The sequence below is a fragment of the Equus przewalskii genome, chromosome 21 (genome assembly GCF_037783145.1).
Source record: "Equus przewalskii isolate Varuska chromosome 21, EquPr2, whole genome shotgun sequence".
Classification (NCBI taxonomy): domain Eukaryota; kingdom Metazoa; phylum Chordata; class Mammalia; order Perissodactyla; family Equidae; genus Equus; species Equus przewalskii.
Window position 1 is genome coordinate 48,822,984 of NC_091851.1, and position 243,793 is coordinate 49,066,776.

The 243,793-nt window shown below is 59.3% G+C and overlaps 6 protein-coding genes and 3 long non-coding RNA genes across 30 annotated transcripts; 5 read left to right on the top strand and 4 right to left on the bottom strand.

Moving 5' to 3' along the window:
- Window positions 1-53,122: 53,122 nt before the first annotated feature.
- On the bottom strand, window positions 53,123-59,911 carry LOC139078018 (uncharacterized). The gene is made up of 4 exons (XR_011530699.1): window positions 59,640-59,911; window positions 59,097-59,352; window positions 58,667-58,786; window positions 53,123-53,459 (listed from the first exon to the last, which is right to left on the bottom strand). It is a non-coding gene; the product is annotated as an uncharacterized lncRNA (long non-coding RNA).
- A 98-nt stretch (window positions 59,912-60,009) lies between these two features.
- LOC139078156 (uncharacterized) lies at window positions 60,010-62,208 on the top strand. Its single transcript, XR_011530965.1, has 3 exons — window positions 60,010-61,213; window positions 61,539-61,739; window positions 61,884-62,208. It is a non-coding gene; the product is annotated as an uncharacterized lncRNA (long non-coding RNA).
- A 25,300-nt stretch (window positions 62,209-87,508) lies between these two features.
- On the top strand, window positions 87,509-89,053 carry LOC139078019 (uncharacterized). Its single transcript, XR_011530700.1, has 2 exons — window positions 87,509-88,436; window positions 88,769-89,053. It is a non-coding gene; the product is annotated as an uncharacterized lncRNA (long non-coding RNA).
- Window positions 89,054-101,771: 12,718 nt separating this feature from the next.
- On the bottom strand, window positions 101,772-117,652 carry YTHDF1 (YTH N6-methyladenosine RNA binding protein F1). Of its 2 annotated transcripts, XM_070587776.1 has the most exons (6): window positions 117,393-117,652; window positions 117,154-117,178; window positions 116,110-116,189; window positions 106,712-108,232; window positions 106,227-106,378; window positions 101,772-103,130 (listed from the first exon to the last, which is right to left on the bottom strand). In XM_070587776.1, the coding sequence occupies exons 1-6, from the start codon at window positions 117,417-117,419 to the stop codon at window positions 103,076-103,078; spliced, it is 1,860 nt and encodes a 619-aa protein (XP_070443877.1). In that variant the 5' UTR covers window positions 117,420-117,652; the 3' UTR covers window positions 101,772-103,075. The 2 variants fall into 2 exon arrangements, with proteins under 2 accessions (XP_070443877.1, XP_070443878.1); XM_070587777.1 differs by lacking the exon at window positions 106,227-106,378.
- An 8,192-nt stretch (window positions 117,653-125,844) lies between these two features.
- Window positions 125,845-130,530, top strand: BIRC7 (baculoviral IAP repeat containing 7). The gene is made up of 6 exons (XM_070588549.1): window positions 125,845-126,211; window positions 127,127-127,226; window positions 127,572-127,653; window positions 127,770-127,806; window positions 129,329-129,641; window positions 130,389-130,530. The coding sequence occupies exons 1-5, from the start codon at window positions 125,845-125,847 to the stop codon at window positions 129,634-129,636; spliced, it is 894 nt and encodes a 297-aa protein (XP_070444650.1). The 3' UTR covers window positions 129,637-129,641; window positions 130,389-130,530.
- A 555-nt stretch (window positions 130,531-131,085) lies between these two features.
- Window positions 131,086-152,396, bottom strand: NKAIN4 (sodium/potassium transporting ATPase interacting 4). Its single transcript, XM_070588815.1, has 6 exons — window positions 152,246-152,396; window positions 144,633-144,770; window positions 143,535-143,615; window positions 142,237-142,431; window positions 135,185-135,245; window positions 131,086-131,525 (listed from the first exon to the last, which is right to left on the bottom strand). The coding sequence occupies exons 1-6, from the start codon at window positions 152,297-152,299 to the stop codon at window positions 131,512-131,514; spliced, it is 543 nt and encodes a 180-aa protein (XP_070444916.1). The 5' UTR covers window positions 152,300-152,396; the 3' UTR covers window positions 131,086-131,511.
- Window positions 152,397-168,548: 16,152 nt separating this feature from the next.
- ARFGAP1 (ARF GTPase activating protein 1) lies at window positions 168,549-183,860 on the top strand. 21 transcript variants are annotated; one of them, XM_070588614.1, is made up of 14 exons: window positions 168,639-169,154; window positions 172,327-172,366; window positions 172,597-172,706; window positions 172,963-173,134; window positions 173,673-173,773; window positions 174,615-174,701; window positions 175,314-175,410; window positions 177,295-177,351; window positions 178,943-178,975; window positions 179,899-179,928; window positions 180,807-180,863; window positions 181,416-181,475; window positions 182,107-182,183; window positions 183,183-183,860. In XM_070588614.1, the coding sequence occupies exons 2-14, from the start codon at window positions 172,331-172,333 to the stop codon at window positions 183,526-183,528; spliced, it is 1,263 nt and encodes a 420-aa protein (XP_070444715.1). In that variant the 5' UTR covers window positions 168,639-169,154; window positions 172,327-172,330; the 3' UTR covers window positions 183,529-183,860. The 21 variants fall into 21 exon arrangements, with proteins under 21 accessions (XP_070444722.1, XP_070444718.1, XP_070444732.1 ...); XM_070588612.1 differs by having other exon boundaries at window positions 168,665-169,154; window positions 172,327-172,390; XM_070588613.1 differs by having other exon boundaries at window positions 168,665-169,154; window positions 172,327-172,390; window positions 182,113-182,183.
- A 5,463-nt stretch (window positions 183,861-189,323) lies between these two features.
- On the top strand, window positions 189,324-221,371 carry COL20A1 (collagen type XX alpha 1 chain). Its single transcript, XM_070588550.1, has 35 exons — window positions 189,324-189,739; window positions 190,957-191,102; window positions 191,928-192,038; window positions 197,628-197,771; window positions 198,076-198,219; window positions 199,547-199,705; window positions 200,034-200,153; window positions 200,734-200,898; window positions 201,673-201,837; window positions 202,101-202,258; window positions 202,582-202,711; window positions 203,564-203,709; window positions 203,790-203,913; window positions 204,114-204,250; window positions 204,765-204,894; window positions 205,261-205,403; window positions 205,570-205,702; window positions 206,084-206,226; window positions 206,423-206,552; window positions 208,224-208,259; window positions 209,572-209,710; window positions 211,721-211,863; window positions 212,124-212,233; window positions 212,733-212,891; window positions 212,986-213,063; window positions 213,570-213,656; window positions 214,420-214,473; window positions 216,924-216,977; window positions 217,116-217,169; window positions 217,518-217,571; window positions 218,398-218,469; window positions 219,194-219,229; window positions 219,348-219,396; window positions 219,642-219,788; window positions 221,206-221,371. The coding sequence occupies exons 1-35, from the start codon at window positions 189,459-189,461 to the stop codon at window positions 221,229-221,231; spliced, it is 4,107 nt and encodes a 1,368-aa protein (XP_070444651.1). The 5' UTR covers window positions 189,324-189,458; the 3' UTR covers window positions 221,232-221,371.
- A 7,154-nt stretch (window positions 221,372-228,525) lies between these two features.
- CHRNA4 (cholinergic receptor nicotinic alpha 4 subunit) lies at window positions 228,526-242,452 on the bottom strand. The gene is made up of 6 exons (XM_008537052.2): window positions 242,190-242,452; window positions 240,790-240,941; window positions 237,624-237,668; window positions 236,285-236,394; window positions 232,290-233,670; window positions 228,526-228,953 (listed from the first exon to the last, which is right to left on the bottom strand). Exons 1-6 carry the CDS (start codon window positions 242,269-242,271, stop codon window positions 228,828-228,830), a joined length of 1,896 nt encoding a protein of 631 aa, XP_008535274.1. The 5' UTR covers window positions 242,272-242,452; the 3' UTR covers window positions 228,526-228,827.
- Between the last annotated feature and the right edge of the window lie 1,341 nt (window positions 242,453-243,793).

The window sequence follows — 243,793 nt, forward strand, 5'->3', positions numbered from 1 at the left end:
AGGTGAGCATGAGAACCCAGCTGGGGTAGCTCTGACACACGCGGGCTCCAGGTGAGGATGAGAACCCAGCTGGGGTAGCTCTGACACACGCAGGCTCCAGGTGAGCATGAGAACCCAGCTGGGGAAGCTCTGACACATGCAGGGTCCAGGGAGGGGTCACCACTGTTGCTGTTGCTGCCATAGCGAATGTTTCTAGAATCCTGGGCTCCATGGGTGAGTTTAACAGGTGAGAGAAATGAGTCCGGCGCAGGGCTCCCTGTGAATGGGAGGGTTTGAGGGAGGCCATCAGTGATGTGGACAGGGGGGCCAGATGCCGTCCAGGCTGGGGCAGGCGATCATCAGACAGCCACCCCAAGAGCAGAGCATCGGGGAAGGGACATGGGGATAAGCCAGTCTGCAAACGCCAGCAAACTGTTCAAGTAATTGATTAGTAACTATCATGTAATTGCCAGATAATCACATGGTTATTTTTGCTTGCAAATTGAAGTGTTACTATGAGATTGAACAATTACGCAGGGTAATTATACACCGATTCACACGCTAACTCAGGGCGAAATAGTCAGGTAATCCCTAGGATGTGTGGCTCCTGGAGGGCAGGGAGTCAGTGTCACCATGTAATAAACACTAACGGGAGGTAGTTGGCCTCGCACACAGGTGTGCACCCTGTCCTGTAACTTCCTTACCCTCCCTGGGCACAACCAGACCCTGTGAGCAACACCGTTTGCCCCGGGGAGGCGCCAGGAGAACTCGTGATGGTGGACCTGGCTGGACAGGGCCAATTTTCCAAGACAGGTGTGCTCCTATTGCCTTGGGATTATGGCAGAGCTGGCCGCCAGCTGGAGGAGATGACTCATAAAGGCAAGAGCCTGTCTCTGCCACGACCCAGACAAAAAGCCAGCCCCACCTGTGCTCACCTGCGTGCCCCAGGGCTGTTCCTCTCACTTGTGGCAGTGGCTTGACGATGACCCAGCAGGTAACCCCGTCTGAGTGTTCGTCACTCCACCTGGTGCCTGGAGAGGGACGGCTCACAGCAGGCAGGGGTTCCTGGGTCACCCTTCATTCATTCATTCACTTATGTTCCTCCTGCCTTTGGATCCCACACCCCTTTGGTAGGCAAAGCACATCCCTGTGTGCGTGGTGGTCAACTGGAGGCTTTGCATGACTGAATGTGCGTGTCCCCAAATTCCTACACTGAAGCCCTAATACAGTATTTGGAAGTGGGCCTTTAGGAGGTTAGGTCATGAGTTTGGGGCCCCCAGGATGGGATTAGCACCCTCATAAGGCTAGGAAGGGACCGGAGCCCTCTCTGTCTCTGCCGTATGAGGACACGGCGAGATAGACCATTTGTGAACCAGGAAGATCTCACCAGAACCCAACCGTGCTGTGCCCTGGCCGTGGAATCCAGCTTCAAGACCGTGAGACGTACGTATCCGTGTTGAAGCCCCCAGCTCGGTGTCTGTTATGGCAGCTGCAGAAGACTGAGATGAGCTTAGTAAGATCTGCCCAAAGCTGCAGTTATGACGTGACGCGATGCCCTCAGCTCCCCGGCTCTCACGTTTCCTCTCTAGACTCAGGAGTCCTGACTGCAGTTTCTCAGTCTTGGCACCATTGACATTTTGGGCACAGAACTCTCTGCTGTGGGGGCCATCCCGTGCATTGTAAGATGTGTAGGCATATCCCTGACCTCACCCACTAGTTCCCGGCAGCACCTTCTCTGTAATATGTTTAGTTTAAACAAATAAAAACACTCCAGACATTGCCAGGCGTCCCCTCGCAAGCATCGCCCAGGTGAGCCCCATCGGTCCAGAGCAGCCCGGTGGTGAACTTCATCCTCAAGCCACACCCGTCCCACCGCCTGCTTTTAGAAATAAAGTTTTATCGGCACACGGGCAGCCCGCCACTTACGTGTTGTCTACAGCGGCTTTCATCCCACAAGGGCAGGGCCGGCCGTGGCCATGGAGACCGTGTGAGATACTCACTCTCTGGCCCCTGGCAGGAAATGGTTGCAGGCTCTGCTGAGACTGGAGTATTGCTGGCTGAAACCAATAGCTTCAGGGAATTGAAAAGTGGATTGTGAGCCACCCAGGGGTTTGAAAAGCTAATTAAGCTATTTCCAATATACACTGGACATTTTAAATTCATTAAATGTATTAAGTTCCAAGAGGGACAGTACTCATCTAACCATCTGCGAGCTGACAGGGTGGCACAGGCCGCCCCGGGAGCCCAGAATGGTGTGTTCTGCTCAGAAAGTGGGAGCTGGGTTCTCCCGGACAAATGCACGAACCTCCTTGGTGTCCCCAGTCCCCTGACCCAACGCAGCAGGTGCCCCACAGCAGCTGAGCACGTTCCTCAGCCCGAAGTCCCCGGGTTCAGTGCGACCTGCCTTCCGTCCATCTGGGTTTCCACCAGGAGCTTGGATGGGGTCTTGCCTCTCAATCTCGACACAGATTAACGGCTCTCAATCCTCAGCACCCCAGCCCTTTGGCGTAATCTATTCTGTTCCCTCTGCCGAGAACGTCCTTCTCACGGCTGTCCAGCACCACCTGGGGAAATCCGTCCCTTGGTCAGGGAGTCTTGCCTCTGTCTGTCCCTAGAAAGTTCCAGGCCAGCCTCCGGGAATTGCTCCTCCCTCCAGCACGGGGCATCTCTGTTGCTGGGCCTGCAGGGGGCCTGTTCTCTTTGAACACACACCTGTCTCCCTACCAGCCTGGGGTCCACTGACAGGTGGGGACCTTCCGGCTGGCCTCGTGTCACCCCTTGGGGGACCCTTTGGCATGCCTGGAAACCTGGGCGCACTCAAGAATTTGATGAAGACAATGAAGCCATGGCCATGGGTTCACACATGGAGGTCTTCAGTGGGAGGGCTCAGTGGTCCTGCTGAAGGAACACTTGACTCCCCAACACGGGTGTCTGGACCTGGAGCAGGAGCCAGAGCACAGGGTCTGGGCAGGCCGACTCATGGGCTTACCCTGGAGGCCGGGCTCTGCTGCCCTGGGGGCCATGCAACCTCCTGCAGCCACCACCCGTCTGCAGGCCTCTGTTGAACAGAGGCAGACCTCCCCCAGGCCAGCCCCTCTCCCTCTGCAACCTGGAGTCCCCACAGAGACCCAGGCAGGCGCAGAGATGACCCCCAGTCAGGGCTCCCACAGTACTCTCTCCTGCATGCGGAGCAAGGACATCGCTGGCTAATGAAACTCAAGCAGGAGGGGTGGGAAGCCCACTCGGGGTCACCTGGCACCACAGCAGTGAAGGCACATTTGGGAGCCAAACTGCACCCTGTAATTAGTCACAATGAAAAGGGCAAGAAGAAAAGGTCAATATTGTTCTAAATTAGACTAACTGCTTCCTTTGTGTGTGGACAGCGAGCGGCTCCAGGGCGCTGATGGGGGCAGGGCAGGCTCACTGCTCTGGGCGGGTAGTAAAAGCCGGCCAAGCAGCCGAGGTTTGGAGCTCAGCTTGCAGGTTGCACCAGAGAGCTGATGCAAATTAGCCTGGTCAGAGTGGTCACAAACCTCACAGCAAGCCGGATGGGCTGGGACGCCACCCCGAGCCAGGGGCCGGGCAGGGAGTGGCCTCTGGGTTGGGAAGTTGAGGGGCTGGAGTGGAGTGGCCCTCTGTCCAGCTCCCCTTGGGGCTCCAGTTTTCCTGCAGACCCAATTTTGGATGGTGCCCTCTCCTCCCGATGCCCCGTCCAGTCTGGAACGGGGAGCCCGGCAGAGCTGGGCTGAGGAGTGCCAACTCCCTTGGAGCTGGGCCCCACGCATCCCCTTAAAGGCAGGTGTGCAAACCTGGCACCCGCCTGCTGCCCACACTCAGCCTCCTTTTCCACTGTGATTCTGCACATTTACCAGTTACTGTCGTATGGGTGCACCAGGCCCCCGCTCCCAGTCTGCGGACTTCCCCGAGAAGGGGACCTGCTCGCCTTTCACCCATAGGCCTACCACAAGGCAAGCCCTGTGACCCCCCAGCCCAGGGCCTCTGCTTCTCCCTAGGTTTGCAGGGGCCACGGCCGTGTTGGGGCTGTGGGGAGTCCTGTGGTGCCCAGGCTCCCTAGGCTGTTTGCACGGGGCACAGGGATACAGAAAAATGGGGGCACTGCAGGGCACCCACTTTTTGCCAAAGTGTGCGTGTGTGTGAGGGTGTGTGAGGTGGGGTGCACGAGGAAGACAGAGACCCCATACTCTCCTGACAGGCTAATGCACTTCCCACATGGGGGATCCAGCCCCTCAGGTGTCTCCCGGGCCTGCCTTTCCCACAATCCCACATTTCCTTCCGGCCTTTGGAAGGTGCCGACTGGGTCCAGGAGGCCATGAGCTGCGGTCACTGACACCCCACAACACGGTCTGTGCGGCCACCCTCTGTGGGACCTCAGGGCCGGGGCAGCAAAGCTAGCGAGGCGTCTTCCCAACGCCGGGCCAGCGGGCCTCAGAGGCCAGCCAGGGGCACGTGCCCGGCTGCTTCCCTCACCCACAAGGGATTGGAGCCACAGCAACTAGTGCCCTTGTTAACAGGAGAGGAGGAAGGTGAACTCGGCTGGGACAGTGGGGGGCTTAGGACTTCCTGGCGGACTTCAGAGCAGGTGAGCGGAGCTTCGAAGGAGAGTGGGAGCAGAAGCCGGGCAGGGAAGGGCGGGCAGAGCTTGAACATGGGGAGCTCGGGTGCTGGATGGTCTGGCCGGGTGCGGGTATGGGTGCCCGCTCTGGCTGATCCGTGAGTGAGGACAGCTCACACCTTGCTGGCAGAACCGACAGCTGAAGACATGCCCCCATGGGTTGGAGTAGGGTGGAATTTAGTCTCGTGCTTTCTGTTCCTATTTTAAACATCATTTTCCAATATGACGTTCCCGTCCCGGATGGTCCCACATCATCTCCAGGGGCCCTGGCCCTTCCGGGCAGCTCCCAGGTTGGGAGGAGGGAGCAGCAGCCTGGCTGGAGGGTCAACAATCGGCAGAGTCACTGTCCGGGGCTGTCCATCTCTCGTCAGGCTACACGGCCAGTGGGCTGAGCCGCCAAGGGAGGGTGTGGAGTTGGATTTACTGGGTTGTAAACCACACAGCTACGGCGGGAACAGTCTGGCAGGTCCTCAGCAGCCTGTAGAATTGCCATATGACCTACCATCCCACTCCTGGGTATGTACCCACAAGAATTCAAAGCAGGGTGTTATGGACTGAAATGTGCTCCTCCAAAATTCATACATTGAGGTCCTAACCTCAGTGCCTCAGAATGTGACTATGTTTGGAGATGGGGCCTTTCCTGAGGTGATTCAGTTAAATGAGGTCATTAGGACGGACCCTAAACAATATGACCCGTGTTCTCATAAGAGGGGATTAGGACACAGACGCGTGAAGAGGGACGACCATGTGAGGGCACGGGGAGAAGATGCTGTCTACAAGCCAGAGAGGCCTCAGCAGAAACCAGCCCTGACGACACCTTGCTCTTGGACTCACAGCCTCCAGGACTGGGAGATAATAAATCTCTGTTGTTTAAGCTGCCCGGTCTGTGCTATTCTGTTACTTCAGCCCGGGCAGCTATTTGCACACTCATGTTCACAGCAGCGTTATTCACAACAGCCAAAGATGGGAGCAACCCAAGGCCACTGATGGACAAACGGATAAACAAAATGCGGCCCATACACACACACAAAGCGATGTCACCCAGCTTTAGAAAGGAGGGAAATCCTGACACCGCCTACAGCACGGATGAACCCTGAGGACGTTATGCTCAGTGAAACAATCCAGGCACAAAAGGAGAAGCACTGTGTGAATGCACTCAGCTGAGGCACCTCGAGGAGTCAAATTCAGAGACGGAAAGTAGGATGGTGGAGCCAGGGCTGGGGGAGGGGAGGGAGTAAGTGCTAATGGGCATAGGGTTTTACGTGGGGATGTGGGAATGTTCTGGAACTAGATGGAGGTGGTGATGGTTGCGCAACATGTGCTAAATGCCACGGGACTGCACACTGAAAACGCTAATTTTACGTTACGTGAATTTTTTTAAATGACTGAGGTTTTAAAAGTCCGAGTTATCCCCTCAGGAGACACCGTGGCCACCTTGAACGCCCCGGTGGGTGGGAGGGGCGCATTCCCTTGTGCCCCCAGCAGTCAGGCTCTGGGTCATCAGCTCGCACAACCACCGGGCGTGGTTTCCATTGCTGGGGGTGGGGGGCCTCAGGACCGCCTGTCTCTCCAGACCTCCAACTCTCCCAACAGATTAAAGAAACAGACAGGAGCGTTTCCTCCCGGGCTCCCGGCCATCTTAGCCCCTCTTCAGTGCTCAGCTTCCCCACTTCCCTTTCTCTTTATTTTAGGTTGAGATATCTGCCTGAGAACAGGTTTCTTCCAGGGCAGGGAGCTGGCTGGCCGAGGGGTGGCCGGGAGCCCCCCAGTGGGGAGGCGCCTCCCAGCGGGTGAAGGTGGCTCCCTCGGGGCCCAGAGACCTTGCTCCAGTCCCCTTGGAGGCACACGCAGCTCCGCCCCGACACAGGCTGTGTCCTCTCATGCGGAGGCCTGACGGTTACTTCTTGTTCACGTCTCCACACTCTGGTGCTAGTTAGCCTCAGTTTTGGTCCACAGTGGGGTTTGTAAGACTCTCCAAACTCATACCTGTCGTGGGGTGCATGGTGGCCCCCAAAGGTGTGTCCCCTTGGGACCTGTGGCTGAGACCTTATTTGGTAAAAGGATCTTTGCAGATGTACTTAAGGATCTCAAGGTGAGACCCTCCTGGATTAGGGTGGGCCCTAAATCCGATGGCAAGTGTCTTGATGAGAGACAGGCGGAGACACCCGAGACAGAGGGAAGAGAAGGCCAAGTGAGGATGGAGACAGAGAGAGACAGAGACAGAGAGACAGAGAGAGAGATACAGACAGACAGAGAGGAAGACGCAGAGACAGAGAGAGAGAGGGAGGAACTGGCAGGCTCCCGGGCGGCGTACTTGCAGAGCAGTTGTGGACATACTGAACAGGCGACTTTCTGCTCTGGTCACTTCCTAAGCTCTTCTCCCCTGGACGTCATTGGTCACAGCTTCAACTGTGATCAGAGGACCAGACATGCCGGTCAATGTGCAGCGGGTGACCTGTGGTGGCAGAGGTGGTTTCCAGAACATACCAGCCGGGCCCTGGAGAGGCCAGTCTCGCTCCCGGGCGCCCACAGGGCACAGAGGCAAAGCACTGACTTGAAGTCAGAAGGTCCGAGCCACCCCTTAGCGCCCCTGATTCTTTCCTTCCCCACCTGCAGACAGAACCAGAACCGAGGTTCCCTCTTCCTCCTGCCCTCCTCGGCTCGCCTCACCCCTCCACTGTCCCAGAGGAGCAGCCGGCCCGCTGCCCACTACCCGCCACCACAGCGGGAAGATGAAGGTGTGGTCAAGAACAACACAGGGAAGAAAGGGGTGGGGTGCCGAGGAGATAATTATGGGAAGGCACACAGGATTTTCCCTTAAAAGGTATTGATGTGTAAACGGGAGAGCAAAGCTGACAGGCAGAGCTGGAGAAGGGCACAATGGCACCTTCAGTCACATTTAGCCGACACCTGCCTCGGCCAACGGCGCGGGCTCCGCACTCTCCAGCTGACAATTAGGACACGTGCAAAAAAGCAAAAATGAAACTCAGTGTGCGTTTTAAAGAACATGAGAAAATAAAAAGGAGGCCTGTTAATTGTCTAACATTTTGTTAATTCAATCAGGCATACAATTTAAAAATAGCTTTGCCTTTTACTGAAAAGGAAATTAATTATAATTTCTTACTGGATCCATCACAGGGGAGGAAATTTGGGATGACGTGCTTGCCTGAGAAAGGCTCCTTACACATCACCCTCCAAAGCTGCGTGGCCTAGCCGGACCCAAGAATGCTTTATAAAGGTCTGTGTCTGACGAGAGCCAGGGGAGAAGGCCAGAGACGAGTCATTAGGAAACTGTGAGCCGCTCGGAGGTGAGTCCAAAGGGCACTTCCTGGGAAAATCTGTGGGTTAGTAGGGATCCTGACACGTCCATTCAAGGTCATTGGGATGTCCTTCCAGCGTGGACGCGCAGGAGCTCTGTGGGAATTCAGCTCAGAATATTCTGGAGCCACTGTCTCCTTGCTGCCCAGGTGAGCCGGTGCTCTGGTGGAGGCGGCCGCTTTCTGCAGCCTCATCTGTTCTTGATGAATCCACGAGATGGAAGCCACGTCCCTGGTAATGGAGGCCAGTGGGGGAGCCGGGCCGGGCTGGGAAGGGCCCCGTCATTGCGGCAGCCTTGCCGCTCGCACGCTCTCCTCGCACTCAGCATAACCCACGCTCAGTGAAACAGCGGATCTGTTTTCTCAGTTTCTGCTTTACTCTGAAGAGAGCAAACCCTATCTGATCGTCTGGTTCCAACCAAATCGTCACCAGGACGGAGGCCAGCGGAGGGACTCACGCAAACATTAGAAGACACTATAACTCAGACCCTGTGGTGCAGGGGTGGGGGGGCCTGGTGGGGCGCAGAAAGCGCTCTCATGATGGAGGGCACTGTCTTGGTCCGAGCACGGTGGAGTCTAATCAGCCCAGATGCTGGGAGCCAGTGACCCAAAGAGAATGAGCGGGACCTGAGTTCAGAGCTGTTGCCCAGCTGCTGTGACTCAAGGTGCATCCCTGACCACCCTACGCTGACCGGCGTGTGTCTCCTCTTTCACTGTGTCCCAGGTCAGGGGTGAAGGAGAGATTCAGAGCCAGGTGCCTGGAGGGAAGCCGTCTCCCCAGCGCACACTGATTCTCTGAGCCGTTGGACAGCAGGACAGGCACGGCTGCTGTTTGGAATCTGTTGTCCACACTGTGCTCATCCTGAGGGGGGCTGGAGGATTAATCACATCCCATTTCTCCAACTGGGAAACTCATCTTTGCAGTTGCGACTCAACCATCTCTAAGAGTGGGGCTGAGGGTGCCAGCTACAGCGCAGGACGTCCTGCAGCGCTTGAATGGACTCTGCAATATTTGGGACAAACCTTCACTAAGACTATTCATTGCTTATCTGAAAGTCAAACAGTGATGTGGGCTCGGTGAGCCGAGGAGTCGACAGAAAGATTTCTTGGACTCTCAAGGTCCGGTGGTAGTCCTCCTTTATTCAGACAATAGCGTGGGGACAGGAGCCGTGGGCAGTGAAGAGCTGCAAACATGGGTTGAGGGTAGGGCTAAATTTATAAGGCATAGGTATGCGAGTTATCTCTTTACAAGACAAAGGAAAGATTATGTAAAAAAGTCGTTAAAACAGTATCAGTGTAGGTGGGGTCTTGTTATTGGACGGGCCTATAACTTTAGAAAAGAATCGGATTGGACCAGGTCAGGACGGCCTATGCTTCCCGGAGAATGTTCTAGGTCGGCGTGTAGGGCAGAACGCCTTGGGCTTCTCTCTCTGGGTCAGCCTGGATCCTCATCAACAGGACTGGGAGTCCTGTGTTTTTATTTGCTAAACCTGGCCACCCTAAGCATGATCTAGAATCACAAAACCAGATCCTGAGGACCTGAGGTGGGTAGAGTAGTGGCCCCCAAAGATGTCCTCGTCCCAATCACCAGGACCCGTGAATATGTGAAAGTACATGACAAAGGGGGATTAAGGGAGCAGATGGAATTCAAGCTGTTAATCAGCTGGCTTTAAAATAGGGAGAGGACCCTGGATTACCCAGGTGGGCCCAGAGTAATCACAGGGAACCTTAAAAGTGGGGAGGGAGGCAGGAGAGAAAGGGAGAGCGAGAGAGAGCACAGAAGCAGGTCAGAGGCAACGGTGGGTGTTGGCTTTGAAGAGGGAGGAGGGACCTCAAGCCAGGAATGTGGGGGCCTCTCGAAACTGGAAGAGACGAGGAAAGGCCTTCTGCCCTGGAGATGCTGGGCCTGGGGGTAGGTTAGGCAGCCTTGCACCGAGATGGGGGTGAGGACTCTCGAGAGGCCTGGGCTGAGACCCTGGGTTGCTGGAGACCCCTTAGCTCCACAGTCTTTCTCCAGGACGAAGCACCCTCAGCCCTTAGCCAACCCGCAGCTTCACGGCTGTGCCAATCTCCTGGGGCCGCTGTAACAAATGACCACAGCCTCAGCGGCTTTCGCAGCGCGCATCCTGTCTCTCAGTCTGGAGGTGGCAAGGCCTTCTGGTCAAGGTCATGGTGTGGGCAGGCTCCAGAAGAGAACCCTTTTGCAGCTTTGAGAGATGCCCACATTCTCGGCTCCGGCTCCTTCCTCCATCTTCAGAGCCAGCAGGGCAGCATCTTCCCGTCTCTCTCTAACTCTGACCCTCCTGCCTCCCTCTTATGAGGATCCTTGTGATGACACTGGGACCACCTGATAATCAGGACTGTCCCACATCTCAGGGTCCTTGATTCAGGCACATCCACAAAGTCCCTTTTCTATTTTGCAGATGGGACGTGGACGGTGCAGGTGCAGGGTAGGGAAGCAATCGAGTGTGAGCAGAACCAGAACACGTTTGTGCTGTTGCAGCAGAGACGGGGGATGGGTCCTTCAAGGCGCCGTGGCCAGGATGTGGAGAACCAGAAGCTCAGGAGGGCTGGTGGGGATGCGGATGGGCCAGCACAGGGGAAGGCACTCCCCCAACGATGAAACACAGTCACATCTGCCCTGGCAATCCCGGGCAATCCCGCCCCTAGTATCTTCCCAAGAGAAATGACAACACTTGTCCACACAAACCCATGTACATGCGTGTTCACAGCACATGTCCACACAAACCCGTGCACATGCGTGTTCACAGCACATGTCCACACAAACCCATGTATGTGCGTGTTCACAACACATGTCCACACAAACCCGTGCACATGTGTGTTCACAGCACATATACACACAAACCCATGTACGTGTGTGCTTACAACACATGTCCACACAAGCCCGTGTACATGTGTGTTCACAGCACATGTCCACACAAACCCATGCACATGCGTGTTCAAAGCACATGTCCACACAAACCCGTGTACATGCGTGTTCACAGCACATGTCCACACAAACCCGTGTACATGCATGTTCACAACACTTGTCCACACAAGCCCGTGTACATGCGTGTTCACAGCAGCATAATTCACAATAACCCAAAATAGAAACAACCCAAATGTCCATTAATGGATGAACGGATAAACAAGTGTGGTCCATCCACCCAGTGGAATATTGCTCAGCCTTAAAAGGAATGAAGCCCTGACACACTGCAGTGAGGATGGACCTTGAGGACATGACGTCAGTGAGAGCAGCCACGTGTTGTAGGATGCCATTGCTAGGAAATGTCCAGAACAGGCAAACTCGTGGGGACAGAAAGTAGACCAGTGGCTGCTTAGGGCTGGGGAGGGGAGTGACAACTGAAGAGTGTGGGGCTTCTTTTTTGGGGGATGAAAGTGTTCTAAAACCAACTGTGGTGATGCTTGCACAACTGTGTGAACAGACTAGAAACCACTGAATCATACGCTTTAAATGGACGATTTATGTAGCGTGCAAATTACACCTCAATAAAGCTGTTAGAGAAAATTCAACACTATTAAAAAAACAAAAACAAACCACAACCTTGCCAGTCGTGGGGCCACTGCAGGGCTGGGCTCCTCCTCACCAGACAGCCACGGGGCCACGTCCTGGACATGTGGAGGGCTCACCACGGCACCGTGGGCTTGGGGCCAGTCCGTCAGAGCAGAGCATTCCCCTCGCTGACCTGGAGGGGCTTTTGTTCCTGCTGCCTGCTGTGCTCCGACAGCATCCTTTCCCCTCCCCCTCCCTTCAAGGAGACACTGGCCCCTTACCGGGTGGACAGGGTCGGCACCTTCCTCCTCCTCCTCCCCTGAGCTGACCCTTTCAAGGCAGCTTCGTCAATATTTTGGGCTGACATTTGTTCCCTCCCATGAGACTGGTCTCACATCTCCTTCTTCTGTGTCTAGCCCAGATGGATGGAGGTGTTGCCAACGCTGGACGGACAAATGGACGCTGCCTCTGTGCACACACCTGGCTGTGCAATGGACGGAAGTGTCACCAAGGGGCCCACACACAGAGGGAATGGAACAGGATGGCTACCCAATGTGCCTTCCCAAGGCTACTGGACTCCAGCCCACCCCGGGCTGCAGTGTGTAGGAGTAGGGCCAAGGATCCCCACCAAGAGAAGAAGGCAGTTAGAGGGCAGAGGGCAGGGTCAGAGAGGGTCAGCAGTGGCACTGGGCTCTCCATGGTCGTCTCAGGCAGGGAGCGTCTTCCCTCCCCTCCTGATCCAGGGACCCCGCCCTCAGACGTCAGCACTTACTATGGAGATCAGCACACAACCACTGCCCAGAGCAAACTCTGAGGGTCACTGGACGCAGAGAGGGAGGAGGGGCCGGCCCGGCACCCCAGGGAGGAGAGAAGCCCCACGGCCACAGAGATTCTCCATCCATCGGCTGGGGGCACCTCCACCACCCACTGGCAGAGGGAGGCTTCCACTGGCCCCTCCCGCCTCCCCTGGGGGCCCGTGGCACTCAGACTCCGAAAGCATATTTGTTAAACGCAGCATATTGCACATGATTAGATTTTAATTTCAATACACTTTGTTAAAAATAGATTGGCTCTCACCAAGAGCAGGGCCGCAGGAAGGGGCTTTAAGCGGCTCGTCTTTGGAATATTAATAGCACGGAAAATGCTATTAGAATAATTTTTCATCATGAATAATAAATTAATAGAATAAGTTGGTAGTGCCATGCGATACCGGGTAAGAGTGGGCTTTGCTTTAGCAGAGCGGGAGGGGTTCGGGGTGTGGGCGGAAAGCAGAGCTGCCTGGCGCTGAGGATGCCACAAGCGTTAGGGGGTGAGGGGTCTGGCTCCCAGGTGCATCAGCTGCAGGACAGGGCTCAGGACCAAAGCCCAAGGAGATTTTGAGCTGAAGGAACGAGGCCTGGATGCCAGACCAGCCCTGGCCAGCTCCTTATTTCCTATGGAAAGGCTGAGAAGTTTAGAGTCTGAGAGCCCCAGTCCCACGGGCCCAGCGGATGGGGGCAGTGTTTTGTTATTCTCCACACTCCTTGCAAATTCTCTAATGCTTTTTTTCCCCTTGGCAAACATGAGGAATTTTTTGAGTCACCAAAAGGCTGGAGAAATTGTTTGACAGAGCACAGGGGCCTAATTAAAGATCAAGGGGATGTCTCTGGGGCCCCACGAGCCGGGCCCCAGGCGCCTCCTCAGCCCTCTCTGCTACTCAGGACACCTGCAGACCAGACCCCTGCTTCGCCTCCTGGGTAGAAACTGCCCACAGGAATCCCGTGATGACAGCCCACAGGTACCAGCATGCGGGGACGCCCTGCTGAGACCAGATCCCAGGACAGAGACTTCCACTGGCTCAGCTTGGGTGAGGTGTCCCCTCCCGGACCAGTCAGCCATGGCAAAGGCAGTTGCTGCCTTGAACATGGAGGTGTGATGTGGAGTAGGACTCTGAAGACGGAGGTGCAGATGTGGGGTTGACCTTGAAGGTGAAGGCGCAGACGTGGGATTGACCTTGAAGATGGAGGTGCAGATGTGGGGTTGACCTTAAAGGTGAAGATACAGACATGGGGCTGACCCTGAAGGTGGAGGGACCACTTGCTCATGGAGTGTCCAGACAGATTCTCATCTGCCTCTCAGCTGATGCTGAGGTGTGAGGCTAGTGGGACTCCTGGGGAGGTTTCAGGGGTATGTGCTGAGACAGGGGCTTGCCAGAAAGGCTGGCCTCAGGATGGGCCACTGGTTCCACCCTAGCGGAAGCTATGCCCTGAGCACCAGGCTGCAGCACCAGGCTATGGTGTCCCAGAGACTTACAGGGCGAGCTCAGGGCTGTGGATCTGGGAGGTGGGTCCAGGGTGAGCAGGGCAGCCTCAGGTCGTGGCCATTGTGGGGAGGGGCCAGGAGACCAGCCTCTAGTACCCACTGGATGAGCAGGAAGCAGGCGTGGCTCCCCCAGGGGTGTGGGTGGAAGGCAGGGTTGGATCACCTTGTCCACTGGGACATCCCCCCTCCTTGTCTCCAGATTGGGCCAACCAAGGCATCTCAGACTGGATGTTAGATAATTTCTTTTGCACATGCACATGTACACATACCCCAGTGTGAGTGTGTGAGTTAGAGTGTGTGTGTGAGTGTGTCAGTGTGCGTGTGCAAACACGTGTCGGAGTGACAGCTGCTATCCCTCAGCCCTCTCAGTTTAGGACTGTAGGCTGGGGAGCAGGGGTCCCGACAATGCCTCTCTGTGTGAGCCCAGAATCGCTCACACCGCCAGCCACACAATCGCCCGCAGACGTGCCCAGCCACTGTCATTCTCTCTTTTCTGTAGCGTCTCACCCTGCAACTGACAATTAATGTTCGCAAGAACATGAAATGGAGGAGAAATTACAGCAATTTATCAACAGAAATTATAGGTGTAGACACACGTCAGCAGTGGAAACAGTTTCTATCAAAGTTAAAGTATTTAGAGATTTTCCTCACATTTCAAATTATGCAAATCCCGTTTTCCGCGATGCTACGGTGCTGCGGCTTCAACTGCAGGATTCCCCAGAAGCGCCACGTGGCGCAGTTGTGGTGCAGGGTCTCTCCCTCCTGGCTGCTCCCTTGCTGCCCAGCTCACAAATGTCACAGGGACGGCTCTGCCCCCTCGGCGTGCCAACACCTGCGGAGCTGGTCTGCTGGCTGGACAGAGGCGGGCATCATCCAAGGCAACTGACCCCTGCCACGCCTTCACCACCGGCACAGCGGCTGTCAAGGGGAGGGAACTGCACCGTGGCTGAGGCGAGGGTGCAGGCCAAGGGTGCAGGTCAAGGTTGGCCGTGAGCAGAGATCAGATGGGCCCAGATTCTCCCTATGAGCCAGGGCTCCCTAGAACAGGGTTTTTCAACTCAATGTTCCCACAAGACCCTGGAGCCCGTGTTCAAGTGCAGATTCTGACGCAGACAGTCTGATTCTGCATTTCTAATAAGCTCCCAGGTGATGCAGCAGGAGCTCCGAGGGGTGGGCTGTGGCCTGGTGTCCCTCAGGGCCAGGGCGGTCCCTGTCAACCCACATGAACCAGATGCTGCTGTGTGCAGCACAGGCTGCCTGCCGCCAGGGACCTCAGCCAACGGCCGCCCTCGAGGGGGAGGCTGGGACTGACCTTGGCCCCATGTCCTGCTGTGAGGTCACACCTGCCTAGTAGCCAGGCCCTGTGGTTTGGCCTCTCGCTGTTAACTCTGGGAGGCAGACATGGTCCCAGAGCTCTGTCCCCACGCCATGGGCACGGCTACTCGACATCGTAATTGATGTTGAGTTGGGTATTCAGTCCCCCTGTGAAATGCCTAATGAATTCACCGTGATTAATGGTATTCCAAGCCCAGGATGGTGGCCAATCAGAGCCGCCGCTCCTGACGAATGTTAAGTGGGCCAGGGATGCGCGTAGAACAAGATGGAGGGAGGGGCGTCTTGGCGGGGCACCAGCTGCTGCCTCTCAGTGGCCCCCAAACCACAGACCATGTAATTAAGCTGTGTTTCCCGGCCACCAGGGCCAGGAGGTGGGAGAGCAGGTTTCTAGTAAGTAGGGGAAATAATGGGGGGATGAGGAGGGCGACGGAGAGGGAGCAACTGTCCGCAGGGGCCGTGTGGGCAGAGCTGGGGCCTGGCTGGGAGTGATGGCCCGCCCCGGCCTGCTTCTGAGTCCTGGGCTCTAAGTATCCTGCTGAGGCCCTGAAACCCTCTAAATAGAAGGTTCCTGGCCCTGGAGCGAGGGGAGAGGGGGTCCCGGGAGAGAGGAGCTCACCAGGGTCATGTGTTCCCGCTGGTTCCACCTGGTCAGAGACCCTGGACCTTGGAAGATGGTGGGGTGGCGGTTGGTGGACCCAGTGACCCAGGAGGTTCTGGTGCTCTCAGCTTCTCGGGTGCAACCTCCTTGCACAAGCCGGCTTCCAGGAAGACAGGACAGGCACCCTCAGAACAGGGCTGGGCTGGAAGCTGGTGTGCCCCGTTGTAGGAAACCCCATCCCACGAAAATCCAAATTTAACGTCTACTGACCTCTCCCATCGCCACCACTCCCACCGGGTGACATTCAGTTTAAAGTGTTCTCTTCCCCCAGCATTTCGGGAAGGCACGCTGCGCAAAGTGGGGACCCCCACGACATGGACACTGAGGGTCAGAGGCCCCAGAGCTCCCAGGTCGCCCTAGCCTTCCGCTTTTGCCATCTGCCTCCTGTCCACCCCGTGGAGGGACGGGGTTGCTTTCTGTCAGAAGGCTCTCTGGCAGCCGGGAGGGACGGGGCGGCTGGAGGGAGCAGAGGCCAACGTGAGTGTGGCCACCGAACCTCGTCCACACTTCCTGCTCTGGGCGGGGGGGGCTGCCTCCAGGAGATTTACCCCATTTCTCTCCAGCCAGCGGGGTCCTTCCAGGAGGAGGGTGGGGGCTGCATTTCCCTGGGGTCCCACCCTCCTGTCTGTCAGACCAGGCCCTTTCGTGGAGTCAGTCCTCACGGTCAAGGCCAATCCCCGAGAGAACAATGTCACTCGGGATGGGGCTGGAGGGCGGCTCCCAGTGAAAACCGCAGTCCCAAAGGCCATCCCGTGTTACCCTGAGAGGACATGGAGACAGCCGCCCACCAGGGGACCCCAATCTGCCCATGACACTCGGTGAATGGAGAGAGGCCAGGCCTCTTGCATGTGTCCTCCCGAGAGTGTCCTCCCAAGACTGTCGTCCCACATATTCCATCGTGTCCTGTTCCAGAAACCTCTTCCTTCCATCGTGTCCTGTTCCAGAAACCTCTTCCTTCCATCACGTCCTGTTCCAGAAACCTCTTCCTTCCATCACATCCTGTTCCAGAAACCTCTTCCTTCCCTCATGTCCTGTTCCAGGAACCTCTTCTTTCCATCATGTCCTGTTCCAGAAACCTGTTCCTTCCATCATGTCCTGTTCCAGAAACCCCTTCCTTCCCTCATGTCCTGTTCCAGAAACCTCTTCCTTCCATCACGTCCTGTTCCAGAAACCTCTTCCTTCCATCACATCCTGTTCCAGAAACCTCTTCCTTCCCTCATGTCCTGTTCCAGGAACCTCTTCTTTCCATCATGTCCTGTTCCAGAAACCTGTTCCTTCCATCACGTCCTGTTCCAGAAACCTCTTCCTTCCATCACGTCCTGTTCCAGAAACCTCTTCCTTCCATCACGTCCTGTTCCAGAAACCTCTTCCTTCCCTCATGTCCTGTTCCAGAAACCTCTTCCTTCCCTCACGTCCTGTTCCAGAAATCTCTTCCTTCCTTTCCTGTAGAATTTGCTGTCTCTCGAGTGTGTCTCTACTCATTAATGTTGCTCTTCTTTTCTTCCTTCCACTTCCTGTCGGTGTGTTCTCTGGGTCTCCTTTTGGCTTCTTCAGTTGAACACTCCATTTTTTTGTTTCCAGTCCTTTATGTCTGTTATCAAATTCACTTAAGGCTCGAAATTTTCCCCATGGTCGACTCGGCTGCACCTATGAACAGGAGTCATAGCAGCTGCGCTCTTTTAAAGCTCTAAATGTTTTAATTTGCCTCAGTGATTTCCTCCTAAATTTGTGGGATCTAGGAGCACAGGATCAAGTTTTCAGTGTCTTTACTGCTGATTTCTAGTTTAGTGACTGGGTTGAACTCCCTCTTGGCAGGATTTTGAAAGGCAAGCTGTCGCCCTGCCCTCCGGGCACAGGAATTCGTGACGTGAGCGTCTTCAGGATGGGCCTGAGGGGCTCATCACACAGCACAGAGGGGCGACCAGGATACGGTTTAGATTTTAAAGCATTGTCTGTTAGTTTCAAGTCTGTACAATACGCTCAACCAGGCTGACCAAACCCCGAGGGCCGTTAGCATGTTGAGTTTGGCCATCGGTTGCACGTAAGTGGGAGCTTCCAAAGTGCCTGGAAACAGCAGGCTCCCTCAGTGCGTTTCAGGGTCCCCTTCGCGTCTTGTTTGTCACACGACATGTGCTCAGCAGATGCTTCAGCTGAGAGAGGGCTCAGGGGGAACCTTCCCTTTGCTGCCAAAATACCACAAACTTCAGATTAGTGGGAACTAGATCAATGAGATTTCACTGTAAAAAGTGACCTCGGGGACTAAAGGGACCAGCGTCTGCTCTGTAAGAGTGTCCCCATGGCGGCTGCACTGACGCCGTCTCAGAGATGAGCTGTGCCTCGAAGCAGCTGCGGATCCAGCCCTTCTGAAGCTCGTCGCCTTGGGACTAGATGCAGACACCAGGTAGGGGAGGCAGGTCCAGACCTTTTTGTGCTAACGGCAGTTCAGGCCACCGTGGCAGGCCAGGCAGAGGTCCTCCAAAGGTGCCTCTGCAGCCCCCGGGCCCGGGGTAGGGGAGATGACGCTTCCTCCAGCGGGTGCATCCTGGACTCGTGTCTTTGCCTCACTCGGGGCCTGAGTGGAAGCTGCTCTCAGGTCAGTGCTTCTCAGCTTTGTGGGTCAGTTGCAGGCTACAGACCTGCTGCAGGACAGACCTGAGTCGTCCCTCTCACCTCTTGCCACATCTAACTCGGGACTCATAAATTCACCCCCAGCCCCACAGCTGAAGAAAAGACCACGGAGGCCTTGGATGTAACGGTGCTTTGAGAATTTCAGAGCGATGAGCTAAAGAGGAATGTTGTGGGCCAAGTTTTCCACCCCATGGAGGCTGAGATGCCCGAAGGGATCGTTTTGAGTTCAGACACCCCTGGGAGCAAGGTCTGAGCTCCCTAAGGCTTGGCCTCAGTCTCTTGATTTCACATCTTCCTCCTGGCCCTCTGCCGACATGCCATGGAGACTAGCCCTAATTCACCCTGACTGAGATCATTTGGAGCTGGGCCTGGACACAGCGGAAGTCGGGGACACGGCATGGGGGCCTCAACCTCCCCTTCAGTGGCTCTTCTCCCCGACCCATGGGTGCACCTGCTCCCTCCTCTCCTGTGGATCTCAGGTGATGCCCTGTTGCTGCAGCAGCAACAGCCTTGCTGGTGGGAGTCCAGGCCAGGTGGGAGTGGGGAGGTGCAGAGTAGGGAGAGGACCAGTGATGAGGGCGGCACAAGGGACATGGGGACACGCAGACCAGACCCAGGGCAGCCTAGAAGCCACCTGGAACTCAGCAAGGGAGAGGACAGACTGGCAAGGGGGTTCCCAATGCAAGGAATGTGCAAAGGGGCAAGACGGCAGGGGCGGAACCAATAAGAGGAAGCTGGAAGGGGTATGTTGGGGGCTGCAGGAGGGCCTGTGGGCTCTTGTGACCACAAGCAACCACTGTTCCACCCCTAGAACTTACTCCCACTCCCACGCATACTATACACTGGCTCTGCTGGTCCTCGGCTCCCAGGGAGGTTGCCTAATGACCCATTACTCAGATGGAGGGACTGAGGCTGGAGGTGGGTGAGGCATCTGGTGCCAGCCTGCTGCACGAGAATTCGAACCCCAGCCCTGACTCCAGTTCCTGTCCTGTCCTGCCCTCAGCTTGGGGCCACTGGTCAGGTGGAAGACTGGACTCTCTGAGGTGGGCCTTCCCCAGGGGAACCAGGCTTAAGATGGAGCTCAGAGCCCCCAGGCCAGGTGCCCCCGAGTCCAGATGAGTCCAGCATGGCCAGGATCTGGCAGAGCACTGGGAGCCTGAGACGCCCCTAAGAGCATCAATCTGCACAGACCTTAGACCAACTGGGAATTTACCAGAGTCTCCATGAGACTGGGGAATTTGTAGGGGTCTCGCACACTCTCAGAATGATTGCCCCAAATCTCTGCAGCCTCTGCCTGCACACGGGCTGAGCGTCGTGGCCCGGCAGCCCCCTCCCAACGCTTTCTTTGTCTTGTTTTTCCAACTCGGCTGCCCTTGACCTCAGCAAACCTGTCATTCATCTTTCAAAGGTCCTTTAACAAGTAATTACCTGTGAACCTAAAACTGCTCTAAAAAATAGTCTCTAAAAAAATTGAGAGAGATGTAGATTTAAGAGTTTTAATGTAATTAATGAGCTGGTAATTTCAAGGTGGATTTCCTCATCTCTTTCCAATGGGGTTTTTCTTTCTCTTTCTTTCTTTTTTAGCAGATAAAGCAAGAGGACACGATCACCTCTGAGATATATTTTTAGGGTGGCCGGGACTCTTAAACTGGAATAATGATACTTTGGAAAATAAAACTACTTCTGGATAAAAGTCTAACTAATGAGGCATCAGCACTAAAGAGGCATAAAGTACATCTCTAGAAATGAGAATTGGGACCAAAATTGGGCAAGCAGCACTAAACCCACAGCTCATGTGCCACCGGAAGCTCTGTCATCACAAGAGCATCAATGGGGGATGAAACGGCGTCTGCTTCTGGGCGCTTGCATTCCACTCCTGGCAGGAAGGCAGGCCTGTCACCACTTTCAGAAGTGACGCCTGAGACCCGCCTCTTGGTTTGGATCCCCTGGAGATGCATGCACACGTGCACACACACAGATACATGTGCACATAGACACTCGCAGATGCGTGTGCACAGACACGCAGGTGCACATGTTTATGTGGAGGGTGGTCCTAGAGAATCCAGTCATGGGGTGGGGAAGTGAAGGGGCTGGTCGACAAAGAGCGTAGTGTGAGCCAGCTGCGGCCATCAGGGCATGTGGGAGCCAGTGTGGAGAGGTGTCTCCCTGAGGTGGGGATGGTGGTGCTTATACCCCGACTCCTCCGGTCAGTCGCAGGTGAGGCTGCTCCCAGCCCTCGGCAGCTTTGGAGAGAGGCCTCGAGCAGAGAGACGCAGAGGAGCAGGTGGGCATCAGCTGGAGTGGGAGGTGGTGCCCGGGGAGCGGGGTGGAGCCAACAGCATCTGCTCGGCTTAGATTTAAACCAGCTGTGAAGTTTCCCAGCATTTACATCTTCAGAGCACCTTTATGTATGTCAGTGTAGCCAGAGTAAGCAGGGCCTCGTTTCTCCTTCAGTAAGTACGTTGAGGCATTGGGGGTTGGTGGCCACAGGCAGACCCAGGTCCCTGACCTTGTGGGGACTTTGGTCTCTTCTTTCTGGCACATTTGACCTTTGCCCTAGTGCATCAGGATCTCCACTGTGGGGCATCTGCGGAGGGGAGATGCCGGCTCTCACGTTCACATGAGTGCGACTGTTCTGAACGCAACCGACACAGCCCAGGGGAGAATCACATGAGCCACTTTGGTTTCATACGTTGTCGTGAGATGCCCAGATGTCAAGGGTTGAGGGTGAAGCTGTCAGCGATGATGCCAGGTCAGCATGTCCTACTCAGCATCTCAGCTGAGGCAGATAGAGCCCCTCCCCTCACACACACACATGCAGGCACACAAGCACACACATACACAGGCATATATACACAGACACACAGAGAAACACACCACATGCATGCACACAAGCACACATGTAAGTGCATCTGCACACACATATACATAGGAGCACAGTGCACAGACATATGTGCACACGGGCACGCATATGCACAGACACACACCACACATGTACATGCACACACACACAGACACACAGAGGAGGCAGCTGTGTGGTTAGTTGGCTTAGGGGTACAGGAACCTGGTCTGGTCCCAAGCCTGCTCAAAGGCACTGGGATCTCCCTGGGACTCAGTTTCCTCATCTGTAAAATTAGGGTGATGGTTCTTGCCTGGCCTAAATCTCAAGAAGATGATGAAAAATCCAAATGATATAACAGATGGACAAAGCAGCTTGAGGGTGAAAGCCCTTTCTAGGCGTAAGGAAATGTCATGAGTACAACCTGTGAGCTGAGGACAGTCGAGGGTGAAGAAGAATGCATTGTACTTTGGGCAGGTGCAGGAAGGGGCAGTTGATAGTGAGAGGACCCCCTGCTTGGGAACGTGCATGCACGAAAAGCAGGTGCCTTCCCCAGGACAAGGCAAGAGCCTTCCCTCCCCCAGGTCAACTCCTGTCTTCGTGGAGATGCCAGAGGCAATCGCTTAGACGCAGGGCCCAAACGAGCCACCTGGCGCCTGGACAGGCTGAAAATTACGGAGGAAGTGAGAGGACACAGGGGTCCCCTTCTCCTTCGGGGGGCACCTCCTCCACTCATTCCCTCCCTAATGACTTTAATCAGTGCTAGACAGAGGAACGTGCAAAAACCAAGTGTCATCTCAGAAGGCTCACCAACAACTCCAAAGCATCCGCCACCTTCAGCTCGGTGCCACCTGCTCAGGGAGGTCTTCCCCAATGTCCAGACCAGACCAGGTGCACCCGTTTATCCCACATCACACAGCACTTTTCCTCTTCACAGCCTTATAACAGGTGTAGTCTCATGTCCACTCATGTGCTAATAGGAGATCTCTCTGTCCCACTAGATTGTGAGCTCCATGAGGGTGGGGGCCAAGCCTGGGTTTTTTTCTATTCATATCCCCCATGTAGCCCAGAGCCAGGCATAGAGTACAACAGCACCCAAACTTTCAGCATTTCAGCCATTTACTTCTCATTTCATTAAGTGCAATGAAATGCCAGTGCACACACAATCCAATGGGAAAAAATAATTTGTGGATTTCCTTGGGGTTCACGGCTATGGAAACTACTGCCCACTTGAGCACACCTGTGAGGAGCCAGATGGCTGTGCAGGGATCAGCCAGAGGGCTGAACAACTGCAGGTTCAAGTCCCCGAGAGACCACTGTCAGGGACGGCGGGGGGCCGAGCGGGCAGACGCCAGGGACCGGCAGCAGCGCCGTTCAGCACCGTGGACAGCGCCCGCCGCGGTCCTGGTCCTCTCTCCTGGCGCGCAGTTTACTCTGTCTTCCTGGGCCTCCAGGATTGTGAAAGGGGCGGTTGCACAAAGCCATGATGGACGGAGCTTTTCTGGGGTCAAAGTGTTTGCTCTAGCCCCTCAATGCACCCCCTGACTCTGAACGGGAAACGGGTTCTGGCTCGGGCTCGCCACCAGCCACTCTGTTGTGTGATTGGGGCCACACTTCACAGCTCCTCTGGGTCGGTTTCCCCCAGGAGGAGGAGGTTTCTTCCAGCCTGGAAGGGGGGCATGACGTCCAAACGCAGGCCTCTTTGAGGGTCCTTGGGTGTTGCCTTCTCTGTGTTCTTGGCTCACTTTCTGGCATCTTCTCTAACTCTCTGGTCAGAAACCTCCATTTCTGCAGCCAAGAAGGTGTCTGTTGTATTCACTCCTGAGTCTCCACCATGGCATAGAGCTGGCCCATAGTAGGAACTAATAAGCAATTGTTGACTGAACGACAAGAATGTGACTTTCTGATTTCCTTCCTGTAGTCTAGCTTGTGTGGGTGCCAGTAGAATTCAATTTAAATGTGAAAAGAGAAAATAAACAAGCCTATAAATTGCTTGGCTCTCCACGGAGTCAGGCACTTTGCCAAATGCAGGTGTCATTGGTGGGAAACAGTGGCCTGTTTTCCACGTGCCCCTCGCACAGGCTGGGTAACAGGATTGCCTCTGGCTGATGGACGAATGATGTGTTTGCACATGGATCACAGATGGCGTCCACAGCATTTTATGAATGGCTCACGATGGCTGATAATTCCCAAGGGGAGATTGGCCTTCAGGCAGAGAAGTGACATCCCAGCCAAGGGGCCACCTGTGTTCTCACAGACGTATGATGTTCCCCAGCACCCGCCCTCCGCAAGTGGCCAGCCAGCGTACATGCAGACGGAGAGCAGCGTGGTGAAAGGGGTTTGGACGGGATCTACGCCTCTGAACCCCCAGCTCCTGGTTAGTTTCTCGGGGCCACTGTAACAAGTGGCACAGACCAAGGGGCTTAAAACAACAGAAATTTATTCCCTCAGCTCTGGAGGCCAGAGCTCCAAAATCAGAAGCCACAGGGTCGGTTTCTCCAGGGGGCTCAGAGGGAGGATCTGTCCCTGCCTCCCCCACCTTCTGGGGTTGCTGGCAGTCCTTGGCATTCCTTGGCATGTAGACACCTCACCCCGATCTCTGTCTCGTCTTCATACAGAGTTCTCCACATTTGAGTCTGTGTGTCTCAAATCTCCCTCTGCTTGTCTCTTCTAAGGACACCATCACTGAGTTTGGGGCCCACCCTAAATCCAGGATGATCTCATTTAGAAATCCTTACTTAATTACATCTGCAAAGACCCTTTTTCCAAATAAGGTCCCATCATCCTGGGGGTCCGGATGTGGACAAATTTTGGGGGCCACCACTCACCCACCCTCTGAGCTTACTGGTCCTCACCTGCCCTCCTGGCTAGGGCGTCCCTCCAGACACAGCGGATGGCTGTGTTGATGTGTCCCCTGGCCCAAAACAGCAGCGAGGTCCTGCTGTGCACCAGGCATCTCACACAGTGCTGCCCTACTGATGCGCCCAGGTGGGGACCCCACGGGGGGGTGTGCTTGAGGGGATGCGTTGGGTGGGGTACGTGGGGGTGGGGTGCGTCGGTGCCAGGCCCTCATCCCAGTGGCAGAGTCCCTCTGGGAGAAGGGCCTAGGGTGGGGTGAGGGGGATTTCTGAGTCCTGGTTCTGGGGCCATGTGATCTGGAGCTGTCCGCAAAAGAGGGGCTCCTGAGAGCCAGCCCCCGACCCTCCGAGAGCCTGCAGTAACCCCAGCCACGCTGTGGGGCTAGTGGGGCTGGGCCTGGAGCTGCTGCCTTTCACGGGCAAAGTGGAAGGTGGGACAGACTCTCCCTCTCTCTCTCTGTCACTGCCTCTGTCTCTCTCCCTCTGTCTCTGTCCCTCTCGGGCCCAGGACTGTGGCCCTGGTTCCCTCCCACCTGCCCAACAGCCTGATGGGCATGGTTTCTCCCTGGGCTGAGGACCTGGGTCTCTGCACAGTGGGCAACTCCATCTGCATTCAGCTGTCGCTGTCAGTCCTCAAACTCACACTCAAAACAAAAGAGAACAAAAGGACCAAGATTGCTATTCTTTTTTCCTTATTAACCTCTTTCCCTCTTCTCTTCCGCTGGGCAGAGGGAAGTCCAGCCTCCTGGTCTTCATGTGTGTGAGGCCTCAGAGGCTGTCGTCAGCTCGGTCAGTGCCAGATAAGCAGTGAAAGGAGCATGGGGCGGAGCCAGTGATCAGGGTAGAGACAGGGGCTGCAGGCTGCTGTCTGGACCCTGCACTCTTGGATGGAGGCTGACCACTGGCCCAAGTTAGAAGAGGAAGACAGAGAGATGGATGGAGAGTCAGACCCAGGAGGGGCTTTGGCAGGGCCAGCTGGAGGGGTTGCAGCCAGACATGGAGAGGCCGCCACTGCCCAAAGCATCAAGTGAGGCTGCCCCCACAGCCCGGGCTCTGTGGAGGGAACACCTGCCCCCGGAGGGAAGGGCTAAGAGGCCATGGTCCACATCATCCCTGGGTGTGGACACTCCCATGGCTGGTGCCAGCGGCAGAGCACAGCGTGGCTCACCCCAAGGGAGGGAGGGCTAGCAGGGGTGCCCACAGGAGCAACAGCTCTCTCCATGCTGGTCCAGGCAAGAAAGAAGGGCCCAGCTGCCTCCCCAGGAGTGCTGGGGAGCCCTGTACCTTCATTTCCATGGTGACACCAAGGGGGAGATGGGCGTCACCCTGGTTGGCTAAGATGAAGCAATCCCATTCAAATTCAGTTGGGAGTTTGTTGATAAGACCCTACTCCCAGGATAAGCTGCATGTGGATGGAGCCTGGAAGGGGCATCCTCTGAGGGACGTGCCTGCCCCTCCAGCCCCTAGCTCCCCCTCAGAACCCAGGCCTGGGTGCAGGGAAGTGAGGGACCCCCAGGCTGCTATTGGGTGTCAGCACTGAGGCACAGGAGACAGCCAGAGTGATGGCCTGAGCCCTCACTTCACAGAGCAGGAACTGGGGGTGTGGGGGGCTCCCTCGCTGCTGGAGGCGGGAAGGCTCAGGCTGGTCAGTCAGGAGCGTGGCATCAGGGAGCGCTGGGGGCTCATCTTTGGGGCATCGTCTTCTTCCCCCTCCCAGGTCCCCTCACAGACACAGGCCTCCAGCAGTGCCTCCTCATCTAGGCCAAGCCCTGCCATCTCTAGGGAACTTTTTAAAATCTCAAGTACCCCGCAGAGGGGGAAACTGGGAGCGGCAGGGAGATGCTGGAGTCAGGAAATCTGGATTCTCATCTTGGGGGCACCACGTGATGCCGTCGGACACTAGAGCTCAAAGAGGCAAAGTGGTCTGCGTGATTTCCCGTCTGCAAACCAGGCAAGTCACACGACATGCCCACCCCAGGGCCCTGGCACCCTGTGACCCCTTCTGTGGCCTCTGATGGGGAGTGACCCTGGCTGGGCCTGAGGAGCAGGGGTAGCATGAGGCGCCGTGTTCTCGATGAAGAGCGGCTGACATCTCTTTTTGTAAACGAGGCCAAAGAAGGTCACTTTGAGAGCCTCCCACTAGGCAGACAGCCCCTTGTCCTCTCCTCCCAGCTCTGGCCACTCTCCGGGACTGTCTCTGGCTGGATGCGGACAGGAGATGTCCCCTACAGCCCCCAGGCCCCAGGGGAGAGCAGCCAGGAGAAGCGGCGTCCAGGAGAGCAGACCCGGGGACCCCTGAGGCCCTGGGGTCTTGCCAGACACTCTCCTCTTTCCTAGGCCTCTGCCACTTTTCCGATGACCCAGTGGCAAGGAATCAACCAGAGTTGATCTGGGGAGCCCCGAAGCATCAAGCTAACTCAGTAGTGGGAACTTGCTCCTGGTGACAGCAGAATCAGGCGCTGGAGACGTGGGCAGACAAGGAGGGGCCTCCGCTGAGCTTTACGCTGTGGATTCCAGACCCCGCAGAAGGCACAACAGCTCTGCAGCATCATCTCGCTGAGTGCACGCTTCGAGCAGGTGCCCGGCCAGACTCACTCATGCCCGTGGAGCAGGCTCTCTGAGTGGACGGATGCTGCTCATCAGAAGCAATTTAATTAAATGCATGAATGGGGTGTGTCGAGTGTGAGATGAATGAGGTTTGCTGATGGAGGATGGAGCCCTCGCCCATTCTGAGGGGCTGCAGGTGGAATGTTTGAGCCTCAAGGAAATTCAGTGCTTTGGAGAAAGCACAGAGGGAGTTCTGGGGTGGATGAGTCTGCTCAGGGAGGTGGGACTGCTGAGCACTCTCCCGCTGGGACCCAGTCAGGGCTGCAGAATCAGAAGCCTCACGCTTGGCCAAGCTGCACTGGACACGGGAATTAAAGAGAATGAGGTCAGCCTGGCTCCTGCCTCAAGAAGCAGGGGTGAGAGAGGGTCGAGGGAGAAGAGTGGAGGAGCCACTTGCCTAGACAGGGGAGCTTGGATCCAACCCCCGTGAGGCTCCTCTGGGAAGGGCTGCAGGTTCCAGGCAGCAGGCGCCCGGCTGGGGCAGGTGCTGACCGCCTGTCCAGGGCTGAGCTCTGTGTCCGGGCAATCAGGGTTCCAGGCTAAAGAGGGGCCTGCGTTTCCATAGCCTGAGTTAGCCGGGTGACTAGACACCAAGAAAGCCCAGTCTGTGGCCACAGACGGGGGGTGTGGCGGGAATGAGGACGGCTGCCTGGAGGGATGGCCACCGTGAGGAACAGGCTTCTTGGGGTGGAGAAAGCGGCTTCTGATGGGAGGGGATGCTCCAGGTGTGTGGACCCATCCAGATGACATGTACGGGCCCTGTCCAGGGCTCCCGCACACAGCTCTCTTTCCAGATGACACAGCGATGTCCTCACCGCCTACCGGGGACACAGGAAGCGCGTTGAACAAACGCCTGGCTGTTTCGCCTCGGTGGGCCGTGGCCTCCTTATCTTGCGGCTTTAACAGATTCTCCATCACTTAATAGCTGAGCTGCGTGTCAGATCACCTCACTCACCAGATGCACTCAACGTCCGGAAGCGACTAGCGTGTCACCGCCCCGAAGGACGAGTTTCTTTGAGGAGCCCCCGTGGGAGGTTCCTGATGACACAGATTACGGACAAGGCCTTCACCAGTGCGAGCACAGGCACAGCGGGCCACCCGCCTCCAGGCCCAGGGCTCGGGGACTGCCGAAGTGGGTGCTGCCACTCACACCGGTTCCGGCGCTGCCAGGGAAAGCCGGCTCTGGGACCCTGTCACCCAGCCAGGCAGCCACAGCAATCTGCCTGAGGACCATGCCACCCGGCCGAGGCCCCCACAGTGCCAACCAGGCCCGTCCTGGCTGTGTTCTGTTTCTCCCCAACGCAGGGCTCGCAGAGGTCCTTCCGTGCATCCACTACTGTCCCCTTGAGGAAAGCTCAGTTCCCTGACCTGCGAACCGAGGAGGACATGGGGAGGAGGGTAGCAAGGAGAAACTTCCAGAAGGGGCTGCTCCTTCGAGTAAACCCCCAGCAGGTTCACACCTGACCATCTGCCATCCGGGCCTCAGCTGCGCTCCTGGTCAGAGTGGAATCCAAGGTCCTGCAAAACTAAACACCATGATTCCCGGGGAGAGGCCGACAGGGCCCTGGGGCAGACTCGGTGAGGCCGGCCGCTCATTCAGCTCAAAGTAGAACACATCAAGTCGAATCCTGACAGCGTCGCGAGCCTGGACCGGGAAGCAGTGGCCAGGGAACTCACGACGTCATGTGGCATCTCTCGCCAGGTGTTGCCGTCATGCATACATGCACACTCACTGTCCCTCATGAACACACACGTGCATGCACACCTACACTGACACGTGCACACACCTCCTCACATGCACAACCCCCCACACTTGCTTTTACACACGTACACACACACTAACACCTTCCCACATCCACACGTGCACGTGCTCTCGTGCACACACGGCCTCCGGCGCTCTGAGCCGACCTTGTGGTCTCCGCATCACGCCCCCCTCCCTGCTGTGAGTCCTTGGCCGGCCGGCAACTCAGCAGTTCTGTGTCCCAGGACCTGCACCTTTCCTGGAATAAAGGTTTACTGAACCATGAGAGGACGAGTGGACGGATTAATGACAACATCCTTCAGGTCGTTCTTCCCGCTACCTTGATGTGACGGTGAGGAACTGGGCTCAAGGGGCTGCGAGGGGCCGTGAGGTGCCGGTCACGAGGCCAGCCGCCTGAGACACGCTCCAGGAGCGGCCCTGGAGGAGGCCCTGGTGCTGGTGGGGGCAGGTTTTGCTGGCTGTTCCAGACACTCCGTAGGACGCTCCCACATGGCACTTACTCAGACGAAGGAAGGAAAACACTGCTGATGCCACTGCAGCCCGGTCACCATCTAAGACGGGACGCTGAGCCGAAGAACCCAGACGGGGAGGGTGAGTGCTGAACACGTCCTCTTACGTACAGTTCCAGAGAGCGAAAGCTGGTCCACAGGACGGAAAGAGCGGGCGTTGCTTCGGGTGGGGAGGGCCGGGGAGACGGTGACAGAGGCTGGTGGAGTGTTCACCACAGACCGTGGCGATGGTCTTACAGGGGTGCACACAGGTCAGACTCCCCAAAGTGAGCGCTTCAGACAGGTGACACTCGTGTGTCAGTTACATCTCGATAAAACCGTCTGAAATGAAAGAGAAACTGATGGGAATGGGTCCTCAAAGGTAACTGGAGCGTTTCCCAGCGTTGAGGGCATGGCTGCCCTGGGAGACCCAGGTCAGAGCAGGTGGACCTTATGGGCTGTGGGCAGGGACATACGAAGAAGACGCCCCTCTTTCTATGAACACAAAGGGGCAAGTGGCACCACGCCCACCATCAGCCCTTAACGCCCAGAGAAGAACGTGAGGAGAGGAGAAAGGACCAGGGGCCACATCCATGGTCTTTGTTGTTGAGTCAGTGGCGGGACCCAGGTTGCTGCATCATACTCATCTTTTCCTTTTAAATATTCAGTCATAAAAATATTTTGAAAAAATATTTATTAAGGGCCTAACCTATTTTGGCAAAACTTTTAAACTGTTTGAGGAATCAACATTTAAAAGGCCTCGGTGCCGCGGAGACGGGGAGCTGGCGGATGGGGCTCTTGGCCCCACTGAGGGCTTGGGGTTTTGTCCTGCAGAAAGTATGAAGAACTGATGGGATGGGTCTTGGTGTGCCCAAAAGCTGGTGCTGGCTGTCACGTGGAGAGAGTAAACCGACCAGGCAGCTTGGGGGCCAGAGACCACTGGGGACATCATTCTGGAGGTGAGGAGTATGTGCCAGGTCCCCACTATGGAGTGCAGGAATGGTGTGATCCAGGCATCACCCTGTCCTTGCGGGGGAGCACACGTGAAAGAAATCCAGCCTGGAGACGGCTGGGAAAGAGGCTGTGGGCAGAGCAGCAGGGGTGCTTGTCCCTCCTGAGGTTCCAGGCAGGTGTCTGGGAGGAAGGGACACTTGAGCTGCTGAGCCTTGGGAAAGCAGTGGTTTGCCGGTTAGCATGTGGGAGGGGCAGAGAAGAGCCCATTCTGGCGGAGTCTCCGGTCAGCTCAGAGGCAGCCTGAGGGCCAGGGGTGCCGGGCGTGTGGGCCACGTGCCTTCCCATGGCTTCCCCCATTTCTCACGTCTTGATCAAACCGGGGGATCGCTCCTAGAACCGTGGAGAGTCCTGCCCAGACCCGCAGCAGCCTCGGCGTCCACCCTCCACGGGGATGGCAAAGGCGGAGGAGAAGGCAACTGGCGCGGGTGGCGGGTCTCAGGGAGAGTCCACATTTGCGATGCCCACAGATCAGGGTGGACGCCAACTCACATGATCTGACCCTCCCAACGACCGGGGAGGCTGGGTTCTGGGGAGGGTGCCCTGTGACGTGAGGGGCCTCGGCCGGCCACCGCCACACAGACGCCTTCTAGGGCCTGGTGCAGCCTTGACGCCCCGCTGAGTCCTCACCGTCAGCTGGCTGCTCTGAGTGACAGCGTCTATCTGCTCTCGCCGGCAGCGTGCAGCCACCAGCAGGGGCCTCACAAATGCAGAAATTTGGGATTTTGAAAATGTTAATTTCCAAGTGGATTCTCAGTGTTTCCCCCAAAGTCTCCGGGGGCTGTCTCGGGAACGCGTCTCAGCTGGGCCCCTCTGGGGACACAGGAAGCCCTACCTGACCCCTCGCTCACCAGCGAAGCCCGTCCACGGCCCCTCTGGGGTCCAGGCCCCGCCCGTCACAGCGTTGGGGCAAGGAAGGCACCTCACAGTGTCCCCCCTCCTGGTCCCGGACAAAACCCGTCTGTTGAAGAGATGGGAAATGTGCCAATGTGGAGAATGAGAGCGACTGCTGCCACGGAGACCCCCAGACCTTCCGCTGCAGGGAGGGGAGGGGCAGGGCAGGACAGTCAGAGCAGCCGGCCTGCCCACCCCCGGCCCCCAGAGCTGCCACCCACGCGGCAGCCTGTCCCTGGGGCCACTGCTGGGTAATGGGTGACCCGCCAGGGGGCTCTGTGGGCTCTGGTGGGCGAGGGCGGGCCGTGGGGGACATCCAGGGGACATCCTCATGCAGTGGGGATGCTCGCGGTCCTGCCGTGCTGCTGGTCCCTCCGGCCAGCCCCTGGGTGCCGGGACAGGAGCAGCCCCTGCCCTCTGCTGGAGGGAGGTCTTGTTACAGCGGCAGCCAGTTCCCACCTGGGAGCTGGCAGAGGGAGCTGAACCCCGTGGTGGGGGCTGGGTTCCCTCTGGGACGGACACCAGTGGAACTCCTGGGCCGTGGGAGAAAGTCGGGGGCTGAGGGAATCCACACGTTTGCCCCTCTGCTTGGTGCTCAGCTATCCATCTGCACAGGACGGCCAGTGCCCACACGGGCCCGGGGCCCAGAGCAGACCACCAGGCTCTCAGGTGGGGGCAGGGTGCTCCTTGCTTTGGGAATGGGGGGAAATCCAGCTGGGATTGGGCTCCAGCCTCCCCACCTGGACAAGACCCTGCAAATGGAGAGCAGCCCCTGACCGACACCCCACCCCAGACATATGCAGGCCAGTGGAGGGTCCTCCCTGCCCTGTGAGACGACGGGACACACGCCTACTCAGCTTGGCAGGGAAACATAGTCAGGGAGGGCTTCCTGGAAGAGGGGGCACCTATGCTCAGACCTAAACAGCCCATGGATGACAGGGAGCCACGGAAGGATCTTGTTTGGGAGCTCAGGCTCGCTGCTGGGGGAAGAAGAGCTCAGAGGGAGCACAAGGGAAGCAGAGCATCGTGGGGGTTGGGCACGGCCATGTCTGGGGGAAGCGACGGGACTGGTAGACAAGGGGTGGGGAGGGGGTTCAGAGCAGTTGGAGGGGTCAGATGAACAGCAGGAGAGGGCTCCACTGACCAGTGGTGTGGCCTGGTCAGGTCACATCTTCTTGGGGTCTCCATCTCATGGTCGGGAGGCTGCAGGGTCGATTTGAGTCTGTGTCCACTGATCCCCAGGACTTGCTCCCCCTCCCCCAGCACGGTGATTTCTGCAGCGGGTGATACACCTTTGTCACCTCCACCCCGGGGACGGCTCACCTCACACTTGTTATACCAGGTGGATGGACACCCGGGCACTCAGAGTGCTGGGCCAGGAAGGGGCCTCTGGGGGCTACGCTGCGTCTGCCATGTGCACACACACGCACACTCAAACATGCACTCGCACTCAAAGTCATGCACACATGAACATACACACATGCACAGTGCACGTGCACAAGCACACACACCCTCCGTGCCAGGTGGCCACCCAGTCTGAGGGCCCAGTCTCATTGCCTTCGAGAGGAATCGTGTGTGGTGGCTGCCAGGAGAGCCAGGACCCCAGAGACCACCACGTCGAGGTGCCCCCGCCCCGAATCCACGTGCACACGCACAGGCCTTGCACCACAGGCCCAGCGCCAAGAGCTACGGAGCGTCCAGGGCTGGCGGGCGGGGCCAGCGCCTCCTCTCACCCCCACCTCGGGCCCGGGATTAGGAAACGTGGAGGAGGCCCCTCCTGGGGCCGAGGGGCGAGCCGAGGTGTCCCCCACAGGCTCCTCCACAGGCCGCTCCCCCTCTGCCAGCTCGAACGCCCCCTCCATAAGTCTCACTCAGAAAAACACAATCGATAAGCCTCGGAGCCCACATGCGACGGCAAAGCTCTGTTCTTAAGTCTGTAATTGCCAAGAATTAACGTGCTAATTGCATGCAACTAATCTGCATCCTTTATGTTTTATATCAATTAACAGAGTAATTAAAAAAAGCAATCTCCTTGATCGCTCCTCCCCGGCAGCCCCGGCCGCCGGAGCTAATGAGGCCAGGCTGCCCTTTCACCAGCCTCATTAGCGGCTCCGCTCTTTGGTGGCGCCTCCTGCGAACACAGTCACTTGTGCAGCGAGGAGTCCTGGATAGGACGTCGCGGCGCCCGGGGAGGCAGTGCGCTGGCGCAGGGCGGGCCTCGGGGTCCCATCAGAGCCTCCAGTGGGTGTGGCCCCACGACAGACTCGGCGCGGGATTCAGGGGGTTGGGAGTGTGCGAGGCCCTTGTCTGGGAGGTTTTGTAGACCAGGCAGGACTCTCCAGCCCACCGCCCGGCCGAGCCAAGTGGGCCTCGCTTTCCTGCCGCTCAGGCAGGGGAGGGACAGGTTCCGAGGCCGATGCAGAGCTCGCACCACCTGTGGAGTCCGCCTGCTGCCCGGAGGCCTGGCTGCCCACTGACCCCAATGACAGCGAGAAACAGACGCTCCCAGGACACCGAGCACGGCCCTGCATGCTGGCCCCTCCATGCCACCAGCCGGGGCTGTGGGTGCCGGGCAGCCGCTGGAGGACAGAGAGCCGTGCGGGGAAGGTGTCGGCACAGCTCCCTCGCCTCCGTGGCTGCCGTGATGGTTGGAGGCGGCTGCCAGGAGCAGAGGCCGGCACCTGGGCCAGCCTGGCTCTGGGGCTACCCGCCCAGCTCACATTGCTCCTCCCCCAGGTGAGTCCACTGCCAGCTCTGGCTCCCTCGACAGAATCAGAGCCAGACGTAGGCAAAACGCATTTTCATCCCAGTGGACACCTGGCCACTGGCTCGGTGCCCGTCCTTGAGCAGATGGTGGGCCGGCCAGGGAGACCGCCACGCAGGCCACCTTGTCTGGTGGCGGGTGAGGTGCTAATGCGAGATCCCGCCAACCAGGCGGGAGACCCCAGAGCAGAGCCACTGGGCAGCCGTGGCTACGTGCAGGAGGCCCCAGGTGACTCACCTGGTCCTCCACAGGTCTCCACCCTGCCCTTCCCTGTCCACCAGCTGCCAAGCAACGCCAAGCACGTGCGCTTCGCTGGGACTCTCCTTAGCGTTGACTTGCCCATCTTTACAAGGAGGTCAGAACGATGGCTGGCCTGGGTCCTGCCAAGAACCAACTCAGAGAGGTTGAGTGACTGTCCCAAGGCTGCACAGCAGCAGTGAGTAATGGAGTTGGATTTTGGACCCAGCCATCCTCTGGTCTGTGTTCCTGACCACTTGGCAACCTTGTCCGCTGCTCAGGCCCGCTGCACCATCCACACATTCCAGCCAACTCTGCACATAATGACTCTGCAGCCCCAAGTGGGTGTGGGCAGCCCCCTCCTCATATCAGGCCCGCAGTGCCCTCCCTGACCCTCACACCACTCCTGGGTCCTGCTTGACCCTGTCACCCTGCCTAGGTCAACCTCCAGCCTTGCCATCCCTCCGTCACCCCTCGTCCCAGTGCCTTCAGATTCTTGGATCTAAATATCCACCGAGACGACCTGCCCGCACTCTGACCCCATTGGCCACACGGGAGACCTGCCCTCACCCACCCCCAGCCCTCCCTTGTCCCAGTCCCCGCGCCCTCTTCCAGCCCCTCTCCCATCCCGCCGGAGCCGGGAGCCCTCCGCCGGGACCTCACTCCTGGTCACTGGCCCTCACCCGGCTCAGGGTCTGGGGTGCGTCTTCAGGTCGCCCCTTCTCATACACGGCCTCCTGTCTCTCTGACTTCACTGGTTCACCTGCAAAGCCCGACCCTGGAGAAATTACACTTTCTGCCTGCTCGGCGCCTGTGGCCGGGATGCGGCAGGGGTTCTGGAGGACCCCGGCCGCGTGGACACTGCAGTCTGTGCTGAGATCAGAGGCCAAGGTGGCCTGAGGACGCCTGGCACCGTGTCCACCCTGAGTCCTGCACTGTCCCAGAGACAGCCCGGCAGTCAGGGGGAACGTCCCCGGCCAACACGGGCCATCGTCCTACAGCCGAGGGCAAAGCACGACCTGAGCAGCCTCACTGCCCAGCACGATGGCTTCAGTGACGCCACCACCTTATGACTCCTCCCAGTAGGGGCTGTCTCGTGCTCAGTGGCGCATCCTCACCCCTCACACCTCAGCTCGGGGATCTGGATCTGTTGGGAGCAGTTCACGGCTATTTCCCACTAACGGCTTTTGCCTCGTGCCGTTCACGGCAAGCAGAGCTGCGGTCACGCTCAGCCTCAATGCCGGGTGTTAAAACAGGATGTTTGTTTGACTTTATTTTGACCACAACCCTCAATCAGATACTAATTATGCTTAAGGATGGGGCTGGCCGGCTTTGTTCACCTCTGGGGACCCCAAGGGCAGACACAGGGCACAGGGTGCGCACCTGTGCATGCGTGTATGTGCGCACACCCATGCAGGCATTGCTGTGTGTGCATCTCTGTTCACATGCACATGTATGTGCACGTGCTCTGTGTGAGGGCGTGTGCATGCATGTGCATCTGTGTCCACAGGTATGTATACACAGGCACACGTGTGTGTGTCCCCCTGTGCCATGGGTGTCCACAGGCATATTTAATGGCATATGGACAGGGAGGCCTCAGTTCAGCAACAGGGGAACCAGGGCTGTCTTGATGTTTATGTAACAGATGTGACATGAAGCTGGCTGGTTTGAAAGCAAATAAAAGTCTGCCCAGATTTACAGTCCAGCCATTTCCCTCCATAATCAGCTTGTGCTGTGGAGTTAAATGAACTGACAGAGACACGTGCAGGTGGACGCTGCTGTCAGCTGGAAACTTGTAAGTCATCCACCAGTCCAGACAGCCCTCCGAGTGCGCTCAGTGAGCGGGGCCCGGGGAGGTGGGGGCCCAGGGAGGCGGGGCCCAGGGAGGCGGGGGGGCCCAGGGAGGCGGGGCTTCCAAGCCTGTCTTGGTCTTCAAGAGGCAGGAGCGTCTGGCTGGGACGCAGCTCCCAGCCCGGCCACCAACCCTCCCTGCTGTGGGGCCCACACCAGGAGCAGCTGAGAGGACTCACCCTCTGCCAGGCCCCACGTGTCACCCGCAAATGCATAATGTCCACAGAGATGCCTCCTCCAGGCATCTGGGCAAGACACACGGACCTTCACCCTGGGGCAAGGAGGTGCAGCCACGGCCTCAGCAGGTGCAGGGAACACGGTCAGCCTGAAGGTGGCCTTCAAGTGGGGAGGCTGTGCCCACTGGGACCCTGCCCCAGGCCTTGGAGGAGAGCTGAAGGTCCCAGGGCCCAGGGCGTGGCTGGGCACAGGCAAGGAGGCCACACCTGGGCAGGCAAGTGCCTGACTCGGGTGCCCTCACCCAGGAGGATCAGGACAGGGAGGTCGTGCTGGCTGGGGCTAGGACAGACCTTTGGACGGGCCAGGTTCTGCTTTCACCTCCAACGTCCACCACCTCTCAAGTTGAACACACACTCATGTGCACTTGTGCACAAACCCACACACACGGCCTCTGCGCCTACGTGGGGGTGGGGACCCACTGACAGCAGGGGCCTTCCTCTGTGTCTCCTGAGCTCCATGGCTCTGGGCTGAGCTGAAAACCCTCCTTCAACATAAGGGTCCCCGACCACAGCCCTCCACCACCCTGGGGGCCTTTCTGGTGCTCCTGCAGCTGAAATGGTCGCTGTCTTTTCAAAAGTGATCAGGACACATCTTCTGCTTTTGGAATTGAAGTTTCTGAGTGTAAGATGAAGGCAGAAATGGAAGCCTTCTGGAGCCTTCTGGAGCCTTCCAGGGTCTTCCACAGTCCATGGGGACACGTCATCACTCAGCTCTGGGTGGCCCCTGGCATCTGTGCCAGGCATGACCACCCCACCAGAGAAGCCCTTCAAGCCTGACCTTGAACTCCATCCTTGCATCTGGCTTCTTGTTCTGGGGCCTCAGAAGAAGCTGATGATGGCGGAACCCCTCCTGGGCACTGATGACTCCAGCCTCAGTGAACCAAGGGGACACCAGGAACCACAGGAGGGGTAGGCGCGTGATGGTGGCCCCTTGGCCTCATCTCACTGTCCACAGGGCCACAGCTCCCAAGAGTGCTTCCGACATGAGGCAAACTGGCCACAGAGTGTGCACATCCTGGGTATCAATTTCCTGCGGCTGCTGTGATGAGTGACTACAAATTCCAGGGTTAAAACCACACAAGCACATCATCTTGCAGTCCTGGGGGTCAGAAGTCCAGCCCGGTCCCCCTGGGCCAATGTCCAGGTGTGGACAGGGCTGGTTCCCTCTGGCTCCCAGGGAGGATCCATGCCTGGCCTCTTCCAGCTCCTAGAGGCCGCATTCCTTGGCTGGCAGCCCCTCCCTCAGTTTACTCCGACCTCTGCTCTATCGTCTCATCTCCTCTGACCTCTGCCTCTCTCTTGTAAGGACCCTGTGATCACATTTGGCCACCGGATAATCCAGGATCATGTCCCCTCTCAAGGTCCCTAGTCGCACCTGGAGAGTCCCTTTGGCCACGTGAGTCATGGTCGCACAGTGACTACAAGTCACACAGTCATGGGTTGTGGGGGCTCGGATGAGGACAGCTTTGGGGGCCCTTTTTCAGCCTTCCATGTTGTATGACCTCAATTGTATGCAGACACATGCTCGTCAGGAGGAAGGTGACAAACTCTCCAGGACAGCGTTTCCATCTGTCACCAACACAGAAACAAAGGGTCTGGCTGCCCGGCCTGGAGGCGGTGACCCACATGCAGGTCCATGTGCATCCACCTCACAGGGGCCAGTGGGCAGCTGTCCCAGCCTGGCCCCGAGGTTCCAGGCCTCGTCTGATCGGCCCTCCTCCTCCACGTGGGCTCACTGGGCAGCACTGGAGCCAGGGGCTGTAGGAGCAGCCTCTCAGGGCCCTACCCTGGGGGAAACTGAGGCACAGGCTTAGCTGGCCTTTTGTAACATCACATCAGCCCCTTTGCTATTAGGGCAGCTAGACAATGCCCCGTTAAATTTAAATTTCAGAAAAACAACAAATACTTTTCAGTAGAGGTACCCAAATACTGCATGGAACTTCCTTACGCTACAAGCCTGCCTGCTGTTTCTCTGATATTCTGATTTAACCCGGCAACCCACATTTTGTCGGCTGCCCTGGACTTGCTGGTGTCCTTCACCAGCAGAAGCAGCAGCTTCGCCCTGAAACACGAAACACGGAGATGAAAACAGAATAATTTGTTCTGGTTGCGCCCGCTCCCCATCTCCTCCAGCATTTCTGGCTCCACACCAAGTAATGTCCAGCCCAAGGTCACATCAGGAACCCTGTGATTTGGCACGTGGAGACTGGCACCGGGCCCTGGAGGGGGATGAATCATGGACCCTCTTGTGTGGAATCAGGGTGGGCTGGCCAACCTCTCCCAAGAGATTTAAATCCCTTGAGGCCAAAAGAGGAAGGGGGAGACCCCACTGCCTCACTGACGCTCTCTGTGGGGCCTCCGGGCCACAACAGCGACAGCTCGTGTCCACACGCCAGCCATTAATGCCATCTCAGGGCAGGGCAGTGAGCACCCAGTCAGGCGGATGCAGACAGGACTTCCATGCTGTGGATGGACAGACAGGCAGATGGACAGACCTCAGCCGCTGCCGGTCCCCTGCCAGTCAAATGCCCCCCTTTCTGGGCAGGCTGGGGTCTCTCTCTGCAGCCCCAGTGGCCCCTGATCCAAGGGGAGCCCACCCCTAGCACAGGGGGTCCCCTCCAGCACCCACTCTGTCCTCTCTCCCCCGGTACTGTCCCCACCCACATGTGTCTCCTTGGATTTTGGGGGGCTCTCAGCAGGCTGAGGACGTGCCTATCCATCTTCCTCCTCTCCTGATACACGGTAGGAGCCCTGGGGGCAGGTGGCTTGCATTGGACAATCCCTGACTTCCACGTGCCCAGGCCCCCCAGATACCCCACAGCCAAGGCCACCATTCACTAAGTAAGGGAGTCGTGGGCCTCCACTTGGTCGGTCCTCAGTGTCTGCTCTGTCCAGCAAACCTCCCCTCCCTGAGCTCAGGACTCTGCCCGTGACTCCTGCTGCTGGCCGCAGAGCCTGCCCCACCTGTGCGCCGTGCACTCTTGGTAGGCGCCACCTGGCACTGGGGGCAGGCAGCAGCAGAGGGCAGGACAGAGGCCATCCACGTGGGGGAGCTGAGGGGCAGAGCCACACGTCCCCTCTGTGGCCCTGCCTTGAGGACTATCCTCAGCAGGACAGGATGAGACCAATTTGAGCTCCTAGGAGGAGGGGTGGCCATCAGGAGCTGACCCCACACTGCACAGTCCTTGGGGCCAGGAGCCCCCAGAAGGAAACCCCTTGCTCCTTAGAGGGGAGTGGTCAGGAAGCTGCCCCTTCTCGGGGGTCAATCTAGACCTGAAGCTACCAACAGTTTGTGCCAACTGTTCAGAGAAGAGGTGGACGTGTGGGGGACATTGCCTGGAAGGACAGTGGCTTGTAGGTGGCACTACCCCCACCTCCTCCACCCCCAGGCCCTGGGCAGGGCCAGTCCTCTCATTTCTAAGAGGCAGAAAATGGCATTTCCTCCTCAATGGAGGGGCTGAGAGTTGGATGATCCCATGCTCCAGTGACCTGGGGAGAGAGGGGGGTGCTTATTCACACGTCCTCATCTCCTTACTCACACACCCTAATCCTCATACTCATGTGTCCCCCTCTCCATATTCACAATCCTCATCTCCATGTCACACACCCTCATCTCCATATTCACAATCCTCATCTCCATATTCACAATCCTCATCTCCATATTCACAATCCTCATCTCCATATTCACAATCCTCATCTCCATATTCAACAGCCCCCACTCCATGTCACACACCCTCATCACCACACAGGCATCCTCATCTCCCTGCTCAGAGCCAGCCCCAGCCCACCTGCCTGCCTCCAGAGGATCTAGGGGTTTGGAAGCACAGCCCAGACCTACCCACCTCAGCTCCACCATTGGATCCCGACGGGACAAGCCTCCCCTGGGGTCTGGGTTGGGTCTGAGGGCTGGAGTGTCAGGGCTTCCCACAGCAAATCTACCAGCAGGATTGTGACAGAGCCATTTATGGCCATGAAACTCCCCCTCAATTTACTCAACACCTGGGGACCCACAGTACCCAGAGACCCCCCTCACCTGCACGAAAGCATCACAAATGTGACCACATCCCCAGACATCTCTCGAAGGCAAGACATGACCATGGTGACAGGGGACAGTGGTGGCATCTGGGCTTTCAGGCAGAACAGAGCCTTGACGTGGTGGTGGCCTGGGGTGGGGGGCAGCCTCAGAGTCCAGGCACCTTGTTCTTCTGTTCTTGTTTTTTCCAGGGCCTTTGCATGTCCTGCTCCCTCCAGCTAGGATGCTCTCTCTCGCCCTCTCCTGGGGGTGCCTCCTATCCACCATTAATCCCTCAGCTCACATTCCGCAGCCTCCGGAGAGCATTCCCCGAAAACTGTCCTGCTGCACCTTCCTCTATATCCACCTGAGTCAGGACCCCAAGATGGTGATGGAGGGGTGTTTAATCAAAGGCCATTCCCAAAGCAGCTCAGGGAAAACAATGAGGGATGAGCAGAACCCTGGGGCAACCGTGGGTGTCCTGACCACTCAGGGGAGGTGCAGGGCAGAGAGCAGAACTGGCGCCTGGACAGGGCAGGTGGGGAGGCCATGTGGAGGGAGGCCATGGGGAGGGAGGCCATGGGGAGGGAGGCCATGTGGAGGGAGGCCATGGGGAGGGAGGCCATGTGGAGGGAGGCCATGGGAGGGAGGCCATGGGGAAGGAGGCCATGTGGAGGGAGGCCATGGGGAGGGAGGCCATGTGGAGGGAGGCCGTGGGGAGGGAGGCCATGGAGAGGGAGGCCATGGGAGGGAGGCCATGTGGAGGGAGGCCATGGAGAGGGAGGCCATGGGGAGGGAGCCCTGCAGGACAGGGGCAGGGGCTGCCCAGATTCACTCCTCTTTGGCCCTTGGCCCTCCCACCAGAATTTCACACAACCAGAGGCAGAGGCAGAGCTGGCTGGGGAGGGAGAGAGTGTTGCTGGGATGGGGGGGGGCAGGCTCTGGGTGTTTCCTCACCACACGGCACTATCTGTGAAAAGCCCTGGGAGATCAGGGAGGCCATCCTGGAAGGGGAGGCCCACGGAGCACCATAGGGTGGGGTGCGAGCTCAGACAGGCCAGAGGGATGCCCAATGATGTCGCTCTTATTGCTATGGAAATTACACAACTCAGTAAACTAGGACCAAGGAGATGTGGAGCAGAAGGAGAGGTGCTGTCAGGGTGGGCTTCACATGGAACGCTGCAGAATTCTGGAAGAGAGGCGACGCGGAGCATGGCACCAACGGGCTCACCAAGTCTGAGTGAGATGCCTGACTCTAAACCTGTCCTGAGTTGCAGCCGTGCAGACGAGCTCACACTCACCTGCTTTGCCAGCCCTGGCTCCTGCACTTTCAACAAACGGGACCCAGAGACTCAGCTGACAGGTTCTGGGGTTCACGAGGGAGAAAGCAGCGCCAGGAGACTTGGGCTCGGCCGCCTTGCCCAGCTGAGTGTTAGGGCACCCGCTGCACGCGGCCCACAGGTCCCCACCTTACGCAGTGGCCAGGGCGCCTCACTGTCTGACGAGCGTGAACCTGGCCTTCCTGGTCAAAAGCTAAGCTGAGCTGGGAGAGGGAGGGGCCCCTGGGGCCACATGCTTAGTGGGGTTCCGGCCTGTTCCCACCAGTACCTCCCGCTGTCTCATTACCTGAGTCTGGTCTGGGTCCCACAGACAGGATGGCCCTGCACCCGGGTCGCTGTCCCCCAGCCTGGTCCTCTGACCTCCCCAGGCCTTGCCCCCGCCTGCCCCCAGAGGGTGCTCCCTCCACCTGATAAATGAGTCACGTAAATGGAGTCTTGAACTCCAGAGGTACTTCATCTGTGTTCACAGACGCGTTGCCCCAGGATAAGAGATACAATTCCTGGAAATGAAGAAAATTCAATCATTACCCTCTTTGCCAGGCCTCTTTGCTGGTGGAAAGTTAGTTTTGCATTTAATGAATATGGCTGTGTCTCTAATGAGAATAAGATGGGGTGCAATTGAAAACGTGATAGAGAACTCCCCACAAGTCTTGGGGGGAGGAATTAAGGGGTTTGCCTTTTTTAGTATATATTAACAAAGGAGGTAGGGGCAGGAAGACTACTAACTCTGCTGAGCACGGGACTGACTTCCCAGGGCCCCTGGAGCCCAGTTCCCCGCATCTGCCCATCTCATGGAAGAGGGACCTGTCTCTGGGCTTGAGGGCAGAAGATGGAAGAGATTAGTTGAGCATCCACAACAACACTTCAGAAAGGATCCTCAGTGCCTCCTCAGAGCCTGAGAGTCCCAAGACACTTCTCGACCCACCAGGTCCCTCCCCATCACAGACAGGCCAGGTGACCCCTCCCCCTCACACACAGGTCAGGTAGACCCCTCACTCACCCAAGGAGCCTCAGCCAGTGGCCGTGGGGCTGGAGGACCCTCACCAGCAGAGACACAGAGGCAAAACATTCCTGCCCAAACATCCCAGATGAAATGGGGGCTCACCAAGAGAGCCTCTGTTCGAGTTTCAAACCAAAGGAGCTGTGAGCCCTCAGGTGGCAAGCGCTGTGGGCATGGGGCGAGGCTGACCCTGGGCGTGGCAGGCCCGATTCGTGCTGACCAACTGGTTACTGAGCCTTGTTTTGCTGGGGAAAAGGTGCAGGAACGATGGAGTATTATTCAGCGCTAACAAGAAATGAGCTGTCAAGTCATGAAAAGACACAGAGGAAACTTAAACGCATAAAAGTTGAATACAGATTACTTTCACTAAGTGAAGGACCAGTCTGAAAGCCGATGTGCTGTCCGACATCAACTGTGCGACGAGCTGGAAAAGGGAAAACTGCGGAGACAGTAGAAGGAGCAGCGGTTGCCAGGGGTTGGTGGGGAGACAAACAGGGGGGGCACGGAGGATTTTTAGGGAAGTGAAACTATTCTGTGTGATTCTGTAATCGTAGATACATGACACTATACATTTGTCCAAACCCACAGAATGTGCAACGCTGGGGGAACCCTAAGGTAAACTGTAGACTTTAGTTAATAATAATGTATCAATATTGGCTTATTGTTACAATGGTAACAATTGTAACAATGAGCCAATTTAACAATTTAACATTACAATTGTAACAATTTCCCACACCATGGGGGATACTAATAACCAGGGGACTGCACAGCCGAGAGAGTGCTAGGTGGGAAATCCCTGTACTTTCTGCTCAATTCTTCTGTAAACCTAAAACTGCTCTCACAGGTAAAGTCTACTGATTAAAAAAATAAAAAATCCTAGCAGACCACACATAAGTGAAGGAGGGCTGGCGGGCAGAACTCCAAGTCAGACCAGCCGCCTCCAAGACAGAGCTGGTCGCCTGAGACAGAGCCCAAAGAACGGGAATGTTGACTGAACACTCTGCTCATCTGCCCCGAATTGCACTCATTTCTGAACAGAAGCCTAAAAGTTGTATTCCCAGCAAACAGTGAGGCTTGAGCCTCAGATGCTGCCCTTCCCTTGGAGAAATATTTTGTCAAGTGAAAAATTTGAGAAATCAGCGAATTTCCCACTTCTGAGGTTCTGAGCTGGAGCAAAGCGCTGAGGCCGCCATTCCCCACAAAGAGCTGTGAGATCTCTGCCTCCCGAGGACGCGCCTGCCCGGCCCCCCTGGGTCGCGAGGGCGGCTCCTCGTGCGGGCTGGGGCCGACAGGGAGGGGACACTGGGCGCCTCTCAAAGTTCACTAGTTCTCCCCAAAAAATTCGTGGCAAACTGACTTCGCAGAAGAACGGCAGGTGGAGGCCAGCGTCCTCGGCTCATGTCACATTTTCACTATTTGTCGTCTGAAACCACATCACAGAAGAGTGTGGAAAAGTATGTGCTTCTAAGTGATTATGAAGTGAACATCCAGGACTGGAAATAGAACGTTGCTGGCCCTTGAGAGGCCCCACATGCCCTCCCTCCAACAGAGCCTCCACCCGTCCCTTAATCATTGTTCCCTACTTTTTTTCCTCAATTTTTAAAATTGTGGTAAAATTCACGTAACATAAAATTTTCCATTTTAACCATTTTAAGTGCACATTTCAGTGCCATTAAGTGCATTCACGTTGTTGTGCACCATCCCCACCATCCGTCTCCAGAACTTTCTCATCTCCCCAAATGGAAACTCTGTCCCCAATAAACACCAACTCCCACCCCCTCCCCCAGCCCTGGCTCCACCATCCTACTTTGTGTCTCTGAATTTGACTCCTCAAGGTGCCTCACGTGAGTGCATTCACACAGTGCTTCTCCTTTTGTGCCTGGCTTGTTTCTCTGAGCATAACGTCCTCAGGGTTCGTCCGTGCTGTAGGCGGTGTCAGGATTTCCTTCCTTTCTAAAGCTGGGTGGCATCGCTTTGTGTGTGTGTATGGGCTGCATTTTGGTTATCTAGTCATCTCTTGATGGACATGGGTTGCTTCCCCGATTCAGCTGTAGTGAGAGACGCTGCTGTGAGCCCTGGCGTGCAAAAGGCTGTAGGAGTCTCTGCTTTCGGTTCTTTGGGGGATATACCCAAAAGTGGAACTGCTTGATGCTCACTTTCTCTTATAGTTTCACCACACTGACACGCCTCCTAAATAAAATATTTGAAAATTCTGCCTGTTTTTGAACTCACTATAAATGGAATCACTCTTGCTGTGTTACTCTGTGACTTGCTGCTTTCACTGAACCTTGTCATTCTGAAGTCCATCCTCGTGCGTGCGCACCCACTGGTCATCCGCCTTTCAGGGTGTGGCTGTGCTGCTGTCTGGGTGGCAGCGTCGGTGGGAGTCTGGATGGCTTCCATACTGAGGGCTGGAGCACGGCTGCTGCCTACACCCCCTGCTTCTCGACGTGGCTGTGCCGGGCTGCCTCCTGCACAAGCCACACTCGAGCTGAGGGTGTTGTCACCTGACGGGCGGTGACCGCACCCCCTGGCGGGTTCCGTCTACAGCACCCAGCGTGTGCAGAGCAACATCTTGTCTTGTCGGTCGGCTGTCTGGTTTTCCTCTAGGTGAGCAGTCTGTCCACAAGTTTTGCCCGTTTTTCTGTGGAGCTGTCTTTTCCTCACTGGCCTGCAGCTCTTCTTACTCTGGTTTTAGCTCTTTGTCTGTTTGATGAGGTTCAGTGTCTTTACTCTGTGATGTCTTCTAATGGACAAAGTTGTTCATTTTAACGTAGATGATTTTGTCAACCTTTCCACTAATGGTTAACACTTTGGGGATCTTGTTTAAGAACTCTTTTGCACCCTGAGGGCATTAAGATAGTTTTCCACATCGTCTCTAAAAGTTCTATAGTTTTATGCTTCATGCAGGTTTATCATGCACCTAGAATTGATTTGTGTGTAGGGTAGGGATTAATTTAACTTTTTTTCCCCAGGTAACACCAGTTTTGAAGAATCTGACCCTCCTGAACGACCTGCAAGGCCACCTCCCTGGTCACACTTGCAGTGTCAGGGCGTGTGCGTGGACCTGCCCCCACTCTGTGTTCCGTATCCTCTCCGCTGTCACATGCCCATCCCGCCACCAGCACCTCCCACACAGTCCCTGCGGCTTCGGAGCCAGTCTCATCCTCTGCAGGGCGAGACCCCGCCTGCCCCTCGGGAATGTCTGAGCTGTTCTCAGTGTTTTCGTACCTCTACACACGTTTTAGAATCAGCCTGTAAAATCCATCCCTCTCTCCTTACACACACACACACACACACACACACAAGGGCACACACATTCCTTCCCCATTGGGATCTTATGGCCATTGACTTGAATCTAGAGACAAATCCAGGGAAAACCGTCACCTCAGTGATCCTTCCTGTCCAGGTCTGTGCTTTCTCTGTGCACGTATGTAGGTCTCCCCGACCCCTTAGTTAAGGTGGTGCAGTGTTTTCCGTGGTGAATTTTGCTTGTTTGTTATATTTATTTTTGGGTAGTTCGCGTTTTGATGTTACTGTAAACTGTGTGTCTCACATTTATTTTCTTCCTTTTTGCTGTCACTGTATAAAAATATGGTCAGTTTTTGTATATTGTGTTGAATGCAGAAACCTTGTAAACTGTCTTGTTAGTGACAATGTCTGTAGTCCACGCTGGGTCTCCACACACACAGCCACCACCTGCCCAGGCGGTTTTCCTCCCTCCCCCGGCTAGCCCTCGCTCATTCGCCGGCGCAGGCGGTGGGGGCGAGCCCTCGCCGGGCTCCTGACAGCGCCGAGGAGCGTGTGGTGCATCTGCTGCTCCGGCACGTTGACAAGATTCTGTCTCCTCCAGGTTTGCTGTGAGGCTTTTAAGTGGAAGTTTAACTTCATCGGCAAGGCCTTCTCCTAACGCGGTGTTGTGTCAAGTCACTTGGATGGACTCTGTGCCGTTCAAAGTCTTCACCAATGATCTGATGCCCCTTGAGTTCCCGCTGCCGCTGTCTGGACCACGCTCTGGGCTCCGGGAGACGGATGTGGGCGCAGGAGCCTGGTCCCCAGTAGGGGATGCCGCACCAAGCCCCCGACTCGGGGTCTCGAACCCCAGGATGAGGTGCAGGGCGGCTCCTCTGCAGTCTCCTGGCTCATCTTTTAAGTCTGAGCCTCAGTCAAGCCCAGACTCTACCACCAGCCACTCAAGGTCACTCCCCACCCCCGTCTCATGTCACCTGCTGCAGTCAGCAAGGGCTGAGGACGCCATCCGTGGAGAATGGGTGTGCCCCCACCCCTGGCGCCCTGTCCAGAGGGAGACACACTCTCGCTCCTGGACACACACTCCCTGCCTGCCGTCGGCGCACTCCACGCGTGTCTTCCATTGTCTGGTGAAGACTTCCGGGTGGGGGGCGGTCATTACTGTCGCATTGCATGACATCATAATAGGCTGCTGTCCCAGAAGACAAAAGGCTTTCGGAGATGGTGAGGAGACACGTCCTATTTATGTCGTCACCGACTAGACAGTCGTGGAAATGGAGGAGGGGGCAGAGGAGAACAAACATCTGTATATCGAGAATAACAATAACGTTTATTCTCGCTTTTATTTCCGAAGCCGCTTAAATTACGCCCTGTGCAGCACAGAAAGGGATTTTTTTGTGTCTGTGCAGGTGGATTAATAAAAAACCCATTGAAATGCAAAATGAGGACTCCCCCCTCCCGCCCCAAGCCGGAGAGAGGGACCCTCATCCAGAATTCCGAGGCCCAGTCCTCGCTCTTCTTCTGGATCCTCTGAGGAGGATGCAGGTCGGGGGCCGAGGACCCAGGTGAGTTAGACTCAGGACCTGCAGGGAGAAGGCCTGAGCCCCAACCCCAAAGACCAAAGAGGGGGCACATCGCCAGTCCTAAGAGCTCAGACGTGCCAGCAGCACACAGGCCCAGTCAAGGGCTCTCTCAATGTCTTTGCCGTTTCCACCCCTATTGTGGAAAGAAGAAATCCCAACGCCGTGTTATTACATGCGTCAGCCGGACGTTCTGCTCCTCCCTGGGACTGCATTCTCCCTCAACATCGTGAGGCTGACGGTGGTAGAATAAACCAGGGCACTCACCCCCACACCCCTACACCCGGGACAGGCAGGGGTGTGCGGTGGGCCTCCCCAGCCTGCCTGGGCCATCCCGCCAACTCCGGGGTGTTCTGCCCACACGGCAAGGGGCTGGGGCCACGTATTTTTTCAGATGCACATAACATCATTCCGTGCATTCTTCAAGCCCCTGTCAGCTTTGACGTGGTCTTGTGGGAGCACAACACCCGGAGGAGAGGAGCACGGTCTTGAAACTCCTTCCCTTCCCGAGGGTTCGAGCATCGCATACAGGAGCGGTGACCTCACTGGAGCCTCTGTTTCCAGCCCCAGATGAAGCCGCCCCGGCAGGTGCGGTGCTGGGTGCTAGAGACACGGCCCAGCATCACGGGAGTTCACTGGCTAATTCATGCCATTCAGTGAGCGGCAATAAGCATTCGAAGATTCTCCTGGTAGTTAAGCCTAATTTATTCTCTTTATTAAAAATGATATCAGACAATATTTCATTCTGCCCTTTGGTGAAGATTAACTGTTTATAACCCCGCCGTACGACCGTGGGTGATAAATATTATTCACTCACAACTCAGGGCCAGGGCTCCACCAGGCCATATATTAAAGGCCTGTCTGTTCTCCCTTGGAGGGGCCTGGCATGCTCACTGGCATGTGAGCCTCACACACATCTGTCCGCCGGGAAGACAGCGGCCTCGCGTCAGCACCCACAGGGACTGCGATCCGTGAGCATCAGCCCACAGCCTAGACAGAGGCTATGTGAAAGCAGAGCACTCGCTGGATTGCGTGCACACACACATGTGCAATCACAAACACACATACACATATGCACACACATACATGCATGCTTTCAAACACCCACCCATACACACATGCACACACGCACACGTGTCTTCAAGCACATGCACACATACACGCATGTGCACTTATACACCATACGTGTGCACGCACATGCACATGTACATGCACACACGCACACAGCCTGGGCACGTGACCTGGAGCCATAAGTGCGAAATTATGCCACTCCCCAAGGCAGGACATCACCAAGTGTGTAGGCCACATGTGGTTTAGCACACAGCCTTCCTGGTTTCTTCTGGCCTCATGAGGATCCCAACCCCAGGACATAAGGCAGGAAGAGGGTCTTCACCCACCTTACAGATTTGGAGATCAAGGCTCAGAGAGGTCCCACAGCAAGCAAGGCACAGAAAAAGGATTGACCCCCTCATTTCCTCTGCTGAAGCACAGGCGTAGGGGTGCTGTCAGCAACAGTGCACCCCTCAAGGGCTCATCCCCGAGTGACACAACCCTGCCGTGCCCACCTCGCACCCTGGCTTGTCCTCATCCCCAAGGGGGAAGGGCATTCACTGTGACTTCCCACAAAGGAGGCCAGCCCCATCCTGGACTAGGCATCTGAGACAAGCCCAGCAACAAGGATAGGATGACCAAGGGCCCTGGAAATGCCCAGATCTGAGGTGAGGGCCAGTGCCAGCCCACAAGGCGCCGGCACTGACCACCCTGCTCTGTGGGACCAGACAGCTTTCCATAGAGCTTCAGGTAACAGTGCTCCAGCACATTCCTCCGGGGGCGGGGCCTGGGAGCCTGTCGGCACCAGCGTCTGTGACTGCGGAAGGGAGCCAGGGGCAGAGTGTGTACCTCATCTGGAGCCAGATGCTGGCAAAACAGATGAGACCCTCCCCACGAACAGGATGGTTGCCAGGTGGAACACGGTACACAGAAAAGTTTGGCACGTGGGGTCTGAGGCCAGCGCTCCATGGGCCTTGCCGCTCCATGGCAATGTCCCCAGGAAGGGCTGACCCCAGAGAGTGACTAGGGTCCACTCCATGATGCTGCAGCCACCCCGGGTGGCTCCCAGCCTTGATCCGATGAGAGGACTGTCTCTTGTCTGGGTTGGCGCCATAGACTAGCGGGCACCATTCCCACCAGAGCAGTCCCCTAAACACACGTCACCCACTCACCTTCCAGCCCCTCAAGCTCGGCTCCTGCCCACGCCCACACCTTGCACCCGGCTCTCCAGCCTCTCTGAGCTGCCTCTCCTTCTGAGGATGCACGCATCCCTGCTTCTTGCCCCGATCAGGGCGCTGCCCACCTATAGCAGAAGAGGCCAGAGGGTCACCAAGCTCCCAAACCCCTGGGCTTGACCACACGCTGAATCACTTACGATCGATCCAGAGCTAAGTGGAAGCACCCCGAGGACCTGGCGCCGCTTGTCTTCTGTGGCCCCCTCCCTGGGGACACAGTGATTCCAGAGCAGGAGCCCCCTCACCCCAGGGCCGTTGCCAAAGGCTGGCGAGGACCCGCCACAGAGGGCGCTGACACACAGGGACACGGTCAGGGTCTGAGACTCCGGCTCCAGCAAGGCAGTGGGCAAGGGGCCTTCTCCAGAACCATCCACACAGGTGGGCTCTGCCCTGGCGCCCTCGGCCGGGGCCTCTGCTGCCCGTCAGAACGCGGCACAGGCTGTGGCCTGTTTGTTTTGCTTTGCTGCCAAATGGGAGGCCCGTGGCAGCTGCTTGCCGCATTGTGGGTGCCTGTTGCGCCCCTGCCCTTTGTCTCTGGCACATGCCATCCATGCCACATGGCAACACTGCAGGGAGCCCCGCAGCCGGCCCTGCCTGCAGTCCCCGGTCCCAGGGCCAGGAGTAAGGGAGGTCGGAGGAGTCCGGGGACATGGCCCCATTCTCGGGGCTTTCAGAGGCCACGCCATCATCGCTGACCATGGTGTCACTGGCCCTCTCATGTCCCCCTGCAGGATATTCCACAGACACTGGACAGCACGGAGGCTGGAGTCTAAGCTTTGAAGTGGGGAGGCCTGGGTCAGGATCCTCGGTGTGGGCTTAGTAGCCAAGGGCCCCGACACCTGGTGAGCCCCTCTGAGCTTTGCTTCCCTCTCCCGCAGAGGGGCAGGCAACCCGGTCAGCTGAGGGGACATTAGACAGGGTCACATCCAGAAAGCTCACAGCCCTGGGAAAGGCCAGCATTCAGCCACCAGAGTCTGGCTCCGCAGCCAGGAGGACCGGGCCGAGGCAAGCAGCAGCACAGCTGCTTGTCCAGCAGGCAGGAGGGCAGCTTGGATTCAGAGCCCAGATGAGCAGCCCCCTGCACCGATCCCCTGGGCCGTCCAGCCCCAGGCTGTCCACAGTCCAGTGAGGTTGGGGCAATCGCACCATCTCCATCCTGGACACAAGGACGCCAGGCTGACAGCCAGAGTCCATGGGATTGACCTTAGACTCTTGGACCCTTCAGACTTATCAAAAGCAATAGATCTTCCCAGAAGGGCAGCCACGATTCTGCCTCTGGTTTTGAGGATTCATGGACCCCTGGCAGGCAAGCACAGACACCCGGGACCCTGTGCGTGGAGTAAATGCCCCTGGGCTAAGTGGGATGGGGGCTCCTGGGGCAGGAGCCAAGGCTGCTGGGGTCCCCAGAGAGACCCCCACCCTAAACACGAGCCTCACTGGGTTGTGGGTGGGCCGGGACTTACAGTGGGTGCTCTGGCCATCCAGCCACACGCTCCCTCTGCTGGACCAGGGAGAGGATGAGAACCAGGGCAGGGGGCTTTTTTGGTAAGAAACACATGAAAATGTAGCCCCTCAGATCACATCAGTCTTCTCCTTCGGGCAGGCAGGTGATGGACGAGCCACATGCAGGGTCTTGAGGAGGGCCCAGGGGGGTCCAGGAGCCCTGCCCTGCCTTCCTCCCCACCAGGCCTGAGGTCACCAGCACCACTATGGGCCAGACACTTGGCTGATGAAAAAGCCTCATAAAGACTTTCAAACATGAATCAAAAAGGCACACTTCAACTAGGTTAACAGACAGCAAACTAAAATGCTGCAGAATCAATCTTTTGGAAAAATCATTTTCTCAGATCAAAATAGGTGGCAATGGATCAGACTAACTGATCTTGAACTTGCTGATTGGGGATTTGAGGGGGGTGGGTAAGGGAGACCGGGTAGGCCAGGCTGGAGACGGCACGAGAAAGGAGGCCACAGAGGCTCAGTTGATGCCCACCTGACACCAGCTCCAGGGACACAAACACACATTCTCAGGTGCCCAGGGGGCAGGCAGATGTCCCCAAAATTGACCATCTTTGGGGCCATTAAAAAAAACTCAATAAGACTCAAAAGAGATAAACAGTAGGAGTATTACTCTGATCAAAATTAATAAAACTAGAAAATAAAAATAAAAATAAAAATTCCCCAATTTAATTAAATTTTTTTGAAGTCACGAAACTAAGACCAAGTTCACCTGCGAAGGAGAGTGGGTGGGTGTGGCCAGTCTGAGCTGGGGGCCACCCTACGGCCGGAACTTCACGCTCCCAGATGGATAATACAAGGGATGGACAGTTGCCTGCAGCCCACAGAGGTCAGAAAAAGAGCTAAAAAAAAAGGGGGCCAGGCGAACACTTGTCTGGCAGCCACCTGGGAAAGCACTCAACAAACATCCTCAGGGCCAGTGTGGATGGAGCACAGGAAGAGCCAGCCTGGGGCAGGGATGGACGGCGTGGAGGGCGGGCAGTGGGCGGCCTTGGAGCCACAGCTCCCAGAGGCCTCTCCCAGCATGGGGTCCATCCAGCCTCAGCACCTGACCCAGCAGTCAGGCTGTGTGCTTCGAGGGATTTGCGGGCAATTCTAACCACAGTCTAGAAACCCAACCAACAGCCGCAGGGAGGACCCCACACGTCCAACAATGACCAGACTCCTTTTCATCATGCACACGACCTGTGAGACAGGAGAGCGAGTCACAGCGCACCATACCCGACTCCTCGGCCCCCCAGAAGCAGCATCCGCCACCCGCGGTCAGAGGAAGGCCCTCACCCTGCGGCCGTGGAATCCCCAGGGGCTGCAAAACACAGGCACCAACTCTGCCGCTGAGGCCCCAGCAGCTGCCTCAAACCAATGTCGGCACACGGGTTACAGGTTAATGGAGGAACCCTGGAGGAAGGGCCACTGGCAGGAAGACACAGTATTTACAACCCAAAGAGTCCACAGCTTCTTCAGTTCCAGTGGAAATAAATAAAATCAAAGAAATTAGTCAAAATGAAAGAAAACTTAAGGGCATGAAAAGACAAGCTAGAGACTGGGATAAAATATTTGCAAATCACATAGGCAACGAAGGACTCGTATCTAGAATATATAAAGAATGCTCAAAATTCAACAGTAAAAAACAATCCAGTTAGAAAATGGACAAAAGGCACAAGTAGACTTCCCGCCAAAGAGGAGATGTGGATGAAAACAAACCCACGCAAAGAAGTCCACATCCCTCCCCATCGAGGAAATGCAAATTAACCCTGGGTGAAGTGTCACCATGCACTCACCAGAATGGCCGGAACAGAAAACAGCGACCTCACTGAATGCTGGCAAGGATGTGGAGAATTTGGATCCCTTGTCCATGGCTGGTGGGCTGGAAAGCAGGGCTGCCACTCTGGGAAATGGCCCGGCCTTCTTAGGAAGCTAAGCACGTGCTTCTCGCATGACCCAACAATGGCACTCCCGGGCGCTGACCCCAGAGAAAGGAAGAGGCATGTCCCCACGGAAACCTGCGCACCATTATTCCTAGCAGCCGTGCTTGTAATAGCCACACTGGAAACAGCCGCAGTGCCCTGCAATAGTGCCTGGCTAAGCAAACCGTGCTGCAGCCCCACGTGGAGCACACCCAGCCGCAGAAGGAAGTAACTACTGCTCCAGCGACACTCGGGTGGGTCTCTGGGGCACAACACTGAGTGAAAGAATCTGGTCTCGAAGAGTCACACACAGTACGTTTCCAGTTACACAACACTCTTGAAATGACAACACTACAGAGTCGGAGGACAGATTAGTGGTTGCAGGGGTGGGGCTGTCACAGGAGGAGGAGGGTGGGAAGGTATGACTGTAAAGGGCCAGCAGGAGGAAGGTCTCTGTGGCGACGCAGCAGATGTGCTCCAGATCGCGGTGGTGGTCGCGGGAACCTGCACGTGTGATAAACCGCGAGAACTAGGCACATGCTTTGCACAACGCAACGTCCTGGCCCTGGTGCTGGACTGTGCAAGATGTCATGCACGTTACAGATGAGGAATCTGCAGGGGACGTCTCTGTGCCATCTGTCCTGTGACTTCCTGTGAATCTATAGTTATTTCAAAATAAAAAGCATTTTTTAAATGACGGTAGGCGCTGCTTTGTTCCCGGGGAGTGAGACCTCCAGCCCGTTTAAGTGTGCCATGAAAGGGGCTTACGCTGCCCATGATCTGGGCACACTGTTGTTCTGGCAACTGCTACTCCAGTATCACTTCATCTCACATTCGAAGTTATGAAAAAGCCCCATTGTCATAACAGCAATTTTTAAATCTGTTTGCACAGCAAGACAGCAGCCAAGTGCAAAAGCCTCATGGAGAAAGGAGGCTGGGAGAAAACGTGGCCTCGGTGGCGAGGTTTCTAGAAGTCCTCCTCACAACACAACACAGTTAATCCAAAACAGATCCCAAACCGGGGTGGGACGCTCGGTCTGCAAGGACAGAGTCTGATGCGTGGAACTGCACACCCGTCGGAGGACGCGCTGGTGAGCGTTCCCACAGTCTTTGTTCGAGTGTGTTAAATGAACACGCAGACATGCTCCCGCTTTCATCTGTCGGGGAGCGTCCACTCCGTCAGGGCTTCACTGTGTGTGCGGAGGGCAAACGCTCTGGGAACTGTGTCGTTACTGATTTTTATCTATCTTCCCAGTATTTCGGCTGGAGCCATCGTTATCTTGCCGGAGCAGCTGCTGGAATATTAACGAGACGCAGTGGTAACAAGTGGAATATAATTAGCACTCCTTGTTCCAGTGAATTTGCAGTTTTAACTGGGAACAATTTGCAGTGCATCTCCGCGTGGCTGTAATTAACTTAGCTAGCGCACACACAGTGGGGGGCCAGCCGGGACCGCAGCCTTCATCTGGGCTGAAGGCGGGGTCCCTCTGAGGTCCCGCCAACTACTCCCCAGCCCAAGCATCCACCTCCTCTGGCAAAACTCCCTGAACGCCCCCTGTTCCCAGTCACTCTGACCCCTCCAGCAGCTCCTTCATTTGCTCCAACATTCCTTCCAATATTTTTTGAGTGCCCACAGTGTGCCAGGCTGGGACTCAGTGGGGAGCAATCGCCCTACCTTCCAGGCTCCTACAAAGCCCTGTGTCACCGAGCCCTGCGCCAGGAAGGCTGCACACAGCAGAGCAGGACGACACAGTCAGGCGCACCTGGGGAAAGGTGCTGAGCTGGGGGCAGGTGAGGCGTGCGCAGCAGCTCCCTGGAAGAGGAAGGCTGCCTTCAGGCACCAGGAAGCGTAGCTTTTGTCAGGGGCATCGTGAAAGGAGACACGAGCCTGCTCTGGGGCTCAGAGGAGGGGGCAGGCCCCTCACCCCCACTGTCCCGACAGTCCTGCAGCCTCCCCGGCAGGGCGGCCCAACTGTAGATGTCTCCTGGAGCACAGGCTGCGGTGCCTTCGCACCCACCCCAAGCCCCCAGCCTTCTCCTGCCCTGGAAGTTCTGGTGGTGCAAGAATGATATCAACGGTCAGCGCACAAGCTTTTCTATGAAAAGTCGTTCATAAGCATGAATCCTGGAGGCAGTCAGGGCCCTCACCATTCCTGTTTCACTGATGAGAAACTGAGGCACAAGTATATTCCATGACTTTGGGGAAAGTCACACAGTAAGTAGGTGACCACCCGCCATGGCCAGGGCATCAGCAGGACGTGATCCACTGGGAGGGCTGCATACCCAGTGGGGCTGGTTTCCAGTGGTGTCTGCATGCCGGCTCTCCTGAAACACTGACTGGGATCGACTTTATCTATCTATCTATCTATCTATCTATCTATCTATCTATCTATCTATCTACCTACCTATCTACTTAACTGTCTATCTATCTATCTACCTACCTACCTATCTATCTATCTATCTATCTATCTACCTAACTATCTATCTATCTATCTATCTACCTATCTATCTATCTATATACCTACCTATCTATCTATCTATCTATCTACCTATCATCTATCCATCTAGAGATTATGATGAATTGGCTCATCCGATTATGGAGTCTGAGAACCCCATGAATTTCTGTCTGAGAGCTGAGGCCCAGGAGAGCCAGTGGTGTAGTTCAGTCCGAGTCCAAAGGTCTGAGAACGAGGGGGGCCGACGGTGTGAGTCCCCGTCCCTGGGCAGGAGAGGACAGATGTCCCAGCTCCGCTGGGCAGAAGGCAGGAAGCAAAAGGGTGGATTCCACTTTTGTTCTGTTGCAGCCTCAGCAGATCAGATGAGGCGCCATCACACGGGGTAGCACCCACCCTACTGAGCCCCCTGACTCAGGTGCTACTCTCCTCCCAGCACAGTTGGGCTGGGCCCCAGAGGTGCATTCGGGCTGACACACAGAGGAGCTGTCACAGCCTCAGCTGTGGGTGGCTTCTCTCAGACTCCAGAAGCTCCCACCTATTCCTCGTTTGTGGAGACGTTCTGTCATGAGTGGGTGTTGACTTTTGTGAATTTTTTCTCTGCATCTATTTAGATGATCATATGGGTTTCTCCCCTGTTCTGTTAAGATGGTAAAATAAATCAACTGATTTTAGAATATTGAGCCAACCTTGCATTCCAGGGATAAACATTCCTTGGTCATAATGCATTGTCCTTTCATTATATCACTGGATTTAACTTACTAATATTTTCAGGAATTTTTTGCCTCTGTCCATAAGAAATATTTGGTCTGTAGTTTTCTTTACTTATAATATCTTTGTCCGGTTTTGGTTTCAGGGCTATGCTGGCCTCAGTGGTGTGCTGGGCCTGACTCACCTGTGCACCTCTCTTCCCAACTCTGCATACACCTGTCACATTGCTAACCAGAAATCAGCCAAAGTGCAAGGACGGACATCACAGAAACTGGCAAACATTGCAAACCAGATTTTTTCCCCTAGAAAGCTAGTTGTCAAACATTTACCAGCAAACCACTGGCTGGCCTCGGAAAGCAAGTTGTTTTTCCTCATCATCTATTTTCTGAAAGAGTTTATGTGAGATTTATAATATCTCTTCCTTAGGTTTTGGCAGAATTCACTAGTGAAACTGGCCAGGTCTGGAGTCTTCTCTGTGGTAAGGTGTTTTTGTTATTAATTCATTAACTTTCACAGATGTAGAACTATTCATATTTTTTGTTTCTTCATGTGTCAGTTTTGGGTTAGTTGTGTTTTTCAAGGGATTTTTCCATTTTGTCTACATTATCTAGTTTATTGGTATAAGTTGCTCCTAACAGCCTTTATCACCCTTTAATGCCCACAGTATTCTTCCCGGTGCTGGAACATGTGAGTGTTTCCTCGATCACTCCTGCTAGGGGCTGTCAGTTTTATTAATCTTTTCAAGAGCTAACTTCTGGCTGGTGATTCTGCTGTTTGCCTGTTTTCTGAGTCATTGATTCTATTCCTATCATTACTATTCTCTTCCTTTGACTTGTTTTGTGTTTAATTTATTCTTCTTTTCCTATAGTCTTAGGTGAAAACTTAAAATAATTTATTTTGGACATTTAGATCTCTCTGCTTTTCCACAACAACCATTTAAAGCTCCCCTCTGAACACGCCTTCAGCTGTATCCCACAAATTCCCATACGCTGCATTTTTATTTCATTTCACTAGAAATAGTTTCTGGTTTCCCTGATAGTTTCTCCTTGGTCCCAGGGGAGATTTAGAAATGTACTGCTTGATGTCCAGATACTGGGGTTTTATGTAGATCTCTAACTTAATCCCATCGCACCAACAGAACATGCCTTTGGAGACGTCCATCTTTTGAGACAACTGAGCCTCATTTTAAGGTCCAGCATATGGCTTATCTCAGGGGATGCTCCAAGCACTTGAAAAGATTGTGAATTTGGCACTCGTCTGGTGCAGGGGTCTGTAACTGCCCATTAGGTCGAGTTGGTTGGCAGCATTGTCCACCTCTTACAGACCACTACTGACTGTTGGCTCCTCGTCCCATTCAAGACTGCAAGAGGGACTGAAATCTCGGGCTCTGGTTGTGGATTTCTCTGCTTCTCACTTTGCTTCACAGAGTTGAAGCTCTGGCACAAGGTGCCCCATGTCTGTGACTTACGACTTCCTGATGCAATGAGCTTTTCATTATGAAATAGACCTCATCCTCTTGGGGAAGCCCCTCGCCTGATGCTCTGTGGCCACATCCATGCTTGCTGCTGCACCACACACCCTTCCCTCCTCTCATTTTCGACCTCTCTGGGGCTCTGTATTCAAAGTGCATCTCTCACAGACAGCACGTAGCTGGGTCTTGCTTTTTTGGTCCAGTTTTGACCATTTCTGCCTCTGAACTGGAGTGTTCAGTCCATTTCCACTGAACATGACTGTGACATGGTTGGGTTAAGTCTGCCATCTTGCTGGGTGTGTTCCTTTTGTTCTGCTTATTGTTGATGCTATGTTCTACTTTTCCTTTCTGCTTTTTGGCAAATCAAGTGTTTTTAGTATTTCATTTTATCTCCTCTATTGACTTATTATAAACAAAATAAAACTCTTTTTTCCCAGTGGTTGCTGTAGGAGTTACAATATGAATTCCTAACTTGTAACAGGCCATTTGCAGTTAATGTTGAGCGGCTCTACATAAAGCACAGACTGCTCATGATGGGGTCATCCTACTTGCCCACCTCGGACTCTTACAAGTTTCACAATATTTATGGACTCAGATATTTACTTTTCCAATGCCTTTCATTCTTTCCTAGGCATGCATTACATCTAGTTTCATTTCCCTGCAGCCTGGAGAACTTAAACATTTTTTGTAGTTCATGTCTCCTGGCAACAGATTTTCTCAGCTTAAAAAAAACCCTCAAATGTCTTTATTTCACCCTCATTTTTGAAGGATAATTTCCACTGGATATAGAAGTCTTGATTGACAGGCTTTTTTTCAATGGAGCGCTTTTAAGACATCATTCCATTGTCTTCAGGATCCATTGTTTAAAATGAGAAGCAGCTATTGTTGCCCTGTTTCTTGGGGTCCTTTTTCTCTGACTGCTTTTAAGATTTTCTCCTATTCTCCAGTTTGAGGCAGTTTAATTATGCTGTGTGTAAGTATGGTTTCCTCTGTATTTGTCTTATTTTTTGTATCAATGGGTTGATATTTGTCATCAAATTTGGGAAATATTTCGCTGGTTGTTCTCTAAATATTTTTATGCCTCATTTTGTCTCCTCTTTTTGGGATCACAATTACATATTTACTAGACCACTAGGTATATTCACCCCCACACACAACAGACATGAGTCCCACGGTCTCAATGTTCTTCCAACTGGATAATTTCCGTTGACCTGTCCTCAAGCTTACTGACCTTTTCCTCTGCAGTTTCCTGTGTGCTGTTCAGCCTGCCCAGTGACAATCTTATGGCTTCCATTTCTCTGATGAAATTCCCCATCAGTTCTCTCCTTTTGTCCATGTTGTCAGCTACATCCTTGAAAATATTTACAACAGCCGTTTGAAAGTCCTTATCGGCCATTCCAACATCTGGGTCATCTCAAGTTCTGTTTCTAGTGATTACATTTTTTTCCCTTTTTTTTTTGTACTTTTGAGATATGTCACATGCCATACAATTTGCTCACTTAAAGTGTATAACTAATGGTTTTTAGTATATTCATAGCATTGTGCAACCATCATAACAGTCGATTTAAGAATGTGTTTATCACCCAAAAAAGAAACCCCATGCCCTTTGGCAGTGCCCTGTGTCCTCTCTGCCACCCAGGCAACCATCTCTATAGACTCACCTCTTCTGGACACTTCACTTAGATGGAGTCACACAACATGTGCTCTTCTGTGTGTGGCTGTGCTCACTCAGCAGGACGTGTTCAAGGTTCATCCACATGCAGTGTGTCAGTGCTTCATCTGCTTTGTGGCTGACTCGCATCGCATTGTGCAGATGGAACACGTACGTGTGCCCATCATCGGGTGTGGGTTGGGGTTGTTGGGACTGCTGGTTTCACGCTTCATCAGGGCTGGTCCTCCTCAGTTTTGTCCTTCACCCTAGGGCAGTTTCCTTAGTGTGAGGTGTGGCCGTGAACCCTAAGGCAGGGCCTCTCTGGTCCGCAATGTCACTGCACTCAGACTGGCAGGAGCTCAGAGCATCCCCAGCCTCATGTGTACCTGGCACCTCCGTGCAGCAAGCAGCCCACAGTAGCCCCACTCTGCTGGGCCTTGCGGTCTCACCCTGAGCATGGGCAGCCCAGCCCTCACCAAGGACCACACGACCCCCACCCAGAGGCCCCTGCCCCCTCCCCTCCTGCACAGGCCCTTCCCCTCCAGCACCCGACCTGAGACGGTGAAATGCCTCAGCAGCTCCCAAACCCGGCTCTGCCTCCTCAGCTCCACGTGACCTCTGAACTCTGCCTGGGCTCCACATCTCAACACAGGCAGGACGCGGGGCAAACCCGGCACTCGCCTCCCGTGTCCCCTCTCCCATGGAGTCCATCCTGTGCTGTCACATCTGCGAATCCCGGCCTCCTGCACTTCGTGCGTTTTTTACTGCCAGTGGCAGGAGGCGAGCCCGGACCAGCGACTTCTTCACAGCTGGACATGCAAGGCCACCCCAGGGATTGTGATGCTTCATTTTTACCAAGACCCCGCCCACCATTGTGATTCTGTTGTGAGTGGTTTCGAGACCACTTTGAGAAATTCGGGTCTGTCTGGAAGAGCACACAACGTTAAGCACCTACTATGTGCCCAGCCCCGAACGAAATGCCACACGCACACGACCTCGTCCGACCCTCTCTCAGCTCACCCGAGTGGGGCTGGGCCACCACTGGCCCCACTTGTCAGAGGAGAAGACTGAGAGTGGCAAGACTGAATTATTGCTTCCAGGTCACGTAGCCAGCACAGTGAAAGAGGCAAGATGCCCCCGCAGCCAGGCCCAAGAGCCTCTCCTGAGCCACTTGAAAGCTACCGCATCCCTTAGCCTTCGGCCACATCTTTGATTTCTAGGCCCCGACCTGCCGCCACATCTCAGGACAGGATCGCTCGTCTCTGGGTGTTTCCAGGAACTCACCGCTCGGCACCGAGGCTCCCAGTTCCAGCCCCTCCCTTCCCGGAGTCCCTGTGCTGGCACCGGCGGTAATTGCACTAATATTCCGCTTGGCGCGTGAGAAACCAGGTCTGCGTGATCCCGGGCGGCCAACGAGAATATTTAATTTGTATGTTTTCCTGGCAGCTCTCCAGAGACTTGGAAATTGCCAGAATGACTCACTTTTTATCTCAGCACGTCAACGCCATGTAGAGCTAGCACAGAATTGATGCAGGGCACCGTAATGGAGAGCCCTCGGACCCCCGGCTCCACGGTCAGGCCCACGCTGGGTCAGGCACTGCTGTTACTCCTGCTTGTGTCTGATCTGTCTGTCTGTCCAGCCAGCTCAGCATTCACAACGAAGCGACTGAGCCCATGCATCGGCTGGGAAAGAAGCTGCCTCAAGTCCCTGCGGCCAGGACGGCCCCTCTAGACGGGCGTGGAGCAGACGAGGCCAAACTGGAAGTGGGGGGAAGCATGGAGACTCCGTGGCAACTGTTCTTGGTGTGCTGTCGTAACAGAGATGAACAGCAAGAGGCTTCCTCAAGGTTGGAAAGGGAGGGAGCAGGCGTGGGCCCCCTTTGTCGTGTGCTGAATCGCATCCCCCAAAAAGATAAGTTCAATTCCTCACCCTCATGCCTGTAGTGCGACTGTGTTTGGAAATAGGGACTGTGGAGATGTCATCAGTAAAGATGAGGTCACACTGGAGCAGGGGGACCCTAAATCCAGTGACTGGTGTCCTTACAAGGATGGGGAGATCTGGAGACACACACACAGGGAGAAGTCCACGTGATGACGGAGGCAGAGACGGGAGCGATGCGGCCACAGGCAAGGATACCTGGGGGCCCCAGACGCTGGGAGAGGCAGGATGGACCCTCCCCAGGAGGCTCTGCAGGGAGCACAGCCCCACCCACACCTGACCTCAGACTGCAGCCCCACTGAGGGAGGATGCACACCTGCTGTGTTCAGCCAGCCAGCTTGTGGAGCTTTATTACTGCAGCCCAGGGACACTCCCGCCAGCCATGCCTACAGCAGGCCTCTGTGCATCCCTCTGCCTGTCCCTCTGTCCCTCTGCCTGACTCTCTGTCTGTCCCTGTGCCTGTCCCTGTGTCTGTCCCTCTGTCTGTGCCTCTGCCTTCTTGCCCTCTCCCAGATCCTGGATGCTCGGGGTGGCGAGTCTTGGTTAGCATGGAGCATGGAGACTGTCCCAGCACTCCTTCAGCCCAGCACACAGGACTGGACACTGAGCATGTCCAAGAAGCCAGGTGCAGGCAGGTCCAGCTGGACGTCTGGACTGTGGAACTGAGGGGTGATGTGCTAGACACCTGGCCATCCTCTCTGTGCCCGCACTCAGGTCTGAATAAACTCCCATGCTGGGGGTGGGAAGGGCGGGCTGGGAGCCAAGGGTGTGCAGGAGGCAAAGCCGGGGCTGCGCCCAGAAGGTAGGGGGCTGCCAGGACCAGCCCCTCCCTCTACAGAGCCCTCACTGCTCCCCCAGGGGCCCAGCTATTTCTAGAGGCAGAAGGAGAATTCAAGATGGCTCAAGGCTGGTTATACATTCCACGAAGGACGGGAGATGGCAGCACGGAAGGACTGCAGGCCATCTCCAAGAGCCGGGGGTGGGTCAGCGTCTCCTCTGGGGGACTCTAGGCCCCTGGGCCCTGTCACAGAAGCAGCCCTGCCTGCTGCTCTGCGGGTCTGCCAGCGCCCAGCCTTCACATCGCCAGCGGCAGCGTCGTCCTCTTCTCTCACTGTGCAAAACTGCCCGGAAAACCTTGGGATGCAAAAAATAAAAAAATAAAGGATTCTACATTTGCTTTCTACTTTTGGCAAATGACCTGACACACGGCTCCGCAGAGCTGCGTCTGCAGCCTGAATTTCCCATCACAGTATCTTCCGGCGGACTGAATCCAGACGTCTGCACTAAGGAGGATCCGAACGTCTGGCGTTCCTGTCCCAGGCAGGGCGGCGAGGGGATCGGGCGCTTTCCCCGCGGGTGCGCAGCCGGCGTGACCGCCCGGGGACGCGGGCGCCGTGCCTCCGCGGGCCTCAGCAGCGCCATGGCGCCCGCGGCCGGTGTCTTCCCCGGTTAATCCGAGCTGAGTTCGTGTGCGGCGCCCACCTGCGCGCTGCCCGTCATCAGGGTGAGGGGCGCCGGCGCTCCCAGGAGGCTCAGCGTTCCTGCTCCCGACGCCTGAGAGGACCAGGTGCACAGTCACTCCAGCTCATGCTGAGGCGGATTTTGAACCAGAGACGCACTGGCAACGAGGCCAAAGGAGGGAGTGCAGTGCAGGGGAGGCTCAGCGGGGGCCATGGCCGACCCTGCGTCCAGCCTGCCTTGGGCAGCCACACCCCCACCTGATGGTGATCCCAGGGCCACAGGAGGGCGTTCCTCGGGGGTCCTGTGACATCCAGCTCTGGGCCAGTGTCAGGGTGGGTGGCCCCCTCCATCGCCCACTGGGCTCCCACAGTTCACTCCATTCTGCCACGTTTGCTGAGTGCCGGCTCTGGGCACCAGGGCAGAGGGAGGGTCAGGTCAGGCAGCCTGGCCAGCCTGCCTCTGGCCGCGAGGCTGCGTCTAGGCAGGCAGGGCCCCAAGCAGCAGCCGGCTGCCCCCTTCCTTCCCCACGTGGGGCTCCGCCCAAGACCAGGTGAGTGGCCTTTGCCCACCTCCAAGAAGGACAGGTGACAGGCCCCCCTGTGCCCCTCCGTGGACACTGAGTGGGCTGCTTGGGGTGGGGTGGGGGGTGGGGGTGCCCAGTGGGAGCAGTCCCTGGTGGGGCCAGCAGCCCACTCTCAGAAAGCAGGGTTTTCTCTTCTGAGCGTCAATGCACTGCTCCTTGTGCCTCTCCTAAGGCTGGGGAGGGAGGAGCCAGCCAAGACCTGGGGTGAGGTGGGAAGCAGCCTGCTCACCCCTCCCCCGGGACCACAGCCCAGGTCCCCTCCAGGATCCAGTGAACATGCTGGTGCAGGATGAGCTGGCCTGACAGTCAGAGGCCCAGAGGTTTCAAACACTGACATGCACACATGCACACACATCTCACACGTGCACACATAACTCACACATGTATGCTCACATGCACGCACATATGTGCACCATGTTTCTGACTTCATTTTGTGGCACCTCCCGGCCAATGATACACCCACACACCCCATCGTGTAGGCTCCGCCTCCCTCACAAGCTGATCCCACCAAGCCCCTGCCTGGTCAGCCTGGGCCAGTGCTGACTTCCACCTGCCTCACCCCCAGCAGCTGGCAGCAGGCCTGAGGGGTGGGGAGGGGACTCGTGTCTGAGACTGAGGCTGGGGGCAGCTCTCTGGGCCTGACCTTGCTGGCCTCGGGTCCACACAAGGCCATGTGCTCACGGAGCTGCGAGGAGCTGGGCTGCAGCACACCTGGGCAGGAGGGGGCCGGTGGCGACAGGGGAGGACTTCGTGGCCACACACCCAGAGCAGCGGCTGGAACCTTCCAGAGCTCTTTGTGCAGACACAGGCTGAGCCTTTGGATTTGCAAACCCTGAGACAGCTCAGTTGCACCCACGCAAAGGGAGAGGCAGCCCAGCACGTGGGCCCCCTGTGCCCTGCGACCAGGCCCATTGCTGCCACGGGGTCTGATTCTGCTCCAGCAGGAGACCCGCAGCTTAGAGGAATCCTGCCATGAACCTCCCACTGGGCTGCCTTCCAGAGAAGCTCTTGGCCCACCTGACATTTCCCCTGACGTGTCCCCATCATCCTCCCAGCCCAGCCCCCTCCCCAACCCACAGCCAGCCAGACGCCAGTCTCAGTGCACCTGCCGCCTCCTCAGACAGCCCCGGGCGTGGGTGAGGCACTCATGTAGTGTTTTGTCTTTGTTTGTGTCTTTGGCAACGGGGGGTTTACAGCCCGTCTACCCCCAACTCAGCTCCAGGAGGGAGCGTGCCAGCTCCCATGTGCCCACAGTGCCTAGGACGGTGCCAGCAGACGGGAGGCGCTCAGTAACGGAATGGCCAGACAAGGGTGCCAGCAACTGGGTCAGCCCCCAGCCTTTCTAAGCTCCCTTCCTGTCTGCACAACGGGTGTCATGGAAGAGGGGCGTTGTAGGGTGTCGTTGCCATTCTTGGAGACGGGGCATTATCTGATGAAGGCAGAGCCGCCCCCGTGGACGCTGAGGCCCTGCTCTCCGCGCTGCGTATGAGCTCCTGGGGCTCAGCACTTGATGCAGGGACACAGGTTTCCAAGTCTTTCTCCAGTTGCTGGGGTCTTCGGTGCCCACATCCTTGGGTTGGCGAGGACTCAGGCCCTCCAATTGGCCCAGGCCACAGATGAGCCCTAATTTGGCTGTGGTCCCAGCCAGCTCTGTTCCCCGAGGCCCGGGGTCTGAGCCACTGTGAGGCCAGACCTGCCTGGGGTGGGGGCACCTGGGGGCGTCCCAGAGATCCTTGCTGTGCAACCCTCTGTGGAGTGGGTGGAGCTCATGTGACATGAGTGGGTGCAGCACACCCTCCACTGAGCCGGCTGGGACGTGCCCGTGAAGGATGCACCTGTGCCTGCCCTGTGGTCTGGCTCTGTGAGCCATGGTTGCCAGGGTCCCTGCAAACCGCTCACCCTGGCTGCGGCCATGCCCCCAACTTTGCTCCCAGTGCCCCTCAGGCCTCAGGGCCCCCGGTGGCCAAGCTCCAGCAGGATGAAGAAGGGGCGAGGGTGTGTGGAGCACAGAGCCCTCGGGGGCATCTCGGGAGCCCCGCGGCACCTGGAAGGGCTTTCACATGCACTCCTGCTCTTCACGCAGGTCCTGAGGCATCCGACGTCTCCACCTGCTTCTGAGAGCCACGCGCCCAAAAGGAAAAATGGATGGAAAACCCGTGTGCTTCGCCGGCCCCCAGGAGAACACAACTCCAAGGAGGGTCTGGGGCGTGCCCTGTCCCTGCCAGAATGACCCACACAGCCACCTCGGGGTCGGGGCACTGGGTCCCTGATCACACCGCCCATCCCAAGCACAGCACCCGAGCGACTCAACCTGAGGCCAAGTTTTAAAGGGAGCATTTATTTTTAGAACATGCTTTTAACTGGAATCACGGCAAAGTCGGTAAATTGCAGTGAAAACCGTGCAATCCCGCTGGCAAGGAGCCTGCTCAGCAAAGTGTCCTTTGGTTCAAAATAAAGTGCAAAATGGTTTTTTGCAACAACACTTCGGGCAGACTTGAAAGGTCAGCTAGATGGGCTGAGGGGCACCCCATGGAAAACGACCAAGGAGCACCTCGCTCCTCAGACGGTGTGCGGCCGCCGGGGTTTCCCTCAGAACCTTCTCCAGGGCAGATGCTTGTTACTGCGGACGAGGACAGGGGCCTGCACACCTTCTGGACGGGAGAGCTGGAGACCAGAGCGTCTGTGCTCACTGGGCTTTGACTCTGCCGAGGCGCCGGTGGACTCCTCTCGGAAGGTCCAACCGGGGCTCGTCAAGAATCCTCGCGTCCTCTGGCCTGCACTGGGCTTGTAGTGTAGTCACAGGGAACAGGGGCCAACAAGCAAAGCATTCCACCTACCTGAATGTGTTTGCACTGTGGATTATGGGAAAACCAGAAAAACAACCTCAACCACAGAGAAAGCACACAGCTGAGAGGGGACTGAGGCACAGAGAGGCTAAGGGACTGGCCTGCAGTCACACAGCAAGTGTGGCTCCAGAGTGTGTGCTTTGCCTTTCACCACCATGCACAAGACCCCTAAAAGACCCCTAAAAGACAGCTACACAGGGAACGATGGGCCCCTCTCAGCCCACCTGAGCCACCTGGAGCTTCAGCAGCTCTCAAGGTAGACTGTCTGGGCCACCCTTTGTAGGTCTGAGAGGGAGCGGAGCCCGCCACACAGTGGACACCTCTGTGCCCCACTGTCTGCTCCACTACCTGGGAGAAGACGAGCTGTGGGCGGGGCCGGCACAGAGGGAGGTCGCCCATGGCCCTTTGCCCCCCAGAGAGTGCTGCTCATGCCTGGTGTGGCGGAAGTGACCCACGGCCTGGGACCTTGTCCTCACTGGCTCCGCCAGCCGCCTCCAGGGACAAGCCCCTGCTCAGAGGAGGCCTTTATCTCACAGTGTGTCCAGGGCTTCTCCAGGCTGCCACAGGAGCGGCCTCGGCCTGTGTCCCAGGAAAGTGGGTTTCCAAGCTCCAGGGGCTCAGGGGGCTCAGGTGGGCCCCTAGTTCCCTGAGCTGTCCCATCTGGGAGCTGAACTAGGGTCATCTTGGGGCAAAGATCCTCGTGTGTCCTCTTGTGGATGGTGGTGATGGACAAGGCACACTCCTGGAGCCACACTTGCTGTGTGACTGCGGGCAAGTCCCTCAGCCTCTCTGTGCCTCAGTCTCCTCTCGAGAGCCATCTGAAGATGAGCTCATGGACCAGCAGCATGAGGGCATGGGCGCCGCTGCTGGCTGGAGTCGAGTCTGCTCGCAGACGTCCCTGGCCCTGCCCTGCGCCCACGAGGCCACCCAAGGTGGTCCCAGGTGTAGGCACTGGTGTTCTCAGGCCTGAATCTAGTCAAGATAGTAACCCCATTCTTCTCATGGATGAAACTTTGCCTTGTTGTTATTAGTAATGATTAGAAATGTGTTTATCAGTCATGGTCTTCTGTTCCGCTGGCACTTGGGTCACAAAGTGGTTTTTGTGGACTAGGAGCCAAGATGCCACGTGTGCTGGGGTCGTCCACATTTCACCCCGCCAAGCAGAGACAAGGCCACCGCGAAGCCACCGCAACACAACCCACAGAGCCAGCAGTGATTTAACTCTGAATATTTTGCCTTTAATCACAATAAACTAATAAAGATTTCAGAGATGCTCTCATTTCAATAGAATGCAGAGTTATAATTGGTGACCTATTTTAAGCAATTTAATTTCCCATGACCTGTTTTCCAAATTAACATGGTAATAAAGGCCGTGTGCTGGGAGCGGCCAGACCCTCCCCAAGTGGCCCAGCCCAAGACTCTGTTTAAAGGGGTATCTCTCGCCAGTGTGTCATATGAAGAGGGGAGGTGCCCCAGCACGGCTGGGACAGAGGCCCCTGGGGTGGCTGGAATGTGTAGTGCTGGTCGGGGCGGGGGACTGTCAGCCTCAGCTTCCCCGTCTATAATGTGGGAGCCTGGAGGGCTTCTGGGGGCCGGGGAGCAGCAAGTTAAGTGACACTCCTGCCGAGACCACAGCCCTATGCCCTCTTTCCAGTCCCCACGTGGGGCTTCAGCCTCCAGGATGGGCTTCTCCTCAATCTGCTGGTCTCAGTTCAGCAACTCCCAGCTTCCCTCCTCTTCCTCCCCTCCCCCTCCTGTCTCTCCCCCTCTTCTCTCCTTCTGTTTGCTGGGTGCCCCACCCCAGCCACCATCCACGGGTCTGTTCTTTCCCACAAAAATCTGCCCTCTGCTTTTAAACGCGGATAGAAGGCAGTTTCCAAAACACACCTAGAACAAAAAAACACTTTTGAAAAAGGCACAAGAGCAAAACACAGCCCTCTTCCAAGCCCACCTGGGATACTAGAGGCAGCCCCAGTGTTCCCAGAAACAGGAAGCCGGCCTCTCTGCCCCGGGCTAAGCTCCCCTCAGATCCTTCCTTCTCTGGCCTCACTCCTGTCCCCACCCAGGTTGGCCAAGGCCCCAGGAAACACCCCATCTGATCCCAATGTCCTTGAGTTGGGCAGAAAGGGACCCAGACTTGGGGGCCTGGTCATGGAACAAAGGAGGGGTGGAGAGGGTACCAAGTCCCTTACAGGTGAGGACCTGGTGGGCTGGCCTCTGCTTCCCCAGGTCTCCCAGGGTCCCAGGTGCCTTTGCTAATGGGGGTAGCATCTGGGGCTCCTTGAGGGGCAGTTCCCTCCAGAGGCATCTGAGGCTTCTGAAGGGAGAGCGAGGGGTGAGGGTTTACCCCGTTAACCAGCCCACTGAGCACCCTGCCCAAGGGTCACTGCTCTGGGCAGGGACAAAGGTCAACCCCATGGCCAGTAAGGACAGGAGCAAGGCTGTGAACGCCTGGTCTGGAGGCCAGTGGATTTGAGGCCACAGGAGTTCTGCCCACCGGCTCCTGGGGGCCGAGACCCTCACCAGCCTCCCTCTGCAGCCCCCGACCTGCGGCCCCCCTATAGCACCCCGCCCGCCCAGGAGGAGGGGACTGGGAAAGACACTGGGGGACTCGCGGCTTCAGACAAGAATGATCTCCTCTGACGTCCCTGACCCGCTGCTGCCCCTGAGGCCTTTTCCAGGCCAAACTGCTCCCTCGTCAACAACATCTCCCTCCCCACGACAGCTCCCAGAGCCCCAGCCCCTGCCAGCGGCAGCTCCCGGGCCCTACTTACAGAGAAACCAGGGCTCTGTGGCCCAGCTGGCTGCTGCCCGGAACTCGTCTCCTCTGACCTTGGGATCGTTGTCTGGAGCGATGTGCTGGTTAATCTCGCTCTGAGCAGGATTAATTTCCCAAGATAAAGCCTCCGGTTTGCGTGCAGTGCTATTTGTGGTGGCGTCAGGCGAGTGCGGCCCCAGAGGAGCAGGAGGAATTAAGTGGGGACCAATTCCCTGAGGACACGGGGAGTATGACACACAGCCCCTCCACCCTGCGGGCTGCCAGCTGCTGGCAGAAGCAGTGCTACACCGGGCTGGCTGGCTGCCCCGGCTGCCAGGCCTCCTCGGAGCCCAAGCTGGAATGCGCTGCAGCCACCGGAGCTGGCCTTCCAGGCAGGACAGGCCTGGGGGCAGTGGCTACAGCTCTTTCCAGAGTCCTCCTCTGGGGGAGTCAGAGCTCTTGGTGGCTCACAGGACCACGCGTGACTCCCACGCTGGGAGTGGTCAAGGTCCTTCCCCAGCCCCCCACAGTTCCTCCCTCCAGACCTGTTAGCTGTGTTCACCACCATCCTGCAGGTGATTCCAGCACACATTTAAGATTGAGAAGCGCTGCTGCCCTAGACGACTTCTGGGGGAGGCAGGCATGGTTGAGGGGCCTGGAAGCATGGGTAGGGCCAGGTAGGAGGCAGCACATGGCCCTTGAACTAGAGTGTTATGCAGGGCCTGACATCCCATGCCTCGTGTCAGGGCCTTGGTGCAGCCATTGCCTCATCACACTCCTCTTTTAAAAGCAAGAAAACCCCCAGGAAGGCACCCACACCCCTGGATGTGGGTACATTGCCCACCACTGTGCTTCCTCAGTTTAAAGATCCTCATGCACTTGGAGGGCAAGGAGCTGTGTCCCCACCGAATCCTGCACCCAGGCTTGGGGTTTAGTTGGTGCTCGGAGAACTCATGGATGATGGATTGATGGATGGGTGGATGGAGGGATGGATTGATGGGTGGATGGATGGATGGGTGGATGGATGGATGGATGGGTGGATGGATGGATGGGTGGATGGATGGATGGGTGGATGGATGGATGGGTGGATGGGTGGATGGATGGGTGAGTGGATGGATGTGTGGGTGGGTGGATGGGTGGATGAGTGAATGGGTGGATGGATGGGTGGATGGACGGATGGATGGATGGACGGGTGGATGGATGGACGGATGGATGGATGGGTGGATGGATGGATGGGTGGTTGGAGGGATGGGTGTGTGGGTGGGTGGATGGGTGGATGAGTGAGTGGATGGATGGATGGGTGGATGCATGGATGGATGGATGGACGGGTGGATGGATGGACGGATGGATGGATGGGTGGATGGATGGATGGGTGGTTGGAGGGATGTGTGAATGGGTGGGTGGATGGGTGGATGGATGGATGGGTGGGTGGGTGGGTGGGTAGATGGGTGGATGGATGGACGGATGGTTGGATGGGTGGATGGATGGCTTTAGTCTCCAGAAAGGAAGAAAAAGACGATATTAAAAAGCAAGGTGAACCTTCCCACACTGCCAGTGTGAATACAAAATGGTAAAGCCACTTTGGAAAATGGCCTGGCACTTCCTCAAAAAACTTAGACTTATCCTATTATCCAGCAATTCCACTCAAAGGTATATACCCCAGAGAAATGAAAACATACATCCACGCAAAAACTTGTCCACAAATGTCCATAGCAGCTTTATTCATAATGGCCAAAAAGTGGAAACAACCCAAATGTCTATCACAAGATGAGTAGATAAATAAAATGTGGTCCATCCATACAAAGGAATATTATTCAGCCTTAAAAGGAACGAACCACTGACCCTGCTACAATAGGGATGAATCTGAAAAGCATCCTGCTAAGTGACAGAAGCCGGACACAAAGACTCCGTGCGTCACATTACTCTGTTTCTATGAAACATCCAGAACGTACACATCCTGAGAGGCAGAAAGTAGATTAGTGGTTGCCTCAGGCTGAGGGAATGGGGGCACGGAGAACGATAGCTGGGGTACAGGGTTTCTTCTGAGGTGACAAAAATGTTCCAAGATGGACTGCAGGTTACGGCTGCACGACTCTGACTACACTAAAATGGTTTAATTGTACACTTTGAGTGGAGGAATTCGGTGTGGAATTATATGTCAACAAAACTGTTATCAAAAAAAAGGGAGGTACAGTAGTCTCCCCTTATCCACGGTTTCAGTTACCAGCCGTCAACGGCAGTCTGAAAATATTACACGGAAAATTCCAGAAATAATTCGTAAGTCTTAAATTGCACCCTATTCTGAGTAGCATGATGAAGTCTCGCCCCAGCCCGCCGGGAACCATCCCTCTGTGCAGCGGATCCACCTGTACATGCCGCACGCCCGTTAGTCGCGGAGTAGCCGCCTCAGTTATCAGGTCGAGCGCTGTGGCATCGCAGGGCTTGTGTTCAAGTGACCCTTATTTTACGTCGTAATGCCTCCAAAGCGCAAGGGTGGTGATGCTGGCAACTGGGATATGCCAAAGAGAAGCCGTAAAGTGCTTCTTTTAAGTGAAAAGGTGAAAGTTCTCGACTTAATAAGGAAAGAAAAATTCGTATGCTGAGGTTGCTAAGATCTCAGTAACTTCTATGGCAGTATATCTTTATAATTGTTCTACTTATTATTAGTTATTGTTGTTAATCTGTTCCTGTGCCTAATTCATAAATTAAACCTTGTCATAGGTATGTATGTATTGAAAAAAACAGTATATATAGGGGTCAGTACTGTCCACGGTTTCAGGCATCCACTGGGGTCTTGGAACGTGTACCCCAAGGACGAGGGGGGACGACCATATTAAACCATAGAAAGTGAGGCAGTCAGGCCGCATCCCCCCTCCTCCCCAGGGTGTGGGGCTCGAATCAGGATGGGACAAGCAGGGACAAGCCTTGGATGGAGGCCATCATGTGTGGCCACCTCTGCGGTCACTGTGCTGCCAGTTGGGCCTGGTCTCTTGGCTGCTTTGCCTCCAGCCAGGTGCTGTGCATGGTTCCTCTTGTGTAGCAGAGGCCAGGCTGACGGGCACCCTGCACCCTCCTCCACCTCCAAGAGGCACCAGCTTGTAGGGCCCGTGTGCTCCAGGTGGGCTTGCTCAGCCCTGGGATGAGCCACCTGGTCTGTGACAGTGACATCAAGGCAATGTGCTTTAGAAATACTCACTGGGGGCTCCAGCCTCTGTTCAGAAGCTGGACAGCCGAGGCCACAGGGCTGGCCACTGGACAAATTTCCCCCAGGCCAAGCCCCAAGGTCCCCTTGGCTGTGGAGCAAGAAGGCTGGGAGTGGGCAGACATCCAGTCTGGTCCCTGCATCACCTCCAGGGGACGCCGTGCGGGCTTCCACCCTCCCCATGGATGTTCCCAGTGCCTGGGGAGTCCACCAAGGCTTCAGTCCCTGTGGGACGATGCCCCCTCCCTGAAGTGGGTGAGAACAGTGCTGGGCAGAGAGGCCGCTGGACCCATCCCTGGGGGCTGCTCTGCCCCTCGCCCTTCCAGGGGGTAGCCTTGCTGGAGGTAGGTGACTGCTGGGGCCGGCAGGGCCAGATGAGAGAGGCTGCAGGGTGGAGCTGTGGGGGCCACAGGGGCCCCTCCCGCTGCTGTCGGGTCCTGGGCTCTGCTACACATGTGGAACCCCACTCTGAGTGGGGCGGCCAGAGGGGCTGCCTCTCCCTGGAGGGCCGGGTAGGGGGGAGGAGACCAGGCATCAGGGGTCCCGCCCAGGTGCACTCAGGGCCACAGGCTCTCCCACCCTGCCACCCAGAGTGCTTTCCCCAGCACTCAGGACCGGGGCCCAAAAGCAGGCCCTGCTCAGTCGTGTGCACAGAGCACAGTGGCCATCATAGAGCCTGGAGAAGCCAGCATCCCCGCCCGCCCCCAGGACGCATCTGCTCCCACCAGTGCCATCAGGAAGCCACAGCCAGAGGAGGCTTGTCGGAGACTACTGCTGGGCGGCTGTTGGGTCCAAATCAGGACAGGGTCCTGCCTGCCAGGCCCCAGCACGTGGCGGGGACCCCACAGGCCCTTCTGGTGGTGGAGAGACGCGCCCACCATGTGGCCGTCCACAGTCTTGGCTCCCCCAGCCCAGAGCGCCTCCCTCAGTGCCCACACCTCCACCTGGCGGCCTGGCTGGGCCTCTGGGAGGACAGATGTGGCACCAGCCACGCACCCGCGGTCCAGGCGCCCTGCAGAGCCTTGCTGCGGCTTCTCTTCAGACACACCTCACCTCCACGGTGATGCGTCTGAGGCTGCGGGTCTCTTATACCCCATTCCCTCACTTTCCCCCCATCACACCAGTGCACCTGGCCAGGCACAGCCTGGAAGACCGTGTGAGGAGACTGATGGCTGGGCCTCCCTGAGACTAGACTGGGGTCCCTCCCAGGCACCACGACAAGCCCACCCTGGTCCTGGGGGCTGCCCCTCCCTCCCTTGAGGTCTTTGCTGAACAGGCCAGGTGTCCCAGCTGGCCCTGCATGGCCCGTCTGCCGCCCACTGAGGGGTCAGCCCACTGCTGGCCACCTCCGCACTCCAGAGGGGGCTTTGTGCCTCTGAACAAGGGAAGGGCCGGCCACTCTCCTCAACTTCCGAACACCACAGAGGGTCAGACGTGGCCACACGCCCAGCCCTGGAGGTGCATCTGACCCTGACCTGGGCCTCCGCGTGTCCTTGTGACCCCACCGCCAGGTGTCGAGACCACCCCCTCCACCTGCGAATGCCATGCTTCCCGGTGGCAGTGTCCTCCAACACACCCACATCACACACACATCTCTCTCTCACACACACACACACACACACACACACACACCAGTGAATCTTCAGCTCTGAGGACACAAAGGCCCTGAACTGCAAAACCAGAACTTGTGGCCGGGCAGGTGTGAGTGGGATGTCCCAGGCCTGGACCGATGCCTTGGGGCCTTGTCAGGAGTCCCACTGCGCCTCAGGTATGGCCCGCCCTGCCATGCCGTGCCGTCCCGTGCCGTCCCCTGCCCCAGCGGAGCCTCCCAGGCCTTCTCGAGGAGGAAAATCGGCAGCTGAAGTGCTCAGACCTCAGTCTCTTCCAGTGACACGTCCCACTCAGGACATCCACCTCCTCACTGGCCAGCCAGCAGGTGGGAGCTCCCACCTGTCCCAGCTCCACACACGCAGGGGAGCCCCCACACCATCGTCCACCTCAGCCTCAAGTGGAACTCTGCTCCCCCAAATCCCCGGACGCCAGGCTCAGCCCTGGAGCATCAGCCTGGGGCGCCTGCCCCCTGGGAGGGGGCTCGGGTGGGGGCTCCAGGCCACCTCTGGGGCCTGCCGACCTGTGGACAGCCCAGGGAGTGAACCGCATGGTACCGGAGGGCTCCAGGGCACACCTCTCTTCCTGACGGTTTGCTGGGGTGGGAGGCGGGGCTGCTGTGAGCAGCGGGGTGTCGCCATGACCTCCCCTACGGGCACACCAGTCCCCATCATGGACCCCACATGGCCCCTCCACCCTGGTGTCCCAGGGGTGGCCTTGGGCCAGGTCTTTGGCAGCTGGGGGCAGAATCCTGGGCTCCCCTGCCCTCCTGGACTCCAGGGAGATCTGCACTTCACATCAGCCCCCAGGGCCCCCCAGACACGTGAGGACCTCTCGGGGTCCTTCCACCTGCTCCAGACATCCAGGTCCTTTCTCCTCGCCTTCCCCTCTCTGGGACCCTTGCCTCTGGCCTCACCACATCTCTCAGGCTGTCAGGGCCCCCGCCCACCCTCAAGCCCACCACTGCTGCCGAAACTAGCTCCAGGCACGAGTGTGGGTCCCTGGGCAGGGCCCGGGCTGCTCCCACCACTCACCCAGCCCCTCCCAGGTCTGGGGTGGACACAAATCAAGAGCCACACTTGTGAACCCCAATCCTTGAGGTTCCGGAGAAGCCTCTGGGGGCTGCCATCCAGGGCTCCCCACCCTGAGCATCTCCATGGAGCCTGCCCCTCCTCCCGGGGCGGAGCACCTCAGCGATGTGAACTTGGCTGGCACCATGCCGGCCGGTTGGAAAACCCCCGCATCCCTCTCCTCCCAGGACCGGCTCAGATGCCCTCCCCCTGCCTGACCTCGGCCACCGCCTGGACAGAGTGTGAAGCCCCTGCCCAGCAGGGAGAGGGTCTCAGGGAGGCACAGGGAGGGGGCAGAAGGGCAGGATTCCCAGGGGCTGAGCGCCCGGCAGGAAGCGATGGGGGCCTCTCTCCTGCCCAAAAAGTCTCCATGTTAATCAAACCTCGACTGGTGTTCAGTCAGGGCAGACGAGGGGGCTCCGTCCTCCTCTGCAGCTCCGTCTGCATTTCCCGAGTCTATTGCCCATGCCACGCGTCCAGACAACTGCTCTCAGGCTGCCCAGGCCACGGAGTGGGGGGATGTCCTCCCCTCGTAATGGATGGGAGGTTAAGCCGCTGTGTAGCTCTGCACTGCACACGCTTGTCCGCGTGTTGAACATGGAAGCTGCAGGGCAGGGGGGCTCCATGTGGGGCACAAACAGTCGTGCTTCCATCGGTCAAAAACGAAGTACGTCTGTGTCAGCTGTTGTCACGTGCTCTGAGTGCACCCACACATGCACACCGTGTGCACACAGACACGCTACATGAGAGGAGACCGACGGTCCAGATGGTCCCCTTGGGGTGGGCGGGGAGCCGGCCTCTGCGCACAGCACACGTTGCTGATTACATGCTAGCAGTTGACTTTGGGCCCAATTCCCTTGATTTCTTGATCTTGATGTGCCACTGACATCAAAAAGTTAAGGTCTTTGTCATCCCGAAATAAAGGAAACAGCAAATCTCCAGGTGTTTGCTGTGATTTCTCTCCCCTCGTCCCACGGGGAAGACAGTGACCCTCCCACAGGCCTTTTTGGAAGTTGGAACTGGCCTCCCACCCAGCATCCCCGTGGCCAGTGGGCCCTTCCAGTTTCATGGGCTGCCCACTCTGGCCAAGCTCTCCCTGCCTGTTCACGGCAGGGCAAACAGGACCCCGCGTCCCTGATGACCCCTGCCCAGCCGCCACCTCCGTCCTCTCCCCAGACATTCCCATCCCCAGGGACATGCCAAGCAGGGGCAGGGAGACGGTGCTGTGGCCGGCACCACCATGGCCGGCTTCAGGAGACGCAGGACAGGCCTGGCTCCCTCCCCCACCTCAGGTCTGGGCCCCAAAACTTACCTGGGCGCACTGCCAACTTCTCTGGTTTGAAATTCTTAAATCTTTTCTAAGCAAAACACAAATGGCAACACAGGTCAGAGAGGCTCTCCCATCGCTTTCTTCCCAGGGGCTGGTCCTTCAGCATCGACTAGAAACCTCCCCCAGGAGGACTGGCCCAGGACAGAGCAGGGCGTGACCTCTGCTAAGGAAGGGACTGGCCGAGCCAAGCAGGGTGCTCCTGGCACGGCTCTCAGCTCCCCACAGCCTCCTGGTGCCACCCAGCAGTGGACACAGGGACCCCTCACACCACAGGTCAAATGCCATCCACCCCAGCACTGTGAGCCTGACACCCTGGTCCATGAAGTGGCAGAAGCCCAGCGTCACTGCTGGACACACCTGGGCATTCACCAACGAGCCACCTCATCTTCACTCTGCCTACGAGGAACTGAAGACAAGCCGTGTCCCGCAATGCCTGTGGCTCCCCGAGGACTTGGGTTTTGGGACCCCAGCTGGTGGGTGACGCAGCGGGCAACCAAGGACATCCCACCCAGGTGGGCATCCTGCGCCCCCCCCCATCACATTCCCTGGAGGAAGGGACGTGCCCAGACACTCAGACTGAGTGTGGGGCAGGTGAGAGGGGATGTTATGGGGCACGGGGCACCCAGAGTCTCTGGGGTCTGCTGGTGGAAGGGGCAGCTTCTTCCTTGCACACACACCCACAGATATATGTACACCTGTATGTGAACACACGTCCACACGCACACACACCACGCACAGACGTGTCCACTCTCGGCCTATGGATCACTGGCTGTGGCTTTAGGGAAAAAAGGGAGAAAGGGAAGAGTTGCTAGGCAACCAGCCAGGTTGCTATGGCATTTCTGTGGGAGCGGTTGGGCCAATCAGAACCAAGTGCGGGCTGGTGGCTGTCAGCGCAGACGGAAGGGGTGTGTGGCAGGCCCCGCGAGTGTGCGCACAGGGTGGCTGAATGCAGACCGTAGGCCTGAGCAGGACAGCGCATCTCATGAATATTCATCAGGCTGACTGAGGTGAAGCCAATTAACCACTTGGCAGCTCGATTTTTCCTGGGCCCATTCTTCTCTTTTAGCTGTTGGGTGGCCACGGGCTGGGCTCCACTGACTTCCCACCAGCCCTGGGAGTGGTCGACATGCTTCGACCCCTTTGATCTTGCAGTCCTGGCCCTGACCCAGGGATTCCAGCTGCCCTGCCCTCTGCCCCTTGGTGGTCCCCCCGCAGGATCCAAACTCCCATCCCAGAGCCAAACACAGCACAGAGGGTTCCCTCAGGACACATCCAATATCCCTCCCTCGCTCCCTGATTGGGGCAGTGACAGAGCAGTGACCGTGACCTTAGCCAGCCTCTCCAATGTCACCCCAGCCACTTCCTAGAGCCCCAGCTCTTGTCTTAGCCCAGGTCCCCAGCAAGCAGAGCCTGAGGCAAGAGTTACGTGACCCAAGGGCAGGGACCAGAAACTGCAAAGGAATTCTGTATGGGGGGAGAAGGGCCACTGCCTGGGGCCACACTGTTAGGAGTCCTAGCGGGATGCCCAGAGGGCAGGAAACCTCCAAAGTTTGGGAAGAGAAGCTGCCCACATTGCGGCCCATAGAGGAGGGCCAGTTTCTCTGCCTGGCCCCCTCCTGCCTCCGTTTTCCTCCAGTCCAGGGTCACTCCTCGGGAACCTCCCCCATACACATTGATGTTGATTTGTGCTTTCAGGGGCCACCCAGGAAGCCAGGTCCCTCCCTGTGCTGTAGCATTTCATCCAAGCCTGGAGGTGGCCAGGCAAGCTGCTGACCCAGAGAGGAAGGAGAGTCCAGGGCACCTGGCTGAGCCTGTCCCAGCAGCAGACGCACTGACCTCTCTTCCTCACAATCACGGTCTCCAGGGTCCTCCTTGGGGGCATCTGTACCCCACCCCCACCCCTCCAGGCCATGTGGAGCTCGCCCTGGACACCTCCTCAGAGAAGCCCTCGCCAACAGCCACGCCGCCACATCCATCCACCCAAACAGGAGTGGGCAGAGGTCAGGGAGAGCCACTCAGCCTGCAGGCCCCACAGCACATTCAATATCTCCTTGACTGATTATGCTGTGACACCTTCTGAAATGTGAATCCCACACGCTGGCTGCAGCCAACCTTTGTGATACTTTCTGCTGAAAACACAGCTGTCTAGCAGAGCAGTATGCCTGTCCACCCCGCAAAGCCTGCCCTGTCCCCACAGCACTGGGGAGTCAGTGACGGCCGCTCCTTCCTCAGACACTGGTTCAACTGTCCTCTGCCCAGGTATGGGTGAGCTGGCCCCAGAGCCCTACCTGTGCCCTACCTCAGCCCTATGTGAGTGTTACCTGGGCCCTACCTGAGTCCCCCTACCTGGGCCCCACCTCAGCCCTATGTGAGTGCTACCTGGGCCCTACCTGAGTCCCCCTACCTGGGCCCCGCCTCAGCCCTACATGAGTGCTACCTGGGCCCTACCTGAGTCCCCCTACCTGGGCCCTACCTCAGCCCTACATGAGTACTACCTGGGCCCTACCTGAGTCCCCCTACCTAGGCCCTACCTGAGCCCCCTTACCTAGGCCCTACCTGGGCCCTACCTGGGCCCTACCTCAGCCCTATGTGAGCGCTACCTCGGCCCTACCCGAGTCCCCCTACCTGGGCCCTACCTGAGCCCCCCTACCTAGGCCCTACCTGAGCCCCCTTACCTAGGCCCTACCTGGGCCCTACCTGGGCCCTACCTCAGCCCTATGTGAGCACTACCTCGGCCCTACCCGAGTCCCCCCACCTAGGCCCTACCTGAGCCCTAACTGGGCCCTACCTGAGCCCTACCTGAGTCCTATCTGAGTCCTACCTGGACCCTACCTGAGTCCCCCACCTGGGCCCTACCTGAGCCCTAACTGGGCCTTATCTGAGCCCTACCTGAGACCTACCTGTGTTCCCCTACCTGAACCCTACCTGAGACCTACCTGAGTTCTCCTACCTGAGTCCTACCAGAGTCCTACCTGGGCCCTACCTGAGTCCCCCTACATGGGCCCTACCTAAGTCCCCCTACCGAGGCCCTACCTGAGCCCTACCTGAGTTCCCCTGCCTGAGCCCTACCTGAGCCCTTCTGAGCTGGGTACACTGCTTGCCCCTCCCTGGCCTGCTGTCCTGCTCCAGCTGTAAGGCTGCCCCTGGAGACCACATCTCTTGCTCCCTCACCCTTGAGCTTCCAGCTGTGATGGCCCCATGCCCTCCCTGTCCACCTGCTTCCTCCACCTCAGCCCCTCCTTAGCCACACTCCCTCATGTGACGCCAACTCCCTGCCCTCCCTTGACCCTCAGATGAGGGGTGGTCACAGCCTGTGCAGCTCTGAGTGCCCTGGAAATCGACCCTTCACATCTGGGTCCACAGGGCCGGATGCCTAACAAGTGTCAGGCTCCAGAGAGATGAGGTCCACCCAGCCACCTTCAAGGAGTTCCAGCGCAGAGGGCGAGGAAGGCACTAAGAGGAAACAGTCCACAAATGACACCTTGCACTCTGGGGTGAAGATGGGGGCCTGAGGGAGACCAGGGGGTGGTACTCAGGGTGGGGGCCAGGCAGAGGGTCCAGACAGACGGTGGGGAGGGAGCAGACAGGGAGGCGGGGCTGGGATGCAGGTGTCTCCCCAGCGCAGCCAGAAGCTGTTGGAGGGAAGCATTGAGAGCGAGGTGTGTTTCTGTGTGCCACGTGGATTGTGGGCAGGTGGGGGGCTCCAGTGTTCAGGCGAGAGGAGGGTCCCAGCCCAGGGGTGGCAGGGGGGTGAGGCCACCTGGGGGACTGCACTGCAGAGGGGAGCAGACAGGCTCAGATGGTCTGGGGTTGGTGGAGGGAGTGGGAGACAGTGAGAGATGATGTCCATCCTGGCCAGTGTCGTGGAGACAGAAGTCCCAGGCCAGCGGGGAGGAAAGGGCAGGAGGCCTGGGGCCCAGCCAGGCCTTGGGGCAGAGGTGCCGGAAATCAGTGGAGAGAGCCTTGGAGAGCCCCATGCCCCCTCCTCATCAGGGCCTGGTGCCCAGAACAGAGTGGGAGCCTCTGAGGCTCAAAACCAAGAGCAGGGCAGCCACTGGCCCAGAATCATCTGGAAGCCTGTAACACAAACACTGCTGATGGAGGTGGGGGCGAGGCTTTATAGTCATGGGGGGCTTCCCAGGAGTTTAGACACCTGCCCCCTCACCAGGATCCCCTGAGTTCCCACCACCTAGACTATGGGGCCTGAGGCCAGCGTTTTGGACAAGCCAGAAAGGCACCTCGTGTGAGCTCGCGCTGGGGTCTGGAGACCCTGGTGGGTGTCCCCCACATCTGATAGCTAACTATGGGTGTGCTTCTGCCCCCATCAAATGACAGGTGGGCCAATGCCTGTGAGGGTCCCTTTCACAAGAGACTGGGCGTTGTCAGGCCGGTGAGTGAGCCCCAGACCTCTGCGCAGCACCTCGGACAGCTCCCTGCCGGCCGGCCGCCGCCAGCAGGACGCCCCGCCCACCACAGAGCAGGGCGCGGGGTGCGGGCTGCGCCGTCTGGGGTCCTGGCTCCCCCTCCCGCCCCTTGGGGTCCATCAGGTTCTCTCCCTGGGAGGAGTCAGGTTCAGCCAGCGTCCTCAGGAGTGGCTCGACCAGGAGGAAGAAAGCCACCAGCAGCCTTCACTACGGAGGCCCCACCCTAGTCCTCTCGAAATTCGAAATTCGAAGACCACCCTATTGGCCCATTTTGGGCATCTCCTTCCCCCTTGCCTTCCTCCAAGTTCTGGTGGAAACCAGGAGCTCATAGATGAGGTAGGGCCCTTCAAACTGGGAGAAAGTGGGGCTCTGAACAGAGCTTCACAGGACTGTCTTACTTCAAAAGTGTGCATTTTCATTAAAATGTTACTTTTACAAATGAAACAGCTGCTGTATTCTGTCCCTCCCTATATTCTCTCACAGGCTCCAGGAGGCATGGCTGCTAGTGTCCCCATTTCTCAGATGAGGATACTGAGGCCCAAGGGGCTCAGGAGCCCTTGGCAAGAAGGAGCAAAGCGGGACTCACCCAGGCCAGTCTCCTTCTGAAACCCACTCTCAGGCCATGAGGCAGGCCCTGGCTGTGTGTGGACCCCAGTAAAGAGGACCGAGGCCGTCCCAGGGAGAAACTCAGCCCAGCCCATACTGACCCACTTTTGGAGCCACGCCCCTCAGAGGCAGCCAAATTATGGGGGGGGCAGTGAAGAGCATCTGGGGGGACAGGGGGGCAAGGCCATCCCTGCAGAAAGGAGCCTGAAGGAGCAAAAGGTATCAGGAGGGTAAGAAGAGAGACAATGCAGGGGCAAAGGGTGGGGAGGGGCAGGGAGGAGGCAGGGAGGGGCAGGCAGGGGCGGGGAGGGGAAGGGACAGGGGAGGGGAGGGAGGAGGAAGGGTGGGGAGGGAAAGGATGGGGTGGGGCGCGGGGAGGGGCAGGGAGGAGCGAGGCCCTGCCACTCCTGTCAGAGGGGCTTAGGGAGGACCAGACAGTCCATGGCAGTGTCCTCACCTCAGCCCCCGGACTCCTGCCTAGCACTCCTTGCTCTGCCCTCAAGTCCCCCACTGGAAATACCCTCTCTCCCTGCCGCCCGGTCTGAGTCTCAGGCTCATATCTGCCTCCTTGGTCACTGAAGGGAGCCTGGGGGGCCTTTGGGGCCCCAGAGGCTCTTGCTCCTGTCTGGGGGACAGGAAAGCTTGCCATTTACTCAGTCCTTTTCGGCAAGGCCAACTCGCAAGCAAGGTGAATAACATCGGAGAGTTTCCTAAGGGGCACCTTCCAACAACACAGGTGGGAGCAGGACACCCAGGGACAGAACAGCATCCTGGAGCTCATGGAATTGAGGCTGTCACCCCACCAGGACAGAGGAATGTGTCTAAGAAGTGGCTGCCTGGAAGGAGCAGCAGCCATCAGTCAAGGACATGGCACCCTGCGAGGAGGGTGTGGGGTGAACACCACCTCACTCTCCCCTCCCCCCTCAGATCTGCTAGTGCCTCCCACAGCCAAGCCAGCTGGGAGCCAGAGGCATGGAGCCCACAGGTGCAGCACACGGCAGCCGCCCAGAGCCCAGAGCAGAGAGGGCGAGACAGCTGCACACTGGAGAAGAAATAGCAAGCCTTAGCAGTCATTCACACCTCAGTGAGAATTAGTGTCTAAGACACTTTCCAAAGGAAGATACAGGGAGAAAAGAAGGCTTGGAGAGACAATGAAAGACAGGGCTTGCACAGAGTGGTCCCAGTGATGGCCAAGGGTGACAGCGACCATCGCACATGCTCAAGTGGACATGCCCATTCTTTGCCTCTGCTCCTGCCCAGTGGGGACATTCAGCTCCATCTCCCTCCTTGCAGGCCCCAAGGTGGGCTCTTGAGCAGCACAGAATGACAGCATGCTCTCCTTTGTCCAGCCTGAGACGCCTCCAATAACAGAGACAAAGGCCCCGGGGAACCCCCGGGTCAGCCCACGCCACTCTACCTCTGGTCACCACCATGGCTGACTCCAGGCAGACCTTCCACCAAGCAAGCTCTTGGTGGGAAACAGCAGAAGTTCAGACGTCAGAAGTCAGGAGGTGAAAGCCAGTGCTTGATACAAGCCTTCTGTGCGGAAACCACAAGACCCCCGGGGCCTGGAGACCCTGCAGCCACCAGGTCCCTGAACCTCCATGTCCCCACACCACCGGGCCACAGAGACCTAGCTGCTGCTCTCCCTGACATCACACCTCTTTCAGTCCCTCTTATGGCAGCCGTCTGTCTTTTAAAGGTATCTTTATCTGGGACTTTAACCCCGCGAGGAACACAGCTAAAGCCAAGCAGCTGGACTCGACTCCCGCACGTCCGTGGCCGCTGAAGGTTTTGACGTGAAGACAAACTGGTGCTACCGAACCCGTTCTCCTTACCCCTCTGAGTGGACAGTCCCCACAGGACCCGGGGACACCCCTATCGAGTCAAGCCCGGGCCCACCAGCACCACGTTCCTGCCTGCAGCCTCCCGCTCTCCTCCCAGAGCCCCCAGGCACCCAGCACAGGCTCGCTGTCTGTCCTCCCCCCAGCAGCAACAGCAGATGCCGCCAGCACAGCCTGGCACCACACGCCGCACAAGTCCCAGGCTCTCGTGCCCCTCCCTGGGGTCCACACTGGTCAGACAGGAGGGGTTGATTTTCCTGGGGCCCACTGTCCTGCTCAGCTGCCAGGACACAGGGCTTGTCCCTGCCTGCACTCCCCAGGCCTGGGTCCCTGGAAGGCACAGAGGGGTGTCTCCTTGGGGCAACGGCCTGTGGTGGAGGTTCCAGATATTTGTCCCAGCATGGGACACCCCTATGACATTTGATTTACAGGGTGGGGGCACCCCTGAAGAGGAAGGCAGGAAAGTGCTCTTGTCTCTAAGAGCAGACAAGTCTGAGAAGCCCTGGGCCCTCCTGTGGACCCCCCAGGGACACCCCTTTCCTGCTGGAATCCTCTTGAGAAGCAAACGGCAGATGCCCTGGAGGAAGGTGTGGGCTGGGGAGGAAAAGGGAACCAGAGACTCTCAGAGGTGGAGGCAGGTCTAGGGAACAGAGACGGGGCAGAAGGAAGGAGATGTGGGTAGGGGGAGGGAGAGGAGGGGGAGGGAGAGGAGTGGGAGGGAGAGACGGTGGTGCAGAGACGAGCCAGAACCGAGAAGGGAAGTGTCAGCAACACACAGATCTGTGGGAGAGAGAGATTTGGAGACGGAGAAAAGGAAAGAACAGCCTAGAGGCAGAGGGACAGCTACACCAGGACAAGGGGCAGGGACCTGAACTCGAGGGGGAGAGCCGGGCCTGGCAGGAGGCCACTCTGGTTGCTCACCCTGGTCTTGGCCGCTATGACCAAGGCTGCCAAAGGCCAGGATCTGGCCCCATCAGCCCAGCCAAGGAGGGTCCTGCCCCTCCCTCCCCAAGCCAAGCCATTTCTCGGGACACCCCATCTTCCAGGATCTGCGTCTGGGTCGGCTCAGGCCCCATTGCCACTATGGTGGGACTCTCTCGCTGGGGGCCTGTGCACTGGAGCCTCTGAGAAGCAAGGGAGGAGGAGGCAGCCCTGGGGCCCTGGAGCAGCCACCCCCACCCCCACCTCTGGCTGCAGAGCCCGTCCTGCCTCTGTGATGGGGGGTACTGCTGAAAGGGCTGAGGAAGTGGGGGGCTGTCTGAGGGCCAGGGACCCTGTTCCCCCTGGAAGGGCAGGCTGGCCCCCAGAGGGAAGCCGCCCCTCCTCACCCGCCCTCCTGGGTGGGCAGCCAGAGGCCTGCTCCTCCACCAGGTTGTAAGCCGAGGAGGCAGGGACACCACAGAGCTCGCACCCCATGCAGACTTGGGGACAAAGCGCCTTGGACCTGGGGCCGGGCCAGCCTCACTCCACCTCCACCCTGCCTGGCTCAGGAGATCAATAGCTAGCTGGGGGCCAGGGTTCCATGGAGGGAGACCCCAGGGCCAAGGGGGTCCCTGCCCCCAGCTCTGCAAGGCACAGGATCCAGAAGGAAAGCTCCTCTAAATGGGGTGCTCACCCACAGGGTCCTGCACGCCTGGCTGGGCACACCACCCTGGGAGCTGGGCCTCCACCGCTGAGCAGGAGGGGCTTTCACTGCTCAGGGCTGGCAGGTAGGCTCTGCACCCTGGAGGAAGCCCAGGGCGACCAGCCCCCAGAGCCTGCTCCCACTCCTGCTCCTGCTCCGGCCTCCTCGGTGCTCTATGGAAGGAGTGGTGGGGGCAGGCTCTGGCCTCCACCTGCTCAGAGGTAATTTGCTGACACCAAGACTCCTAGGTGGGGCCAGCAGGGGTCAGCCTGGGTCCCCTCTCCACAACACACCCTCTGGGACCTCAACCGGGCCTGGAGGCAATGGGGGGCTGCTCCAAAGCCAGGACCTAGTCCTGTGGAGGGGGGAGGCTGGCCCTGGGGCAGGGGCTGGGAGGCTGGTGGGGGAGGGCAGCTGATCGTGGTTCTGCTTCCTGGCTGGGTGGTGAAGGAGCCGCCTGGAACCTCGGGAGGCCAGGCGCCTGGGAACAAAAGCTTGTTCCCGCCACTGGCCAGGCACGTGCAGGCGGCCCTTGCTCCAGCCCCGCCTGGGATGGTGCACCAGCCTCAGTGCTCCCTGCCCACCCTACCCAAAGTGTCACTCACCTGGCCTCCTGCAGCGACCCCCCAAGTGCCTGCAGCCCAGCAGCTCCGCTGCCCTCAGGTCCAATGACTAGGACGGGGAGGAGTTGCACCTCTGTGGCTGCTGGCCCTTGGTCCATCTGTCCCTCCTGTGAGGCTGGGCCAGGGCCAGGGAGGAGGGAGCAGGGGGCGGGGGGGGGGGGGGCGGCCGGAAAGGGGCTGCGGCCTCATTTGCATGCTGGGGCCCCTAGCCCCTGAGCAGCTCCCGCCCATTGTGCGCCACTCCAGCTCACAGTTGCTGCCTTTGTGCTGGCCGGCTCTGGCCCCCAGCACTCAGGCACTCAGGCGTGGTGGGGGTCCAGGCCCCCCACCTGCTTCAAAGGGCAAGAGAAGGGACTCCCTCTCAGCATTGGGCCCCATCCAGACCTGAGCCCAAGGGACAGGCAGGAAGGGCGTCTGAGCTTGGCGGAAGGTTTTCCGTGTACTCCCATCCCCCAGTCATGCAGGGGGAAGCACCAGGCAGAGCGTGCCCACGAGGAGGGGCCTGCAGCTGGGTTGGGCAGGCCCTCCCCTCTGGGCATCAGGCACCTGCTCTGCCTCTGCAGCATGGCCCTGCTGTGGGAGGAACAGGGAGGTCCACCCTGCTGGGAGGGGAAGGTTCTGGGTGCTCCCCTTAGGGGAGATGTTTGGAATCACTGGTCTCTGGTGGGAGGGGACCGAGGCCTTGTGAAGAGCAGGTCTGCAGGGGGTCCTCTGAGCTCCCTGGACCACCCAAGCCAGCCCTTGGAAGCTGTGGACCAGTTTGAGGCTACAGGGAACCCAGAGCAGGGGTTGGGCCCGGAGCCCCTGTGCCCAGGACAGCAAACTGTCCCCTCCTCCCTGAGGCTGGATGCCCTCAGCTTCCCGCTCCCCAGACAAACCTGTGTTGCAGGGCCCCTGCCCTGCCCTCCTGCCTCCCCACCTTCTGCGGGTCAAAAGACCCCATCCCCCATTCCTTCCCCACCTTGGAAGGAAGGCAGGGTCAAGGGTTGAGAGGGTGAGCCAGCTGTTCCCAGATGTGGCCACGGCCACGCCCCCTTCTGAAGGAATGACAGACCTCGTGCCCAGGAGCAGCTGCAGTGTGAGGAGGAGGCAGGAGCAGGAAGGGAGGAGATTCTTCACCGTTTCTGTGGGTTTGTTTAATCCCACGCTATTCGCAGGCTTTCACGGTGGCGGAGGGGAGGGAAAGGGGAGGGGGTCTCCTGCGTCCCTCCCTTCCTCCTCCCTCCCCCACCCCGCGAAGCCACCTGACCCGTCTCCAAGTTGTCGGGCCGTGGTGCGCGGGGCCTTTGTGCGCACGGAGGCAGCCGCCTGGAACCTGGAGCCCTGAGCGGCCTGGCTGCGCAGCCTCCCCACGCCCTTCACTCCGAGCGGGGAGTCCCCTGCCCCCATCTGCGGAGCTGGCAAATAAATAAACCCTCAAACAAATTCTCGTGTGCTGGGGAGGAGCGGCGGTGTGGGCAGCGCTGGAGAGAAGGCTCGGGTGCAGCGAGGCTGGGCCCGCGGTGCGGGGCGACTGGAGCACAACCTGAGCCGGGCCTGCCAGCAGTAAGTTGACTCTTATGAAACCTTCAGAGGCTCCCAGGCCACCAAGAAGGTCCCCAGTGGGCTGAGGCAGAAGGGCGGACGGGGCGGAGGCTGGAGGTAGGCTCTCTTTCCCACCGGGCACCCCGGTTGACTCCACCCCCACGCCCAGGGCAGCTCTTCCTCCCTCGGGCCAGGGTGGGGGCTGCCAGTCACTGGGAATGCAAGGGGTGAGCCTCGGACCCCATCGGTGCTCAGGACTCGGAGAGGTAAAAATGGCAAGAGGAAATGCCCTCAGGCTGCCCTGGGGATGGCAAAAAGCAAAGGGGCGCAACCAGGCTGCCTGCGATGCTTGTGCAGAGGCCTCCGTGGTGGAGCAAGTCAGAGGGGAGGGGGCGCAAGGGTTGGGACAGGTCTGAGGGGCAGCACCCTCCCCCAGCCCTGGGGGAGCCAGCCCTGGGGGAGGAAAGGGGACTCGGAAAAGGTTTAGCATCTGTAAACCTGAGGATCCGTGCCCCCTAGAATGCAAACAAGCTCTAGGGAGCTGGAGGCCGGAGCCGCCAAGAACCCATCCAGGAAGCCAAGGGTGGGGGCAGGCATCTACCCTCCCGGCCCCACCTGGGCCTCAACTCTTCCTGGGAGAGGACGGACGAAAAGTCTGGAGGCAAGGCCGGAGAAGTCGAGACGGGTTCAGGGTTCAGCTTTAACACCATGGACAGCGGATCCCACTGCTGTGGGGAGCAGCATCAGGCTGAGGGTGGGTGTCCAGCGCCACAGGGCCGGCAGAGGCAGAGGGAGACGCAGTCTCTGATGAAGCTGAAACTGCCAGCTGCCCAGCGTCCTTCACTGTCCACCCCGGCCAGTGAGAGCGCCCGTCGCGAGCTGTGAGCCCCAAAGGTCTGGGGAGGTTTCCTGAGCGTGATGCACTGGGGGTATGCGTGGGGGGGTGGGTGCGTGCCTGCCTTGGGAGAGAGAAGGGTCGGTAAAGGGTGAAGGAATGAGGGCCAGCCCAAACGGTCAGGCTGAAGCTGCACCGAGGGGGAGGGGCAACCTGGCTGGTGGAGGACAAGCAGGTTTGGGGCAGAGCCACCCTGAGTCCCAACACCCTTCCCAGTTGGCTCTCCTTGCCCCGCAGTGCTGGAGAGGCTGAGAGGGAAGGAAGCAGGATGGCGCACCCAGGGCAGTGGGGTCAGTAGGTTCTGCTCTAAGGCAGATGGCGCAGGGGCTGGGCTGGCCTGGAGGGAAGGAGAGGGGCAGAGGCCTGCGGCCCACCCTAGGCCTGCAGCTCCCGCACGCTCTGCACCGCAACAAAGACCCATGGGGGAGGCATGAGGCGGTGTGACTTAGGAAAGCCGCTGATCCTTGGCCCTAGAGAGACAGATCAGGGTCAGCCCTCCGAAGGACCCTAAGGGGAGGGCACTCGCCCCGCAGTCAGCCCATGAGGTGTCTGTCGCCTGCGCTTCCGTGGTCTCTGGGGGCAAGAACTCCCCCCGCCTCGCCCCAGTCAGGACACAGTGAGAAAAGGGAGCCGTCTTTGACGAGGGGTCGCTGTCTCTCTCCTCCGCATAACCACCCAGCAAGGCCTGTGCCCCGTGGGCGCTGTGCTCCCTCCGCAAGCCCCTTCCCTTCCTCCGGGGGCTGGAGGGGCTGCTGGGAAATGACGGCGGGAACCTGCGGTGAAAGTCTGAGTTCAGAGGAGCGTCTGCGGGCGCGGCTGGCTGTGTGCGGTCGAGGCGTGGCTGGTGGGTGTCAGTGTGTGCCCAGAGCGGCTGTGGCCGGCGGGCTGCAGGAGGAGCACCCGCGTGGGCGCGGGCGGGGTTGGAGCGTGTGAGAGAGAGAGGTGTTTCCTTGGTCATCCGTGTGGCCACAGGGCGCCGGGCACGGTCCAGGATGCTCGAGGGCGGCGTCCATGTAAGCAGAGGAGCGCGCGGGGCGGGACGCGGCGTGTGCGCGGCGCGCGTGCCCCGCAGTTCTCAAGGACACCTCGGGGAGGCGGCGGCGGAGCTGGGGCCGGTGACGTCACCGCGCGCCCCAGTGATAATCGCCGGGTGCCCGAGCCGAGCGCGGATACGCGCGGAGGCAGCTGCTGCAGGCGCGGGGACAGTCGTGCCCGTTTCGGTCCGGGGGAGCAGGAGCTGGGCGCCCCGCAGCTGACCCCGCGGACGCTCGGCTCCCAGCCGGCCCGCGGTGCTCCGGAACTTGCCCGGCACCTTTGGCGGCGTCCCCGCGCCCTCCTCCCCCAGGCAGCGGCGTGTGGGGCCCGCGGGCACCGAGGAGAAGGCGGGAACGGGCAACGCTGGGGAGCGGAGGCGGAGACGGCGGCGGCCGAGGAGCTGCAGGCGTCGGCGGCAGCTCCCGCCCGGGACGGGTAACTGCGCTCGGGGCCGGGCCGGGGCGAATCCAGTGAGCGGCCTCTCCGGGTCTCGCCGTCTTTCTCCCCGCCAACAGCTCGAACCTTCTCGCCGGGCCCCGGCGCGCGGGGTGGGCGAGCTCGCTGGGCTGTAAAAAGAGACTGGTTTCATCTCTGAGCATCGAGATTCTTTCTTTTAACCGCATCCGTAGCGCACTCGTGGGTCCGGCGGGGAGGGGAGCGCAGCGCGGGGAGGGCGGCGGCGGAGAAGCTCGCGCTGGCCTGTCGGAGCGGGCTCTGCACCTCTCGCGGCCCGCGGAAGGCAGCTAGGCGCGCACACGCTCGCTCGCCTCCTCGCCGCGATTCCGCGGGGCGCCAGTCACCCAGGACGCCCCGAGGGGCTTGCTTGGGGCCCCCTCCCTGCTGCGGAAGGGGGAGAAGAGTGGGCTCCTCAGAGTTGGGGGCGGATCCGGGCTGGAGTCCGAGGAAGCACCGTCGGCGTGGCGCAGCACCCCCGCCCGCCCGCCCCGCGGCGAAGACGCCGGAGCGTTCGCGCCCTTTGGGCGAGGACCCCACGCGAGCCGGAGCCGCGGCCCCGACCCCGGCCCGGCCGCTCGCCACCCGCCGCAGCCCTGAGGGCCCCTCTACGTGTTCACAGCGGACCTTGATTTAATGTCTATACAATTAAGGCACGCGGTGAATGCCAAGAGAGGCGCCTCCGCCGCTCCTTTCTCATGGAAATGGCCCACGAGCCCGGCCGGCGCGGCGCCCCTCCCGCGGGAGGAAGGCGAGCCCGGCCCCCGGCGGCCCCTCGCGCCGCGGACAAATCCGACGAACAATGAGCCCGCCCAGAGGGCGGCCCAGCTGCCGGGCCGGGGACCTGGCCGCGGGACACAAAGGGGCCCGCATGTCTCGGGAGTCGCGGGGCGGGTGGAGGCGACCGAGGGGGAAGCCTGCGGCCCGGACGAAGCTGCGGCCACCCGGCCATAGCCCTCGGCCACGTGCGCCCGCAGCACGGAGCGCCAAAGAGCCCAGAGGGTGGCGGGGACCGAGAGGGCATCCGAGGGAGCGCGGGGGCCGGGAGACAAAGGGAGGGTCCGCGGGGAGCGGCGGAGTTGGGGGTGGGAGCCGGCGGGGGGTGGGGGTGCGCCACGCGCCGGGGAATCGGCGGCCGCGGGGGCTCGGTTTGGGGAGGTCCGGCCACCCCGCGGGCGGGTCGGGGCGCTGTCCGCGGTGCTGGCGGCGGGGCGGCCCCTCGGGACAGGAGCCACGGGCGCGGGGCCACCTGCGTCCCGAGGGCCACTCGCCCCAACTGGCAGGCGCTCTGGGCAGTTGCCATGGCAACGAGGGAGGGGGTGGGGTAGGGTCTGAGGTCATTGCAAAGTCTCCCTGATCAGTCCCCGCGGCGGTGGGGTGGGGGGTGGCCCTTACTGAGCTCCTGGACCTGCCCCCGGGCCTCGAGGAGGAGGAGACTCGAAATGGGGGCGGGGGGAGGGGACACGTCTACACCTGCGTCCAGGGTCCAAACAAGGACAGGTGGATGCGCCGGACCGCAGCCCGCTCCAAACCTCACTCTAGACTGTGTGGGACCCAGGCACGTGAGGCTCTGCAGCCCAGGGGGAGGATGGCAGTCCCTCCCCCACCATCTGCAGCCGCAGTGACACCCACTCAGGTTTGCTGCAGGCATTTTTTTTCTGTCCTCAGGAGCCAGCGCCACCTGCTGGCACCCTGGCCCAAGCTGGGCCGCCACCTCCTCCTGCCTCCCTTCACCAGCCAGGCTCCCCTATCCCCGGGCTCCCCTACCAGCAACAGCGCCTTGGGTCACTCAGCTGCAGGGCTGTGCTGCTCAGGCCGATACAGTGACGGTCAGTGGGGGAGGTGACCACATGTGCCCCCTCCCCCCAGCAAGTCCCTGACCCGGGCTCTGCAGCTGCCAGTCTTTCTTCTTAACTGGGGTGAGGATGAGCCCCTCTGGCACCGGGCTCCAAGCCTGGGCAAGGGCCTTGGTCTCCCCCAGATTCTCCCAGCCCCGAGGGCCTAGGAGAGAGCAGCAAACAGGACAAAAGGAGCCACTAGGGTTTCAGGCCCTGGCCCCTGCACCCCACTCCCTCCTGCAGCTGCAGGGCAGGGAGCCTACCTCCCATCCTCTCCAGCTCGGGCCTGCAGTCCCTCCCTGTGACGCATGCTGCAGGCACACACAGAAGCCAGGGGCCTCCGTCTTCCCACCCCTACCCTGAACCGGGGTCACTGCAGAGCCCGAGGCCAGAGTCCTCCAAACCCCCTAGCCCCTGGAGGACAGGGAAGTGCCAGGTGGCTCCAGCGAGCCCCCGCCTGACCACGGCGCGGCAGAGCTGACCCCACAGCACTGACCTTGGGCTTCGCAGCCCCTTCTCCTTCCCTCCTCCATGAGGAATGCAGACGGCACGCTCCGGGACACCTCTGGTCCTGGGGGGAAGGGCCCCAGGGCCACTCCAGGACAGCACTCAAGGGACTGGGGAGTCAGCCTGGGTCCGGTGTCCCCGCTGGACATGGGCGGAGTGTGGCCCTGTCCAGCCTCAGCCTTCTCGGGGCTGCTCAGATCCTCCCTGACCTGGCAGTGCAGACCTTGCCCCAAGGGAGGTGCTCCCCTGGCTCTCTGGACGACGATGGGGCCGGGCGCTGTGCTTGCCCACCTCCCTTTCCTGGGGACCTTGTCCTGACCAGAATGCACCCTGAGTGGTCAGCCAGGCGGGGGCGGAGGGGTCACCTAGAGCTGAGGGCTGGCCCTCGGAACCTTCCCTGGGCTAGCTGGCATCTGGTAGGCTCACCCAGGAAGAAATTGGGGAGCTCCGTCCTCCTAAAACCTCCCCTAAGGAGGTCAGTGCACCTGCGCCTCAGGCCCCTGGGTGGTCTGCAGCTCTGAGAGTTCTCAGGGCCGCCACTGGGCAGCCTCAGACGCTGTCGCAGTGCAGGGAGGACCACGTGCCGCAGGACAGAGCCCAGACCTCGGCACTGAGCCCAGATCCTGCACTCTGCACCCAACACAGCCCTCAGTGTCCACGCTCAGCCTCCCCCTCCTCACATGCTGCCACACGTCCTCACACACAGTTACATGCTGTCACACGCTCCCACGCATACCCATGCTCACACAGCCCACTGAACCCACGCCAGCGGAAGAGCTGGGCCCCTGCCTAGTGCTAACGGCCCCAGCTCCTGGCCAGGCCCGACCCACAGGACACTCCCTGCAGAGGTGCTGGGGAGTCATCCTCAGCAAGCTTGGGCAAGTGCTCAGAACATCCTCCGAGGCAGGGTTGGCACCAGCCCCAGAGTGAGGCAAGTGAGGGGACAGGAGCAGAGGCGAGGGACCCCTGCTTGGCCTGCCCAAGGATCCGGCCCTGCGGAGAAGACTTCTCTGCTCTGAGTAAAATCTAAACCACCAAGGTTGGTGCTGCCTGCCCCCAGCCTCCTCCAAAACTCCTCCAGACCTGCCAGCACCGGCCCGCCCCCACGCAGCAGCAGAGAGGGAGGTGCTGCAGGGCCAGGCCGTGGTCAGCGGGGCTGGGGCAGCCACTCCCCTCACACTCCTGGTCCCCTCGGCCCTGCTCTGACCTCACCTCCTAGTCAGGGCCCCCTCAGTCCAGGCTGTGGCCAGGCCTCTGGCCAGTGTGGAGATTGGAGCTGGGCTCTCCAGGCTGCCTGCCCCCGGCTACCTCCAGCCTGGCCCATAAGCCTGGACACTAGTGGTGGGTGACCCCAGAGAGCACAGACCCTCAGCCCCAGGCACACACCCTGGAGCCTCCACAGGGGCCTCTTGGGCAGGCCAGGAAGAGCGCGCCACCCTCGGGAAAGCAGGAGCTCCCCTCGCACGCGGGCCCTGGCGCTGCATATCCGCACCTGCCTGGACTCTGGCCCACCATCCTTCTCAGCATCGTGTTCCCGGTGGACCTTGTCTTCTCCTCTGCACAAACAGAAGAACAAAATCCATGTGTCTCCTAGGGGTGGACGAGAGGCTGCTCCAGGGAGCCGAGCAGGGCATGTCTTAGGAGGAGAAAGGAAAGGACTCATTTGCATGGCCAGGCGTCACCCCTCCCACCTACGTTCCTACCACCATCCTCGCCATCCTCATCCCGGACAGGCACAGACCACCCCGGCTCCCTTGTGGGGAGTCAGCAGCAGCCAAGACAAGAATGGCCACAAAGATGGGCACACACCTGCCCTTGCCAGGTCTACACTCCACCCCAGCTGGCCAGGCTGATCCCCAAATCCTCCCCACCCAAGGAGCGCCCAGCAGGAAGGCAGGGGCTGGGGAACAGGAGCCGGAAGTGCTCAGAAGAGGCCCTCACAGGCCATTTCTGCAGATTCTCTGATAGGGTGGGCCACTAAAAGCCCAGGGTAGCTGAGCCCCCTCCCCTGGCCAGGGGCCAGAAATGGAGCTAGATGGAGACGCACAGCCCCTGGGTAGGTAGCAAGGCTCTGCTCACAGAGGCCAGGCCTCATCTCAGGTCCTCAGCTATGTGCAGCAGGCCGTTTCAGGCTGTGCCAGAGACCTGTGGGCCCCCCCTTGCCTAGCTCCTCACCTCAGGGGACACACTGCCTCCTGGCAGGGCTTGACCTCAAGGTCACCCCTCAGCAGGGGACACCACTCTGGCCCCAGAGTCCAGTGGACTCAGCATTTCAGCCTGGCCCCAGGGCAGCGCCTCCATACGAGTTTATGCCAGGAGCTCTAGAACTCGGGGGGCACCTGGATTGTCACTGGGTGTTGCTACAGACCCTCGTGCTGAGAGCCCCAAGCCAGGACAAGGACCCGTGACCAGCCCAGGGACGTCTAGCCCTGTGAGCAGAGTCTGCACCCCACAGGAATGGATGGCCAACAAGATGAGGCTTGGGACACTCTCAGCCCCAGGCTGTGCCCTGTTACAGCTCTAAAAGTACAGTCAACACTCGGCAGTGGGCATGGTGTCTGTAGGGTCAGGACAGGGCTGCTCCGTGAAGCACATGCACCAAGCTCAGGTAGAAGCTGCAAGTCCAGCCAGGCAGCACAGACCCCCATTCAGGTGCATGCAGGATGCTGCATGCCTCACCCCATGGAGACTTGGAACTGCAGGCCCACGCCCACCACATGAGGCTGTCTCGGAGCCGCTGCAGGATTCTGCACCTCGACAGGCCCGGGAGGGACCTCCAGCACTGCACGGGCAGCAGAGGCCAGCCCTGAAGGCCATCTGCATGCACGCGATGGCAGAGGCAGCCCCCTCCCCACTGGGAGAGAGCCCCCTGCCCCAGCACCTCAGACCAGGGGAGCAAGGACCCCCAGACCCACATGGGGTGAGGCCCCCGCACACCTGGATGCTCTCCATTCATTCCTTCAACACACATTTCCGAGCCCTTCGTAGGGGCTGGGCCACAAATCCTGCCAAAATCTGGGCAACCCTGCAGGGCATGGAACCCTGATGGGCAGGGAGAGTACAGGGTTCCTGCACTCCTCCCAGGAACCCTGCTGGACCTGAGTCTAGGACAGAGCAGGAGCATCTTCATGACAGCAGGCAGGAAGTCTCAGGCCTTACCCAATTCTTTCACCTCTCTGTACCTCTGTTTCTTCTTCTGTGGCTGGAGAGTAAGCTCAGACATGTTCACTCAGTAAACGTGAGCAGTTATCGTCACCATCAGCACCATCATCTCTACCATCATCACCATCATCGTCATCTCCACCATCCTCACCATCACCATCATCACCTCTATCATCTCCATTATCATCATCAACCTCAAGATGGGGCCACTCAAACTCCCTCTAGCTGGTCCTGTTTTCACTTCTTTGAAGCAATGAGGGTAGGCCAGCAGAATGAAGAGGATGCAGACCCCCTGGAACTATGGCCACCCAAAGGTCACTCAAAAGACCCATGTGTTCCTAGGAGGGTGACCGCATGCTAAGGACACAGGAGAGGTAGTGATGGGGTGGGACAAAGAGCTGAGAGTTGAGTGGTAAAGTGTGGGGCACTTAGTGACAGACACTGGGTGTGTGACGCTCAGGTCCCCAAGCCCCTGGGAAGACAGCTCTCCTCATGCTACGGAGGCCCCTAGCCATCACTGCCCAAGCAGCCTCAGCTGATCTTTAGGCAGTCTCCAATGTCCCTTACCCACAGTCCTCCAAAATGACAGGGGAAGAACTCTGTCTTGGCACACAGATCGCATCTCCCCAAGCACGTCACACTCAGAGGAGAGCAGGACCCCTAGGGCAAGCAGTCCTGCCTCCCGGCTTAGAAGGCATGGTGCCATCCCTCTCAGAGCCCACCTACCAAAGACTGGAGAGTGTCCCAAGAGCCCCTAGAAAGGCCTGTTTCCAGCCAAACCCCACTTCCCTCACTGGCAGAGCACTGAGGAGGTGCTCTTCCCCTGTACCCAGAAGGAGGAGAAGGCAGGATTGCCCCCAAGGGTCCTTGTTTCTCTTGGACCATTATTATCTTTACAACTGCCAGTGTTACCAGGGCCCGTGTGCGTGTGTGTGTGCGTGTGTTCATGTACGTTTGTGCATACATGTGTACATGGGTTGCATGTGTGCACACAATTGGGTGTTTCTGTATGCTCACGTGTGCATCTGTGCATTTATATGTATGTCAGTGTGCCTGTGCATGTGTGTGTGCATGCACAGAGCACAGAGGGCAGCTGGAGAGGAGAGAAGAACCAGCAACCCCTAGACCTCTGGACTCCCAGCCACTCCAAGCTCCAACTGGAAGGTTCTTCTCCACTCGCCCTGCCCCTCTCCAAACAGCCCTTCCGGCCTCAGCTTGATGTCCACCTTCTGGAGGCTTCCCTGACCACCCCAAGGGCAAGTGTTCCCAGGGCACAGCTCTCCTTGGGGTCATTTCCTTATACCACCTACTCCCTGAAGCTGCCCCAACCTGGAGTCCCTCACTAGCCACCAGGGCTGGTGACCGGCCAGGAGAGGCCGGACCAGAACACATCCCATCAGCTGGGGCTGCTCAAGATCTGCCTTCCTCTCCAGCCAGGTTCTGCCCGCCAGGCGGCGCCCCTCCACAGCCAGTGGGCAGAAAAACTGGACAGAGGCAAGAGCAGAGCTGGCTGCACAGCATGCCCCACCTGGGACCCCAGGCCACTGGGTGTGCACAGGAGCAGGGCCAGCCCCGAGCTTCACTGCCCCCACCCCCGAGCTGCCCTGGAGTCAAGGGATCTACAGGGGACCGTCCCAGTGAGGCTGGGTGGGCCATTTGTCTTCTGGCGGCACCCACATTTACTCCCACCCTCCAGCGCCCCTGGCCTCTGTGCAGCCAGGACCCTGAGCCCCAGGAAGTTCCCCAGAAGGCTGGGGCCCTGCCCCTGGCTCTCGAAGGCGGGCACAGATGCGGAGCCTGCTTGGGGTAGGGCCATGGCTGAAGGAAGGAGCAGCTCTCAGCGGGCAGCTCAGGCACAGCCCCCCAGCCTCTGGCCTCCTTGCCCACTGCCCTGACCATATCCCTCTCAGACCACGCTCCCGTGCCCTCACCCACTCCCAACCTCCAGATGCAGATGCCCGGCTGCCTACTGCTCTCCTGTTGCTTGCAGCCCAGTGCCCTGTCCCCCCGACCTTCCCTTCCCGCCCAGGTATGGGCTCACCCTCCCGGCCCACTGTCCCAGTGCCTAAGCTGCTCCCCCAACCCCCACTCCCGGCTGCCCCTGCCCCGACTCTGGCCCTGCCTCAGGCTCTCAGCAGCCCTGCAGCCTGGCTCCTCCCACATCCTCCCCTTCTCGGGGAGGCCTACCCCGAGCACTGTCCACACCAGCCTTGTCCTTCCTCTCCAGAGATCCTGCAGCAGCAGGCTGCTGTCTGCTCACCCTCAGAATGAGCCCTGTGACCCGTGGGGGTCCTCACCCCCCAGCTGGCCCTGTGGCCCTCAGTGGCAAGGACTGTGTCACCAAGCCCTGTGCCCTTGAAAGCAGACAGTGAGCCGAACCTCAGAGGCTGACTGATTTCCAGGTTCTGGTGACTTTAGGGCTTGGGGGGCTGTGAGAGGCCCTTTGGGTCCCGCTTGAAGGAACAAATCTGCACCGAGTGGTGACAGGACTCACACGGCTGCACCAGGAGCAAACCTGGGCAGGTAGGAACCCAGACATCAGTGCTGTGGAGGGGAGAAGGGCAAAAGATGACATCCAGCCAAGCAAGAAGAGGCAGGCCACAGGAACTGGCCACTCACTGGCCAGCCCGTGAGTTGTGGCTGGAAATCGGCCTCTGACGGGATCGTCCTACGGTGCAGGCATGAGGCACAGAGACCCCGTCCTACCAGGGCCACATCAGAACCTCCACCAGCAGCTGTTCTAACACCTGGGTGCAGTGGTGCTAGCCCCCATGGTGGGGCGCAGATGGCAGCTGGCACTCGGGACACCACTCAGAGGACCGGCCTCCCCAGAGCTGGCAGTCAGTCTCACAGCAAGCAAGGAGACCACCTTGGTTGACCCCCGCAGTGGGAGTGGCCTTGTGGTGCCCGGGCCGCCCAAAGAAGCAGTGACCTGCTGAGCGTCCAGGACGGACGAAAGGGGTGTGTTTCTGGTGTCACCACCTCTGCCTCCAGGCCCGGCCCCAGGACCCCTGACCCTCCTCTGCCGGTGGGCACACCCTCCCTCTTTGTATGGCCCAGGGATTAAACCCGCATCCATGGGCCACTGCCCAGGGTTTCTCCGGCCACAAAGACATGCTCATGGTGCACTGCCCTGGGACAGCAATCACCAGCTATCCTCGATATCCTCCACCTCCAGCAGAGGCCATCAAGAAGCCAGCCACCCAGTGGACCCCGCAGGAAGGGGCAGGAGGGGGTGGCATCAACCCTGGGGCCTCCCCACCAGGCCTGTGAGGAGGTGGGGGAGGGGAGGTCAGTGGAGCATGGACCTTGAGGTTTCCTCAAGACACAGGGTGAGCGGCTGGGCTGAGAAGCCTCCCTCTGCCCCTAAATGCATAAAGGACATTGTCATGTTAATGACCAAACTGGAATCAGATGGCTCGTTGGTAAGTGTCACCATCGTGTCACATTCACTGAAGAGCCTGATGCGCTGTGATCAAATACACGCCAGGGTGTCTGCGTGAGAGATCCACGGCAGACCTCAAATGGTGCAGAAAACACACACACACATGCACACACATATGTAACATGCACACACGCACATGCACACGTGCACACACAGTAAGCAAATGGGGCAAAATTTTAACAAAAGCAAATCTAGAAAAAGGTATTCTCCGTACTATTCTTATTCTTCCAGCTTTTCTGTAAATTTGACACTATTTCCAAATTAAAAGTTTGAGAACAAGGACTGTGCCCTCCTCACCAGCCCCCCTCCTAACCCCCCCCACAACGTGCCTCTGTAGAGCTTCTCCTGACCTCAGGCCAAGCACGCCTCTCCAGGGAACCCAGGACCTCTCCAGAGCGGGGATGTCCACACCGAGTGCAGAGGCTTTGGCTCCCCACCTCCCGGTGCCTCAGCCCCGTCCCCAGGGTGTGCCAGGGCGCCCAAGACAGTCAGGCGGGAGTGAGGCCTCCCCACCGTGGAGCAGCACCCCCCAGGGACCTGGATGTTCTTGGAGCTCATGAAGCCCACCCTCCTGACCTCTCTACCTAGACTGAGAAAAGGTGCCTGCTCCCTTCTCAGGCTCCCACCAAGACACAGTGCCAAGCTGGCCATGCCTGCCAACCCCTCCCGCCAGCCCCTACAGATGCCCATGCCCATCACTAACCCAATCCAAGCAGACTGACAGTTTGGACAGAAGAGACGGCGTCGGGTCTCCTCCTGCCCGACACCTGGGAGGTGGGAGGGCCACTGTCTGGGCTGGATGCCGGCCCCAGGACAGATCTCGCCCAGAAGCACTGCGCCCTGGACCTCCATTGTGGCTAAGTCAAGGCCTGGGGAGAGCAGCTCTCCCCTCAACCTACAGAAAGCCCCACATTTCCGAGGCAGTGAAGCAGGGCTGAGGTGACGTGGTGCCCCTGTCCTCATAACAGGGGCCACCCACTGTCCCCTCATCTCCCTCCCCCTCACAGACTTCCAGGGTGCAGAGGGCAGAAATCGCCTCCCAGGTCGTCAGGCGGCAACAGCCCAGAACTGTCCATGGTGAGTGGTTGTGCCATTCCCTACCTGGAGGAGGTTCTCCTGCAGCCTCCCGGCTCCTGCACCCACACCGAGCCAGCACGGCCCTCAGGGCTCCTGCGTTCTACGTCTGTCAGGACGGGTGGCCTGCACCTGGCAGGAATGTCCTCTACCCAGGAGCATGGCACTTGGGTGCTTGGGTCCACCCTTGCATAGGACAACAGCCTCTGGCACCTCTTCGGAGCCTTTCTGCTTACAGCTGCCATGCTGAGCTCCTGAGGCCTCAGAGCCGAGGAGCTGGGGTCAGTCTCACACTGGTAGCACTTGGCATCTGTGTCTGAGTGCCCCGGATGTTGCCCGTGTGCCTGGAGCTCTGGCTAGCTGTTGACAGAGGTTGGTCATCCTTTGATTCCGGGTTGACTGGACATTAGGGGGCGTGACCACAGACACCCCTGTAGGTGATCCAGAGTGCGGTCGTGGGAGGCCTCGTGACCCTGCCAGAGCCAGAGGACTTCAGATTTGTTCTGAGACCTGGACACCTGGTGCCACCACAGGTGCCAACAGGTTAGGGCACCTCTCTGGTCACTCCTGGAGCCGCCCTTCAGGAAGGCCACCTCTCAGAGGTGAAGCCTGGTCCAGCGCTGGCTCTCCCCACTTGAGCAGGAGGCCCTCTGTGCCTGCCGCAGGAAGGAGGCGTCTCAACAGTCACCTCCCAGCGTGCGGCCACTCTCCCTGTCGCGTCTGGACCTGGACCCTCTCCCCAGGGTCCTTTCCAATACAGATGAACTCTGAGAGAAGACACTCCACTGGGTGTTCCTTTAGCTCAAAAAATTTCACCACGTGACTCTCAGTAGAATTACTATAGAAAAATACGATGCAGGATGATTCAAATACCTTTTCTAACACACTGGTTTCAGGAAAAAAAACTGAACACGCAAATCTCAAAAGCAACTCCAGGCTGCAGAAGGAGCAGTTGCACGGGGCAGGTGCACGGAGAGCGGGAAGGGAAGCAGTGAGTTATCCACACACGGCTGGAAAGGCCCAGGCAGACTCCACTGGCAGCCCGCATAGCTCACCAGAACAGGCACGTGGAGCACGCCGCTCTCTGCTGAGGGCCAGGGAACCAGGCTAGTGGCCTGGTCACGGGCCCGGGTCACAGCTGCCCTCGTCCTATCAGAGGAAAGAGGAGTTCCTCAATCCTAGACAGTGGGGAGCCTGTGGGAGCAGATCCCAGCCGAGGGAGAAGCCCCAGGAGCCTCAGCCAGCATTCTCCACACGCTTCTCTCACCGGATAGCTCAACGCCTGGCGCAGAACAGCTGCCTGAAAACCCAGCCAGGGATGCAAGGGCAGCCCACAAGGAGGCTGTTTGCACAACTACAATCAGACCCTCCAAGGAAACTTCTAGAGCCAGAGGGACCTCAAAAAGCACGTCAGACTAACAGAACTCATTATGGAACTAAGAATCCTAACACGGCGTGCTTCGGGTGGGACAGAGGGAAGAGGGAAGAAGGTTGACGCTTTTGGATTTCTGGGGGAAATAATAACAAGCAGCCCTTTAGAAGCAAAGCCTGACACCTGTTAACATTCTGTGAAGTCCCTCTGGTTCTTCCACACCACAACCTAGTCCTCCCTTCCTCACATGCGCTTGGTTCCTTGAGACCAGGCTCAGGAGTGCCAGGATGCAAGTAAGGCAGCCCGACTCTGCTCTGAGTTGGCAGGACTGGGAGGACGCATTCAGAGTAGGTGACATTTAACGACTGGGTACAGAGGCCAGTCAGTAACTGATCCCATTGGACAAAATGAGCCGCTGTCCCAGCCTCTGCTCCTTGGTAACGGGCACATGGCCCTTCCCCTCCGCCCCCCATGAAAGCCCTCACCCTGTTGTTCTGACTCACTGAGAGGTGGGACATCCTCTGTATTGTGCACTGCCTCTCAGTGTATGGCTCAGCCGATCATTACAAGCCAGGAATCAATTAGCTCCCAAGGGAGCCCAGAGACCACACACGTGTCAGAAAACTGGCAAACAGGAGGGAATGAACACTCGGGGGCTAAAACGCACTTCCCAAAACAAAATCACAGCAGCCATTTTGAGTAAATGTGGAGCTACATTTTCACCAGCAGAATACCCACCAGAGGGAGGACAAACATCCCTTTGACCTGTTGGAGTATAGGGCATTTTCCTGTTTGTTTTGGCATTTCCTCATACCAAGGCCATGTTCTGGAAGGTGCCTGGGACAGTGCATGAGGGCATCTCCTGGGATGATGCTCATGTTCTATATCTTTATCTGCACCTCAGACTTGTCAAAACTCCGCAGGTGTACACTCAAGGTTTGTGCATGTTTGTAAATTCTACCTCCAAGGGAAAACAAGCCATGAACAAACATTAAACTCTTACTGAATGCACATGGAACTGCTTGGAGGGAGTGTACTGGTCTCTGCAGTGTGAGATAAAATGGACTGAAGAATGGATGGAGGAAGGAGACGGGGGAGAGAGCAAGTCAGGAGCCGGCAGTGCTGGAATCTGGGTGGTAGATGTAAGCCGCTCACAGAATTCTTGCAACTTCGCTGTCTGAAAAGGCCTAAAATGTTGGGGACTATAAATTCTGAGTTATCTAACAGGATTCCTCTAGATAAAAGTTCCTCTATCTTTTCCAGACTATAGCAAGGGGTGAGTGAAGTCACACTATAATATACAGTCTGAGGGCATTGTTGGCTCCCCTGCAGCAGAGACAAGAGGGAGAACCTCAGAGGCTAAGAAACACACTGGTGCTTTTGGACAGTGGCCCTTTAACTGGTTCTACAGTTAAAAACATTAACCTATAAGATAGGGCTAAAGAATGAAACGACACCAGACTTGCTAAATACGTCTTGTTTATTAAGGCTTGTATTCTCCTAGAGGAAAAGTTATCCCATGTCTTCCGTGACTCCACACAGGCAGTAACAGTTCAGAGGAAGAGACACGTTCTAAATACAAGTCTAAGTAATACAGCTTAAACTTTAACTCAGAGGGTCTTTTGGAGTAAATAGTTTTCAGAAGGTATCTGCTCTCTAAACAGTAAGATCCTCTACAATGGGCACGTGCAGATTTGGTGTGCGAGAGCGACAGGCATGAGCACCATTTTCATGCTTAAACTCAGACTCCAGGTGGTGGCGAGTTCTTCAACGGTCCCTCATTCCACAAAACATGACAGCAAATTCAGTTTCTAAAAGGTTTTTTGTTTGTTTTTTGCTTTTTTTTTACCCATTCAACAGGAAAAGGAAATTAGACACACACGGTGAAATTTACAATCGGTGGCATCATCCATCGCACTGTCTGTACTATCAGATCCTACATTAAAGCTCACATTATTGGTATAAAAACTTAAAACGGCATTAGGATTCTCAAGTGAAGGAAAAGGGGGAATTAAAATGATCTGCACACAACAAGGGACACCTGAACACTGACCCCACGCCCTGCGCAGGCTGGGTCCTGTCATCATCCCACCGGATCAAAGGGCAGAGCAGTGAGAGATGAAGCGGCCGCTCTGGATGCTGAGACTGCAGGAGACACGTTCCAAGGAAACAGCATGTTCACCAAATTTGAAACACTAAAATTCTTCTGTCTAGTAGAAAAATCAAACTGGTAGGGTAGCATTTTAGATAACAGATAATAAAAATGGCAAACCAGCCAAACAAGGTGATCCTCAACCTGTTGATTTCAGCATTTTGAAGAGAAGTATTTTAACAGATATGCTACATGACAAAACGACTCATGGTTTATGTTCACTGTAAAGCAAAAAAGGGTGAGAAATGAGAAGTCTCACATAAGGATGTTAAATGACAATATAAGAACATAATTTCTGCCAAAATAAAAACAAAAACTTTGGGATGATTTAGGTTTTTTGTTTTGCTTTTTTTTGTTTGTAAGGATACTATATTTCACATTAGGTCAGTCTGAGTGACAAGCTGACAAAACATACTCCTTTATTAGTGAGTTCTACAATACTATAATACACAGAAAAATACAATGAGTGCAGATCCGTCTGGGCAGAAATGAACTAGAGGTGAAGATGTGCTCGCCGAGCCTGCGCAGGAGGACAGTGCACAGGAGGACAGCTGGGGCCGACGCCAGGAGACAGCACCAAGCACACTGTTCTGAAACTGTTTCTCAGTCAAATGTTAGAACATATAAGAAACTGGTTTGTCCTTATTGTTTGTTTCGATTCTGTCGTTCCTGTAAAAACAAAGAGAAAAAAACTGTAACATGTTGAGTGAACGTGCCTCACAAACTCCCTCAAAGTGAGGTCCCAGGCCGCCCTGTGGGCTGTGGCCGTAGATTTGGACCCCTGCTCCCCAGAGACCGGCCACGCCAGCACGTAGTACTTCCCTCTACCACAGCAGCTCCCAGCTTCAGGATCTTGGCCACACAGGTCGGCCTCTGACAACCGCCTATTCGCAGCATCCACCTGTTTTTAGGCTGGGCTCCTCTGGCCAGGTTTGTTTCCGATCATAAAAAGAACCATCTTTCCCAGAGTATGTCTGACAAGCCTGTGACTCACAGCTGATAATCTCCCCCTGAGTCTGCCTACCTGGCCTCTCACTAGTCGAGTCAGAAGGCATTTCAGTCTTTCTTTACAATGCTGCAACTGAATTCAGCTCGAGACACGGAAACGTCAGTTGTAGAAGGAGCCACACACTGATGAGCATCTCCCTGCACATGCAGCCTCAGCCTACCTGTTTCTACCAAGACGTAGTAAAGGACACCGCCATGCAGGGCTGGTCGATGGCACAATTCCCAAACGGACCAGATTACTAGAGATTTAAAGCATAAGGTAACAAATTGAACCCCTCTCTTTTGCTAAAAATGGACTGAATGTGTCTTCTGGTTAATAAAACACACCAGCTCCCTCCCCCAGATCACCCAGGGCAAGGTGCTCCTCCGAAGCACCTATGGTGCTTTTTAAACGGGGCTCCCCATCCTGAAAAAGCTCCAGGGCATCTGGATCAACAAGCTGTGTAGACAGCCACTACTCTGAGCAACATCATCTCTTCCTTACCCCGAGTTCAAAAGCTGGAAAAATTAAGAACTCCGCATTTTGCATTCTCTTAAAAAAAATCACAGGTCCTACTCCTCCCAGAGAGGAGATGCTAATCTTTCCTGAGTTCCAAATGGCTGCTGCTGACGCAACTCAGATGTGGACAGCCGCCCGGCGCCTGGGCTCCCTTCAGCCATTATAAATAACTACTAAGTTCACCACATGCTCTTTAAAAAAATACTATTACTCATGAAACTGTTAAATACTCTCTTCTCAAAAAACAAACCAACTTAAGAAAGGAAGTACAGCTCATTCTTCAGAGCAAACATCCCAGGAAAGGCTGGTTCTTCACATTCTCCCTTTACCCGGTTTTCCGCTGAGCCACGTGTGTCTGTGCAGAGGACGCTGGGCCGCGGCCGGGGCCAGGGCTGAGGCGGCATGAGGAACTCCCCCACTTGACTCTCACTGTCATTCAAAACCTGCACTATTTTAAGCACCCGAAGGAGAGACTATTGCCAGATTAAAACCCACAACCTTAAGGACCTGGTCTGACACGGCTGCTGCTAAGTTAGTGCCTCCTGAGGGAATCAGCACATTCTCAGACTGACAGTGAGGCACATGGCAGTACAGCCATCCTGCAAAATGTCAACCACATTTTACTTTCTAAACACTGACATACTTTTACACTGATCACTTGAAAACAATGGAGTCCAACTCTATAAAGGATAAACCAAAGGTGTGTGTGCTCCCAGGCATCTTGGGAGAGTCTCCCATGCAAGCCGCCCGGGCAGCCTCCCCAGCGAGCTCAAGTTTGTAAAGGAGTCCCTTCCTGACCTCAGCTCTGCACACTTCACTCCTAATACACCAGATCCCTCCCTGCAAATGCTGAGGGAGAAAATACTAGAAACCCCAAGATCCAGATTCCGATTCCTGAATGAACTGACAACCACGGAGCCCAGAGCACTCTGGCGGAAGTTTCTGGGGCCCAGGCCAAGAACCACCTACACTCCTCGCCACAGCCCAGTGCACTCGAAGGAGATCCGAAATCCTAGCAGAACATTAACAAGTCAGTGTTCTTACCTGTCACTTGCAATAACAAGAATTAACATAACCCTGATACATAAGGGCCAAAGGCTTTTCAGGTGGCTAACCCGTGGTTTGGGAGTCTGTCCTATGACGCTTGGCCTCACCTCCAGAGCACTCCTCGAGAGGGCAGGAGCAGTGCCCAGAAAAGCATCACAGGAAAGCTCAACTGCGGCTGTTCTGGGAGAACTTCAAAGCTTTTTGAGCTCCCTGGAGGAAGAGCGTGCAGAGCCGAGGGCCCCATGGGTCTGACATGGGCAGGGGCCCCATGGACACCACCACCCGGAGACTCACTTCCCAAAGCCAAACAGCTAACACGGCCACCTAAGGACCTAGTTGCTACAATGCAAGTTTTAGGACACTACAACCTTAACACCAACCAGGTTAGGTGCAGAGATTTATCCTTAAGCTCGTGATAACCTTCGGAACCCAGTGAGCTTAGGAAAAGACCCAGGTATTACTGTACTTAAGAGCAACGACAGACACACACACACACAGCCAGCGACCAGCTTAAAGTCAACTGAAGACCTCAAGTTTCATGACCAATTATCTCTGTTCCAGCCCTGTAAATTCAGCAATTATTTTATTTTATACCTAAGAGAGCTAAAATATAGAATTTCAGTAACTGGAATAAACGACAAGCCCTTCTCTTTTCCACATAAAAGTTAAAGAGAGACAAACTGTTTTCACAGTTGTGCAAACCCTAAGTTGTCACAGTCTATGTAACTTTCATAACTGTTCATAATACTGTGCATTATCTCTGTGCTCCATCTACATGCCCTTCTGCTAAAAATGCTTCAGGACATCTGAAGCTCACAGATGAGTAATGCTATTATTTAACACAGAGGACTGACAAAGCATTAAAAACCCATCTATTATCAACTGACACTTCAGGAAGGGAAGGACATTTTAATACCAAAAGAGCAGGAGAAAATCTCAGGTTGAATTCTCTCGAACCAAGCAGCTTTACAAAGTACATTATACTGTCCTTATTTTTCCCACTTCTGGGCCAGCTTATGGGCACTGGAGCCCCATTCTACAGAGCAGACAGATTCACTCCAGTCTCTGGGAAGCTCTCTGTGGTTTAACAGGAAATTAGGACCCTCTCAAGAGACCAGACTCAAGGTTTTCGCTGTTGGTTCTACGTGCTCATATTTACAGTTACAAAATGTCCGCATTCCAAACCTCCCCCTTCCCCCGGAGCTTCCCACCTGCTGAGGGCAGTGCCCTGGGAGGCCCTCGGCGGGTGGGCGCCCCAGCCCCCAGGCCACGGCCTGCAGCTCCAGCAGCCTGGCTTGTCTACCCCAGCGCCATAGGACACTTCTAAATGTTTCTGAGTTGACAAAGACGAGGAAGTACTCTTCTAGGAAAGACCACAATTCACAAAGAAAAAAGAGTAAATTAATTACCCTCAACTTCTTTGAATTTGTGCACTGTGGTCTCATCGTTACGCTTCCTAAAACTTGAAAAGGATCAAAGGCGATGTAGTGATGCCCACTCCAATGTCACCCCTGGTGACCACACTCGGGGAAGCCCAGGTGACACTGCCTGTACCCTCTGTGAGGGGGCCACCCTATCCGCGGCCACTGGGAACTGCGGTCCGGGCCCCAGACAGGGACCACTGGCTTTCGACCGTGGCTCTCGATCCCGGCCAACGCCCCAGTCTCAAGCACATGTCCGGGAAAGGCAGACTCACCTTGCGCACCACTTCCTCCTCCTCCTGGCGCTTCTCATAGTGAGAAAAGTCGTCGAAGATGGAGGTTGTGTGCTTGTAGGAAGCGATGATTTTCAGCACTTGCTTCGCTTTTTCTAAGGGCACCTCCTGGGTGTCCCGGGAGTTTGTGACCGGCTTGTTGTCGTTATTCTCCAGTCTGATGTGCCGCAGCTGGTTATTGGGCACGTCCTTCACAAAAATCCACTTCACGTCAAACTTGCCCTTCCACTTGTCCTGAGACCAGACGCCAGCACTCGTGCCGTAGTCCACAGGCGACTTCATCTCAGCCACCCCGCAGAAGTGCCCGCTCCCATTGACGCTGAAGAGCAGGTAGACAGGCCCCTTGCTGCTCATGGAGCGGAAGGCACCGTCCAGGCGCTTGTTGCCGTGCTCCGTGCTACACCAAATGGAGTACTTAATGGAGCGGTGAATGTCATCCTCGGAGTAGCTCTTTATTATGAACACACGTCCGCTTTTAAGGTTCCAGTCAAACTCTTTAGGATTATAGCTGTGGGCAGCCTTCAGTTTCTCAAGGACGGGGTGGGATTCCACACTCGAGGCAGAATTAGGCTGGGTATTTCCAGGAGAGTTACTATCACCGCCAGTTCCTCCGCTCTGCCCAAACGCCGCGTTTCTGTTGCGAGGGGCGACCCAGCGGGTTTGGGGTGGCTGCTGAGGGCTCTGATACTGTGGCTGGGCCAAAGGGGGAGGCTGAACGGGAAGAGGCTGCACAACCGGCTGGGGCTGTGGGGCAGCCTGGGGGGAAGGCGCCCGCTGGGCAGCTGGGGCCTTGGGCACAGGCCCCTTGTTATCCCACGTGCCAATGTCCATGTTATGCTTTATAGGCGGAGGGGGCAGTGTGCCCCCAATTACAGGTCCACTCTTGGCTTTCATTTTCGGTTGTGGTTTTGCCGGCTTGCTGGCAATGGCAGCCCAAGAGGTTGGCTTTGAAACTGGCATATTTATATTGGTCCCACCATTGCCAGAAAGGACACCAGTCATTGCCACACTGCTGACGACTGACCCTACCGTTTTGACTGCAGAGGTTGTGACATCCCCAATCTTCAGGCCCACCATGCCCTGTTCCAGGCTGTTCATTCCAGGGGCCTTGTTGAGGGTGTCACTGTGAAAGCCCGTCTGCCCGTCCACGATCGTGCCGCCCAGGGAGCTGGGTGGGTAGGTGTAGCTGCTCCCGTAGGCTGAACTCTGAGCCTGCTGCCCCTGAGACCCACTCGTCCCCCAGGCTGAGAAGGCAGGGTTTTCGGGGAAAAAATTAAACCTGTGCTGATAGATGTTGTTCCCCAAGCCCCCAGGCTGCCCAAAAACAGCATCGTGCATAAAATGATGGTCTCCGTTACTGAGCTGTCCATAGGTGGTGAGGTATGGGATCGGAGGGTCCCCTCCAGTAGACCACGGCGCCTCGTTGAGGGAATAAGGAAATCCAATGGACGGTGGGTAATAACTGGACAGGTAGGGGTCAGCCATGGAGGGGTAACTGTTACTCTGCGGAAACAAGCATGTGATGAGTTAGTTTTCACGACACGGGAATACAATGAAAATGACAACCACCTCCTGCTTAAGTGCAGGGTGATCAGAAACAAGATTTATACAGCACTGGTCATCACGTCCAACAGGAAAGCTAAGATGGCTGAGAACACAGCGAAGTGAGAGAAATTAATAACAAATAAATCCAGGGGGTCATCACCAAACACAAAGCACATCTGCAATGATCCAGACTCAAGTGAAGTGAATGAGCTCAGCCACGCCAGAACTGGCTGGATGGCAACCTACTCAGCAATCCCTTCAAGAAGCCATCCATTTAAAGGAACCCAGGGTGCGGAATGAACCTCTGGTCCCACTGGCAATCATGCTTATGGTGGACATTGACAGCATGGGCAGCACAGTGGAAAATGAGCACAGCTTTAAAGAGGCAGGAAGCTATTTCTAACAGCAAGCTGGGGTGTTCAGGGCTACAGGGTGGTTTGCCCCACAAACTGATTTCAAGCTGATTGCTCACGGACGTCCCACCTCATCAGGAACCCCCTTTTCCACTCTTGACTCACAGGCTTCCATACCACCTGTCAAGAGCCACTTCAGAGGCCCCTTGCACATGCCTTTCCTGACAGCCCACCCCCCCCCACCTCTGAGTCCAAAGGGGTCTTGCTACCTCACATCCCCATGGCATGTGAGCCCCCCATCTCCAGGCTCTAGGAGTAGGCCTCGCAGCGTGGGGGCTCTGGCTGGCTCCAGCTCCTTCGCCACGAGTAAGCCTCCCACTCTGCTCTCTGGGCTGGAGGAGCCCTCACTTCAGGCTCCAGCCTCACCTGGGCTCCCTTACTGAGAATACACCTCTCTGTGGTGGCTGGAACCTCAGAGAGAGGGTTTAAAGTGGCTGGACTGCAAGGCAGCAGCACCCGGCAGAGAACACAACTGCAGCAGGGCCTTGTCTAAGGCACCTCCAGAAAGCTGCCCAGGGCGGGAACTGAGTCCCGGGCTCAGGAGTTCTGGGAAGGCGTCTCCTTGCAAAGAGACCTGGGGGTCTGGTCAGAACTGCTACCGTCTGAGGTAACTTAAATGCGCTCCTGGGGAGTGGGAACAGGGTGGGGGGTGCTGAGGAGCAGGGATGTGGGGTGAGGAGGCTTCCCACCCAGGGCAGCTTCTCTGAGAGCGGAAAGGCTGTGAAGACAACCAAGAGTGGGGGCAAACGAGACGTCCTCCAGTCTGGGAGGCCCTTTTCTGATTCCTTCATAGTCCCCATCCTCTCCCTGTCTCCCAGATAACCAGAAAGTTCCACACGGAGAGCAGTGGCTAGAGACCTCCTCCCTGGCTGCAGAGAGTGGCTGGTGTCCTGGGTGCAACCTCTAGTCTCGATACCTGAGAAGGGAACTGGGCTCAAGCAGCCAGGGAGGGTCTGGAAAGCCAGATGACATTGCAGCTGTTTCCCTGGAATGAGATGGGCAGTAACTCTGCGCCCCCCAGAAGACCCAGTGGAGAGCAGGCCGGTCCCTCAGCACATCCCAGCCCAACAAGTGACCACGGGGACAAGGGGGACCCAGCCACCTGGCCACCGGTTTCCACTGCCACATCCTGCCTCCCTGTCCCATCCTAGGATTCTTGGGGCTTCAGGAATCAGATTGCCTTCCTGTTGGCTGCTCCACTAGACAGCAGACTATTCCAGAATCACCTTTTAAAATGCAGAAACAACGCTCCCTACACCAAAAAGTCTTTGACATTCTCAGGGAATTAACAACAAAGACAACAAATGGGTACCATCAATGTTCTCTAAGCATGGGAATGGCTCGAGCTACCTTCCCTTAAAGGATTTCAGTGACTCTGGCCCCTTCAGTGTAACCTCTCCCTCAATTTGCCTCCACCCAATCTGGGCCCTCAGGGCAGCCTCTCCAGTGGGCCAGAGACAGGAGGGAGGGCAAATCAGTGGGAAGTTTGGGCAGAGGACTTGCTCTGCTCTGCAAGGGGCAGCCCCAGGGGCTTAAGCCTCTGACCTTGGTGCCCAACAAGGTTCAAGAGGACAATGGGGATGGTCCTGCCAGAGGGAGGCCAGCCCTCCTTCTCCTGTCAGCTGGTGCACTCTCCTTAGCAAGGCTGTGTTCACATCAAGGCATTCTGCCTCACCCGCAAGGAGGACACATGGGAGAAAAGAAGACCTAAGTGGCTGTGTGGCATTCCAACCACTTGGCCACAAAAACAACCAGAGCAACGGGACGGTGGTCACAGAGCGCTGTGCTCCACACAAGAACCCCCAGGGCCAGCTCCTCACTTTCAACTGACACTTAAGCCTTGATCTTAACAGGACCGAATTTAGGAGATGAGATGACATGCATTATGTTAACCGTTTAACATCCCTCAAAATCCATCTCGAGTACTACTGTTACATGGACAAACCTAGCATCCGAGTAACATGGGCACCACTCTGCGGACGGGCGGTACTCAGCTGCTTCCAGCTAGGACTGCCTGGGGAAAGATGGGGCAACCACGGCATCACCTGGACCTCCACCTCCAGTCACAGGTAAGACCAAGGCCACAGGCGTCTGGGGGAGGCAGGGGCTGGTGGCCTGGCAGTGGCAGCCCTGGGAGGACCTTACCCCTCTCCTCCTGGGATCTGTCAGTGCAGGCAGGTCACTATGAGGTGAGCACTGGGAAAGCTGCAGCTTACTGAAATGTCGTACAACTTAAACACTTAAATCCACACGACAAAAGGAATGGAGACATCTCCCTTCAAGTTCCCAGATGTGCTTTAGGAAGAGCTTCCTCAGAAGTGGCTGCAGGCCTACCAGGGGCTGTCCCCATGTGCACCAGGTCCCACCCCACACTGCCATTCTTGGGGTCCTCCTCAGCACAGGGCTCAGAGTCACCGGAGTCATAACACAGGGAGAGCTGGGCTGTGAACCAGCCCTGCCCAACTCCTCCACACGCTGTCCATCCTCAGTGGGCCACACGGCAGGCTGCGTGTGGTGACCTCGAGTGCAGGGAGCCCGATTTCCATTTTTACCCCGATCTTACTGGCAGCCTATTTCCTACTACATCTGTCATACTTCCTTCAACTCAGAAAGAAAAGCAGCAAATTAATTTGCAAAGCTCTCTGAAATAGTCATTTTGCACAGTAAGAAACCCTGGTGAGGTCACCCCTCTGCGGCTGGGCTGCAGTCTGCAGCTCACACCCTCCTTTCTTGTGCTGTGAGGGAAGCGGTTCTGGTCAGCCTGTCGGTCACAGCCTGTTGTGCATGGGGAACTGTTCAGGCCTGAACTCACAGCGCAACTAAAACCAACTTACTTCCAATGTGAACTGCAGTGCAACCCCCAACTGAAGATGCAGAGCCTGGGCTGCCTGTGGAACACAGGGAGCTTCTCAGGACTCTGTCTTCCCTGTACCCTGGGCCGGCAGGCACAGCTCAGCACCCTCACTAAGAACTGCTTTCCAGACCAGAGGCGCTGCAGCCCAAATGCTCCTTGGTGTGGCTCGTGTGACATCAAACAAGCGCCCCAGGTAGTCCCTGTGCAGCCAAGGTGATGACTATGAAAGCTTGCTTACCAGGGATATGGAGGCATAAACCCAAGTGATGAAAATGAATTCTGAGCTCTCTGAGCAGACTAATACCTCTGAGCAGTGAAAGGAGCAGCACAGAGCGAATCCTCTTAAGGACACGGCACTACACCACCCCTGATGAACGCTTGTGCGTGCGAGCCTGCTGATTACAGCCTGCGGCATAACAGAGGGCCTCGGGAGGGCAGGCTCATAGGTCTTCAAGGCAAGATCAGTCCAGTGAGGTTGGAAAAGACATCCCCAAATGCTGGACTCTTAGGGTGCCTCCATGGGACTAAGTTAAAAAGGATCAACAAAGTGAGCGCTGCAAATAAAATCAATGCCAAATGTGAAGTGACCATCATCCCAGGTCATTTTCTTTGAAAAACCAGAGTAAGACACAATAAAGTCATCAATCTATTTAGAATTAAGAGTTTTTCATACTAAAATTTAACCACATAAAAAAAAAAACTCATTCTGAATGATCAGAACCCTTTACTTTAAAGTTGAAATATTTGCTTGCTAATTCGTTTTTGGGAGAAGAAAGGAATCTGAAATTACTCAAATGCTTTAAGTTTCACAAACAATAAAGCGACTCAGCCATTAAAGTGAGTGACCAAGAGAAGGGAGGGAGAAAGCGAAAGGACCCTTCAAAAGCCCAAGGTAAACACAACACTTTTAGAGTATGTTGAGAGGCATTTACTTAAAAAGGGGGAAAAAAAAAAGACTAAATGATGTAAAAAGGAAAATGCTGGGGCAATTATGAAAACGGTGACAAAGTGACACAGACTCCTGGGAAACTGGCTCTGAGTCCAGGCCCTCACCACTGTTCCTGGGAGATGCCCTGGGAGATGCAGAGGTAGCTGCCGGCTCTTCACGTGCTCAAGGCTGCGGTTTCAGCCCCTCAGCTGGTGAGGTCATATGCAAGAGCGCAGTTTTTCTAACATCCACAGAATTTCTGCTTTTGTTTCATGCCTCGAGGCTTGTACTTTGAGCAACGTGACAACAAGAAGTATGTTAAGATTCCACTGGGTCTTGCTAGCTGCATTTTGTGATGGCAAGTCCCTACTGAGTGGGCACCATCGCTGTGTTTTAAGGAAGTTCAGTCTCTAGATGCAACTGTAAGAAACCTATGGCAGGCCAATGCCAGTGTTCTTTGCTGACCCCTCAGTTGGCCCCAGGCCCACCAGGACCGCCCAGTGCAGCAATAAGCTATGTGCCGAGTTTCTCCACAGCTCTTTGCACAGAACGGACACCCTGACAAGGCATCAATTTAGCCTGGCTTTTGGCTGGCGGGTGAAAAACCCCAAAGATGACAGAAACACAGGGTGACAGCTGAGCGCAATTTTCAAGACGAGCTGGCCTTTAAACCGAAACATCTCTCGACGCCAGACAGAAGCTCCTTGCAAACAGAGTAAAGAGGTACAAATTTCAACTTAACCACATAAGACAACATTTGAGAAATGGTATACACAAGGTATTCGAAGAGACGGCACTCGAAAGCCCACGGCATCCTAAACTCATAAAACACACCGGTTTTACCGGTCAGCACTTCAAGCGGCTCTGCTCCACGTGGAACGCATTCCTCGTGTCAGAGACCCTGACCAGCAGGCAGCTTTCTGGAAGAACACTTCAGAATAGGCGTAAACGATCAGCACTGGAGCCTGAAACACGAACATTTATAGGTCTTTCTTACAAAGCGGATGCTTCCTATTACACTTTGAACACAACTGAACTATTTAAGAGGAAAAACGAAAGAAGTTTACTTTTATTCCTTTCTGTGCCTGTCAGTTGTGACTGGGCAAAGGGATGAGTCTGGTGACAACTGAGCCCTCCACGTGCAGCCGCAGATGCCCTTGGGGACCTCCCTCAGTGCCCACACCAAACTCAAAGGCTCTGTCCTTGAAACTCTGAGTAGGAACTTCTCTGGGTCATTCAGAAAACAGTGACCCAGGAAAGCAGGAAGGCCCTGAGGGCACAGTCAGGACCGCCAGCCACCAGAGCCACCCAGGGCCCTTACCCAGAACTCTTCACCCAGAGCCCCTCACCCCCCCATGCTTTCCTTTCCCCCCTCATTCCCAAAAAGCTGACAACTGTGTATTTCGAGTCACAGAGGGAGATCCAGAGCTGCCACACCAGGATCTCCCGGGGTGACCGGGAAGGACCACGCACACCAGAACTGCCCACCCCGAGGGCAAGAGTCCCGCCTGGCACACTACACAAACTAACCTAACGGAAGGGGCTGGAAGGGGCGTGCAGAATGGAGGCCTCACAAAACAGAAAGCCATAGGAGCCTCCGTGCAGCGACTACAAACCACGTCTACGTTAAAAAAACATTTCCACAGGCTGATGGCTCCATCCACCATCCTTTCTGTGGTGATGGCTCACAGGTGTGCATGTGCCCAAGGGACAGTCGCTCAGGAAGCGTCCCACTCAACACATGCAGGTCCCACAGGTCAGCAGCACCTCAGGAAGGACTCAGTGCACTGCCAGACACTGTGCGCTTACTGCTTCCATGCTAATTTACTCACTGGCAGCCTAGCTGGACATCCCGACATGTCCTCAATCTGAGAACTGGGGACCAAAACACAAGAGAGAACCCTCCTAAACAGGAATCCTTGCCAGCAGAGTCCAAATCTAGGAGCAGCAACAATTCCCAGGCCACACTGCACAGTGGCCCACGTGAGGGAACGCGTGACCAGTGCCAGGACAGAAGGAGCCTTGGGGCACGCAGGGGAGAGAAGCACCGCGCCTCGTCAGTCAGGAGCCACAAACTGGCTCCACCTCCCAAACAAGGGCCTCTCTGGTCTTTAGTTTCTTCACTTACAAAACGAAAGGACCAGGGAAGTGAGGACGTGAAAGCTCTCCTGTGTCGCGTTTCCCACACTCTAACATTTGGGCGTTGCTGGAAAACCTGCCCTCAATCAGGAGCAGGAGCTCACGCTCACGCTCACACGCTGGGCTGATTCACCATCATGCAAGGTGAAGGGGCTGTTTAAGGCTGTTCGCTGGCAGCATCAACCGACAACGGTCTTTCCACACGGTTCCCCCTGGACTCCACTGACATCAGATCATCTACTCCATTCTCTGTGAGAAAGATCAGCCCCGAGCTAACGTGAGTACCAATCTTCCCCTACTTTATCCGTGGGACGCCTGCACAGCACGGCTGGTGAGTGGAGCAGGTCCACACCCAGGATCTAAACCTACGAACACCGGGCTGCCGAAGCGGAGCACACAGAAGTTTAACCACTCGGCCACGGGGCCACCCCTTCACCTACTCCATTTTTAAAGAAATCCTCCCGAGTGACACAAAAGCTCCTACTTTATAAAAATATATTTGAAGTGGAGTGAAGCAAACTCCCTTTTTTCGTTAAAATTCAATACACAATACCGCTATATTATTCAAGTCATGTAAGAAAAAACCAGATAGTCAAAAAAATAAGTCCATTTAACGTCCTGCCATCACCTCTGGTGGAAAGGCCATCAGCGAGGCCGGGTCAGCTCTACTCCGCAGCACCTTGTCCTGCCCAGAGGAGGCGCAGAGGTTCAGTGCCCCCTGTACAGGGTCTCCCAGGTCCCTCAGCTTCTCACTTGCCAGAGCAGTAGAAAGGAGAACAGAAAGGTTCTAAGAAACCCTAAGATGCTTTAGAGAAGAACAGATTAGGAAAAAAAGAGGCAGACTAGCTTTACCACCCCCCAGGGAAGCGGCAACGCCTGGTTTCACTCTAGAGCAAACATGCAGAGTGCCTGTTGAGAGGGGTTGAACTGTGCTTGAACCCGAATCCAATGAGCCTCGTGGTTTGAATCAGGGCAGCTCAGTCCCCAGGACACACCTGCCTGGACATTTCTGGTTGTCAGATGGGGGGACAGGGGGTGCAGTTACTAATGGCACCCAGTGGATGAGGGTCAGGAAAGCTGCTAAACATCCTACGACGCACAGGACAGCCACGAAACAAAGAACGTTTCAGTCCAAAAAGCCCATAGTAGCAAGGGAGAGAAACTCTGAAACACCCGAGGAAAACAGCACAGCTGCAACACCCTGTCTCAGATGCCAGCCTCCCAACAATCCTATGAGGAATCACCACCACCTGTTTTACAGAAAAGGAAACTGAGGCACAGAGAGAGCAAGCCAGCTGAGAAAGTGTCACACAGCCAGTGGTGGAGTTAAGATTTGAACTCAAGGCCAGAGTCAGGCTCCAGAGCCCAGCTCCTAGCTGCTCTTCCAGACCACAATTCCAATCGTTCCGAGCTAAAAATAAAGTCACAAATATGGCAGTAGAGGTGTATTAGAAAATTCAACCAAACTAATGCAAAAATACACTTTGAACAATGAACTCACCTGGTTAGATTGTCCAGAAAGGTAGGGCTCAAAGTCATTGTCATGAACCGCGTCCTTCTGATGCAAAGAACCATTTTGTGCTGGAACAAGAAGTTGCAAAACATTAAATTTAAAAAAATTACTTTTAAATATTTTAAGTTTTAATTTGTCACAATTTAATTTAATCATAATCAATTAAGAACCTAAAGTCTATGCCCGCCAATTTCTAGTAAAAACTGCTTTTATTTTAAAGTAGACACAATCAGTATAGAACTGATATTTACACGACTAATCAGAATATCGACGCAAAATCTAGGTTACGTTTTTGGTAAAGATTTAATCATAACTTGGTAAATGTGGACAAAATAAAGGTACAAACACAACGACACGAGGAACTTGTGGCTGGGTTTTGGGGAGGACGATGTGCGCTGGGAAGACCTGTGCCTGCCAATAGAGGGGGGCTCCCCAAGGCAGGACGGCAGCGTGGGGGACAGCGGGCCGGGAAGCTCGGCGCTCAGGGGCCTCCGAGCTCGCCGCCTCCGGCTGCCCACTATCCTCCACTGTCACAGGGCCGGGCCTTCCCCACTCTCAGAACACGGTGAGCCGTCTTCGGCTACACCCGAGTAACACACACGGGTTACAACAGTCCTCCGAGTAAACATGAAGTGTCACCTACGGCTTCTCACAAGAGGGAGTTTTTTGGGTTCACCCCGAGACAACAAGGGCTGCAACCCCCGGGGTGTGGGGCCTGCCCCTCACGCGTGGGCGGACAGGCTGGTCACCAGCCCCGGAGCCTCCTCCCCTTCCCCGCGCAGACCAAGCACGCGGCGGGGGAAGGGCATCGCCCGAACCACCCACTGAGTTACTACTTCTCAAAAGTCCCGTTTCCGACCCGTCAAATCTCCGCAAACATCACAACCCAGGCTTATCTCCAGAAACCGAGGGAGGAAGTTTCCGCTTCCAGCGGCCGCTTCCTAGACCTTCTCCCCGCCCGGGGGCCGCCGTCCCGGGGCCCCTGCCTCCTCCTCCGCCCCGGGGCCTGCGCGACGCCCCCACTTCACTCACCTTTATTATCCTGTCCTTTTGTTCTCTGCACCGCCGCCGGCCGGGACGCGCGAGCAGACAGACCCGGGGAGAGGGGAGCACAAAGTTAACCACCAGGACGCCTCCCCGGCGGGCGGGCGGGGGCGGCGCCGCCACACGCGACCCCGGCCCTGCCCGCGACCCCGCCCCCCAGCCCCGCGACCCCGGCCCCGTGACCCCGGCCCGCGACCCCGGCCCCGCGACCCCGGCCCGGTCCCTACCTGGGGGTCCACGCTGGTGGCCGACATGCTTCATGAACAGCCCGGCGCGGCGCGGGGCCGGGGCGCCCGGCGGCTCGGGCCTCTCCGCGGCCGGGCCTGTCACCGCGCTCTCGCGGCCCCGGGCCCGCCGCCTCCTCCCCGGGCGCCGGCCGGGCGGCGGCGGCGGCGGCTGCTGGGCGCGCGGGCCGCTCGAGGGCGCGGCGCGGGGGCAGAGCCGAGACGGGACGCACTGACGAGGCGCCGACCCCAATGGCGGCGGCGGCGACGGCGGGGACGAGGCTGCGCGACGTCAGCGCGCGCGGGGCAGGCCGGGAGCGTCGGCGGGCCCACACGCGCCGCGCCTGCGCGCCGCCGCCCGGCGGGACGGATCTCGCGCCCGGGTCCAGGTCTCGCGCGGTGGGGGCGGGGCCGGGGCGAGCCCGGGACGTCACGTGGGCGTGGCCCGCGGCGCCGCAGCGCCGTAGCGTGAAGCGGCGGGCGGGCTGCGGCGGCAGGTGTGCACCTGCTCCGCGGTGCACCTGCCTGGCCTCGCGCCTGCGCCACGGCGGCGGCGGTGATGCTGCAGCCGCGGGTCACAAGGGCGGGCAGGCCCGGGGATCGCGTGCAGGCCCTGGCCGGCCCGGTGTGGGCGCCAACGGCACCCGCGTGCTTATCCCCGACAGGCGAAGAAGCGGAGCAGCCACTCACGCTCAGTGCCCTTCTTTCCCCATTAACCCTTTCTCGGGTCCCCGGTCACCTCGTCAACTAAATCAGGACTCGGCCCTGGTCAGCAGCCTCCTTCCAGAAACCTCCCTCTCTGTGCTTTCTCTGGAGCTGCTTCATCCCCACAAAACCTGCTCGAGTTCTCAGGGCACCTCTTGCTCCCCCTTCCCGCCCCCCCCCCCCCGGAGTAACATTGAAAAGCTTCCTGTGATTCCTATGAGGAGTTTTAAAACCTCTTCTCTTTAAATAAGTCACCGGGTCATTCATTCCGTAAGTGTTAATTGAGCACCTGTTACAAGCCCTGCCTGTGTGGGACACTGGGGGTACAGTCTTGTCCTGTGGAGCTCCCGGTGGCAGGACACCTGCACAGCCTGCACAGTGGCTGGACTGGATCAGCATTCATTGAGCACCCGCTGTGCACCAGAGCCAGGCATGCAGGGTGACAGAGAATGAGCTAGATGCTGCCCGGTGACCTGGTGGGGAGGAAGACAGGGGTAAACACATCACCTTGGATCAGAGCGGAGTCTGTGCCAGGAGGGGTGCTGGCCTGGCCTCGGGAAGGCTCTGAGGCCTGTCCCGAACTGAGGTTCAGGATGGGCAGACGCTCGCCAGCTAGGACCCAGAGCCTAGGCACAGAGGCAGCTGCCCGCACACCGGAAGGGCAACTCCCCACATCTGGGCCTTGCTTGTGTCCACTGCCGAGTGCAGTGCTGAGAAGACAGCTCAGCCTGTGGGAGATGCATGATTTAATAGTAGAGAGCAGACTATTGAGTTAGAAGCCTTTCTGGGTTCCTGGAGCAGCTAAGCCTCCCAGAAGTTAAAGAACTGGTCCAGGCCACAGAGCTAATCCACGGCCAGCTGGAGGACTTGAACCAGCTCCCAGGGCCCAGCAGCCTGCCCCGACCTTGGCGAGCACCCCTCAGCTCTGCCCCCCTGCATGACTTCCGCGAGGGTCCCTGAAGCCCCCCGACCCTCAGATGCTGATCTGCGGCTGGTTGGCTCCCTCCCTGCTTCTCCAGGAGCCACACTTGCAAAGTGTTTTAACTCCACTTTGCCAAGAGCATCTTCTGCCTCAGTAGTGAACCACTGTCTGTCCCCAGAGACAATGCCGGTAGTCCGGGGCCCGGATGTCTCGTGGGTGTGGGAGCAGGACGCGACGCGCCCCGCCTGGTGGCTGATGCAGCAGCAGGGACTGTCGCCCTACAGGGCTGTCCCAACTCAGGTCGTGTCGACCTTGACAATGGGATGATGCAGGCTGCTGCAAAAGCACTCTGTGCTGCTCACATGAGGAGAAGTGCACCTCACTTGGCGACCAAGGGGGCAGCTCCAAGCCCAGGAGGGCCCAGCAGGCCTGGCCCAGTGCTGGCTGAAAATGTAGTGCCTTGTTCAAAAAGCAGGAAGAGGCTTTTTCCTTCCTTCCACTGTCTCTCTCTGGACCTGCCTTTGTGTTTATTATTTGCTATTTAATATCGCACTCCCTCAGGCAGGGGATGCTCACAGTGGAACACAGACCCTCCTAGACACCCTGAGCCCATACCTGCACCTCGCTGCCCCTCCATGTTCACACCCAGGCCCCTGCTGGGGCAAGCGGGGCCGAGATGGCTGGGTGGCCGAGGTCACTGGGCAGGGCATTGGGGAGTGGGCGGCCAAGAATTGGTCCTAGGGGAAGAGGTACAGGGGGGCCCCAGGCCCCCGAGACTTGCCCCATTGTCCTGTTGGATGTCACCTCACAAAACACAAATTCAAAGACAAAAGTGTTGAGAATGTTAGGATGGCGACAGCAGAGCTTTAGACCCTGAGCACCAGCCCATCTGAGTGCATGAGGAATGCCGTGAGGCCAATCCCGGGTCAGGGGCCCCAAGATGCCATAAGGACTCTTCACCAGAAGTTCACAAAGAAGGGGGACCACAGGAGCCACTGTGACCAGAAAAAGAGGGGGCAGCACCAAGGAGGGAGGAGAGGGGTAAACGTGAAAAGGCCGTGCAGAGACACAGCAGGAGCTGCAGGTGGCCCAAAAGAGAGGGGCCTCGATGGCTGGAAAGGTGCTGGGAAGGGCAGGCAGGTGGGGCAGGCGTGAGGGTGAGCAGGACCAGCCCTAGAGAGAGGACTGGCGCCTGCCGGGGCCTGGGAGCCAGTGAGGAGAGTGGTGCTGGACACCACAGCCCTTGTAGATAAGCGGAGCACCTGGGGCCTGGAGCGACTGTCATGGGACCAGGAAGCCTCTCCTGCTGCCCCGATTAGCCACTGGCCTGCTTCTTCTCATGCCAGCATCACCCCATTCTGTAGAGTGACACATCCTGCTATTCTTTCGGGGAGGCCCCCTCAGTCCCTGTGTTTTGAGGGTGGGCACCTCACCTGGCCTGATCAGAGCCTGTGAGCCCCAGGCAAGGACAGCGGCTGGGTCTCTGGGGATGAGATGCTTCTGGGGACAAGATGCTGCTGTGAGCACAGGAGCTGTCAGCGGCCACCTTGGCCTGGAAACGACGCAGCGAGAGGGCAGACCCAACAAGAGAGAAGTGGGCAGGCCAGCTGAGCCCAAAGCAGTCCACCGCTGTGCTTTCGGTCACATGGACCAACACATTTCATTTTTGCTGAAGCTCTGAGTTTCTGTCATCTGCTACCGAGAGTCCTAAGCGCAACGACGATACATGACCTACAAACCTCAGGCTCAAACTACCCACAGAGGAGGGTATCGGGGGCCCAGGGCGGGTTTGTAAGCCCAGTACTGCTCAGCTAGCACCTCTTGGCCAGCTCCAGGGTCTCCATGACCTGCTCCGTACAGCCCTGCACCTTCATTCACTTCCAGTCCCCACAAGGACCAACACACACGTGTCCCCCTTGCTGTTCCCTCTGCCTGTGACACCCTTCCCCGCTCTCTGCACTGCACACTCAGCTCCTCCTTCGCCTCCTCTCCCAAGCCTCCCCTGAAGGCCCTGGGTAGTCTGTCCCTCCCTCCTGTGGCTCCTCTGAACCTCATGCTCACTGTAGGGGCACTGGGGGCCCAGCCAGGGCATCAGTTATCTGCAGAACCTATGTCTGACCCAAGCCTGAGACCCCTGCCCCAAACAGTGCTTCCTCATGGGCTTTAAAATCCATGGAATGTGAGGAGAGAGGGGGAGACAGAAAGACAAAGGTTTTGAGCCCCTATAATCTGCTTGCCCTTCAAATTCTGCCTGCATGGAGTTGGGAAATGCAGTACCTGTTTGCCCTTGCAGCCGATAAGGTCTGTTTTCCCTGGAGCATCATGGTTGGTGAGCTCCCTGATCTAGCCCTTCCTGAAGCTGAACCCAACACTACTCTGGATCCCTAGCTGAGATCTGGGGCCAAAGATGGGACCTCTCAAGTTTCCGGTTGGTGCACAGACAGCAGGGCCAGCTTTGGACGTCCAGCCGGTGGGCATCCTGGGCTCAGCAGGGCTGTGAGACCAGAAGGCTGCTGCTCACCCTCCCTCCTCCCTCTTTAAGCCCCACGCCATGACCTGGGTCCACGCCCCAGCCTCCTGGCTCAGCTTTGAGGGGGACCAGGGATGGGGAAGGGGCAGGAAGGAGTTAGGCTCAGCTGTGCTGAATCATCTTCGAGGAGAAGCCAGTTGTCCTGCTCAGGCCTGGGGCCACATGCCCCAGGAAATAATCTGATTTAACAATCCTGGGGCTGGCCCCGTGGCCGAGTGGTTAAGTTCGCGTGCTCCGCTGCAGGTGGCCCAGTGTTTCGTTGGTTTGAATCCTGGGCGCAGACAGCACAGCTCATCAAACCACGCTGAAGCAGCGTCCCATATGCCACAACTAGAAGGACCCGCAACGAAGAATATACAACTATGTACCGGGGGGCTTTGGGGAGAAAAAGGAAAAAAAATAAAATCTTTAAAAAAAAAAAACCAATCCCGAGGGGATGCAGGCTGGGCCACCCTGATGCTGTGGTCCAGACGGCTGCACTCAGCCCACAGCCAGGTTAAGGTCCAGGGGTCCAGCCGTAGCCTGTGGGAAGCCCACAGTGGGCCCATGTGCCCCCTGCTGGCCTCTTGTGGCTCTGCCTGCCACTCTCTTCAGCCCCCCAGCCAGCCAGAGCACACACGCCAGGAGACTGGGAGTCCACAGGCTGCACGGCACCCAGCAGGGGTGCCCACAGCCATTGTCCCGACAAGCTGGGCCCCACTACAGTGGTGGGAAGGAGCTCTCCGTTTGGATGGTCCCATGCAACCCCAGCTGGTTCTGAGTCTCGCAGGGAGAGTGGGGATCTGGTCCAGATCCACAGCAAATTGCGTGGGTCCCGTCTGTCAGGCTGCCCTGGAGGTCTCTCTCCCACCATCTCTCATCTGGCATCGTCTTACCAGGGAGATTTCATGGTAAAGACTCACAGCGCCCCCGAGGTTGTGGAGGTGAGCCATCCAAGGCATTCACAGAAACTGACATGCGACATTAAGTAAGAAAAACGGGTAAACAGAGCGAGTCTGGAAGGAAACACAGAGCAGCGACAGCCAACCGCTCAGTGGGGAGAGGCTGGTGCTTTCTTCAGATTCTTATTTTGAAATAACTATAGATTCACAGAGAGTTGCAAAGAAACGTACGGGGCTGGTCACCCCTCCCGATGGTGACATGTCGCATGGAACGGGGCAAGGTCAGATCCCGGAACTGGCCCTGGGGGTGCCCCAGAGCTGGTTCAGATGGTGACTTGTCTTCTCTATGTTCTGGGTATTCTCAAAATTTCCAGAATAAGCATGTTATTTAAGCTCCTTACTTCTATTTACTTAATTATATAAGCAACACATGGGTAATTTCTTGTCTCTAGAATTTCTAAAGGTGGCTGCAGACGAGCAGAGGCCGAGGCCGGTCCTCCTCCGAGGTGACCACTGCCCTTCAGGGTGATCCTCCCCACCCCGCTCTCCACGCAGCTACACGCGGACGTGCTGGAGGAACACCTGCTCCGGGGTGTGGAGGGGAGGGCGCCCGCCCAGCTCGGGCACAGAGCCCCTTCCAGGGAGTCCGACCTCAGATTCCACCTCAGGGGCTCAGCTTCTCTGCCCACCCCCACCCGTGGGCGAGAGTACGCTTCCTTCCTTCCCTTTGTAATAAGCAAAACAAGGCATGTTTGGAATTTCCGGAAGTGAGGGACACTGCTTCTCCACTCCCAGCCCCAAAGCAGTGGCATCTGAGGGAACAGCCACAGAGGCGCCGCCCAGGGACCCTCATCCTCCTCCCTGTCCATCCAAGGGTCGGGGTGGAGCAGGGGCAGAGGGTTGATCCCGGAGGAAACCTCCCAAAAGGGCCCTGAGGGTGGGCACACTTGCTGTTTGCTGAAGTGGCCACAGATCACCAGTATTTCTGTGACCTGGACGCTGTGCTGACTGGGGAACCGGGGCCGAGAGCAGGTGACAGCCCAGATATCCTGAGACCGACATGTCGGGAAGTCCCATCTGGGGTCTAGCCTCCTGCACTAGCCCCCACCCCTCCCACACCCCCTGAGCTGTCCAGGTGCCCCTCCTCAGTTGCCCCCCAGGCCCTGGCCTCAGACCCGGGAGCCCAGGAGTGGGCAAAGCAGGGTGCAAAGGGGCTGCTGCTTGCTGCCTGGCTTCCCAGCCACACCCTTCACTGGGATTTCCTGCTGGAAACCAGGCGGCTTCAGGCCTCGGATAGGAGAGGGTTTCTGGGACTCCCTGGGACTCTAGCAACATCAGGGTTGAGCAGCCGGTGCAGCCAGGATGGTTACGGCACCCCCTGGAGGGCAAGGCAGCAACCCTGGCTCCCGGGGAGTGAGGCTCAGGTGTGGGCTGGTATGTAGGAGCCTGGGCTCTTGGCTGCTCCATCTGTGCCGGGTTCACATAGCTCCAAGCAGGAGGTGAGTGAGGGCAGCTGGGGCCGACGCCGGGCCAGCGGGCGGGTGGGGGTGCTCCAGGCTCGGGTGAGGACCCCCTTCTACCCAGCTCCTCTTTGTGACCCTCGCTGTGGCACAGCCCACCCTGCCCACCTGGCCCTGGCCATGGTCTCATGGCCAACCCTGGGCAGTTAGCCGCCTCCAGCCCCCACCGTGAGCAAGGGGCCTGCACAGCGAGTAAGGGTCCTCTTTTTAATCTTGATGATCTTGTTTTCAAAGGCTGACGAGTTGAGAGCAGGCACGTGCCCACACCTGGACGAGAACAGCAAGGAAGAGGTGTTGGGGTGAGAGAGGGTGTGGGGCCTCAGCGGGGGGATGAGCCACCTCTGCTCAGGGGAAGTTGGGGAGGGTTGCACTCCTGGGGGGCTATGGGGAGGGCAGGGGCCCCGCAGTCCACCCAGTCGTCCTCTCCATCTCTTCCGCACCAGATCCTCTGCGTCCCTGGGCTCCGGCTCTGCCCACCCGGGAGCTCCAGTTTCCCTGGGTTACAGCCCACCACCTGTGTTCCCTAACTATTGGGGGCGCTGGGACCTCTGTGCTTGGTTGGTCGAGACCACATTGCTGTGAACACATGTGAGGGAAGCCCGTCCAGAGAAGGGGTGCTCCCCATGTGGCCAGCAGCTTTGACCTGGGCCTGGAGCACGTGCAGTCCTGAACCCCAGCCCCCGCCCCAGACCAGGAGCCAGGGCCCCCCCAGGCTGACCAGGCCCCGTAGCAGGGAGGTTGTCCCAGAGCCGGGCCTGGGGAGGGGAGCTGGCTCTGAGGCAGAGCCTGGTGGCACCCCAGGGCAGGTGATGGCAGCAATGGTCTGGTCGCCCCTGAGCAGCAGGACTAGCCTGATGCAGCAGGTACAAGTAGTTGGAATTTCTGACTCTCCCCAAATGTCCCTGGTGTCTAGGTCACTGCAGCCTCAGGATTCTAATTCAAACAGGAAAACTGACCTCGCAATGTGTGGCTTCACCCTCCTAGCCTACTCCCCAAATCCTCCAAGGCCACGGGAGGTGGGGGGGTGACAGAGGCGAGCTCAGGCCAAGCACCTACCCCAGAATCTCAGGAAGGGCGTGGGCCCATCTGTCCCCCAATCTTTGTGACCTGAGGACAAGAGCTGCTCACAGACCTGCTGCTCAGGCCAGGCTGGGCACAGGGATGTCTTAAGCCCCTTTGGGCTTCAGGGTTCCAAGCAGGAGACCATCTAGATCAAGGGCTCCAGGGCCTGGGCCTAGCCCTTCACTAGGCACCCCTGCATCCTGGGCCACCCCAGGTCATCCCTATAAGAGGGGGTGGCCCTCCCCTCCCGGTGGCACTAACTGCATAGTTCAGATCACCTGGGACTTTCTGCTTCCAGAGGCTGTGCCTGGCGCCAGGCCAAGAAACTGAGAGCTGACAGCATGTAGACTGCTCCTGTCCACACACCACCATCGCCACCACCCCTCCCCCCCACCACTGAGGTCCTGGAGCCAGCCCCAGCCCCAGCCGTAGCCCTCGCCGCCTGGGGCGGGGTCTCTGTGCTCCTGCCCCTCCCCCTTTGTCCTGCCCCTGTGGAGCGGAGGGAGACCTGCAGCCCCCACCACCATGGCCCCTGCCAGGGAGCCCCGTGACACATCCCCACTGCAGAGAACATGTGACATCAGCTGCCACACTGGCCCCTTCCAGAAAGTGGCGGGCCCCAGCAGCCCTCCCGGCCGCTCCCCAACCTGGGGCATCTGGGGGGCAGGACCATGCCTGCCCTCATCTCCCAATTGTTGGAGGCGAAGGCCACCACTGTCCCCAGGCAGGGCCCAGGGGCCAGAAGCCCCGAGGCGAGCTGGCTGGGCACATTCCAGGACTGGCCATCCGGGGGCCCATCACTGACACAGAACTGGTCAGGACTGGTGGTTGCTCCATGGGGCCTGAGGACAAGGCTAAGTGCTCGTGCCGCGGCCTGGAGCTGAGCCACCAGGCAGCTGGTGACAGCCCCATGCAGGGGCACCATAGACCCCACTGTCTGTGTGGCTGCATCCTGGGCCAGGACACTGGCAGAGCCCTGTCCTGGGGAGGCCGGGACCACGTGGACGGGCAGATCTTGGGCCAGCTGCACCCCCTGGCAGAGGAAGAGGAGGAGGGAGCAGGGGCCGTGGCCGCCCCATCCACAAGGCCTGCCTTCCCCAGGATGGGCTCTGAGGAGCTACGGCTGGCCTCCTTCTGTCACTGGCCGCTGACCGCCGTAGTACGACCCGAGCTGCTAGCTGCCGCTGGCTTCTTCCACACCGGTGAGCCCTGGGGACCTGGGGACCGTTAGGGACCCTTCTGGACTGGGGCTTTCCCTTCTCCGTAGACCCCATCCCCCACAGCAGGAGGGTCCAGGCCTAATGAAGAGGGGTTGGGGGTCCCACAGCCCAGGAGTCTCTCCTAAGCATGTGCTTCAGATGGTGACAAGTGCGCCCGGGGAGGGGCTAGAACAACACAGGACAGATGTACCCTGGGGGCAGGTGAGTGGCTGGGGCAGTTGGAGCCAAGAGGAGGAACTAGAGGGGTGTAGAGTGTCTGCGGGGCCCCTGGGGGTCCAGGGACAGGCTCTCAGAGGTCTGGGGTGGGATGTGCCTGTAGCAGCCCCCGATCTGCAGTCTCTGCACCAAATGACAAAAATATTCATGGTGGGGTGAGGTGAAGGTGAGGGCCGCAAGGGGGTGGCGTGGAGACAAGGGGCCCCCATCCTCAAAGGGAGACATGAGCCTGGCAACAGACAGTCCCCCTTCTCTCGATCACTGGGAATCTGTTCTGGGGAGGTGACATCTCAGGTGGAGGTGATGGGGGTACTTGGTCCCCCCATGCCCCACCACCGCCCACCTGCCTTTCTGTGAATGACACAAATGCCCTCTACTCCTTTCACAAACGTCCTCCTCAGGCCTGGCAGGTGCCCCAGGCATCATAATCCTATTTTTCCTTTGAGAAAACCAGGATGCATGTGAAACCCGAGGGGAACACAGGCCAAAGGGTGTGGCTGAGGCCAGTGGGAGCCCCTCCTTGGCTCACGAGCCACCCCAGGTGGCCCCCGCCCCAGAAGAATGGCCATCTGGGAGCCCCTGCCCCCAGCCTTGGGGACACATCTGGCCCAGTGGGCGGGGGGCTCCTGGCTGTGCCGAGGGGCCATGCGTGGGCAAGGCCCGCATCTTTGCTCTCCCCAGGCTGGCAGGACAAGGTGAGGTGCTTCTTCTGCCATGGGGGTCTGCAGAGCTGGGAGCGAGGGGATGACCCCTGGACTGAGCACGCCAAGTGGTTCCCCAGGTAAGGGTCCTGCCGGCAGTCTTGGGGTTGTGCGCAGAGGCCGGGGCTGGGCACAGGCCAGCTTTCCCGACCCCAGCCCCGGGTGGCAAGTCTCGGGGATGAGGCCTCTCTGGGGCAGCACTTTTGCCGTTGCTTCCTTGATGCTCAACAGGGGTGGCTTCCAAAACAGCCTTCCCAGCAAATGCTCACCACTCAGGCTCCCCGGACCCCACCCTCTGCAGGGCCCTGTGGCGGAGCAGAAGGCACTCCCTGGCCTGAGCGGCTCCCCAGGGCTTGAACTTGACAGTGAGGGGCCTGGGCAGCCCAAGCCCACTGCCCTCAGGCTTCTGAACTTGGTTTCTTCAGATGTGAATTCCTGCTCCAGACAAAAGGGAGGGACTTCGTCTGCAGGGTGCAGGAGTCTTGTTGCCACCAGCTCAGCTCCTGGGTGAGTCCCGCCCCTCCTTAGGGCTACGGGGTTGGGGGCCAAGGGTCCCTCCCCTCCCCACCCCACCCCTGCCGCTCTGTCTACTCAAGACACCGGTGTTCTCTGGCTCCTTCCAGGATCAATTGGAAGAACCAGAAGACGCTGCCCCGTCAGGTGAGCCATGACATGTGGCCTGTGCCCTACTTCCTGGGCACCTGCAGCCTGCACTGTGGCCAGTGGGTATGCCCTCTGCTGGACAGCAGGAAGAGTGAAGGCTGCCCAGCCAGGCATGAGGGTGCTGCCTGGGCTTGCTTCATGGAGGGCTGCGTGCAGGCACTGCGGTGTGTCCAGGGCTCTGGGTGAGGCCGAAGCAGTCCCCTGCTACCACTGAGCAGCCACCATGAGTATGGCCAATCCCGGGTAGGGCAATGAGAGCGTGGAGAGGAGAGGTGGGCTTTGCTGGCCCCAAAGCCAACCTGGTTGCAGTCACGAGGCCACAGAGGGGCCGAACTCTGCTCTATGCCCGTGCTAGGCCTCTGGGGCAGGGTCCGAGGGGCTACCAGGGCTCCAGGGTCCAGATTCGGCTCTTCTATCCAACCCTGGAGCAAGTGACTTTTGCTCTTGGAGCTTCAGTGCCCTGAGCTGTGAAATGGGATGGTGCCTGCCCCATTTGTGATTAAACAGGGTCCACGGGACACTGTGGGAGCAGCGCCTGGTACTGGAGCATCCATAGTGGCTTTGTGACAGGTTTACCACCTTTCCTCCTGTGGTGGCACCTCTGAACAAGGCTCTGGGGACACGGCCTCTCTGCTGAGAGGGTCTGAGCCTCCACTGCACCTCAGTGGAACACAGCCCCACTCAGACACTGATGGAGCGGCCATGACGGCCAGCTCAGGGCACTGAAGCTCAGACAGCAGACGTCCTCGTGTTAAGGGGGCCCTGGTGATGGCCAGGGTGGCGGGCCGTCTGCCTCTCTCCTGTGGCCCTGAGGCCCCAGCTGCTCCCTGCCCTTGGTCCTGCGCCCCTCACCCTGCCTTGCAGACACTAGGGACGGCCAGGAGTGGTCTGCATGGGGCTAGTGCCCAGCAGTGCGGGCCATGCTCCAAACGGCACCTGGTGGTGCCGGCCAGTGTGTCCAAATCGCAGCTGGTGGCCAACCTGCCCCAGGAAGAGGACGGGGCCAGGTGGGGGCAGAGGCACCTCCACCTCCCAGGACAACCCCCTCCCACTTCTCCTTGCTAATCCCCTCTGAACACGGCCCTCCCTCACTGCCCCCAGAGTGCCTGGCAGGCAGCGTCCATGGCCACTGCAGGAGGGGCTGGATGGGCAGTGTCCTGGCAAGGAGGTGGGCTCTGGGGGTCCTAGTATGCTGTGGAGGGAGCAGGAGGAAAGGGGCTGGGAGCATGGGCTGGATCTTCCACCTCTCCTGCCAGAACTGGATCCTGCCCTTGGCCAGCCCAGTCTCTGGGCCCAGCCTCACTTTCCCCTGGGGCCTAGGCCAAGAGTCTATTCCTAACTGCCCACAGCTCCTGTCCACCAGGGTTCTGACCCACCCATGCCCAGAAGAGAGGCCCAGTCAGGTGCTAGGGAGCCAGGTGAGGGTGGGGACCCACCAGGGGGCGGGCACAGCTCTCCTGTACCCTGAGGTGGGAGGGGTGGCTCTTCTGGGCTGGCTCCAGCCCCCCTCCCCCATCAGCCCAGCACAGAGGGTGGAGGTCAAGGTGTGGGGATGGCGTCACAGGCCCACCCCCTCGGAGGAAGCTGGTAAAGCCCAGGCCCAGAGGGTACTGGTGGGTCCTTGAGCCCCCAGGAGCCCAGAATGTGGAGGAGCAGCTGCAGCGCCTGCGGGAGGAGCGGACCTGCAAGGTGTGCCTGGACCGAGCCGTGTCAGTCGTCTTCGTGCCCTGCGGCCACCTGGTCTGTGCTGAGTGTGCGCCCAACCTGCAGCTCTGCCCCATCTGCAGGGCCCCCATCGACAGCTGCGTGCGCACCTTCCTGTCCTAGGCCAGGTGAGCATTTGGCCACAGAGCTACCTACATGCAGGTCTCAGCCTGGCCTGACTCAGGCATTTCCCCACGTGGGCCTCGGAGATGTCAGAATGGGCCTGGACAGTGGCGCCAAGCACACCCTGTTCTCCTTGATCCTGATACTGGGGACGCAGGCGTTGCAGGGAGCACGAACGGCAGGAGGCAGCGCCCCTTGCTTCTCCCCCTCCCTGGTTCTGGCCAACACTGCTAATCACCCACCACCTTCCCTTGATGCTTTGTCCCTTGCTCTGAGTCCTCAGCACTGCACCCTGGGTGGCCACGACCATCTGCCTGGGTGCATTAAACCACACCTGCTGGGCACATCTCCACTTGGATTTCCCTCGTGGTCAGAGGGGACAATGCCTCCTGTCCAGCTGGCTGTACAGGGCCACAGCCAGGCCAAGGATAGAACGGCTTTGGAGACATGTGGGGACACGACGCCCCTGTCACAGGAAGGGCCTGGGCCTGCCCGAGGGCAATCTTAACCTGGCAGCCAAGGCCCGGAGGAAACATGGGTGGGGAGGGTGCAGGAACCTTTGATTGTCATGGAAGGTGGGGAGGGAGCCATGGCCTCCTCAGGGCTCTCAAATGCCTGGAGATCTCCTCAGGAATCTTCTAGGGGTGGAAGAGGCAGGGAAAGGAACTCCCTGGGGGCTGAGGGTCCCACCCGCCCAGCCAGGAGGACAAGCCCACTGTGAGCTGCTGACTCATCCATCTTCTCCCCTCCAGGTGTTGTGAGCCCTGGCACCCTGTCCCTCAGACCACACCATGGGCCTGTGGAGGACCACTGAGCTGGCGTCCAGCACTGGCCAGCCCCAACTCCCGGACCACAGCCCAGGGTGGAGGAAGGGCTGCGGAGGCCAGGCCTGGGGGGTGGGGGTGGTTTTACCTACTTTAGCTGCTTTTGAAGAATTGCAATAAAGTGGTGGGTTTTCCCCGGATGGCCCACAGCAGCCTCTGTCCTGGAACCACCAGCCCCTCCCACCGCCCTGCTCCAAATGGTCCCAGCTGCACCCCCCCCCCCCACCAGCAGGGCAGCATCTGCCCACCAGGCCCATTGCAGGCCATTCTTCCAAAGCCTCCCTCAGTTTGAGGGCACCCCTGTTCCTTGTTCTTCTCTTTTAAGTGTTTTAAGGACTCTTCAAGTCCTTCCAAGACTAAACTCGTGATCATCCACTAAGCCCCTGGTGGCCCGCAGGGCAGCGTTCCTTTTTATCATCGACTTGTGGGTACCTTGGGGATGCTGTAGGGCCTAAGATCCCCTTCCATGATGGTGTCACCGGCCTGTGACAAGGAAGCACCTCGCCTACAGGTGGAAGGGCCCCCACCCCTGGTGAAGCCCAGGCCCCCACCCCAGGCTCCTTCAGTCGCCGTACCTGGCGCAGGGTGGGGGGCTTTGCCTGGGACAGACTCGCCACCGGCCAGTGTACACAGTGTTTAATTGGGGACCCCGCCACTCACGGGGGGCACCGTGGGCTCACACTGACCTTCGTGGTAGGGTCATGCGTTCTCTGTCTCTCAGTCCCCATGGCGAGCCGCTCCCCACAGCAGCAGTGTGCGCAGGAAGGGGCTCCTGGATAACAGTCCCAGGACTGCTGCAGGTGGAGCCTGATCCTGGTGCTGATGGAAACCGGGGATGCAGTTTTCTTTTGTGTCTTGTCTTTTTTCAGAAAAAGGGAACTGCAAACTCTCCTGAAGTTGCAGCTGTCCCTGCCTGGTGTCTACTCACTTGGCACTGGGGCAGGTGCTCTGACCACTTGCAGGGCCCTGGGGGCAGGGAGGCTGTGAGTCTCCTGGCTGCCTGCAGTGGGTCATGGAGGCTGGAGGTCGCAGGAGTGGGATCGGTGCTTCTTCACTTACGCAGGCCTGTGGGGGTGAGGCAAGGGGTGGATGGAGGTCAGAGAACCCCTGAGGAGCAGCTCCCAGCCAGGGGAGGAAGGCTCGGGCAGTCAGCGGTCAGTGGGGGCTGCTGTGCCCTCTTCCCCTGGGGAGCTTGAAATGCAATTGGGACAAAATCCAAGAAGAGGAGAGCTTCCTGGCCTTTGGCAAAGGGGTCGGGGGTGAGGGGCTGGGCTTCTGGAAGGCCCGGCCCAGGCCTCAGGCTCCTTGCCAGGCAGGCCAGGCCTTGCTCCTGCAGAGCTGGCTCTGGCCGCTCTGCGGGGTGCAGGCAGGGGCCAGGGCGTGGAGCTCAGCGCTCACCCTGGGTCATTCTGGCCCTCAGCCTCCATAGCTGGAGGGAAAGCCCCAGAGGCCTGCCCAGCCTGGCAGGCCTTTCAAAGTGGGCCCTGGACGTCAACTGTCATGTACCCTGCCCAGCACGTGGGCCTGCGTGAGGCTGCTCCCGTCACAGGAGCTGGATGCCCTCTACCTCTGATGGCCCTTGGCCATGATGGGCCTTCACTTCCAGGGTAGATGGTCTGGGGTCCCCAAGAGGGCCAGGGTCCCCAGGGGATGGCTGCAGGTGTGGCCCTGAAAGGCAGGCTGGTCTCTGAGGGCCTGGGCAGGACAGAGGAGGCACAGCTCTACCGAGAGAAGGACCACAGCCGCCTCTTCTGAGCCCAAATTTCAGGATTGTGTGTGGGGCAGGACTGGTGGCAAAAGCTGCTCCGGAGCAGCCCAGGCCCAGGGTGTGTGGGGCTGTGGATGCTGCTCTCCAGGAGGGAAGAAGTCTGCTCCTCCAAAGACAGCAAACTGACACCCCAACTTGCCCACCACAGTGAGACCCCTGGAGAATTTCCATGTCCCCTCCTGGGAGGTGGCCTTTTGGTGCCCCATCAGCCCCCTGGCACAAAACCTGCTTAGACGCAACTCCGCAGACCTGCTGGCTCAGAGTTCCAGGGAGTGGGGGCCAAACTCCAGGGGCTCTGTGCCCCCATACCCTGCCCAGAGCCAGCAAGGAGCAGATCTCTGAAAAGTGGGGGATGGATGGATGGATGGATGGATGGATGGAGGATGGACAGACAGACAGACAGATGGATGCCTGGTGAGGCTTCCCCACAGAGAGGAACTTCATGGCTGTGCTAACCCAACTGGCCAGGCCCAGCCGGGGGCAGGCCCTGCCGGCCATACTTACAAGTAAGCCTGCTTGAACAAGAGGCTGGAAGGCTTTTCATGGACATGGTAGAGAGGAAATGGATCAAATCCACCAATGAAATCAACTGAAAGAAATTGAGATCCAAATAAAACAAAACCCAGACAATGGAAAAGATGACAGAATGGAGAACACGCCCACCACAGACCCTCCTGCACTGATGGGGGGACCGGATGAGCCTGGGGAAGGATGGACACAGGGCACAGGGATGCAGTGATGGGAGGACGGGGCAAGCTGAGGGGCCCCTGGGAGGATGGATACTGGGCACAGTGATGGGGGGACAGGGGCGAGCCAGGGGGAGGGTGGACAGTGATGCAGTGATGGGGGGACAGGGGCCAGCCGCGGGGAGGGTGGATACTGGGCACAGTGATGGGGGGACAGTGGGCACAGTGATGGGGGGACAGGGGTGAGCCAGGGGAGGGTGGACAGTGGGCACAGTGATGGGGGGACAGGGGCGAGCCACGGGGAGGGTGGACAGTGGGTACAGTGATGGGGGGACAGGGGCGAGTCGTGGGAGGGTGGACAGTGGGCACAGTGATGGGGGGACAGGGGCGAGTCGTGGGAGGGTGGACAGTGGGCACAGTGATGGGGGGGCAGGGGCGAGTCGTGGGAGGGTGGACAGTGGGCACAGTGATGGGGGGACAGGGGCGAGTCGTGGGAGGGTGGACAGTGGGCACAGTGATGGGGGGACAGGGGCGAGTCGTGGGAGGGTGGACAGTGGGCACAGTGATGGGGGGACAGGGGCGAGTCGTGGGAGGGTGGACAGTGGGCACAGTGATGGGGGGGCAGGGGCGAGTCGTGGGAGGGTGGACAGTGGGCACAGTGATGGGGGGACAGGGGCGAGTCGTGGGAGGGTGGACAGTGGGCACAGTGATGGGGGGACAGGGGCGAGTCGTGGGAGGGTGGACAGTGGGCACAGTGATGGGGGGACAGGGGCGAGTCGTGGGAGGGTGGACAGTGGGCACAGTGATGGGGGGACAGAGGCGAGTCGTGGGAGGGTGGACAGTGGCACAGTGATGGGGGGACAGGGGCGAGTCGTGGGGAGGGTGGACAGTGGGCACAGTGATGGGGGGACAGGGGCGAGTCGTGGGAGGGTGGACAGTGGGTACAGTGATGGGGGGACAGGGGCGAGCCGGGGGGAGGGTGGACAGTGGGCACAGTGATGGGGGGACAGAGGCGAGTCGTGGGAGGGTGGACAGTGGGCACAGGGATGCAGTGATGGGAGGACAAAGGTGAGCTGGGAGCCCCAGGGGAGGGCAGACACCGCCCAGACCTGGAGACAGCTCTCTTTGGATGATAAATAGTGTGAGCGGCTTCCAGGTGAAAGGTTTCAGTGGACACTCTCAGCAGGGGGATGTGGTCTGGGGAAACCGAGCAGGGACGTGACAGCCAATCCTCGGAGCCTGTTGAGGGGCTGCGCCAGGCCTGCCAGGCTCTCCTGGTCATTGCCCCCATCATGTTCACAAACGTCAATCGCCTGCCCTTGAAGCTGTGTCTGCACCAGTAGTGAGCGGCACAGGCTTGCCGGGCAAAGCCGGTGCGTCTCTGACTCCAGGGCTGGCTCCCCTCCCAAAACGCCTCCGTGTAATCGACACACGAGCTCTGTTTTGTGTCCTCCCAGCCAGCTGTGGTCTGAGTGATGATTTGGCGGTCGCGCAGCACAAGGGCTGAGGGGGCTGGCGGCTGGTCCTTGAGTGAGCCTGGTCTCTGAAGGACACATGGACCACCCAGCCCATGGCCACCTGACTCCTGGGAACAGAGGCTCTCAATTCTGATTCCAACTCCAGAGAAGGTTCTGTCCACAGAAGCTGTGCGCCCCCGGGTGTGCCCAGCCCCTGCCCACCCTGGCTCTGCTCTTCTCTTTGGGGTCTTCCCATGAGACCATGTCGGAGCTGGGGCACGTCGGGGCCAGCGAGGGCACCTAAGTGTTGATGCTGCTGATCAGAGGAAAGTCAAAAGGGGCTTCCACGTGGAGGAAAAGTGAGAAGCTGCTCAGATGGGCCCAAGCCAGTCCTGAGGGCTGGTGGGATACCCAGGGCCAGCAGGCCCAGCTCTCAGTGCAAGGAGGGGAGCGGTCTGTTCCTCTGCAGGCCTGAGGACTCAGCCTTCCACCTGCAGCAGCTGTGGGGGTGATGGGGGGGGGCTGGCCCCCCAGCACAGAAGCCCTTGGACCTGGGGGGCTAGGGGGTAAGCTGACCCTTGGTACCCACAGCCCAGGACCCCTCCTCATCTCTTCTTAGGGGGCTGGGCCCCAATGGGCATGGGGGCCCATCTAAGAGGTGAGGTCTCAGGCTGAAGCCACAACAGGCAGGAGCAAATGAAGCCTCCCCCTCTGTGGCCAGCCCTCTGCTTCCCTCTCCCTCCCCCACTGCCTGGCGGGGCCTGGCCAGGTCACTACCAGGCTCCTGTGGGAGGCTGGCGGCCGCACACTTACAGCTATCTTCCTCCTCGGTGAAAATGCTGATCATATAGCAGGCACAGACAAAGCCCACGAGCTGAAAGACACGGAGAGGCCAGGGTGAGGACGCCAGGCAATCTCCAGGAGCATCACTGTGGGACGTGGGACAGAGGCCCCTAACCACGAGGCCACAGCCTCTCCTGGGCCTCAGTTTCCTCTTCTGTAAAAGAACAAGGAGAGCTGATCTGCCCGGCCTCTTTAGCTCTGAAGTTCCAGATTGCATCACTTGTGGGCGAGGGGGCGACGTAAGTGAAGGCGTCAAGGGGGTGAGGACTGGCCAAGGGACAAGTCAGTCAGGAAGATGACCAAGCCCCTGCTTTAACAGGGGAATGGAATGCAGAGAGACACCCTCGGAGACAGGCGACCACAGCCTGGATGGAGCCCCAGGCTGACCCCCTACCCCCTCAGTTGTGGCCAGTCATCCCCCGGGCCTCTGGTCTTAAGCAGCCAACCACGAGGTTTCTCCTCCTTGGGGAGGGAGCCATCTACACGCAGCCACAGCTGGAGAGGTTCGAGCCAGCCAAGCTGCATGGTTCGGAAGAAAGTGCAGGAGAGATGGACTAAGGTCGCAGCTCAGGGGGTAATTCTGGGCAGAGTGGACGGGGCTGCTGCCCTGCGGGACCTGGGCAGAGGCTCCTCAGCCAGGCTCATGAGGATGCTCAGACTTCAGGGGAAAGAGGGCAGGCCCACATTAAAGCCCACACACATGCCCATGCTGGGGCACCAGGGCCACTGTGAGAGAAAGGGCTCCAGCTGAGATGGGGTGGGGCTGGCGCTGCCCACTGCCCGTCCCCTCTACACTCACAAGACCCGGGCGATACTAATGGTGGGCTGAGTTACTCTCAAGCGTAGCGTTTACCGCCATCAAAACTGCATCCTCCTTAAAGAGAATGAATGGGACCTGCCCTGACGCAGCTGGGCTGAGAGACGACGCGCACAGTGGCCCTGGAGCCGAGCTGCTCCTTTTAACATGACAGCAAAATGCATCTTGATGCCACAGGGGCAGCTCCTGGGGTTCCCAGGGAAGCCCACAGCCCTGAGTGCTCGCAGGGCCCCTGGAGGGGCTGCCCCACCCCAGCTCATCTAGGAGGCTCTGCAGAGGAAGCAAATTCAGCCTCTTCCACAGAAGCTGGAAGCCTGAGAGGCAGCCCAGAACTGCAAGGTCATGCCCTCCGGCCTCTGAGTCCAGACCTGCACCCTCTGGGGCATCACCACTTGTTCCTGGAGCACCTCCCATACCAAGCATGGTCTGGGCCGCCAGGACGTAGCACAGAGTGAGGTTCCACTGGTGGTGGGTCGGAGGAGCTCCACCTGCCCCCATAGACCCTCCCTCCACATTCTTGACCTTGCACAGTGTGGACAGTGTCCACAGGCTCCCATGCCCTCCAACTTGGGTTAGCCAAGGGGAGCCCAGCAGGAGATGGGAGGGAGGAGGAGAAGCAGGGCAGCATCCCCCAGCCCCTTCTCTGCAGGGCTGCCTCCCAGCACGGAGCAGGGACGGGGGAAAGGGGGGCCGCAGCTCCACAGAACTCTGCCCGGGTATCCTAACTCCTCCCTTCAGGCCAGGCTGGCAACACCGCTGTGGCTATGCACCCCTGGGGAGTGGGGTACCCAATGTGGTCCCAACAGGGCACCCACACTTAGAACAGCCCCTTCACCAGCCCCCGGGAGTTAGCCTAATCTGAGTGCACCACCTCTGTCTTGCTGGGACCATGACTGGTCAGGGAATAAACAAAGATTTCATAGGGGCTCCTGCTGTGGAGGAACTATGGCAGGTCTTCTGGGAGAGGGCAGGGAGTGGGGGGGTCTCTCTGTGAGGCAACCCAGGAAGGGGTGAGAAACACCGGCAAGGGGAGGCAGCCGGTGGCACGGTTTCTGGAGCAAGGGGCCAAGGGAAGGAAAGAGCTTCCAGCATCATTCCCAGGCCTGACTAGGCCGCCATCAGCAGTGGTGAGGCCTCAGGGGGGTTACTTAACCTGGAACGGGCTCAAGAGTCCGCTTGACACCATGATGCACATCAAAGGAGTAGAGAGACCACATGGGGACGGCACTGGCACAGAGGAGAGCAGGAAAAGCTCAGGCTCTGTGCCCCTTGCTCGGGAAGCCCGGGTCCTTCAGGGCGGCAGGCCAGGGACTCCTCCGTGCCCACTTGGGCAGCCCTGCCTCCTCGCTATTGAAACAAACTTAAAAAGCCTTCCCAAAGGCTTCTCCTGTCCCCACTCTCTGGCTCCCCCCCAAACCACACACACACACACACACACACACACACACACACACACACACGCACGCGCAGGAGTCGAGCCCGGGAGCTGGCCGTGGTGCTGAAACGCCTCCGCAGCCCTCCTCTTCCTCAGGCGGGGTCCTGGGGGAGGACACCCCACGCCCACACCTCTGCCTTCCCACCGCCCCTCCTGGCCATCCTCCGGGTTCCCACCCAGATCCTCCACGAAGCTCTCCAGACGTCCCCAGGGCCTGCAGTCGCTGCTCCCCCAGCACCAGCCATACTGCCTCCTCTGGCTGGCCGTCTCCTGGCCACCCGACTGCACAGGGATGGCCAAGGGTCTGCTTCTCCTAGACACTCCAAGCAAACAGCAGAGGGGTGGCTCCCAGCAAGGCAAAGGAGCAGGGCTGACTGGTCTTTAGAAACCTACATTTCCTTAGAGAAATCCCACCCCTGTCGTGAAGGAGAAAAGCAAAGGAGAGGCCCCTCTTGTCTATCCCATCGACGTGCAGAACTCTCCCCCTCCAGCAGTGGCCCCACCAGCAGCACATCACAGATGCCCCCCGAGAATCTCCATTTGTCCGTCTCCAGTTTGCTTTCTGTCATCTCTCCACAAATTCCGTAAGAGACTTCAGAAGCTTGGTGTATCCTGGGCAAGTGGGTCCTTTCTCCTTTCAAGGAATACACCTGGGTTCTCACGTGGTTTCAGGTAACCTGGGCCCTCACTTTGCCTCAGTGAGGGAGCTGTGGAGGGAAAGAGAGGGTGCCAGCACCAGAGGGAAGGGCAGCACCCCAAATGCCCCCAAGTCTGGGTTGCTGTAGGAAAATCAACAAGAGCAGGAGAGGAGGGCACCCTGGAAGTTTGCCAGGCCACCTGAACTGTCACAGTTTCTCACCAGGGATGTCCCTAGATTTGGAATTCAGTTTCCGCCGTCAGCTGCTGACTGCAGAATCTCCATCCTCTAAGCCCAATATCCACCTGGACATGTTGGTGTTGACCACTGAGAGCACCAGGAGAGGCAGGAGCCTCTGGACCTGGCCAGTTCCCTCCAGTGGCCACACCAGACAAGACCAAGCACAGCACACATCCTCGTGGTGCCTGCGAAACCACTGCCAAACTGAGCACTTTCTGCCCCTACCTGCTTTTCCCGTCGAGTCCTCCCACCCACACTTTGAGGAAGGTACTGTTACCTTCCCACTTTACAGAAGAGGAAGCTGAGGCACAGAGAGGTTGAGTGGCTCACTGAGGGAGCACAGTGGGAAAGTGGCATCACTGGGACCCACGTCCTCATTGCTGTCCAGGGCTGGAGAACCCATGGCCAGGCTGCACCTGGTTGTGTGATGCCAGCCTCCCCTGGGCACAGGCTCCAAAGTCCCCTGCAAGGCTGCTCCTTGCTGAGAGGCCTTAGGTTCTGTGGGCTTTCTGCGACCGCAGGGGCTCAGGGACAGTGGTGCAGGTGGGCAGGACACAAGGAGATGGCCCCCCTGGACAATCGTGTCAGGAAACGTATGCCGCTTGTCCTCCAGGGCCACCAAAGCCCACAGTGGGGCCTCCCACTGGCCTGACTTGGCCCATCACCGTTCACCATGCAAGCATGACAGGCAGCTTCAGAAAGGGCCTGGATCACCCCTGTGGGGACAGTGTTTTGCCACTTCAGTCCTCCAGGGGCTGGAACCCACACGTAGAATCTTGATGGTTGTTCAGCTGCTGCTGTGGGTTGAATTGTGTCCTCAGATATATGTCCATGTCTTGAACCCCAGAACGGATGAATGTGACCTCACTGGAAACAAGGTCTTTGTAGATGTGATGGAATTAAGACAAGGCCATACTGGACTAGGGTGGATCCTAAGTCCAATGACTGGTGTAATTCAAGGAAAAGGAGACAGAAATTTGACATAGAAATACACACAAAGGAGACAGCCATCAGGACACAGAGGCAGAGATCTGGGTGAGACATCTACATGTAGACGACGCCAACAGCTGCCAGCAGCATCAGGAGCATGGGGGGGCCTGGGATAAATCCTTGCTCAGAGCCCCAGAAGGAACCAGCCCTGGGACACATTGATTTTGGACTTCTGGCCTCCAGAACTGAGAGAATAAACTTCTGTTGTTGCAAGCCACCCCATGGGGTTCTTTGTTACAGTGGCCCTGGGAGACTTATTCGGTTGTAAAGCCAGAATTCTGCCTGGGCTGGCTCAGGGCACACCAAGACGCTCCTTGCTCATGCAGCCCTGCCACACATGGGGCAGTAGTCACCCTGCTCAGAGAGGAGCCCGGCGTGGGGATCTCCAGCCCAAAGGGCACCTCTCCCCACATAGAACAAAGCCCCTCGGTGTGGCCAGGGCAAGGCCCTGTGGCTGCCCTTTGGAAATGCTTGATGACTCCATCTTTCCTCATGGACCTCCAGGCTGTCAGGACCACCTCTGAGTTCACAGAGTTTCTTCGTGGTCAATCCACAATCTCCGACCTCTGACCCACTGCTCGAATCCAGACACGTCTCCTGACACTTGGGTCCCCTGATAAGGCACACCCCTGGAAGGACGAACTCCCTGCGAGACCCCCAGCTGAAAGGCAGCCCAGGGTAGGACATCCTCCCTGTAGCAGGCTCCACCCCTGGCGAGTGACATCACGACACACTCCAGACTGCCATGGACCATGAAAGTCTGGTGACAAAACTCAGCCCTGCTGCTGGACCTGGGGTGGCCTGCTCAGGTCGACGCCTGGGGAACGGACACACATTCAGTCTGGGCCCCGGAGCAGGCTCTGCGGGACGCAGCTGGAGGCTTTCAGAGCAAGGAGGTGTCTGGAGATTTGTGAGATGAGGGTTTCCCCTGGTGCCAGCTTTGAGGGGATCTGGGGAGGGAGGCATGCTTCAACCACACCCCATCACGAGGGGCCCAGGTGTCTTTCTGGAACAAGGAGGCCACGCACCCATGGTCAAGGCCACCCTGGGCTCTGCTGACCAGGCAGTGGTGTGTCCCAGACCAGCCAAGCCCCAGAGAGGGTGTGGTAAAGGTGCCCCCCACCTCCTGTCTCTGAACGAGGCTTGTGCCCACACTCCCGCCGCAGCCTCATCCAGATTCTAGCTCCTTGCAGCTGGCTGTGTGGTCTTAGGTCAAACCTCCACATTCCCCTTCTTAAAGTGGGGCCACAATTCCTCCCCTCCCTGGGGGAGATGATGGAAAGAAAGAGCGGCAGCCAAGAGCTCTGGGTCTCCCTAGAACTCAAATCCAGGGACCCTGGGCCTTGGCAAAAGATGGGAATCTCGGCCTGTCTGTGTTGACAGAACAGTGAGAGGAGCCTCTGCTCCTGCAGAAGCCCCCCAGCCACCCCCCTGGCCCTGCCCCCACGTTCATGCCCTGTGCAGTGATCCCTACACTGAGCAGGGCTGGCCTGCATGGACACTGAGACTGCAGCAATGATGGAGTGTGACGTCCAAGGCCAGGTCAAAGGGCACTGCAGTTGACTCTCCCTCCCTCTTGGATGGCCGCCCTGGGGGACCAGCCACCATGTTGAGAGGATGCCCACACAGCCCTGAAGGGGGTTCACGTGGTAAGAAACTAAGGCCTCCCGCCGAGGGCCACCGAGCCCTAGTGTGGCCTTCAGACGACCGGAGCCTCAGCCAACGTCCTGACTGCAGCCTCATGAACCATCTTGAGCCAGGACCCACCATTTAAGCCACTCCCAGATTCCTGACCTCGGAAACTGAGACAAAGCTGTATTGTTTCAAGCCACGACATTTTGGGAAACTTTGTTACACAGCAGTAGACAGCTGCTACAGCTACCAACCAGCTCCATGGCCTTGAGCACGTCCCCCTCACTGTGCTTTGGTTTCCTCATTGACACGTTGGGGGCACGAGGGAGGTAACGAGAGGACAAGTGAGATCAATCATGCCATGTGTGGACACAGTGTCCCCCACACAGGGCCCAGGTTTGAAGCTAACTCTGTCTAGGTCGCAGAAGGGAAACTGAGGCTTGGAGAGGTGACCAGTTTATTGCTAAAGTCACCCAGGCTGCCACCCTAGTCCCCAGGAAAGTCACCCTCCATGGCCCAGCAGGGGTGAGGTGTCAGGCATTCACTCAGCCCCGGAGCCCTGCAGACCCTTGTGCCCACTCCCAGCCCCTTATGTTAAATCGCTCCTCTTCTCTGAGGCTGCAGATAAAATACAGAATGCCCAGTTAAATCTGAGATTCAGATACCTGGCAGATCATCTTAGTCTAAGTATGTCCTGACGTGGCACGGAACACACTCACACTTGTCGCATATCTCAAACTCAAGTTTGACTGGGCGTCTGCACCCTGCTCTCGACACACAGGAGCAGAAAGGCTGCATGCAGGCCAGACTCGACTCCGCCTCCCTCTGCAGGTCCCTCTGCCTCCCAGGAGGTCAGGGGGAAGCTCTCGAGGTTCCTCCCCTGGCCCCACTTCCCCAGGGATAGGAGGGGACGGCAGGAGCCTTCATCTGGATCCCCCCTCATAGAGGGCCCCACTGTCCCCAGCCAGGCCCACAGCATCACAAGAACCTTCCAGCTCTGTCCCCTCGTTTCATCCTCACGTGGACCCTGGGGTTGGAGCTGATCCTTGGCCTATCTCACAGAGTGGGACACTGAGGCTCAGGTGGCCCAGGCCACACAGGTGAGGGTGGCAGTGTGATTCCTTACCTCTCGGTCAGGGATGGGGGTGAAGATGGGCATCCTGCCCAGGCAGAGGACAGCGGGTCCCGCCGCGTGCAGGAAAGGCCTGAGACCTGGTCCCCCAGCATGTTAAGCACCCCCGACACCCCCATCACCCCTCCCCCACACTCACCGCCACCAGGATCTGCAGGGCGCTGTGCAGGGCCTCCACGTAGCCGTGCTCCAGGGCGCAGCCATCACCCGGCACCGGGGCCTGGCTGTCTAGGAGCCCCAGGCTGGCCGCCGGCTCCTCACGCACACAGCCCAGGCCATGCTCACGCCACCAGGAGTGGTGGTGGGAGAGGTTGAAGGTCAGGAGCTCACTGTCCTGGGGGTGAGGGGTGGGACCAGGTTAGAACCAGAGACGCTGCCAGCCCCCACCCAGCGCAGCCCAACGTGGGCTCCCTGGGAAGGGTGAGGGGTGACCTGCCCTCCCGCCTCCCCTGCCCCCGGCCTCCTGGGCTCCAGCCTCCTGGGCTCCAGCTGTGGGGGGCAGGGGCACCAAGGCCCTCCCAGCTGCTCCCCTACAGCGAAGGCCTCGCTCTGCTTGTGCTGGGCCCTCGTCTCACACCCCTCCTCTAGGAAGGCCTCCTTGCCCTAGGTCAGACCCCTAGGGAGTGCTCTCAAGGTACCCTGGGCCCCCCTTCACGTCTCACCAACACTGCCATTTTAGTCGTGTTTGAACTGATGTCTGTCTCCCCCGCTGCTGCCCCAGATGTGGCCCCACAAAGCAGGGTCCAGTCTGCCCCACCACCCACACGTGCCAGGCACCTGGGTCAAACCCCACCCCAACTCCTGGCTCTTAAGACCTATCTCTGAGCTTCGTGCAAGGATGAAACAAAACACTATGCCCAAAGTGCCCCAAACCGTGCAGCTCAGACAGAATTTCTTCAGCAAGGACACTCCCAGAGGAACGCGGCTTGGATGTGGTCCCAACCCCTCCCTGCCGGAGGGGCCAGCGGACTTCACTGGCATTTGGAAGAGCAGAGTGGCCCAGAGGACAGGGCAGGAAGGCAGCGTCTGCTCTGCCTGGCTGGCGCAGGGCCCCCTTGCTGGCATTCCCACCTGCACACCTCTGCTAGGGCTGGTCTCTCTGCTCCCTGGCTCCCCGCCCTGCCTCTCCTTCCAGGCGCTGACCAGGCTCTGAAGCGCCCTCCTCCAAGAAGCCTTCCCTGGTGCATCTCATGCCCCCGGCTAGAGGCCGCTTGTCCGCCAATGCCCACAGCCCCTCATCCATCCATCAGTTCACTGGCCTTTCCCCAAACATTTACAGAGTCACTACTGTGGGCCGGCACTGCTTTGGATGTCAAGGACCGAGCCATGAGCAGACCCAGCCCCTACCTCCGTGGAGTGAACAAGCAAACGTGTCCAGTTCCCAAGGTGGCCCGACCACAACTCCCTCCGTTGTGTGAAACCCTCAACTTTACTCACCTTCGAGAGGCCCCCCACTTCCAGGTAGAAGCAGATGATGAAAACGTTCCAGGTGACCCAGATGGCCGCCCACACAGCATACTAGGGAGAGGAGACAGCGGGGCAGGGAAGGTGAGCCCAGCTCTTTGCGGGGAGGGGCCCAACCCGCTTCTGCCCGGTGCCCTCAGGAGACTTGAGCGAGGCCTCTGCGGGGGCTCTGCCCCGAGGCTGCGCCCGGGACACTCCATTCGGAGGGTGACTTCCCTCAGCCCACTGGGACAGGTCTCAGCCAGGGAGCTTCCCGCGCCGTGCCAAGAGGGTGACCAGGCTCCCGCTCCCGTGGCAGGAATGCCCGGGAGATGGGCCCACGGGCACAGCCAGCCTCAGGGCACACTTTACTTGCTCACTGCCCCAGCCAGAGATGCCTGTGGCTCGTCCAAGGTGGGCAAATGGTGAGCAAGAGCATGAGTGGCCTGAACTCCCAAGTGCCCCCAAAAACCACCCCAGAAGAATGCCCCGTGCGCTGCCCGCGGGGAGCAGAGGCCTGCAGCAGTGCCTGCTCTGTGGGTCCCGCTGGCACACAGCCACACTCGGTATCACCAGTGCTCGGGCTTATCTGGGCCATGGCAGAGCTGAGCGCCTCCTGCAGAGACTAGCCCAAAGGCCTGAAACATCCACTTCCCGGCCCCCTGCAGGAAAACTTGCCACAAACCCCAGTCTAGACCAGCTGTTTCAATCAGCACTGAATGAAAGTGCTACTCTGATCAGAGCAGAACTTTCTGCTCCTTGTTTGAGCATCTCCAGAGGCAGGACGGCTGCGTGCAGGGGCACGGGCCAGGGCATGTTGGAGTCAATCATGGCTTGGGCCCCTGGGCACGGGCTCTGTGCCTCAGTTTCCCAAAAGCATCCCCGAAGCCACAATTTCCAGCTGAGAATTCTAAGTGCCCGGGTTGTGGAAAGGTTGGAGCTTGGAAGTCTGGGAAGACGATGTGGGGCTGAAATCCTGGCCTTTCTGGGGTGTTCTGGTGGTTTTTAGCACAACGTGCTGCTGGAGGCCCCCTTGTTGGTCATCCCAGCTAGCGCACCTGTGGGAGGGGGACTGGAGCACAGTGGACTCACCACCACAACGTAGCGAGGCCGGTACTGGATAGTGCCGAAGAGCCCCAGGATGACCACGACGATGTGGATGAAGGTGGCCAGGATGGGTGCCCACTGGTAGCCCAGGAAGTCGAACACCTGCCGCTCCAGGGCGGTGACCTAGGAGCAGGGCTGTGAGGGGCGGACACCTGCCGCTCCAGGGCGGTGACCTAGGAGCAGGGGGGTGAGGGGCGGACACCTGCTGCTCCAGGGCGGCGGTGACCTAGGATCAGGGGGGTGAGGGGCAGTGGAACCCAGAGGGAGGCCCAGGCCCACCTCTCCTGCCTCATCACCCCACTGAGGGCCACTGAGGTCTCGGCTCTTCCAGTAAAAGTGTGCAGTGAGTCCGACGAGTCCTGAAACCTCCCCATGGGGTGTTCCTTCTGTCCTGAAGGGCCCTCTTTGAGTAAGCACCCCCGTCCTCAGTTTCCTCATCTGGAGAATGGGAACATGGGGCTGCTGTGACTCACGGGGTTCTAAGGCCAACAGCAGGAACAGGGCAGGAAGCTCGAGCTGAGACACGCAGCTCTCGGGGTGGTGGGGGCGAGGGTGCTCCCCACTTCCAGGGCATTCTCACCCGCCAGCTCTGCAGGCACCAGCCCAGCAGGTGCAGCCAACAGGACCAATGGAAGGGAGTCAGACATCTGGGAACTTGATGTTTCATCCTCAAGGGAGATGGACTGGCTCTGGGCACAGTCCTGGCTCCAGAGAGCACTCAGTTGTTCATTCATTCATTCGTTCATTCATTCATGCCATCTGCGGGCCAGCCCATCACATGTGCTGGTGTTGACAACGCACCAGGAGAAAATACAGCCAGATCTGTGGCATCCCACCTTCCTGTCCATGCTCAGGACAAGGAAGGCGCGTCCTGCGAGGGCTGGAAGGGGCTGCCACATCCTGAAAGGACAGCCGCAGAGAAGGGACAGCATCCTAGCGGCCCCGTGGATGCCCTCCACAATTTCCCTGCAGGCCCACTGTGTGCCCAGGGCTCCTGGCGCTGGGAGAGCTGTGGACGCGGAAGAGCTTTCCTGACCCAGAGGGATGGCTGGTGTGCGGCCTGGGGGGGTGTCCGCTGAGCCCTGGCTGGGGGAAGGCTCTGAAAGGCGAGGAGAGAGCAAAGCCCTCCAAGCAGGCACCCACCTGGCCACTAGAGGGAGAAACGATGGTCTTCTCACAGCCAGTGGCCAGGTCGCTGCACAGCCCTCCCAGCACTGGAAGGGCTGAAACCATAGGGGGCAGAGCAGGGGCAGAGCAGGGAGGGTGGGATCAGGGGACCAGGGCAGCTGTCATCTCCTACAGGGACCCCCGGTACTGTGATTGCGGATGGAGCCTGGCAGCCTGGGCCTCCGTGGATTTCCCCGTGGTCACCAGGCCTGCTGGCCACAGATGCCCCGACCTCGCCCAGAGCATTTGGCCCTCACCCCACCCAGGCTCCACTCCCCGGCAGCCTGGAGCCCTCGAGGGACAGACCAGCCCCCAGAACAGCTGCTGTGGGTGCATCCTGGGCACTGCCTGGCCACTGTGCATGGCCCCAAGGTGGGGGCAGCTATTTCCAGGAGGTCGGGGCAGGGGGACATTCCAAGCATGTCCTGCAGGGGGCTGGGGTCTGCCCTAGGAGACAGCTGGGAGTGGGGAGTGGGGAGCAGGGCTGGCCCACAAGCGTGGCACTCTGAGCCACTTTCCCTCTTGTCACAGCGTGTCCCACCCCCAGGTCTGCCATGGGTTTTTCCAGGCGAGTCTCCTGAGGCCGGCGACTTTGGCCAGGCAGCGATAGGCTTGTCCTCTCCAGTGACCAAGGAGAACCAGGGCCAGCGACCCCCTTTGTCTCCCAGTGTGCCCTCCACGACCAGCGAGAGTGCCAGGTCCTGCTGTTTGCTCCACGATGAACAAACTCTGTTACCGGCAGCCGTCTGAAACACTCCGCAGAGAAAGGGGCAAGTTCTGGAGCGATGCGCAGCACCGTGGTTGTTACTGGGACGGCCTGGGTCAGCTGTCTGAGCCCCCGGCAGGCAGCTGGGACCCTGGGCATGGCCCATCCATTACAGGAATCCTCCCCTGCTCCCTCCAGGCTGAGGCAGATAGTGTGGGGCTGCAGCCTCCCTGACCACAGGCCCTGTGTCCTTCGTCGCCAAGGTCCTGAACCGTGGGGGGCATCCCTGGGGGAGGGGGCGTTCTTGCTTGGTGGCCTTTCAAGAAGGGGGCAGAGGTCGGAGGGCGCTAACAGGCCAGGAATGGGGACAGGGGTCTGGTTCAGTGCCATGGACACACAGTGGGACACACAGAGACCCAGCTGCCCATGAGACAGCTGTGTCCTCACCAGCCAGACTTTGCCTTCACGGCGCCACCACTGTGGCTGTGTGCTCACCGCTGGTCTGTCTGTCTGTCCCTCTCTGACAATGTCCGCAAGCCCCTGCCTCGGGGAGCACTCCAGCCCCCTTCCTCGTCCCCAGAGCCCATCCGGGAGAGGCTGGGGTCCACCTCTGTCCAGCTTTCCAGGTCTGAAGATCCCACTTGTCCTGGGCTTGCTGCCCCTCGCTCTTAGAAGGTCCCCCCCAGGACCTCCAGGTCAGTTTGGGGCAGCCAGTCCTGTCCTTGGAGGCCAGCTGCACAGCTACCACCCTCCCCTGGCTGTGGGGAACTCTGGACACTCCTGACTGCTTGACCTCTGCCCGACCTTCACCCCTAGGGCCCAGTGCCTGGCACACAGTAGGTGTTCCACAAACACAAGTGCAACAAACAGAAACTGCTCCAGAAGCTGGACAGCAGGGTGCCAGGGCCCCTTGGGGATTCCCCGGTGCCCCCGTCGGGCAGCGGCCACGTCAGGGCAAGCCTGAGACAGGGCTCAGGTGCACATTGTGGGTTACGAGCCCCTGCTCATCCGACGTCCCACCACGAAAAATAACCCTTAATTGCAACCCTGACAAACACCCCCTACGTGCAAGGAGAGCCCCTAGATTGCATACTGGGGAGGCTGGAGGGGCTCCTAACCGGAGACCCTTCACGTCTGTTCTCACAGTCCCCGCTGGCCAGTGGCTCGGTGGACAGAGAGCTGCCCTGAGACCTTGGCCAGCTGTTTACACAGAGAAAGGGAGAGACCGTGAGCAACCCTCTGGGTGAGCAGATATGCTCCGGCCAAGGCGAGAGTTCTGGCCACAAGAGCTGGATTAACCAAGACGGGTCTGAGCCTGGGGGCAATGGGGGGTGCCCCAGCTAGCCGTGGCTGCGTAAGAAGCTACCACAAACCTTGGGGCTTTTAACAACATCTGTGTATTATCCCATGACCCCTGCAGGTCAGGGGTCCAGGCAGAGCTTAGCTGACTCCTCTGCTCGGATTCTCACCAGACTGAGATCAAGGGGTCAGCAGGACCAAGGTCTCAGTGGAGTCTCCTGATGGCGAGAAGGCCCGAGCTCACCACACGGGCTGCAATGGGCGTTTGGAGTGATGAAGCCCCAGGACAGCTCCTCTGATGAGGCCTCCACACGCCCCTCCCCGCATGCTGTCCTGCTCCCACGTTGTGCCCCGCGCCACAAGGGGGACCACAGAGTTGCTGTGACACCAGGAAGGCGCAGCCGGGGGCTTGGTGGGCAGTCCCCTCACCATCTGCTCCTCATAAAGCAACAGTTCTATTTGGAGAGAAAACCCAACATCTCCCCCAGAAGGTCTGACCCCACGCCCACTGGGAAAGACCCTCCCTCACTCCTCTTCCTGTCAGAGACCCCTCCATGCTGGAGTCTGGACCCGCGTTCCTAGGTCCCACCCTGAGTCCTTGGCATCTGGGCTTCAGTTCAAGGCTGGGTCAGAGGGACAGAGAAGCTCCCCAGGACCCCCGCACAGGCCGGGCCAGTGGCACGTGCCCACCTGGAGGGCCACCTCTGCCTTGATGAGACTCAGATCAGCCCCACATCGAGGGAGTGTCAGGATCGGTGAGCACTCTGGACCGTCACAGCTTGAAAATGAAGGATCTCAGCGCAGAACCGTGGATGTCACCGAGAACTACACACAGAACGGAGCGAACATGCCACTGACATCTCCCACAGGAACTCCTACTGACACTTCACCCTGAAGGGTCCTGGGGAGCTGCCTTGCCATCACCTCAAACACGGGGAATAAAAGGAAGCGTCGGGCCCAGAGGTCTTTCTCCTTCTGCCGTCTGAACCATGAGGGGAGGGGATGATGCTGCTGCAGAAGAATTACAGCTCAGAGGCTGAACAAGAACTAAAGAATCATCCCAGGCAAGGACCCCACGGGGAGGGGCACCAGAACCCCTGCAGGCAGGACCCCACGGGCAGGGGCACCAGAACCCCTGCAGGCAGGACGCCCGCAGCGGCTGCAGATCACAGCCCAGATGCAGACCTTGCTGCAGCTGGATTCAGTTTCAGGGGATGAGGACAAGCAGAAATTAAGCCCCCTCCCTAGTCTGCCTTTGGCTGTGGCCAAGAAGCCTGTTCCCCACAGGATGGGGCGCCAGCAGCCTCCCAGGCCTTTGGGGACATGGTTCCCTCACCCTGTGCCCTTGAGACAAAGTTTGAGCCCCTCACACGGGGCGGGGGTCAGACCTCCCAGGCCTCTCACTGCCATCGCACCAGGTGGGGGCAAAGCTCTGGGAGAGTGGGAGAGGAGGAGGGGAGCGGGAGGGAGGGAGGAGCCCAAGCATGAAGGGCCTACACTGTGGTGGGCAGTCCGGGGGCTAGCAAGAAGAGAAATGCACATCCACATGCACAAACACACACACATGCACACGCGCCGTCCTCATGGGCAGAGCTAGCCAACAGCATCTGTTCTAGACACAGAATGAAATTATGCTCTGAGCCCCAGACTTCCCCTGGGTGCCCAGAAGACCCTCACCAACCGGTAGGGATGCCTGTCCTGCCTAAGCCCTGAGCGCTATGCACAGAGGTGGTGGCGGAGTGAGGACAGCCCCCAAGACCCCTCTTCACCCGCTGCCTCGCATCATCTGCCACTAGGCACTGCCCTGTGAGGCCCAGGCTCAGGGTTCAGACTGGACGTGTGTCCTTGATAAGGGATCTCTAAGGCTGAGGGGGGCTTCCACCCTCCGCTCCCAGAAGAGACCCTGCAGCCCGGGCAGAGTGGCCACCATGGCACAGTGGCGTGGGGGGGGGGGGGGCGTCTTTTTCATTTCTAAGCCATGGCACTGAAAGGCTCAGTGCTCTGTGGTCCTGTGGCCACAGTCAGGAGGCCAGAGGGGATGAGCGATTTAGCTCCGGTGGCAGCTGCCCCACACGTCTCACTGAGCTCTGGCTCCCCTCTCGTCACTGTGCTGGGGCACAGCCTGGGAAACCGCAGCAGCACACGCTGGCTGGCCCCGCTGGCTCCCAGTAGACAAAGTTCACGCTATTCTTTGGGGAGAAAGCTCCCAGAAGAGATGCTAGGGCCTTCATCCCATGGCTTGGTAACAGAAAGCTCTCATGCTTGTCAAAAAGAGAAAAGAAAAGCCACAGGACTCCCCCCATGCTTCCTCCTCGGCTCCCCACCCCGCACGCAGTGACCAGAGCCGCAGGTGGTGTCAGACCTCTTCCTGCTCTGCTGCCCCTCCACCCGGCCGAGAGGGACGGGTGGACAGCCAGGACAAAAGCCTTTCCAAACTCCCTGCTGCACTTCAGCCGCAGCCTGGCCAGCTGCCCGGGGACAGTCCCGGCCCTCGGGCTCGTGTGGCTGAGACTGAGAGTTTTCGAGGAGCCCTCTGTCCAGGGAAACCCTGCTGCCCTCAAGTGAAGATAACACTTCCCTCTTGGCTGCAGCCAAGTCCTAGGGGCCTGCAGGGGCACCCATCTGTGCACTGTCCACCACAGAGGCTAAACCGTCTGACCCCCGAGCCGGGAGGCCACACCCCTCACCCAGCACATTTATTTCTCCTGCCCCGAGTTCCAGCCCATCTGACAACTGCGAGTGCATCCCACACACCAAACTCAACACATCGAAACCAAAGCCATGGCACCCCAAAAGCAGCTCTGCTTCCTGAGGCCCAGACACCACCGCCAGCTGCCAGTCGCCACACTGCAAACCTCTCCGTCAGCCCGGGCTCCTCGCTGTCCTTCACCCCATCATCCCTTCCTCCCCTTTCTGCTTCCCAACTCCACCCCTGGGAGCCTCCTAAGGGATTCCTACTAGTGGGGGAGCCTCCCGCTGAAGATAGTGACACCACTGCTCCAAAGCTTGCAATAGCTCCCTATTGCCAGTGGAGCAGTCCTGGGGCCTCACAGCCTTTTGTGGGGCCCAGGGCTATCTCTCAGCCTTATCTGTCCAGCACAAACCCTGCAGACCACCCACCTCCCTCCAAGCTCCCCATCACCCATGCCCCTCACGCTTCAGCAGCACCGAGCGCCCCACAGGGAAGCTCTGGCAGTTCCTTCCCCCCGCAGGTGGGACACGCCAGCCCGTGTATCCTGGTCCCCTGCCAGCTCGGCCAGAAGCCCTGCCCCAGGTGGAGGACAGGACACGGACCCTGCACAGCCATGGGCTCAGGAGGACTTTCTACCTAACACTCCTTTGAGGCACCCTTCTTCTTCTCTGGGCCCTCTGGCTTCCCGAGGAGAAAGCACCCTGCCCAGCTGAGCCCAGAAGCACACCCAGTGTAGCATCAGCATAGCAGCATTTCCTTTTTAAGACCAGAGACCCAGGGGCCCATCATCATCTCCCCCCCCCCCCAGCCCACTGGAGACATTTGTTTAGCCCCCTCCCCCAGAACAGCAGGTCCTGGGATGGGGGAAGACCTGGGGTCCCTGGAGCTCTATCCAAGGGCAGAATGGAAAGTTGGCCAAGGGATGCCCAAGTTCTCTGATAAAGCTCTGCATCCAGGGGGCCCAGCTAATCCCCCCACAAAAGATGCGAAGTGCAGCCCTGGGCACGTGCCCCACCCCCTTCTCCAACCTCCCTCTGGCTCCCCATCTTTCCAGGCCCGGGTGAATAAGGAGGGACCACCTCCTCCAGCTAGGGAGGCAACAGGGGCGGGCAGGGCCGGGCTCACACACCCCAACACACACACTCATTCCCAAACTTACAACCACAAGGGGCTGTCAGGTCTCAGAAACGAACTCCGCGGCTCACTCGGCCCCTGGTGCTGGCTTCGGAAAGGGAGCACACACTCTCACACGTTCTGTGCGCCTACACTCGGGGCCACCCACGCCTTGCGACACGGGTGGACACCGCGCGCAGCAGCGCCCCTTCCAGACGGCGCCGTGCCCACGGGACTTGTTGAGCGCGGGCCAGGCTCCCCCCGCCCCCAGGGACGCCCCGAGCCCGAGGCTGCGAGAGCAGGGTCCACGCGTCCCGCCCGAAGGCTTTTGTTCCGCGCGGGCCCCTTGCAGCCGCTCCCCGGCATCTGTCCTCGCAGCTCAGGAGCCCCCGGTCGGCCCCGGCGCGCGCGCGCACGGAGGGGCCGTCGCTCACAAGGCGCTGGCTCCGCACGCCCCCCGGGGCGAGGGCGAACTTCGGCCACAGAAGGCCCCGGGTCTCAGACGTCCCCTGCCGGGAATCCCCGGGCGCAAACCCAGCGGGCAGGGCTGGGGGCGCGGGACAGCGCCCGGATTCCTCAGTGTGCGGGGACCGCGGGGCCCGAGGAGGCGTCGCCACTCACCAGCTGGAAAGTACAGAGGAAGATGAGCGTGCAGCGGCCGGAGCAGCAGCCCATGGTGTCGGCGCAGCCCGCGGGCGCCGCCTCTGCGGGTCTGAACGCGGAGCCGCCTGCGCCCTGGGCGCATAGAGCCTTGTCCCGCCGCCCCCGGCCCCGCCCGGCAGCCCCAGGCGGGTCCACCGCCCTCGCCCCGCCCCGCAGCCCCGAGTCCCCTGGCCCAGCTCCGCCCACTCCGAGTAGCAGCTGCGCCGCGTCTCTCTCCCCGCCCCCCACACGCTGCCTCTGGGGGCTTCCCGCCAGCTGGGGTTGGAGCGTGGGACCCCTTCTTAAAGGGGCGATGGTGTGGCTTCTCAGGCGGCTTGGAGCAGCAAGGGGCCACACCGGTGGCCCCAGGACAGTCCCCAAACTGCTTTGATCCCTCCCCATACAGTCCAGGATAACCAACCACAGCTCCCTTCCCCCGGGGAAAACCTCCTGCCAGGCACCATTGTGCCTGCCCCTGGCCTTAGGTGTGCCACCCCCCCCCCCCCCCCAGCCCCCATCAACCTCCTTCCTATGGGGCCGGGTGCACACCAGGTTCCCAAGGCATTCTGGACCCAGGTCAAGAGCTCAGAGGCCTCCCTCCGGGGGATGAGGACCCAGGGGTAGGAGGAGAGGCCAGCTAGCCTACCAGGAGCCCACCTGCCGAAGAATGTGGGGTTACCTGCAGGCCAGTTGTGCTCTGACTGTGACAGGGCCAGGGCAGGGTCAGGCTGGGGGACCCTGGGGAGACCCTGAGGTTGCAGGCAGCCTGGAGGCATGGGTTGTGCTGTGCTGGAGGGAACTTGGGGAGGCCCCGCTGTGCAAAGGTGGGGAGGTGGGACTGAGCAAGGTGTGGGGCAGATGGCAGAGGGGAGGCAGGTGAGGTGAGGCCCAGAGGCTTTGCACACGGGCTGAACTGGACTCCATCCCACTGGTCATAGCGGGCCACTGGGGTTCTAGAGTAGAGTGAGCCATGATCACACTTGCCCTTGATCAGGAAGTGGATCTCGTGCTGGGAGACAGGAGATGGTCATGGTCAGGGCCTGGAAAAGGGCAGGACCTGAACAAAGGGGTGCATGGGAGTCGGGGGAGGAGGGTCCACGCCAGGTGACAACACAGGCAGCACTTCTGCTTCTGGCACAGTCCAGCCCGTGGCACTTCCACCTGGGGCTTTTGCTCTTGGTTCTAGCAGTCCAGGGCCAGAGGGTCCCACCCCACTGTGATGGCAGTGACAGTGATGGGAACGGCCTTCCGTGGCTGAACAGCACCACCAGGCAAGGGGCACTTGCAGAGGGCTCACTGGACATCCACTCCTTGGAGCTCCGGCCACCCTGTTATCACCAGCCCCCTTCACAGAGGAGGGAGCTGAGGTCAGTTTCCCACAGCGACCTCATTCCTGACCCCACTCATGTGATTTTACAAACTACCAAGAGTTTTTGCCTACTTGACGTTGGTTGACTGTCCCACAGTCCCTCGAAGTGGTCAGGGCAAAGGTTATCAGTCCATTTAGCAGAAGAGCAAGGTCAAGTTCTCCTAAGGTCTTCAGTGAACTTGGGAGGAAGCCACCCCAGACCCCTAAGCCAGGCTCTATTGGGGACCGCAGCTCCCAGACCCCAGCCAGCAAGAAAGGTTTGGCGAGTGAGGGGGTCCTCAGCCTGTTTGCTGATGGGAGCAAGGGAGGGAGCATGCAGTGTAGGGCATAGAGGGGGCCCTGGAGACCACTCAGGACAGCCTTGGGGGCGCTGGGCTAGGGGAGCAGAGGGGGCCTCTAAGCCCCTGAGTGTGAGGTCCAGTTCCTGATGGTGACTCAGCAGGCCTGGGGTGGGGGCTGTGGGGCTCTACAGAGACAAGGCCTCACGTGGGAAGCTTGGGCTCACTGCCCAACGTCTTGACCTTCTTTGCAAGTCTTGACCTTCAGAACGGGCTGAATGAAGATGGTGGAACTTCCTACGAGGATGGTTGTGAAAAATTATTCAGTGAAAAGAACAGGAGGCAAAATACTACTTCAATGGGGTCTCAACAGCAGCATCCTGGATATGTGGGACCGGTGACTCTCTGCTATGGGGGGTCCTGTGCCCTGTGGAGGCATCCCTGGGCTCTTCCCACTAAATGCCAGTGGCAGCCCACCAGTCATGACAATCAAAAATGTTTCCAGACATAGACAAATGTCCCCTGGGACAGCCCCTCGTTTTGTACAGTGTGGTCTCAATTTTATCAAAAGGAAAGAGCTGTGTAGACTCCTGGGTGGCATAGGTCAAGGGGGTGGGATGGCAGCTCCAGTCACCAGGCGACACCGTGAACGCCCTTGGGTTCCTTGACCACTCTGGGAATGTCTCCCCTGGGTACCTTCACCCCCTATGCCAGGATGCGTGGATGATGGTGTCGCTGCACTGTCTACACACAGAAGATGGACAGCCCAAGGCCCACGCAGGAGACAGACTAAACTGCTATAGTTCCCAGTGCTCACCTGGAAAGGGAAGTGTGAATCTAAACCATGTGAGATACCACTTCGCACCCCCTAGGATGGCTGGGATCTGAGAGACAGACAGGAGCAGGTGTTGGCACAGACGTGGAGAAACCAGAACCCTCACACGCAGCTGCTGGGGTGTGAAATGGTGCCACCACCGTGGAAACGGGCTGTCAGATCCTCAAGAGGTTGAGTATACAGTCACCATAGGACCTGGCAATTCTACTCCCAGTATAGACGCCCAAAAATGAAAACGCTCAAACAAAAACTTGCACACAAATGTTTATAGCAGTATTGTTTATAATAGCCCAAAGTGAAAACAACCCAAGTGTCCTGAATGGATGAAGAGATTGTTTAAAATGTGCTATATCTGCAGAATGGAACATTATGCAGCTATGAAAAGGAACCAAGCACTGATGGATGCCACACTGTGGATGGACTTGAAATATCACGCTAAGTGAAATAAGTCATGGGAGGCTGTCTGCTCTTCCTCTTGAAAGCAAATGCCCGGTGAGCCTTGAGCAGTTAGCCTCCGCTTGCTGACAGCACTGAGTATCAGAGTTGGTGGCCATCCTGGGTGTCACCTGTCCCAGAAGTGGAGAGGTCAGGGGTCAACCAGAGCAGCTCGGATGTTGACCTCAGATGTGTGGGGCTTTGCAGAGGATGGATGGCATCCATACACCTGCACCCCACCTGCCCTGGGACATGCACAATGCTGTGGCCAGGTAGAGGGACCCCTGGGGTGTAGAGCACCCATTTTACAGATAACAAGGCTATGACTCTCCCAAGTCACACTGTGGGAAGCACAGAGCAGTGCTGGGACCCAGCCTCCTCTAGGCAGTGAGATTTTACATAACACCTCATTTCACATTCCTTCTAGCTGAGTATTATGGTTCTCGAAAGCTGAATGCTGCCAATCTCCATTTCGCATCAACTCCCAGATGGCAAGACACAAATCAGAGCTTCTTCCCCCTCACAGGAACCGGATTTGGGGCAGCAGGAACCTGCAGCATCGTGAGTCACAGCCAGAGAACAGAGGTGGGCTGTCTCCAGGCCCCTCACAGACCATCCAGGGCCTGGGGGAACGGAGAGGAGCCTCACCCCTGGGCAAGGATGCCTCAGTCGTCAAAGAGGCTGGGAATGTCACACGGCCCACGGGCTTACAGGGACAGCAGATGGCGCAGAACCCTGCCCTGGGGTCTGCGGGACAGAGCTGGGACAACGGGAAACGCCCCTGAATCCAGAGGTGAAAGTGGATGCTCCCGAGCGTATGGGGCCATCCTGCCTGGGGGCAGTTGTGCTTGAGAGCCTGGGCCGGGCCGCAGGGCACCAGAACCCCTTCAGGCCGGGCTTTGTGTTCGTTCTTTTTTCTTCCTTAAACCTCATGTATTAATTTGCTGTGGCAGCTGTAACAATTTACTACAGACTGGGTGGCTTAGACAGCAGAAGTTTATTCTCTCAGTTCTGGAGGCCAGAGGGCTGGAATGGAGGTATTGGCGGGGTCCTGCTCCCTCCGGAGCCTCAAAAGGAGGATCCGTCCTTGACTTCGGCTCTCATGGCTCCAGGTGTCCCTGGCTGGTGGCCGTGTCCCTCCCATCTCTGCCCCCATCTTCACGTGGCTTCTCCTCTGTCTGTCTCTCCCTTGCGTGTCTCTTACAAGGGCATGTGACGGCATTTAGGACTCACCGAGTCATCCGGGATAATCTCATGAGGAGATCCTTAACTCGGTCACGTCTACAAAGACCCTTCTCCCAAAGAAGGCCAGCTTCACAGGTTCCAGGCATTAGGAACCTATCTTTTGGGGGCCACCATCAACTGCTATGCTTGGAGAGGCAGGATTCGGGTTCTGGGGTGCTCTCCTGCAGGGCCCCCGCCCCCAGCAGAAACAACAGGAAAGCCCCCGAGCCGGCCAGGGTGCGGCGTCCGGGGGGCCCGTGTGGGGTCAGCTCACAGCCTTTCCACTGTCAAAACGCCTCCAGGTCCTCACGCACCAAGAGCAGCAGACACGGCCCCGTGCACAGATGTTTTCAGGTGAAGTTGGGAGAGATCTCTAACAAGCAGCAAACACTCCGGGAAAAGTAGAGGCCAATCCCCAGAACTGCCCAAAGAGGACAGCCTGACCCTCCATCCCCACCAGATGAAAGGCAGCTGCCGGCACCACCGCTGACTGTCCTTCCTTTGAGAGCAAACGGCCCTGGCGGTTTCGGTCCCTGCCAAAGAGCCGAGAGGAGCCCCTTTCTGGCCTGGGTCAGCCCAGCAGCTGCCCTGAGGGACGGTCCCACCCCGCGGCGGCTGGGATCTGCCTCCCGCGTGGCGGGGCTTGTGCCCCAAGTCTCAGGCTGCCCAGGCCCTCCCAGGGGGGCTGCACCCCGGATTCTCGGGGCCCATTCCCATTCCCTGGCATATCAGAGTAGACTCAGTCGTGCCCACTTCAAGTCTAGGACCCTTGGAATTCTGGACCCACCCAGACCCAACTACTCCATTTAGCACAGCCCCCACTCCTGACCCCACAGCACACACCGTGTCGCCCTCACCGCTGCTACGCTTCTCTAGTCCAAAGTCCCTGTTCCCCCTGGCCATCTGTTCTCTGAGCAGACACACTCCCATTCTGGGGCCCTCTTTCCAACAGCACCCCGTTTCCTTTTGGGGAGTCACCTTGCCTCATATGGCCTATTCACGGGCCTCCCACGAGGCCACATGGGCTGTGCACACATAACCTCATGGAGAACATGACATCGATGGTGCCCCTGCGCCTGGCAGCGCAGACCCGCTCTTTTTGGGCTGGTCCAGACAAGGGGTGGTACTGGGTTGAACAAGATCAGTCGGTCCTGAGATGACCTGTGGTCCCAATGGCCAGCAGCTCTGGCGTGGGAGCCTGGGAACCGGCTGGTCTGTTGCCTTACCCTCTTCTCCACGCTCCCTTTGTCCTCCCTATAAATTCCCTGCGAGCTTCGGGTGGCTGCGTGGGCTTCTGTTGCTGGCAACCGCAGATTCTTGAGTGGGGCTCTCTGTCCTTCCTTCAGGGGGTCGCCCTCCCCACGTCTCAGAGTGCCTTGTCCCGCACCCCTCCACTGGCTCTCAGAGCTGCGGCCGCGTAGCTGAAGCACACCTCTCCTCCTGTGGCTCCGACTTCCCGCGGCTCCCATGGGTCCTTGATTGACAAGATCGCAGTGATTTGTATGCAGACATGAGGCATCTCTCCCCAAGTGCTAAGTGTCTGTTAATTTGGGAAGCCCCTCGCGGGCCCACCCCTCCTCATCCCGCCTCCCCTGACTCCTCCTCCAGAGAGGAGCCTGAGCACCAGCACCAGTCTTACGCTCTGCATCCCACCTCCTTCCCCTCCAGCCCCAGGCTGCGGCACCAGGATTCGGAGGGGAACATGACCCCCATCTTCCCCAAGCATTCTCCTGTCTGAGCCTGTTCTCCGGACCTCAAACAAGAGGGCCCCCAGCCTGGGTCGCTCGCGGCTCTGCTGATGGAGGGCAGGAAGCCAAGAGGCACCCTCCGAGTCTGGTGATCCCAGCGCAGCCCGAGCCCACCTGCTCTCCAGCCCTCAGCCTCAGGCAGAGGGGAGCTGCGGATATGAGGGGCTCAAACTTGAGTGGAGGGGGCTTTGCTGAGATGCACGGTGGCCCAGTGGTGGCAGAGCCCTGTGGCCTCCTCCCATGGCCTGGGGCAGGGGTGGGTTCTGGGCCACAAGGACCCATGTGGAGCATGGGTCCCCTGGGCACTGAAAGAGCAGGAGAAGCTCAGAGCCTGGGGTTTTCCCAGTTCATCGTCCACCCCACAGAGTGGCCCCAGCGCTGCACGTCCCCATCCTAACCGTTCCTGGCCCCAGTGCCAATGTCACATTGTAACAGGTCACTGTTGCGAGTGGTAACAATGCCCACAGTTAATAACAGCTGGGCTAACATGGACCCCGAGTCTAGCCCCTGCCCCCCCCCCCACCGCCCCAGAGAGAGTGGCTCTCTGCTTTGTCTGTTGCTCTCCCGCAGCCTGCGATCCTCAATGTGATCCTCAATCGTTCCAGGGGAGGAAGCTGAGCCTCAGGGAGGGAAGCGGTGGCCGAGGTCACACAGCTGGGAGAGCAGGACGAGTGAGGGGCCAGGCCCGTGTTACATCTTCAGGCAGCCATCCGCCATCACTAGGGTCGTGCACATTGAAAGGACTGGACAGAAGGCCTCGGGCCACCGGGGGTTCCCGTCCAGGAGCAAACTCAGTGCCACAGGCTGCACAGTGCAGACAGCAGAGACCACCGGTCAGTGCTGGCCGGCGCCACAGATGGAAACAGACACCAAACTGATTCCGTTTACTTTTCTCAGACAAATGACAGACACTCCAGTGCCTCACAAGGGTGCCGGTCAGCAGGGTGGGTTACAGATGAGGCGTTAACCCCAGGAGCCCCCGCTGCAGGCCCTAGAGAGCCCCTGACCCCAGTGTGAGGTGCACAGTGGGAGGAGATGGCTCGCTGCCCTGATGCGGACACAGAGCCCAGCAGGCCAGGCCAGCCCGGAGCTCCCAGAACCCCTGCAGGGGAGCCGAGGGGCTGCAGCCATCCGCGGACCAGTGTCGCAGGTCTCTCTTGGGGCCTCATCGTTACTCTCAGCAATTCAGGGAACAAAGAGGAAAGCCAAGCGGAGGAGGGGCTGCGCCTTCCTTCCTCAGTGCTTGGCTCCTGAAGCAGACGGGAAAAACTGGAGGACAAGGGAAGCTTGTCTGCAGGACTGGGCGCTGGGCTCGGCGGGTCCATCGCAGGTTCTCCCACTCTCTGTCCCTCTCTGTCCCTCTCTCTGACTCTCTGTCTCTGACTCTGTCTGTCTCTGTCTCCGTCTCTCTCTCTGTCTCTCTGTCTCTGTCTCTCTCGATGGAGGCCTCAGTGTGGGGTTACGATTCCCAGATGGCACATGAACGTTGTGTCAAGCTGGTGTTCAGGGAGCACTGGGAAGGACTCAGAAATGACCCCTCCAACTGTGCCCTCCAGTTTGGAAGCACAGGAAATGTCAGCTGACCTTCATTAGTTTTATTTTGCCTGAGGAAGAAACGTCGATGCACCCCACCCCCCCACCCCCCCGCGAAGACTCTGCTTCTGTGTCTCTGTGTGGGGTGATCAGTGACAGGGAGGCCCGGGGCCCTCCTGCGCTGAGATGTCACACGAGCAAGGAGCTGTAGCAGTGGGGCCTTCCTTCCCCCATCATCCTCCTGTCATCTAGATTAATTTTACAAGAACCCTTGGAGGGAAGGACCCTCAATGCTCCCATTTTACAGGTGAAGAAACTGAAGCTCAGATGTGTTGAGTGTCTGTCCTGCAGCTAAAAATGGCAGAGGCTGGATGTGACTCCAGGTCTGTGTGACTCCAGCTTGGGGCTCAGGGGCCAGGGGGTGGGAGGCGCCTCTCTCCCTGGCAGCTGGAGGAGAAGCGCAGGGAGCCCGGGAGGAGGGTCTTGGGATAGCCAGCACAGTCAGCGGCTGCCCCCGCAGGCTCCCTGTGTGACGTGATGTCGCAGCCGGCACGTGCCCTGGAGGCAGGAACACAGGATGATAAGCATAGCGTGCTCCACCTGGGCTGCAGGCTCTGGGCCTCCTGGCTGACCAGAAGGGCTCTCAGCCCCAAACTCAATTGGGCTGTGTTTTGTGGTCCTCTCCAGGCCTGATTTCCACCCCACTGGTCAAGCTGGCCTTGGGGTCAGCGCGAGTGAGGTACCCGCTGTTCCCAGTTCTCCTCCTAACCTGTGCCTGTCCCTTCTTAGGCTCCCCATAGGCACCAGCTCCTGTGTCCACCTGAAACCCCAGAGCTCCTTGTCCCGCCTAGGGTGTCGCACGGCCTGTGTGTCAGCTCCGTCACAGATCTCCTGGCCTGTCCCTCCTCTGCATGCCAGCCCCTCGGCCTCCCTGGGTGCCCCAAACTCGACATGTCCACAGCTGGACTCCCAACTCCAACACATCCCCATCCACTTCTCTTCCTTGGTCCTCCCTGCACACACCCCTCCTCCCTTGATCCCAGGCCCAGTTGCCACTCCTTGGATGATCCATCCGTCCACCTGCACCCGTACCTCCTTCCTTTCCAGCAGCCGCCAGCCTTAAGAGAATAGGAGAGACAGGCAGAGCCCTGCCCATCCATTGCAAGCGTCTATACCATGCTGGCTGTCTGCAGCCTGGCTCCATGCTGGGCCCCAGGGACACAGAGGGGAGCCACGAAAACCCCACCTCAGCCTCTGCCACAGGGAAAGCTCGCCTGGTCCCCAGGGAGCGCGGAGGCAGGTGGCACAGTGCAGGTTGTGGCCTGCTTGGTCTCCAGTGTCTTGCCATCTAGCTCCCCAACACCTCAGACTTCTGTTTGGGGGTCCTCATAGTCCTGGGGAACCCACCTCCCCGTGGGGCTCCAGGGCTGGAGCTCAGGGCCCAGAAGCCACCGGTCAGCTTCTGGCCTGTGATTGGCTTAGAAGTAGACACGTGACCAGCGCTAGTCCAATCAGAGTGAATCAGGCTTTTGGCTGGAATATGGTACAAAACCATTTTCTCCCACTGGATGCAAACCAGGGAGCTTGCAGACTTCAGAGCTACATCTTGGGACCTTGGGATGAAAATGGAACCGTAAAGACACAGAAAGAAACCTGGTTCTCGGCAATATTGTTGAGCAGCTGGATCAAGTCTTGCCTGAAAGCAAACTTACTGCTGGACTTTCCGTCACATGAGTCAATAACTTCCCTTTGCTGTTTAAGCCATTTGGGGTAGGATTTGCTGTGCCTAGCAACTAGAATCTGGAAAGATTCTGACTAAGATAGGCATGGGAGGGGCTGAGTCAAGGGTGTGAGGGTCCTTACTGTCATAGCCCAGGATCTGAGCCATCAGGCTTGCAATCTGAGAAGCTGGCCCAGTCTCAACACATTCTTAGCCACGACTCTTTAGACAATGTGACCAAGTGTCATTCAGCACAGCTGCAAGTTCCTTAGTGTTTTAGGATGGGTGATGTCTCAGGACCTTCAGGAACAGTTGCAATTCTGGAGCGATGCACAGCCTCTCAGATCAGCTGGGCCACGTGTCTTGACATCTCTTCCATTTCCTCCTGTCTTGGGCCCCAATTCTTCCTGTGCATCATTCAGAGGCAGTGGCAGGGGTTCAGATGGGTCTGGGGCCAGCCAGGCCCTTCTCCACTTGGGACTGAGTCCCACCACCCAGCAGGTCAGAGGCCAGGAGTGTGGCAGCCCCAGCCTGGGTAGACCTGAGCCAATCCCACGCTCTTCTCTCCAGGTGCAGGACAAAGCCGTTTCTGGAAGGACCTGGAGGTGGAAGGTGTTCGATAGAAGACAAAAAGGTGCAGAGAACAATTGCAGGGTCCTCGGAGGGACGTCCCGTCCACTCACGTGTGCTCGGCTCCGCCGCCGTGAAGGAAGTGAAAACCAAAACAGCAATGACGATGCAGGTGCTTACAGCACAGCAAAGGCAAGCAGCCTGAGGACACCCTGCCAGGACAGGCCGGGAGAAATGGGTGTGCTCACGTCAGGGCAGTTAGTACAAAGGTCTGGGGAACAACTGAGTGGACTCTACCAGCATCCGCCCAGGGCTTCCACTTCTCGAGGTCAACGCTGCAGAAACACTCACGTGAATGCAGAGAGACCACTGCAGACAGATGTCCAGTACAACTGTGATGGTGAGGCAGAATAAAAACAATAAAGATAATAACGATGATAGTAGAACGCCAGTGTCCACTAGGGGGCAGTTAGAGAATTATCATTAGTATCCGCAGTCAGGACGAGCGAGGTTCCGATAGGAAGGCGGACGGACAAGGGAAAGGCGCCTGCAGAGCCAGGTGCTGAATGCCAGGGAAAGCGATGCAGTGTGTATGTTTATGCGAGAAAATCCGTGTGGCGGGGCCACCTCTGGAGGGCCTGTGCTGGACCCGAAGGGCCCTGCACAGCGCCCCGGGCAGCAGGATGCGTCCTTCCAGCCCTGTGAGGCCCCTGCTGGGGCTACCTGTTCACATGGGCTAGTGGGCTCCCCAGGCCTCAGCCTGTCCCGCCCATCATGGCTTGAACCTGCTGTGATCTTGGCGGTCAAGTGGGACGCAGCAGTTGGGCCAAACCAACTTACCGAGAGCCACCTCTGCGTGAGACCCTGTGGGGCACACTGAGTGACAGGGAGAGGTCGAGGATGTGGGCTGGCCTTCCAGCAACTCCCAGACCACAGGGCAGAACAGGGCGGGCTGCAGGGAGGGGCGCCAGAGGAAGGAGCAGCAGGGTTCCCACAGGCGGGGACGGGGGAGGAGGGCATGGAAGAACACGCAGGGGCGCGAGGGCCCGAGTACCAGGACTCGAGAACATGAAGAAAACGAGGGGCAGGGCAGACACCAGACCACAGTCCAAGTTCTCGGGGAGCCTGCAATGCAAGTTCAGGGAATTGGACTCTACTCTGAAGACTGACGATGCTGAGTGGGGGTCTGAGCGGGAAGGAAGAACTCCTGGGTAGGAAACCTTGAGAGGATTATGTATGGATGCAGGAAGGCAAACCCAGGGGCCGGAGGACACCGTGCTTCTGTGTCCCGTAAACCTGGGTCTAGTCCCCGCAGCACCACACACCAGCTGTGTGACCTTGTGTGGTACACTGTACCTCTCTGAGCCTGTGCCTTCTCCGCTTAATGGTTCCCACTCCCAGGGCTGGAAGGGAGAATCACAGAGAAGCAGCCGGGGCCTGCACAGACTAATGGCTTGTGTGACACCAGCTCTTGCACCCAGGAGTGACCCAGGATGGTTTGGGCCCTGTCTGGCTGTGGTTCAGAGTGACCAGATTGAAGCTGGTGACTGAGGGCCAGAGTGATGAAGGAGATGGTTTGGGAGAAACTGCCCTCTGCTGTATCTACCCGCCCCTCCCCCCTGCCTCCGCTAAGAGGGGCCAGCACCTGTCACAGCAAATGGCCACCAAATGCCAGCTCAGATGGCTGGGCCCATCTCAGGTCGGTTCCCTGGAAGCAGGGCTGAGCCGTGACCCCTGTGCATGACCCACTGGGAGGGGTCTCAGGAGAAGGGCCGGTGGGACGCAGGATGGGTCAGGGGAAGCCGAGCAAGGAGGTGGTCCCTGCTGGAGACAGGCCTCAGCCTGATCCCGGGGATGGAGACTCCGGAGCAGGAAGTGGTCTGTCCCACCCACCGACAAGGGGCAGGTCCCCTGTGCCCCCTGCCCTCCACCTGTCAGTCATTGTCTGAGTCCTGGTGGGTGGTGTGGACCTGGAGGAGGGCCACTCTGGAGAAGGGGCGGCTGTGAGCTGTGCATCCCACAGGCCCACACCTGAGGTGGGTGCACCATGGGGGAGGGGATCTGGTAGGCACCGCAGCACCCACTGTGCTCCAGAACCTGGCACGGGGCAGCACTGACCAGCAGGGGCTCCTGCCCCATCTCCCTCGATTCTACATCAAGAAGAGCAAAGGGCCTGGGCTCCACGCTCTGTGCTTTGCTGTGATGCTCACACGCTACCGGGAACAAGTGACAGAAGGTGGGTGATGGGAAGCAAGGAGTGCATGTCCCTTATTTCTCGGGCCTCCCGTCACAAGGCCTGGCACCCAGGAGGGGCACAGTTCTTCCCTCGGATCTGGCTCAAACGTCTGACACGAAGCGTCTGGATCGCCAGACCACGCCAGGCCACGTGGTATTGCCCCACTACCCAGCACTTCCTTCATCACAGCTCCGGTTGTCACTGACGCCCCAGTGCCTGTAGGTACGGGGCACAGGCCCCCGTGTCCCTCTGGTCCCCCCGCACCAGCGCCCAGCAAACAGTAGGTTCAATCTGTATTGGTGGGGCGAACGATTCTGACAGAGGGCCTTCCTCACTCGTCTGCCGGCTGTATTTTCCTTGAAACAGTTCTCAGGAGACAGGGAGGATGAACAGCTGCTCGCAGAACCTGAGGCCCTGTCGACCTAAGGTGGGTTTAACCGCTCCCTGGAGGCCAGCAAGGGCCTGCACAACCCAGACGCTCCCTGAACATCTGTAGGAAATACCTCTGGACCATGAGCTGAGGTCAGCCAGTGGCCCCTGAGCTGAGCCCAACACGGGAGCAGTTTTCAAGATGAGCTGAGAGTCCTGAGAGCTATGGTGACATTCAGGGCCAGGTTCCACCTCTCCTGGTGGCCCTGGAGCCCTGGCCAGTTGATGCAATTAGAAAGTCATTTCAAGATGCCCCGTTGGTCCTGCCGTGATGGTGCCTGAGGCTCCTGCCAGGCCAGCAGGCTGGCTGAACCTTTAAATGTAGGCAGTGAGCCGCTGCGTTCCCGGGCGGGGCAGGCACGCTGTCCTGGGGCTGGTGCTGGGAGCACAGGGAGGGTGCAGCCTCACATCGCCACCCCCCACCCCATGCCCAGAGCCAGGTTTCAGAGACATAGTCCCTCAGCAGCGCTTGGAGTGAGGGTGAGGCAGGCACAGCCGTGCGCAGGAACTCGAGCAAGCTGCTGCTGGGGTGTGCCTGCATGTCAGGCCAGGTGACATTCCAGCGAGGCTGACCCCAGAGCCTCTGGATCCTTGTGCATCCTTGTGCTGCTGCCACCAGCTGGGGTGGTCTCTCGGCCTCTCTGAGCCACAAGCCTCTGCAGCTGTGCAAAGCAGACAGTGCAAGATCTGCCTCTCTGGGAAGCTCTGGGTAGCACCTACCCTGGGACATACTTCTAAACCACATCTGTTGTCTCTGTGCAGATGGGGGACCCAGTACAACCAACCTGAGCCTAACAAGCCTTCAGGCACGGACCCATACATGCAATATCCATGCACTCACATGCACAGGCAGACACCAAATGCACAGAAATACACATATGCATGAGCACATGCATCCATGTGTGCTCATGCACAGCACATACTTAGATGCACACCTGCATATGCACACACATGTGCACCTACACGCAAGCACACACAGCAATGCACACATTTGCACGCTGCACACGTGTGCAAACCCAAACACGCTCACAGACATGTCCACTTACTCACATACACACACACAGCCCTCACAGCCCTCACTAGCCCCAGTTGTTTCTTCGGGCTCTGCCACCACTACCGGCAGACGGCTGGACCCCCTGCACCTGGCTGACCATGCTGCAGGGCCCAGACAGGGCGCCAGTGACCGGTGCTCACCACTTCCCGATTTCTCTTTACTGGCATATGTTTGGAATGAACTCGCTATGGTTCTGACTTCAGACTGGTACTGGGTTTCCTGATCGGAAGACATGCCCCCCCCACCACACGGATGCCCAGCTCCACACACCCTCCTTCTACTCTGAGGAGGACATTGCAGAAGCTGGTTCAATCCTTAGCTCCACTACTTACTGCCTTTTCAACCTTGGGCAAATCACTTATCTGTTCTGGGGCTCAGTTTCTCCATCTGAACAATGAGTTCATATCAGAAAGAGCTTGCATGGTTGTGTGGTTTAAATGAGATCTCTGTCGAGCCCAGGGCCTGACTCCCGGCAAGTGCTCAGGAAGTGTGCACCTCTAGCCTGAAGGGGGAGCTGGAGACATCCTTTCACCGCTGGGGAACCTGAGTCCAGGAAAAAGTAACCATTTGCCCCAGGTCCCATGGCAACCTCACAGGTGACCTGCCTTCCTGCCTGGCTTGCTCACCTTGTGGCCTGGGCTGGCACCAAGAGCCCCCAGCCGTGCAGGGCTATTTGCTCTGAGGCTTTCATTTCATGGCCTCACGTTCCCTTCAGTTTCATTCACATCAAGAACTCCAAGAGCCCCGGGGAGGAAGCCACAAACATGATCACATTACTGTAACTGAAAATTAATGGACTGCCGGTGGTTCGAAAAGAAAAATTATCTAAATATTTTATATGGAGTAATAAAACGTTTTCAATTTGCAGCTGCATGTTCTGCACCATTCACCACTTTATGGCCCAGATTCTGCCGTTGTCAATGAGCATTTTATCCTCTCTGTTACTTGGTCACTGCGTGAGCCCTGAGATCGAAGAGAGAGGCAGAGGCCGCAGCAGATGCTGTGGGTGGCAGGCTTGCCCTGTCCTTGGAAGGGCCACCCCTCTGGGCTTGCCTCTGGGGATGTGGGCCTCATTCTGGGGGTGAACATAGCCCCAGACTTCCCAGAGCCAGAGGTGGAGTAGGGGATTGACATTTTTGCTGTATGATCAGAAAACTGAAAATTCAGCCTCCACTGGTTGTTTGGTCTACCTGGTGCCAAGTTGGCTCTAGCTGTGACCTTTCCAGGAATGCCTTCCCTTTCCCTCTCCTCCTTCTCTACAGCTCCTCCTTCGCAGCCTGCCTCCTCCAAGAAGCCCACTGTAAGTAGTCCAGCACATACTCTCGCTCTTGGGACTTGTGGAGCCTGCACCATCCCAACCACAGGCTCTCGTGCTGATCTACAGTCTCATATTGCCACTTATGTAGACCCTCTTGGAGCCCCGTTCACATCACTTCAGCCCTTGTCATATCTGTGAATGCCAGCGGTTTCTTACTATAAGATATAGTGACTCCTTCCTGAGGATTTCCTCTGGCTGGAGGAGGGTGCTCAAGCCCAGCTGGGCACAGAGCAGGCTGGAAGTGCCGGGAAGTTAAAATCAGCACCCAGGGCAGCTTTCAACTAACAATGGAGGGAAAGGCACATCAAACTGCTTACCACTTTGTACCCACTAGACTGTTTGCAGTAAAAAGACTGACAATACCAAGTGTGGACAAAGATGTGGCACAACTGGAACTCTCACACTGCTGGTAGAAGTATAAAGTGGTACAACCATTTTGAAAGACTTTTTGGCAATTTCATATAAATTCAACATACACCTACCCCATCTCCCAGCAATTTTACTTCTAAGTGATTAAAGAAGAGAGGAAGTATGCCCACAAACAGATTTGTATATGAATTTCAGGGCAGTTTTATTCACAATAGCCAAGACTAAGAGATGACCCCAGTGTCCAAAATGTGAATGGATAAACAAAACAGTATTTTCATTTAATGGAATACTGTTCAGCCATAAAAAGGAATGAAGTGCCGACACACACTACAACATGGATGAATCTGAAAACATGATGCTCTGTGAAAGAAGCCAGACACAAAAGGTCACATATTGTATGATTCCATTTATATGAAATACCTAGGACAGAAACACACAACAACATGGATAGATCTTAAAAACATTATGTTAAGTGAAAGTAGCCATTCAAAAGAGTACAAGGAGCATGATCCTATTTATATGACGTTCCAGAACAGACAAAACTAAGATATGGGGACAAAATGAGAACAGAGGTTACCTCTGACGGAAATGCTCTAGAATTGATTGTGGTGGAGGTTACACTGGGATACCTTTGTCAAAACTCATTGAACTGTACATTTTATTGATTGTACATTGTACCTCGATAAAAATGTTTATACTGGATCATTTGAAAATCATACAGACCCATGAAGAATATGTGGAAAATACAGAAAAGCACGAAGTAAAACCAAAAAGCACTTGCAACGACAGCCGAGGCAATCACTTTAACGGTTTCCTTTCTACAGTCATATTTTCGGGTGTTTGGGATCCTGCTATTCACGCTGCTTTGCAGCGTCTGCCCCGCGTTACTGCTTGCTCCATCTCTCCAGCTGCCGCTCCGCACCCACTCCCCACCCTTCTCCACCTCCTTCTGCACCAATGGGTTCGGACAACAGGAGGCAAAACCAGGAGATCAGAGGGCGACAGGCCAGAGAGGCCAGGGTGTTTGCTGTTGTGGCTTCCCTGCTGGGTCACCTTGGGCTGGCGATGCCCTCAACCAAAGGTGACAGCTCTTGTGGGGCGGCGGCCCTAAGGACCCTGCCCTTCCCGAGTGCGGGAACCTCCCTCTTTCCCTCGGAGCCTATTGACGTCACAGCTCTGCCGCTCCAGCCCCGGCTCTGGCAGGATTCCTGCGGTTTTCCCAAGCCCGCCCCACCTTCCGAATCAGCCCCTCGTAAGCACGCCGTCCTTGAGTCATCCTCAGTGGAGCGGGCCGTCAGTTCTCGTTCAGAGCCTGACGACGCGCCGACCGCATCTTCCCGTCCGCCGTCAGCGACGGCGTCGCGGTCCCTCGGACGATCCGCTCCGACACACGTCGCTGGCCCTCCCGCCCTGCCCGGCACAGCAGCGCCGGGGTCTGCAGGCCCCGACCGAGGACGCGGCTCCAGGGCTGTCCGAGCCGGCCGCCTGCTCCCTGCCGCGTCCGCGCAGACAGGGGCCCCCCTCTGCTCCGTCGCGGCCGCTGGGACGCGTCCCCATGGCGACAGGGACGGGGCCGCGCTTCCGGCCAGCAGCAGAGGCGGAAGTCCCGCCCCCGGCCTCCCGTGATGCCTTGCGAGGTGCAACGTAGCCGGAAGCTGGTGGCGGCGGGGTGGGCGGCCGGCGCGGCCTCGGTGCGGCTGGCGGCGCGCTCCCCTCCAGACCCCGCCCGGACCCCCGCCTGGCGCCGGCGCGCAGGATCGAGTCCGCCAGGTAAGCGCCAGCCGGAGCCCCCGACCTGGAAGCGCCCGCACTGCCCCGCCGCCCCCCGGCCGTCCAGGCCCCTCCCGGGCGGACGCCCCCGAGCCCCCGAGGCCAACCCTACCGCGGGCTCTGGACCCTCCGCGGGTCGCGGCACTGCCCCGCCGCCCCCCGGCCGTCCAGGCGCCTCCCTGGCGGACGCCCCCGAGCCCCCGAGGCCGCCCCCACCGCGGGCTCTGGACCCTCCGCGGGTCGCGGCCCTGCCCGGCCCTTCCCTCGGACCCAGGACCTGGGCGCAGCGCCCAGGCGGCCGATCTGAAGGGCTTCCGCCCCTAGGAGGTGAGGGTCCGTCTGCTCAGAGCCCTGGGCCGGCTCGGCGCTCTCCTCCCCACCCGACATCGGCGGTGGTGGGTGAAGAGGCCAGGAAGGGACTCGAACGTGTCTTTTCAGTTGACGTGGATTTGGGTAGAGCCGTGCTTCGTGTCTGCACCGCTAAACAGTTGCATCACAAACCGCTTCTGGGAAATAGCTGCTCGTTCGGCGCAGGTCCGATCGCGCCGCGGCTCTGTCTGCGATGGCGAAGACGGCAGGAACGCGGCGGGATGGTAGCTCTTGGCGGGTTGTGCGTCCCCTGGCGACCTTGCCCTGCGAGGGTCAGGAATGATCTGTCAGGAGCGAGGGCTGTGCTGGCACACAGCTGCCGGCTGCCTCGGCGGTGTCTGAGACGGAGGTTACTGTTTCTGCCTGTCTCCTGGGTGACATCCCGTGTCATCTCACACGTGGAGGAGGTTCCACCGTGAGGGCCAGTGTTTGCAGACTGACAGGTGGCTCACTTAGGGAACTAGGGAAAAGTGTCCCCATTTGGCTCAACATTTACTGGCTTTGTCCACTTGTAGAAAGAGCTGCATTGTACCATCTTGGTTTCAGGTGTTAAAACAGGAGTTCTTGGATTATTTTACAAGATAACCCATATCTGTGGTTTTGAAAGTTAGGAGGTATTTGTTTTTGTGTGTTATAGTTAGTATTTCTGAGAACTCAAGGATTCTCACATCCAAAACTGGTCACTGAGGGGAGTTCCTTATAAATCCAAGCTGGGTCGTTTATTTTTCAGGGATCTTCCCTGGCGGTTCTGCACACATTCGCTCTGCCTTCCCTTACGCAGTTAGAGATTCAAGAAGCTCACCCCACTTCTGACTCTGTTTGCCTGTGTCCTGTGGGCCGGAGCCTGAGCCTCTGAGGGTCGGCACAGCTCTGTGGAGAGAGCGCAGGGCCTGGTGTGGAGGCCTGTGCGGGGCAGGTGTGCGTCAGCCCTGCGCTCCAGCCCGCACAGGGCGCTCCTGGGGCTGCCATGAGACGAACGTGAGCAAAGGGCTTGGTAAACACAAACCCCCAGACGTCTCTCCAAGGGCGTGTTCCCTGTTTCTGCCTCTCGAGCTGTGGCTGAGCAGGCTGCTCAGCGTGAGGACGGCGTTCTACCTGCATGAGTGGTGCCAGGGCCCAGTACTGGGCAGGATTCTGCACCCAGCTGTTTGCCCTCGAGATCTGGTGGTTTCAGTAGACCCTCTGGCAGCACAGAGAACTGCAGAGCAGAGAGGAGCCTGGGGAAACTCCGGGTTTTGCTTCTGTCAATTACAGAAAGCAAACGTTTATTTCCTGACTTCAGCTAGCTTGAAAGTGGGCCCTGATGAGCATCAGGAGTCGTGGACTCCAGATCGAGCAGGTTTGGTTGTGTGGAGAGGCAGGGCTCCCCTCAGTGAATAACTTATTTCTGCATACTTAAGATTAAAGGGGAAATACACCACAGAGATCCTTCTGGGTTTTTAAAGCTGCATCTCAGTGTAAAGCTCCAACTGCACCTCAGTGGAAAGCTGGTCTCAGCAGTCGCGTTGCGTGCAGCAGCGAGCGGGTAGAGAGGTGGCAGCCTGAAAACATCCAGCAGCAGTCTGCCACTTAGAGTGTTCCAGAGGATGTGAGCTGCCCTGTGAGTTAGAGGGAGCAGCTCACGGGTTCTGTTCACGGGTGAGAGCAGGGCCTCAGAGAGGCCACACCCTCAGTTGTGGGCTGGTGACGGTAGAGGTGGCCCAGAACCCAGGTCCCATCAGAGGTGGCTTGTGCAGGACCAGTGCAGGTAATTTATGTCTGACACTGCTTGGCACCCATCCCCTTCTTCCAGCTTGAGTCTTATATCGATTTTCCTGGTCATGAGTTCAGTGGGGCACCAGTTGAAGTTGAACTTCGCCAAAGCTAGATCTGTCAAGAAATAAGTGATTTTGGGGCCGGCCCTGTGGCTGAGTGGTTAAGTTCACGCCCTCCACTGCGGCAGCCCAGGGTTTCGCCAGTTTGGATCCTGGGCGCAGACACGGCACCACTCATCAGGCCATGCTGAGGTGGCATCCCACATGCCACAACTAGAAGGACCCACAACTGAAAAATTACACAACTATGTACTGGGGGGGCTTTGGGAGAAAAAGGAAAAATAAAATCTTAAAAAAAAAGGGGGGGGTGATAAATGATTTTTCTCTTCAGCCCGAGCCTGTGGCTGCTGCTCCCCAGCAGTGTCCCTTTGAGGCATGGGGGCAGGTCTCCTGGTCCATAGGGCACTGTCCTTGCCCTGCTGTGACTGTGCCAGCTGTCACTTCATCCCTCGTGATGGCCTCTTGGAGGACCTACCTACAGACCCCCCCGCTGACTTCACACGTCAGTCAGGACCACTTCTGCACCGTGCTGGGGGGGTGGAGGGCAGAGAACTCGAGGCCCGTATCTTCAGAGGCCATCGGCTCAGTCTGGTGTGTCACCCTTTTAGGTGGGAAGTGAGATATAGCTGCCAGTCTTTGCGTGTTTTATAGAGGCCACCCCTTGCTATGAACTTCATTAGAAGACAGGACTTTTTATAAATTGTATGTAATGCTTAAGCAAAGTGGACACCAGTAATTACGTTATTCTTAATTGCATTGCCATTGACCGGGAGCTCCAGACTCCTCTTGATTCTAGAGTGTGGGGAACAGACTCCTTCCGTAAGTGGCTCCTGACACTGCCTGCAGTGAGTAGCGGTGTTGCCCTCCAGCTTCTAAGCAGCTTAGCAGAATTTCTCTGAAACTATGTTTTGTACTGGTTTTTATACTAATTGATTTTCTTGTGAAGTAACCTATTTGTAAATTTTAAAAGTTTTTTTCCTCTTTTCTAGCATCATGGCCAGCCCGAGAACCAGGAAAGTTCTTAAAGAAGTAAGAGTGCAAGATGAAAACAATGTGAGCTTCTGCTTTCCTTTGATGCCTCTGTTAGGGTTAGCAGCCTCTCGGAAGTTGCCTACAGCCTCAGAGCCCTCCCTCCCTGTCGCTGTTGGTCCCACAGCTGTCCTCTCCTCTGCACCCTCTTGGGGCCACCCATTGGGTCTCGGGGTCCCCGAGCCCTGCCCTGAGCCGCCTGGGTGAGCCACACGTGGCCCTCTTTGCAGGTGTGTTTTGAGTGTGGTGCGTTCAACCCTCAATGGGTGAGTGTGACCTACGGCATCTGGATCTGCCTGGAGTGCTCGGGCAAACACCGAGGGCTCGGGGTGCACCTCAGGTCAGTACCCTCTGCTCAGGGCAGCAGACGTGCTCCTGCCCCTCAGGCTCCGTGGGCATCCTAAGCCATAGTCAGGGGCCTGCCGTCAGGAGCCAGGTGGCAGAAAAGCGCGGGCCACCTCACACGCCGTGTGCTCAGGTGTCAAGGCCAGGCCCTCCTGACACAGGAAGCACATGCTCCTGATTCACAGCGTGGCTGGGGTCGGGGCTCTTGGATACCTGGTACCCGATCATCACAGTCATCCTCTGGTTTCCAGCTTCGTGCGCTCTGTTACTATGGACAAGTGGAAGGACATTGAGCTCGAGAAGATGAAGGCCGGAGGGAATGCAAAGTTCCGAGAGTTCCTGGAGTCTCAGGAGGACTACGACCCTTGCTGGTCCCTGCAGGATAAGTACAGCAGCAGGGCCGCCGCCCTCTTCAGGGACAAGGTGAGGACAGGCAGCCAGCAGGGGCCAGGCTGCTCTGTCCATTGGCGGCCTTAGTGGTTCCAGGAGTTGGGGTTCTTCTGTGGGCTCTGCCACCATGGAGGCTATGTGCAGTCCCCGTACAGACAGTTGTGTGGCCCTGTCCTGTCCAGGCAAGGGGAAGCAGGTGCCTGTCGTTGGCAGGGGTGGAGGACGAGCCTTCCTCCCCAACATTTGGGACAGTGTCACGTCCAAGTGCCTTTTTACATCTTGGGTAAAACTCCTGAGAACACAGCACCTGCTGGTGCCGTCATTTGAGGGACAGAGGGGTGGGTCCCAGGCGTTTGGGGTTGGAGCCGCTGACCAAGAGCTCACCGGCACTGCTGTTCACCACAGCCAGAGTGAGACCCAGCCTCAGTGATCACTCGTGGCAGAGACCCCAGCCCACAGCCACCGAGGCTGGAGGGGCTGCATGCAGGGTGCGTGAGAGTGTGCTAGAGTGGACAGCATCTGTGGCTGCCCCACACAGTTCTGGGCTCTCTAACCCGTGTCCCCTTGGCAGGTAGCCACTCTGGCCGAAGGTAGAGAATGGTCTCTGGAGTCATCGCCTGCCCAGAACTGGACTCCACCCCAGCCCAAGACGCTGCCGTCCACCGCCCACCGGTAGCTCTCCGCTGGCCCGCTAGTCGGGCTCTGTGCTGTTCTCAGCCTGGCTCTGATCTTAGTTATAGCTCAGGATCCCCGGGGTGTCGTGGTATTGGTTCTAATTTTGAGCTGTTCCCAGAAATCAGTGGGAAAAACAACTTTATAGGTTGCTGAAACAATAACAAGTTTTCAGTAAAAATTCAACCAATAAAGACACATCTAAAACAGAACATATTATCTGCCCGCTTCTCAGATGTTAGCCCAGTGCAGATCCTTCCAGACACGTACCGCTGATGCATGCGGCTCTGTGAGACGTGGCCTGGCTGGGGTTGCCACCTCCCCAGAGCATAGGCACACTGTGGGCGAGCTGATCCCCACGGTGAGTGTCCTCTGTCCTCGCACATTGGAGGCTGGTGTTCTGGGGTGACCACTCAGAGAAGGCTCCTCGTCTATGCCAGGGGTACCCAGCGGCCCTCCCTTTGTCCCCCTGCTCCCCTTGCATTTTGTGTCAAGGTGTCCTTGTTGGAAGGTCTCCAGACCAGTACCATGTGCTTGTTCTGGCCTCGGTCCTCCCAGCCTCTCCAGGGCCTCCGTGCTGGCACAAGCAGGCAAGGAGCCGCTGTTGAGACCCTATCTGTGAGGCTTGGTGCCTCTGCATGCTTCTTGCTGGTGTCAGCTGCCGGGCCTGAGCCCCCTGCCAGACAGAGCTGGAGGCTGGCCTGCCGGGAGCTTTGTTCTCAGAGGAGCCCAGGGGTGACCAGGTGGATGAGACAAGCACTTCCCCGAGACCCGCCTGGTTCCCGCAGGCGTCTCCCCTTCCCCGTCCTTTGGCCTCACCAACTGTTGACTCTGATTTCAGAGCCTCTGGCCAGCCGCAGAACTCAACCTCCTCTTCAGACAAGGCTTTTGAAGACTGGCTGAACGACGACCTCGGCTCCTACCAAGGGTAAGGCCTCGAGGTCGGCGGGGGGCTTGGGAGGACGTGGGGGCTGCACTCTGGGCAGACTCGACCGTGGAGGGTGTCGGGGGGGCCTCAGGAGGGCGTGGGGGGGTACTCTGGGCAGACCTGGACTTGGAGGGTTGTGTGGGGCGGGGCTTAAGAGGATGTGCTGGGTGCAGGGTCAGCGTGTTTGCAGGCCTGCGTGCCTCAGCCCTGGGCCAGCCCAGGTTTGAAGAGGGGTCTTAAGTCGAGAGAAACGCTAACATTTAGAAGGAAGAGAGAATGCATTTTCTTTGAATCTCTCTGGCCTGTGAATGTGTTTTTGTCCCTCGAGCCATCAGATTAAACTGTTTTGGTGCTTTTTGCTGTTACTCTGGTTGTTGGCTTTGTGTCTTGCTGGGGCTCCTCTGGCTAGACGCAGCAGGAGGGTGTAAAGAGCGGAGGAAGGCCTGCCTCCTGTGTGCGGCTGGACCATGGGCAGCACAGCGTCCTGTGCGAGGGGGAGTCGCTACGGCCTTCAGAGGGCCCCTCGGGGCGGCTGGCCATCCACGCCTCTGTCCTGGGCTCTGGGCACCTCCCACACCCGTGGCTTTTAGCTGCTGCTTTTGTTTCCATCAGGGCCACGGAGAACCGCTACGTGGGGTTTGGGAACACAGTGCCGCCTCCGAAGAGAGAAGACGACTTCCTCAACAGTGCCATGTCGTCCCTGTACTCGGTGAGGGCACACAGGTCCTGAGGGGGTGTGTGTGTGTATCCGTGCGTGTGTGCATGTGCATGTGTCCCATGCCAACCCCCAGGGGCCTCCCAGCGTCGCAGACAGGCTGGGCCCAGTGGGGCAGTGCTGGGCTGCTCTAGGAAAGCGTGCTGCTTGTTCTGGTTGAGGCCCCTCTCCCTCTCTTTCACTGAAACTATATGTGGCTCCCATTATTCAGATCCCATGTGTGTTCAGTCGTCTGCCCGCTTTGGTTACAAGTATGTCTTTCAAATTTATTGAGGGGCGTATCCTCTAAAGCACTAAAGTTCTGCCTGGAAGCTGCCTGGCCGCCCTCTCCTGGGAGAGCACTGGGCACAGCCAGCAGCTGATCCTGCCTTGCCTCCTGGCTGATTCTCAGTGCCGCTCTTAGCCAGCTCCTGAGGACGAGATTCCAGGGGCAGAGGCGAAGTGCTTGGCGGTAGCACGGGCCCTGGCGCCCTTTGGGGATGGTGCCCTTGGCTACGCGTGCACATCCCTACCTGCGTCGCCGCTCCAGTCAAACCATCATTTTCCAAGCAGACTTTCTGTTTCTTTAGAATGCTTTTTATTCATCGCAGCATCATCCGTGACCCCGAGAAGCGCAGACCGCCTGAGGGTCTGCCTGGGGAGGGGGTCAGGTGACAGCTGGTGTGTCGTCTGGGTGCTGTGTGTGTAGAGGCGAGGAGGGCTCTTGTGCTAGTAGGGTGGGTCTCCCGCAGTCCGAGTCAGCAAGGAGGTGCAGAAGAGGGGCGTGCGTGTGAGAGGTGACACTGCACTGCGCATGCCGCATGTGCGGGGAGGAGACTGGGAGGAAGCAGTCACGTCTCCGGGCCGTGGACTCAGGTCCTGACTTAGGTGTGATGGGAGGTCCTCTTTCACCCCTGTACGTTTATTGTTCCAAAGATGAATGAACTTCTCGCTCAAAAATTGTTGAAAACTCTCTTTACCCCTGAGGCGCCCCGGGCTGGCTCTCCAGAGCTCCAGGTCTTGGGCAGCTGGAACAAGCCAGCTGGAGCCCTGGAACCTGAGGTTGCACCCTCACAGTCGTTGAATCTTCTCCAGGGAAAAAAGGCAAATCTTTAGTTTGAAACCTTCTGTGTGGGAGTTTATTTTAAAACAGTCCCCACCCCCGTGGAGGAATGTAGTCTTTTCACGTCCCCACGTCCCCATCCAGGAATGTAGTCTTTCCACGTCCCCACGCCCCCATCCAGGAAGGTAGTCTTTCACGTCCCCACGTCCCCCTGCTGTGGATCTTTAATTCTTAGTGAAGGACTGAACGGGACTGTCTCCCATGGTGAGGTCTGTCTCTTTTCCTTTGGAGGAAGAAGCGACGTTGGGTTTAAACGAGACGTTCATGGCTCTAAATAGCTTTAATTGATTTTGGAGGCTTAGGAGAACACAGCCTCACACTTAGAAGAGAATGGGTTGCAGTGACCCGTAACCAGCCTCACAGTCTTGTGTGTCTGGAGTGGGCACCAGCATGGCACTGGACTCCTGACCCCTCAGAGGGGAGGCGGGAGGGTGGAGGGCAGCAGGAGGAGCAGGCCCAGGCTTGAGATGGAGGCTCTGGGGCTGGGGCCAGCGGTCCCACCCTGTGGTCCAGGCCTGGCTCTTCCGAGTCCCTCCTGTTGGGGGCCGAGGATGGTCCTGATGGGGTGGTGGTGCAGGGACGGGTGCATGGTGTCCAGGCGTGCCTGTTGCAGGAATGCTCACTCTGTGTGGAGAGTGGATCTGTGAGCTGCTGTAGGGCCCTCTGCGGGCATCCAGACCCTCCTTTGCCAGGTGACGGCGCAGCAGGTCAGAAAGGCCCCTCCCTGGGCAGCGGCATGTGGAGCCTTGACATGGCTTCTCTGTTCTTCCTTTCAGGGCTGGAGCAGTTTCACCATGGGAGCGAGCAAGTTTGCCTCAGCAGCTAAGGAGGGCGTGAGTAGCTCATCCCAACATGCCACCAGGCCCCGTGGGACCCACCAGGCTGTGCTGGCTGGTATCTGGGAGCAGGAGAAGGGTCTTGAAGGGTCTCTGACCAAGGGGTGGTGGGTGTTCAGAGGCCATGAGCCTTCCCTCCCGTGTTCAGGGCTGCACGCCCACCTGTGCCAAGGGACTCTTGGTTTCTGGCCCTTCGAGCTGCCCTCAGCCAGAGCTCCCAGGGTCATGGAGGAGCCTCAAGGCCGCGTAGAGGGTCTCTGCTTTCATAGCGGGTTTCATAGTTTGTCTGTGTGTCAGAGGCTCAGCAGGCTCTAGAAGAAAGAGGCGCTGTGTTGAGCTGGGGGCAGAACGTGACCCGGACTTGCCCTCCCTGCAGTGTTGACCGGGCCCCCACTTAGGCCGAGTGAAGCAGGTGGTGGCCCTGTGGCCCCTTGAGTCTCTCCTGGGTGCTGGGTCTCCAGAGCAGAGTTCTTTCTCTCTCACCCTTGCCTGTTCAGCCCGAGGCCAGGGGAGGATTTGGGGGTTTTGTCAGGACAGACAGTGGAGAGTGGGAACATACCTGGCCTCCTGGCAGCAACCTGGACAAGTGCCAGGCGGAAAGGAACAGCCAGAAACTGTATGGGGATGTCAGCCTGGAGGGAGACAGCCTGCAGGGGAGACCGCAAGCCGGCCGTGTGGCCATGGTTGTGAGAGGAAGGTGAGAGAAGAGGGGGAGCCCAGAGCAGGGACAGGAGGCTGCCTGGTGAGTGACCCAGAGCAGACAGACCCTGAAGGTCAGGACAGGAGCCTTCTGAGGGCTGGAGCCAGGGAGCCGTGGGCCAGCCGGGTGCCTGCAGCCGCCCCCACGTCCAGCGGAAACCACCGAGTTGGCTCTGGGCTGGAGTAAAGCCTCAGGGAACATTTCTCAGGGGCACCCCTGGGCCTGCCCCCACCCCCCTCAGGCCGTGCAGGGTGGAGGGGAGGCCCAGAGAGGTTTGGCAGCCCGGCCCTGGGAGGAGCCTGGTGCTGAGGGGCTCAGCTGCCGTGGCACTGCTGTCGTGTGGTCCCCTACCACGTGGCCTCTGCTGGCTTTCTCTGGAGCCTGGTCTCTGAAGGAGGGTGTGGCTGGGGTGTCCATGCACCTTCAAGCTGGAATATCACGGCCAGGCATTTTTCTTCTTCAGTTGTTATAAAGGTGACTGGGGTGCCAGGTAGAGACGAGCAGCGTGACTGGCCTGTTGAGCACCAAGTGGGAGGTGGTGTGGGCACGGTCGTGAGAAAGCCCAGTGAAGACGGGGTTGGGTGGCCACCTCTGCGCTGGTGGTTTACAGGGCCCCCACTGCTCAGGGTGGGGAAGTTGGAGTTGGGCCGGCTTGCCGGCCCTGGGTGCTGCACGGGTGCTCTCGTCCGGTGGCCTCCCTCCAGCGGGGACCTGGTGCTGTGGGCAGCTTTGCCGGGCCCCTCGGAGCTGCTGCAGGGTGAGCGCTGGTGCCTCGCGGCCGTCGGGACCCAGACCTGGGACTGAGTGTCTGAGCCCCGTGGAAATACAGCTTGGTGGCCAGAGTCAGGACGGTTGATCACAAGGCGTTGTCTTTGCTTTTCCTTTCAGGCCACAAAATTTGGATCCCAAGCAAGTCAAAAGGTAACAGAGGAAGCTTCCGCACCCCGTGTTCTGTTAAAACTCCCAGCGTGATGTCCCGTTGGTGTCTGGACCCTGCCTGGTCTGCCCTCCGTGGGCTGTGTGCTCGTGAGGGACATGGCCGTGTGCAGCCTGGACTTGGACCGGCCTGTGCGTGTGCACCCGTCCCCCAAGCTCGCACATCAGTGGGCGTCACCTCAGGTGCCCATGGGCTTAGCAGGTGGCGTAGGAGGCTGTACCTGCCTAGGGTCTGCTCCCGCTGTCCATTGCAGCCTGTGAAGGAGCAGGCAGGCACACTGTGGGTGGGACGAGGGCTCTGTGTTGTGTGTGTGGCAGCCGCAGGCGGGCTGAGCCGGCCCAGTGCCCTCCATCCTGGTCAGTGCTGCTCTCAGAGGTGGCTGGCTCAGGCCTTGGTGTTTGTTGTTTCTTCAAATCCTGGTCAGTCGCCAAGCAGTCCCCACGTGGTGCCAGACCCTGGGCCGGCCCGTCCTCCTGGCGCTGGGCGTCAGTGCTCACGTGGAGGCTATCCCGGCCACTCGAGCCCTGCCCTCACCCCCAGGGAGGGAGCTGGGTTCTCCAGGGGCTCGGAGCACTGCCCATCTGTGGCGACATTTCACCCAACCCCACTCAGGAGCCTCTTCTTTGCTTTTATCTCTGAGCCCCCATTTCAGCTCCTGAATCACGCATGCCCCCTCCTGCGGTTCTGGAAAGTGGTCAGGTGGGAGTGGAAGGTGGTCAGGTTCAGTAGCCGTGAATGGGCTCCAGGGTCGTTTTTGGGGACCCCTGTTGGGGCGATGCTGTGAGAAACAAGACACTGGTCAAGCGTGCCGAGATGCTTCTGGGTTGTTGTGAGATGCTGCTCCTACCGCCTTGCTTTTTCTCTCTCTCTTTCCCCCAACCCGTCTCCCTATGCCGTCTGGGTAAAGTTTTGGGGTCCCAAGCAGCAGCCGGAGCTGGTAAGGCCCCGCGTCTGCTCTTGCGCGTGTCTCTGCTCGGTGCGTGCTTTGCTCTGTGGCGTCCCGCCTGCCGTGGCCTGTCTTGTGTCAGCGCTTTTGTGTGCGCACACTCAGCGCCTCTCACCGGCTGTCCACGGTGCTCAGGGATCCGAGTCTCGGGCAGGAGACACAGGATCCGGCGCCCGGGGGTGCTGCTCCTCCAGGGGCACTGATGGGCCCGGGGCACCTGGGCTACTTGGTGTGATTTTCACTTTGTTTTAATTATCTTGAGCCACATAATCTGAAGGAGTTTTATCCCAGTGGGAGGTCCTGACACCCATGTGGTGAGCCCGTCTCACTGTCCCATGCTGCCCCCCACCTGAGCACTGTGCCAGCCTTGGTTGGTCCCCCAGCTCTGTCCCCGTCCCTCCAAGCTAGCTCCTTGCAGGCCTGCTGGAGGCTGGTGGGGCCTGAACCACTCCAAGGACTGAGGATGCACCCGTCTGCATCCTGGGGCGCCATGTGACCTGCTGTCAGCACCTGGCTGTCCTTACGCCAGACCACCTGGGATCTGACGGGAAGCTCCTGGAGGTGGCCGCCAGGCAGGGCAGACTCCCGGGGGCTTGCTGCCATCCCCAGACCCCTTTTTGTGAGCACATATGCCAGGGGCAGCTGTCTCCAGCCTCCGTGCAGCCAGGCTGCCCAGACACTTCTGTGCAGCCACCTCAGGTGCCGCAGCCGCTGCAGGAGCCTGGGGTGTCCCGTGTGCTGCCCACCCTCCGCTGCCTTCCCTCTGTTGGCACAGCTTGTGGCCGCTGCGCCAGTGCATGTGCTGGGAGGAGCGTGCCGCACGAGGAGCTCACGTGACTTCCCTCTCATCGCATCCTTCCTTCAAACAGGCTTCCGAGTTGGGCCACAGTCTAAACGAGAGCGTCCTGAGACCCGCCCAGGAGAAGGTGAGGCGGCCCCCGCCAGGGGCTGAGTGCTCCACTGGGTGTTCCTCGTGCCTCCCCAGGTGGCCCCCGTTTCCGGGCGCAGCTGAGCTCAGGTGCTTTTGTTCAGAGGCTCTGACTCCCACGGGCTCCCTGTGTTCCCGCAGGCTCCCATCCCGGCCTCAGCGAGGCCTGGCCTTGCACTCTGCTCCTCGGGGTGGGGGGTCCTCTCCTCCCACAGGGCTGGTTGGGACCCGGCCCTCCCTAGCACGCCCGCTACAGTGCACAGAGTGCTCAGACTGGACAGGACAGGCTCTTGAGGGGCGGGGGCCTTTGGGATCAGTGCCAGCCTGTCCTCTGAGGGTTGTGGGTGAGGCAGAGAACACCGGGAGAAGATGCTGCGTTAGACCAGCCCAGGCGCTGGCTGTCGTTGGCCCTGACTCCTCTCAGTTCTGGGGTGACAGGTTCCTGTGACACAGCTGCTGCCGCGACCCTTCTCAGCCTGCATGTCCTCTCAGGGTTGGGCTGCTGTGGGGCTTCTGGCCTCAGCTAACACTGCTGTTTCAATCCTTGTAGGTGAAGGAGGGAAAGATTTTTGATGATGTGTCCAGTGGGGTCTCTCAGTTGGCGTCTAAGGTAGGGCAGGCCCCGCTTGACGTGCGGGCGCAGCTGGAAGCCAGTCTCCATATTCCAGGGCCCCTGGAACCGAGAGCAGGCAGGGGCCTGGGGGCTTCATGCCCCAGTCGCTTCTGTGGCCCGGCATCCTCTGAGACGTGAGGAGGGTCAGGTAGATGCTCTGGTGCCGACAGCTGGAGGAATATGGAAACAGCTTGACGAGGGCCTGTCACAGCCACTAACCTGTCGCTTCTTTTCCTTTTGCCCTGTCTTGCTGCCGCTGATCTCTCCCTGGTGAGTGCTGGCCTCTCAGTGTGCTTGGGAACGGCCCGCCGTCTCTGCCTTAAAGCCGGGGCTGGGGTGTGCATGTCACCCTGCTCCCAGTGCGAGGCTCTCTGGGTGGGAGGAGGCCCGCGGGGACTCCGTGTGCCTGCCGGGAGCTTCACTCGCAACTCGCCTCATTCGGGTTGAGCTCCTGAGGGCTGCAGCCTCACTTCCACATGGGTGCCTGCCCACCCCAGCAGACCCTGCTGGAGGCAGGGTGCCTGGGCCCTGCTGTGTCGCGTTTCCAAGCTTCACTAGGCCTCAGCAGGATGCCGTGGGCGTGCTCGGGTCAACCGCCACTGAGCTGCCTCCTCCCGTCTCCTTGCAGGTCCAGGGAGTTGGCAGTAGGGGATGGCGGGATGTGACCACTTTTTTTTCTGGGAGAGCGGAGGACCCCTCGGACAGGTATGCCAGGCCCCCTGTCCTGACGTGGGCCTCCCTTCCCCAGGCTCTTCCTGCGGGGTCTCTGGGAGGCAGTTGCCTGGGGGACAGGTGTATCATGCCCCAAGGGTTCAGGGGTCATAGTGCAAAAGCCCTGAGGCCTCTAGAGGTGCAGAGAGGACGGCTGGTGTCTTTTCCTCTTCCACTTTGACCCTGGCAGGAACTCCCACTGCCCAGGGCTGGGGGGCAGCCAGCTCTGAGCCCACTGTCTCCTGGAATCTGGGCAAGTGGGGCGGTGTCTGCTCTTAGGGCTGGTGCTGGCCCTTTCTGCTGGAAGCGCCGTTGGCTGGCTTTCTCCTTCTCTGACCCCACAGGTGGGACCCTGGGGATGTGATGGGGAGACGGCCGCAGGCTGGGTGTGGAGCAGTGGCCTCTGGGGCTGGCCGTGGTGGGCACTGGGATACGTCTCCATGCTTGTGGCAGAGTGCCACGCCACCCTTTCCGACATGATGTCTGGCATTTTAAATGGTGTGACTGCAGCTCTGGCGGGCTCAGCTCAGCTCAGGGGCTCTCTGAGGGCAGCCTGCATCCCCAGCTGATTCTCTCAGCAGTGTGGATGAGGCCCAAGAGCACTGGGTTTGTTTTTCTTCCTTAATGGTTGCAGAAAACCGATGTTTTATGTTTTCCTTCAGACGTTCTCTATTTTGGGTGGGACTGATGGAGTGTGGGTCTGGTGGCAGGAGGCCTGTTTGACTCTTTCCAGCAGGTCCATGCCCTCAGCTCCATGGCGGAGCTGCGCTGAGGCCTGGTTCCTCTGCCCTAGAACAGGAAGAACAACTCCCAGACCCTGAGAGGCCTGGCCGAGCGCTCTGGGCCTGGGGTTGTGGAGCTGGGGGCCTCAGGTCTGAGCTCTCTCTCGGGAGATGCTGATGCAGAGCAAAGGCCCGGTGGCTCGGGAGGCACTGCCCCGTTGGTCTCCTGGTTTTGTGAGGCAGCTGTTCAGAGTCCCCCTCTCTTTTCAAGACCCCCGGAGGGCCAGAGCTACCAGAACAGTGGTGGGGACAACTGCCAGAACAGCTCCATCGACCAGAGCTTCTGGGAGACCTTCGGGAGTGCCGACCCCTCCAGGGCGCACAGGTCCCCGAGCAGCGACAGCTGGACGTGCGCTGACGCCTCGGCCGAGAAGAGGAGCTCGGACAGCTGGGACGTGTGGGGCTCAGGCTCCGCATCCAACAACAAGAACAGCGACCACAGCGACGGTGGGGAGGCCTGGGCGGGTGGCGGGGAGAGCAGAGCCAAGACCGCCAAGAAGGTGGCGCCGCCACCAACAGCGCTGGTGGACGAGGGCTGGGACAACCAGGACTGGTAGGCCCTTCGCGCCCCAGCCCCTGGGGCCCCCGTCTTGTCTGCACTTTGCCCTCCTCCAGCCTCATCTGTTTGACCCAAGAGGCAGCAGCGGTGTGTGAAGACAGCCCCTTGGGCGGGGCCCTGGGGCCCATGCTGCCTGCCGAGTGGGAGCAGGCGCTCACGTCACGGGGCAGAGGCCATCCTGTGTCTTGCATCTGTGTCCCTGCTCTCCTGGGATTCTGGGGTAGCTCTTGGGCCCTGGGGCCAGGCCCCATTGAGGGCTGGACCCCTGCTGCTGCGGGAGGACGTACGTGCTGACTAATAAACCCCGCAGCCGCGGTGTCAGGAATGAGAGTGCATTCTGGAAGGGGCTTTGACTCCGTGTTCCCTCTGGTTCTCTTTCTCTTTGAGGAAGACGCCTGGGGTTTTAGAGATGGAGATAGAGCAGCACCAGAGCTTGCACCACTGTTTGCCCCGCCCTGGAACCCCGCCCCCACCAGCCTGTGCCCTCTGCATGCTGGGAAGCTGGCTGTGACTCACCCAGGGGCTCTCCCTCATCCGCCCGTCCAGTCCTGCATAAGCGGCCGCACGCACAACCCAGTGGGCTCCACCTCACACTGGACACCTGAGCCTGTTGGCAGTGCTTCAACTCAGCCGTGCCTGTCGGAGCTGATGGCGGCACCTGCCAGGGATGCCCGCGCAGCTCAGAAACGTGGAAATAAGATTCCAGTGTGGTTAGGAAGGAAGGAAGGCCCTGAGTGCCCTCCAAGCCCGAGTCAGTCCCCAACCAGGTCTGGGGGGCCGTACTGGCAGGGTACGCTCATTGAGGAGCAGTGTGGGGCCTTTGCCCAGGCAGGGGCCTCTGCCATGCCGCTCCGGTGTGTCTGCCTGTTGGTGTTTTGAGGTGTGTGCCAGTAAACCAGTAGTCCCCGTGATGCCAAGTCTTTCTGGCAGTGGGAGTGTGGGGGGAGTTTGCATCAGGCCGGTCACCACCACTCCTGTCCTTGCTGGCATTTAGCTGCCACACAGCACTGTCCTTCCTCTGCTGGCCCTCTGTTCTTGCACTGTTGGGGGGAGCTCACCATCCACCCAGAGCCCACTTGGCTGTGAGCCACCGCTGCTGGCCACCCCTCCCTGTGGTCGACCCAGCATGTGACAAGGCCATGGTCAGTTTTCTGTCCCCGCACCCACTTTTGCTGACCCTTGTGGCACCGTCAGCCAAGTTTTGACTGGGCATTGTATGTACCTGTGGCCTCCTGTATGGTTTATTTGTGTGGGACGTGCCTGTTCCCTGCCCTGGGCTGGTGGCCGCTGTTCCGTGGACAGGCCCCTCTCCCCACATGGGTGCCCGCCCTCAGATGGCCGTGTAGCCCAGGAGCAGCCAGGTCACAGCGTGTGTTGGTCTGCAGCACAACCCTGAGCCAGAAGTGACAGATGGGCCTGCATGGGACAGCCCTGCACCACAGCTCTCCTTTTAGGAGGGCGCCCCCAGAGGGGAGCGGATGCCTGGTGCAGAGCACTTGTGCCTTTGGTGGCCACTTGAGGGTCTCGGTCGTTGGACCAGCAGCCTGCTGCACTTGGGTCTGAGGTCAGAGATCAGGTCTAGGGTGATGAGAAGCCCCAGGTCAGACCAAGAGCCAAACCCACAGTTAGTCCGCCAGCTGGGGACCAAGGGTTGTGGAGTGCAGGTGCTCAGGAGAGCTGAGCCAGAGGTGAGGGTGCTCACCAGCCGACGTTTTCTCCCTGGAGCGGGGACTCTGAATGTGGCCGCTGCAGGCCTTCTGCCTGGGGTCAGCGCCCAGCAGGACGAGGATGTGCGGTCCCATGTTTCTGTACCAGGGCTGCCTGTCAGGGTGGAAGCTCACACGGGTCTTCTGCTCTCAGCTCTGGAGGCTTCCGTGGCGTTGGGGCAGTTTTCTCTTGTCCCTTCGGGCCCAAGAGGCCACATTAAGTTGGGAGTCTGTCTGCATGGGAGCCCCCTCCCATGCCAAGTGCAGTGATTACAAGGACTGTGTTCCGAGTTCTTAGGCTCGTGCCCATAGCGCGTCTGCTCTCCACGTCTGCTTCTGGAATGCTCGGATGTGGTGGTCAGAGACCACTCACCAGCAAAGGACAGACACCCTTGCTCTGCAGGTGCTGTCCGAGGTGGGGCCCAGGACAGGTGCGAGGACTTCTCTCTGCTGCGTTGCGTGCATGGGCCTGAGTGTCCAGTTCCCCCTCCTGCACAGGGACGTGTGTCACAATAAAGTGTGTGGGAACACAGATGGTTTGGCGAGCCCCTGAGGAGCCATTTCCAGCCTGGGTGCGGGTGGGGGGCAGGCCAGGTGCCCATGGAGCTCCCATGGGTGCAGGCCAGGCGCTCGCAGGGAGAGCAGAAAGGTCTCAGTGGGCATCTGCCTGGGACCTGGGGCTGGGCAGTGACTCCTTGATGGGTGGGCCAGCAGAGAGGCTCACCTGGGCCTGGGTGGAGACACCCCAGCCCCCGTGTGTGGGGCCACCAGCAGGCTGCCTGGGCTCTGTGCCCTCCACCTGAGCCTACATCCTGAAGCCACCTGCTGGAGGAAAGGTGGCCGGGAGAGGCAAGTGGGGGTTGTCCTGCCTGGGCAGTGTGGGGCGGGTGAGCTGAGGCTGGACAGGTGAAGGCAGTGGTCCTGAGTAGGGAGGCAGGTCCAGGTTGGGTGTGGCCCCGGTGGGAAGGCAGGTCCTGGAGTCTATTGGCTGAATCTCAGTTGGTCCCACCCACCTGTGCTTGCCAGCCGGGCCTCTGCCTCGGGCCAGCTGGGTAGGAGAATAGACCATGGACCATGAGGCTGCCGTCCCGCCCAGGCTCCAGCTCCAGGAGGCCGGGCTGATCTGTGACCAGCATGTTTACCACCAGTTCAGGCCTATCAGCCAGTCTCTACCATCTGTGTGCCCCAGGCTCCTTGGCTAAGGTACCAGGACTGACCTTGCCCAGCTTCACATCCCATTTTGGAATGGGGGTGATGTGAGCCGGCCAGGATGCTGGCTGCTGTGTCGCTTTGGGAAGGATGACAGGACTCTTGCTGAGCAAGAGGCAGCACCTGGCTCTGACCTGTCCTTTCTCAAGCTGGGCCCCTGGGCAGCTTGGGCCCCAGCACTGCTAGGTGGTCTTGGAGGCTGTGGGGGCGTCACGGGCATCAAGTGCCTTCTGGGTGCAGGGGCCCTGGGCACATGGATGAGGAGCTGATGGGGCCCAGCCAAGAGCACCGAGGACCTGACTGGCTTGCATCTGTGGAGGGCGGCGCCTCAGTGATGTGTGTGAGTGCACACACGTGCCCGGAGTGGCTGTGAGCCTGAATGGACACACGTATCCGCTGTGTGAGTGTGGGAGTCCACCAGACCAGGCGCCCTCTGCTGGCCACAGCTCGGGTCTGTAGGGCCCAATGGCTCGGCCGGGGCACAGGTACCAGGACGCCCAGCAGTCAGCGTCCACCAGCTCTGCAGCATCTTAGCGTCCAGGCTCCAGACCTCAGGCTCGGGCGGCTCTCGGGACACGGCAAGTGGAGAAGCTCCTTTTGCCCCGGGGTCCTCATGGGGCAGAGGGTCTGAGGCCCTTTCCCTCCACAGGAGCGCCACCTGCCAGGGCGAGTGCTGGCTCAGACACAGGCAGGACAGGGGAAGGAGGGGCACTCCAAGGGGCCTGGGACCTGGACCTCCACCAGCAACGTTCCCAGCCCTCAAGGTGGTGGACTGGATGCAGGGGCAAAGTGGTGGAACAGGCTGGATCCTGCAGCCTGCCCTATGGGGGAGGCGGCTGGGGACAAGAGCTCCTGCGGGAGTCCAGGAAGGAAGGACCACCCCCCAGCAACATCCAGCCCCACCTTCTCAGCCCACCGACCCCTCCCAGCCTCCAGTGAATGGGATATCTGGACTACGACCTGCACTGCCCGCCAGCAGCTGGAGGTCCTGTGCAGTGCCCGCCTCCCCAGGAGTGCTTCTGCCTCAGGAAGCTGCCCCAGAGCAGGGCCAGAGGGGCCCCAGCAGCCTCTTGGGCAGGAGCGGGTACCCAAGGGTCTGGTGGGGGCAGGGGCAGGAGGGGGTCTGAGTCAGGGTCAGTAGACCCAGGGGCAGGTCCGGGGTGGGGGCAGGTCTCTGTCGAGGTTGGGCAGGTCCTGGGGTCTGGTTGTGGTGGGTGCCCCCTCCCAAGCACCGTTCCCCAGGGCCAGCCAGTGGGAGCCTTGTTGGCCAGGCCGTGGAGCTCTCAGGGTGGGCTGGGGGGACACAGGGAGGGGCCGGGCTTGGCTGACCTTTGCAGGCTGGGGAGGATTGTGGAAAAGTGACCACCACAGAGGAGACTTATGGTGGGGGTCAGTGAGGGTGTGGACCTGGGCATTGGAGACCACTGGACAGGCCCGGACGGCTTGGGTTTGGGGTTCTGGGCCCTGGGGGTGGTGCTGAAGGAGGGGGGTGGTGGAGGCTGGTATGGTCCACGTGCTATTCCAGGTTGCCCCCTCAGGCTGCCAGGGACCCCCCCCCCAGTGCCCATCACCCACAGCTTGGCACCCATGGCCACACGTGGTGGGCTTTGTCCCTGAAGTACCATCCCCATGAGTCTGTCTTTGGGACAGACCCTGTGGGTGAGGGATGAAGGTGTTTGGTCAGTACTGTACCTCCCCCCGCCCCAATCCCTGGTGAGATCCCCACCCCACAGTGTGGTGGGGTCTTTCACACTGGGATCTCTGTGCCCCTGACTCCCGGGCTGCAGACAGGAAGGGTGGAGAGCCAAGTGGGGGAGGAGGCTGAGGGGTGGACCATGGGTGGGCTGGGGCAGTGACGTCGAGGAAAGGGGCCCTCATAAGCTCCTGCCTCCTTGTGGCTGCAGCAGGACCAGAGTGAACTGGAGCTGGCAGGGATCGAGGGACGCTGCCCTTGGACAGGAGCAGGTTGGTGACTCTCCAGGAGGCTGGGTGGACATGGAGGGGCCACCAGGTCTGGGCAGATGCCATGGAGAGGTCTGTTCACAGTCATGACCTCTGTGTGCTGGCAGGAGTCCCTCTGAGTCAGGCCAGTTTTCTAGGTAGGGGAGGGGTCTGGCTTCAGAATGTGGATCAGGAGGGTCTAGGATCTGGGGTGCCCGGATAACCCATCCATCGCCCTCCAGCTCCTCCACAGCCCTGGGACCTCCACGAGCTCAGCAGTCAGGCAACAGACCTGTCCTGGCCACCACCTGCTCCAGGTGTGCTGGGTTGAGGGTGGCCGGGGACCTGGGCGCCTGCGCTGCGTGTCCCCTCTGCACTGTCAGCGGAGGCTCAGAGGCAGCCCCCAGGCAGTGTGCAGCTTGGAGTGGGAGGGGCTCCCTCAGAGGGTTCTCCCAGGACCCCAACCCACCTCCTCGGGCCTCCCCCTCCCCACTGAGAGGCCAGCTCTGAGGCCAGTCCTTAGCTGGAACAGCTCCTCCTGGGGCCAGCAGAGGGGCACCTGTGCCACCCCTGAGGGGTTCTTCTCAAACTGAGGTCTCAGTCCCAGCTCTGATGCTGCTGGCAGGGCCTGCCCCCACCCCAACCCAACCTCAGTTTCCACCCCAAGCTCTTCGGCCCTGACAGCGGCCGTCCCAGTCTGGTCTATTGGCAAGTGAGTGACCGGAATAGTGGACAGGGCCCCGTGCTGGCCTATGGAGAATGTCCCAAGGGCAGGATGCAGGACCAGAGGCTGTGATTGGGTCAGACGCGTCGAGGGGTGAGCAGGAGAAGGGCAGCTGACCTCTCGCTCCAGTAAGCACCTGGCCAGGCCCTGCGGGTTGCCGGCCCACTGTGGATGGGAGGGTAGGGGTGGCTGTGGGGTGCAGCATTGCCTAGATGAGGACTTCAGGTCTCAGGGTCTCCCCACGTGTACATGGGGATGCCCAGCATGGTCTCAGACCCCTGGCCCACGAGAACGTGGATGGTGTAGCTCTGGCTTTACAGCATCAGGAGGGGACACACGGATGGACAGATGGCTGAGTGGCCCTCCTCCTTCTGCAGGCTAAATACCATGAGCGCCCGGGGGCGTCCCCACCACGGGATCTGGCTCTGGCTATGGCTCGGTGTCACCATGGGACTCTGCCAGGGACATGGTAAGGACGTGGGGTCGGGGGCTGCCTGGGGACTGTCGCCCCTGCCTGCCCCCAGCCACCCACCGAGGCCGTACCTGCCCAGGGCAGAGGCCCCGCAGCAGACGAGCGTTCCCCCCTGGCTCCCCACCATCCCCAGGAGCTGCTGTTCCCAGTGGAAGACGTAATCAATGAGTGAAGACCAGACGGCCCAGAGGCGTCTGTGCCCCTCTGCCCAAAGGGCCACTCTCAGTTTTCAGCTTGACCTTTGCTCTCGTGATGGCTCCCTTTGCTTAGGAGTGCTTCTGTGTTTTCTGGTTGTTTTTTTTTAAGGTATCAACACACTGTGCATTTAATTCTCTCATGTTACTGTTTCGTTTTGAACTATTCCACGGGTGCCTTTTTGATGTAAAGTTTTCAAACAGCACAAATCTGGAGGAAAAAGTAAAAAGCCCCTTCCCCAACCCCCTCCCCAGGGGAAAGCACTGCCCTGTGGGCTGCAGGCTGCTAGAGCCTTCCAGCTCAGCCGAGGCACGTCGAGTGAGCATGCAGTCCTGCCGAGCTGTCTCCCCGCACGGCGCCTGCCCGCGGCGGCTCACACATGCATTGTGTTCTGGGCCACACCTCTTGGTGGCTGCACACGTCCAGTGAGGATGCTTCGATCTAACCACTCCCCAGTGGACATTTAGGGCAGTTCCCTCTCGGGTGGCCTTCACTGCCCTGTCCTCGGTAGTACCCCAGCAGGGACGCTGCCCACGACACCAGCAGGCGTCTTTGCCGAGCTTCTCTCGTGATGGGCGTGGACTGGACCCATCCTGGGAAGGCAGATTCTGTGTCCTAGGGGGCGCTGTAGGCTCTGGTCACGCAGCCGGCTGGCTTCACCCACGGCCCGCAGGTCCTGGCTCCCACTGAGTCTCATGAGGGCAGGAGAAGGCGCCATCACAGTTTGAAGCTGCGCTTTGGGTTACTGCCGAGGTCTAACGCTGTCTGCATCTGACTCTGTTTCTGTTTGAAATGCGTTTTCTTGCCCGTCGCCGTGTGCAGAGAGGGAGGGGCGCATGGCACAGCCAGACCCAGCGTGGAGCCGCAGGTCTGCTGACCCCTCTCTTACTTTGCAGCATGTTTTCCTCGTTTTTATTTTGCACACAGGTTGACAACTGCCGCCTGGGCGGGTCCCTCGGTCCCTGGGGGTCTGACAGGGTCACCCCAAGGTGGGGCCAAGTCACTAAGTGATCCCACAGACAACTCGAGTTCAGGATTCAGCCCCTCACAGGGTCCCTTTCAGGCTCTGGGCAGACCCCACGGAGGAGGGCTGGATTGGGCGGGGCCCTAATATGCAGGCTACCCTTCCCCAAGGATGGTCCTGGGGAGGGAGTGCTCCTAGGGGTTGCCTCCCGCCAGCTGGCCGCCAGCTGTCTACCCACACCCCGCCAAGGCCCCCAACACGCGGACTCCCGAAGGCAGCCCGGGATGTCTCCCCGACTGTGTCAGAGGCGCCATGAGACAGAGAGCTCTTCATGAGCGGGAGCCGGGCCCCCTGCTCACAAGTGGCTTTTCAAAGCCCCCACCCCCAAGACATTGCTGCCTTTCAGCCCGACACTGCCAGGAGCAGCGGGCCCATCCGGAGTTCGAGCTCAGCTGCTTCCTACTCTGAAGCCGTCATTGTGTCTGCCCTGGGCGCCCGCAGCCCCTGCCCTTCTCCCTGTGTCCCAGCTCCCGGTGGGGTGGCCACAAGAAGCCCATCTCTGTCTTCATTTTCCAAAAATAGCCACCACCACCATGAAGCTCCCGGAAGTTTCCCCGGGAGGTCGAGCACTGCCCCTCCTCCTCCCAAGACGGCCACGGCACCCCACTCCAGGGCACCCCCACCTTCATGGAGCCATGTGAACCTGGCTGTGACCTAGGCAGCTGGGGGTCTGTAGTTGCAAGGGGCTTCTCTGGCTGACTGGGCGAGGACTCTGGGCCAGCTCCAGGCCCCATGTGGCCTGGCAGCTGCTGTGTTACCTCAGCACCCAAGGGTGCCAACCGGCGGTTACTGCCACCCAGGACACTGGCTTGATCCTTACTGGGCAGGGACAGGGCGGGGGGACACCACTAGGAGAGATGGGTGGGGGCCTCCCTGGGTGGGGCGGTCTCCCTCTCGCTGGAGCTACCAGGCGGCCCTGGCACCTCAGACCCTTAGGAGGGCTCAGTGCTCTTCCAGCCCCGGGCAGGGCCTTGTCTTCTCAAGTCCCCCCAGTGGGGCCAAGGCCTCCTCAGAACCCAGATGTGGCCACGCCCCCTCACACCGCTCAGGACGGGTTCGCTTGGCCCCACAGCTGGTCTTGGTGGTCCCTGGTGTCGGTCCTGAAAACCCCATTCTCTCTCTGCAGGGAGCAGCCGCCTGAGGCTGTCCGTGCTGCCCGAGGACCGGCTGCAGATGAAGTGGAGGGCATCAGAGGGGGGCGGCCTCGGCTACCTGGTGCAGGTGAAGCCCGTGGCAGGTAAGGGGCCTGCGCCTCCCCCTGCTGTGAGGGCTGGCAGTGACAGTGGTCAGCAGGGCAGTCCCAGTGCCAGCTCCTGCGTCTCAGCACCCATGTGTCCCTGTGATTCTGCTTTCCCTCCTGTCTGTCTGCCCTCACTAACTTGGGGATGGAGGCCTTCAAAATTCCCATCACTGCGTCCCCACGTCTGGCACATGCAGAAGGCACTCAGTCAGTGTCTTCTGAAGAAGCTGTGAGCCCCTCCTCACACTGAGAGCCCCTCAGGATCTGTGTGCCAGCGACCCCGCGGGCGGGCACCTGACTCTCAGGGCTAGCTCGCGGTTCACGGGAGAGGCCGGGCTGCCCGGGAAGGTTAGCACAGGCCCAGCAAAGAGCCTCCAGACGCGACAGCGGCTGCCAGCTCACAAGCCTGCAGAAAGCCCGCAATGGGGTGTGATCACAGCAACTGGCACACTGCGAGTGCAAACCTGGGTTCCCGTGAAAAGAGGTGTGTCCCGGCCCCTGAGGCCCCTCCAGTCTCCACCACTCTCTGCTCCCAGGACAACCCCACTTGGCACTTGGCTGCAGTTTTCTAATGTTTTAGTGAAGCCAAATTTATCTACCTTATTTTTCAAATATTTTATGTTTTTATTAATTTTCTTTGTCTGCTTATCCTAGTAGTTACTCAGAGGAATATTTTAAATCCCCATTACAGTTCCTTAGGTTTTTCTTTCTCTGGTGGTGTTGCCAGTCTTTGTTGCATGTGCTGCGGCTCTGTTGTGAGGTGCATGTGGATTTAGAGTTCTTGTGTCGTCCGGGTGGACTGAACCCTCTGATGAGACTCCCTCACACGCCTGAGGCCATCTGCTCGCGCTCTGCTTTGTGTGAGGTCAGCATTGTTCCGGCCCGTGGTGTTTGCACTGAACGTCTTTCCCATTCGCTGGCTCAGCCTTTCTCCAGCCTTTCATTGTAGATGCATCTTCCAAGGAGCACGTGATTGGTGTTGTTTTTATCCAATGTGACAGTCTTTGCCTTTTAATTGAAACATTTTTCCATTTACATTTAATGAAATTACTGATTATATTTGGGGTTAAGTCTGCCATCTTCCTGTTTTCTTTTTGTTACACTTGTTATAATTTTTTCTCTCCTTTGTTGTCTTCTTTGCAATTGAATTTTTATGGGAAAACTTAAACACATGGCAGGGAAGAGAGCAGAGCATAATGAAACCTTGGGTTCCCGTGATTTAGCTTCAGCAATTATCAACATATGGCCCATACTGCTTCTCTAATTGTTGAAAATTCGCTCTCTCCTTGTTCCCATAGACTGAATTAGCTTCGAGCAGATCTCGAGCATCACATAATTCGTCTGTAAATATTTTGGTGTGTGTCACTAGAAGGAGGACTCAGCAATAACCCCACTGCCGTGCCCCCAAATAGAAGTGCTCCAGGCCTTCCAGCTTGTCTGATGGGCGTCTTTTGCAGTTGGCCTCTTGCAGTTGGGATCCCAACATAGTCCACACACTGTATTTGGTTCTTATGGCTTAGGTAATGTTTAATCTAAAACAGTTTCTTCCCTCCTCCTTTTCCTTAACATTTTTATTTGTTGAAGAAAGAAGATGGCTTGTCCTGGGAACTTCTGACATTCTGCATTTTGCTGATGGCAGCTCCGTGGTGCCACTGAGATTGTTCCTCTCTCCTGAAATTGCCTGTAGATTGACGGTTAGGTCCCAGAGATTTAAGTTTGATTATATTTTGTTAAGAAGAATTATTTTTCAGTGGTTCTGTGTAATTCCTGTTGTACCACAACTAGAGGTACACAATGTCTAGTGTCTCATTTTTTGTGTGAAGTGAAGATTGATCAGTAGGTGTGAGATGACTGAGCGCTTTTTCTTATTCCCCGTCCCCAGTCTGCTTGGGAGTTGTGTGTGCCTTTACTGTTGCAGTGATCCCCCCAGAGACAACACGCACATTAACTTATGGCTCGTAACAGACATGACGGCTACATCAGCCCCTGGATAGTGCCAGGACCTGGAACATCACAGCTGCGATTGCCCCCTCTCATGCATGTCAATTCTGCATCTACGTCAAATCTCAAAGAGCATTTTCATCCTTGTAGTTGTATCCGTTCAATATTAATGTAGACCAACTCAAGTATCTACCCTTTCATTGTCCTTTATTCCTTGCGGAGCCTCCCAATCTGGGATTGCTTTTCTCCTGCCTGAATATAGTCTTTAGTGTTTCCTCTAGTATGGATCGCCAGTTGCAAATTCTGTTTTGGAGGGTTTTTTTTTTGTCTGAAAATGTCTTTATTCCACCTTCATTCTTAAAGGAGATTGTCGCTGGGATCGAATTTGGAGCTGGCGCTTTCTTTCAGCACTTTGAAGAATCTTTTTATTGTCTTTTGGTTTCTGGTTTTGGGTTTTTTTTTGAGAATTTAGTCTTCAGTCCAATTGTTGCTCCATTAGATGTAATGTCTCACTTTCTTTTTTTCCTGACTGCTTTTAAGATTTTTTTTCTGTTTGAGTTTTCAGCACATTTAAGCTGATGTTCTTAGGTGTGGATCTCTTTTTATCTTGCTTCACATTCATAAGACTTCTTGAATCTGTGTCTTAATCTCTTATAGTTTTGGAAACTTCTTCAGCCATATCTCTTCAAATATTTCCTGGACCCCATTTTCTCTCTCTTCTTTGTGGGACTCTGACGACACACGTGCACATCCTCTCAGTGTGGGTCATGGGTATGCCTCTTACTCTTTCTTCTGTATTTTAAATTTCTTTGTCTATTCTTAATTCTGTGTTTTTATTCTGACCTGTCTTCCACTATTTATCTCTTCATCTGTGTCTAAGAAGCTGTGAAGTCGTTCTTTGAATTCCTAACTCCAGTTTTTGTTTTCCATTCTAGAATTTCCATTTGGAAATTTCCATTTGGTTTTTCCATTCCAGCATTTCTTTTTTATTGTTTCTGATACCCAAATTCTTGGGCTTGTCTTTTAAATCCTCAAACTAGTTAGCATGGTTATTTTAAAGTCTCACAACTCCACTATCTGGGAAATCTGTGGGTCTCTTTCTCTTGTCTGTGCTTCCCTTAACTTTCGATCATGTTGTCTTGCTCCTTTGTACACCTGGCTACTTTGCATTGAGGGCCAGACATTGTGGAATCTTTCAGAAACAATCTGTGGCCTCGTAGAACATTGTTCTCCTTGAGACACAGTTGTGTTTGCTTCTGACAGATGTGAAACAGCAGTTTTGGGTCATCTTCATTCAGATTTAGAAGTTAAGATTATTTGACTTTGGACTTCAGTCCCTTCAAGGGCCCGTGTCTCCCCATTAATGCTTGCTCCTCGGTGTGGCTCTTCAGGGTCTCAACCCAAAGAACTGGGGGGGGAGGGAAGGTGCCAAGGACTCACTTCCTCAAAGGGCCTGGACGCCTCTTCTTGTCCCTCAAGCCCCCAAGCCCCTCAAGCCTGCTCGGCCTTCGGCCTCTCTTCCAGCCACCCTGTCTTAGTCCGTTTGGGCTGCTCTGACAAATTACTACAGGCCAAGAATCCCAGACAACATTTATTTCTCACAGTCCCGGAGGCTGAAAGTCTGAGGTCTGGGTGCCAGTGCGGTCAGGTTCCTGGTGAGAGCTCTCTTCCTGGTTCATAGCATCCCGTCTGCTCGCTGTGTCCTAACATGGTGAAGGGACAAGAGAGCTCTCTGGGGCCTCTTTATGGGGGCCCACCTCCATGCTGGGGGCTCCACCCTCAGGATCTAATCACCTCCTACAGGCCCCACCTCCTAATACATCACCGTGGGGGTTAGGATGTCGACAAGTGAATTTGGAAGGATGCACACATTCCGTTGGTAACACACTTCTAGCGTAAAGGCAGCACCAGTGGCTGGGCTGACTTCTTTGAGTTTTGGATTGTGGCCTTGCGATTCTTCACTGCCTTGTTAGCTCTTGGTTCAAGCAGATTCTTAAAAGTTTTCTATCCAGTTTTCCTAACACAGCAGGAGAGTTGTCTGATTTACGTAGCCCACCAGCCCAAGAGCGGAAGCCTGACTGCTGCCATTGCGTGTAGTCTCTGCGCTGGTGTGAGTGGATGGGTGGTCGCCCTGTAGAACCGGTGTTTGCCAGGATCTTCAGGCCACGAGCACAGGCAGCCTCAGTCAGTGCTTGTTGAGCTATTGCATTGAAGCTGCTGGCTTGTGATCTATTTAACACTTTGTCTTTAAAAAATTCTTAGCTTCTTTTAAAAATAATGAGCCCGTGAGAGTGTGCAGGGCATATGGGATTAGGACTTTGTTCTCGTGTGTGAAGCTCCAACTGCATGAAGCCAGCCCCCAGCACGCAGCGTGGGGGTGGAGGTGGGGGGACAGGAGAGGGTTCAGAAGAAAGAAATGGCAGGCCTTTGGGCAAATGTGAGCAAAGCCTATACTGACAAGTCAGGAGCCCCAAGTCCCCGAGGCCAGGTGACGTGGGTGGGCACCGAGCAGGGCAGTGTCGTGTGCATGTATGCACGTGTGTGTGTGGGCACACATGGATGTGACTCCCACCATCTGTTACTGTTAACACACATCCGTGCAGGTGGGCTCAGGAATCTCACAGGCCTGGTTTAAATCTTGGTTCCACCACTGAGTGGCTATGTGGCTTGGTCCCTGGGGCCTCAGTTTTCCCATCTACAAAGTCGGGTAACGGGTTTGCAAAGATCTCACATCTTGGTGCATGTGAAGCGCCTGGGTTGCTGCCAGGCACGCAGTGAATGCTCAGTAAAAGTTAGCCATAAATCACAATGGCAACAAAACGCCTGCCTAGTGACCCCGACGACTCCCCGCCCTGTCCCACCTCCCCAGTGCGGGGCGAGGTCCGGGTTTGGGAGCCACCTGCCACACATGATGGGCGACAGGTGGCTTCCTCTCCAGGTGCAGGAGCGAGGGTCTCTCCTCCATGCCCTTCTGCATCTGGACGAGAGAGTCGCCAAGTGCTTCCTGACGCCCAGCAGCGGTCTCTCCCGCTCTGTTCCTAGGCCAAGTCCTCTGAGAATACGGCCGTGTCCCCAGGTCCTCTGAGAATATGGCCATGTACCCTTTGGAATCTTCTATTTGTCTTTAATACTTGAAACCCAGCCCCCGAGCTAGGACTCACGGAGTCAGAGCTGGAGGCGTTACAGGCTCATCGGCATCATGCCGTCCAGCCCCGTGCACAGAGCGGGGGCCTGGTTCCTCCAGTCATCTTCCCTCTCCATCTTCACACCTGCGTGGTGTCTCCGAGGCTGCTGTCCTGGGCACCGGGGGGTTATGGGTAAGCCCCTCTGGAGAGGCTTGCTCAAGGACGTAGTATTTTGCTGCTGCAGAGATACCTTCTCTCTCAATTCATGACCCAGGAGCACAGGCCCTCCCAGCAGACCCCCAGGGAGGAGCAGAGACCCACTGCCTGCCCAGAGCAGAGGAGGAGGGGAGGGGAAGAGGAGGAACCTGGAGGGTTTGACCTCTCCCCGACACACAGGCATGCCTGCATGCACACAAGCACATGCGGTACCCAGGAGGGCACACAGCACATACATACACACATGCATACCCACACCCGCCCACCTTGGCGGCCTCGACAGCTCTCCCCACCCCCACGCCAGGGGACCCAGAGCAGGAGGTGATGCTGAACACCAAGACCCCCAAGGCCACCGTGGGCGGCCTGAGCCCCTCCAAGGGGTACAGCGTGCAGATCTTCGAGCTCACTGGCTCAGGAAACGTCCTGCTGGCTCGGAGGGAGTTTGTGAGTAAGTCCACCACCCCACTTGGGATTCCAGCCTCTGGGGTGAGTGTTCATGGAACGGCGGGGGGAGCTGAGCGCTGTCGGGAGCTGGGCTGGGAGTCCCAGGCCTGGGTTCGAGTCCCAGCTCCCCATGCAGCTGCCTGGGAGACCAGCTTACAGCTCCTGACACCCCCGCCTGCCTCGCGGGGGCCGGGACCCACAGAGCCTGGGGTGCGCCATTGTGGCGAGGGTTCTGTGCGCAGGCCCCCGAAGCCTCTGCTACCACCCTGGGTGGTGGGGTCCTGACAGCCCCTCGGGTCTCTCTGCAGTCACAGATTTGAAGAGTAACTCCGTGGGCAGGAGCAGCTGGAGGCCACTGGGTGCAGCCCTGGAGCCCACCCCTTCCCGTATGGGGAGCCTAGACCCTGAGCCCCAAGTCGCCTTGGTCCCAAGCCAAGACCCACCCACTCTTGGTGGGTCAAAGTGGGGTGAGGGTGAGTCTCGGGGAGGAGGGAGTAATCTTCAGCATCTCACGTGTTCTCCCCATGTGGCCGGGAAGTTCTTCCTCACATCTGACCTCACACTCTCTAGCTTCACCTGAAGCTCACCTGCCACCCTCCTGGGCTCACTCTAACCCCTGAGAGCAGGTCACCCGCTGGGGGTGTACTTGGGGCTCCAGTGCCCAGCGCCCCCCAGCCTGTGCAGGTGAGAGGTGACAGAGCTGTGACCTCCCCCAGGAGTGCCTGGCGAGGGGCAGCGGTCACTGACAGATGCTGGGGGGAAGGCGCCCACTCAGCCCACCCCAGGCCTGGAGAAACAGAGCCGAGCCAGGGCCTCCGCTGGAGGGAGAGAGGAGCCAGGTAAAACCACCAGGGCACCACCTCTGCTGGCCTGTGGGGTGGGGCCGCTGTGTGACCCAGGGCAGCGCAGACACACCTGGCATTTTCTGCCGGGCCCTGAGGCCCTGTGGGCAGGGCTGTGCCTCCCCTGTCTGTTGGACCTGGATGTCCCTGACTTTATCTCCCAAATCAGATTTGGAATGGAAGGAGGTGTCTCCCTTCTCATACAGGCACAGCCCCTCTCACATGGGGTCTTGGGTCTGGGTCTCCAGTGGGCTTGAGGTCCACCAGGATGGTCTCCCCACCACACAAGGTCTTTAGGGCCTGGCTGTGCCTCCCGCATTGGGCGGGGGTCTCACCTCACTTACCCTGCCCAGGAGCCTCCACGCGGGGTCTGGCCCTGGCTCTGGGGCTCCGCCTGGAAGTGCTGTCTTGCAAAATTCTCAGGGAGCCCAAGATCGGGGGGTCTGGCTTTGTCTCTAAAGAGATCCTGGGTGCTCAGGACCCCCCACCTCCGACGGTGAAGCCTCAGCCCAGAGCTGGCCCCACAGACAGCGCCCAGCCCTGCCTGGAGCTGTCCACAGTGCTGACCCCTCACCCACCCCAGCTGCTGCCCTCTGAGCATGGATGTCGACTGGGCAGGGAAGGTGGACCCTGCATAGCAGCCCCCTGTATGGACACCACGCAGTGAGCAGCCCTGCCAAGGCTGCTGGAGCACATGGTGTCTCATTGACCCTCTCTGGGGGGCTCGGAAGGGCTGAGACGATGGACCAAGGTTCATGTGGGGTTTTCTAAGTGATGGGACCCACGCTGCACTGGAGGCCAGAGGCCCACGGCCCCTCCCCCTCCCCCAGCCCCAGGGAAGGGGATCCTGGGGGCTGGAGCCCAGCCCAGAGCGGCTCGGGGTCCTAGAGCAGCGATGGGCATCACCCAGCACCTCACCTCATCCCCGCCTGCCCAGCCGGCCCCCAGTTCCGCTGCACGCCCCCTACACCTGTGGACATGATCTTCCTGGTGGATGGGTCCTGGAGTATCGGCTACGGTCACTTCCAGCAGGTCAAAGACTTCCTGGCCAGTGTCATCAAGCCCTTTGAAATAGGGCCGGATAAAGTCCAAGTAGGTGGGTACCGGGCCCCAGGCCTGGCCAGACCCCTCCTGAGGAGCTGGAAGTGGGGTGGATACTGGGCAGCCTCCTCGGGAGAGCAGGGAGGTGCTCTCTAGCCCACTGGCCCACTGTCCAGCCTGGGCAGGAGGGGAGGGGCCCCACCGCACTGGAGGATCAGCCGGCTCCTGGGGCCAGTTCTGGTGGCTCCTCTGGGTGGGAAGTTGGGGCTCAGCCAGCAGGCGCCCTCTCCGGTGACCCTAGGCCAGGCTGTGTGCAGAGCAGGAAGCTGGGTGTCTTGCCCAGCTCAGCACTCCAGCAGGCTGTGTGCACCCCTCCCTGCAAGGCTTGACTCAGTACAGTGGAGACCCCCAGACAGAGTGGGACCTGAACGCCTTTGGCACTAAGGAGGAGGTGCTGGCAGCCATCCGCGGTCTCCGCTACAGAGGGGGAAACACGTTCACAGGTCTGCCTGGGCCCCGTGACCCCACCCTTGGGGGTCTACTCAGGTCTGTCCTGATGCCCCTCACCCCGTCCTATGGGTCACCCTCCCAGAGTTGCAGTGTGTAAACCAGGCCCAAGGGCTGGCGAACGGCAAGCCTGACTCACGCCTCTGTAGAGGGCATGTCAGCCCTGTTTGTCTTTGGAAAAAACACAGTGTCTGTCAGGCCAACTTGCTGAGAGTGATGGCTCCTCAATCATAGAAGCTTCTGGGAGGGGCTCACCAGTGGGCTTGGGCATGGCCTTAGTGGAAGCCTCCCCCTCGGGGTCCACCCCACGGGCAGGCCCCTCCCTGTTCCCTCGATGCTCCCAGTGCTGCTGCCAGCTGGTGGAGGGGCAGGGTGTGGGGCACCCCCCTGGAGCTTGGGGTGCCTTTGAGGGAAGGAGAGCTGGTGTCCCTGCTCTCCCAGCACTACCAGCCCAAGGGGGCCAGGACTGCATGGAGGGCAGAGTGCTGGGGTGGATGGCTGGTGGAGCCGTCTCTGGCGGGGAGGACTCAGGAGGGGCGTGGGGGCCTCCTGCACTTCTTTCTCGCTGCATCCAAGGCCTGGCCCTGACCCACGTGCTGGAGCAGAACCTGAAACCCACAGCGGGTCCCCGTCCAGAGGCAGCCACGGTGGTGATCCTGGTGACAGACGGCAAGTCCCAGGACGATGCCCGCACTGCTGGCCACGTCCTCAAGGAGCTGGGAGTCGACGTCTTTGCCGTGGGTGAGCAGCCCCCGGGCTCTCCCTGGAGTTCTTGCAGCGGGGTGGGCCCCTGGCTGCAGGTGGGAGTCTGCACCCCGGCTTCACCTGAGCTGGAGGTCTCGTGGCCCCTCTGAGCCTCCGCCGTGCGTCTGCGAAGGGGGAGGATGAGTCTCGGCTCGGAGAGGAGCTCCGCGTCTGTGGGCGGGGCTGCTCCCTCCCTGGCCAGTCGGCCAGTTTGCAGCACAGTCTGTGGACGTCTCCCCGCCCCGCACCCCTCCGTGTGGCACCCGCTGCCCCACGGCCCAGCCCACCTTGGGCCTTCCTCTGCTCGCTGCTCTGGCCAGTTATTAACTCTGTCCCTTGAGAAGGAAACCTTAGATTTGGGGGCGGATTCCTGGGAGCAGAAACCCTCCTTGGTGCCCCAAATCCTCTGGCACATGCCCCACCCCAGCCCCCGGGTGTGCAGTAGCTCAGCAGAGTGTGCTCAGGACCCCAAAGAAAGCACACTGGGCTCCCTCCTGGCCACAAATGCCACGAGACCCAGGCAGGCGCAGCACAGCCTGCGAGGGGCCGTCCGGGCTTCAGCACCCCCTCGCATTCGCCCCCGGGCTGCCGCCTGTCACTGGGACCCGCCGGGTGACCCCATCCTGGGGCCTGTGGGGTCTTGGGTACGTGGCTTGGGAAGGGACCCCCCCAACATGCTGAGTGACTCAGGCAAGGGGCCCAGTGGTCCCGTTTGTAAGATGGGCCCAGTGCTGAATGGGCACGTCCTCACCCTCCGAACCCCGTGGGCAGGCGTGAAGAATGCTGATGAGGAGGAGCTGCGGCTCCTGGCGTCCCAACCGCTGGACATCACTGTCCACAGTGTGCAGGACTTCCCCCAGCTCGGCACGCTGGCCGGCCTGCTCAGCCGCCTCATCTGCCAGAAGGTCCAGGGCAGGAGCCCGCGCGGGGGCCCAGGTGAGCAGTGGGTGGTGATGCGAGGGCAGGATCGCCCACAGCAGCCACTTTGAGCAGAGGAACAGGGCCCCGTGGCTCCTGTAAGGAATGCCCTGAGCCCCCTCTCGCCCCAGTTCTCATGGCTCTGAGGGGTCTGCACCCCCACCTGGGGAAACACTGTCCCTCCTGGAAGTGGCTGCCATGGGCAGCAGGTGGAGCTGCCAATGCCAGCTGCCTGCTGGGGCAGTTGACCGTCACCTCCCTTCCCACAGTGACGCCGGCAGCTGCTGCTCCGGCCCCGGACCCCCTCTCTGCTCTCACCAGCCTGGTCCTGACTCAGGTGACCTCCTCCAGTGTCCACCTGTCCTGGAGCCCAGCCCCGAAACCACCCCTCAAGCATCTGATTGTGTGGCGGCCTTCCAAGGGCGGCATCCCCCGGGAGGTGAGAGCTGGCCCCTGCCTGCATCCGCAAAGTCAGGGCCCACCGTGGCCAAGTCAATGTGGATTGAGCAGAGTGGGTGTGGCCCTGCCAAGCCTGCAGCCACCACAAAGCCAGACCCTGAGAGCACCCTCCGGTGGCCGCAGCAGGCCAGAGCATGCGGGCACTCACCTCTGATGACAGGTTTGTGGCCAACAGCTGCCCTGCTCCCGGAGCCAGGGATGCCGCTGTAAAGGAAGCAGGGGCCGACCCCAGCCCTCACCTGAGCTGTCTCCCTGCGCCCCCGGCACCCCTCCCTGCCCGTTCCATCGCAGCTCCTGTTCCAGGTGGTGGTGGAGGGGCCCACCTCGTCTGCAGAGCTGCACAACCTGACTTCCAGTACAGAGTACCTGGTGTCCGTGTTCCCCGTCTACGAGGCCGGGGTCGGCGAGGGCCTGCGGGGCCTGGCAACCACAGGTGGGTGGGTAGAGGTGGGCCTGGGCTCAGGGAGGGGGGCCTACCCTCACCCACAGCATCACCTTGGAGCCTGGCACCAGCAAGGGTGGGGCAGCAAGCAGTCCTGAGTCTTAACCCAGGTGAGGGCACCTCCCCCAACTTGCTGTGTGACCGAGGCTGAGTCACTGGGCCTTTCTGCCCTCAGTGTTCTCTTCTGAACCCAAGCACCATCATTTGTGTCATTGCCACCATCACACCGTCCATTCCTGTCACAGCTCGCAGGGTTTATGCAGCTCCCGCCCCCCTGGCCTGCAGGCCCCCAGAGAAGCCACGAGCCCCTTCGACAGCTTCATTGAGATGTGGCCTACAACTCCCCCACTTCAAGTGTGCGATTCATTGGCTGTTAGTGTATTCACAGTGGTGCGCCCATCCCTTCAGTCACCTTTAGAGCATTTTTGTCACCCCAAAAGGAGACCCCCTATGCATTGGCTATCAACCCCAGTCCTCCCCACCCCCCAGGCCTGGCAACCCTGATCTCTGTCTCCAGGGATTTGCCATTTCTGGGCATTTTATAAAAATGAGACCACACGGCCTTTTCCATCTGGCTTCTTCCTGGGGCCCTTGTATCCCCACCCGCAAGGCAAGTGGCCTTAAACAGAAACCCCAGGGGTGGCCGTGTTTCCCCAGAGCTGTGAGCCTGGAACTTGGCCCAGATGGAGTTTGGGGACAGACTGAGACTTGTCTGTGGGGCCTCCCCGCCTGGGGGCTGTTCTCCGGCCTCTGTCTCGTGGAGACGCATGCACAGTGCGCTTCGAGATCCTGGGTAGGATTTCTGCCTGGGCCGCGTTCCTAAGGCGCCCACTGTCCCCACAGCGCCTCTGCCACCACCCCAGGCACTGACCCTGGCCGCAGTGACGCCCAGAACCGTGCATCTCACCTGGCAGCCAGCGGCCGGGGCCACCCACTACTTGGTCTGGTGCTCGCCTGCCCCCTCCAAGGGCGAGGCGGACAGGAGAGAGGTGCGTGACCTCAGCCTGCGGGGATGGGGCGGGGGAGGAGGGGGCCGGCAGGGGCCAGCGTGTGTGCCCTGACCCTGCAGGTGCGGGTGGGGCGGCCAGAGGTGCTGCTGGACGGCCTGGAGCCGGGCAGGGACTACGACGTCTGGGTACAGAGCCTTCGAGGGGCAGAGGCCAGCGAGGGCCGGGGCGTCCGCGCCAGGACCCGTGAGTGCCTGGCCCCATCAGGCTGCCACCCCCTCGCACTCCCGGGAAGAGGCCCACTCTGGTCCCCTGAGCCTTCCACACAGTGGAGGATGCCAGACCCTACCTGGTGGCCCCACTAGCTCTGGCCAGCACCCACCCTTCCCCCATACACATGGGGAGGGAGCGGCAGCTGGTCCCTGAGGCCTTGGTGTGCTCCGCAGCTGCCCTGGCCTCCACCAGACTGGGCTTCTCGGATGTGAGCCACGACTCGGCCCGTGTGTTCTGGGAGGCCACCCCAAGACCTGTGCGCCTCTTCAGGGTCAGCTACGTCTCCAGCAAGGGCGGCCACTCCGGGCAGGTGAGAGAAGGCCCCACCTGGGACCCAATGTCTTGTGGGACCACCGCGGGACCTGGCATCCAGGGCAATGAATTGTCCACAGGGGGCCCAGTGCCCTCAGCCCTCCAAAACCCCCGCCCCTGGTGCACTCCAGCCTTGGCCTGGGGCAGGGGGAGCGCAGAGCAGTGTGCCAGCCCTTGGGGACCCCAGGCTGGCAGGGGCGGGGAGGAGACAGACATGAGGCAAAGGGTCAGATAGATATGTGTAGATGACGGTGTGATGTGTGCAGGGGCACGTGGTGTTGTAAGAGGCTGTTTGGGGGGTGGGTGGGGTGATTGAGGCCCCAAGGACCCCAGTGTGGTGGGTCCTGCACCCCACGCCCCCGTCTATGCCAATTTCCCCATTCTAGGGGTGGCCACGGGGCAGTCCTGGCTAGCAGGTCCCGAGCCTGGGTCTCCATCCTGGCAGGGGCTGCCTACTCCCTGGCCTGGGGAGTCGGCTCCAGGCCCTGCGGGTGTCCCCACCTGCCTTGCAGACGGAGGCTCCTGGGAATGCCACGTCGGCCACCCTAGGCCCCCTCTCCTCCTCCACCACATACACCGTCAGAGTCACCTGCCTCTACCCTGGTGGCAGCTCCTCCACACTGACCGGCCGCCTGACCACACGTAAGTAGGCAGACGTTGAGGGGTCCCCAGGCTGGGCTGCATCCTTCTGCCCCGACAGACAGTTCAGGTCAACACGGATGTTGGGGTGTCTGCTCTGTGCAGCGCTGAACCAGGTGGGGACAGGCAGACAGGTGTCACGCTGGGGTGCAGGGCCCTCGAAGGGACCCAGGGTCCCCAGGGCTGAGCAAAGGCGGGGGCTGGGGCACCTTTAGGAAGCAGGGCCTGTGCCCAGCCCGCAGCCCAGTTCTGGGAAAGGGGGGGTGTGTGGCACGGCTTCCGCGTGGGGATGGGGTGCCCTCTGCCCCCAAGGGCCTTCTCTCCAAGGGTGGCCCTGTGCTAGCGAAGTCTCCCTCTTCCGTCTTCCAGGGAAAGTCCCCAGCCCTAGCCAGCTGTCAGTGACAGAGCTCCCTGGGGACGAGGTGCAGCTGCATTGGGCAGCCGCAGCGGCATCCGGCGTGCTCGTCTACCAGATCAAGTGGACACCCCTGGGAGATGGGAAGGCCCATGAGGTGTGGGGTGGGGAGAGAGGACCACCCCCTTCCCACACCCCAGCTCTGGGGCTGCTCAGAGCCCACTGCAGCTTCTTGGGGACACCTGCCTGCCTGTGGCTTGTGAGCCGGGCCCCAACGTGGACACTACTCCACAGAGTGGACACCTGGTCCCTCCTCTCTGCAGATCTCTGTCCCTGGCAACCTGGGCACAGCTGTCCTGCCCGGCCTGGGGAGGCACTTGGAGTACGAGATCACCATCCTGGCCTACTACAGGGACGGGGCCCGCAGCGACCCCGTGTCCCTCCGCTACACTGCCCGTAGGTGACCCCTGCTCTGCCCCTCAGCTGTGTGGGGGGCAGGAACAGCCCAGAGGGACCCCAGACTCTCCTGGTTCCATGGCCCAGGACCCCAAACTCCCAGAACCGCTGATAGGCAGTTCCCCAAGCCCCTGACCCTCTGGCCTGCCCCCTTGGGTCCCCAGGGCCTCCCTGAGCCCTCAGAGCAGGTGTTCTGGGGGTGGCTGAGGATCCAAGTCACCCGGTGTGGTGACAGTGCTCAAAACAGTCCCAGAGCTGACCTCGTGGCCCTGTCTCTGCCAAAAACACGGGGCAGCAGGCGTGGTGGGGGACTGTGGGGGCAGTGGGGGCGATGGGTGTGGTACAGGGCACAGGCTCCCAGCCCCTGTGCTCTCCCCACAGTCAGCCGGAGCCCACCCTCCAACCTGACCGTGGCCTCCGAGTCACCCAACAGCTTGCGGGTCAGCTGGACGCCCCCGAGTGGCCACGTCCTCCACTACCGGCTCACCTACACGCTGGCCTCAGGCTCAGGACCCGAGAAATCGGTGGGTCTTGGTGGAACCAGGAAGCTGTCGCCCTTGTGGGCCCCTGGGTCCTGGGGGCGATGGGGCCAACACAGCCCACTCTGCCTGTTGAGAGTGGTAGATCTTCCAGGGTAGGACACAGAGATAAAAGGGATCGGAGATGCCTAAACGAGCAAAGACACTCCAGAGGGGCTGCTCAGGGGAGCTGTCCCCCCAGATCTCTGTTCCAGGACCCAGGAGCCACGCGATACTCCCCGACCTGCTGGCAGCCACCAAGTACAGGGTGCTGGTCTCTGCAGTCTACGGAGCAGGGGAGAGTATGGCTGTGTCAGCCACAGGCCGGACAGGTAAGCGGGCACCAAGACCCCAGACCCCTGCCAGGCTCAAGAACTCCAGACACAGCCAGGCCCCAGACACTCAGACCTAGGCAGGCCCCAGACCCTAGCCAGGCCCCCAGATCCCAGACCCCTGCCAGACCCAAGACCCTCAGACCCAGCCAAGCCCCCAAACCCCAGACCCAGCCAGGCCCCAGACCCTTAGACCCAACCAGACCCCAGACCCTTAGACCCAGCCAGGGCCTCAGACCCCAGTTGGGCACCCGGTCCCCAGGCCCCAACCAGGCCCCCAGACCCCAGGTGGACCTCCAGACCCTCAGACCCAGCCAAGCCCCCAGACCCCAGTCAGACTCCCAGATCCCAGCCAGGCCCCAGACCCAAGCCTGCCCCTCAGATGCCAGCCAGGCCCCCAGACCCCAGTCAGGCCCCAGACCCCAACCTGGCCCTCAGATGCCATCCAGGCTCCCAGAACCCAACCAAGCCCCAGATGCCAGCCAAGCCCCCAGGCCTGAGACCCCAGCCAGGCCCCAGACCCCAGACCCAGCCAGGCCCAAGACCCTCAGACCCAGCCAGGCCCCAGACCCTCAGACCCAGCCAGGCCCCAGACACCAGCCAGGCCCCCAGACCCAAACAGACCCTGACCCTGGCCAGCACCCAGAAGTCCAGAACCTGCTTGGAGGGGCCACTCAGCAGGACGTGTGGGCCCTGTCACTCCCACATGGGGCCCAGTGCTGCAGAGGGAACTCAGAGTTTTCATGTGAAACCTTCCATATCGTAGAACACCAACTGCTAACCGCAGTGTTAACACCACCCCTGTCCAACCAGCCTTGTGCAGCTGATGCAGCCAGGGCTCCAGCTATAACCTCGCCTGCAGATGCCCAGGCCTGTGTCCCTCCTGTATCCGCGTCCAGGAGGTGCGGGGCAGATGTACAGCCTGCGGGTGTGGGCAAGCCGAATGCAGATCCCAGGGCGGGTGGGTGGACGTGCCAGGGCAGCTGCAGCTAGAGTCCAGGGCCCACGGGCTGGCCCTGCCTTGATGCTCCCGGCAGTGGATATGGCATCAGTTGTCCTGGGGTCCTGCCACCTGCAGGCCAGGCCCAGCTGAGAGGAACCTATTGCTTTTGTTTTGTTTATGCTGATTCTCTTGGACAGTCGCAGACGCTCAGACCAGAAGGCCCTCGAAGGCTGGTCAGCCTGACCGCCTCATCCCCTTCCTGAGACCATCTAGTTTTGGCTTGAATGCCCCTGGGGAAGGGGGCCTCGCTACTCAGTGGGCAGCTGCCGAGCCTCCGCACCCTTCCCATTAGAGGGGAGAGCTGCTTCTTGCCCTCTGGGTCCCAGTTCCTGCCTCACTCACCTGTAAACACTTCTGAACACCTACTATGCGCCCGGCAGCGGAGTAGGCCTGCCAGCCAGGCCGCAGTGCCGCACATGCCCCTGATGGGAGTGTCTGCGCACCCAGGCGTCTCCCTGTCCCTGCCGTCTGGGGCACGTCGGGGTGGCTGGTACCCTCTTGGGAAGTGGCCCCCAGCGAGAACCCCCCCAGCGGGCACCGTCTTCTGGGGGCGTGGAAGTGAGACCCCCAAGGTCGCAGGACGCAGCCCTGTTGTTTCCCCATCCCTGAGGCATGGAGACCCAGGCCTGAGGAGACCATTGACCCAAGCCCCTGTCACCTCTCAGCAGCCTGCCGGGCCCTCCACGCGGATGGCTCCCTCACAGGTAGGCCCCGCCCTTGAGTGACAGCTGCTCCCTCTCCACCCCCACCTGCTCCTCTCGGGTCCTCATGGGGAGGGTGGCCTGGAACCAAGATGACGTGCGACAGGCAGGGCGCACACCTTCCAGGGGCATCCTCACGTTGTTGGCTGGTGCCTTTGTTCCCACAAAGGCTTGTCCAAGGTCGCTCGTCCAAGGTCAGGGCTGGGACGTGGCAGAGCAGAGGCAAAGCTGGGGCCCCTGGGTCCTGTGTGGCCTCTGCTAGCCTCTGCTGGCCAGGAGCTGGGCGGTGTGAGGGGCGAAGGGGTCACAGTGTCTTTAGTTCTTCGTGGGTCTGAGACCCTCACCAGAGAGGGCCGACGTGTGGGCCCCACCACGGTCTGCGCGGACTGGGGCAGTGGGGACAGGTTGCGGGGAGGGTGGCCCTTGAGGGTGGAGTCTCCCTCGGGGTCTCCAGCGAGCAGCAGGGCTGTGGCTGCTCAGACCTGCTGCAGAGCAGGGCCTGCTTCTGGCCGGCGGTGGGGCAGGCGAGGCTGCCCGCTCCTGCCCTGTGGCCGCACTGAGCACCCAGAGAAACAAGACCTTTCGTTCACTTCGTGCCATCAACGCTGGGGAAGTCACGGGCACTTTGAGCTGGCCTCAACGGGCTGGGCGGTGGGACCACCGCTGGGCTCTGCTGGGCGGGTGGGACACAGTGGTGAGGGGGCCGACAACTGCGAACACAGAGGAGCCGGCAGTGCTGCCTGTGTGTCCTTTCCCCGGTCAGGACGGAGGCAAGGGGAAGGGACGGCTGGGGCGGGGGTGCCAGTGGGGGCTCTGGGCACCTAGGTGGACCCCTGCCTGCCACCCAGGCCCTGAGCTCCAGATTCCCACCCACCTGAGGGCCCCGTGTTCCCTTTCTGGACGTCTTCATGTTCACCCAATCCCGTCTCTGCGTCCCTGTCTCTGTCTCCCTCTCTCCCCACCTTGCCATCTCCATGTCTCTATCTCCATGTCTCTGTCTCCACGTCTCTGTCTCCCTGTCTCTATGTCTCTGTCTCCCTCTCTCCCCACCTTGCCATCTCCACGTCTCTATCTCCACATCTCTGTCTCCCTGTCTCTATGTCTCTGTCTCCCTCTCTCCCCACCTTGCCATCTCCACGTCTCTGTCTCCCCGTTTCCCTGTCTCTGCCCAAAGCTCCTGCCTTGGGCTTCCTCTCTCTCCTCTCCTGCTCATTGCCGTCACCCTGACACCTGGTTGTCCTCTCTTACCTCCTGCCCCTCCCCCCCGCACCTCCCATCTCTGACTGACCCTCGGTCCTCCCCACGTCTGGTCCAGGCTTTGACCTGATGGGGGCCTTCGGCCTGGTGGAGAAGGAGTACGCCTCTGTCCGCGGTGTGGCCATGGAGCCTTCAGCGTTTGGCCCGACTAGGACCTTCACACTCTTCAAGGATGCTCAGCTGACACGCCGGGCCAGGTGGGAGGGCGCGGGACGGGCTGTGATGTGATGGGGGGCAGGCGCAGTGGGGGCACCCACCACGTCCCCACATGACCCTCCAGGGGAGGTGGCGGGAGGCAGAAGTGTCCAGGCCCAGGGCTCCATCCCCCAGAGCCAGCCAGGCCCCGGACCCGTCAGCAGTCGGTGCTCACTCGGCATGTGGGCTCCAGAAATTCAATTTTTACCTTAATGAATCTCACGTGGGTGGAATAAGGCCACATGTGGGTGCTTTTCCCCACATGGCCTGACGATTGGTCCAACCTGCAGACTTCTGCAAAGGAGCCACCAAATTTGTCCCCTTGAGAACCCTGCCTCCTGTGGGCGTTTGATTTGATGAGGCGAATCGGTAAATGTCCTAGCTCGTCAGAAGCAACTGCTCTGACTCCGCTCGTGACGACTCAGGTCAAGCAACCAGCCTCTGTGTTCGTGGAAATATCTGCAATCGTAAATCGAACTTTGATATGCACGGCGTCATTTTTTCTTAAGTTAAAATGTTTTAAACTACAAATGTCTGTCACAAGCTCTGTAATAGAAATTTGAAAACTACAAAATATGTAATTTTACAAAACCCACCCAATGCTAGTAAGATTCAGGTCTGTTTCTCCCCAGACAGCACTGGTGTGGCAGGACGGCCACAGTAGGCACCCTGGGCTGGCCCCATCACACGTGGCGTTTCGTGGCTGAATTGATGCCTGCCCACCGTCCCTTCACCACCCTCTGCCTCCTGCCCGATCTTTGCTGTGTGCACCCCCTGCCGTCTGTCCCCACTTTCGTTTCTTTTTAGGGGGGTGCAAGGTGCACTTTTTGTGCAGGGGACTAGCGCCTGTCTCTTCCTTGATGGCCCCTCCTCCCGTCCGATCTTTAATCTGGGGCTTGGAGCCCCAAGGTTTACACAGCTGCAGTCTCTGCTCCTCGTACCCCGGCTCCGACTCTCGCAGCAAACCCTGAGCAGACGAGGCGGCCGCGGTGGTTGAATGCTGCGGTGGCTCTCCCATAACTGCCCCTTTTCTGCAAATGACAGACTTCTCCCAGGGCCTCACAGTGTAATGGGTGCTTCACGTTTGTCTGTCTGCCCTTCTGGAGCTCACAGCCCAAGAGGTGGTGTGGACGGCCTTACAGGTGTGGCCCCCCAGCACAAGTGTGGGCCCCAGCACAGGTGTGGCCCCCCCACCATGATAACTACCATGAATGAGACTCCAGGGCCACTAAGAGTGGGAGAGGTCCCTCCCTGTAATGGGGACAGGAAGGCTCCCTGAGAAGGTGGCAGATGAGTAGAGCCACTAGGGAGAGAATAGGGGAGGGGAGGGAACCCAGGAAGAAAGAGAAGCATGTGCCAAGGCCCTGGGGCCAGTTCCAGCAGGAACATGGCTGGGCTGGGTCTTGTGGGCTCTTGGTCATCCTGAGAGCAAATGAAAGCAAATGGGGAGGGTGCACTGTTAGGAACAGTTTTACTGGGTGACCCAAGACCCTGTTCCCTGCCCCTTCCCACCCTCCAGCCCCCTGGGTGGGCACTGGCCCCGGTGTAGACGCCCACTGCCCACCCAGTCTGAGCACTCTGACAGCAGAGCTGCCTCTGGGCTTGTGGGCTCCTGAACCCCCGGAGACAGTCCCAGGGACCCTCCTGCAGGTCCCCTTGACTTGCATCCTCTCCACCACACAGAGACCATGAGGAACGGGGTCCTGGAAAGCTCTGCCTGGGACTGTGGTGGACACTAGCTGTGGTGGGATGGCCTTTGGTCCTGGCCAGCCCCCGGGGACAGAGTGTGTGCCATGCCGTAGGGGTACTTCTTGTTGACTCCTTCGATAGCCCTGGGGGGAGTTCCCCATGCCACTCATGGGGAAACCAAGGCAGGAGAGGCCCCAGCCTGGCCTGTGGACCCCTGCAGCTCTGCAGTCCTGGGGCCTGGGGTCTGGGTTCTGGGGACAGCAGCACCGCGGCTGGGCGCGGCCTGCTCTCAGGCCCGTGGTGGCCCCACCTCTGCCCCACAGCGACATCCACCCGGCCGCCCTGCCCCCGGAACATACACTTGTCTTCCTCCTGCGCCTGCTCCCTGAGACACCCCGCGAGGCCTTCGCACTGTGGCAGATGACGGCTGAGGACTTCCAGCCTGTCCTGGGGGTCCTGCTGGACGGTCAGTCCAGAGGGAGGGCGGTGGGCCTCGGTCGCCCCTCGAAGCCCTGCAGGCTGTGGGTCCTGGGCGATGCTGCCTCTGGCCCTCAGCGGGGGGCAGGTGTCCCATGGGGCTGCTCTCCACAGCCCAGCCTTCAAGGTTTGGGGAGCACTGGGGTTCACGCCTTCGTGGGGGCCGCCCCTGTTCCACTCTGGGGGGCGTCAGGTCCTCCCTGTCCTCTGCCCCAGGAGGCCTCACGTGCTCCTCGCCCCACTTCACAGCCAGCAGGAAGTCACTGACCTACTTCAACCACGACCTCAGGGCCACCTTGCAAGAGGTCACCTTCGACCTGCCCGAAGTGAGGAGGATATTCTTCGGGAGCTTCCACAAGGTCCTGGAAGGTTCTGGAAGGATCACAGTGGGCCTCCTCCTGTCTGAGACCCTGCCCGGCTCCCCAGGTTCTGGAACAGACCCCTCCATGGGGCTCTGCAGGACAAGGCTGCCTCCCAACCGTAGGCTGCCCTGGTTGCCATGGCTACCCCCGAATGCTAGAACCTCCCTTGAGAGTTGCACTAGCCCGTCTGGGGTCTCTGCCCCTGCGGTCCCCTCTGCCCTGGACATCCCCATCTTAATTTGGGTTGAAGAGCATCCCAGCCCTTCTCTCTGGGTCCCACAAGTTCCTGGGAGGGGCCTTTGGCAGGTGTCATTTGGTCCATTTTGCAGAGGGGAAACTGAGGCCCAGTGAAGGGGGGGTCCCATGAGAGTTGGGGTATGGTCAGGCCTCAGGTGATGGGCATTGCCACCCTCCCAATCTGGCCCTGGCCTCGTGGGCAGGGACGGATGCCCCTCCTGGCTGGGGCTGCAGGAGACCCTCCCGTGGTATCCTGCAGGTGCACGTGGCTGTGGGCCGCTCCAGGGTCAGGCTCTACGTGGACTGCCAGAAGGTGGCTGAGAGGCCCATTGGGGAGGCTGGCAGCCCTCCCGCCACCGGCTTTGTCATGTTGGGGAGGCTGGCCAAGGCCCGGGGCCTCCGGAGCAGCTCTGCCACGGTGAGCCTGGGCCGAGTCCTGCGAGGCTGGGCCAGTGGGGCCAGCAGATTCCTGCCCCAAGCTGCACTGACTGACTTGCTCTTCCTGCCTGTAGTTCCAGCTCCAGACGCTGCAGCTTGTGTGCAGTGACTCCTGGGCAGAGGAGGACAGGTGCTGCGAGCTCCCTGCCTCGGTAGGTGGGCAGTGCCCTCCCAGGCTGTGGAGCCTGGGCAGATGGCCATCCAGGGCATGGGTGCTGGGAGAGATCAGGGCAGGCTTCCTGGAGGAGGCAGCCTCCAAGGGCAGAGCCAGACCTCAGGCAGCTGGATGGGAGAGTTCTGGAGGTCCTGCGGCAGGGCAGGCTGCAGAGGGCCAGGGAGCCCCCAGCTGAAAGGGTGGCTGCTGCTGTACCACTTCGCTTTTCTAGGGGCAGGTGTGAGCAGGGGCCTGCCGACTCCCCATGTCCCTACGCTGGGCTTGACCATGCTGGGGGCCTATGAGGGAGTCCTGTCTGGGGCTTGTACTGGACAGCCTGAGGGGTGGGCGCCCAGGATGGGGTCCCCTCCCCTCCCCCCAACCTCCCAGATGTGGGTTTGGAGGTTCCTGGGACCCAGATGTCGATGGCTACCCTGAGCTCTAGGGTCAGACAGGAGCCTAGCAGAGGGTCCACATAATGAGCAGGGGTCTTCTTCCTTCCAGAAGGATGGAGAGACCTGCCCGGCCTTCCCTTCTGCCTGCACCTGCTCCTCAGAGAGCCCTGGGCCCCCAGGGCCACAAGGACCTCCAGTGAGTCCAGCAGCCCCTCCCCTGGAGGTGACCAGGGACTCCTGGCAACATCTCACTGCCACTGGCAGATGAGGGTGCCCCCTCCTACGCCCCCAGCTGGGACGCAGGCCGCATCAGCCGTCCCCAGGCCTGCAGCTCAGATGGGACCCACTTCATGAATCTCCTTGCTGCCTCGTCCATCCCCGGCCCACGAGCCTGCTGCTGGCAAGCCCCTTCCTCCCACTGGCCTCCCTCTCCCAAGCCGACCCCGCTCTGGTGTGAGATCCAGCATGTCCCCAGTTTCCCCGCTGAGGTGGGGGCAGAGGCCCAGCCAGTCTGCAGCACTGTGCTGGTGATGGCAGGCTGGTGTGACGTGGCACTCTGGGCTGTGGGGCAGCCCGGAGGAGGGGGGCCCTTCCGTCCAGGCCCCAGGGGAGGCAGCTCTCCAGGCCCTGGGCCCCACATGGGGCAGGCCAGCCCCTCTGCCAGCCCAAGGCTCCAGGGTGCTGGGTGAAGGTCAGTCACCGAGCTCTCACTCGGTGCTCAGTGGTCCACAGACCTCAGCAGGGAGGGGCCAGGGTTTGAGCTTGGAGGCCCCTGAACCCGAGTCCGCACCTAACCAGCGGCCGTGGCAGGGAAGGACAGGTCAGGGTGACCTCGCCCCAGAATCCCCTTCCCCTTCTCCACCCAGAGGTGGGGATGGAGTCCAGGGCAATGCTGGGGCCCCGAGGTGCACCGGCCTCGCAGGTGGTGCTGGGGCTCAGCCCTGCTTGCACTCCTGCAGGGCATCCCCGGGAGGAATGGAGCGCCAGGAGAGCAGGGCTCCCCAGGGCCCAGGGTAAGTCGTGGGGAGTCCTGGGGTGGGGTCCTGGATCCCATCTTCCAGAAGAAGCCCCCAGCACATTCGCAAACACGCAGGAGTGAGCCCCACGTGACCTCCCCCAGGCGTAGGGGCTCCCCAACTGGGAGCAGGTACCCTCCCCTCCTCAGTGAGGGGCCAGCTCCCCACCCTGCACCCGAGAACAAGGAGGGTCACAGGAGTAGGTGAAGATGTCTGTCCACGACATGTGAATTTGCGTCTCTTACAAGCAGCTCGACACCCTTTGGAAGTTGCTGGGGTTTTCTGTTGGACTCTGGTCCTTTGGCCCCTTCCCCACGGGCTCCCTGTCCCGTCCATTCCTGGAGTGCCCTGTGCAATATGGGAACTGACGCCCCACACCTGGGGGCTGAGGCCGACGAGCTTTACGCCGTTCTGTCATCCTTTGACCTTGCTGGCCGTGTGCATGTCTGTGTAGCTTTTTCAGGTGACCTTTATCTGGTCAGGCTTATGGGTCTGTCTGCCGTGGGTCCTGCCTGTCTCGGTCCGTTTCGGAAGCTCTTCCTCAGTCAGAGCACAGAGGCACTTCCTCTCGTTCCTTCCAGAACCTTTACACATTCAAACGTCAGTTCCTCTAAATTTATTGTGCATAAGGTGAGACCACCGCCCAGTCCTCACCATACTGTGATGGACCACCAGCCCCTCCCTGACTTAAGCTCACTCTTGATCCCAAGCTTTCCACAGGCTCAAGTCCCCAGCGGTGACTGCGGACAGCCTGCCATGGCTGCTGTCCAGGTGGAGACCCGTTCCTGGCGCTCCCGGCTCTGCCTCCGTCTTCCCAGAACCTCGGTCTCCACGTGTTGTTTTGTGCTCTCCTTTCTTACTCAACGATCTCATTTGTAATAATTTATTATTTTCACATGGCTTTCTTGGAATTTCCTGGTTTAAATTTACATCACCTGAAAAACATTACTTCACTTTCTCCTTTTCAATTTTTATGACTCTCATTATTTTTTTTGTGATGGTGTTGACGAAAACTCCAGAATTTTGTCCAAGAGCAGCAGTGGTAGCAGACCCGCTCATCTTGACTGAATGGAAAGGCCCCACTGTCCATCCACTGAGTGTGGTGCTGGCCTGGGAACCGGGACAGGTTGTTCTGTCCTGTGATAGTAGAGTCCATTCACAGTCAGGGGCCACATAACAATGTTTCAGTCAACGACGTATTGCACAGGCAGCAGTGGTCCCGTAGGATCAGTGCCACAGAGCCTGGGTGTGTTGGAGGCGCTACCTGCCGGGTGTGTGTGAGTAACTCTGATGTTCGCTCGACGAAGAGATCGCCTAATCACGTGTTTCTGTGTGTCCCCGTTGTTAAGCGACATGTGGTGGTATTCTTATTTTATAATGAGATTTTAAAAGTCAAGACTGGATATTAAATAAGATTTAGTGCTTCTTCAGCTGCTATGGACACAGTCAAATAATTTTTCTTCTTGGAGCATTGGTTTAGTGAATGATTTAGGTTCACTCCTAAACACTGAACTCTTCTTGCATCCATTAAAAAGCCAGCCTGGTCACTGAGAGCTTCCTGTCCATCGAATGCTGCAGGATTCCGTTTGCTAATGTTTTATTTAGGGTTTTTCTCTGATGTTCATAAATGACAACGTCTGCTGTTTTCTTTACAGAGTTTGGTACGTTGATCTGCTTAATTCACAAAAATTGTTTGAAAGCATTCTCTCCTTTCTTCCACCGTCTCAAACTATTCAAGTAGCGTTGGTGTCTTTCCCTTAGAGGTCTGCTAGAAAGTTCAGTGAGGTCTGAGTCTGGTGTTTGGGGTTCAGAGCTCTGTGACTGGCCCGTCGGGGTTTTCTCACTGTCCCCCCAACTCCCCCACCACTGGAAACCCGAGTCAGGGTCGCGGGCTGGCCTGGGGCTGGACAGACTGGTTTATATTTCCCGACTCCTGTTCACTAGCTCTGTGACCCGTGACGCGAACTTGGCGAGTTCCTGGCTTTAGGTGGGGCCGTGGCAGGACCCCTCCAGCGTGGGGCAGTGCTGCTCATGGGGTCCACATGGGTCACCATGGGAGGGACGTGTGGGGTATGAGACCCCTGCCCCAGCTCACCCCTTCCTTTGTCCTCAGGGAATGAGAGCAGACGCCTCCGTGTGGGCCTGGGTCTGGATACCATGGCTGGCCGGAGGCCTGGGTGGGCCACTGAGGGCAGGATCGGGGAGGGGCTGCAGGAGGGGCTGTGTGCCTTCTCAGCCCTCCCCCTGTGTCTCCAGGGAGAGCCAGGACCACCCGGACAGATGGGACCCAAGGGTCCTGGAGGTCAGCAGGGGTCGCCAGGGACCCAGGGTCGCACCATACAGGGACCCATGGTAGGTTTTGCCTCCCATCTCCCTCCTGCTCGCTGTCACCCACCCCAGCCCTTCTCTCCCCTCTGCCTTGCTGCCCAGTCCGTCTTCCCCTCCAGGGTCCACCAGGGGTCAAAGGCGAGAAGGGGGACCATGGACTCCCGGGCCTGCAGGTAGCGGGGTCAGACCACACTCAGGGCGTGTGGGCAGGGATGGCGGCACGTGCTGGGATGCAGGTCTCAGGGACCGGGCCTCCTCCTCTGGGACAGACCCTGGCCCTGGCCTGGCCAGCCGCCTCTGTTCTCTTCCAGGGCCGGCCCGGCCACCAGGGCTCCCCCGGAAAGGTCGGCCTCCAGGGACCAAAGGTGGGAGAGAAGCTCATTCAGGGAGGGTCTTGAGATGGAGGCTGTGGAGGGGGCTTTCTCCTCTCCACCCCCCACTCCCACCCCATCCTGCCCCCACAGGTGGTCTGGGCGGGGGGAGGGAGCATCAGTCCTCGGGGGGCAGGTGTGGTCACTGGCCGGGGCGGGGGCAAGCCCCGAGCCTGGCCGGCCTTGTCTGCTCTCAGAGCAAGGGGCGGGTATGCAGCCCGCCTTCACAGGGTGGGTCATGGGGTGTCTGGGTGCTGCTCGCGGGGGCCACATGGGTCACCATGGGAGGGACGCGTCGGGTAGGGGCCCCCTGCCCCAGCTCACCCCTTCCTTTGTCCTCAGGGAATGAGAGGCCTGGAGGGGACTGCTGGCCTGCCCGGACCCCCCGGACCCAGGGTAGGCACCGCCTCCTCCTTGAGCCCCCCATGCCCGCCCCCACCACTCCCCACAAGGTTCCTCGGGGCTGAACTGGACAGTCGGCCACATCCTGGCTGCAGCCTGGTCACCCCCAAGTGGGGACCTGGGGAGGTCTCTCTCCCCTGGGCAGAACCTTCTAGGGCTCTGCTGGGCACATGGGTGTCCTGCGCCCTGGAGTATGGCAGCAGCCGCTCTGGCGAGGGTTTTTCTACCCCCACTGGGCAGTTGGTACAGCACCCCAGTCACGCCTGCACCTGATTCCACACGGCCAGGAGGTGCCTGCTCCGGATTGGCCTGGGGAGGGCAGACAGGTGAGGCTGGCTGTGGGGACATGGCCCAGGCCCCCTTCTCCCCTCTGTGCGTCCAGAGCAGCACGATACCCCCTGGCAGCCCGAGGACACCCTGTGCTCAGACACCCTCTCTCCAAGCCGGGCGGTCAGTGCTGAGCTCAGCGCCTGGGAGCTGCTCCACAGCGGGGTCTGAGGCAGGCAGCCCGGCCCCCACCAAGATCCTGCAGGGGCCTGGCCTGTGGTCACGCTGGGGACAACTGGAACACAGCCAGGGGTTGCGCAGTGCAGAGTCAGCGCCTACGGGTGGCGTGGGTGGGGTCTGTCCTGGCACAGCGTGGGGACAGTGGGACCTGGGCAGGGTGATGATGTGCAGCCTGCAGGAGGCTGGGGACAAGCAAGGGGTCTGGTCTTGGTCCAGGGCAGTGGAGACCGGGATGTCCGGCAGCCAGGGTTGGAGGGAACAGGGGCCAGACTTGCCGGGGCTGCAGCCAAGCCCGGGCTCTGCATCTTCACAGGGCTTCCGGGGTGTGGCAGGGGCCAGGGGCACCAGCGGGGAGCGAGGACCCCCAGGGGTCGTGGGGCCCACGGTAAGTCCCCTCCCCACACCAAAGGTGAGAGGGAAGACGAAGGTGTGCAAACTTGTCCTTGCTGACCACTCGGGCCTCGCTGACCGCTCAGGGACTTCCTGCCACCAGCACACTCGTAAAGCGAGGCCTGCGCAGGGCTTGGGTTTGGGGCTTGTGGGAGTAGAAAGCGGGGCCACCCCTGCAGGCCAGGACAGACCAGGGCCTGGGGCAGGGGATCCTGTGGGCTCGAGAGGGTGGGGGCTCCAGCAGGTTCCCGGGAGGTGGAGGGAGGTGAGCCGGGGTAGGGAAGTGCTCTGTGCCGCCTGGCTGGCTTCTAGGCCTGGGTGCTGGCTCTGGGCCCTTCAGCATGTCTGCTCTCCCCTGGGGCAGCGTCCCAGCTGCTGGGGACCAGCTGGCATTGGCAAAAAGTGGGTCCTTTGCCCCTGAGGATTCCCTGCCGCCAGCCCTCCTAGACCAGGGATTCAGGATGGGCCCTCGGCTCTGCCCGCCCTGCGGGTCTTGGAGGCTGGTCTCCCTCCCGCCGTATGGATGGGACCCCCCACGCTGTGAGTGGCAGTCAGGTCTGCCTGAAGTCAGGAGAAGCTGACCCAGGCCGGCTCAAGGCCTCTACTGCCCAGAGCCCCTGGAGGCTTGTGAGCAGGTGGCGGGAGTCCAGGCTTCTCTGCTGGAGTCCCTTAGCGTGTCACTCTGCTGACTTGCTTTTCTCCGTCTCCTCCTGCTTCAGGGGCTGCCGGGGCCCAAGGGGGAGCGGGGAGAGAAGGTGAGTGTGGCCAGCGTCTGGGGTCCAGGTACTGCCCGAGGGGTCACAGGAGGCACTGGCGTGCACACTGGCCAGGCTGGTCATGGCGCTCGGCCACATGGCCTGTCTTCCCTCGCAGGGCGAGCCACAGTCTCTGGCCACCGTCTACCAGCTCGTGAGCCAGGCCTGCGAGTCTGCCATCCAGAGTGAGTGGCCCAGCCTCCTCGTGAGGACCCCTGAGCCTCCCACTGCCCTCCCCCCATCTCTGTCCTCACCCCCACGAGGCTGGAAGGAAGCCCCGGGGCCCAGTCACCAGGCACACCCAGCCTGGTGGCCACTCTCCCCAGCCATGTGCAGAGCAAGGGGAAAGCAAGAGAGGGTCTTCCACGTGCCGCTGTCCTGCTGCTGACCCCTCCTCACCTCCGCCCCTCAGCGCACATGCTGAAGTTCAACTCCTTCCTCCACGAGAGCACCAGGCCCCCCATGCCCATCTTGGAGGCCCCCAGGCCCCCCGGCACGCCCAGCGAGGCCCGGCTCCCTGGAGAAGGGGGTCGTGGTGGTCACCGCCCTGAGGCCAGAGGTACCAGGCCCCTGGGGGAGGGGTGTGGGGGGACTGCAGCTCTCCCCTGAGGGCTGGGGCTGGTCACTCTGTGTGGACCCCAGCAGCCCCAGCACCAGCCCCCGGGGCCCACACAGAGGTTGGTCACCACAGAAATGGAGGCTGCCTGGCTTCCTGGGTTCCTCGAAGCAGGCCCTTCCCCAGTCTCCCAGGAAGCCTGGGCTGGCACCATGTCCCCGCCCTCTGTCCCTCCCATCAGTCCTCTCCTGCACGCACACTCCTTCCCCCACTCCTTGTCTCGGGACGCAGCAGGAGGCTTGGTCCAGGGACCCTGTCGTGCATCCGTCCCTCTGACCGGGCTGCAGTCACAGCTCAGGTGCTGAGATGGATGGGGAGACGGAGCTCATGGGCCTCGGTGGGAGAGAAGAGACGGAGGGGGTGGGACTGTGGTCAGGCAGGAAGGACAGTTCTGCACTGTGGGCAAGAGGGGGTCCCACCGCACCCCTCCAGCTGTGCATTTGGGAGGAGAGGGCTCCCCCTGGGAGAAGCCCCCTGGGGGCCCACAGGCCTGTCACAGTCCCCCACACTTGCCTTTGGGATAAACGCCCCATCTTTGCTCCTACCATCTAGACAAGGCTGGCAGGTGCTGTCATGAGGACCCCACCCTGCACCTCCCCCACCCAGCCCCCCACCTTACACTAAACCCGGGCCACTGAACCAATGACAGGGGCCTGTTTAGGGCTCAAGGAGCCCATCCCTGAGCTTTCAGCCTTGACCTGAGGCCTGGACCTACTACCCCCAGGCCCAAGGAGGGGCTCAGGCACCCCACCTTCCCCTCGGCCCAGCACATCTGCCTTCCTCTCAGCTGAGCCTGGAGCCCTCAGCCAGATAGGCGGCCCTGGGCCGCAGCAGAACAAGGCTCCAGAACCCCTGGAAGGAGCGAGAGACTTTGGTCTGTGGAAGGGGAACTCCTGAGGGGCGGCCAGGGTAGGGGCACAGGAAAGACAGACCAGCGGACCCTGGGTTGGGGCAGGAGGGGCATGGAGAGGCTCCTGGGCCTTGGGGGAGCCCAGCAGGACTGCAGGTGGGTGTGGGGAGCCAGGAGAGCTGCCAGGACCTGAGCTGGCCCAGTGGGCACCCAGGGGACCCTTGATCGGGGTCAGCACAGCAGGTGTGTGGAGCAGGTATGCAGAGCAGGTGTGGGGAGCAGGTGTGCACCACGGCAGACACCTGGCCAGGTGGGAGCTCAGTCAGGGCAGGGGGCACATGGGAGCAGCGACCCGAGGAGCAGGTTCATGCAGAGGGCTCACAGCGATGCTGCTCTGCCCACGGCCCAGCTGGACACGCCAGGGCTCTGGGGGGCCTGGGCACACGGTGCCAATGGGCTGGGCTGCCAGCTGATCGCCTCCTGGACCAGGTCGCCCTTCTCCCCTGCCAGGACAGTCCCTGTGCTGCCCCCACTGAGCCTGCACTTCCTCCCTGGATCCTCTGGACGCCAGGAGCGGCCGTGCTGGAGGACCTGGAAAGCGCATCCTGGGAAGGGCCTGGGGGTGGGAGGAGAGGGAGGCAGAAGACGGACCTGGAACCTCAGATAAACCACCAAGTGCTTGTCAAGGGAGGTGGCTGCTCATTACGGGGGAAGGGCGGCGGGGGGCGGGGGGCGGGTCGTGGGCCCCAAGGCTGTCCCTGTCACCTGGAGTCTGAGATTCCACACCCCGTCTCTCTGAGAGAAGCTGCCGCAAGCACCACCCCCCACAGACTCCCTGTTTCCTCGCGTGCACCCCTCCTTCCCGAGAGGCCACTGCGGTCCCAGGCTCCCCAGAGCTTAGTCCCCGCCCAGGCTGGGGGTTCTCAGCCTCGGCCACACTTTGAGTCACCTGGTGGGTGTGGGCTTTGAGGTGGGTGCCCGGCCTGCCCTCAGACGCTGATGTGACCTTTCGGGGCCCAGCCTGGGTGTCGGCGTCTGGGTGCTCTCGGGGGCTCCCATCTCCCTGGTCGCGGTCCCTCCTCTCAAGTAACATCCACTCACCTGCTGGTCCCAGGCCTTGTCACTGCCCAGCGCCCCCTCCTCCCCCTGACCAGCCTGGAGGTTAACCACTCCCCTAGCCGGCTGTCCACACTTACTCACCCGGAGAGCTCACAAGCTGTGGGCCTCTGGGTGGCACCTGCTGTGGCCGATTCAATGCCAAGTAGTTTTCTAAAGCCCAGGGAATTTGGGGTAGGGCTTCTTTACACATGGGGCCAACAAAGACCTCCCAGGTGACGTCTGAGCAGAGACAAGAACAAGGGAGGGGTGGAACATGGTCAGATGTTCCAGTCGGGGGCACACACGTGAGAGGCCGAGGCTGGACCTGCCAGCACCACCCAAATGGCAGGAAGGCACGGGGCCAGGAAAGGGCTCAGCGGGGTGCGGGCTGGGAGTCTGGGTTTTGTCCTAAGAGCGACTGGAAGCCCCTGGGGATTCTGAGCAGAGAACTGAGGAGCCTGGTGTCTGTTTTAGATGACCTGTCGATAAGACCTCAGGGAGCCACATGGGGCCGGGACCTCACCCCAGTCCGCTGAGCAGAGGTGACTGGACTGAGTGGAGGCGGCTCTGGATGAGCTGATGGGTTGGAAGCGGAGGGCAGGTGGGAGGCTGGTCCCCTGGGGGAGGTGGGGAGACCTTGCGAACAGGTCCTGGGGCCAGAGAGCAGGTCCAGGCACCCACAGTAGCCAGGGGAGAAGGGCAGGGCCCGTGGGTTCACCGGGGCAGAAGAGTGGGTGCTGCCATGTAGAGGTGAGTGGAAGCCACGGGGCCAGCTTCCCTGGGTTCCCAGGATGGAGCCCCAGGCACTGTCATCGGAGGCTGGGAGGGAGAGCCGTGGGCGGCAGCAGAGACCCTTGTCAGGATGCTGCCAGAGAGGAAGACAGGAGGTGCTGGAGCTGCGGGGTGTTTGGTGCCGGAGCAGGAAGTGGGGACAGCAGTGCCTCTTCCAGGAGCTGCCACTGTGGCAAGGGAGAGACGGCAGGAGCTGGCTCCCGGCACAGGCCTGCTCATCCAGCAACGTCCCCACCTGCGTGCACCACCTTGCCTCTGGCGGGGCTCAGCAGGCTGGAGAAAGACACCAACCCAGCTGCTGGCCCTTTGCACTTTGACCTGTCATGGCTGACTGGCAGACTGTAGTCGTCCACATGAAGCCATTACAGGACAAGAAGCCATCCCTCCCAGGATCTCTCCACACACACACACCCATTCACATACACACACACACGTATATCCCCATACATGCACATGCACACGTTCACACACACACACACACACACACACACACGTATGTCCCAATACATGCACGCGCATATACACATATATCCCCATACGTGCACCCGCAGTCACATGCACACACACAAACACGTATATCCCCATACGTGCACACACACACCCACTCACACACATGTATATCCCCATATGTGGACACACATACATACACTCACAAACACACATGTATCCCCATGCATGTACACATAGACACCCACTTACATACATACACATGCAAACACACACATATATTCCCATATGTGCACATGCACACACCCACTCACATACACACATGTACAATACATGCAAACACATACGTGTATCCCTGTACGTGCACACACACTCATTCACACACTCACAAACACACACGTGTATCCTCATATATGCACACACACATTCATGCACACACCACTGTCACCTGGGTTTGGGAGATGAGTTAACAAGGGGAAAACGAGGCATCTGAGGAGCGAAAGCACTGAGCGGGACAGGCCAGATGAAGAACGCACGTTCTCTGTGGTCCATTAATTACAAACCACAACAGGTATAAGGAAGAAATGCTCAGAAATACAGAATGGAAAACATCCACGGAGAAGCAGGAAGATGAGCACAGGGCCGAGTGGTCAGGGCACAGACAGTGGGCTGTGGGGTCGGCGAGGGCAGAGGGAGAGAGGAGAGTGAGGCCCCCCTCCCCAGGCCAGCCCAGGAGGAGGGACACTCAGTGCATGAGGGTGGGATGTCAAAATCCGTAGTTTTAAAGAATGAGGAGTTAGAGAAAGATTTGAAACCTCAGATTGAAAGGCTCAAAGTGCCAAATGGGATCAATTTTTAGAATGTACTCCTGGATTCATTAATGCAAAACCCAACGAAGACAATGGAAACACTCTTTAAAAATCTCTCTATGGAGGAATAAGAGTCGGCTCGATGTCAGGAGACATGAGGATGATGACCTCAAGGTGTTCAATCCAGAAGAATTATCGCTGCAACGAATGGAGCAAAAATATATTCTGAGGCCCAGAGAGTCTGAGAGGGTAACACAAGATCCTCCTGGAAATGCAGTTGGGAGTGTATTCCGCAGAAACAGAAAATAATCAGAAATTAGACCCCACAGAGTGGAAACCCCAGGGTAGTGAAGTTTGCTGTTGATGGAATGATCGAGCCCCCCACAGCCAACGGGAGCCAACCGGAACGCCCACCAGTGAACAGATGCACAGTGCTCGAGTCATAAACACGAGTGAATCCCATGCCCATAACGTGGTGGAGCCAAGACATCGTGCTGAGCCCAAGCGGTTGGACGCAGCGGGCGTGTCCCACCGATGAGGAGTTCTGGAACGTGTGAGAGGAATCTACAGCAACAGAAATCCAGCACGGCTTCATGCCGTGCGGAGGGGGCTGGCTGCAAGGGGCGGGGGGAGCTTCCCCGGTGATGAGGATGTTCTGTCCTTCACTGGGGTGTGGTGTAGACCCTGTGGTCTACAAACCCACTTTACATGCGGTGACGTGACGAGAGGATGGAAAAGGCACATCGCGTGAACACCACTGAAAGGGAGACAAGGGGCTGCGTTACCATCAGGAAAAGTAGACTCGAAACACAGAAAATCACCAGAAAAAAGGGGGACATTATGTAAGAATGGGGGCAATTTGCCGAGAGCACACAACTGCCCTCAGTGTGGCAGCAGAGCTTCAAAATGCAGAACCCACAAGCTGAGAGCTGGGGGGGCCTGGACAAGCCCACCACGGTCTCAGTGACGTCAGCGCTCCTCCCTCGGGAAGACAGAAGAGCTAGACAGGGTCAGCAAAGACGCCAGAGACCAGAGCAACGCTCAAGCAACTCGACCTGCGGGCAGTTCTGGAACATTCCCCGAACCACAGAAGGCGAGTGCCTCTTCAAGCATATGTGGAACACAGGCTGAGAGACCACACGCTGGCCCCAGAACGTGTGTCACAAATTTAAAAGAACTGAAATCAAATAGAATATTCTCTGTCTACAACGGAACTAAATTAGAAATCAATATTGAAGATCCAAAATACTGACAAAAGACAAGAATGAGCATTTTACGGAAGCAACACCAACAGTCAATTCACATTTGACAAGACACCCAGCCTCACCACTAGTTGGAGAAACGTAACTAGACCCAGCGAGAGACGTGGCCACATCCAGCCCTGAGGGCAGCAGCATACTGCATGACCGCTGCAGACGGCCTGAAGGCAGCCAACACACCAACCGCACGCGCCACCCACCTCGCAGCAGCCACCCCCAGTTACATCCAGCGGAAATGCGCAGACCTGTGCCCCCAAACCTGTTTCCAGGTGTTCGCGCATAATTGCTCACGACAGCCCAAACTGGAAACACCTCCCGCCAGCAGGAGAGCGGATGACTATGCGGTGCGTGGCCTCACCTCGGGATCCCACAGCAGAGCGGATGCACAGACGTGGTGCGTGTGGCAAAGGGACGAAGCTCAGACACCAGGGGGAGAAAGGAGCCGGCACAAGAGCACGTGCTGTGTGACTGCTGAGACCCAAGTCCAGGCACGCCCAGAGGAGGTGCCAGCCTGCGTGTGGGGTGGGTGGAGGCCTCGGGCTGGCTGTGTGGGCGTGGCCAGACTGGGGGAAGACGGACAGAGCTGTGCCCTCCGTGATTCTGTGTCACCCGTGAGCCAGGCCAGTGTCCAGACGTGTCAGCCAGGATGTGGGTGGGGGATGCCCATGCCCGGCAGCAGGGGTGCCGTGGTGGAGCCCTGTGGAAGCGCCTGGCACCATCTGCTGCAGGCACGTGTGAACCCCAGGGCCCCAGCACAGGCCTCAGTCTTTGTCCTAAGCCATGCGCTTCAAGCTGAGAGTCAAGAGAGGATTAGGGGTTGCAACCACCATCTTTATACAGATGGAAACGGAAGCAACTAGAATAAAACACACAGAGCACAGAACCTGTTGTCAAGGTCACTGTGATCACAAACGCTCCTGTGAGGGGCCGGGCAGAAAAGACTCAGCTTTGTGGCCATGGGGCCTCTGTCATAACCTGGCAGGCCCGCCCTTGTCGACACATAAGGAACGACGGGGCCGTGTGCCCACAGAACTCGACTCGTCATGGCCGGGCCGGGCCTGCCATCCCTGGCGTCGAGGGTTGGCTGGCAGCCATTTCCGGTGGGAAAGCAGAGTGTACAGCCACTTTGGAAAACAGTGAGTGTGCCTGTACCCCACAACCGCACGACCCCACAAGAGCATGCACCAAGAGTGCTCTGTGCCGGGTCTCAGCTCATAAATTGACGGAGGGATGACACAGAGAGGCCAAGGCCCTTGAAAGAAGAGTCTGTCACTTCATTTCCCCAGAGAAATGGGCTCTGCAGGGCCTCAGGGCAGCGCCCGGGTCAAGAGGCAGAGGGAGCGAGGGGAAGGCCTGGCTGGAGCCTCTGCTGGGGTTTCTGAGGGCAGCGAGGCAGGGTGGCCAGCCCCGGATGGGTCAGTCTGAGCAGTGCCCGTGGGCTCCAGGCACAGGGGCTGCCTGGGTTGCCTGGTGCCCGGCCCTCGGCAACGTGGGATGGGGAAATCCAGCGTGGTGTGTGAGGCTTGGATAGGAGTGTGGTGGGCAGGCTCCAGACGGGCCTCTGCACCTGAGAGCTGTGCGCCGGGCAGGTCGTCCACCGCCGGGACCAGCCAGCCCTGGAGGGGCAGTCTCCACCCGGGTCCATAAGGCCCCCAAGATGTCAAAACGTCACAAGACAGAGAAAATAAAAATATGCTTAATACAAAGAGAAATGGGAACATACACCCACTGGTGAAGACCAGTGCACACGTGCTCACAGCAGCTCAAGTCGTAACCATCGACAGTGGAAACGAATCCCATTGTCAGGGATGGAGAAACAAACTGGGTTCTGGTTTGTTCAGACAGAGGAACACTGCTCAGCAACTGACGACAAGACTGTTTGCCGACAGAGACGAGGCCCCAGACAAACCTCAGCCATGCCCCTCGAGTGCAGAGGCCCGACAGAAAGGCCGGCGCTGGGGACCCACTGACTCCAAGTTCAAGAACAGGCCAAACCCTCCCTGGGGAAGGAGGTGGAGCCTCCGTGTGGGGGCCAGCTGGAGGGCAGCGCGCGGTGCGTCCTGGTGTGGAGCGGGTCCCTGGGCCAGGAGTGACTCGGGTTAAGCCCCTGACCCGAGGCGTGAGGTCACTGTCTGTCGTATGCATCGCAGTCACACACTGGAGGCAGACCCGCCAGGACAGCGGTGGCGGTCCTCAAGGTGTGGCGGGGATATGGGCGCTCTGTGTGTGTGGATGGTCTGAGTTTTCTTTTTGTCTCAAAAAAAAGAAAAAGCCAAAAACAAGAAAGGGAGAGGCGTCTTCGTGGCAGCCGCTCGGCGGCCTCTCCCGACCCAGAAGAGAACATCCCGGCTGGGCCGGGCGCCAGGCCTCCTGGCAGCTGTCGCGCACATCTGGTGCCGGGTCCGCTTACATAAGGAGGATGGTGCGATCGCGTCTGGAACCTGCACGGCGCGGACTGACTGGAGAGGCAGGAGGAGCAGTTCCTTCAGCCTCTGGCCACCTTCCTCCTCCCGGATGTCGCTCCCAGGGGAGGGGCCACGTGGTCCTTGTCCCTCCTCCCTACACTTGGAGCCTGAGGGTTCAGGAGAATCAGGGAGATGGGGGCAGCCCACGCCCACCCCACCCCACACCACGGGGCAGGTCTTCTCAGGGTCACGGGGGACACTGCTGGTGCTGCCGGCGCTCTGCCTTTGGGGGAGGGTGAGATGGGCCCCAGTGATGCCCTCTGGGCAGGGGCTCCCACACTGCAGTGAGCCTAGTGGGGGACAGGCCCGAGGGCAGGAGGCCCATGGGGTCCCCTCCCCCCCCGTGCTGCTCCTCGAGGCCCTGGCCTCACCACGGCCACCGTGTCAGGACGTCCTTCCTGGTGTCTGTGCCCCAGAGGGGGTCTCCTGGGCTGCGAGCAGAAGGGCAACCCATGGGCAGGTGTTGGGGGAGCCCTGGGCCCTGTTTCTGATCCCTCACAAACCACAGGGGCCTGGGACCTCACTGGGCCCCCGAAAAGTGCTCACCAAGACCCCCCAGAGCCTCTGAGAGGCAGATGCCCGGACTCTGGGGCCGAGGGACCTCGCCTATGGGGGACCTGCCGCCTGATTCTCCTCCCAGTGGAACCAGGTTTATCGTCTCCAGTTCCCAGTGCCCCTTGGGCACAAATCCCGGGTTTCACTAATTTACCCAGAACAAAACAAAGTCCCTGCCAGGACGCACCCAGCCAACAAGATCCAAGGGTTTGGCTGACGCCTCTGCAGGGTCTGAGGAGCACCCCCACACCCAGGTGCTCAGATGTCTGGGCCTCCGGGACCCCATATGGATGAAGGGCATTTGGGGCTGAGTGGGGCTGGAGGTCGTGGCCCCTGGACAGTTGGGTTGCCGGGATGTTTGCCGAGACAGCGGTCAGACGTGTGTCTGGACAGGAAGCCAGCGTGTCACCATGCTCTGGATAAACTTTAATGAGACTCAGGCAGTGACACCGCCCTACAGATGAGAATAGGCATCTACCAGCCACCCCTTCCAGCAGGGCCACCTCCGGGGCAGGTCCCAGCAGGACTGAGCCAGAACCGGCTCCCCCAGGAGGCAATGGCTCTTTCCAAGGCCGTCCTACATGAGACGGAAGACGGGGGACAATTCAGCAAATGGCGTGACCCCGTAGAGTGCAGAGAGCCGGCATCGGCCCCACAGACGCTACCTGTGTCCTGCACGTGCCTGGGCCACTCCAGCCTCTGGCCCCCTAGATCATGCCAGCCAGCCAGGGCGGCAGGAAGAGGCCCGCGGTCCCCAGCAGGCAGACGATGATGAACACCCAGAGAAAGATGCGGTCGATGACCATGGCCACGTACTTCCAATCCTCCTTCACCTGCAAACAGACACACAGTCACTCCCAGATCCCCACCCTCGGCCACGGGGCAGCAAGAACCTTCTAGAACCTGGTGCTTCACATGGCAGGTTCTCCATTTCCTGTCCTTGCCCCCAAGGGAACCAGGGTTGCGGCACACCTGCACTGAGGTGATGAGAAGGGAGGGGCGCAGAGAAATGACCTGTCCAGCTGAGGTGTGGGCTCAGAAAAGCTGCGGGCTGCAGACAGGTCAGCGCCCTGTAACAGGGGGGCCAACATCGCAGATGCCGAGGGAGGTGGGTTTGGTGCTGTGGCCCCACCAGACCTCACCTGCCTGGCAGGGTGCCTGGGCTCCACGGAGGTGGGACAGTGAGGGCCTCTGGAAGAAGACCAGGGCCCAGGCCATTTCATGTGGAATTTGCCCTCAGTTTGCTAAAGCTGAAGGGGCACTGTGGAGGCCACCAAGGGCATCCTCCATTTTGCAGATGGGCAAGGGGGGCTGAGAGAGGGGGCGCCCACAGCCCTGATTGTGCAGGGCAAGGGCCAGGAGCGTGCTGGGTAACAAGGACCTGACTTCTAACAAGAACCCCTGGGGGTAGACCATGTCCCGATAGTGACAGCAAAGGACACCTGCCCTCCCTCTATGCCCGCCCTCCCTGCCCCAGGGGGGCCCAAGGCCCCTCAGCTGTGTCCCTAAGTCTCTCGAGGGGGAAGGCACATGCCAGAGCTGGGCGAGGCCCGGTGCTACGAGCAGGCTCTGAGCAAGGCAGAGCTTTCAGGGCACAGGGCTCCACGGAGGGGAGGTTGGGGAAAGCAGGCTTGAGGGGGCATCCTGGATGCCGGAGCGGGGACGGGCCGTGGGAACCAGCGCATATGAGGCAGGTTGACATATCACCTGCAGTTGCTCACTCAGACCCGATGAGGGAGGGACTGTCCTGTCTACAGACGGGGACACTGAGACACAGAGTACCTGAGGATGGGCCACGGTGCCCCCTCTATGAGTGGAGCAGACCCTGGCCCTCGCCTCCCCAGGGTCCCGGGTCCCCACCCCTTGGCCTCTCCCTGGGGCTGAGCGGGACCAAAGGTGTGGGGAGGTGGGTGCAGCAGCCTGGCCAGGCCACAGCAGGTCCTGAGTGGGCAGCCTGTCAGCACTGAGTGACCAGAGAGGATGCAGCCCCAGGGCCCAGGCCAGCTGGGCGCTAACAGTCCAACGGCCGGGGAGGGGCAGGCTCAGTTGACCTGATTCGGGTGCTGAGGGAAGAGGATTCTTCATGGCCGCTGTCGCCCCGATTCTCTCATCAGAGGCGTCCTGATGGTTTTAAACCAGCTGAAAGGGCCGTGTTTATTCACAGAGAACCTGAGAGCACACAGGTCACTTATAAATGAAAAGTCTGCTGGCCCTCGGCGCCAGGGAGGCCCTGCAGCAGCCGCGCGCCGTCCTTCATCCTCCGTCTGAGCACGGTTCCAGGATGAAAAGCCTTCGCAGACCAAAGCCACCCTGATCCTCACCCCAGGTCCACTCTTGTCAAGTGCCTCGCGCCCCAGAGCCCAGGACGCCCAGAAACCAGAACCAGGTCGCGGCAGCCGGAAGGCGATACAGATGAAGGGCATGGGACCAAGGAGCCAGCCCTGACTGATGGCGCCACCCGACCGCTGGATGTTGTTATGTTTGCCATTACCCTTCTGAAGGCAGCGGTCACTCAGCAGCCGCTCAGACCCACACGTCACGTCGTCACATTGCCAACTTGGGGACCTGTTTAGTTTCAAGAGCTGGCAGCAAAACGCATTCCCAGAGCCCGCTTCTCCCAGGCCAAACTTGCAGAAACCTGCAGAACGGACTCCCAGACTCTTGGGATTCAGTGGGGTGACTGTGGGAGACCGACTCACTTCTCAGGGGTGTGGTGTGTGGGCCTGGGGGCCCTGCTTCCTCTCCAGGGCTTGCTCAGCTAGGGGGACAGACAGTCCCCAGGGACCACACGTGTCCGATAAACTGTCTCAGGCTGGGCTTCAGGGAGGCAGCGACCCTTCGGAGTAGGCAGACGGAACGAGGAGCTGACGATGAGATGAAGGTCAGGGAGGGGGGACAGCTGTGTCACACCCAACCCAGAGTCTGTGTCAAGGGCAGTGGCAGCCACCAGCCAGCAGAGGAGGAAGCTGACGCAGGGCAAGGTCGATGCAGCCCCACCGATGCCAGGCCCCAGGCTGAGCAGCTAGTAATGGCCGAGCAGACTGACTGGGGTGGGCAGGGCACTCCCCCTGCCCACCTGCGTGCTGGGCCCACCCTCCCTCCCTCTGCCCATGCTCTGAACTGGGGGTTCCACCATCAGCCTGCACCCATGCTCACGGGTGCTCCAAGACGTGGCCAGCAGAGCCTGGGATTCAGGGAGCAGTCCCATTGCCCTCCCATCTCCACGGGGTCCCGAGTCTCCCACATCTGAGCTGGGACCCCTGGCCCCTGAGACCCTACACGTGCCGGGCAGGTCAATGTCTATAGAAGGAAAGAGGAACTCCCCCAAGGTGGGGTGCGGGCGGACCTGGCCAACCACGCACCGGCTGGGGGCCCGGGCACACCCTGTAACCTCTCGCTCGTGACCCAGGTACAGCAGGCATGGGGCCATCCTGTCTCAGGGCGACACTTAGCAGAGGACTCGAGACGTTCTTCAGGCCGGCCTCCAGCCATGCTGGGGACTGAGGTGCCCCTCTGATGGTGTTCCCAGCCATGCTTGTTCAGGAGGACCAGCTCTCTGGGTTCCCCGGGTCCCTGCACAGCCTCACAGATGGGCCAGCCTTACCCCCACACGACTCTGCTTGGCTGAAGGGGCAGGGCTGTGTCCCAGACCCCCATCCTCCTGTCCTCCCGCCAGGCCAAAGAGGCTGTCTGGCCCCATCCTATCTCCTTTCAGCCCCTCTCACCCCAACCCTGGGGCCCAGACTCCTCCAGTCCCTCCAGGGCTCCCCAGCACTTCCCCAGGGCCCCACGGGGAAGGGTGCACGCCAGGGCCTGGGGCGGAGGGAGAGGCTCACTGGGCATAGGTAGTGCCAGCAGACCCCTCCCTGTCACTGCAGGCTCCCTGTGTCCTGAAGTCCAAAAGGGATGCTCCAGTGATCCCCTCCCGGTTAGCCACTTGGGGCCACCTGCCCCAGCTCCGCCTCAGGGCCCCCAGGCTAGTGTTGGAGGCTGGGGGAAGGGGGAGCGGGACAGGGTGGGGCTCGGGCTGCTGTGGGCCCCAGAGCCTAGCAGCCCTTCTGGGCCCTGGTTTCTGGAGCTTTCACTGGCCGCGCCCTCCTGCAGAGTGGGAAGGGAGGCAGAGAGCATCTGCTTGTCCTGTTTGGGGCTAGCTACGGGCAGAGACTTACCGAGAAGTCTGTGTCTTCTGCCTTGAGGTGGTCTGCAATGTACTGGACGCCCTCGACTGCCCGTGTCAGGACCGGTGACAGAGGCACATGCCGGGGCGGCCCTTTGGTGCTGCGTGCTTTGAGTGCGGTGTTTGGGGACTCCAAGGCTGGCTCCTTCTTGCACTTGCATTTGCACGGAGAGGCCTGGTCTGGGGGTGGGAGCTCGGTCGAGGGGGCCTTCAGAGAAGTGGAGGAGCTGGCCGCTGGGTCCTCAGCCTCGGAGGCAGCAGCATCTCGGGGAACGCTGTACTGGATGCTCTGAGACCGGCACCGGACGCCGCCCTCTGCTTTGCTGGGGCTGGACATGTGCTGGACACTCAGGGACCTGGCTTTGGCAATCCCTGGGGCCCGGGTGCCAGTAGGTGGGTGGCCTGGGGCCAGCGAGGGGCAGGCGCTGGCTTTCTCGGTCTCTGAGGGCTGCAGAGTGGGGACCTGGTCCGAGGGTGACTTGCAGGCAGGCTGGGGCTTGACTGTCTCATCCAGGGGGCCACAGAAGGACGGGGTGGGTGAGGGACCCTGGCTCTGGACTCCGCTCACGAAGTTGGGCTCCCCCTCGGGCTCGGGCTCGGGCCAGACGCGTGGGGTGCTGGCCATCTTATGCATGGACTCAATAAGCCGCCTGCAGTTGTCCTTGACCACGGACGGCCGCTTCATGAAGAGCAGGCGCGGCACGATGTCCAGGAAGACCCGGCGGACCCAGGCGGGCATGGTGTGCGTGCGTGGCGAGCGGTGGTGGACGTTGAGGACAAAGACGGTGATGATGATGGACAGCGTGACGAAGATCATGGTGAAGAGCAGGTACTCCCCGATGAGCGGGATGACCAGCGAGGTGGAGGGGATGATCTCGGTGATGAGCAGCAGGAAGACGGTGAGCGAGAGCAGCACGGAGATGCAGAGCGTGATCTTCTCGCCGCACTCGGAGGGCAGGTAGAAGACGAGCACCGTGAGGCAGGAGATGAGCAGGCAGGGGATGATGAGGTTGATAGTGTAGAAGAGCGGCAGGCGCCGGATGACGAAGGCGTACGTGATGTCCGGGTAGACCTCAGCGCAGCACTCGTACTTCCTGGTGTTGTAGGTGCCCACGGCGTCCACGATGACCCACTCGCCGCTCTCCCAGAAGTCCAGCTGGTCCACGCGGCTGTGCATGCTCACCAGGTCGATCTTGGCCTTGTCGTAGGTCCAGGACCCGAACTTCATGGTGCAGTTCTGCTGGTCGAAGGGGAAGAAGGTGACATCGATGCTGCAGGAGCTCTTGTAGATGGCCGGCGGTGTCCACTGGACCCGCCCATCGTGGAAGAGGTGGGCCTTGGTCAGGTGGGTGACCGCAAAGTCCCCGTCCGCGCTGGGCAGCAAGAGAGAGAAGGGGTGAGACTCGCCGACACCCACAGCCCCGGTGCCCAGCTCTCAGGCCCCTGTGCGCCAGCCACACACACATTCCCCCCTTGCAGTGAGTGGTGAAAGGGGACAGGGCCAGGCAGAGCTGGGCAGGTGGCGCTGGGCACGTCACTCACCTGCCCGCCGCAGCTCGGTCACCCCCACACTGGGGACACACGCGGATGGAGACCTCGAAGCAGCCGTGTGTGCACCGTGCCTGACACACAGCCTGGTGGGGATGTCGATGATGTGATTATCTGGGGGCTGGGGCAGGGACTGGGGCCTCTCTGCCCACCTGGCCGTCCACGCCACATCCAGGCCCTCAGAGGCAAAAGCGGCCCCTGGGCACCACACTGCAGACTGAAGAACCTCACGAGGCCTCCCGGACGGATGCCTCATCCCCCATGGGTCACCCCTGGGGGGGGCCAAACTCGGGGTGAGACCCGTCCGGCTGCCTTCCTCTGCTCCAGACTGTGCATGCCAGCGACACTGAGCACTCTCAGTGCTGTCTCCTCGTGCACCCCCCACGACTCAGAGGCAGGAAGGACCCCCGCCCTGCACAGGTGAGGACTTGGCAGCCCATGGAAGCACAGACGGGGCCATCCGAGCAGGACGTGAACTCCAGCCTCTGGTCATCGGCCCTCCTGCCTCTCCCTCAGGCAGAGCGCCAGCTTGTAGCCCTGGGCTTCTCAGACAGAGATGTCCGCCTGAGTTTCTCCAAGAGGATGCCTGCGGGTGGGGCGTGCCACACGGGCACATTTGGGGTGAGCCAGCCGGCTCGTGGTAACTCAGGGACACCTACAAGCAGCCCCATAGCCCTTGCCTGTGCCTGTTGTTGGCTGCGCTCAGCTCCGATGCCCTTCCCTCTGCAGCGAGAAGGGTCTGCTCCCGAGTCTGGTCCCGGGCGTGTACCCCGGGCTGTGGTGTGCCACTCTCTTGGCCTCAGTTTCCCCACAAGGCCCCAGCCCATCCACGCTGACTGTGGGTGGAGCCCACAGACAGGCAGAGGCAGCGGCCGTCCCTCAAGCCCCTTGGGGCAGGCCCTGCCCTCTTCAACTCTAAGCTGCTGCCGGGAGACCTCTCCACAGCCCCACGGAGCCCCACCGACAGCGTGCTGGTCTCAGCACAGAGGGTGGCACGGCTACCACGTGTCCCTCAGGCACAACGGCTGAACTGGAGAAGCTGCCCAGACCCTCTGCTCGTTGCCCCCCCTCACTTCCTTTCACACCCAGCCCCTCAGGCCTTGGAGGCAGCCGCTCCACAGTGCACGCGTTGCCGTCCACGCATCTACGCCAGGCGGGGTGCTGAGCGCGGCCCCAGGGAGGCTGGGCAGCCAGAGGACTCCAGGGCTCGTGGTGCAGACTGGGCGGCTTGCGGAGAGCAGAGTGCGTGCCCCGCGGGGGGAGCAGTGCTGTGCCCCCCGCTCCCCGAGCTGCCCCCTCTTAATGCATCCCCGAAAACCATCTCCGAGCTCCTTTACGAGCTGCCGCGCGTCCCGCTGCCATTACTGGAATCAATTAGGTTGAAGAGGAGCCCGATCGTTCTTAATCAAAGAGCGAGGTTTTGTAGGTCAGGCCCGACGCCCGGGGCCCTGGAAGGGGCTTTGTGCAGGAGCCCCCTGGGGTCTCGCGGTGGGGAGGCAGGGGCTGGACAGATGGCTGGACGAGGGGCCTAAGTGCTTCCATTTGCTCGTTTGTGAGTGCCGGGGGAGCCACTCCGCCCAGGCCTGGGCCTGCCACGAGGGGTCCCGCACGGATCACGCTCAGAGCCGCTGGCCCAGCGATGACACGGCAGCGACACGGGGACACGAGAGGACATCGGGCAGCCCCAGGCTCAGGGACCCCCAGCGAGGGTCCCGGGAAGGGACAAGTCTGAGCCCGCCGTCCGCGGCCGGGCTGCAGAGCCCTGGCTCCTGGCACAGAATAACCCTTGCCATGATCAGGCTACAGCCCAGCCTTCCGAGCTGGGCCGGCTCAGCCACAGGCTTTGTTTACTCAGGAACGTGAGGAGCAGGGCTTGGGGACTTGCGTTGACGGCTGTGTGGGGGAGGGCCTGAGAGCACGGCAGGGAAGAAGCGGGGACAGTGGCCAGAGCGGGCAGGCAGTTCTGGGAGCTTCCTCACCTCTTTCAAGAGCACCCTGGGCCCAGACTTTTCTTCCAGAAATGAAGTGAGGGCATGTGGCATGGGACACCTGCCCCGGCCAGGGGCTGATTGGGAAAGTGACTGCAGCCCCAGGGGAGCAGCTCTGGGTTTTCAGTCATGGGGGGTCCGATTCCCTTTCCCTGCCCCCAGGAGAGACAGGGCTCGGGGCTGGTCTGGCTGGGATGGAGCCCCCAGGAGCCCACGCGCACCCGTCCCTCCGTCTCCTTGGCACTTAGCTCACAGGTGGACCTGCCCCCCAGACTCCGACAACCTCCTCTGCTCCCTCTTCCTTCTTCCGGCTGGCTTGTTGGCCCTGGCTCATGAGGGTGGGGCCCAGACACGCTGCCAGCCTCTTGCTCTCATGGCCTCAGCAGAACAGCCTGGCACGGCTGGACACAGGCACCTGCCACCCCTGCCCGCTAAGCCCCCCGGGGCTCACTTGTTGTAGAGGACAATGTCCGGCCGCCAGATGAGCTCAGAGGGGATGCGGATGGAGGTCACGTTCTCGTAGTCCTCGGGGTCCCAGCGCAACTTATAGTCATGCCACTCCTGGGGCCGGGACAGGAGAAAGCCACAGGTGGTGAGGGGAAGGGCAGGGATGGGGAGGGGTGAGGAGTGGGGGAGGGGCAGGGATGGGGAGGGGTGAGGAGTGGGGGAGGGGCAGGGATGGGGAGGGGTGAGGAGTGGGGGAGGGGCAGGGATGGGGAGGGGTGAGGAGTGGGGGAGGGGCAGGGATGGGGAGGGGTGAGGAGTGGGGGAGGGGCAGGGATGGGGAGGGGTGAGGAGTGGGGGAGGGGCAGGGATGGGGAGGGGAGGAGTGGGGGAGGGGCAGGGATGGGGAGGGGTGAGGAGTGGGGGAGGGGCAGGGATGGGGAGGGGAGGAGTGGGGGAGGGGCAGGGATGGGGAGGGGAGGAGTGAGGGAGGGGCAGGGATGGGGAGGAGTGAGGGAGGGGCAGGGATGGGGAGGGGAGGAGTGGGGGAGGGGCAGGGATGGGGAGGGGAGGAGTGGGGGAGGGGCAGGGATGGGGAGGGGAGGAGTGAGGGAGGGGCAGGGATGGGGAGGGGAGGAGTGAGGGAGGGGCAGGGATGGGGAGGAGTGAGGGAGGGGCAGGGATGGGGAGGGGAGGAGTGGGGGAGGGGCAGGGATGGGGAGGGGAGGAGTGGGGGAGGGGCAGGGATGGGGAGGGGAGGAGTGAGGGAGGGGCAGGGATGGGGAGGAGGTGGGAGGGGCAGGGATGGGGGGGGGGGGGGGAGGGGCAGGGATGGGGAGGGGAGGAGTGAGGGAGGGGCAGGGATGGGGAGGGGAGGAGTGAGGGAGGGGCAGGGATGGGGAGGGGAGGAGTGAGGGAGGGGCAGGGATGGGGAGGGGAGGAGTGAGGGAGGGGCAGGGATGGGGAGGGGTGAGGAGTGGGGGAGGGGCAGGGATGGGGAGGGGAGGAGTGGGGGAGGGGCAGGGATGGGGAGGGGAGGAGTGGGGGAGGGGCAGGGATGGGGAGGGGAGGAGTGAGGGAGGGGCAGGGATGGGGAGGGGAGGAGTGAGGGAGGGGCAGGGATGGGGAGGGGAGGAGTGAGGGAGGGGCAGGGATGGGGAGGGGAGGAGTGAGGGAGGGGCAGGGATGGGGAGGGGAGGAGTGGGGGAGGGGCAGGGATGGGGAGGGGAGGAGTGAGGGAGGGGCAGGGATGGGGAGGGGTGAGGAGTGGGGGAGGGGCAGGGATGGGGAGGGGTGAGGAGGAGGCAGGGGTGAGGGGCAGCAGCCCAAGCTCCCCTCCCACTCACTTGCTTCACCCACACATTCGTTGTCATCATCTGATTCTTCTCGTCCTAGGACACAAAGGAGAGGAAGAGAGGTCACAGTCCCCTCGGCGACAGGACACGTCTCTCTCCGGCCCTGAGTGTCCTCACCCACAAGCAGCAGCGAGGGCTGAACATGGGGACTGGGCAACCTTAGAAGGGAATGAGCAGCTCATCCCTGGAGGCAGCCAAGCCCAGGATGGCCGCCCCGAGAGGACTCAGGGACGTGGGGACAAGGCCTTCTGAACGTTTCCAGAAGGAAAGTGGGGACAAGGTTTGGCCAAGTTCACATGCGGCCAGGGCCTAGCCTCCCTCAGCTAAGGGCAGGTGTGTGGGAAAGGGAGGCAGCCCCCAGGGCTCCCTGGCTGCTGGAGAAGCAGCCTCCTCCCTGGACAACCTTGCCGGCCCCTGCTCACCTGCACCGCTCCCTCCAGCTGGCTGGGCAGCCCCCCTGCAGATGGGCCCCAGGAGCAGGCACCTCCTGCCGCCAAAGCCACCCTGGTGTACAGGTGAGAAGGGCTGGACCACACTGCCCACCCTGCTGCCTCACGCCCTGCATTCCCTACTGGTTCACCCGGCTAGGCGTCAGACATGCTCCTGCTGACGAGCCAGCAGGTGAGAGCATCCTCTGAGCAGTCAAATCCCAACACAGGCCGGAGCCTCCCGAGGAGCGCGGGCACCCGCAGGGACGCGGGGGTCTGCTGGAACAGGAAGCCCGGGTCCTCACGTCCCACCCTGTGGGTGCTGAATGCCGACCTCTGCAGCCACGGCCACACCCCAGCCCACTTGGCACCCACTCGGGAGCAGGGCTGGGCTGCAGGTCTGGCTCCTTGCCCAAGGCTTGGGCTGGGGCCCTCAGCACCTGATGGGGAGACCCCTCGGACAGCAGGGTACCCATGGGGTGCAGGGCGTTGGGGGCAGGACCCAGGGTGCAGAGTACTGGGGGCAATACCTGAACAAGGTTCTTCTCACCCTCTGACGGTTCAGCCTTTTCCCTCACCCGCCCTGGACCAGGGACACACAAGGCCATGGGGAAAGATGCTGAAGCCAAAGAAGGGCATCCAGGGTCAGGGCAGGGCCTTGTGCCCCTAAAGCACAGGCCTGGGCGCCTCCCACTCCTGCTTCCCCCAAGGGACAAGCCCCCCATCCTCCAGTTCAGGGAGAGGGCATATCATTCCCTGCCACTCCCGGGTACTGCCCTGGTCCTGCTCTCCCCAGGGGCCACCTGGGACAGACCACCCGGCTGCCTGAGCAGGACCCCCTGAAAGGACACTGAGGAGTAAGTGTGGCCTGAACAGGCCCAGCGCCAGAGCCTGGACACAACGTCCAAGGACCTCAGCAGTGAGCCCCGCACCACCCTGCCTGGCCACGGTCCTGCCCGCCCCATCCCTTGCCCAGGCTCAGAATGAGCTTCACGGTGGCAGGGCCTGGCCTCCTTCCCGGGTGCCCTCCCAGCCTCGTGCTGTCCCCCAGGCGCCTGTGTATTCACAGCACACAATGTCAGCCCAGGGCCCAGAAAGCGCCCTGGGATCCCTCAGGCTCCTCTGCAGGCGTGAACTCGCACACGCAAGCAGTCCCCACCCAGACACAGACCTGCAGCAAGTACAGGAGCCCCGTGAAGGCACGGGCAGAGAGTGGCCCAGACGCGGGGCGGCCCCTCCACACACATGACCATGGGCCTCGAGCCAGCAACCAGGACTCAAGCAAGGACAGCACACACACGTGTGCTGGCATGTCCTTGGCATCTCGGGCGGATAGCAGAGCACTCCTGTGCTGCCCGGGGCCTGGAGCAGGTCCCTCCCCAAGGTGTGGAGCCGTGTGCTGCAGGCCTCACCCTCTCCTGGGCAAGCTGGGGACAGGTGGCGGTGTGGGGATCGATGAGCAAGACCCAAGGAGCTCAGGTGGGAGGCGGTGGTGCAGGTGACCCAGAACCTTGAGCAGCAGACAAGGGCCCCCTCTGCCAGCCGCCGCTGGGAACCGTGTTTGCGAACCTCGGGTTTGCAAACCCTGCTCATCTCCCGTGCCTCTGGCTGCGGCCCAGCCGGGAGCACTTTACAGGAAGCCTGGAGGCCCAGTTCCGAGACACCTGAGGGCGGAAGCCTGGACACAGCTGAGGACAGGGCAGACCGACCGGGTCTCCCTGCTAACGGGCCCAGGCTCGAGCCTTTCTGAATGTGGCCACAGGCCCTCCCATCTCCCAAAGTCCCTCAGACACAGCTGTGCAGCCCAAGACGGCGCGGCTGTGCCCATCCCATTTCATGGGAGAAGACGGTGGCCACGGTCACTAAGGTGACGGCACCGGCCTGGAGCCAGGGCCTCCAGATGCCAAAACTAGTGGCTTCTCCCCTCACCAAGCTGACTCGAGGTTGGGGTCCTGGCAGGGGAGCGGGGTGGGCATGGCAGGTATCAACAGCCCCCTGCACCTGGACGAATTCCGGCTCCCTCCCCAGAACCAGAGCCGGCTGGATCTTAGTGTGGAAACCCAAGCCCTTCCTATCCCAGGGGGCCTCTGACCTCCTCACGGAGAGCCAGCCAGGCTCCCAGAGGCCCCTCCCCGCCAGGCCGGAGCCCACACTCCAAGGCCTGGGCTGTGCACCCACCACCCAGTCAGACGGCACCTGAGGATGGGCCCCCAGCTCCTCCAGAGCCATGGACCCCCAGCGGCCTCCCAGCAGCTCCTGGGTCCCTAACCAGGAAGGCAGACATACTCACACCTGTCACCGACTCGCAGGGACCCAGCATTCCCAATATTCCAGGCCAGTGGGTGGATAATGGGGACCTCCCAGACCAGGTGGGGGTCAGGTGCCGCCAGGGCACTGCAGGCCAGCCACCACCCACAGAGGCATTTTCCGCTCTTTGCTTCTGAAGGTGACGGCCCTGACCCACTGGTGAAATGTGGCATTTTGGTGTTTCTGGTGGAGTGAGGAAAGCGTGGGGCCTGGGGTCCATTCCCACAGAACCTGCCCTTCCTCGGGGCTCGGGCGCGGCCCCAACACCCAGCCTACCTGGAGCTGATGGCAGCCCTCCAGCTCCTCCAGGCTCCCCCCGCCCGGGGGCCTCCTCCAGACATGGGTGCTCGCTCCAGGGTGACCCTCTGACCTATGTGTGACGGCCAAGCCCCGAGGCCCCGCTCCCCACCCCCGGCACCTACCACGTCAATGAGCTGTGCAATGGACAGGCCGAAGTGGACAAAGACCACATCCGAGATGTTGGCCACAGGCCGGGACCACTTGTTGTAGCCAGAGAAGAGTTTTTTCAGCAGCCGCTCCTCGGCGTGGGCCTGGGTCTCCACATCGCTGCTCACTGTTGGGCGGGCAGGCATGTGGCTCAGGGGTGAGGAACTGTGGCCATGTAGGCTACCCCTGCCGGCCTCACACCAGGCCATGCTCAACCACCCTGGCTTCCTTCCAGTACCTCACAGCACATTCCACCCACCTCAGGACCTTTGCATGTGCTGCCTGACTCTCCGCCTGGGTTTCTCCTCTCCTCTTAGGTGTAAAAGTAACTCCCTCAGGGGAGCCTGTCCAGATCCCTCAGGCCTTCCTAGCAACCTGCACCTCACCACAGAAGCTGGGAACTGATCTGATAAGTGCCAATTTGGATAAGTCTCCTCATCAGACCATGACTTTGGGGGGAGAGGCTGTATCTCTGGCTACCAGCAGAGTTCGGAGAACCTTGCCTCCAAGCGCAAGGTAGGGGTAACCGCAGGACAGGACACCAGGGGCCAGAGGGCAGAGGGTGCAGGCCCAGGTGGGGAGACAGAGGAAGGGGAGTGAGGTCTGCCCACCAAGAGCCTGCTTCCTGTGGCTGCCAGCAACTCTGACTCACCCCCAGAAGGAATCCCCTGCTGCCTGGGGAGGGGCCCTCTCCTTCAGCCCAGCCCCACCAGCCAAGCTGTGGTCTGAGGCCTCCCTGCACTGGTGCCTACACAGCACGAGGGGTTGGGGAGGGGACAGGAGACCCCCGCTCCCTCCCCCTCTCAGCTCCATCCTGCTCAGCTGTGAGTCACAGACTGGACCTCAGGAGGGGTTCACAAGCTCCCCTGGGGTCAGTCCTAGACCCCCGGGGCTGCCCAGGGGATGGGAGGGGAGGGGGAGGCAGAGGGGGCTGGAACTTGCCTGCCCCAGGGAACCTGGGGGAGTAGAAAAGGCGCCCAAGAGGCGCCACTAAGGGCAGAGGCCACCCCTCTGATCCCCTAAACAAGGAGCAGGCACGGGGTGTCTGCAGGGAAATCTGGACGAGGGATGGGGGCGGGGTGGGGGTCGGGGGAGATGGGCCCCGCCTCTCTCTCCCCAAGTTGGAGCTTCTGGGTCCAGCTCCTGAAACGGCAGCCCCTACCCCCACCCAAACCCCTCTCCTCGCGTTCGCGGGCGGGTTAACTCCTTCCTCGCCGGCCTCAGCCCGCCCCGCACCACAGCCTTTGCGTCTCGTGGGTGGAGGAGCCCCCGCGGCTTGGAACCGCAGCCAGGAGCCTCTCCTCCTTTGGCTCCGAAGGTCTCAGGATGCCCTGAACCGAGCGAAACGGGGCCCGTCCAGCGCCCCGAAACTTACCGGGCAGGAGGCCGACCCCCAGAAGCAGCAGCAGCGGCGGCAGCAGCGGCGGCGGCGGCGCCCCCGGGCCCCCGAGCTCCATGGCGCGCCGAGCGGGCTCTAGACGCGGGCAGCTCCCGGCTCCGCCGCGCCCCAGCTCCGAGGCCCGCGCGCGCCCAACTTCATGCCCCCCGCGCCGCGCGGGCCGCTCCGTCCGCCGGGCCTGCTCGGCCGCTCCTCCCGCGGGGCGCGGCGCACGGACACCGGGCCGGAGTGCGGGGCTGTGGGCTCAGCGGCGCGGCCCCGCCCGGACCTGCCCGCCGCCAGCCGGCGAGGAGGAGGGGGAGGGGGGAAGGGAGGAGGGAGCAGGAGGGAGGGCGAGGGACGCGAGGGGAGGAGGAAGGGGGGACGGACCACGCGGCGGGAGGGGCGCGGAGGCTGCGCTCGGCCGGCGAGGGGGTAAAGTTTTCGTCGTCCTCCCTCGGCTGGGGGCGCGCCCGAGTCATGTGGGGGCCCCGTAGTCACCGCATGCGACTGAGGGATCCCGGCACCGGTTCCGGACCACGAGACACTGACCCCCACCCCGTCTCCAGCCCCAGTGCCCCCGCCGCCTGCCTGGAGGCGAGGCGCGCACCCAGGGGCTCCGGGTGTGAGGAGGGGCGCCCCGCACGCGTCTGGTTAACTCCATCCCCCCCGCCCCGCTTCGCAGTTTGGAAATCACAAGTCGCTCGTCGCCTTCCCCAGCGAGGCGTTCAGGAAAGAGCCGACCCCCATCCGCCCGTCCCTGGCGGACCGGGAAGCATCCACTGGGAGCCCAGGCCCCGCGGCCCGCCTTTCTGGGGACAGGGAAGGACCGTAACGCCCCGCCCGGGGCGGAGCCGCCTCCAGGTCCGGCCTGAGGCCCGGGTCTCCACCCCACCTCCGGGCGGCCTGCAAGCCGGCGGACTGTGCGGCGTGAGGGCGGTCCCGCCATCCCGCTCGCGGTGGACAGAGGCGGAGGGTCTGGGCCAGGTGCCCGGAGAACAGACCGCGGCGCCCGGGCCTGGCGGGGGCTCCGCCTCAGGTGGGTCGAGGCGGCTGCCGCCCGAGCAGCAGGTGCTTGGAGGAGGGGCCGGGAGGGGCCGCTCTGTGCGGTGGGGCTGGAGCTTCGCGAGCAGACGGTGCCGCTCCGCAGAGGCCGGGACCCTCGGCCACCCCCGCGCGCCAGCCCCCGCCCGGAGCTCTGCAGGGGGACCCAGCGCCAAACGGAGGCTTCGGTCTGGCTGCGGGCAGAGAAGGCCTGGAGCCGGCCCCGGCGCTCCCCTGGCGTCCACAGCCACCCCTGGGGAGCAGAATGGGGGTCAGGAGCTCCCTCGGCCTCCTCTACTTCATGCAGGGGATGCTGTGCCAGTAACAGGCATGGGCCAAGGTGGCAGCTTGGCCAGCGACAGGCACTGCCCCTCCCCATCTCCCCTGCCCCCTATCACCCCCTGCACCCCATCTCCCCTACTCCCATCTCCCCTGCTCCCTCTCTATCTCCCCTACCCCCTCCCCATCTCTGCCTGCCCCTCTGCATCTCTCTCTCTCTGCCCCTCCCCATCTCCCTTGTCAGCCCATCTCCCCTGCCCCCATCACCCCCTGCCCCC

Coding starts and splice junctions, on each gene's coding strand:
- YTHDF1 (XM_070587776.1), bottom strand. CDS start 117,419: ATGTCGGCCACCAGCGTGGACCCCCAG. Junction 116,190..117,153: donor AAAAGGACAGGATAATAAAG/GTGAGTGAAGTG, acceptor TTCTTGTTCCAG/CACAAAATGGTTCTTTGCAT. Junction 103,131..106,226: donor CAGGGCACTGCCCTCAGCAG/GTGGGAAGCTCC, acceptor TTGTTTTTACAG/GAACGACAGAATCGAAACAA.
- BIRC7 (XM_070588549.1), top strand. CDS start 125,845: ATGGGGCCTGAGGACAAGGCTAAGTGCTCGTGCCGCGGCCTGGAGCTG. Junction 126,212..127,126: donor CGCTGGCTTCTTCCACACCG/GTGAGCCCTGGG, acceptor TGCTCTCCCCAG/GCTGGCAGGACAAGGTGAGG. Junction 127,227..127,571: donor CACGCCAAGTGGTTCCCCAG/GTAAGGGTCCTG, acceptor TGGTTTCTTCAG/ATGTGAATTCCTGCTCCAGA.
- NKAIN4 (XM_070588815.1), bottom strand. CDS start 152,299: ATGGGCTGCTGCTCCGGCCGCTGCACGCTCATCTTCCTCTGTACTTTC. Junction 144,771..152,245: donor TCCTCTGTACTTTCCAGCTG/GTGAGTGGCGAC, acceptor CCCTGCTCCTAG/GTCACCGCCCTGGAGCGGCA. Junction 135,246..142,236: donor CCCTGCAGATCCTGGTGGCG/GTGAGTGTGGGG, acceptor CGTGTCTTTCAG/CTCGTGGGCTTTGTCTGTGC.
- ARFGAP1 (XM_070588612.1), top strand. CDS start 172,331: ATGGCCAGCCCGAGAACCAGGAAAGTTCTTAAAGAAGTAAGAGTGCAA. Junction 173,135..173,672: donor CCGCCCTCTTCAGGGACAAG/GTGAGGACAGGC, acceptor TCCCCTTGGCAG/GTAGCCACTCTGGCCGAAGG. Junction 177,352..178,942: donor CCTCAGCAGCTAAGGAGGGC/GTGAGTAGCTCA, acceptor TTTTCCTTTCAG/GCCACAAAATTTGGATCCCA.
- COL20A1 (XM_070588550.1), top strand. CDS start 189,459: ATGGCTGAGTGGCCCTCCTCCTTCTGCAGGCTAAATACCATGAGCGCC. Junction 206,227..206,422: donor GCTCAGGACCCGAGAAATCG/GTGGGTCTTGGT, acceptor CTGTCCCCCCAG/ATCTCTGTTCCAGGACCCAG. Junction 218,470..219,193: donor CAGGGGTCGTGGGGCCCACG/GTAAGTCCCCTC, acceptor CTCCTGCTTCAG/GGGCTGCCGGGGCCCAAGGG.
- CHRNA4 (XM_008537052.2), bottom strand. CDS start 242,271: ATGGAGCTCGGGGGCCCGGGGGCGCCGCCGCCGCCGCTGCTGCCGCCG. Junction 237,669..240,789: donor TTGCACAGCTCATTGACGTG/GTAGGTGCCGGG, acceptor TTTGTGTCCTAG/GACGAGAAGAATCAGATGAT. Junction 233,671..236,284: donor GACATTGTCCTCTACAACAA/GTGAGCCCCGGG, acceptor CTTGCTGCCCAG/CGCGGACGGGGACTTTGCGG.